The 249,388-nt window shown below is 38.6% G+C and overlaps 20 protein-coding genes across 58 annotated transcripts; 11 read left to right on the forward strand and 9 right to left on the reverse strand.

The window, feature by feature from the left end:
- Positions 1–6,748: 6,748 nt before the first annotated feature.
- Positions 6,749–9,021, forward strand: LOC124302583 (dnaJ homolog subfamily C member 8). The gene is made up of 6 exons (XM_046758886.1): positions 6,749–6,837; positions 7,261–7,419; positions 7,537–7,603; positions 7,678–7,772; positions 7,867–8,018; positions 8,179–9,021. The coding sequence occupies exons 1-6, from the start codon at positions 6,760–6,762 to the stop codon at positions 8,420–8,422; spliced, it is 795 nt and encodes a 264-aa protein (XP_046614842.1). The 5' UTR covers positions 6,749–6,759; the 3' UTR covers positions 8,423–9,021.
- Positions 9,022–11,037: 2,016 nt separating this feature from the next.
- Positions 11,038–51,464, forward strand: LOC124303693 (uncharacterized). 2 transcript variants are annotated; one of them, XM_046761214.1, is made up of 18 exons: positions 11,038–11,563; positions 20,507–20,734; positions 21,319–21,446; positions 21,677–22,292; positions 22,652–23,414; positions 23,644–23,721; positions 23,857–24,062; positions 24,341–24,549; positions 27,903–28,381; positions 29,450–34,304; positions 35,242–35,628; positions 44,248–44,390; positions 45,216–45,403; positions 45,955–46,057; positions 46,151–46,312; positions 46,421–46,665; positions 47,485–47,699; positions 48,795–51,464. In XM_046761214.1, exons 1-18 carry the CDS (start codon positions 11,511–11,513, stop codon positions 48,947–48,949), a joined length of 9,213 nt encoding a protein of 3,070 aa, XP_046617170.1. In that variant the 5' UTR covers positions 11,038–11,510; the 3' UTR covers positions 48,950–51,464. The 2 variants fall into 2 exon arrangements, with proteins under 2 accessions (XP_046617170.1, XP_046617171.1); XM_046761215.1 differs by lacking the exon at positions 11,038–11,563 and adding an exon at positions 18,857–19,024.
- On the reverse strand, positions 49,531–55,346 carry LOC124303697 (leucine-rich melanocyte differentiation-associated protein-like). Of its 3 annotated transcripts, none has more exons than XM_046761225.1 (4): positions 55,142–55,346; positions 54,768–54,980; positions 52,107–52,506; positions 49,531–52,039 (listed from the first exon to the last, which is right to left on the reverse strand). In XM_046761225.1, the coding sequence occupies exons 1-4, from the start codon at positions 55,199–55,201 to the stop codon at positions 51,960–51,962; spliced, it is 753 nt and encodes a 250-aa protein (XP_046617181.1). In that variant the 5' UTR covers positions 55,202–55,346; the 3' UTR covers positions 49,531–51,959. The 3 variants fall into 3 exon arrangements, with proteins under 3 accessions (XP_046617181.1, XP_046617182.1, XP_046617180.1); XM_046761226.1 differs by having other exon boundaries at positions 49,531–51,850; positions 54,753–54,980; XM_046761224.1 differs by having other exon boundaries at positions 54,753–54,980.
- Positions 53,676–62,086, forward strand: LOC124303696 (SH3 domain-containing kinase-binding protein 1-like). Of its 5 annotated transcripts, none has more exons than XM_046761219.1 (9): positions 53,676–54,211; positions 56,654–56,830; positions 56,932–57,327; positions 57,408–57,618; positions 57,806–58,176; positions 58,872–58,979; positions 59,083–59,183; positions 59,294–59,465; positions 59,788–62,086. In XM_046761219.1, exons 1-9 carry the CDS (start codon positions 54,200–54,202, stop codon positions 59,896–59,898), a joined length of 1,659 nt encoding a protein of 552 aa, XP_046617175.1. In that variant the 5' UTR covers positions 53,676–54,199; the 3' UTR covers positions 59,899–62,086. The 5 variants fall into 5 exon arrangements, with proteins under 5 accessions (XP_046617175.1, XP_046617174.1, XP_046617178.1 ...); XM_046761218.1 differs by having other exon boundaries at positions 53,679–54,211; positions 59,291–59,465; XM_046761222.1 differs by having other exon boundaries at positions 53,679–54,190; positions 59,291–59,465.
- Positions 62,087–64,783: 2,697 nt separating this feature from the next.
- On the forward strand, positions 64,784–68,693 carry LOC124303695 (esterase E4-like). 2 transcript variants are annotated; one of them, XM_046761216.1, is made up of 8 exons: positions 64,784–65,091; positions 65,540–65,665; positions 65,760–65,922; positions 66,006–66,382; positions 66,482–66,653; positions 66,802–66,995; positions 67,065–67,212; positions 67,326–68,693. In XM_046761216.1, exons 1-8 carry the CDS (start codon positions 64,891–64,893, stop codon positions 67,652–67,654), a joined length of 1,710 nt encoding a protein of 569 aa, XP_046617172.1. In that variant the 5' UTR covers positions 64,784–64,890; the 3' UTR covers positions 67,655–68,693. The 2 variants fall into 2 exon arrangements, with proteins under 2 accessions (XP_046617172.1, XP_046617173.1); XM_046761217.1 differs by lacking the exon at positions 64,784–65,091 and adding an exon at positions 65,325–65,462.
- Positions 68,694–73,306: 4,613 nt separating this feature from the next.
- LOC124303458 (uncharacterized) lies at positions 73,307–99,658 on the forward strand. Of its 2 annotated transcripts, none has more exons than XM_046760669.1 (12): positions 73,307–73,817; positions 85,652–85,906; positions 88,801–90,334; positions 93,352–95,027; positions 95,612–95,826; positions 96,973–97,237; positions 97,353–97,724; positions 97,821–97,928; positions 98,008–98,160; positions 98,256–98,372; positions 98,561–98,662; positions 98,946–99,658. In XM_046760669.1, exons 2-12 carry the CDS (start codon positions 85,769–85,771, stop codon positions 99,072–99,074), a joined length of 4,809 nt encoding a protein of 1,602 aa, XP_046616625.1. In that variant the 5' UTR covers positions 73,307–73,817; positions 85,652–85,768; the 3' UTR covers positions 99,075–99,658. The 2 variants fall into 2 exon arrangements, with proteins under 2 accessions (XP_046616625.1, XP_046616626.1); XM_046760670.1 differs by having other exon boundaries at positions 97,356–97,724.
- A 1,555-nt stretch (positions 99,659–101,213) lies between these two features.
- LOC124303461 (dimethyladenosine transferase 1, mitochondrial) lies at positions 101,214–102,762 on the reverse strand. Its single transcript, XM_046760673.1, has 3 exons — positions 102,135–102,762; positions 101,847–102,000; positions 101,214–101,700 (listed from the first exon to the last, which is right to left on the reverse strand). The coding sequence occupies exons 1-3, from the start codon at positions 102,760–102,762 to the stop codon at positions 101,451–101,453; spliced, it is 1,032 nt and encodes a 343-aa protein (XP_046616629.1). The 3' UTR covers positions 101,214–101,450.
- Positions 102,763–102,864: 102 nt separating this feature from the next.
- LOC124303462 (cytochrome c oxidase assembly factor 3, mitochondrial) lies at positions 102,865–103,774 on the reverse strand. The gene is made up of 2 exons (XM_046760674.1): positions 103,621–103,774; positions 102,865–103,136 (listed from the first exon to the last, which is right to left on the reverse strand). Exon 2 carries the CDS (start codon positions 103,123–103,125, stop codon positions 102,865–102,867), a length of 261 nt encoding a protein of 86 aa, XP_046616630.1. The 5' UTR covers positions 103,126–103,136; positions 103,621–103,774.
- A 53-nt stretch (positions 103,775–103,827) lies between these two features.
- LOC124303459 (regulator of MON1-CCZ1 complex) lies at positions 103,828–107,519 on the forward strand. Of its 2 annotated transcripts, none has more exons than XM_046760671.1 (12): positions 103,828–104,072; positions 104,179–104,484; positions 104,601–104,775; positions 104,851–105,010; positions 105,092–105,197; positions 105,421–105,574; positions 105,652–105,715; positions 105,804–106,023; positions 106,098–106,267; positions 106,375–106,650; positions 106,752–107,009; positions 107,158–107,519. In XM_046760671.1, exons 1-12 carry the CDS (start codon positions 103,953–103,955, stop codon positions 107,165–107,167), a joined length of 2,019 nt encoding a protein of 672 aa, XP_046616627.1. In that variant the 5' UTR covers positions 103,828–103,952; the 3' UTR covers positions 107,168–107,519. The 2 variants fall into 2 exon arrangements, with proteins under 2 accessions (XP_046616627.1, XP_046616628.1); XM_046760672.1 differs by having other exon boundaries at positions 103,934–104,072; positions 104,148–104,484.
- Positions 107,520–108,788: 1,269 nt separating this feature from the next.
- LOC124303463 (transcriptional regulator ATRX-like) lies at positions 108,789–117,715 on the forward strand. 2 transcript variants are annotated; one of them, XM_046760677.1, is made up of 3 exons: positions 108,929–109,048; positions 109,170–109,339; positions 109,510–117,715. In XM_046760677.1, the coding sequence occupies exons 2-3, from the start codon at positions 109,307–109,309 to the stop codon at positions 113,746–113,748; spliced, it is 4,272 nt and encodes a 1,423-aa protein (XP_046616633.1). In that variant the 5' UTR covers positions 108,929–109,048; positions 109,170–109,306; the 3' UTR covers positions 113,749–117,715. The 2 variants fall into 2 exon arrangements, with proteins under 2 accessions (XP_046616632.1, XP_046616633.1); XM_046760676.1 differs by having other exon boundaries at positions 108,789–109,339.
- Positions 117,716–118,984: 1,269 nt separating this feature from the next.
- On the reverse strand, positions 118,985–131,215 carry LOC124303464 (transmembrane protein 184B). 2 transcript variants are annotated; one of them, XM_046760678.1, is made up of 6 exons: positions 130,479–131,215; positions 127,666–127,875; positions 126,599–127,193; positions 126,229–126,470; positions 125,992–126,076; positions 118,985–122,149 (listed from the first exon to the last, which is right to left on the reverse strand). In XM_046760678.1, exons 2-6 carry the CDS (start codon positions 127,861–127,863, stop codon positions 121,974–121,976), a joined length of 1,296 nt encoding a protein of 431 aa, XP_046616634.1. In that variant the 5' UTR covers positions 127,864–127,875; positions 130,479–131,215; the 3' UTR covers positions 118,985–121,973. The 2 variants fall into 2 exon arrangements, with proteins under 2 accessions (XP_046616634.1, XP_046616635.1); XM_046760679.1 differs by lacking the exon at positions 118,985–122,149 and adding an exon at positions 124,441–124,897 and having other exon boundaries at positions 130,479–131,212.
- A 4,913-nt stretch (positions 131,216–136,128) lies between these two features.
- On the forward strand, positions 136,129–141,550 carry LOC124302414 (syntaxin-8). The gene is made up of 5 exons (XM_046758602.1): positions 136,129–136,388; positions 136,665–136,859; positions 137,271–137,524; positions 137,651–137,743; positions 137,908–141,550. Exons 1-5 carry the CDS (start codon positions 136,354–136,356, stop codon positions 138,066–138,068), a joined length of 738 nt encoding a protein of 245 aa, XP_046614558.1. The 5' UTR covers positions 136,129–136,353; the 3' UTR covers positions 138,069–141,550.
- On the reverse strand, positions 138,701–140,468 carry LOC124302415 (exosome complex component CSL4). Its single transcript, XM_046758603.1, has 5 exons — positions 140,333–140,468; positions 140,061–140,176; positions 139,735–139,983; positions 139,565–139,646; positions 138,701–139,222 (listed from the first exon to the last, which is right to left on the reverse strand). The coding sequence occupies exons 1-5, from the start codon at positions 140,367–140,369 to the stop codon at positions 139,110–139,112; spliced, it is 597 nt and encodes a 198-aa protein (XP_046614559.1). The 5' UTR covers positions 140,370–140,468; the 3' UTR covers positions 138,701–139,109.
- Positions 141,077–155,863, reverse strand: LOC124302410 (ABC transporter G family member 20). 3 transcript variants are annotated; one of them, XM_046758585.1, is made up of 12 exons: positions 155,727–155,863; positions 149,182–149,399; positions 145,813–146,083; positions 145,308–145,730; positions 144,555–144,650; positions 144,314–144,429; positions 143,803–144,188; positions 143,504–143,619; positions 143,314–143,384; positions 143,042–143,130; positions 142,663–142,839; positions 141,077–142,582 (listed from the first exon to the last, which is right to left on the reverse strand). In XM_046758585.1, exons 2-12 carry the CDS (start codon positions 149,385–149,387, stop codon positions 142,281–142,283), a joined length of 2,253 nt encoding a protein of 750 aa, XP_046614541.1. In that variant the 5' UTR covers positions 149,388–149,399; positions 155,727–155,863; the 3' UTR covers positions 141,077–142,280. The 3 variants fall into 3 exon arrangements, with proteins under 3 accessions (XP_046614541.1, XP_046614540.1, XP_046614542.1); XM_046758584.1 differs by having other exon boundaries at positions 155,396–155,749; XM_046758586.1 differs by lacking the exons at positions 149,182–149,399; positions 155,727–155,863 and adding an exon at positions 146,778–146,815.
- On the forward strand, positions 155,864–193,340 carry LOC124302409 (ABC transporter G family member 20-like). 6 transcript variants are annotated; one of them, XM_046758581.1, is made up of 15 exons: positions 155,864–155,997; positions 179,306–179,450; positions 184,507–184,751; positions 184,867–185,044; positions 186,430–186,523; positions 186,710–186,943; positions 187,477–187,604; positions 187,798–188,029; positions 188,173–188,350; positions 188,480–188,595; positions 188,693–188,763; positions 189,324–189,412; positions 190,011–190,187; positions 190,418–190,504; positions 191,042–193,340. In XM_046758581.1, exons 2-15 carry the CDS (start codon positions 179,347–179,349, stop codon positions 191,257–191,259), a joined length of 2,151 nt encoding a protein of 716 aa, XP_046614537.1. In that variant the 5' UTR covers positions 155,864–155,997; positions 179,306–179,346; the 3' UTR covers positions 191,260–193,340. The 6 variants fall into 6 exon arrangements, with proteins under 6 accessions (XP_046614537.1, XP_046614534.1, XP_046614536.1 ...); XM_046758578.1 differs by lacking the exon at positions 155,864–155,997 and adding an exon at positions 159,822–159,954; XM_046758580.1 differs by lacking the exon at positions 155,864–155,997 and adding an exon at positions 166,389–166,473.
- Positions 193,013–202,370, reverse strand: LOC124302412 (nicotinamide/nicotinic acid mononucleotide adenylyltransferase 3). Of its 3 annotated transcripts, none has more exons than XM_046758599.1 (6): positions 202,039–202,360; positions 201,134–201,549; positions 200,868–200,969; positions 200,610–200,773; positions 199,419–199,472; positions 194,776–194,972 (listed from the first exon to the last, which is right to left on the reverse strand). In XM_046758599.1, the coding sequence occupies exons 1-6, from the start codon at positions 202,112–202,114 to the stop codon at positions 194,930–194,932; spliced, it is 855 nt and encodes a 284-aa protein (XP_046614555.1). In that variant the 5' UTR covers positions 202,115–202,360; the 3' UTR covers positions 194,776–194,929. The 3 variants fall into 3 exon arrangements, with proteins under 3 accessions (XP_046614554.1, XP_046614555.1, XP_046614552.1); XM_046758596.1 differs by lacking the exon at positions 199,419–199,472 and adding an exon at positions 199,039–199,417 and having other exon boundaries at positions 194,798–194,972; positions 202,039–202,370; XM_046758598.1 differs by lacking the exon at positions 199,419–199,472 and having other exon boundaries at positions 193,013–194,971; positions 202,039–202,366.
- A 413-nt stretch (positions 202,371–202,783) lies between these two features.
- LOC124302413 (vesicular integral-membrane protein VIP36) lies at positions 202,784–205,574 on the forward strand. 2 transcript variants are annotated; one of them, XM_046758600.1, is made up of 7 exons: positions 202,784–203,063; positions 203,585–203,700; positions 203,811–204,008; positions 204,218–204,380; positions 204,522–204,688; positions 204,791–204,854; positions 204,991–205,574. In XM_046758600.1, exons 1-7 carry the CDS (start codon positions 202,937–202,939, stop codon positions 205,140–205,142), a joined length of 987 nt encoding a protein of 328 aa, XP_046614556.1. In that variant the 5' UTR covers positions 202,784–202,936; the 3' UTR covers positions 205,143–205,574. The 2 variants fall into 2 exon arrangements, with proteins under 2 accessions (XP_046614556.1, XP_046614557.1); XM_046758601.1 differs by lacking the exon at positions 202,784–203,063 and adding an exon at positions 203,336–203,474.
- A 3,275-nt stretch (positions 205,575–208,849) lies between these two features.
- On the reverse strand, positions 208,850–214,632 carry LOC124302408 (wolframin). Of its 2 annotated transcripts, none has more exons than XM_046758576.1 (6): positions 214,095–214,632; positions 213,180–213,284; positions 212,779–212,995; positions 212,474–212,703; positions 211,168–212,375; positions 208,850–211,084 (listed from the first exon to the last, which is right to left on the reverse strand). In XM_046758576.1, exons 1-6 carry the CDS (start codon positions 214,150–214,152, stop codon positions 210,293–210,295), a joined length of 2,610 nt encoding a protein of 869 aa, XP_046614532.1. In that variant the 5' UTR covers positions 214,153–214,632; the 3' UTR covers positions 208,850–210,292. The 2 variants fall into 2 exon arrangements, with proteins under 2 accessions (XP_046614532.1, XP_046614531.1); XM_046758575.1 differs by having other exon boundaries at positions 212,468–212,703.
- A 560-nt stretch (positions 214,633–215,192) lies between these two features.
- Positions 215,193–224,812, reverse strand: LOC124302411 (epsilon-sarcoglycan). Of its 9 annotated transcripts, none has more exons than XM_046758594.1 (11): positions 224,693–224,812; positions 222,889–223,041; positions 222,420–222,559; positions 222,116–222,291; positions 221,902–222,003; positions 221,293–221,467; positions 220,869–221,113; positions 217,590–217,661; positions 216,667–216,813; positions 215,414–215,482; positions 215,193–215,274 (listed from the first exon to the last, which is right to left on the reverse strand). In XM_046758594.1, the coding sequence occupies exons 2-11, from the start codon at positions 223,016–223,018 to the stop codon at positions 215,250–215,252; spliced, it is 1,281 nt and encodes a 426-aa protein (XP_046614550.1). In that variant the 5' UTR covers positions 223,019–223,041; positions 224,693–224,812; the 3' UTR covers positions 215,193–215,249. The 9 variants fall into 9 exon arrangements, 8 of the variants coding, with proteins under 8 accessions (XP_046614550.1, XP_046614546.1, XP_046614551.1 ...); XM_046758590.1 differs by lacking the exon at positions 224,693–224,812 and adding an exon at positions 224,474–224,628; XM_046758595.1 differs by lacking the exon at positions 224,693–224,812 and adding an exon at positions 224,130–224,395.
- Positions 224,813–224,932: 120 nt separating this feature from the next.
- LOC124302407 (inositol polyphosphate-5-phosphatase A) lies at positions 224,933–240,925 on the forward strand. 8 transcript variants are annotated; one of them, XM_046758573.1, is made up of 13 exons: positions 224,979–225,803; positions 226,955–226,996; positions 227,998–228,098; positions 228,563–228,650; positions 228,752–228,815; positions 228,906–229,126; positions 229,387–229,527; positions 229,613–229,774; positions 229,917–230,102; positions 230,244–230,309; positions 230,496–230,536; positions 231,710–231,746; positions 238,921–239,025. In XM_046758573.1, the coding sequence occupies exons 1-11, from the start codon at positions 225,744–225,746 to the stop codon at positions 230,526–230,528; spliced, it is 1,164 nt and encodes a 387-aa protein (XP_046614529.1). In that variant the 5' UTR covers positions 224,979–225,743; the 3' UTR covers positions 230,529–230,536; positions 231,710–231,746; positions 238,921–239,025. The 8 variants fall into 8 exon arrangements, with proteins under 8 accessions (XP_046614522.1, XP_046614524.1, XP_046614525.1 ...); XM_046758571.1 differs by lacking the exon at positions 230,496–230,536 and having other exon boundaries at positions 224,968–225,803; positions 238,921–240,925; XM_046758574.1 differs by lacking the exon at positions 231,710–231,746 and having other exon boundaries at positions 238,921–239,044.
- Positions 240,926–249,388: the final 8,463 nt, after the last annotated feature.

The following is a 249,388-nucleotide window of genomic DNA, read 5'->3' on the forward strand; positions in this document are numbered from 1 at the left end:
AAGGTGGAAGTAAGGAGGCAGCCTGTTATCATCGCCCGAGTTTTGTACTCGTCGTAACGGTTTGAGCGCAATTTTGTCCCTAGCTATTATCGTATCGATGACGAATATTTATCGTTGTGTAAAGTATGTTGCATTGTAAGCAGGCAAGAGATGTATTACGAGCAGAGGTTGAATCGTTTTAGCAACGTTTTTAGGTGAGGAAATGTTGGGGAAATAATCGTTAGTATTAGGGAATTAGGGAATAGTATGGAATGACTTTGGGAAAAAAACGCTTGTCGGGTTGTACTCACGAACGGTATGTATTGTTTGTTATTGTTTACTAAATTTTAGACGATCTTGGAAAGCTGCGGATTAACTATTTTTCGTAACGGTATTACCTTACTAAATTCAACCTCGCCTCGTTTTCGATCTCTAAGGTGTTTCGAGCGTCGGGTCTCGTGACCGATTTAACCCTTCGTCTGCACACGGAGTCGTTTTGACTCTCAATTTTTTATTTATTTATTTATTTTTTTTTTGTTTGTACTTGAATAGCGCTGAGCGGTACGGTCAAATTCAAGCACGTTTCCGATGGTTACGTCTTTTATTTCCGTTAATCTGACTGCACAGGCTTAAAGTTTAATTAATTCACTGCGAGAAGTATCTTCACATTTTTTTTTCGAGAAGTCCATAATTGCTGGGATATTCAAATCCGAATATTATTTGAATATGGAGTCGATGGATCGTGGCGGAAGTGTGCAGACGAAGGGTTAAGAGTTATTACTAGATCCGTCTCAATGCTTCGTGGAACTTGAAACGATTTTAAATTTATCGTAAGATGATCGTGCTGTTATCGGAAATTGCACGCTTTAGTCAGCAAGGGCTGATTAAATATCATGCAGATTTTTCATCTATTTATTTCGCCACGAGACGGGCTTCAAGGTTATATTTTGCAAATTATCCGATTGTTAATTCATGTTTAATTTAATTCAATTGACTTCCCAACGTCAAAACGATCTTCACGAATCAAACGAAATTTCAAATCTAATCGATGTTCTCGGGAAAAAATGAAATGGATTCTCGTCGAAAGTTTTAAAACGGCCACTTTACGCCAAAAACATGTCAAAACATCTTAAAATGTGGGAATATATATCCTGTCATGTTGGGTTATTTCTTTTGTACGAATGCAAAATGTGTAAGAGAGAATTGGAAAATATACCAAGAGCAATGTTTGGTCGAAATGACTGTATTATTTCTGGAAACTTCGATTAGATTCCGTGACTACTACGTACATCCCTAGATCGCATGTACGGGGTCGTTAATTACCCCAGCCGTTTTTCGAACTGCGCTCTTGAACTAAAAATTAAAATTATCGGCTGGGGGACCGTGACCACAATTCAGTTTCACTATCTGGCTGCCTGCTCGTCATTGCGCGAATGAATTGAAAGCCAACTACCTCGATACCGTTAAAGTGTTTGGAAGCGGGTGAATTTTTAAAAATATTCTACTTCTTATTATGTAATTTAAGCGTCAATAGCCGCATGTATTATCTAGAGCCATTCACTTCACATACCGAAACAATTTTCCTGGTGAACTCGGCGGCTCTGTATAAAATGATGCTATTTTTTACGCAGAACATTTTTTTAGTTTTTTGAATAAAATGACTTGAAAATATACGAAATCCCCTTACAAACGTTTCTTTTGTCACGTTTTTATGGACTTTTTTCGGATTTTCGTACTCCATAGTTGTCATATAATTCTTTAAAACTGTAGAACGTAATAGTATGGAAGAGGCAAAATGTGGAAAGCTTTATAAAGTGTAGAAATCTAAAATTCACAAACGAAGAAAAATTTTAAGTTACGGTTACTACACAGTCCTGAATTATTTTCATTTTTTACCGTAATCCAAAAGTATTGTTCTGGATACAAAATAAAAATTAGCTTCGTAGCTGTTTTCTGAAAATCTAGCAACTGTGGTTATTTTTTTCTATCATGATCGTTCTGACTGCATTGTTTTGTAAAAAGTGCGATAATTTGATGCTGGTGGAACAACAAATTGTTTGGTGAGGTCTTATTTAACTGAAAAGATGCAGTAAATCAAATAAACTGATTTACGTGGGAAAGTGTAGGATTGGCAACGTAAGTCGCACAAAATAGTCCCTTTTACCTCGTTTTCTTATAGTTCCAAGCGTACCTGAACAGTTATTGGAACGATACGTGTTCAACTTAAATTTTATAGTAACTTTGACGAACGAAATTCTTCTCAGTGCAGAATTCTGACAATAAATCCTGTGTTTCGGCTGGCTGTATTCAATTTGACAAACATTCTATATCTTACAATTAGCTCTGCATATTTCGGCTTTCCACATTTTTAAATCCTACACGAATTATATTTTTACGTCTTTAAAAATCCACGGTGAGTAATCCACGGTGTTGATTTTCAACGCGTTGCATTACCTCAAGCTGCAAATTAAGAAGATAAAAAAACCAACCATTGATGGAAAATTAATTATATGATTGAAAAAAGTACAAATAAATTATCGTCATTATGATCACTGTAACATCTAGCTAATTTTGAATCAGCGATAAAACGATCATCACCCTAATTGTTATTATTATTATATGTTTTCATAAAGCTGTTTCCAACAATACGCAGCATATTATGAGTCAATTATATTATCATCATGTAGAATCTTTATTACCGGCGAAAAAAGGTCAGATTAAATTACGTCCCGACCGCTTAACGCGATGAGAGATAAACGAGAAGTTGGCAACTTCTCTCGGCGCTGAGGATAGAATAATTGGATTAAAGATTTCGTGTAATTGTCCCATTTCGCGCAGAAATCTCGTCCGTCTCGGGTTCGCACGTCTGTTATGCATTCCGATTGTCGCTTAATTTTGATTTTATATATATGTACATTCGCACAGTCTACAGCTGCAGGTACAAATTGCACTAGATTGCAGGGAATTGATTTCGCCCCTGAACGGAGGGAGAACATTTTCTGCCTCGCCAGGAAATTTGACATACCTATGCGAGATTAAATTGAAGAGAACCATGAATTTAGAAGTTATTACTCACGATTTTTTATGATTTTTTATGGAATTTGGAGATTGAATAAAGTGCTTATAAAGTCGGATGAAAGAATTCGAATGAATAAACAAACAGGAATCCTGTGTGCTGGTTTTTTGAATGAATGGCGGATAATAATATACTCTAGAGCGAACTCCGATTCAATGTCAAGTCATTATAGATTTTGCATTACTCTAACTTTCATCAACAAAAACAATGTAAAACTGCGGCCTGCGATATATTTCAGGTTAAAGAGCGTGACAAAACTGTAAACAAATAGAAGACAAGGGGCGTTGAATTAAACGCATGGAGGAATTTTTTGCAATAAGTCAATAAAAATTTATCTAAATCTCATTCCTGCACAAATATTGCATAGTATGCGTAATTACGTTTATGTATATAATACAACGATAAGGGTGGTATAAATTACGGCGACTTAATAGATGTGTTAATGATATATAGTCGGAAAGTCACGTCAACAAGGATGGAAAAATTAATGAAGATTTCTTTATTTCTGTTCACCATGCGGTAAAAATGTTTGTGTACAACATTATGCAGAATTGATTATAAACGGTTGTATGAATGAATTGCAGCAGAAATAATTTATTATATCAGACTGTAACGCGTAATCTCTGCACGACTTAAACAACACGCGAGCCTGCCTCTAAATTGCGAGTAAAATACGTGTATAGTATTACAGTATGCAGATACATCAAAATGTTTGCGCGATTTTTGCATTCGCATGCGTATAAAACACACGTATCAAGAGAGCATGCTCATTAATTAATTAATCGAGAAACATAACGAGCGTCGAAACATTCGTTGCAGACAGCAGCGGCAGCGATTATACGCTTTTGAACAGCAAAGAATTTCTCAATTTCTTATTTACCTTGTCACACGTATGTACATATACATATTAATATATAGTATAATATGTGCGGCGCCACGTGTTGTGTAACATGAAATACATGAACGAACGCGAGTCATCGGAACTCGCGTATCATAATTCACCAAAATTATGAAAATTCCTCATATTGCATGTAAGTTATCAAATTTTTCCCTACCTTTTCTCACGCGTGACATACGCAGACAAAATTACCCCATCGACTTACGACTGGGGGGTAAATTTCCAGCAGACATATATTTATATACATTAATATGTACAGCGAAGCCGATTGGCGCCGAAGATCGACGTGAGGATCCGTAGGTTCGGGTTTATCGGGTTTATCGGACGAGGTGTAGATTTTATCGTGTGAATTTCCATGTGCGCCAGAGTTCGCGCTTCTATCTTCATGTGCCAATTTATTAGATAACCGATACGCTCCGGAGTCCGCTAACCCTTGACCATTAAGTCTACACCCTGCACGGCGGGCTTAATGTGCAGAACTATCCGTTACGCGGTCCCTCCGTTTGGTACCAACCGTATTTAAGATTCCCCCGATGGGAAAACGGCTGCAGCGACGATTCAGACATTATAGTAAAATAAAAAAAAAAATTGGGTCAAATCGAGGAAATGTTTTTTCAGGTGTACAAATATAATTATGAGGAATATTGCATGAGATTCTCTCATCGTTAAGGTTCGACAAAGAATTTGAAACAGTCACAAGTATTATACGTACGACGATGAAGAGAAATGTGGAAGAGGGTAATATGGAGAAAAAGTCCTCGATTTACAAATTGATGATTTTTATTAATCGAAAAAAAATCATCGAATTATTGAAGAGTCGACTAAACGAAATCCCAAGTCGCGGATCTATTAGACGTATAGTTTGAACAAAAATTAAGTGTCGCTAGAATTGGGAGGCAATTTGTTTTCGAAAATTAAACACACGGTTTACATAATTTTTACATTCATTCAAAATACGAAACAATTACGATAGGATCTTTCCAAAATTATACGAACAACCGAACTTTCGTTACATCGAGGTGAAATTATTTCGCCATATTCTATTGTTTCAACCAGCTAATCTAGATTTCGGATATTGAACACAATCCTCTACTTTTATTAATTTCAATTTGCTTAATACAAATTCTCGTTCAAAACGAGATCAGCAAAACGAGCAAAACGATGAATGCGGATGATTTTTTTAAAGAGTGAAAACATGTATACGCATGAAAAACGTTCGGTGTACGGCATGTGTATTGTATACACATGTATATAGGCGAGCGAAGATACGAGGCCAGATTATACGTATACACCTATAGCGTGATGTATAAAGTATGAGAAACTTTTATCGTCGCAGAATTTCTGCCGCTATATATAACACACGGATGCGCAGCAGATACACACGCGTGCAGAATTTACACGCGAGGAGAGATCGAATTGGTTACGACTGAGATTCACCGCAAAAGTTTTACCCCAAAGTTTTAACCAAAGTTTTAGGGGTACGTACGTATTACGTATAGATGTTTATATGTGAGTGCCTGGAAAACTGTCATCCCTTTAACGTTTCGGACCTGCGCAGGCGGCAAAGTTTACTCGACGAAGCCGCTGCTCCTGGTTTAACCAAAATTTTGCCGAAGGACTGCATTTGCGTCGCTCCCCCATCGATCTGGAATTGAGAGAAACAGTCGTTTAGCATCCGTGCAAAGGTGCATAATTACGCATCTGCGATACAAAATCGTTATAGTTTCGTCTAGAAAGTCTACTTTTCTACAGCGAATCTTGCCAATGCGGCGAGATCGGGTTGATAAGATTCTCATTTTTCGGTTTTCAACAAAAAACTGTAATTGCGGAATACAGGTTGGGCAAAAGTTTTTGAGAAAAAAATTCTATGACATTTCCAGGTTGCCCAGGACCTAAAGCCCAGTTTTCCTGACATTTCCCCAGCTCTAGAAAGTTATTTAAACCTAAATGGTTCAGCTTATATTAACTCTGTGTTTGGTTCAAATTCAATTCGAATTGAAGATAAATATAATCTAGAAAAAAGTTAATTTGAGCCAATATTTGTTTTCTCGACGAAGAAAAGTAAATTTGTCACCTGAAAAAGTCATTGCTAATTTCCATGATAGAAAACTAACTGATATTTTCAGCTTTTTTCCATCACGAAATTAAAAATTCCCCGACAATTCCAGGTTTTTCATGACCCTTTTTAAACACCCCGACATTACCAGGTTTTCCAGATGTATGGCCACCCTGAGAATTCTCATCCAACGCTTCGTCAAGTTTCGTTGAACGCTCGTGACAACATCGGTGAATACCCGGCATTTACAGCCACTTTTACTGGTTCCAATTCTGTAATAACGGGCTAAGCCATTGAAAGCTTTAATCCTGCTTGATTTTGCTTATAAATCGAACAATCGACGGCGGAATAATCCGTTAGAAACAAACGACGATCATCCCTTCGATAGTTTGTTGGGTCGTGCGTGAAATTTCAAGAAATGTATGTCTTTTTCGGGTTGTCTGCTTCAATAAGAGGCCTACTCCTGTTAAAGGATTATACTCAGGAGAATAATTGGTACAAAGGTAAATAAACTTATACTCTGACTACATGATAACAGCAAGATGTGTTTGAACTGGACGTCGGATCGAGAGTCCTGCACACAAGCAGCTGCCTTACCGGCGTCTCTCACTCTTACTACCAGAGTCAAATGACGGCTATGATCCCGGCAGAAAATTCAAACTGATCGCCACCTTTGACTCAGTGTAGGAACTAAATCGCTGCAATTTTCCACCGCTACGCAGGGTTCGCATCGAAATGACAAGCGACAAGATGGCGGCGTCCAACTCGAGTTTAGCGAGCGAAATTCCGGCCAAGAAAGAAGATGAATTTAACGAGTTTTACACAGAAGTGAGTAGCGTTGTGTGAGCGACAGAAATAGTGCCAAGTTATCACGCTGTGCGGTCGTAACGCGTTTATTTCGCATCACTTGGCGCCGGTGAATCGCTGGCGCATTTTCTGCCTCCACTCGGTCAGCTGCAGGCAACCAAACGTCACTCTGGTGTTTATTTTCCGCGAGTAGAAAACAAACCGTTCGAAATCGTCACCGACTCGCGCTGCTTCAGATCACTCGAATATCTCTTCGGAGATGCGCAAATTCCTCGATTATTACTTGGCGGCTGGGCCTCGGAAAACGAATCTTGCTTTTTCCTAACCTACAAATTCATGCTCCTATAAAACGCCAGGCTTTCCTCGTTTGTTTACACTCGAGGATGAAATCGCTACTGCAGGCCTTTCTTCCCATTTCCGTAATGTTGTTGTCTCTGCTTTTAGGTTAAGGAAATTGAAAAAAGGGACTCCGTCTTGACCCCCAAACAACAAATTGACAGACTCTTGCGACCTGGATCTTCATACTTCAATTTGAATCCCTTCGAAGTTCTTCAGATTGATCCTGCCACTACCATTGATGAAGTGAAGAAAAAATATCGTCGGGTAAGGTTTTCTTTTAATTTTAGACGACGTTAGGACGCTCCTTTCGCTAGTCAAGATATCGCATTTCTTACTATCTGATATTTTGGCGTCGTCATACAACGAAACTAATTCTTACAGATGTCCATTCTTGTACATCCTGACAAAAATCAAGACGATGCGGAAAGAGCGCAGCAAGCCTTTGAAAGTGAGTAAGAAACATGGAGAATCGATTTTCACTTGTGAATACTATAACGCATCTTATTTTCTGGATTTTTTCAGTCGTCAACAAGGCTTGGAAAACATTGGAGAATGACGAAACGAGGGCAAAGTGTATGGACGTTATCGAAGAAGCGAAAGCCAGAACGGATCACATGGTGCGCCACTGACTCCAGAAAATATTTACGCAAATCATCACGTGTAGTTTAGCTGTTCGTCTTTTATCATTCACTCCTGATGATTTTTTTTCAGATTGCAGAAAAGAAAAAGAAGTTAAAAAAAGAGGGTAAAACCGGCGGCGAGGGAGGCGCCATAAATTTGTTAGACGAAGAAACGGACGGTGGTTACAGACATGCAATTTGGGTGATGACGATGAAACTCTTCGCTGATATGGAAAGACGGAGGTAAAGTTGAAATTTTTACAAGTTTCCTTGAATAAATATCTTTGTAGTCATTTCAAAATTAGATTCGCAAAATTTACCATTGTCTGTATTTCCGTTAAATTTAATTGTAACCCTTGTTTAAAAGCATGAAGGATTGATTTATATACGTTTCGATTTGTAGGAGGGAATTGGCTACGCGAGACGTTGAGCAACGGAAACGAAAAAGAGAGGAAGAATTGTCGGCGGAAGCGCAGGCGGCACTTGAGCGGGAGTGGCAGAGAAATTTTGAGGAATCCAGACAATCGCGAGTCGATAGCTGGAAAGCATTTCAGTCGGGATCCGGATCGTCGTCTGCGACGAAGCAGAAGAAGCCGAAGAAACTGAAGACCTTTAAACCTCCGAAGACCAAGGCGGAGTCGAGATAATTACTTCCCCGTAGCGTTTCCCCCTCTCCCCAATCTCCGGAGACTCAATTAGGCAAAATTATAATTATTGTATCGTCAGATATAACCGAATTGCCCCCAAAAGTCTCTTAAAGTCTCGTCGCCGCTACGGAAACGTAAAGTTGTTTCGAACTCGTGATACGTCTTCTCGCTAGCATCCGACTCACCTCTATTACGGCACGAGTGATCGATCCCCTCTCTCTTTCTTTCTCAAACACCCCTCACTCTCTTTTTCTCCTCTGACTTTTTCAAAACCGCACGAAGAACAATGAGTTAGCATACTAAATGTGATATTTTTACCTGCGTGTGACCAATTTAATACACATAAAGAAAACTTTACTATCACAATTTATCGTGATCTCGCCTCTGTCGGAAACGCAATCATAATACCAATCTGACGGCTGGTCTTATGAACACACATGACGAATGATTTATAGATAAGTATTCTGTCGTATCTAAATAACTAAAGAAAAGTGGTTAAAACAGTACTAGTATAAGAAAAAAAGAAACAAACAAACAAAAGAGAAACTCTCAAACCTGTATAACATCTCGTGGTCAATATTATCGAATCTTTTTCTATACACCCAAAGTGTTCGTGTTTATTCTTCTCTTCCTCCATATCGGTAAAATCGGATAAACGCGTCGTAACGTTCAAGAAAGAATAATCCCGGCGTTTATTTGACCGGAGAATTTGATGTTGATTAAAATTTCCTACCGACTTTTTGAATAAAAATTCAAAATTTTGCGTTCACGCCGTGATTAAGCACAAGTACTTCTTCATATTTCTTCGGTCTTCATCTGTTCGTTAATGAGTTTGTTCGCAATCTCCCAACGCGTATTTCCACAAGCGATATGAATGGGGAGAGGAAACGGCGGTATCAGAAACCGGCCAGCACATCATAGCCAGCAGTTCGTGCACGCTAGTAATAATTAGTCGTCAACTCGTTACTGACTACGGAAGGGAATAAATTTTCTTTCGCGTTTCTTTTCGCGGGAAAGTATCGCCATAAATATGTCGGGAAGGGATCGAATCCTCAGATGCAGGTCGGGACCTCCGCCGGACAAAATTAACGAAATATGTCTACTGGCTGACTGGGAAAAGGCAGTGATTTTGGATGTTATTCACAGGGACAGGCTGCTGCGAGCTCAGGAGCAACGCAAGCTACTGTGAGTAAATCGCTTCTTTCCGATTAGGTAGGAGAAAAATAAACGACGTTGAAGTTGGCAGCGTTCATGTAACGATGTAGTTTTGGGAAAAATACCTATTTCACAACGTTTAGATTTTCTGAATTCCTGAAAACCGTATTAATGAAACAGAACATGGTAACGATATTTTCTAAACTCAAGGACTTCAAATTCGATCTTAAGTTCCTAAGTAGTGATTTTTTCTTTAATGTTTCGTTGCACTGATATTACTCAGTTCAGCCTCGTAGAAAGAAAGCAATCGAAATTACAATTGTGCAGGGTAAAAAGTTGCGCCAAATGTACTTACATTGTTTCGAATGTCTGCGATTGAAAAGCGTTCGAACTCGATCCAGTTGATTTTATTATATACTGCGAGAATATTTAGCTTTATGTCGGTCTTGGCTATAAAATTCGTCCGAAACCCGATTCAGGTATAAAATTATTCCACTCGATTCGAATGGCAAAAGTCACTGCTCGACTCACCATTCTTCATTTTGAATAGTGATCAATCTTCGCAAGATCTGGAAAATTCTACGTTGGTGCTCTAACAACAAGGATAGTATAACCCGAGAAATACCTCGTCGATTTTCTGCAGTCCGCGATACATTCTAGTCCATCGAAAAACATTATCCCTGTATCTCTTTGACGCACCAATTCGCCGGTTTAAAGGGTAAAAACAGCACTTAAAGTTGACCACCAATCGTCGATTTCTAACAATTTCTCGACACTTGCGTAAAATTTGTTAATAAAACGAATTGGACAGCATTCACTATACACAGACGATAATATACAAAGTCTCTTAAAACCCTCAGGGGTTGAATCCCTTATTTTCAGCGGTAAAATTTGCAAGCGATTTTCACCCGTCGAACAACCGAGTCGGCATGTAAAGAAAATACGCGTTTCGCGTGTTTTTTATCTACTATCACATACCACAGATTCAAACAAATCCATAAGGTACATACATACAATCTCGTGTACATTCCTCATAAAGTTTCCTTTCTCACATTTATCCAACCACCGGCGATGTTTCGACAACACCGGTTGCTGGATACTTACCGTTCAAAATTGACAATCAAGTGAACCTCGAATCTTGAGTGAAAAAAAAAAAACAAAAACAATTGAATTTGAAACCCCGGAATTAAGAGTAACCGAGGTCGTAAAATCGCGGGGTTGGCAGCCCTGGTCAAATTACGCGCCGATAAAAAAATAGCGCAACAAGATCCAGTCTGAAGTGCGCGCTGGTCGCGAACGGCGAAGCAGGTGTCGCGCAACAGGTAGGCTCGAAGTCTAAAGCGCGGCTGTGATTGGTCGGGAGTTAGCCGGACCGGGGAATGAGGGGCGGGGAGGGGGGGGAGGATGGATCGAGGCTACCTGGGAGGTAAGCGGTGGCTGCAAAGCCTGCCAGTGAACGCGGAGAGCGAGTCAGCGTTGGTCTCGAGGGCAGTTTAAGAGTGGCTCGAGTGGCTTCGGCGATCGATCGACGCGAACCGAACGGAGCCGAAGGAGATTGAGAGCGATCGAGAAGAGTGCAGGAACCGGGTGCCGAGCTGTGTGCGCGTTGTGTTAATAACCCCGGCTGGCGTCGCGGCGATCCGATCCGATCCGATCGGCCGGATTCCGCCAGCGTTCCTCGTCTGCAACGCGATCGGAACTTGTTTGCTCGTCGGCACGGCGCCTGTTTGTCAGCCACCGTGTAGCCTTGATATCCAACTCATTCGACCGAAGGGCGAAGCAAACGCTCCGGATTATGGGGAGAGTCTTTTTCTCCTTCCCCTGATCGAAATGCCGTCGGCGCCGCGGCGCCCGATCCAACATCCCGTTGACCAACTACGCTGACTGTTAAACACCGCGGCGCCGCTGCTGATACCTCGGACTCTGCTGCAGGATGTCTACCGATCTCGTCCGCATGTCGCCGGCGATCTCAGAGATTGAACAAGGGTAATTGGTTCATTGTATATCTGCTTCGGTGTGTTTTTTTAATCGGTCTAAATCGGCCTCGGGTTTTCATCAACGGGTCAAGCTTGATCCTGCAATCGTAGAGTTCGAATGATACGCGAAATGATCAACGCTGCATTAACAATAAATCGTTGTTTTATAATATCATTTGATACTCTCGAATAGCTGCTAGCTAGTTTCTACGTTCACTCGTCAGGAATTTGTCATCCCGTTGCAGTGTAATTAACAGCAACCAGAGTTTACGATCAAACCTGATCCGTCGGAAATTCAGGTACATTTGTGGATGAATGCAGGTGTATTCTCAATCAAGGAGGCTACTCGGCCAAACATCGATACCTTTTACATTCATTTTATTAGGACGTAGCCACACTATGAGTATTTATGAAGAATTATTGTACTCGTGAGCTTCGGAATCGTTAAAAATCTAATTGGCTAGACTGGCTTCACACTACAATGGCTCGTTTTATTCAGAATACTATTTTCTATATACAAAGCTGGTGAAATAGATTTTCTGTTTTTTTAGTATTCAATTTCACAGTTAGTGAATTCGTGGAAAGTAGTCTTCCAAATAAAATGAGCCATCGTAGAGTAAAATCAAACGAATCTACTAGATTTTTTTATACCATACAAGTAATGTGAAACGATGTGAATTAATTCCATTATTTTCTATTTCTGTATTTTTTTAAGAGAACTTCGTAGCTGAAAGATATAATAACTTAATAAATACTTGATGCAACAATTAAGGTTAAACAAATGAAATCGTTTTTCTGGTCGATCAGCCTCCTTAATTTCGCGATAAAAGTCAATCAAACAGTTAATTCATCCCGACTTCTTACATGGCACTGATAAGTTTCTCTTCGCCGTCGCACTCTCGATTGTTTTCACCATTTGCGAGTGACTTCGTTTACGTGTCTCAGGTCAAGAATCAAATTTCGAACACCGACGCATATGCGCGTGCTAATTGCCTAATTGGAACCGCTGTGTTTGCATAACTGTCCCCGGAAATTCCCTAAACCAGAACACGGCGGTCGATTTGCGCCGTTGATTCTCAGGGAAACCGATATCTCGGTCAGCTGGCATCGTTTAGCTTCAATAATAATTACGTTTATCCGAGCGTGGATTTAACCGCGGGTGTGATACAGGGTCGAAAGTAAAAAAATTAACATTGCGACGACGTGAAAAATCTTTACAAATTTTAGAGTCTACATCTATCGATCTTCATTAGAATTAATCGTATAATTTGATATTGTATAAGGTAGCATTTCTTATAAAGAACCTCTGCCAGAATCCATGCATTAATTATTCCGTGAACGAGAATTTATAAGTCAAGGCTGATTTCACGCTGATTTCATATATATATATATATATATATATATATATATATATATATATATATATATATATATCTTATGTAGTCAGAACGCAGCGCCCAAAGTGTTTCTACAGTAGCTGAACATAGTGAGATAATAATCGTCGATTATCCAATTTCTGCAGCCCCGAAAGCGGGCGCTTATCGAGAGGCCCTCGTAATTCAACTTGTCCAAGCCTCGGTCGGTGCAGGACGAGGTTCACGCACGTCTTCGTCGACGACGGAAGCGCAGCACCGGCCTAAAGGAATTCACAGACCCGAGATACATACGAATGCAGGCATGCATGCGTCCCTCGTCCTCCTCCTCCTCCACCTCCTCCCCGTTTCGACGCTGCACGTTACGCGATGACGCCGATCGGTCGTACCTGCACACAACGTATAATCTATGTGCCTACCTGCCAGCGCCTTTGACACTTTTTTTTTGCAATATTTGTTCCGACCTTAAAATTTTTTCCGTCGCAAATGAGGGAGCGACAGAAACGAAATTAGCAGCAATCATTTCGTGTCGAAGTTGAAGAAAATTTGGTTGGTGTGGACTGTGCAGATTATTTTCTGTTCACGATTCGAAAATTCAATATCAGATAAAAGTTCGTTGGATTGACATCGGACGGTGTTAGATCGACATCGGATAGTATTAGATTGACATCAGATAGAGTTAGACTGACTCGATCACTTGATAGACTTACAGTGTATAAATAGTACGTTGAGTTTGACGTTGGCTGGCGCAAATGTTAACGTATCGAAACGTTGGGAATAACCCTTTCACGGCCAAGTCTCTTTTCCGTTGAAAAAAAAATCATTTTTCGCAACTTTTTCAAATTTTTATCTATCAAAATGTTTGAAAAATTACACTTTTTCAAAATAGAGTGTTTCAATTTTCATGCCTGAATAACAAGTTTTTGAAATGAAATCATTCGGTGAAAACTTTCTTCAGAGTGCGTTACTATTTTTCAAATTACTTGAGGTAGTTTAAATTGAAATTGAAGATAATATTCAAGAAAATAGCTGTTTCGTCATTGTAGCAAATATGCTACAACGACAGTCAAAGGGATAGCGAACCAATATCTTGCAATTTTATAATGACTTTAAAGCTGGCGTTAAAAGTATGTTTTCAGACAATCGTGCATAATGAAAATTACAATAACGTTGCTAACGTCAAGCTCGTAAGTAACCGATACTATAACAATAACACCGTTCATTCAACTACGAACAAACTCTGTGTACGGTTCACACCGTGTAGCAAGTGTTTTTGGGAATTTCTCGTCCGTGGTGATCATGGCGTAAGAATGCTCTCGGAGATACTGAATTACCCAGAGTCGCTAACCTTCCCTGCTGTATACATACGGTAACTGTTCGCGATTCGCAACACGATTTGATACAAGTGTACGACACGTACATGTACCAATGGTACAAATCGGTTGTTCCGTGTCGAGCAAAATTCACTCACACTCCGGCAATGCGACGGCACATCAACCGACATCAGCGAGTGTTGCCGCGATCGATCATGCACGCTGTACCGTCGCATATGTGTAATACCCGGATCGGTCTCGTTACGCAATGCCTGCTTGGCCGATGCAAAGTCAAGGCGCGATTGTACGGCGTTTCCCGTATCGCACACGCCTGCGTATTACTCGTTAATTGTTGACTAGACCTCGTCGTCGAACGCGACAGATTCAAGGTGGTACCTGCCGTTGTATCCTGGGTACGTAGCGAAAAGTTGAACGAATCTTTTCACACTTTATATGTATACCGTAAGAAACGTGCGGTTTGGACCATAATTTGGTACGAATCCAACTATCCTGGTTATCTGACTAGTTCAAGTTCCGAATTTAGTGCAAAAATTGATAATTTTTATCAGCATCGTTTCTTAAAGTGTATAGTATATACCTCACTTCTATACTATCAAAAAGTTGTTACACGGCTGTCACGGTCACGTGGTTTACGATTCTCCGCGTCAGAAAATGAGCGTGATTCAGCTGACAAGAGTAAACAAGTTCTTGGAGAAGATTTTGAAACAGGAGAAGCAGAGACGATTATTAGCTAACTTCTGCATACGCGCGATCAAGTCTTGTGCGTTTTGCTATCTTGTAGGATGAGGCTGACCGGTAGGTAACGGTGTTTTCAACAGATACGAATGGAGATTGCTTGCCTGCGCTTCGTGCGACGATACCTGTGCTCGAGCTGGCACATGCATTAGCTTTCAACCTCTACACCGGTTCACGTTGTTGGCAAGTTATCCTGCAAAGTGGTATTCCGCGTTTTTCAACCTTGCGTAAGCTGCACGCGTCCGTGAAAAATAAATGTCGGTGTACATGAAGGTTTCGATCGGTCAGCCTATGATCGAAGACTCGATTAGTCACCGATGCTGAGTTTTGATTTCGAGTTTCGGTGAGCATGAAATCATGAATTTCAGACAAGGCTGAAGTTAGTAACGTTAGCGTAACGAAACATTGGGGGCAAAAATTACTATTTTACAAGTTTACAGTGACTTTAAAGTAGTCAAGTTTTCAGAATATGAATACATTTTGCTTTATTAAGATTTACCGAGTTTCAGAACATAATGACATGTTCCTTTGTTATTGAAACTCACACTGAGAGAAATTTTCAGTTCCGGAACTGTATTCATTTTTTACCACAATCGAAAAATACAGTTCTAGGTACGAAATGAAAATCAGTTTTTTAGCTGTTACCGGAAAGTCTCGTATCCGTTACTATTCTTTCTCATTACGATCACTGTTACTATGATTTCTTGTAACTGCTGCGAAAATTTAATGCTTCCGTAACTACAAAAGTAGAGTAAACCTCACAAACTGATTTTGCGTTGCAACTACCAAAAAAGGATCGACAACAGCGCAAAATGGTTAGGCGTACCTCGTTTTTCGTAATTTCAACAATATTCGAACAGTTTTTTTTAACGATATCTGTTTTACTGAATTTTTCTAGTTACTATAACAAGTGAAATTCGTAAGAACAAGGTCCTCTTCAGGCATCCGGAGAATTTAATGGGAAACTGGGACCCTTCTCTAAGCAATTCTTCTCTGTGTGCTCACGTTTCACGCACCTTGTATCTTCGCTTAGTCTTCGTATTGCGTGTCACCCTAGGCTTCTCCTGATGTGCAACAGCCTACCTGCCAACCTACCTACCTTCCTACCTATTCACGCGGTAGCTAGAGTTCAGTTGCAGAAGCATGCTGATGGGCTGTGTGAATTTCTGCTGTATGCGTGGCGTCAGAATTTACTGTTAGATTCTTCTCAGAAGGTCCCATTATCATCGGAAGTACCTACGCGCAATAAGCATGACATGTATACACTGTACTACAATATGTTCGTCAACTCTATTCTCGTATCATACAATCGATGTTCACGACTGTTATACACTTGGAATACGTTAATAGATCATTCCTCACTCTGCGCGGATTAGCCTTGCGTTTACTCTTGAAAAAAAGATGTACGAAAAAGACGATTACCAAGCATCGGCTACAAACGGAACGCGAACTTTATGACAAATGTCCCCTAATACACGGCTTCGAAACGAGATGAAAAATAATCGAGCGTGAAAATGCAATGACGCGATGTACGAGATGGTTAATGAAGGAGAACAATTTTCTTTATAGTCGTAAATTTTCGTCACTCTTGCTAGTATTGTACGTACCATATATAAATCGTATGATAATACGATACTACACTAATACCGATGTCATGCGTTATTACATACATACATACACACACACACACGTAGTAGCGCGTATATTATGACGGGCGTGTCGCTCATCGTCGTTAAATTATTCCGGGCATGACGTAGATGCATGGCTTTAACATTATTCTTTGTTTGACAACGATTGTTCGCTGATTTGATTCCGCGTACTAATTGGCACGCGGTTGAGAATTCCCCAAAGAAGAATACCGTCGCGCATCGGACAATCCCAAACGCCATTGACATTATGGTCCTAATATCTCTGTGTAGTTTCGAGTGTTATAATATGGTTTCAAACCTGGTTGATTGCCCTTGGGAATGATCGTCTCAACGTTTCGTTGAAATTTGATGTTAACTCTTGGTTTAGCGTTCGCGGTTTCGCAATATCTCATGTTCGCACATTCGTCTACAACCACGTCGTTACTACGTTGTACTATTTTACTATCGTTATTATACTTTGGCCACGAGATGCTTGACCTCCGCGAATTCTGCCGCTCGGCATTCTCTTTCTCGACGACGGAAGTGAGGGGGTCAACCAACCATCTCCTTCCTCCAGACTCCGCACTCTATTATCCACGGTCCGATATCGAGGTGTAAATACAGCTGGTATATTTTGGGAATTTTCAAAGTGTACAGGTAACACATGCAGAGAAAGGATTCGGAGGTTTTGCCAAATATGGCGAGTGAAGCATTCTTCGAACATCGAAGAAACGTCGTTTGATTCAACAAAAGTCTGACCTGACCAACAACGATTTGTATTATCAAGTGAAAAAACATTCATTCCGATTAACAAAATATCGCTTTCGATACTTATATTTGGATAAAACAACAATATTTTTTTTCACTTCTGTGCGTTTGGATTTTGAAAATATTGAATGGCGGTTGTATTTTCTTTGTGAAGATATTTCAATTTCGGTACAAAACGTCGAGGAAGAAAAAATAAAACACCAATCTTTTGAATGTAGTCAGTGTACGATAGATTGACGGACATGTTTAAAAAATTGTGAGTCCCTGGGAATCGGAATTACCGAACATGAAAAGTAAATTCGAGTTTGCTTGTTCGTTTGGTCAGCAGAAAAACGAAGCTGAGTCAGGAAGTTGTCATAATTGAACTAGAATCTACCTACAGTGGCTACACTTGACAAATATAACGCAACGATTTTTGCTAATTCAATTAGTTTGTTTTGCCTTTGATTGAACGGTCAGGCTGCCAATTATCCAAAACAACTTTAATCGCAATTCGAAAAAGCAATTGCATCGATTTGAATTGCAATTTCTTGTTTCGAAAGAAATACGATTTAATTATATACGTTTCACAAATACGATTTAAACTTCTGTTATAGGCATATGTTTTTGGCATGGCGTTGGAGTCTCTTAACGTCACGATTCGAGGTGCGTGCCTTATATATCATACCTGAGACCTGGAATCCTGAGCCCAGGCTTATAAGGCACTACTATTATCCTGCAGGGTTATACCTGTATCTATGTATATATGTATACACAATATACACTTCTGGAGGAAAGAGAGAGAGAGCAAGAGAGAGAGAGAGAGATAGAGACCAACTCGCGTGACTCAACGATCGCGAGTATGGTTGAAATACATGCAGTATATATATAATTCTCTAGCCGCGAACTGCCTCCAGCATATAATAAGTGAGGATGTGGTAAAACGATACGTACCCGTCCAAGGCAATTCCAAGGCAAAGTGCTTTGTACTCAGGACGCTGAAGATTTAGCACCAAAAACCGGACTCGTTCAAAATCGTCTATAACGACCCTCGGAGACGTAAATAAATTGAACATATTCCGGGAGTCGAAAGACGGCTAAAAAAACACGTTTTACGATAATCCGCAGTTACACAAACCCTCTACTAATGGACTCTGGGCAACTTCCCGCCTGGTCCCCGAGGGTAGGAAGTTACGGAGAGTCCAGAGTAAGCGCCCCAAGGTAGTAGGTACGATCGGACCCGGCTCGCTTGGTACATTGCACGTAGGCGGTGCGGCCCACCAGATAGCGCAGCTATGGCGACGTCTTGGGGCCCACCGCCTCCTACGTGAAGGTAAGTCACGGGCCAGCCAGCCGGCCGGCCGCCCCCGCTGCGTCTATCCAGGACACAGAAATACGACTCCGGCGAGTGTGTCTTCGGAGAGCAGAGAGGCTGCGGAGGGAGAGTGAGAGCGGAGAGAGAGGCCGCAGACTCGACTCGCCTCACGCAGTCCGCAGTTCACAGTCGCGTGGAGATCGGCTGCTCTCTGCAGACTCCGCAACGCGTCACATCCGCGATATAGGAACCTCTGCGATCCATCTTTCGAAGGCAGGGGATCAGCGTCGCCCTGTTTCACCCGCAGCCTAAGCGAGCTCCGCCGCAAACGGGAAGAAAGTAAGTTTGCTGTACGGCAGGGACACCGGAACGGTTTTCTTCTTTTATCGATAGGTACCATTTCTTTGGTAGTATCGTTGTTTCTCAGGATGGTGCCAATGTCAAGTTCGTTGCGCACTCTGAGCGAGAATACAGTGAGCAGACTCAAGGTGGACGCACTAGACACAAAGGGACCAGTTTAAGACACAGCGAATACACGATTTTAGATGATGTCTTGATGATTTCACGTCGGATTTTACGTCGTTAATGTACTTGAACATGTCCTGTTAAAAAGTCACCTTGAGGATGCATCGGGCTTACGGACTGGTGAAAAAGTGAATTAGATGTAGAATCACGAGGGAATCGACATTTGGACAGTGAAAAACGGAAGATTGTTGATCGTGAGTCCACCTGATGCGTTCTTGGAGAGCTGAAAAAAGCCTCAGGAAGGCTGACAATGAAACGCGCTTGCAAGAAGGACTCTCGCGGCGATTGCGTTCGTGCAATCAAATCGAAAAAACCTTACAGTGCAGCCTTTTAAAAACTGTTAATCAGTGTTCGGTGGTACAGATTGACCGTATTGTGGAAAACGTAGCGCGGCGACAACGTCGACACACTGACAACGATCAGGAAACAAAGCGAACTTGCTTCTAGGTAGATTACTCATCGATTGTCGTGTAGTTTGTGTTAGTAACCCATTCTGTAGGTGATCAGGAACATTCCGCCTCCTCTTGTTTCTTCATTCTCGAACGATAATAATATTGTCGCTTGAGAGGCGTGAATTACAACTGCTCTGGATTATACCCACACCGTGCGCAAAACGCGCGCCTCCTGCGTGGGTTCTCCTTAATACATTGAAATCGTCCGCTTTGCACAGAGAGTTTAAACGATGGAAAGAAAATATTTGAATTTCGACAAACTATACCTGCAGGGTTATCGTACCAGTAATTCAACGGGCATCAGCGAATGGCCGGGTGTAAAAACGTATCCGTACTTTATACGTAATATTTCTTAAGATGATTCGATGTAAAAAGAAGTATATGCGTATGCGTGTATGTAATTATTTTAAGACGGAAGTCCATTTACGTGGTAATTCAGTAGTGTCAATCCTCAAGTAGTCATTTACCGGTGCATGTACGTACCTTTATATGGTTGACGATGAATTTATTGGACTTGAATGATATCACTCGCTCGTGTAGTCGTATTTTTAGTTCAGGATTTGAATATCTCAGATAATTCTCGGACTGTTGTCCTTGAAATAAAACGTCTTTTCAGGTTTCTCACGATAATTATGACGGAGAACGATGATGAATTATCATATGTCGTGGAATATTCATGCCAGCCTAATGCCAAATAAAACTAACAGATCATAGATACCGGTTTGAGAATCAGATAATCGATACGATAAAATACAAATCTGGATATTTTCAGAATATTCGATTGATCTAAGTCATTGTAACTAATGGCAAGAGAAAAATTTACCGACTTTCACATTTGTTGCAGAAAACTAAAAGCAGAACTGCTAAATCTGCGTCGACGAGGCGCGAAAAACGCTTCTGGCGAAGAGCTGAGCCAGGGACGCTGCTGCGCCAGATGCAAAACACCTCTTGGTCGCATCTACAACACCGGAGCTTCCTGTCCAGGATGCAGGCACCGCGTGTGCAGACAGTGCCGCGAATACAGGGGTTCTAACGGTACGGACTGGCTGTGTCTCGTCTGCCACAAGATCATGTAAGTCGGATTATGTGTCACATTTTCCATTCGTTACGCTGTTCCAACGACTATTGAAGCATGCCAATCATTGGCTAGGCAAGAATAGTGGTACCAGAGGATTCGTAAAATCGATGGGGTCATTTTTTACTATTTCAAGTACTCTCCGTTATCGTCACTCCATGAAATCTGGTTCAATTCACCAAATCTTGCGGTCGCAGAAATAATTTTTTTCTTGCACTAGATGGCAGTGCGAACGCTGTTATTCTCGCGAGAAGAGCAAAATACTCAAATTCCAGGTACTCGCGAATGAAAATGGTAGATGCTGTCGGGTTGAAACGAAAATTCCGCCGGTTCAATCGATTCTTTTCACTGGAGTCAGGTGTCACTTTTAGACCGGTGCTTTTTTCGCTTTTTTCTTTTTCAAATGGGATAGCTAGGCAAATTTGGAGCGATATCGTTTACATTCACCATTCGACAAGACACGCGCTTACCGCAAGTCCTGATCCAGTTGACAATGTATGCATAGTATACACAAACACAAACTCAGGTTGTCGCACCATGTACTACAGTATTTGATGGATAATGCAAACTCTGATATACAGCGAGATTAAATCCGTGTCCGGCGAATGGATGAACGAGACATCAGGCGCGAGGCGGTCTAACGGAAACGTCCGCGCTTCACCAGCGGACATCTTACATCACAGCATTCGACGATCTTGGACCATTAACGGTCAGTACTTGTGGTAACAATCGGTTGCCATCCCTGCAGCTTGGAAAATTAATGATCTGTTATTTACGATCCGACGATACGAATTTCATTGCCTTTTTTCCATCAAGTTTCACTGCTTTTATGTCAATATGGTTAACCTCGTAGAAGCTTCCGGCGTTAAAAGATAGCTTGATATCATTGCAACACCTCTTGTTAATTCATTTCCAACCACTGAACAACTTCACCCGCAGGTCCCCCCGCCAGTTGGTGGTCCGCAGTTCGTGGTTCACCGGAGTTGCGGCCTTATCAGAGCCTCCCGAGGCATCGGGACCACTTCGAACCGGCGACTTCCGAGCTCGTGATAACGGCTCGCGGAGAACCGGGAAGAGCAGGAGAGGAAGAGCACCGCGAGACGGTAAAGGAAGAGCAAAAAGGAGATAAAGAAACCGGCGTAAAATCGAGAGAGACGAGCGGCGATAATAGCGATTTGCAGACCGCGGAAGGAGGCCAGCGTGGAGAATCCTTGGCTGATGGCGGTGACGAGGCGACGGGAGTTGCAGCAGCTGCTGCCGATAAATCGCCGGATGGAGATTGCGAGACTGGTACTACGGTGAAGGTTCCCAAGTCCGAGGAGTCACCTCAGACCCAGCAGCTTCTTTCCCCCGCTGCTAGTCAGCTCAACAGAGCTTCTCAGATCAAACCTCCCAGGATTCACGCCAGACTCTCCAGGCTGCCCGACGTCAAACAAACGCCGACGAAATCTAACGAAAGGAAATCAAACATCCCGATACTCAGACGGAGCTCAAGGGAATTCGAGGACATTCGCAGCCCTCTCGAATCCGTCAAACGGTCCCTCATTCCTCAGAGGTGGGTTTAACTTAAGAAGTTGCCCCTTTCCTTTAAAAATATCTCAACAGCCAGTGTGGTTTCATCTGTTGAAAAATAAGACACTGTTTGACTGGAAATCAAGGTGAATGTCCAGTCTTAGTAGACTAAAGAATTATAATTGAATACTGTTTCATCTGCTCATACTCTGAAAATTCATCTGAATTCCAAGTCAAACAGTGTCTTATTTTTCTACTGATGTAAAATTCTCATCTCAACAAATTCACCAAGTTATAGTGTTTCTCAATTGTAAAAAGCATTTTTTTCGTCAAGCTTCTTAAAAAAAACGTGTCAATAAGAGTGAAAAACTGACTATAATTAACAAATTTTACATCCTTTAGGTACAGAGGAAGCACGGATGACCTGAGAAGAAGCCGGGAGGACATAGCGTCGCCGATAAGTCACATACCGAAGTTGTTCTCGCCTTCGAGGTTCATCAGCAAGGAGGAACGGCTCAAACGGCAGGACAGCAAGGACGAGATCAGGCACGTTCCAAAATTGCCGAGCTTTCGGAAAGAGGATAGAAAGGATTCGCGGGAGGAAACTACGAAACAGCAAGCCTCGCCGAAGCCGGGAAAAGAGGAAACCAAGTCAGGGATAAAATTCTTCAGGCGAGACAGCAAAGAGTTGAGCTTCGATTCACAGAAGTCGAGCAAGGCTGTGAATACAGGGGAGAAAACCGAAAAGGAGGTGACAAATTCAGCCAATGACGAATCTGCTTCGAAACCCGGAGTAAAACAGGCTGAGGATGAGACGAGTCGGCCGACAATAGAGCGAGAAGAAATGGTCGAGAGTCGGGAACCCACGAACCCGAAGGATACCCAAGAGGCGGAATCGAAAAACGAACGAAAGGTCGACGGTCTCGTTTGGGAAAATCTGCGCAGACTTAATCCGAACAACAACGGCGAAGACGACGACGACGATAATAAAGACATGAACAAACCACCGGACGAAACGGACCACCATGTCGACTCCGATCCTCGGCCCGAAACTGCCGCGGGAAAGGACGAGGAAACTGAAAGTTCTCCTGATTGTCAGGAATCCACGGCCGCCGAGGAGAAGGAAAATAATTCTCCGAAGAAGATGCTGGAGGAATATCAAGTGGTCAGTGACACGGGCGAGAGTTTTTCATTTATGTGATTTGTGTGATTTATTAGATGTTGGTAAACCTTAGAATTCTACTGAATTAAGGGGTACGTTACCCATTGTTTACGATTTCGATTCGTTGAACCGCTTTAGTAAAGTCAGAAAAAACGTTCGAAATCTCAATTAAAGAATTCTGTTTTTGTTGGCTGAAAATCTTGTTCAATGTAGATTACTATTCTCGTTGCAGGTCCGCAGAAAGTTTTCCAAAGAAGAATTTTCGAATACAGACGATACCGACGAAGTGCCCAACAGACGAAGTTCAAGCGTAAGATTTTATCATTACGTTTACAACAAAGTGTCAAACTTGTGTGGAGATAAATGAATGAGATTATCCAGTGATAAATTTAGTACAGATCGAGATGTATTAATTGAGCATTAAATCTTGCTTTTCTCCTCGCAGCATTTATCACCCGAGGCGAGTCCCCTAAGTACGAGATCCTCGAGATACAGTCCGAGAGAAAGCGAAAGTGAACCGACTCCTGCACTTCCACGAAAAACTGGGGAATCCAGCTGCGCCTCGCAAAGGGTGCGCGACGCCATAACCCGGACCCGAAGGGAGTCGAACAGCAGCGCGAGGTACGAGAGCAGCGGCAGCGAAAGCATCAGGTATGCAAGTTGACTCGATCAGAATTTTTACTTGTATTCTCTGCACGGTTGAATCCTTGAAGTCGAAATGGAAATTGATCAGACACATTGACAACACACTGGAGTATTTTTCGCAATTGATTCCAAGGTTTTCTCTTTACGATTGTTGATGCGATAATGTTTGTTTGGTTTTTCTCTTGTGCATATCAATGTCTTGTGTTCTAAACACCGTGTAGCAGACGTGGAATTAAAAATGTCGGCCTCAAAACTGTCCAACTCCTAATTATCGTTCTTGAAAGATTGAGCAGCGGCCACCTCGAGACCCGGAAGGTTCGTTTTGGCGGTGGAAGTGGAATAGAAGAAGTGCAAAGGGACAGCGCGACCAGTGCCGGAGAAGACGAGCCCAGAAATATTTCTCACAATCCAGGCGGTCAGCGGGACTCCAGAACGACTCCAGCGGCCCTTCAGGCTCGAGCTGTCAGACGACGACGACAGTTTGAAACTCAGGGTGAGCAGAGATTCGATTTAGCATGCTTGTAGCCTTGGCCTTTCTAACTGCTTTCTTCTTCTTATCGCAGGCTACACTCGTTGCCCATTTTCTGCTTATTGTAACAAATGTTTTTGGTACCATGCATGGACTTTTTTCTCCTTTAACGCAATGTTTGGAAGTCCCTGAAAATGCAAATGACATGAAACGGTGAAAACTCATTGAGCTTACGACAAAGGATAAAGTGCGTTAGCCCTTTCTTGCGTCATAGGCGTCTGCTCACGTCAGTTCTTCGTCATTGTACGCACGAAGGTATGGTGAGCAGGAAGTAACACGAGGTGATAACACTCTGTGCCAACGTTATTAAAATAATACTGGACGTTTGTTACATGCTTGCTTATTTGCTAGGCGTTTGATAGTAGTTCGTTTAAAAGGATTATCTGATGATTAATTAATGCTTTGATATCATCAAGCGTCTGCAGCTTCCTCGATCTTGAATCTGACTGACATAATTGTGTTCCTTGAAGGTACGTTTGCAAATCACATTCACGTTGTGCATTTTGAGAAATGCGAACAGTCGTCGAGCGACTGTGACCGGTTTCTGGAAAAAAAATGTATTGGCTGCAAACTCAATGCATTGAAGGAAAAACCTCGCGTTAACGTAACTCGTTCTCACCTGCGCAGCCGATGCAGGTGGTAAATAAAACTTGTATACCTACTGCAGTGAACGTCGGTGAGGCAGATTTCACGGTGTAGCAGTGAACGAAAAGGTGACGCTGTCTTACCTTTCGTAGAACACACACGTTACCTGCTTCAAACGTCACCTTAATTAGCGCGTCTGGTACTTAGCAAGATCATCCAACTGACAATGTCGACTAATTGGAGTTCCTCGAGTCCTTTAGAAAGTTCTGGTGTCAAGGTGAAAATTTTTGGTTTCACCTAGCGACTTGAAATTTCATTTGAATATATTTACTGTCATCCACTTTAGTACGAATCGAGAAACGCAGTGATTTTCACTCGGAGAAGAGTTTTTTTTGCATTATCTAAGCGTATTTCACTATATTGTCGATAAGTTTTTAGCATACAAAACATTCTGGAGGAAGTTTTAAACCAGCGTGATCCGCTAATCGAGTTATTATCAAGAGAACGAGGATGACCGGGCTGCAATCGATTATTGAAGCCTCTGGTCAGCCGCGTGTCATCCGGTTTACCAGTCGGCCGAACGTCCATGCACGGAGGAAGTGAGCGCGAAATCGTCGGATTCGGATGGTGAGGAATTTCCAGTCGCGGTTCGAGGACCTCCCAATACGTGGAATATCGCAGACACCCGTGCGCGCCGTCCGGGTTTGGTTGATTTCTGGGTTAGCCGAGTCCAAAGTTGGTCTTCCGCTCAGTCTACGGCTGTCTCGAGATACCTGGTCTGCCGAGCACCGGTGCAGGTGACCATGGAACCACGACGGCTGCTCGGCCTCTTCCTGACCGTCGCCCTCTTCGTCTACTTCCTCGTCTTCTACGTCGCCGTTGGCTGCCTGCTCGTCCTACTCTGGATCAACAATTATTAGCCGCACAGCAGCGACGGCACTTGGAAACCAAAGACGATCCCAGTTCAAAGTGGAACTTACGAGTCAGTTTCAGTTCTTTTCTTGTTACTGGAATGTCAATCATTCCAAATTTTCCAGTCTTAACAATTCCCGGACGAGTACCGGTTCCACTAGAGAACTGTTAAGAAAAACGGTACGGTAATTCGTGCTGGAATCTTGGCGCGTTTTGGTGGTTATCCAAATAACGAGGCTTACAAAGTGAGGCAGTTGTCTGTGTCGCGGTATTGCAAGAACGAGCCAGCGGACCCGGCCGCTGAACGAACGCCCACGAAGCCGCATCAACGCGCGGCTTCTCTTATCTACTTGTAATACCTGCTCGCTCTGAACGAGTGCAGTAGTCTCTGTTCGTTACGAGTTTGCCTACGCGGTCCACCTCCTCATGCCTAACCGCACACAGACACTCGAAACATAAACCTCGTCTGTGCTCCTGCAGCAAAGTGCGCACAGTTGTGGTGGAAAACCGTGCAGCGTGCGGAGTGTGACGACGTTCTGCGTCTCCACGGTGCGGTGCGCTCACCTGCTGCTCGATTCACGAACACACCAACTTCGAGCTTAGTGTACTATGGACACCAACACTTATCCGCCCCGCTGAACGCCGCTTCGGATTGTGCTTGGGCTTGGGCTTGAGCCCCAAGTTGTGACTGTGAGGCGGAGGCCGGGTGCCTCCGGTTTCGGTGCGTGGTTCAGTCCAGTCGGTATTGCCCCGGCGCACTGACCGTTCCCGGTTATTGTACCCGATCCACAGTGTTTCATAACTCAATGGTTATTTCCTCGTTTGGGTTTCGATCGTGGTGATTAATAGTGAATGTCAATGCATCATTGCTGATCGTACGTACCTAATTCGACGGTTTTCAATCATACGGCGGTTCACCGCGGTTGCTGTTGCAGCTTTGTGCATGTGCGGCTGAAAACGTCGAGTATTACACAGAGTGTTTTGTGCTTGTTGGTCATTCGAATCTACGTTGCGTCGTGATTACTTTCAACAGTAAAGTGCATCACTGTGTTGGCCAAATCCTCTGACATATTATCAGGGATGTTGTACAAATTTATGGTACCAAATTAGTCCCTCGTGAAATGATTTGCAAGTTTATACGCGTATACAATTTTCATATGCTGATTCATGTATGCATAATAATAATAAAAAAAAATGAATAAAAAATAATAAATAAAGAACAAAGAAAAAGAAACGTACGCGTAATCACGAAAAATCTATATCGCTAAGATAACGCGCGCTACGTTATCTGTAAGCACAGCAGTTGAAGTGTGAAAAACGTCGCACATCTACAAATCAATATTATTACGATCGAAGTATAGGTCAGATCGAGTATCCAGAGAGTTATTTATTTATCATTGCGTGTGGTAACTTGGAAGAAAATTTATGGAAAACGTGCTGAAAGTAGCAAAAAAAAAAAATGATAACGAGACGGAAGTTCAAAAGCTGGGACTGAAGCGAATCAGGTTGAATTTAACGAAATCAGTATAGTTTTGATGATATTCTTAACAATTGAAGGTCTTTAAAAATTAAACTAAGTTCTCGCAAAAAGCGATTTCAAGCTCGTTACTATCTATTTTCCCTGCATCTGTGTATTGTACCTAATTACTAACCATAGCCAACGGTGTCATTAGTCGATTATGTGGGCCTCTGGTTAGAGTAGACATGATTAACTGGGATATTCGGAACTAACAACGGTGGTGGTGGCTGGACAGAGACAGAGAAGGGGTGAAAATATCAAAGCCGTCTTGAGGACTAACGTCAGTATCCCGATCGCGAAGGCTCTCGACGACGGGGTCGTTCGCACGCCAGAGGCTGCGCCGAGGACCTCCAGCACCTCCAGGTCATCGGTCGGGGGGGTGCACACTTTAGCCCACCGCAGGGCCAACCGGGACAGGACCAGCCGATCATCGACTACCGTCGTCTCGTTTTCATCAGCTCGGACTCCTCCTCTGGACGCGAGGAGGACGACGCAGACAGCAGCTCTGGGTCCTCCTCCCTCAACGGCGCCCCGAGGTCTACCCTGGCTCAGGGCCTCGAGGACTGCGACTGGGACTACTTTGAAAGTGGCGGGTCCGTACAGCCTCTCCACCACCTCCAGGTTGGACTCGTCGGCGTAACGACCTTACCGACCACTTCCACGACCCTCACATCCACCCCGGGATATTCACCGAGTCAGGCTAGAAACCATTCCGGAGTATCCCTTTCGGGTCAGCAGGATTGGAGCTGCTGTCCAGGGAGAGGCTCTTCCGCCTGTCAGGTACCCGCAATTATTTTTATTTATTTACTTTAGTTTTTTGTTCAGTTTCTTCGGCGAAGAAAGCGTGGCGGTATTCGATTACGTTGTAATCAATCGTATCAACGAAAAAGTTTCAGCCGATTTGAAATTGCTTTTTCGCTGGTAATGGTATAACGCAGTAGTTGAAAGTGGCAGATGCATGTCTGAAATTCCCTTTTGACTGGTACGAAAGTATTATTAATCGGGGGAATTTGATCTCTCCTTGATAATGAGAATTATTCAAAATTTTACACATGTGTTAAAAAGAGAAATAGAAAATAATCAAATCGTATTTTTTTTCGTCTTTGTTATGAACAAAAGAAATAATTCTGGATGTTACAACTGTGAATTGTAACTCACTGATGTTGCAATATTATATATATTCGGGTGGTTAAAAAAAAAATTTATTTTCTTCGCTCTTACCCCATCAAATTACAGTGTTTGATAATGAAAAGATCCTTCGAAAAGATAAGCTCTTCAGCTCAAGTCTAACAGGTTGCTTTTTTCATTTTTAATTCCAGTGCATTTAACATGAGGAAATTTCGCTTTCGCCAAAAGTTGAAATATTCGTAAACTGTGCAATATATTTTGAATTCATGCATAGATCCTTGAAGCTGATTCTTTAAACTTGCCGAATCTCTATAATGAAGCATAGTCATCCACGTCAGTCATCCATATTACAGTCATTTAAAAACTAAGAATTTTACCAAAAACAAAAAATCGGTAGTTTTCAGATAACTTTAAAGTGTGTCCTGATGATGGTTTTAGAATCAGTACAACTATAATATATTTCGTGAACAGAATCGAAACACGCAACAACGAATTTGGTTATTTTCTTCCCTCTCTCTCCGATGAACGTAGAAAAACGTATGTATACAAACAAGTTAAAGTGACACGTTCGAATTCTTAACACCGCGAACGGTTCAACAGCGTTACGTTGACTGTGTCGCAATTACAATAGAAACAAAATTCCTGAAAAAAAAGCCGTATCTCACACGAACGCGTCTACGAATAACCCTTGACCGCGAGCTGATCCGGTTTTTGGTTTAGGCGTGCGGCGGTGCGAGAGGAGCGAACGTGTTTCCGGTACCAGTACCGATACCGGTGCCCGTGCCGTATCCGGTCCCGGTGCCAGCCTCGCTGTGGACGTCGGGTTTGAGCAGCACGTCGATGATAAACTGCACCGCGGGTGACCTCGGGGCGCTTCAACTTTCGCGGGCTGGCGGACCATCAGCAGCTGCCCAGTGGTTCGCCTGGCCGCCACGTTTCGTCCAGGACATTAACGGCGGGCCCCGAATCGCGGACCCTTCGGGCCTCCTGGATTCACGCTCTCAGGACGCGGCGACGGCGGCCGCAGTCGCTGCGGCGACCTTCGCCTTCCACCAGGGGCGGACCGGTGCCCTGGTGGACTTTGGTCAACCGAGTGCCGAGAAGCCGGCCGAGCCCCCGGCAGGGGACCAGGAAGAGTCGGCCTCCGATGCAGTCGAGCAGAAGGCCGGGAAATCGTCGGACTCCGAGAGCGAGGGAGAGGGAACGAAGATGAACTACCGGATGAACTCCGGGAGCTCGTCGGGACGCTCTTCGGCCGACAGCAGCGACCTCGAGGACTCGGCTTCCCACCACTTCTCTCGAGTGTTCGTGGTCAACGACGACTCGTCGACGAGTGACAACGAGCCCGAGGACGTCGAGGACGTCGAGGACTCTGACTCCAATCGCGAGGTGGGCATAACGCTGCGGCGAGTCACCGCGCTACCCGAGGATGGACCTGTGGTCCTGCGGCACGTCCGGTTCCTCGACGAGGATCGGAGTCACCCGGATACCAAGGAGACGGAGAGTTCCAGGGTAAAACTGAGCCGAGTGCGAAGCCTCGAACTCGAGAAAAATGAGATATACCTGGTCGACTCGGAGGCCGACGAAGCGGAGCACAGGGTGGAGCTCAAGTCTGTGAGGAGTCTGGATCCCGACGTAATCGGGGACTCTGAAAGCCCCGCTGACCCAGATTCACTGATGCCGGAGGGAGAGGAGAGCTCGGCGATGGTTCCCGACTCCCTCGAGATAACGAGCGACGCCTTTTCACCGCTCGGCGGCGACACTTGTTCGACCGATACGAGGACCGATAAGCCGGAGGCGTTATCGCCGGTCGCGGGAGGCGAGAATGATAGCGGGTCTAGTGATCGACCAGTTTTCGTACCGTCGTCGATGATCGACGGTAGCACGATCATGGCGGATAATAAAAGTGGGAAATCGTATTCCCCTCTGAACGCGACTTTACCCGGAAGTGAGACTAGCAACACGGGAAGCAGCGACACCACGACCGGCAGCGAGGTCAGCAGCGATGAACTCCACGAGTACGACATTACCGCTTGGTCTCGGGACCAGGACGAAGAGGAGGACGAGGACGAGGCCGCCGCCTTTAGCGCAGTCAACGACGATCTGATCAAGCTACGCGAGCGACTGATCGCCGAGCCCAAAAACGAGGACAAGACTAACCAGGACGGGTTCAACTCCGATGGCTTTTCCACCGACGAAGGGGGGTCCAGTAGGTTGGACAGTGGCGTCGCCACCGGCGTCGAGGATGCTGCTGTCAACTCCCTTCAGACGACGCCCGGCGAATCAATAGAGTCGGTCCATGCCCCGCCGGTGGGTGATGAGAAGCAGGAGGAGAAGGAGAAGCAGGACGAGGATCATACGGTGAACGATCTGATATCGATAAAGATCCACGAGATATTCAAGAGCGTCGGATCGCCGGACGTCGCGAGTGATCACACGGTTGAAATCGGCGGCGGGAATGAGTGTCGTCGGAAAACTGGAGGAGAGATAGTAGGAGGTGGAGGTGGAGGTGGAGGTGGAGGTGGAGGTGAGAGGCATGAGCTGGAACAGGTGGAAGGGGCCGCGCGTGTCGGAGCGACGGGGACCACGGCGCATGTTTCGCCAGCATCGGCAGTCGAGCGACGCCCGCCCGTAGGGAAGGATGGGTGCCAGACAACAGCAGTCGCTTCTCTTCAATCACCGCCGAAGTCGACACAACACGCTGCGGCGAAAGGTTCGAAAAGCGTTGCTAACGGAAATCGGTACAAGAGCCTCGTGATGATAACCCAGGGTGCCTACCAGCCGGTGAACGTCGTCACCTCGGACACGACGACCCTGCTTCAACCGGAGGAAGGACCGCCGGCCCCGCGTGGCCTGGCCGGCTACTATCACCTGGCCCTGGAGGCCGCGGCTGAAGCTACGGGTCGCAATGCGACCTCTCCTGCGGTCCCGCGAAGACCTCCGACAGTTAAGCGATCGGCGCCCCGCGTGGCGCCAGTGGAACCGGAAGTTGACAGTGGACTCAGCGTCGGTAGTGCCAGTGAAAGTGATGACGTTCAGTCGGTCAAGAGCAGCGCTGCTGCCGGGAGGGTCGTGGCTCTTCCGGAGAAAAATTCAGCCGCTGAGCCAGTCGTTGTTATACTCGAGGAAGGTCTCGCCGACGACGATTCGTGGGTCGAGGAGGTCTCTCACGACGAGGATGAGCCCGGCGCAACCACCGCGACGGAGGAGAGCTCCGAGGACGAGGCCAACAACATTGGCGACCGGGAGGAGGAGCTTCGTGGCTATCACAGGCAAGCGATCGACTTCACGCTTCACACAATCGTCGAGGAATCCTGCGAGGAGAGCGAGGCCGAGCCGTCTAGCCTCGCTGCCGGAAGTCCGAGGAAGCAACGACCGCCGTCCGCTTCCGAACTTGAAAAGTACTTCTTCTTTGGGCTCGGCGAGGGACCGGCGAGTGTCGGAGGATCCCGCGAGGCGGACAGTCTTTCGGAGACTTCGTCGATTTACTCGGAGGGACTCGAGTCCCTCGGTCAGGACGAAAACGGTCAGATTACGGAGAAGAACTCGCCGGAGTATCTGGTCTCTTCATCGTCCTCAAGACTCGAGAAGTACTTCCTCTCCGACTTCTTAGGTTTCGACAGGGACCGAAGAGACTCGGACGGATCCGTTGGGAGCGATTCAGAGGGCAGACCAAGCCCGGAACAGCGCAGGAAACGCCTCGTTCGAGCCCGTGGAACAGGCCGATCGCACAGCTCCTCCCTTGACAATCTCCTCGCTCTTGCTCAGAGCTCGAACAATCTCAGCTCGCAGAACTCGCTGCAGGACCTAAGCCTGAATCCTGACTCTCAGGAGACTCAATCGGAGGGTTCATCGACCGAAACAGACGGCGCCGACGATCAGGCACCGGCTTTTGGCACCGACGGACAGTTTGATACCGTTAAACGGAAGAAGAAGAAGCCCAGAAACCTCGGTACTCAGAGCCCGCGCATCCCCGAGGATAGAAACAAGACCCCTGAACCCACGATTGAACTGGATGCCGATCCCGAGGCTGGAAACTCCGAAGAGGACAGAGCAAAGACTCCGCAACCGGACGCGTCTCAACTACCGGAAATGAGTCGGGTCAAGAGTCTGCAGACTCCACAGCTTCAGGCCGAGAAGAACGACGCAGGTCTCGTCAGGGGAAAGCAGCACTCCAGGGATTCCGGTTTCATCGGTAGCTACGACGACCTTCTACAGCATCAAAGGACTCAATTATTATCGGCCGATGGACAAACTTCGAACGGTATCCAGGATCTAGGAAAAAAGGAGGATAGGAGAGGGATGGCCACGACGCGGTCGGAGCAGCCCGTTTCTCAGGCAAATCTCGCGCCCCCGAATGCCTCTCTCTCGCGGAAGGACAGCTTCAACAATTGGTCGAGCGACGAGGAGACGAATCTGATGATGTCGAAGATGCGTCAGTTCTTCAAGACCATGGTAGCGAACTCGAACAGCAGTCAAACGCCGACGAACTCGAGCGCCGCGTCTCCGGCACCGAGTCCTCGGCTTCCTGGTAGCTCTCCACGATCCCGACCCGGTGCAGGAATCGGTGTGGTTGGCAGTCAGAGCAGAACGAAGCCGCCGCAGCTTGTTTACTTCGAAAACGAACTTACCAGACTGATGAAAACGGTACCCGGGATCCGGGATGAGCAGGTTAAGGAAATCGTCGAATACCTGAGCTCGGAGGACACCTGGTCAGACTCGTATGACAGCTCAGACTACACCAGTTCCGACCTCGAGGGTGCCGGCGGTCGGCGGTCCGCCCTTCAGGAACAGATATCGCAGAGCTGCCAACAGATCATCAGCAAGTTCGACACCACCGGGACCGTCGAACCGCCGGCCGCACCGCAGCCGCAGCCGCTTGGCTGCCGCGACACGGCCTTTGTGTATCAAAAACTGGTCCAGAGCTTCACGAAGATGACCGGCGACGGCGGAAGTTCGGACGCCAGCTCGACGCCGCACAGCAGTCCTCCCCTGATTGCCAAGGTCATGCATCACATCGGAAGCCGGCTGGTCGCCCTGATGCACGAGGTCTCGGAGGGCGGACCGGCCGTCCAGCAGCCCGCTCAACCCTGGCGACGGTATCCTCACCACAGGACTCCCTCGTCCGCCAGCACAACCGAGGACGACGATTCGACCTCCGATTCCGCCCAGCACCCCTTGCCAAGGTCGAAGTCTCACGATCCGCTTCTTCTGCTCAACGGACATCCGGCCGCCGGGTACCAGGAGGGCGAGGAACGCGAAGCCAGCGACAACGAGCGTTTCTCGTGGCGCGGCAGCTTCGAGTCAGCTCTCATGCCTGCTGACTCCAGGACGAAACTCAGCCTCCTAGCTTGCTCCGGCGACGTCAGCGCGTCCGCCAGCGCTCTCGCCATGGCCGCTAAACGCCGCAGCGCCGGCGATCTACTTTTCAATCCCAAGAGTCTGTCACGCGAACAACTTGACCGCGTTAGAAGCTGCGGATCCATCGGAGGCGGCTCGGCTTCCATTGAGGACAAGATATGGAGCAACAGGAGAAGGTCTTCTGTTCCTGACGCTAACACCAGGGGAGAATCCGGTGAGACATACTTCTTCACTCTAACTATGTTGTTGTTCTTTATTATTATACTTCGGATTTCCCTCGGTTATCCATCGAATCATTTACGGGTACGGACCGAATGGTGAAAGTATCTTATACTCACTCTGTTACTATCGTGATATAATGTGTTCGTGTTTGTGGATGTTTCGTTATTACTATACTTTTGTGCGTGTTCAATTGACGGTTCAACTCGCGGCCCCACCGAGCCATGTTTCCTTGGTTTTTTCTTTTTTTTTTCTTGCGATCCTCCTTAAACAACAATATCTTTTCGGGTGATATTAGTTTTGGTTATTTCGTTCAAAGAGCGTTGTGCTTGCTTTAACAGTGTTATTTCACCGCCACTCAAGTGCGTAATGTTCGGAAATATCATTATGCACAGATATTTTGAAATCTTTCAAATTTACCATCATAGTTAGTGGTACATAGTAGACTGCAAGGTGTTTGCTTGTCTTGTTTACACGGGGTTACCAGATTTACTCAGCAAATAAGCTTACACAAGCTGTCGAGTATTTTAAAAGTGAACGCGAGTGTTGGTTCTCAATTACAATCGTATATTCAGGCCAAAGTTTGATGATTTAAGTAAAATTGCATCAGTATCAAAATTTGACTAACAGCGAACACACGTTAGTAGAAACTTGTATTTTTTTTTTGCTTGTAAATTTGACTGGTCCATATTCCTTGACCTTTGGTATATAAATTTTGCATACATCCCAGTGTTTCCTTCCTCGAACAAGCGAGAATGGTAACAGTACATCGCTACCATGATCGATTGAGTTGTGGCAAGACCTCCGTGATACCTGAAAACGCGAAATATCTCGAGTCGACGCGAGTTTATCGCCTTGAATTTCGCACGCGAGGATGATATAACCTGATATAGCTTGACCCAACGCGAGTGGATGATCGTTGAATGTCGCAGGGGCGTCGGCCGGCGACGATGACACCGAAGACGAACTGGAATACGCGGCGGATTCGCGGGCGACGACGTTGCCTAGAGGGCTGCAGGCGGCAGCGACAGCGACCAACTCGCTCCCCCGGCTGCCGGCGGTTTCACTCACTTCCGGTCCCGGTTCGACAATGCACAAGGCTCACAGTGTTCACCACTTCCTCCAGCAGCACAACAACGTCAAATCCGCAAGGTATCGGCCGCCGGGATTCGCCAGGAACAACATCTCCGGTGGCGGCCCTTCCGCTGGACCCAAAAGGGCCGTCAGTGCACCCGGACTCCAACTTCCGGCCGGCTCGAGCTCTGTTGGTAAGCGAGAAACCGCCAGGAGTCGAAGGCAGGCCATTTCTCTCACCCCCGGTAAGTCTCTCGTTTGTCGTGTAAAAATTTGAGAATTTAGACTGTCTGGATTATCGATTTTTTGACCTCTGAAAGTAGCGAAGGACATCTTTTGGAAGTAAAGATATCTTTTAAAAGTTAAAAAATGGGTTATACGTCATATGTAAGACGTTTTTTTGATGACGTTCCGTCTTGTGCTGTCTGAGAAGTACATACCATGTGTACTCAAGTGGGACAATAAAAAATTTGGGAAACATTCAACTGCAACATTAACGCTGTCGCGAAGAGATTAATCCAAGTCCGATCTAGTACAGAAGCTTGCTACAGGTATAATAGAGCACCACGTCATTCGTCGTCAGTTTGGGAGACTGTGATTAATGAGGATAGACCATATAGGAAGCGTTTTACCGCGATGATGCGGTGCTTTCGAATTTCCACCAATCCCTGCGGCGAGAGATGAGCAGTCGGTCGGCTTTTACACGTCGGGTTCGTCGGGTAGATATCGTCGCTGCATCGTCCATTCACGCGTCCTCCTCCTAGGCCAGTTTTACACACTGTTTCTACTCCAAGCACACGTGTGCGTTCGCGTACGCGTGTATGTGCGTAAACATTGGAGGGGATCCCTTTCCACCTTTGAAGGATAACCGGAGGGCGCGTGCATTCGTTTTTCCGACCCCGCGCTGACGCCTTTTCGTTATTAAGGCGCACCTGCACGCAATTTGGGGTTCCGAATGGCGTGCTGTTACGTGAAAAACGCCCCACAGCACGCCCCAGGATGTGCCTAACCCGAAATGTTATATTATCATGGACGTGATAATGACTCATGAATTAATCAATTATGCAGTGACTGTTAATGATCAACGGTCATAAGCTGCAACTGGACGAGACGCTTCCCACTGTTCTCATCTACACGTAGAATTCAAAATCTGATGACTATACGCCTTGTAATTTTTACTTGTCAAATGAATTTAAAATGAAATGAAATCCTTTTGCGCAATTTTTTTTCTTAGAGATCGTAACTCAGCAACGAGACGTACTGAGATAAAATTCAAACCAGTTGAGTTCTGACTTATATTTGAACTCTTTTTAGCATACTACGGCATGCGGCTAACAACATGTTTTTCTCCCGTCATACTTTTACCTTGAAATATGAGCAGTGGACATTCTTTTAAATCTTTTTTCATCATCATTTTATTTTATTTTACGTAGTCGAATTTGAACTCGAGAAAACACGGAGTTCAAACCCCAGCACGTATAATATTGCCTTGAGATTTATGTTGATATTGGACATCGTTTTGAAGACAATATCTTCGCGACTTTTCCACGCTTGTATACGACCTACTTTCCTTCTCCGTCAACTCTAATCCTTATCGACGTTTTTTTTTCTTTGACCTGTGTATTCCGATACCTTGAAGAGGGTGCGGCTCTCAGCGTTCCAGAAAAAGCAGCAGGCAGGATGCAAGAGAGGAGGCGAAAAATTAGAAGGCCTTTTAGATAGTGTAACACGATAACCATCGCGCATGCACTTATAGCCACATGCTGTAGAAGGTTCCCGTCAAAACAGAAATATGATTAGCTCGACGTTCCAGGTTCTAGGATAGATCGATCTAGGATCGTTCGAAAAAGACCCGATTGTCCCTGAATTGAAATACTTGATGACTAGTTAATTGAGCGTTCACCAGCCGGTTCGTAACGCGTCCGTGAATATTCGTAATGACACGTCCGTTCCCTCCGCATGGTCGTAACTTTGTGCATAATGGCCGCGGTTAATGCCAGGTTTCGATGATCGCATGCGTAGGCGAAAAGGAGGAGCGGATAGAGTTTTTTGACGATGTGCAATCAATCCATCAAGGTTCTCTCTCCGCCTGGGTTCAAGGTGTACTAGATAAACAATGTATTCCCCATCATTATCTTACACTCTGACAATAAACGGTCGGAATGGATGAACACGTGGTGGAATTAGATTATACACGTGTCTACGGCACGTACAATTAGTCGGCACCGTTGACTAGATAAAGAGAAATCGAGAAAAGCCAGCCGATCAAATTACCCCGCTGGATTTGCAGTATTGCAACGCCTCGTTCCGAACCGATTTGCGAATCGCAACCATGAACACGGAGGTGAACGTGACATTAGATAACGGCCAGTGACGGGACGCGAAGGGGCCAAAGAAGACGAACTGCGATCATAAGGACGAGGACGGGCGTCGTTTCCGACACGCGAATCGCTGCTCGTGTGGTTTTGTAGAATTTGGAAAGACGGACTGCCAGAAACTGTACGTAGCGTACTGTTATATGAAAGTAGCGAATGACGCGATGGTGTATGTATGCCGTACCCACGAATCATGCACCTACATACATCCATCCATCCACCGCTTCAACCGAGTCGTCGTGGTGACTATAGCACACCTTTGGATAAAGTTTCCTCGAGCCGGCCACCTGTAGCGGCGACGTTGCCACGTCTATCTTTCTCTCCCTCTCTCTCTCTCTCTCTCTCTTTTCATAAATTTGCACCGTTGGGTACTCGGGTACCTGCTACCTGTATGACGTGTGTATCTATCTCCATGCTGTTGTGTCGTCTGTGTCACATAGATAGAAATTGGCAGTCAAGCCAATAGTCGGTTTACCCGTAACATGGCACCGTGCACACCAATCTTCTCCCTCCCGGGCTCGGGGAATTCAGATGCTGTTATGAATGGAATGAGAAGAAAAAAGATAAAAGAAGGAGAAGAGGAAGACAAATAGAAAGAGAAAGGAACTGAGCAAAGGTTGAAACTCGGAGAGATACTTTATTTTCTTACTAAGATCATCTTCAAAAATTGATGTTCACTGAGAAAAATTTCATTTGTTGTAGTAACTAGAAATATTCAGTAAAACAGATATCGTTAAAGAAACTGTTTGAATATTGTTGGAATTACGAAAAACGAGATACGCGTAACCATTTTGCGCTATTGTTGATCCTTTTTTGGTATTTCCAACGCAAAATCAGTTTGTGAGGTTTACTCTACTTTTTTAGTTAAATAAGGCTTAACGTCAATTTATTCTTGCACAAGCATTAAATTTTCACAACAGTTGCAAGAAAATATAGTAACAGTGATCGTAATGAGAAAGAATAGTAACGGATACTAGACTTTCCGGTAACAGCTAAAAAACTGATTTTCATTTTCTACCTAGAACTATATTTTTCGATTGTGGTAAAAAATGAAAATAATTAAGGACTGAGCGGTAACCGAAACTAAAAATTTCTCTCAGTGTCATTAGGATAGAAACATTGATAGAATGACCAGAAAATTTCATGCAAAAACGAGTCTGTCGTAGTATCAAACAGCAACGGTAACAATGAAACGTACCGAACGAGTGACGATGTGGTAAAAACAAATAAAGCACACATCGATAGTTCAAAAACCCAATATTAGTCGAGGAGCGTGTTGTGTCATAGGTAGTAGCGATTACGTATAGACATTTTTCTGCTCGATGCAATTGAAGACTGATAACACGAGGGTGAAGAAAAAAGGCAACGATCATACAAAGAGGCATGTAACAACAGTGAATTCGGAAATCGTTTTACTCGAGGTCGAATTGTGAACGCGACTCGGCTAGCTACGAGCGTGAAAGTTGCTCCGCAGGAAGCTGTGCTGTTTCGACGGTACAATAATACAGGTACTATACACCTAGAAGTTTGCAACGAATGACGAGGCGGTGGTGGTGGGACCCGGTGTAATATCCAACTTTGTATTAGTGTATAAACGAGACAGCGATATAACGGTGTTACATTTTATGCATTCCTATGTCGAAAGTTTTCCTCATTTTCGACCATCATTGAGCGCCGCGCGATCTACGGATCTCGGCAGAAGACTCTGCTCTTTTCGATCGTTCTTACAGCAGTTAGAGCCCCCCGTTTTATTCCTCTCCCAACTCGAATTCGCAACAAACTATTAACGCCATTTATTTAATACACAACGAATTGAGAGAATCGAGGAGGCTTCATCGTGACTTCAAAGCAGGACTGCAACCTTCGAAGCGACCATGCTCGATCCTACGGATCGTACATCCCGTCTACGACTCTTCGCGTATTACGCGATCACTTCACCTTACAGTGCCCGAACGGCTGGCTCTAATCACATTACGAATCTATAATGCACACTACCGGCTCGCCGATCCGAATTCAGGGACGGCATTGCCCGTCTCGGTGCCCCCGGCATCCCGGAGAGATTGCTTTACGTGTCGCGCGAGACGCAAGCGACTGACCTCCTTCGTCTTTCTATAATATCGAGGTTGCTCGCACTACGCTTTCTAGAAAACATTATTAAATGGATCGACGGCTATTGTAACGCCTCTAGCCCTGAAATGCTTACGAAATACCGATCCGGGTTACGGTATCCAAATATGAAGACGCGGAGCGAAGGGAGAAATGCCATCGAGAAATGATCCATTTTTTTTTCAAACTTCGGTATATACTTCATTGATTTCTTTCACTTTGCTTCTGATTTTCTCTTCGATCTCATCTTTGGAAGTCTGATTGATTATTTTCAATCTTTGCACAACGATTGATTGTAGACGATTTAAAATCGAATAAATTGCAAATTGTTTCAGACATATAACAGGTATTCAAAATATTGCGATTTCGCATTACAAATCAGCCAGCGACTAATTGCCTCGGTCTGTTCGATACAGAGAATAGTTCGACGAAGAGAAAATCGGAGACAAAAAATTTCTAGAACAATTTGCGTTTAAATAGTTGCAGTGGGCGGACGGGATTGAACTTTTTTTTAATTCTTTTGCAACGTATTAAACGGTGGCCCTGACCGTAGGCGATTCGGATCGGATATTAATTACCCGTAGAGACGGCAAAAACCTACGCATTCTGCAAACATTACAGACAAGGATCAGGTCCTTTCCAGGACCTCCGCAATATTCGATTCTACGCAGTGAATAGTTGATTTTTTATTTTTTTATTTTCTTGTTCAAACAAGTATTTTTGTCATACTGTTTTGCTTCTTCTTCTTTTATTTTCAATTTCGCAAAAATTGATGACGGCGATGAAACTCTGATCTAACTGTTTAAAGTTCACAGCTTGAAATCTTCATAACAATTCACTGCAAATCGTATTTAACAAATCAGTAGGATCGCGGTTGTTCATCCTTTCGTTTTGAGATTGAGTTTTTCGACTGCAATTATCTACTCGGCGCTTTTTAACAATCGTGAATCGTCTTTAAATGGTAAATGGAGAAGAAAAAAGAGAGACTGAGGAAACGGTTTACTTATCGTCGCTCGTGTTTCGCCACGTTCAAGATTGCATTATATGTTATACACACACGCAGCATATTGTAGTACAACTTCCGGTGAGGTGGACCTTCGCCCAGAGGTTTCGATAAACCGAGCAAGAAACCGAAGAAGAAGAACAATGACAATAATTGTTTTTAACCAAACAACAACATTTGTATTTTGCAACGTATCGCATCGCCTTCGTGACACAGTTGTAATCAATCCAGTTTTTGGTCGGTGGGAAATTTCTGTGTTACTGACGTATTACTCGATTCAAAAGATGACATCACGAATGAATCGAGGAACAGAGGGTGCAACGATTTTGTCGCACTGTGATTTTGCTAAATGATACACAAAAACGGGTTTAGAAAACTTTATTTTACACAGTAGAATCGATATTGATTGTTCGCCGCAATAAAGCTCGATCTTTTCGAATAATAAAATCGAACAGTCATGATCCACATCTGATCTCGAGGCAAAAACACTCGGGCATCATAATCAGCGAGCTACGCGGAGTCGCAGTTGTCCACAAGCTCTAGGCGGAAGTTTTGCGGTCTGAGCGAACTGCAGGAGTGAAATATCCGAGGTCGGACATTTCAGTAACTGCCTCGCGTCGTTCGAATACTGATCGAAAACTTCTGCTGGAGTGTTTTAAAAGCAGAGAGTACAATAAGGCAAATGGATGGTTCCATTTCTGATCACTCTTTACATACAATCACTTGTGGCCGTTTTCACAAAATTTTGTACTCATTAATTTGACCGCTAATATCTTCTACTGCATCTAGTATCTCAAGTATTGAGTCATCAAGCTTGATCAAAACTAAAGTTTGTCAGTTAGACTGCGAGTTCTGGTAGCAATTTAATGTTCCCAAAACGCGAATAGATGCTAACACAAGTTTGCTCGAAGCCAATTATTGTACTGACTTATATTCGTTTTCATTAAAAGAATGACTCGGTATTAGCTGCAAGTTGAACTGTCAATTGTGTTCGAACGATCAGAATTTGAGGTACTTGATTCATCGACGACCAAGATCCGACTTTGAGAGCAAGATTTGGCTACAATATTATAACACTTCGTTGTTTGAAAATTAGTGTTTAAGTGAACGGTGACCTCTGTATCGTGCATTTGTGACCACAGTAACAAGTGGATAAAACAATGATCATTAAATCTGACAACTGTAGGTACTAAAATGGCTTGAACCAGTGCATCGTCTCGTACCCTGTGAGAATAATAAAGTAAAGGAGTAAGAGAGGAGCCGCGTTTCCAAAATGCCCGGGAAAATCGCCTACTCGACTTTTCACACCCGGGAACCGGATTGGACGCCGGTGGACGAAACGATCGGATATTGGCGGCGCTGTTGTTGTTGCTGCGAAGGCTCGGGCTCGACGGAAAGCGTCGACGTCGACACGGCGGTTGCCTGGGTCCGATTCGAGGAATGGGCCCGACGGCTGAGATCGGGGTCGGTCCAGCTTTCGGGCCCGAAGGACTCGGCGAGCTCGACGGAGGGCGAAGCTGCGGCGAAAACGATGATAAAAAGCGTCGGAAACGGGCGGTCTCAGTCCCCGAGCCTGAAAATGACTTACGAAAAGCTCGCAGGGTTTAAGACGAAGACCCCGGTCAGTCTCGACGGAAGTCGACCAGCCTCGCGAAGCGGCTCGAATTCTGGCGGGAAAAACAAATCCGCGAATGGCTCGACGGGAAACGAAAGCAGCGATCATGAGCCGCTCAATCCTCAAGCTGCTGCAGGGAAAAATAAGCTCGGGGTTAGAATACGCGAGATGCCCGATATTGTCGTTCAGAATTACGGTAATTCGGTCGAAACCCGGGAAGTTCGAAAGATCTTCGATACTTCAACGCGAGTTGTACAAATTTTTCTATATTTTTCTTCGATTGATGAGTCATTTCTGCGCTTCAAACAACGCGCAGTGGAATTGAGTACATTTACTAAGATCAAAGTTTTGGTTGTATCGTTGGTGTGTTTTTTTTTTTTTTTTTAAGGTATTTTCACACATTGAGTAAAACTTTATTGAGAAAAATTGGTGAAAATATTTTTGGGTCTCAAAGAGTGTCAAGTATTTGAACATGTAGTGCTATAACGATATTTACTTGTTGTTGGTACAAAATCATTAAATCAAACAACCGATACCTTGAATCTAGTACCTACATTGCATAATTATTGAATTGCAGTGCAAATCATTTGAACTGAACAAATTACTCGTGTAATCGAATAAAGCAAACCAGGTAGAATAAATAAATGGATCTGCATTTACTCGTGAACGAGTAAAAATTTTTTTCAATCTTATGACTCGATTACTTAGTTCTCATAACTAGGCTTGACATAGTTTTGATCGAACTTTATCATTCAAAGTTTGTATATTTCAATAGCTTTTTATTCCCTAGACGGTTTTATGCATTCTGTTTATGTTAAAAATATGACAACTTTATACCGAGATGTGTGTTTCTGGCATAAGACTCGCGATGCTTACGTACCAATCTTATCAAAGTTCGAGCACTTCCGTTTTCAGATTGTGAACTTCACAATCCGTTAATTAATTGCCACGTTAAAGCTAATTAACGTGCTAACGATACCGAGATTATTTTCTCGCGGAGCAATTCCAAGTGACAACTTACATTAGTATAATACACCAGTGCGTTTTGCGTTTTTCCTTTCTGAAGCGCTATTCTCATCTTATACTCATAAGAGTAATTTGAAGACGATTATTTAAAATGCTGCAAAGATTCAGTAATATGATTTTCGTAGTATTGGAACCGAAAAAACGATGATGACAATTATTGAAAAAATTACAAACTTGACATTAATCTCAGAGAAAAATTAAACTGCTAACGAATTGTTGAAAATTATATTTAAGTGATTCCTCCGACAATTTTATTTAATCTTCTTGGTACATAGAATATTTTGTCAAGGTTTGAATAGTAGATCCACAAAAATTTCTCACGATATACCAAATCTACATGATATACGTATATAATATGCTTTTGTTTATAATCGCTTGAACACATTTTACGCCCATGATGCGAACGACGCGACGAGCGCTTATCGTTTATTATATACGAGTATTAAGAGCTCTTTCAATCTTGAATTCACTGCTCTTGCTTCATGCTTTCGCTATTCCCAGTTTTTGTTGCTTTTGACAACTATATAATAAGTATGATGAATATTAGATGTAAGAATAATAAGAAGACAAAAGATTTTTCAATCGCTGTGCACTAACATTAAATTATACATATTAGTAATGCGAGAATGAGCGTAATTAATAAATCTCACCACACCATATTTCACCGCATATCAAAAGCTCCCGATTAAACCGTGACGTACAACACAGTATAAAACCGATCTGTTTTCGCTTGATTTAGATGACGGCAGTAGTCTTTCGGAGGCTTGCAGTACGCCCATTATCGGTGGAGCCAGAGCCAGCAGCCTCTCAAACGACGACGTTATGGATCGCGATCTTCACGCCAGCCTTCTCGGCACCAGAGCGTCGTCATCCAGTCTTGGGGTGAGTTGGAAATTGCATATGTAAAAATTGACGATATCGAAGAGATCCCGCATTTTCTTCTTTTGTTCCTCAAAAAATCGAAAATATCACTCGACAAGTAAACTCAGAAGGCGTTTCTAATAAGTCGAAATCTTACAAAGATTCTGAAGAAAGAAAAACTGCACTGAGAAAAATTTCATTTGTTATAGTAACTACAAAAATTCAGTAAAACAATTAAATCCTTAAAAAAACTGTTTGAATATTATTGGAATTACGGAAAACGAGGTACACGTAACCATTTTGCGCGATCGTCGATCCTTTTTTGGTAATTGCAACGCAAAATCGGTTTGTGAGGTTTGCTGTACTTTTTTAGTTGAATAAGGCTTTAACGTGAATTTAGTCTTGCACAAGCGTTAAATTTTTGCAACAGTTACAAGAAAATATATTAACAGTGATCGTAATGAGAAAGAATAGTAACAGATACGAGACTTTCCGGTAACAGCTAGAAAACTAATTTTCATTTCCTACCTAGAACTATATTTTTCGATTGTGGTAAAAAATGAAAATAGTTAAAGACTGAGCGGTAACCGGAACTAAAAATTTCTCTCAGTGTGTCCTTCAAATAATCGACCAAATTTTTGTCGAATTGAAGTTCAGTTTGTGTGATTGGTATCTGAACAAATTTTAGTCGAATATTCCATCTTTATTTCCGTGAGTCCGCGTTGATCGATGGATTGGTTCGGTCGTTTGTTTTTTGATTTTTTTGTCTCCGTGAAGCAAAAGTTACGCACTTTAAGCGTCACTTGGACAGCTGTAATTAATTGGCGAATTAATGACTGTCGACAGGCGAGGTCCGACTCCATGGCTTCGGTGTACAGCGGAGCAGGCGAAGGACGGTGGTGCGGATCGGTCGCCGTTAGGGGCGAAGTCGAATTCGGTCTTCAGTACGACTACAAGCAGAAGGCCTTCGAGGTTCGCGTCACTCAATGCAGAGACTTGGCGCCGGTCGACGTCAAGAGGAATCGCTCCGATCCGTGAGTGCAGATTCATGTTTCACGACATTTCACGAACGGAGAACAAGTCGGAACCTCGGATTTCAACGTGCGGTTTCAAGTTCTAAACGATCGTTTGAACGAAACAAGCTCTTTTCGAGTTTTGTCTAGTGAAAAAGATTTTATTTGAATTTGAACTTATTTTTTTTCAATTTTATAGCATTTTATTTTAACACAATCAATTTTATAATCCAATAGATTTTTTCCCTCCAAGTATATTCGAGCTAAGTTTTTCGTATCGTCTTTTTTACCGTATTATTTACGACGGTTTTTTCTGAAATTATCGTTACCAATTAATGAATTTGAAATTGATTGGTGGAAAAGTTTTTTTCGAGAAAAACTTGATTCTTCTTTCAGGTTAACACTCAGAACTTTAAGACTCATGAATTTTTACTGCGAAAGCTCTGTTGATGACTAATTTTTTTTTCCACGAGATTTTATACGAATCGCCTGAAACTAAGTGCAAAAATTTCATCACATTATGAAGTCAATGATGAAGATTTACTACGATTCGTCTTGTCCCAATTTTTCAGATACGTCAAGGTTTACCTATTGCCTGATAAATCGAAGGGTGGGAAGCGGAAAACTAAGGTTAAAAAACACACGTTGAATCCTGTCTTCGACGAGACACTCAAGGTAAGGAATTTAATACTCGTACATCGATTATCGCGATTCGCGTTACGCGCAAGGATTATTTTTCTAAAAAAATGCGCGCGTGGCTGTTTTCAGTTCCACATGAGCCTCAACGGACTCGAAACCCGGACTCTGTGGCTCACAGTTTGGCACTCGGACATGTTCGGGCGAAATGATTTCCTCGGCGAGGTCAGGATGACTCTGGAGAACAAGATTTTCGACGATCCTACGCCGCGTTGGTATCCGCTACAGGAAAGAGTGAGTAAAACGGTTAAATTTGAGTTGAAGAAACATTTTACTCGGTTCGTCTCTTCGCCAAAATCCTCTTCGCTTCCAACTACCTTCTCCCTTTATCTCTTCGAACAGTCCGAGCCCTTCGACGATCCCGTTACGTACAAAGGCGAGGTGATAGTGGGGCTGAAATTCGTGCCTCCTGATCCGACGCAGCAGCAGCAAGAGCGGTCTGGAGAGAGAAGCGGAAGCAGCGAGAAAATCGGGTCCAAGGCCCGAAAGAGCTGGAGCAAAGGGGCCCTTCACGTTCTCGTCAAGGAGGCACGGAATCTACAAACTCGGGCGAAACACGGAGGCACCTGCGATCCTTTTTGCAAAAGGTACGTTGAAAGACGCGATTCGAAAGACATTCTTTACTTAACAACCATTGCTTTTCGATTTCGGAACAAATTGAGCTGTAATCGATAAGTACTCGAGAATATTGATTGTACAGTTTTGCTTTGTTGCCAGTTACTGAAGGTCTGGAAAATTCTAGGGAGTGTCGAACAACGAATGTTTTTATGAAAACGCAGCGTTGCAAATAACGTTACTAACATCCATCTTATAATTCATTTGCATATAGGTATACAAACTACGCAATAATCATTTTTAACGTAAGTGAAAAGAACATACGATCTGATCATATTTCAAATACTCTACTTTTATACACTCACAGACGAAAAGCAGACCTTTTTTTCTGTTGCACAAAACCTTCCCTTTAAATATCAATGTTTTGTTAGTATTTTTGAACGACAATTTGACGGAGTTGCGTTGCCAAAACATCGGTATACGTGTAAATGATATGTTTTGCGACAAGGCTTGAGCAAGTAACGTTAACAAAACTAAACGTTAAACAAAAAATCAGCTTGGGAATAACTTCGAGGAAGTTCGCTTTGCAAAAACACGACTTTGCGTATGACAACTGTACTGAATTTTAGACAGTTGCAAAGTTGCTTCGAAATAACGAGTTTCCCTAAAAATATATCGTTACATTAAAGTTATGAATTTCAACCTCATGTTTTGCTTGATTGCAATGTAACGGAGCTCGAAACAACGTTAACATCACGAATCTGCGTTTTACTTAATGAAATATTTTTCTGCGTAGATTGTTGGGAAAAATTAATCATTCCTTGTTATATTTAAGTTCGTTATCATTGCAGCTATCTTTTACCGGACAAGGGTCGTTCTGGTAAACAAAAAACGGGGGTTGTGCGCCGGTGTACCGGAGGCTCGCCCGTCTGGGGCCACACCTTCATTTACAGGGACGTCAGTCTTCAGGAACTCGCTGAACGCGGCCTTGAACTCACCGTTTGGGATCACGACAGAATAGCGAGTAACGAATTCCTCGGTGGCGTTCGATTCAATCTCGGGACAGGTAAGGGCTGTTAGCTTAATTTGAAGGAAAACGAAACGAAAAAAAAATACCAAGTAAAACAACACAAAGTTACCAAATTTTGATAAATAGGAGAAAAAAAAAGAATTAAACGTTCCGCGCCCTCTCCGCCTGAAAATACTTCAACTTTTATTTTAAATTGTAGGTGCGATAAAATTTTGGATTTAGACTCGAATATGCGTATTGCATATGATATATCAAAGTATACATCTACTCCAAGTTTTTACTATTTGCACTTTTATGCAGTCGCTCGCTAATTATACGCCCCTGGTTTCAAATATGCGTACACTATATTACTATACACACACACAGACACACACATATCGTGCAGCTGTATTCATCGATTGACGTGTCGCGTCCCGTAAATTAATCGCATCGCACCTGTTACACGGTGCAAAAACTTTCTTTCTATGAAAATCTTTGATCCAACGGTTTGCGAATTTTTTTCATCGGGTACATGTACTCGTCCCTTTTTTCGATTTGAACTTGTCAAGTATAAATATCAGTTGTTTGTCAGTGCGAAAAAAATTCATCTTCTTAACAAAGCGTCACACATTTTTTTTTCCTGTAAGTAGTAATTGTAAAAGTATTGAAATTATCTAGAGCAACGCTTACAGTCTTTAAATAAACGTCTGCAAGTCGTAGTATGGTATATATGTTACAAAAGCGTTGGGGAAAAGACTAAAAATACTGTACAATATGTCGCGAGAGTCAAACACCTTGTTATACTGTCTTTAGAGAATAATAAGGAAAGATGTACGGATTAGATATTTTGAACGTAATATGTATTCATTAAATTTCTATAACAGTACGCTACCTAATAAATGAACTGACCGATGAATATTTGAACATCTTTTTTCGACGTCTCGCGTTTCTATCGCTCGAAATCCGGTCAAAAACGAGCAAAGGCTTAAATCTCGCAATTTTCGCAGTACAAATGTTGAGTGAATTTTTTTTTTTTTTTGCACCATATTTACGCTTTTGGAGTCCAAAAATCCACGCAGATTTTTAAAAATATACTCCGCGGATAAAAACAATATTTCACAACGATTGATAAACTCTCATTTTCACCGGCAGGCAAGCACTACGGCAAATCGGTCGAATGGATGGACGCGACCGGCCGTGAATTGTCCCTGTGGCAAAATATGCTCGAGAGGCCAAATTTCTGGGTTGAAGGAGCTGTTACGCTCAGACCAAATCTCCACAATCATCCGCGGAACAACGCCACGTAGGCGGCGTAGCAATAGAGTGTAATTTTTACCATTATACCAGTACACATAAGATACACATATGTAAGCGATAAGTTCGTCAAACTCTTTTATAAGTAAGAGATATACACATACATACAAACATACACACACACACACACACACGTATAATATACACAATACTTGTGTCTATCGGAATTAAGAGATAGAAATATGATACTAACCAGGCGTGTCACTGCCAAAAGAAAATCTAAACCATTTTTATACGATATCACATAGGTATATACGGCATATTATATACATTATAATATAACGCATTCCCCCTGTAGACATGTAACTATGCGTTCAGTTTACATTTGCGTATGTATGAAGGGCTTTACGTTTCAGCTGAATTCGACCGTTCGTTTTTTCTCCCCTAGTTGAAAATCGTTGAAAGAATTTGATACAGAAATATTAGCGATTTGGCAAAGTTTCAACGACAAGAAAAAGAAAAAGAAAGAAAGAAAGGAAACGGCATAACGCAATTATTTTCAGTGATACTTGCCGATGTATTTTTTTGTCCGATGGCCACATTTTCATCGAAAAAAACAACAGAGAAATTTTCAGACGTTTTCTGATAAAAAAAATTATCGCAAGAAAGAAAAACTCGAATTGCAGACTGAACGTAACGTCCCTGAAAAATGTAACCGATTCGTCCAGGCAATATCCAAGCGCACAAGCGAAAAACGCGCGATAATGCGGACGAGACGTAATTACAAGTGCGACGTACATACGCAAATGCATGTGTGAAGATCGATTGAACTTTATACGTGGAAAGTGCGTTAATATATTACATATTTACAATGAATCGTATACAAACGTCCCTCCTGCCGGCATCTCGCGGCGTATTTATACTTCGATTATTATAAATAAGGTTACGGTTATTGAAAACGAAGAAGAAACCAGGAGAAACAATGGGACGCAATTTATAATCGATAACCAATACAATTACAATGTATAAATAAAGGCATGTAATAATGACATTTATGTGCCTATGCGGACGCCTATACGATCACGTTGTTATATGTATTTATTGTATATATAACAACGAATAAACATAACAGCCGTTATTTCATTTCTCTCTTTCTTTATTGTTCTTTCGCGTTCTTTGTCCGACGACGAGCGGAAAAAAAACGTTAAGAAGAAGCTAAAAATGTTTCGTTAATTATGATGAAGGTATTTTTCTCCCGGTGAGAAAAACATATGCTTCCATATTATATTATATTATATTATTGTGTTATTATAGATAAATATATATATATACACACGCAAGTTTGATGTGTAACGGATAGATGATAATAATATAATAATATAATAATAGTTGTGAAAATATGATTTTCGTATGACGAATGCAGATGCCAATTTGGATGTATGTATTTGGTATGCTGTTTTTACGTATACACGTTGCGGAATATGAGGAACGGTGCATTTAACAAGTTTAAATACACCAGATTTCCACATTAGGTAATATTAATTACACAAATGCACACATACATATATATTTGTAAGTTTGATATTAAACCGTATAATATAATTATATAATAATAATAATAATAATAATAATAATAAGATCCTCGATGAAAGACAAATGAATGATAAGGCTGAGCTATTAATTCGTACTTAAAATACGTTAAGTCAAGTCTTCTTCGCGAGTCGTCGTGCGATGATCGTTAACGATTTAAATTACGTGGGTGTATTTTCTGTAGTTTTTTTTTCGTTTATTTTTTGTTTTTTATACACAAACTAGCCTGATTTCAGTAGCTCCTTGAATTATTATTACACAATACGTTTTTGTCCTACATATTCCATAACTAGTTGGTTATAGAACTAATTTATATATACAGATAAAAAAAAAAAATTACAAATATGTATATTATAAAATTATTATGTCTTGTATTAATACAATATTATAATATAGTGATGGTTGTCAATTATAAGCTTGCGTGTGATACTCGGCGTTGAATTTTTCACGAAAAGGCTTTTACAAGCGCAGCCGATCAATTGTGCGTGAAGATTTATTGGTTAAAAAGACGAAACAAAAAGAAAAATAAAAAAAAAAAAAACAGGATGGTCGACCAGGGGACGAAATTCCGTCTTATAAATCGTATTATATAACATAATATCATCGTACAACGTAGCTCTCACTATATACGTATATTTGACGAATGGAATAAATTCATTCTCAAATTTCTATCGACGAAGTGAATTTATTATATACAAGCATACATACACCCGAAAGAAATGTTGCAATAATTTTAGGATAAACGGTCCGTATACTTTACCATACGTTACATACAATATAGATACATGAGTCGTCATTGGTCCTTGTGTACTATGTATAACAATAACAAAACGCATATCCCAATTAATCATTGATATAAAATATGGAATTGATGTTCTATTTATACATACATAATATCGATAATATTATATATACATACATATGTATATATTCGCGAATGTATACATGAAAATAAAGAAAAAAACTTTTATATCATTTAAAATAATATTCGTCATACGAATCAACGTAAATTATTATATCCGGTATATAAATATATCAAACATTATTGTAGGGGTAAGAACGATAAGTAACGATAACTTGATATGAAATTTATGGATTATTAAAAAATATGTGATACACTTCTCAGTATAATAATCTATGAATGTAGTATTGAAAAAATGAGAATCAGTCGTTGCATTTGAGGATTGCGAAGAAGGATCCGTGAACTTCTGTACACGAATGGAATTGAAAAAAAACTTATCGCAGTTACCAAATATGGCGAGAGAAATAGTTTGTCGATTTAAATAAATGCGGATTTACTCAGTTCTCCGAATTATCGGTGCGATAACTTTTTTGTTGAATCGATGGAAATGGCTTTGATTAAACTAAAAAAAAAAAAAAACAGCATTTGATATTTAACGATCGTGATAGATAAATTCGACGAATCCTTTATCATGTGTGTATATTCAAAAATTTGACAGTGAACAAATAGTGTTAAAGATCGCTGTTGCTGATGAAGCGATTCCCTTCGGAATTCTTCCCCGAGTAACGATATCTGGATTTTCCGTAAGCGCCTGAAGAAGAGGAGCAGCATAGATCAGGGTGGAAAATCAAATCGGTTTAAAAATTGAAAATACATACTTCTCACGTCCAGCGGTCCTCGCATCGAATCCGGCAGCGGCGTGTAATCGGGCTCTTCTACGGATATCGAGTTGTGCCGTTTGTGATCAAGCGCCCTGGCGAATTCTTCCGCCGTAAGGGAGGATAAGTTCGGCAGGTTTACCCTAACCATTCTCATCAGGCTGCCCCGCTCCCTCGCCTCTTGACGTTCCCTGGAGGAAATCGGACGCGAGTCCAGGAACCGCAACGTCGCCGGAAGCACGTGGACAGCGTAGCGACGATAACGCTCGTAGTCCTCCTCGTCGGTCGTCGTTGGATTGGTCAGCTGGTCCGGACATCCGGGATTGCCGAGGAGGCTCGCGTACTTCAGACACGGGCAGCACTCCTTTATTCGGTCCAAGGCTCTCTCGATGTCGGTCACCTGAGGCAAGAGTCGCCAAACTTTTTACGTATGTTAATTGGGGTGTCGGGTTGGAACAAAAACGCGGGGAAAGAGAGCCTTCAATAGTCTCACTGAAGTTAAAAAAAAGTTCACGCGACGGAGGAAAAATTTTGTAATACACTGAAATTCAACTGCAAACACCTCAGTATTTTCACTTCGTCATAAAAATCTTACGATTCTACTATTTTTTCACCGACAAAATCCATATCGCTAATTGTACGAAAACTATTGGTGATAACTGATTTTGTTTGTTGAAAAATTCTTCACAGATTTGTGATGGCAATAACGTGGTTCTTGTTGAATCACAAGTTTAACCCTTTCAGTCACAAAAGCCACTATAGTGACAACCTTTTTTATATTTTATTTCAGATTTGTTTTCTACAAATTCAGTCAAGCCAGTATTCTTGTTTTTTTTTTTTTTGAAGTAGACAGTTCGGTGTTCTAGAATAAATATTCAACAATGCCAACGTAATTAACGTAAAAAGTTTTCAAGTGAAATTGTAGAAATAGTATTCCGAATAAAACGAGCCATTTTTAGATTGAAATCGAATCAATCTACTAGATTTTTAACAATTTCGAGGCGATTTGAACCGAAGCATCAATGTCCAAGCTTTTGACTATAATTTCGGTACTTATTTACGACTTTTTTGTTATAGAATAGTATTGATTTCTGGACAATTAATCTCCTTGAAACTCAAACTCGTCCGTACGTTCTTGACCCTTAAATTCAGTTCACTGTAATCGAAAAACGAAAATCTGTTCATAATTTCCGGAATCGAAATTCTATCCTGAGTAATCAAAAACTCACGTTAATTCGTTGTTTCTCTCTGTTTCTCGTATTAAAGAAAGCGTGCAATGTTCATACACGACTGCTCATCGGTTATTCATGTCGTAATCTCTCTCACCGTTTGTCTGCGTACAAAGTTATCGGTGTCACGTTAAGTTTTCTGACGCGATTTGAATGCGTTTCACGTTAGCGATGCGCACGTATTTTCGAATCACACACGCGATCATTTTCTCTACGTACGTTACATATGATCCTCATACCTATTATATCTCGCAGTCACGTTCCGTATACAGCGATTGAACAAGCGGAGAATACAACTTGAACGCAGGTTTAATAGGACAGAAAATATTATTGCATACATTGATTAATTACGCAATCAGCAAAATTCTATACACCTGATTAGTTTCGTCAGTTTTAATTTTACCTATTCCTTAATTCGCTCGCGATTCCGTTATAATCCTGTAAACTAAAAAAACATCAAAAGAAACAAACACGTGAGGCAACAAGGCGGAAATAATATCGGTGACACATACCTACTAGAATGAGTAATCTTTAATTATTTCGTACAGACGTGCACGATGTTACACGTATACGTATACGTATACACCTTGCACACGGCTGATAACTTATCGTCGCGTTATTTTCCTTATCGTTCCGTAACTACACTATGCGGTCCCCCCGAAAAACTTTTGTGATTGAGAAAGGATCATGAGGTGTGCACATCACGTTATACGAATGCTCTGCGGTGTATCTTATACCTGTGTTACAACCGTGCGGTTTAGCGAGTGAGTTACAGTGAGTTGTTACAGTGACATGCTGGCCAGTGTTGCACCAGCCGTAATTAAGTTACCACCAATTCCGATGTGAGAAATTCAGGTAATCGACATGTTATACAAGGCATTTATTAACTTTTTTTTTATTAACGTTGTAAACGGGAACGAATTAATTTGTATATATTTAGATGTTTTCGCTTTTAAACCAATTTGAAACAATCGCCCGAAGATGTGTGATTACAATTAGCTCGAAAAATTAATTTGTACTCGTTTACCATCATAGGACGAATATATATATAATATATATTATACCTAAACTTATAATCGATGAAATATAACACTTCGAAAGATTAGTGATCCATGTACCGCATACATGCGCTTCGATTAGATATACAAAAGGCAGACACGAGAGTGAATGATTAAAAGTTGATTCTTGAAAATAAGAAGGTAATACGAGATCTGAGGTGTGAATAATTCAAATTCAAAGTAGAAATGAAAAAAAATTAGATATAATAACAAGAATCGTTTAGTCATCGTTTCACCTTGGACGAAAAATGCAGTTGAAATGCAGTTGAAAACTGCATAGAATTGACGTTGCGAAATTGTAATGTACATATCGAAGCACGTACACGCGGACGCTATTCACACACATATCATGTATAAACCTTGTTGTTGTTTACGCTTAAAGTTGTCAGCTTAGGCATGCGCGGTAGAGTGTTCAGATCACAAAGACAGTTGTTATCCAAGACGAGCTCTTCCAGGTTAGCAAATTCCTTGAGAGCGGTGAGCGACACGAGATTGTTGTAGGAAAGATCGAGACTCGAGCAATCGGCTCCGACCAACCCGATCAGACCGTGAGGAATTCTTTCGGCCCGCTGTCCGGTGTACCAGGCCTTAAAAATCGGAGGGAAAAGCCAAACATCAATCGATCAATTCGTTATCGTGATTTTCGTTTTTTTCTTGTTCGAATTTTTTCTCCGATCGAATCGACGCATACAAGTTATGTAACATATATCCAAACAATACGTCTTCCACGTAACGTAGTTATAATTACCTGACTGCGTTGAACGGTCAGAGCAGTTCGGTTGAAATCTTGCTCCCGCATCATCGCCATTTTGTAACACCAAACACGCGCAACTGGTCTTTAGAGCTCTGTGGTGTGAGATTAAGATACAGAACGCCAGCTGCAGACGCCTGTGCGACGCATAAGCTGTTCAGATACTCCGATCAAAGTGCGAAGCGAATCGTTTTATTCTTACTCAAACTAATCTTATCGCGAGTCTTGCTTCTCGCCTTCGGAAAATCACCGACAGCGGCTCGTTGGCCTAGGGGTATGATTCTCTCTTAGGGTGCGGGAGGTCCAAGATTTAAATCTCGGATGAGCCCGTGTCCTTTGATCCTTCACGACGCGACCCACAGTCGCAAATACGTTTTGTCACATAGCCGCGTTCTTCTTTGCTTTACAAGCGTTCGACCGTTCAAATCAGCGCGAATTAGTTAAATTCGTTTTCGAATCTGCCGCCATACGCGCCTCTCTACAACTATAATCATTAGTCTATGGAGCAATCGCAGCCTGGCGGACCCGAGACGCACCTGATCACACGCCTATCTATCGTCGTTCTTACAATCACAGGTCAATATGGCCGCGGTGACACATTCGCTGGGCTGTCAAATTGGCTTGGGATACGCCTAAATTTTTCACATATTTACACCGTGTTTTAAAGGATAGTACATCGGGATGAGTTATACGGCCGTGTATTTCTAGGCGATAATAGATCGGCGAATCGGAGGTAAGTCTCGAACTTCTGGTCGTAGAAAAACAACGCTGTAATCAACTGTGCCTAATGCCACATGCATGCATGAATCGTATCTATCTCATAGAGAGGCTATATGGCCATCCGAAAGTATGGCCTATTTTTTTTTCTTCTCTCAACTCTAGGCATGTAACGGGTACGTTGACGTATTTGGCACGTACAAGTTGCTACCTGTAGCTATTATTTTGCACGTCAAGTAACGTCGTCTTCGACAACAATGACAGTCCTTGCAGCTACAACGTAACAATATTCCAGGACTGGTAGCAATTACCAATTTTTCTCAGTACTAGTTGTACATTTTTATGGTACTAATCGCCTCTTGTTACGCTGTTTTCTTACAACCATCACTTGAATTACTTTGCTGTTATTATCGCTTTTGAGACTTGATTTAAGTTATGCACAATCCAATTTGCGTTTCAATTATACAGAATGATTAACGAGAACATTTCACATATTCCACAGAACTGTGATAAACATGTGTACTTTGATTCTATTTCCTTTTTTTATTTACAAATTTTACAGTTTAACTGTGATATTTAAAACATACCCCGATATTTTTAAAGCAATGAACTTATTGAGAAGTATTTGTAATTGTAAATTAAATAGAAAAAATTATCCACCTGTATTTGCCATAGTGAAAAAAAAACCTACCATCATTTGTGATTGCAAAATTTTCCATTACCAGCCCTGATTTTGTTCTTAAAATGACAATTTATCGGAGAGGAATGATTAATTCTACCGTTGCTTAACAGAAAATCAGACTCGTGGGTATGGAGGCCATCGTCGAATACAACTACGAGGCACAGGAGTCTGATGAATTGACTATCCGCAAAGGGGACGTCATAAAAGATATCAGGGTTATGCCCGGTGGATGGTGGGAAGGAACGCTTAGAGACAAGCGTGGCATGTTCCCGGACAATTTTGTCAAGGTGAGTCCAGTGAAGAAAGTCAAATTTGGCAGGGTATACAATTCAAGTGGTAGCGGAGCATTCCATTTTTCTGATATCTAATTCACTAATTACGTTTTCAGGTACTAGAATCGGCGGCTGGTGTGGAAATGACTTCTTCGGTGAAAAACGAGGAAGTGGTCTTGCGCAACGGGGGTTCGGGCCAGGGGAGGAGATGGTGCAAGGTTCAGTTCAGTTATGAGCCGTGCAATGAGGACGAACTGGCTCTGACGCCCCAAGAATCGTTGGAATTTCTGGGTGAAGTTGAGGAGGGCTGGTGGAGGGGCAGGCTGAGAGGAAGGATTGGCGTTTTTCCATCCAACTTCGTGTCCCCTCCGACCTATGAGGAGCCTGAGAAAGACAAGTACAAACGAGAACTCTGCAGAGTCTTGTATCCTTACGAGGCTCTGAACGAGGATGAGCTGACTCTAGTCGAAGGAGAAGTGCTCACAATTCTCTCCAAGGATGCACCTGATAAAGTATCTATCGTTTCCAGGACCGTGTCACTTAGAATAACATTCGGCAGGGTAACTGAGCTAATATTTTTACGTTACGAAAGGGTTGGTGGAAGGGAGAGCTTCGGGGTCGCATTGGCCTTTTTCCTGATAACTTTGTCGAAGTCCTGGGCCCCAAAGGCGAACAACATGAACAGCACGACCAGCCGCTTTACACCTCCGGAAAATCCAGCATAAGGCACTCGGTGACAACGAAAAGAACGGAAAAAGCGCACGCCAGACGAAGCTTGGACACACACAACATTGCTCAATCAGGTAATCAATTGGGGATCTCTAATAATGGTCAAATTGGACCGAATCTAATAATTCGAACAGTTTGAATAGTTCGACTGGTTTAAATAGTTCAAATCGTTCAAATAGTTTGTATAGTTCGAATAGTGTACTAGTAACCAGTTGTTTCACTCATTGCTACCGAATAGCGTCTAAAACAAGCCGGTTTCAGAAACAACAAGAAAGTCTTCGGTTTCCACATCTTCGTCTTCTTCGTCGACATCAGGCATGGTCGCAATGAGCGGAGACAAAAAACCCAATGGCAGTCAGCTGCTGATGACAAGTCTGAAGAGGCTCGTTGGTGGCGGTGGAAACAGTAATGGCAACAGCAGCAATGGCAGCAGTGGAACGAGCAACTTACCTGCTGGCTCCGTTAGCATAGACGACGAGTTGGACGGCGTGCAGAGAGGAGAGGGACTCCCGCTATCTCATCCAACAGCGTCGAGGGCTAGATTGCCAAGGCGGCGATTGCCCTCCTCCCAACATCTCCGTCATCAGAACACTGTCAACAGCAGTACAACGACAACAACAACGATTCACACGGTGTGTATATTAAGGATGCTTTTAGTTATCGCAAAGGGGGAAGATCCTTATGACACTTAACGTAGCAGCCAAAGTAAGCACTAAACTTGTTATAAATAGAATGATTATGAGGCTGCAGTTTGTGACGGTAATGCAAAGCATTAGAAGAAACTTCACCATTCTGTAACTTCAGACTAACTTTGAAGAAGTTGAATTTGTAAAATATGGATTTGTCAATGTTGTGTTATGGTTTATCAAGTATATTCAAACAATCCTAAAGTTGTGAGATGGTTCATGAATAATTCGATAAATTTTTATACTTAAGATTCTCTGGAAGTATTAGCTTTCCATGAGATTTTCATAAAGTTTTTTCTGGATGTGCTTAATTGCCTTATTTTTATAAAAACTTAAAGATGAATCTGGCTGCTTGTTCCAGCTTCCTATGATCTTTTAGTCCGAAATGTTCAACAGAAATTTCACGCACCGGCAGTCTAAATGCGTAATTAATAGTTTTCTGTAGCAGTTTTATGTTATCTTTTCTTCGGTTATTACTACGCTTTAGTAAGATACGGTTTGTAATGTTTACTCAGCGAGATAAGTGGTGCGGTATCTCTTGCAGTGTGAATCAAACAAACGCTTGTGTGGTTTACTTCCAGGAAATTGAACAACGTGTCAGACCTGCTAAATGATTCGTTTCATTAATTATTCTTTTCTAGGAATCTAATCTAGCTAATGGAAGTGCCGTTACTCCTTTGGAACGTTTGCGCGACGAGGACGTCGATAGCGAGAGTAGAACTGCAAAGGGTAGACGAATAGCGCCATGGGTAATTAATTAACTTTTAAAATTTATGCACATTGTCTTCTTGGTGACTAGAAACGAAAAAGAACTTCTGTTACGCATCATGTCACATAAAAAATCTGGCACAGGTGGAGGAGCTCAAACTGAACCAGATGGAGAGGAGAAAGACTAGCCCTGTAGAAAAACCTGACAAACCAGAGACTAAAAAACCCAGAAGCAGTGACACCAAGTTAGTGAATTTTGCACAATTCGTTGAACACTGAATTCAAATCTCTTCTCTACTTATTTTCCACCGTTTCAGTAGATAAAATTAATTTCCTGTTACACATTTTCCAGTAGAGCAACCGTTATTGGAGAGTCTAATTTTAAAATTGAAATGGAAGGCGATCATCAACGAAAAGCTGAAGAGAGTGGCCGAGGAAAAGATACGGAAAGGGCAATGACGATGGAAGGTGCAGAACAACCTCCTCCGTTTGTCCCGTATCCCATGTACTGCCAACTTCTGGAGAGGGTAAGCGTTTGTTTTTCTTATTTCTTTCTCGTAAATACTTTGACCGAAATATCGCAGCGATTTACGTAGAGCAACGCATTGTCCAGGGTACCGAATACGGTAATTGTACAACGTACAAGTTATCATGAAAGAAATAAAAAAAAAAGTGTTTGCATTCACAGAAGAATCGTTCACTGTCTGAATACAAATGAGTTTCCAGTGCTTGTTTTTTTTACCTTGATCGATCGACCGATCGATCGACGCACAGAGTAGAACCGAATGAATCATCGGATGACGAGAATTATGAATATGTAATATGTGTTCTGTTTGAATATTTAAAAAGGTTGCGATGCTGGAAGAGAAGCAAACGATGCTACAACAGACAATTGACCAACTAACCGAGCAACTTGTGCCACTACTGCAGTCTAATGTTTCAACGAACAACAAACTGTAATTGTTATTATCTATTTTCACCACTACTATTGTTCAATAATCGACTAATCACTCCCCCCTTTTCCTCCCTCATTTTACACTTGTTATGATACCCAGATTTGATTTTATATTGCGTATTATTTATTCATATATAATGTTTGACCATATAGTTATATTATTCAATGTACTGCCGTTGTCCTCTCTTTAAGGTGGGAACCTTTTTTGGACACGTTACAAACATTCCTTTTTTTTTAATCCTCGGTCTTTTTGTACTTACTTGCAATGTTTGAACTATGACTTTCTTTCGTTGGGTTAAACTGTCCTCGTCACGACAGCTAAATTCCAGCCTTAGTTCCAGCGGGCAGACTGTTGTTTTATTATTATTATTATTAATATTATTATTATTGTAGAATTTTATTACCTTTTAATTATTAATGCATTTAATTATTACCAAGGTATTACATGATTTCGTACCCCTATATTTTTTTTATTTGTTTTATCGTTTCGAATGACGACGCGTGCATGTCAAACGAATATATATCGTAGAGTATATAGCTATATACACATATATATTTATATTCGAGTACTTAAATCACTGGATCCGTTTGTTGTTCTCGCGGGACAGCTTCCATTAATTATTAACGCAAATGAATCATGCGCAGCAAAGTTTTTAAATCAAAGAAACGAAAAAATTTACAGTATCAGTAGCAAGATGCTGGAACGTTTGAATAATAATTATCACGAATCGAATGGAGATGAGGATAATGAGGATTGAAGTATTAATTGTTATAAACAATACTTTCAAAGAAATATTACACACATCATGCGTGTATTGTAAGTATTATAAGCTTTAAGATACAAAGCGGATATAAATTATTTTGTATTTTATTTAGACTTAATTTGGCATACGCATACATACCTAATATTAATTTTCGTGTGGTTGTGCGGCTAAAATTATCATTCCAAGTTTTTTATTTGAATTTAGTCAGTACCCTTATTCCGAAAAAATAGTTACAACTTCACCCTAAACAAAAAAACCAGACCTCAAAACTTGGAACATTCCGTTCATTTTACTCCATAAAGGTGCTAATAACTAATAGGTACTAACTTGTAGAACTAAAACAAAAAGTTTGTCCGAATTCTATTCTTTTTTATCGTTTTAATTCCCCTCTTTAAAATCAAACTATCGTCTCGCAAGGCCGAGTGTGTCGAATATTAATTTCTATCTCCGCGTCAAAATCAACTCAGGCTTCTCCCTTTTTTTTTTTTACTCTATATCTAACCAACGGCTGCATAAAATTTCTGGAAAACGTTGATAATGCCCAGAGAAGCCGAAGTTGGAAAAATCAATTACGCATTTGGAAATTGAGCTCTTAGCATAATAACAATAAAGTGGGATGTTTATGAATACAGGATTCATAGAAAACATTCGTGTACATGTTTTAACCTACGTATTATTGGTATATCCGTGGAAGTAAATTTGTTGCATACAAAATGTTAGTGGTTTTTGATCTTTTGATATGAATCTTTGATCGTGAGTCTGTATATTGAATATTATACGTAAATTATAAAATATACTTATTATGATGATTGGAGCTATGACGCAATACAGTGCATTTCATAGCGAAGATCCAGTCTAATTACAACGCTCTAAAACGAAACATTTCAGAGTAAATAATTTTCACTATTTATACAAACACCATTATTATTATTATATATGTATATATATACATACATCTATTGCAGAGATTTTCGATTTTCCTTTTACTGCCTTGACGTGTCCATTTATTATAACAAACGGTATATACCCTGTATAAATAATTGAATCTGTTATGAAAATAAAACAATGAAATGAAAAGTGTGAAGAAAAAGAGAAACCACAAAAAATCAACACACCTTTTAATTAAATTGAATAAAATTCATGATAAAAAAAAAAAAAAATACAAAAAACGGTAACATATTGATTAACACAGTAGGTAAATATTGTAAATAGAAATTACTTACATTTATATATAATATATACCATGTTCTTGTGCTTTGCACTAACAAGTGAAAAAGAAGAAAAAAAAATAAATAAATTCAAATTCGAAGAGACAGTAAATAAGCAGGATAATTCTTGCTTCACGAATCGTGAATCGTGATGCCTACGGTGAAATGTAAATAATACATTATTTGAGTAAACGTATTACTATCATCTGTGTCTTAAACTATATAGTATTTAATATTTATTTATTTATTCGTGTAACCACTTCCCATTTCTTTGGTGACTTTGAATACCGTATTTTCATCTATCAAACGCGACTACGAGCTGGGCCATGTTCATGATGTCGATTCGACAATTGAAAGCCAATAAACACCTCGTCAGGCATCGCGTATTTTAAGAGATAATAATATCGAATTTTCAACGACGCGAAAATCTGTTTATCAATATAGAAGTTTGGAAAAGCAGGAGGTTTGAATACAGAAAAGCAGAAACGTAGAAAAGCGAAGTATAATAGAAAACCACATTTTTGCTCCGACGATTCTATACTTTGACTTTATATAATTTTTTATGTTTCGAAGACATTGCATTTCAACACATTCTAGTGAGTAGATTTTCTCGTCTGTGAAAATTCGACACCGTAAACTATATTTCTATTTTCTGAACCCTTTACGCTTTTACACCCGCTCAAACCGTACTAATTGCAAGTATAAATATTCGTGGTACCTACGTTCCGAGTCATTTGATGAGTGAGTCTTCGATCCGAAGTGCAGATTACGTTCATTGAAGTTCATTACGTTCATTACGGAAAAACTACGGGTTATTGCAACTGGGATTACTACTTGGAAATATTAAAGGTAATACTCTATTAAGTATATTTATGTGCTTTGTGATTCATCAAGTATTTTACTATGCTCGCTCCTTTCTTCGATTCCAATTAATTTCTATAATTCATACAAATGGTGTAAAGTTAGTGTAGAATTAACTTTTTTTGTAAAAATGCGAGAAAAAAAATATAAGAATTGTAAACTAGGCCCGAGTTATCGACATTCAATTTCGAGTCACCTCAGCATGGTCAAAAATCTAATAGATTCGTTCAATTTCATCACTCGACGATGCCTTGTCTTCTTCTGATTCTCTACAATCCTATTAAGACACTTTTATCATTACATGGGCATTGCAAAAAATCAAAATTTTCAAAATTAAACTCTTATCGACGTTTGTTTAGCTGACACGACCACAAATAAACACAATCACAAAAAACAAGTATATTAATCATTGGTGGTTGTGCCAGCTGAAGTAATAAGTCAGCACAGTCAAAATTTCATAAAAATGTAAAAAGCATCACAAAAAAAACTATTATTCCAACTTGTGACCGTTCTCATTTGATTGTGTCAGTTTAACAGACGTCTGATATTGATTATGATTCAAAAACAGTTATATTAAATTTGCTATTGACTAATAAAAGGCTGTTTAAATTGATTTCCGACGACTATAGTTTTCTTTTTGAAAAATTCCGTTGAGTGAAATAGAACGAACGAATCCACTAGCTTTTTAACCACGTTTAATCGATTTGAAATGTAAAATCGAAATTTTAGAAAAATAAACTTACCTCCCGCATATCTAAATTTGATAAATTCTCAACGTTCGACTATCTCATAATCAAGTTAAAGAAAAGGCATCGAATTTCGACGCGTCAACCTTCTTAATCGGACCACGAGTCGTTTTCAATGACAATTGACCGCAGTGATCGCAGAAACCTGCAGGTGATGAAGAAATATATAAGAGGTATTAGTATGAATTATGCATAGTTTCGTTGAATCCTCACAATTACGTGCAGTTTTTTGCATTCATTACAACCGCGAAAACGATTTTTCAACTGTTCATGCATACGTGACCTGAATTCGTTTTATCTTAAAAACGTTGCATATATGCAACGGTGCCCTAAAGACAATTTGCATATCATCAAGCTATTTCATGGAACATGTTTATTGTTAGACTTACAGCGCGATAATGCACATGGTGTTCTTTTAATCTGATTTATATCAATTTTTTTTTTTCATCAGATCAATCAAACTTCTATCAATCACTGATCGTGAGCAATACCAAAAACTGGCATATTATTGAACATATATTAATCATTTCACCGTTGCAGAGAGTTTCAACGTTCTGCGAAGTTTTTTAAGACTAAAGCCTTGAATGCAACAAAATCAAATGAAACAAACCGCTCTATTTATCCTCTACAAATTGAATAATGAGAGATTTAAATCCCTGTACGGTGGTAAATGACATTGGGGAAGAATTATTGGGGCTGATCGTTTAATTAAAGACTATACAGAAACTTAAAAGTCAAGGGGCTAAAGAAGGTTTTCTCCATCACCGCGGAGAGAAAGTTTCAGTTTTGAATGCTGTACAGTCCTTATCTGTTCTCACTTTATACCATAATCAAAATAATATAATCCTGGAGAAAAGATCAAAACGAATTTTATTTTTTTAATTATGCCAGTTCAACTATAAACTGACATTCAGACCCTATTTGTGTGAAAAAATGTAATAAACTAAACCAACAGATTCAACGTTGCAGTAACCAGAAAATTTAGTATCGACTACTGTAATCGTACCAGATTACAGCTACTTTTGCCAAAAAATTGCCTCACATTCCCAACAATACTTATTTACATAGACTTTAATTCAGTAACTATAACATACGATCTTTTCAACCTTAGTACAATACACAACACGCATAACGTATTCCTGTGCACCTTTGAATGACGGACACACTGTACGTACGTCAATCGTTATACGGCTTTCGAGGAATCGTTAACAGTCCCGCGAAAAAAAAACCCGCGGGTTTCCTGCAAACGTGTGGGTTTTTATCGACGCGTAGTTTTCTGCCTTCGTGATGATATATAACGCGCGAAAAAGCCGCTGCCGATTCAGTTCTGATCCAGCATCTCCGGCAGAAGTAGCTGGAGCTGGAAGATTTTTTTACCTCAAGTTAAAACGACCATCAGAAAAGTCAAGTCGACGACAATGAGAATCTTTTTGATCACGCTGCTCATCGCCATGGCTGGTATGGCCCTCGGCGACCAGCTCGAAGGGCAGGAAGCGGAAGTCACCGCGCCGATCGGCAGCATCCGCGGTAAATTTATGCAGTCTCGTTTGGGAAGGCAATTTTTCGCGGCTCGTGGTGTCCGATATGGCGAAGCCCCGATTGGCGAACATCGGTTCAAGGTAAGCCACGTCTGAATCCAGATGTAATATCCTCTGGGGATTTAAGTGCTTTCGAGTGTTGATATTGCAACTTCAAACCAGCGTATAACGAAATGGGTCAGGGTCAAAGTTGCAAAATTATCAAAACTCTGAATGGTTCGAAGTTCCGAATGGTTAAAGACTCCAAATAGTCAAAACATGGAATGATCAAACACTCCGAATCGTTAAAGCTCCGAATGATAAAAGACTCTGAACGGTCAAAACTACGGATGTTTTGTTTTTCTGATAACGACACGTTGCATGCGATCAGAAGTATTATTAGCTCGCTCGAATTGCTCAATTCGCGATCGACAATCTATCGGGTGGTCAGAGATCGCGCAATTCGAACTTCGGTATGCACGCATCTCTTGCCTTACAACAGCCAATAATCTACCTCGAACCTTGAACCTTATACCTTTTCCTCTTGCAGCAAGCCGTCCCCGCTAAACCTTGGACGACTGTTTTCGACGCCACCGAAGAAGGACCGGCGTGTCCCCAACCCGCAGCAATTCTACCGTCGGAAGATTGCCTTCGATTGAATGTCTATACTCCTAAGGTATATATTGTTTTTAAATATGTTCAAAAATGGAGCCATGCGGCAATAGAAACTGAATTTGTTCGATCAGCTCAGAACGTGTTTGTTCAATTAGCTACCGAGCGCTCAAAACTCCGATGCGAAGAAACCGGTCTTGGTCTTCTTTCACGCTGGGGGATTCTACGTAGGTTCCGCCCAAAGCAACCTTTACGGACCGGAGTACCTTATGGACCAGGACATCGTTCTGGTCACCGTCAACTACCGACTGATGTCCCTAGGTGCGTTGGAACTGCCTAAATGCCGGAACGACTGTACCTTTTGACTTAGTCTCTGATCGAGTGATTGTACTACGCCTTTCCAGGGTTCATAAGCACCGGAGACGCGGAAGCCCCAGGAAACCTGGGCCTCAAGGACCAAGTTGAAGCGCTTCGTTGGGTAAAAAGAAACATCGAGTCGTTCGGCGGTGATTCGGGCAACGTGGTGATAGCCGGATACAGTGCTGGAGCTTGGAGTGTGAGCCTGCATCTGGTCTCCCCGATGACCAAAGGCCTATTTCATCGAGCCATCGCGATGAGTGGGTCGGCAACCTACCAGAAACCACTTGGCAGGCATCAGAAGGATCTGGCCGAAAGACAGGCTCGCTTGTTGGGCTGTCCGACGAACACGTCGCAAGCTATAATGGCCTGTCTGAAGACCAAATCCATTCAAGAGTTTGTGGACTCTTTCGAGAAGATGTTTGTAAGTGTATGAGTTTGTTTATAACAGACGTGAAAGGTGATACTCGCTGTACTTCGCTAGAGCAGTCTCAATTTAATCATTGTACTAATTCATCGTCAGGACTGGCGATACAATCCTGTTCTTCTCTGGAATCCAGTCGTCGAACCCAAGGTTCCGGGCGTGGAACGCTACCTGACCGATGAACCGGTGAAACTGATTCTCCAGGGAAAGTTTCACCAGGTTCCTCTGATCACCGGTATCACCAAGGACGAATTTGGGGGAAATGTTGTCAGTGAGTCTATACCAACTTTGCACGTATTTATGGGGGGAGCTTTAATTGCCTTACGTACACCTGCTATGAAATAATGATCGGTGATTCATCCGGTAATCCCATGATCCATGAACGTATAAATAGATCATTTTTCTTGGGACATTCTCAGACTGGGTTGAGACAGAGAGAAAGGGAAATGTATCACTATTCACCGAGCTCAACGACAACTGGGAAACTCTGGCTCCGATCATCTTCCAGTACGAACGAATCACACCTCGCTCCAAGGAAATCAGCAGGGACTTTAAGTCGTTCTACTTCAGGGACCAGCCGGTGTCATTGAAAACGGTGGACGGTGTGGCCCAGGTAAGTGACCAGGAACTGGCAAATTCGTCCTTTCGGGTATGTGAAACGATTCTTTTGCCATTCAATTAGCTCTACGCCGACGGACTGATCGTGTTCTCCGTTCATCGATTGGCCAAGTTGATCGCCGTGGTTTCTACACAGCCTGTCTACTACTACGAGTTCACGTATCAAGGTCGATACAGTCACCACGTCTGGTCTGATACGAAAAAACCATACGGTAAGAAAAGGATCATCGATACGATACGATAAACTTCGCGACCTGTGGTGAAGTTTTTCTTCAATATGGTTTTCGAATCTCGCTTAGACAGAAATTTTCACCGACTCTTTTAGGTGTTGTTCACCACGACGATCTACTGTACCTTTTCAATGTCAAGAGATACTTCCCCTACTTCAATACCAACGACCCTGAGTACTCGATGGTAAGACGGCTGACCTCGATGTGGACTTCTTTTGCTAAATGCGGAAATCCGATCCCAAGAGATGTCGAGGGATTTGAAAATGTTACCTGGGACGCGTTCACACCGGAAAACAAAAAGTACTTGAATATTGGAGATAATCTCACAATGGCCACCGATTTGTACGCTGTGCGCATGAATGAGTGGGAAAAACTTTTCCCATTGCCGTCCGTTGATACGCCCGGAACGAACGTCAAGCATTGAACATCAATTTTATCGAACCATTTACGATCTTACACTGTGGATCGATAATTAGTCTAATTGGCATCTCTGTTTGGCATTGTATAAAATCCAAAGCGTATTATTCAGACGGTGTAAATCAGCCGCTTTTTGAATGGTTTTATTTTTCAAACAATTAAACGTTATAGCAACTAAATTGTTCCATTCATACCTTGATGATGATGAATTAATCCTTCTAAACCCTTGATTCTCATTATCGATTTTTTTTTTAATCGACGTAACAGCTTTGTAAGTATTTAAAACTCTGCGAGACCTTGATAGATGAGATTTTATCGGGTGTATTTTGGCAATATGATGGGAATTGATTTTACGCCTTAAGAAACTACCATACAATTTAAAACAATTAGAATTTGGTTATTCATAAATTCACAAATTCCGAGTGGGTTTGAGAAATTAACAATCTTTACACGGAATATTAGTATTTGTCATAAGTTTGGCACTATTTTTTTTACCGATACGCCATACGATAGATGGAAAAGAAAAATATAGACAGCAGTTTTAGAGTCATGCGATTTATTAATGTTACATCGCAACGAGATGTGCTTTGGCTGCACTATCTTCTCATCCAAATCGGCTCCTCATCTCCCGCTCAATTTTTGGATGACGTTGTAAATTGAATCATAAAATTCATTTCGCAACGATGCAAAATTGCAATGTATTCTTGTGCTGTGTACCTATTATTATTTTATGTATATTATACAGCACGCGCCAATTAACGTCATATACCTGCGGCGTGTCTAAGAAATACGATACATGACCTTGCTGATGTTCATCGAAATATATTTTGTAGCCAGAGATCAAGGTACTGGAAAAATTATATTAGATCCGAAATAACTGATTGAATTTTTATATACCTGTGGGGGACGCTGCAAAAATATATTAAACAAACATAATTTCCATTTGCTTTACGAATACGATTACGTGTAAAAAAAAAAAATTAGCATGGACCGAACCATCGAGTGAAGTAATAAAATTAGCTCAGCATTTATATTATTCAAGGACATTCATCATCAACAATTGCTCGATACGAGAAATCTTATAGTAAAATTACTCGGTGTTATAAAATATCGTGGTAATGAACACCAAGCTTGGAAGATATTATGCATAGATTTTGATTATTTTGTTCCTAATTTTAGGGGCACTTTTTTACCCTCAGACTGATTGGATTTTGGATTTGATCGGTCGAATCATTCTCGAGATATTCTAAAGGCAAAACTGTAAATAAAAAATTTTTTCTCTTTCAATGTCTTCTAAGCTCGACACATATCTAAGCGGCAATTTCGTAGGCAATCTATCAATATCAACCAAATTTACTATCGCGATTTCGTAGAAATCATGCAATTTCATTATTTTTGTGTTAAATGAAAATGCATTGGAATGGTTTTGTTCAGGATTACATGTAGAATAGGGCTGTTATGCTCTTTTTGCGATTAACATACGTGAACCTGGATAGTTCTAGACACATACTACTACGTCAGAATCTACTAGACCACACATTAAACGGAACATCCGATGGCTGCCATATGTGCAATTTCTACTTTTTTGAATTAACGAGGATGCCTCATTCCTACATGTAATTCGAGGAACACGCGACCCAGCTACTCACTGTTCAAATCACAAGGGATCGAGCGAATTTTTACTTTATTTTATTTTTTTAGGGTAAGGTCAGCCTGTAACATACCTGCGCCATCCAAAACCACACACACACAAAGGTTAATAACCGAGTTGCAAGGGATTCGACAGTGTAGGATTTAACAATGCACGACTAAACTGTGTAGGACTGAATCGTGTAGAACAGTATCATGTAGGAATCAACCGTGTAGGATGATCCCTTGTGATTCAAATTATGTATGGGTCAATCACGTATAGGTCGAATTAGGTGCAGCACAGTTTTGTGTAGGATTAAACTTGTAGGAACGAAAGCTTCTAGAATTTACAACTAACGCGCCCTATTATTTGTAACCAGTGAAAAACAACTCAGAGCCCTATAGACACAGCTTTTTAATGGCCAGATTTTCCGGTTGTAGAATTCTAATCCGCACCATAATTCTGAGTACCTTATCACAGGCTACGTACGTTACATTTATCGATATGTTGTATATTATGCAATGTGAATACTTTGATGTCATTTTGATATTTTCCACACACCTAAAATGATTTTTCGAATAACCATCACCGTGAATCAAACACATCCTTAGCATATGTTTTATGAAAAAATTAGCATTGACTGTACCGTTGACTGAAGCATATGAACATAGTTACCCTTACGTATCTTGGTGGAGTGAATCCGAGAGTGAATCCCATTTTGTGACCACCCGATAGGACAATAAAATTTACTGGTCACCAAAAAAAATTAAATTAAGACTCGGGATGTGTCGGATAAATTTTTTGTCCAATACAGCTTCCGATTATTTTTAGTGTCCAATGACGCCGGAGTCCAGACGAGCCTTTTCCACCACGGCGTGTCAATCGTCTGTATCCCTTTAAGATGTGCGTCACTGGACATCCCCTTTTTGAGGTCGAAACGTTTCATAACGACAAGTTCGTATGTAATACCATTACGGTCAACTGGATTAAATACCAGTTCTTATCAAGCGTCAGATGATCTGCAGCATTTTCGTGTTCTCGACAAATGGAAAACCTCGCATCTGCCCGACGTGTAGTTTGTGTTGTTTCAAATTTACAACCAACGCGCCGTGTTATATGCAACCACTGGTACATGAGTAAGCGCCTCATCGTCGGCAACACGTGGTACGTAGTATGATTCACCATACTTTTCGCCTGCACAACATGCAACCGGCTGCATGGTATTAGGCCTCTAATTATTAACTATTCGAGACACGTGGACTTGAGTAATTTGAGAGCTAAAATTTGAATAAAATCTGGGTACTAAAGGGATCTTCGACGAAAATGAACGAATGCATACCAAGCGCACTTAACAATGTAATTATACAGTTTTTATTCATTATTTGAATATTTTGATGTCATTTTGAAATTGAAGACATACTTGAAAGTAATTTCCCATTATAATTATCACTGAGGATTAACCATATCCTTAACATATGCCTAGCCATACGCGTGCCCCACTGACCTTCATGCCGGAGTCCGTTTACTTCATTGTAAATCATCCGCACCTTGAGTATATAATGTGCTCAATGCCATGGAAATTATATTTACAATTAGACATGCACCGCGTTTGACTCGTTTTCAAATGACACTACCCTAGTAGTTATAAACTATATCAAGCGTACGAAGTTCGTTTGTCAACACCGAAAGGGAACGAGGACCCTGTTGTCAGAATACTGCACAATGACCAATCCCATAATCGTTAATTCGAGCTTTGGTATATAATAATATAATAGTTAATCTAAGATCAATACTTACATATGATTTCTCGTTCAAAGATCTACTCATCACGTGTACTGATATTTTATCATTTCACCCACCGTGATTTTTCTTTAAAAATTCATTTTGAACAAATGCAGTCGAGGGGTTTTCAAAGTTTTCAAGCTGATATTTCAGATAGCTTTCTCATATTTTCTTTTTTGGCACTCTGTTTTACATCCGGGAACATATGCTGATAATGGTTTTCGAAATATCTCTCAAATTCTCGACATGCGGTACGGAATCAATAAAATAACATTAATTCGTATACCTATGTTTATACATATATGTATATAATAAAACAGGTAGAATTAATTGAACGTGCGCCTATAATAATTGCCACGATGTATAAATGTATGACCTTGACATTTTGTACCCGCAGATATTTATCTATAAGCGATACGTGACGCAGGCTTTGCGAGACGGGGTCGATTCCGCGTGTATAAATCGCCACCGTACGTTCATACGGATAATCGGAATAGCCCTGATCGTTGATCACGAAGCTTTCAAAGATCTTCCCTGTTTTTTACGCTTTTTACCGAACAAGAATAATAAAACATCTCATTTTTGCTATTCCGCGATCACCAGCTACAATCTGGAGAACGCAACGCGTGACTTTGGCTGTACCCGGAACCAGCATCACCGGCCTCTCGCTGTTTTCTCTCGCCTGGGCCTCACAGGCGTCAGTCCCAACGCGGTGAACAATGTTGCTCGCTATCTGCACGCGACGTTATTTGCGGCGGAGGTGTTAGCTGCAAGTGAAACTGTATCGGTGGACCATCGCCTCTTCGCGGGCCAGTCGGGCCCACGTAGAAAGTACACGGAGCCTCGGTAAAGTAACCAATTTCTCGTTACATGCGTGCAGCAAGCGTTTTACACGCGTTGCATGAGCCGAACCGAGTTCGGTCTGTAGGGACCAAAAGAAAAAATCTGTCCGGACGAGAGCAGCCGCTGTTTGGCCCTTTTTTTCGACGAGTTTTGTTTCCCCGCACGCGGCGAAAATTTATTTACCTGCTTATTATATTCATCGCAAGGAATTTCTTAATTTCTTTTTGTTTTTGTCAGAAACTCTATCGTGGTTATCGACGAAATATCTTTTTCCCACACTAATTCACAATACAACTTTAAAATTGTGCCATATTTCCAGCATTCGGTTAGTTAGCATTTATAGAATTATCCCTACGTTTACGTTATGATGTATGGCATGTATAGTGAGCTGTACAAGTTGCCGACGTATCATACAGCATTTCCTGTAGCAAACATGGGCGATAACTCAGCGCCGATCTCGAAATAGCTGGAAACTTAATCTCGACAAAAGCTAATTTCTATCGTATTTAACATTCACTTTATTCACGAAAAATTGAATTGTATTTATTGCGCCAGCAGTTTATGGCAGTAGAATCGGTGAAATCCATAATAATGAATGTGTTTGAATTTAATTACCGAGATATGTATTTTTAGACCAATTGCTGTAGAGCCCGGTGAAAAATATTGGTGGCGCCGTAGTTGTCACAATTGGTTGAAAATCGGCAATTCACTTCTGTAACTTCTGTCTATATTCACCATATAATTCTGCAATGTTTTCGCACAATACGTAAGACGACGAAGAAGATCCATGCATCTCTACAAGGCGTTACGTAATTTCGAACATCATTCAACGGTGCACGCTGTTGTATTATACATGCTGTTGCACTAATCGCGGAGGCTGTACAATCCTCTGTTCAGTTTAGCCTTGACACTTTCTCGCCCATCGTGCCCATGGTCCAGTGCTCCATGGCCCCGTCACTTTCACCCATTAGTTATCCCATCCCTCGAACATGGGATGTACCGCGATCGAGCAGTGGAGACGTGACCTTCGATCGAAAAATTTTGCAAGAAGTTGGTCACCTTTTACAAAAGCTCTATGTAAAATATAATTATGTAGTTACGTCTCCAGCAGATTCGGTGAAACGAGCTCATTATTGACTGCGGTTTCTGTTAAGACGAGTGTTGGAGAAAAAATGGGGAGCGGGAATTGGAACTTCGAGTTTGATTGATCGGCATAAGGTACGTAGGATCGATCTCAGCCCGTGTGGACCATGCAGATGGCTGTGCTGATGGATGCAGCGATCCGATGTCTGTGTGTAACGTGCGTTCATACGGTAAACGCTGTGCGGACAAACCGACACAAGTGAACGTAGTCGAGCAACCGCCGTAAGACTGGTTCCCCGTCCCCCAAAGCGGGCCCAACTGAGAAGGCCTCTCTCTTCGCGCACTTCGCGATCTACGTTCGTCCGAGTTGGAGCTCGCTCGCCACTCTTCTCGCGTTTCTAAAAACAAAACTAGTCACGGTGTGCTGGTGTAAAAAAGAGGGGGATAAAACAGAATCGAATCGAATTGATAAAAGAAAGAGAAGAGAAAAGGTACCGCCTCATCGATCGATCGATCGATCGATTGATTGATTTATTGGGAAGTATTTGTACAGTGATACGCAGTGAATGGGATCGATATGGTGAACCGTCGGGGATGATACGATGATGCAGTGAACACGTCATTCTTATACCCAATTGTTCGTCGTTGTTACCAGTGTGTTGTACAGATTGAATTATCGTTCTGATTGAAATTTATGCATAATATATATGTATATATATACATATATATATATATATATTAGTGAAGTATAATATTAAAAGGTATTATACATAGTGAAGTGCAGAAGTCCCAGGATACTCAGATTCAGCTCTTGGATGGATACCGCATCAAAGTAAGCCCACCTTAGTATATAAGGCAGTTGTAGAAAATCATTGGACCTAACTTCATGTAAATTAAAAAATAGAAACCGTACGAGTACATGCAGCCAAAGATCATGTAGTATAATAGTTTTGGAGCATGGACCACGACAGGTTTTTTTATACTGTTATAATAATGCATGGCATGAATCTCTCGTTGACGAATTCAATTCCCATGTGAAAACGTACGTAATAATAATTATGTAATTTCAATGATATACAGCATACAAAGATCACGAATGCCTTCGTTCCGAATGTATTTGGACAGGTTTTATGATCTCCACGTATAAGCGTGTCCAGTGTGGCAGGTATGATACGAACTTTCTTACAACGGTCAGCTCGACGTCTCGAGACATGTAGTTTATATACACGGATACATAGACACGGCCGTGTTACGCAAGAGAGATTCGTGTGCCTGTTTTTCTTAATTATTTTCTTTTTTCATTTTATTTTTTATTCGATACTATTCCGCTAAACGACTTCTCCAGTTTGCGCTATTTATTACATCTCGTTTTGCCCGATAAACGACGCTCATATAATATTTCTGCCCATAATTTTACCGCGGGTTTATAGTTACGTGATATAGTGCGTATACCGCAACAACATTATTTCGTACCGTGCTAAGCGAACTTTTTTACCTCCTTTCTTCTTATTTCGCAAGCACAAAGAATCGGGGTCGCACGACGACGACGATGGTACAAGTCGCGGCCGATTAACGCTGCGATGCTAAAATCATTCAAATATCCTCGTGTCGTCAGTCTGACTCAAGAGGAGAGACGAAGATTCACCGATCTTTGGCTATGTCTTTATACGCAGTATGAACGGCGCATACGTACGCACGGTTTTTACTGTTATTCGCGAACTTCTCTCCGTGGCAGCAGCAGCAGTTCAGCTCCTCGAATCGCTGTTACATGCTCCGCGGCTTTTGCAACTCGCCTAATTTCCTTCCGCAAAACGAGCACCGCATGCTAAACAACGCTCGCAGCCAAAACGACGACGGTTCTCTTTCCCGAATTTCGAAATTCCCGCGCTTCGTCGCGTGACGTCATAACGTGATAACGAACTCGCAAGTTTTCGCGTCATTGTTCCGCCGCAAATTGATCAACCTTCTCGTAATTTATCCCGATCTCATCTCGATCATAACTGTTCCTATTGTTCAGGTTATACACCTATAGACGATGTACAGTACAATGATTTATCGTCTCCTCTCTTCTATACCCGCGCCTCATACTCGATGTCCCGGTGTAAATAAGATGCCGGGTAGCTACAGCCATTTACGGTACCAAGTAGACCAAGGCATTTGATATTTAAATGCCAGTCATTTGCGCGGATCGCGAATACCCGCGCGACACGCGTAAATGCACCGATCTTCTACGGTTATGCAGGTAAAATTTAAAGAAAATGATCGTGTTCGTTTCTTTTTTTTTTTTTCATCATCATCAATTTTCACAAGATCTTATACACAAGTACAACAATTATTACAATTATCTAATTACATGTAACTTGCTTGTATTATCTTGCTTCTAAAATTTCTCCCCGCGGTTTTTTGGGCGGAAAATATGGCAAAATTCGATCCGTTATAATTGTAATAACATTGTCTTTCCCTGTAGAAAAAGGTTTCCGTTTGAGCGAGCTGCATTCGTTTTACGACTTGATATATACGTATACATATACATATATACCTATATTATATTGCTTCCAGCGATAGATTAGATTAGGTTACGGTAGAGAGCCCCGCCGGTTAGAATCCTCCGGGAAACGGCTCTCTGACCACGCCGTTGTGAAACCGGAAGTGGTTTCAGTCCGCGGGCGTAACATAAAACCTACCACCGCGGCGTTCCCCGATCGGAACTCGACTGCGAGTAAAAACATCGAATCCCACGCGGAATCGAACTAGAACATTATAGTAATATTATCACGATAATATTCATTGTTACGGTGAAAAATCGATCATCTCTTGTTCTCGATCCCAATTCATATTCCTCCGAATCTGCCACGATAATCTTAGTGAAATTTACTGGAACGGAACGGAACGGCCGGTACGGTGTTCGATCGGTTTAATCCGGCCGATTTTACTCATCCTCGTACCGTTTTTCATTAATATTTCATTCCTCTCGAGGTGTTTTGTCTTTGCCTCGAGGCTGCAGCCGCCGCAGTCGGTCGTTCCGGCATCTCGTGCACGCAACTTATGTGAATAAAATTTGAGAATATAGGCCGAGTAACCGATTATATCCAATGGCTGGCCGCGCAACGCCGTCTGTCGCTGCAGGTTAAGTGGTGTTCGTATCCAGGACAGCGTTGATAAACCTAGAATTACAATGCGACAAGCCCACGGTTCGGAGACTCGGTAGGGTTTTGCGTTTCTTCGGCGATCGCTTGCTGTGCCATCTTTCGGAGGCGCCGCAGGTATCGGAAATCTTGGATTTCCCGCGACGTTTTTCTACGGAAAATGTAAAATCCGCTTCACCGGCCGCATCAACGGTCAGCCTACTTTCCAAGCCGGAGGAAACTCGGAAATTGTGAAAAAGATTCGCTCCGCGGAGATTCGAACGATTACGAACATTCGAAGACAGGAGATGCGTTTTCCTCCGCATGCGCAGATCAAGGGCGATGATAAAATCGGCATATCGGATATCTTTGGAGTATTATAAGTGATACGCTCGCCGAATCGGGTTTGGCATTAGATATTAGAGCGTTTAGTCGCGCTCTGTCGAGGCTGCAAATCGTTTCCTATAAAATCGAGCTGCTTTCTCTGGAGGTTGATATATACAAGAGCTGATTTGAAGGCAAACTGTGTTCCGCCAATCCGCTAAGCTGCAGCATTCGTGTTCTGAACGGCATTTATAACGCCTGCTATACTTTATTAATATACTATTATTGTCGTTATCGTGTTGGTTCAGCTTTCCCGAACCGAGGAAGAAAAAAGTAATAACTTCAATAAGAATCGAATACAAAATTCGAAGAAAAAGAACTTGTCAAATCGTCGTGCCGATACTTAAATTAAACACTAATGGCTGTGATCAAAACTTGGACTATGTTCCCGGAATTTTTCTATATTACACGTGTATTATAAATACAATATAATAACGACATACGCGTGGCTTTCAATTGTGCAAGTCTGTTGTAGTAATTGATGTGTATAAGTGGCATGTGCCAGTATTTAAGACCATCTTACACTGCCAACTTGGGGAAATCCGATTCACTCACAGTGTGGAATATGCCTACCGCACAAAAGATACGCTAGCCGCAATGTGATGTTTTACTTAATGCGTCAATTCTTTTTCCGTCACTTTAGATAGAGAATGAGTTCATTTATACGCCCGTTTGTTGGTTTACAAGTGAATTACACCAACAGTGAATTTATACTTATTTTTTTAACAGATCATGCAGTAATGTAAAATTTGAATCTCTGCTGGGTAGTGTGATCACGCGCAGTACCTACATGGGTACTTATAAACCTTGTTTACCTTGAGTGTATCTTTGTAACTTGAGGTTTGCAGTATTTTTGCGTAAAAAACGAAACAGCATTAAAAATTTACAATGCAGAGGTGATGTATTCCGAGGTCGACTCTTGAAGAGAAGTTGAATTTATTGTTGAAAACCACCTGCGCATACTCATCGCGGTTTCGTGGAGGTCAGAGTAAAATTCGCATATTGCTCTGCCTACCTTTATTGAATCGAAATGGGTCCGAATTTCTGAGTCTTGGATCTAAACAAGGTGAAATCGGTTCACTCGTGCAATTCGTTACTAGGAAGACGCGAATCGAAACGATCTCCGTCTGATTCCCGTTCGAATTTCACATTGAATCCAGTCTCTTCGCAAAAGGAGTGTTGGAAAATCTACCGAGGCGATAACCACAAAACCCTGGATGAATTTTACGACGAGCGTATCGAGTGCCGATCTTCCTCGTCGAAGTACACCACCTTCGGATAAAGATGCATATATATATATTGTGTTATGTTATGTACCTATAAATGCATATGGATATGTAGGTGTACTCTCGAGAAACAGGAGCCGGCGATATGCGGTCACGGGATACTCCAGAGTGCAGTTTCCAACCCGTTTTTACCCTCTCTCTTTCTCTCTGTCTATCTTCTTCTCTATCTCTGACCGTTTTTACCGTTTCTGTTACACTTATCTCGTACACGGTGTTGCTAGTAATTGTTCAGGGTGTGGACCGCGCCCATATCCAATCCTTCCTCGAGTTCCGCAAGTCTATCGACGTTCAATTTCATACCGCTAAAATCCATCATTCATCGCATCCAAGCGTTTGCTCTTTTTTCGGAGCAATTTACTCGCATTCTGATTCCATTAAAGTATAATAAGACAAAAGCAAGAAGAAAAAAAAAAAAAAACAAAACGAAATCCGCACCACTGGGCTGAATCGCCAAAAGTATACCATTCCATCCAGTCGGCACATTCAATTAGTTGGCTTTCGGCGAAAGCGTTCATCGGCTAATCTCACGGTTTGTGAACACGTGTGCATGGGTAAATTTACGACGATGGTGATAGCAGGCATTATACGGTATTTGGGACAGGCTGTGCAGGCCGAACAAACGTCTGAGACGACTGACTGTAGACACGCGATTTTTGGATGCCGAGAAAAATTTCACTGACAATCAGCGGTTGCTCGACGGGCACTGCGTGCGGTGTCTCTTCCGCTGGTTCCTGGGTAACAAAAGGTATATTCCGGCTGGAGGAAAAGTGAGTTTCGGAGGCAATTAGCCTCCGGCAGGACCGTGTTCATTTCGAGCACGTGAGCATGTGCTGTCTGCAAACGGAGTTTCTGCGTACGGGGGGGACTTTCGCTGACCGAGGAACTACAAAGTGCGGGTGCATGTGAAGAGTGTCGAGCCATTGTGCGAACTCCGTACCGTATACAAGTCGGAGATAGACGTGGCCGTGATATTTATCCGGTAATGCTTCTGTCTTCAGCAGAGAGCATGTGAACTTGGAAGACAATCGAGAAAGCACCCACGCCCACGTCGCGTTTCATGCTATACGTACGACCTCTGCAAACTCACTCTATCTTCATCTTATATCCGCGAAGCGATTGTGGTTCGTAGAAAGTGTATGAAAGAAAACAAATTTGATTTAAATCGCTGGCATAATGCTATACGCGGTCTCACTTATGGGCCTTATCCCGTCTTGAATATACTCAAACTGAAGCAAGGAAGGAGCTTTCTATGACCGATGAAGGGTGTCGGACATTTCCCAAAAGAGATTTGGAAAACTGATCTCCTCGCGACGCGCATCCTTACGCGAATTCTTCGACGACAATCCGACAACGGAATGAGCGGTTCGAAACGATCTCGGTGAAAGACGTCGCGTGGTGGCAGAAGAGGCTTTGGAGCCCGAGAGCGAACGTCCTTACGCAATCCTAGAACCCAGTAACCTTTTGTCTCGTGACGCGGTGGCCCACCTTAGCGACTTGTTCCATCCATCTGGCAGCCGGCTGTAACGATGTCTTCTCGCCACCCGGCTGGCCCGACTTGCCTCATCACATCTTGAGCTGCCACGCATGCGGTAAGGTCACCAGTTGCCTGGTTTCGAGTTACCCGTGGAAAGCGATCTCAGGGTGGAAGATTGGGAAAAAGGTGGAAATTCTCGGACACCTCAGTCGCGTTCCATTTTCAAATCATCGAAACCAGTGTTCGGTGACCGGGTGGAGATCGTTGGCGATTCAAGGCAGACCGGCTCGACCGTTAACCGATCGCCGAGTCTCAACTCGCTGGTTTGGCTCCGAGATGTCGGCTTGCGTCTAGTCGCGCCTACACGCGGTTGGGTATCGCTGTTTCGTTACGCCACTCGCTCCTAAGTGTGTCAATAGGAGAGCAAACAGTCGAATTCAGATGCGAACCCATGACTAACCCACTGCTGTTGGTATCTGCCGCTCACACCTTCCTGACGATCCTCGATTTGACGCTTCGCCAACTTCGCCACAACGTATCTTCGCTTCGATTCATCTACTATTTGTTTCACCGAGTGACTCATGCGCCTAATTACACCGCTATCCGACCACCAAAAAATGCGTTAATCGATCGGACGGAGGGTTCCGATCAGGTCTCATCCTGGTCAGGTTCGTGAAATGTGTTTTTGTCACGGGAAGCGATCCCCAGAGTGAGAAATCGGTATCAAGAGTCGAAGCTTGCGAACGCTGTATCCTACCTCGCGGATAACATCTACACATTTGACATTGAGACGGTATTGAGGAAACGTCTCCTTCTGCCCTGAAAGGTGAAGCATGCTCAGTTGTACAAATAAGATCGAATTCCGTGGAGACGGTTTTCTCCTGCGGAGGGAAACCAACTGTCGATGAACATCTAACGGCTGGTATTCACCATGGGTTCGATGACTGCCGACACGTGAACTCTGGAACGTCAAATATTGGTCGTCTGTGAACTTCTATAGATGTACACAAGCACACGCTTGAACACACTTGAAAGCGGAGGAGAGAAGAGAGAAAAAAGAATGAGACAAGCAGGGAAAGAGGTGCAGCACCAAAAGTGGTCGTTTGTCTCGCTGCGGTTCGACTCAAAACAACTTTCGAACACACATGCGGCAGTCGTACGTTATCTGCAGCTTATACCTGAACAGACATCGTCAGCCGTTTTTACACCTGCGCAAAGATGCTGTGTATGCAGAATTGGCTGTCGAGCGAATCGCTTGGTGCCTGAACCTAAATGCCATCTATAGAAATGACTCAACAGCTTCGCTTAACCAATTGCAAGCATTGGTGTTACAGGTATTTAAGTCGAGCATGGTCGAAACGGTCAATTTTAGCGAGGTACGGCAACACCCTTCGAAACGGTAATTCACGGTGTGACGTTTTTACCGTCTATTTCCCATCCTCGATCGACGACCTCGGCTCAATGAACTCGAATGACGGGCTGCAGAATCGCTGTGCGTGGCTGGTATTTGTATGGTCATGAGCAACAGACGGTAGCACTCAGGTTGAGTGACTGTCGCATCCTCGAGTAAAACAGTCTGTCATTTCCCATGACCGTCGATAAGAAAATCCCGTCTTCGTCTATTGATTAGCATTATCGGCGTGTTTTACTGGTAGCTAAAGACTATTTTCGATAACGTGACTTATCTTTACCCATTTCAATGGTACTCAGTCATTAACAACCCGCCGGTGTTACAAGCATATCGTACACGCCTTGTCATGCAGACTACAAGTTTACGTTTACGTTTACTCGCCAAGCTTACTGCAGGAACACACTTTCTTCTTCCAACCTGAGGCTAATGAATAGTCGGCGGTAGTGTACTGCAGGCTCGGTTTAGCCTGGTGGGTATAATAATGAAAAATAGAAAGAAAAAAGAAAACAATGCCTGCCGCAAAGCTGTCAGAAAGGTGGGATACTCGGGCGAAGAAGGAAGTCGCCGTAGCGTTGAGGGATCGAAGGTGGGGAAGGGAAGGCGAGAGAAAGGGATAAGGCGAACACTTGCGTGAAGAATAATATTCTTTTTTTCCTTTTCTGTTTATTACCGATTCACTCCTCGATCGTACCTGCATTCTAAGGAATTCACCATTCATCTTCGAGATAACGGATGCATGCATGTTACGAAGACGTGGATATTTTTAATTTTTTTTTTCCTTCATATTGTTACACGTTGCGGAGGTGGGCTCAGACTCTTTAGACGAATAATGTTTTTGATGTAACGCCTTCGAGTGGAACGGCGCATGCGTGAACTTTGAAGAATGTAGAAAATCCAGAGACCGAATGTGTGCAGTTGAATGCAGAAGTGAACAACCTTTCTACAAACTAGAGTCGCATTCTTACCTCGTCACTTCACACTTTACCTTTAAACGGTCATATAACGATCGTTGTAGTCACATCGTCGATGCACGGTCTTTCCAGTCGATCCTCGCACTTATGATCCAAGCAATCCTGCAATGCTAAGTCGCAGTACTTGATGTATTCCGTAATATTTCATCGAGCGCTGATCATGCGTCTCGTCTTATCCACGATTATTCTTACGGCCCGAAGGAGGGCGAGGTTTTTCAATTGGTACGTCGCTGGCAGCAAAGGTCACAAGCCCGATACCGAGAACTCGAACCGGTCGTTCGCAATTTTCAAGTTTTTGTCACGACGGCTTCAGTTTGTGCAGATAGCAGCCTCGGCTGACGAACGATCATCTGCAGGCCGTCAGGAGTGGATTTTCCATCTCGGGCTGAAAGCAGTGTCGAATTTTCATGGTGCCATCTTTTTCCACCAAGTCGTTGTTCTACTATATCCGATTAATCATTGCCAAAAAAGTCTTTCGAAATACGTAAATTCAACTTCTGACTTCAGAATGCACCATGTTCGAAATCGTTCCAACTTTTTCTCCTTGTATATATACCGATCGGCCGATTATGTATCTGGGCTCAAGTACATTCTGCGATTCCTGGCACGAAAAAACTGCTTGTGTATTCGACAAACGAATGCCGTGACTACCCCGTTAACCGACTACTAAATCAAGGTTTGGTCAAAGAGCCTTGAAGCATCACCGAAGGACTTTGGAGTCCGGTATACGATTACACGGACGGACATTCACTTATGTCACTATTTTTGTTTCTCCTTTTTTTCCCTCATCGCCCACGCGATAATTAGCACGCATACGTGAGGCCGTCAAGCCACAAGCATTGCGATTTTCGTACAACGGTAGGTAAAATGGCGCAAATGAACACTATCGCTTTTTCGAAAATTGATAAAAATCGCGGCTACCTTTTTCGCCCATGCTTGGAGTCGCTGTCGCGCAACCGGTGCACTTTCATGCGGCGAGGAAAGCAGTCTACCTACATCGTGGGCGGGACTGCTGCAGCAAAGTTCGCTATACTCCCTGCCGCGGAAGTGCAGATAGACCTAGAACGCTAAGAAAACTAACCGTTACCTTCTGAGGATGCGAAACTTGCCCCGCGTGCCATCCGGGCAAGTGCGTTAAACGCAGACCATCTGCCTTATGCCGCAGGTGACGAGAGGTCATCGGTTCGACGTGCCACGCACCGACGATTTTTGTAATTTCTCTTTTACTCTCCCCTGCTGCTGCCACTGCAGCTGCCGTGAGGTTCGCGACGGTTCCAGTTGTCGTTGGAATCGATTATACGTAGAATGTACACCTCCGGAATACTTTGCCGTTAGATTGTTTGCTATTGAGCTGTTGCGAGTCTCCGTTTCTTGCCACTTCAAACTGCTCGCTCAAGTGAGACAGCCTCATCTTGTAATCTTAAGACGATGCTTGAGAATGATTAGCGATTAGGTGTAACGGCACGGGGTGTAGTGAGAAGAATTCTCTCTCGCGTTCGTAATGTCAGGCAAGATGTTTGACGGGAGGAAGTAAACTTTTCCTTCTCGAAGCTGACGGGAGGAAGTAAACTTTTCCTTCTCGAAGCTGACGGATATCCAGGTTATCAGCGTTCGATTGTCTTCCTCATCTCTAATTATCTTCGATGTTCTTCTGAGTGCAACCGTGCGGATATACCTTTGTGTAATTCATCCGCGATAAATCGTCGGATAGTAGCGATGCGACCTGTAAACGGATGAACTTGGTATTCGAAGCTCGGATGTTGACCGGAGAACGAAGGTTGTGGGACACACGGATGTACAATGTGGACACACAATATCTCGTTGCCGATTTTAAACGAAATTAACAACTATACTCACTGACCTAGGTTTCGATTCGAGATATCGCGAAGCTGGTAGCTCGCCTCTCCGACTGTATGAAAGTGATCGGTGCCAGGTAGAAGTGGGTTGGAAGTGGGTCAAGTGGGTCAGACCGAGGCTGAAGCGGGCCCTCGGGCCCCAGAGTTTCATTTTTTACCCTCCGTTGAAAGTTGATGTTACGAATGCGTCCCCGAGTGTTCTGCGTTCACTCGTTCACCAGATCAATCCATTGTGGTGTACGCATCCTCAATTGCGTGCAATTACTTGCAACTCGTCACGACCATCATCCCCTGAACGAGTAAACTCGTTATGAACTTTGAAACCGTCCAGTTAATTACTCCGCCCGTTACTACATTGTAGCTACATGCTGCGATACGTGATCAAGGCATCGTGTGGGCTACGTGCGTTGATCGCCGTTCCAATAGCGCGTGGTCAAATAATTAAAACAATCAACGTACGGTAGGCGGAAGGTGTAGCTGTAACTCGCGTAGTAGACGTACTGTGTACAACATGCATTATTTACTCGAATTCCGCGAGACTACCGCAATCACACTGTGCGGTGTTTGTACCTATCTGATTGTCAGTTCGATTCCCCTCCATTTTGCTTTCACTCCAGTCTCTTTAACGAGTCTGGGTGTATCCGACTACATCCAGGCTTTTATTTGTATCGAAATGCCAAGTGAGAAAAGTCTCGTGAAATTACTTACTCACTTTGTCCTGTTTGACTCGTAACTACACCTGCAGGTCAAGTGACATGTTAGACAGGAAAACATCTTCGCGACCTTTCGCCATTTCGAACTTCGTCAAACCGTTTCGAAGAGTTAATACTGGATTGCAAATGAGTTGAAAACGAGTACTGAATTTCTCTATCAGAATTCATTTCTCGATTCGCGAATACTTGCTATCTAATGGCCTATGCGCGGAGAAATTGTCGGTGAAAAATTTCATCTCGCGACCTTTGATGGTATGCAAAATCTTGCGTAAGTAAAATCAAAGGTGCGAGAGAAGTCGCTTCAATGAAAACGCACTTCTCAGTTTTGCTGAAACGGTGTTGAACTCTGGGTCAAGACGTAGGTATCACCGAATGACGTTGTACCCCACGGTACGGTACCTCGTACTGCTTCTGAGAGCAAAGGACCGCCACATCTCGTATGGGTGGGTACTTAATATGGGCGCAGCGTATCGCGTTCAAGTGGGAACGCGATATACAGGTACATACCTGTACGTGTAACACACGCATCTACAAGGCACACGTGACGCACGTATCGAAGACTAGTGGCGTATTCTTTCAACTTTAAGTCAAACCCGTTCTAACCGATAATGATGGCACAGGGGCTGCCGTGAACTACGCCCACTCCTCATGTCCGTTTTCCACGTTGACAGAGGAATCACCGAAAAAGGCTGCGACATGGTGGCTTTCACGGTTCCAATTCGCCTCTGAAATTGACGTATTCTCTTTCGGTGTTTAGGTTTTTTTAAATCATAGAAAAAACTGTTCAGAAATAATCGGTAAATGATCCTCCGTTTTTTGACTCTTTGCCAACAGCGACGAACCGTCCTTAGAATCTGCCGAATCTAAAAATGGTACTACCGAAATTCATGAAACATGAGAAAACATCGCATGACTGCCGCAGTCGTCGTGCTTCCAGGTCTTCCCCATCTTGGGCACTCCATGGGATAATTAAACGTTACAGCACAGATTTACCGAGCGGTATAACCCACGCGTGTATGAAGTAAGTCGACGGCTGCACGCAGTGTAGTCGAGACTAGTATGGGGTGATACGTATAATATACCTGTAGGATTCGCCGGTGCCTGTCGGAGACCAGCGAGTTCTAGTCTAGTCTCCAGCTTTCTAGGCTCGGTCTGAACGGCCAACCGAATCGCGGTAATCATTCGCGGTGCGAAGGTATTGCGCAACTAGCATCTCGCCGAGTATAGAAAAAGAGCGATATAGGTATATAAGGTGCGGGTAGAGAGGCGGAGGAGAGGTGAGATATTGCGTAAGCGAATATTGTCACATGATGTAATTATTATGTCCCGGTTAAAAACAGCGTTGGGCAACGCTCCCACACCCGCCAATGGTGCGGGATCGAAAACCTGGACGAAACGCCGAAGCGAGGCTAAATTACCGATACCCGGGTTTCTTTTTCTTTCCAGACTGCAGCCGAGGGACTACGATGCGTAGCCGGGGCTGGAGGCTCGTTTCCGCGTTACGGAACGCTCAAGCCTTGCTGAACCTCCAGGAGAGAGAGCCGACTTACACGTCGGACAGAAATGACGATGGCCAGTGTGGCGGTCACCCAGGGTAGCCCAGGTAACCCTTCCGCGATGCTCACCCCGAAGAGGTACCACCTCCAGTCGGGAACCGGCACCGGATCCCCTTCGCCGACGGCCTCGCCGACCCCTGGAAAGGTGAGTTCCGTACCAAAAGACGACCCCTTTTACCCGTAGCTTAACGCAGAACCATCCGCATGGTCACAGTCCAACCTTCTTCGTGCGGTAATGAAGCTGCAGCGATCGACGCGTTACGTGGTGCCTTATGCACGAATCGTTAGAAACTCGTATTCCGTTGCAGCAGTGCGAGCTGCAGGGTCACGGCGAGTGCACTTCGCCTTGCGCAATCCCGCTCGAATCCTCTTCTCTTCGTCCCATTCCTACAGCGCTCTCTTTCTCTCTTCGGTGACTGAGAAAGACGCGCGTATCTCTTCCAGTCCATCAGCTATTCCGTGTTATCCGCTGGACGCGAAGAGCGCGACTCGAGGTTGTCCAACTCTGAGCCGTGTTTCCAAATACCCGAATAGGATAGGACGTGAAAATCAACTCGGATGGTTGCATCTGGTGAACTTGTGCGCATGGTTGGTGTGGGTATCAGCCAACGAAAATTAAACACGCCAACGTTGCAGGCGGTTTTATAACGCGCGTCTTCCATCCTGTATGTATGATACATACTGTATAGGTATAGCTGGAACGGGTTGCGTTACGTCTAGCACGGGTTGGCAAATAATAATTTATGCCTCGTGATGCCAGTACGAGACCTGGATATTCACGGACTTGGAAAGACCGGATCACGCTCTTTGTGCCTCTGAGACAAGTGTGTGCACGAGGAGAAGAACGCGCGACAGAGAGGGGAAATAAAAGACAGCGAAAGAGACGCGGACCAATTCGGCGCTAAAAATTTCCTCTCTTTCATTTCTGACGTCATTCCTAAAACCAGCTTCTCAAGTCAAATCAAGTCGTATTGTACGGTATGATATTCGCTTCGCGCGAGCGTCAAACGGAGCTTGTAAGTAAATATCACCGTTCGCCAAAGTTGGAAGTTTTTATTTTTCGACGGTTCTTTTTTTCTAAACCTGTACTCTTACTTTTTTCTACTCTCTCGCGCTCTTCTTCTCCTTCTTCTTGCCATATCAATTCGTAACATCGAGTCAGGTGCTGATGCTATAGTGGAATAACAGCGGCGGGCGTAGCGGCCGTGACTCAACATCTTCGCTAGGATCAGCGGCAACTTTCCCTGCTCGACAAGGCCTGGTGCCAACGGCTTGATGGTGTTCAGAGATTATGATTGCACGGAGAAAGAGGATAAAGAAGAAGAAGAAGACGAAGAAGAAGCCTCGATTCTCTTCGTTCACCGCTTTTTCGCAACGTCGAGATCCTCCTCGCCTGCTTTTGACAGCTCGAACTAATCGCTGCTCATTTTGCAACCATTATATGCGAATACACTTATTGTATGATAACTGTGTCATGGCACTACCTTTTCCGGTTTGGAAACTCGTAACGAAACTACAAATCCCAACACATGTACGTTAGGTTGAAGATAGCGCAGATCGGCGCTCAGATTCCCGATTTTTCGCCCCCGCCGCACAGCCGCGCAACGTTTTTGGTTCATAGAACGACGTTGGCAAATTTTTCTATGCAAAAACGGAACTGTGCAAGCTGTATAATTCAGCCCGCGTATGTGTGTAAACGCAAATGCGAATCGCGTCACGCATGAAACTCTTCGTGTCTTAACGCTTTTCCTGCAATCCGCAGCATGTTGCGGTGTTACCTAATCGATCATACGCTAGATCGCGATTCTCGTTGGCATAGAGAAAGACCCGAATGTTTGACAAGTGTGGCAAGGCGATCGAACTTTCTTCCGTAAAATCATTTGCACGGACTATAATTCGGTTCTCGGTTAGCCCGGTTATTGTATTTTCCAAAGATGGCCGACCATGCTCGAGTCTCGACTACTGAACAGGGAAAGTGGTGATCGCCGGTTGACCGAGCCATCGCCCAGCCAGAATTTACATTCAAGTTTGATCGCCGATCCTGCGGTGAAATCGGCGCATTATCTTCCACTATTTCTTTACTTTTTGCTTTTGCCGTTGTTGAGAGAAACATAAATAAGCAATGAAACCGTCCGAATTCCGGGAAAGAAATTACTATTAAATGATCATTCGACAACGGTCCAAATGCGAGTTGCATGCAGGTTGCGATCTTCGAATTCCATCAAACTCAAAATCCTTGATCAGAGTTCTTCGAGTTTCTATTTGCGACTCATAATTGCAGATATAAGTTATCTATGAATGGAAAATCCTTGATCAATTTTTATCGCCCCTTGTTGTGTGCTTGTGAGAACTACAAATTTAGGAAGTAAAACTTATCGAAAAAATCTTGAAATTCGCGACACGCTTAAGCGACCTTAAGCGACGATCAAACATCTTATACTTCTATACATATAGATTGCACAATATCGGAGGAATTTTTTTGCCATAATACACAAAGAACGACAAAGTGTATTAACGACATAAGCTGTAGTCGCTTGCGTCAGTCGATACCTGAAAACAGACTAATTTTCTTAACTCCTAGACGCGGATGTCGAATACCGAGTTGCAAAATATGTGCATTCAACCTCACGACATTGTAACCACCTCGCTACATAACAATTAGTATAACCAAGGAATAACGATCAAAGTGATTACAACGATCTTTAATATCGGTAAATTCTTTGATGAAGTATCGGATTCCTTCACTTATACACAACTACGCTTTCGGGAGTAAAAATGTGACACCGTGGCATCCGACGGCCAGAAATGCATCGTTCCAATCGTGGCATATTTAATTTTAAAATGGCTCTCTCGTCACACTTTTTGTAATACATAGATTCCATGTGCAAGAACTAAACCATCACACCTTGCACCCAATTCCTCGCATCTTCCTTATTCGCATAACTGATACAAAGCGATCCCCTGACAGCCCAGTTCTCGTCGCCATATTGCTCACCACCCCCTCGTCCCCCTTCAATTCTAATCCTTCGAATGTTACAGAACTATGACACCCTGAGCAAGGGCAAGAAGTCATGGAGCGTCCGACTGGGTCTCTCCCGGCAGAGCCAGATGCAGTCCGAGGAGGGTCCGAAGCAGGGCTGGGGAACGATAAGCGGGGGAAGCGCGCTGTCGCGTCAAATGCGGTACGGCGATCCGTGGCTGTACGGAACGGTTCGAGGGAGTCGGCAGATGGTTTCGGACCCCCGTTTGGGGGGCTCGGGGTTTGGGGGCCGTCCAATTCTGGTGGTCTGCTCGTGCCCGGAGTTCCTTAGCGGAACAACGCGGCGGCTGGGCAACTGCAAGAAGTGCGGGGGGCACCGGGTCGCCGGTCTCCCGCTGGGGGGCACATGCCGCGCCCCCTCGGCCGCATCGCGGCTGCGGCCAAGTTTGGCCGGAGTTTTGCGCCCGGCTTTGGACGACCCCTACGATCTGGTGCGCCGCTCGCGATTGGTGGAACCGCGCACCAGGGCCCGCAGCATAAGTCCCCACCGCCAGGGGCCCCGGGACGGTGGCCGAAGCCAGAGCGTCGCGTGGTCGGCGAAGGAACAGGATCACTGGTTCAACTCGGAGGGAAACGATTCGGGCTTTCTCCAGCGGAAGGGGTGGAGGAAGCGGGAAGGGCAGTGGCTCCAAGACGAGGGGGGCGCCCGCGACGCCGATTCTCGGCGCAGCATCCTCGAGTGTGACGTGAACCCCTATCTGCTCGTAAAGAAGCAGGCCACCCGCGACGAGGACGAGTTCAGCGACGACCTATCGGACAACGCCCTCGAGCTCGACGAGCCCCAGCCCACCCTCTTCGACCCCTCCAAGGTCAAGTCCATAGAACGCATCCCAGCGCGATGCTCCGTCGCCGCTATAGGTGGGCAACGAATCAGGGTATTCAACGAGCCCCGGGAACCCTCGGACGAAGATGAGCAGGTTGGGGACCACTCTGTAACCCCGACCACTGGGATCCCTATCCCTAAGGTCTCGCCGAAGCGGCCGCCCAGGAGGTCGAGGACCGCCGAGGCCAAGGCGGCACCCGTTAAGGGCATACTCAAAAGACTCAGGGCCGGCAGGCCACCGGGTGCGAAGAAGAAGAGCGTGCTCTTCAGTGTTAACAACGTCGTCTTTGCGCCGGCGAAACTTGAGTTTGGCAAGCACTCCGAGGAACCGGAAGACGATATCGAAGAGAACATAGTGTCCGAGGAGAAGGTCGAGAAGAGGCCGAAGTTCATCACCATCCCGAACATCAGGGACCCCAAGTCCACGGACAAAGTCAGCTCGGCCAGGAAATCGGCGACACCGCCTAGGATATCCGGGATACCGAAAAGCATCGCGCGCACGGAAACCGTGGTTAGACCAGCCACGCCGCCGCTTCCGGTTTGCGAAAGCGTTGCGGCATCAATGAACGAGCCGAAAACTGGAAGTGGGAAGGTTCGACTGGAAGACGAAACGGAGCTCGAAATTGAAATCGAAGAACTGAAGGAGCAGCCGACGGAGAACGACGAAGAGGAGCGGCATGTCGAGACGACCGAGACGACAGAGACGAACGGTGAGCAACTCATAGTTCATTCTATTTTTGGCTTTATACATTCTTGCAGGATCGAGAGTTGAGAAGTAAGTCGATTTTTCGTTGCGCAATCCAGAAGGCGGACTGTGCTTTCTTCTGCTTTGCTGGTTATCTGCTGATGCATTATCGCACTTCTATATCATGAGCACATTTCGTAATTTAAGTATTGCTGCGCAAGTCGGTGTAACAGTTTCTGGGAATACGTGTATCAATCGTGAGCTTGGTTAACCAGAAATCTCTTCATGGACGGAGATTCCGTTTCGACGAACCAGTTATACGAGTTTGATTTTCAAACAAAATCAATCAGTTACGGTGATGGTTCACAGATTCAAAGATGAAGAGTTGGTAAGCTGACAGCTTTCAAGGTCTGTTAGTACATAAAATAGAGACGGTGATTTTGAGCAGGCTCGATTGGCCTGATAACCGGTAACTCAACTTGTGTACCTTATAGTAGAGTATTTAAAAAACGAAAAACTCAATATGCCAACCAGTTCTCATCATATATCTAGGATTACTAAAGTCACCGCTACAACATGCCACCATCCTTGGTAGAGCTGTTCATCGTATTGCATACCTTCCGACTATATAATTCCGTAATTACCATTTTTCGAAAAGTTCAAGGATTCAAAATTGTGTAATTTATTCAACCATTGCCAATCCATTATTCCGAATGACCAAATCCAACCGCCTCTAGTCGAGCTTAAATTTAAACATTGGCGAGCGATCCGTACAAAAAATCTCGAGTGAACCGATTTTATAGATCTTAACACCACGCTCTGATCATGCTATGCAAGCATATGCGAGATTACGCGTCAATCTCTGAAACGGGTCTTGATCTTGGAAAGAGAAGGCAGGCAGTCAGACTGATGTTGTTGCAGGGACAAAGACCTCGAGAGACGGTAAATCTTGCGAGTGGAAAGGGTCATCGGAGTATCCATGAGTCACACCAAACGCGAATGACTCGACTGGAATATGATTATGAGGAGGAAAAATTATAAACTGGAGTTTTTTTTTAAATGAACCTAGTGACCATTGATTTGTGGTGGGCGGTTATCTTTCTCATTTCTGACGCAATTGTTGTTTGGCTCTCATAAATACCTTAATTCTAATACTCGAACGTCGAAAATAAGCAAACTAAAATTGATCATTCGATAAACCATATACTAGTTTTTTTAAACCATTTTACGCAGTGAGAACCAAATCGCACTTATCAGTATAACGGTTGTACACATTATATACATTTTATCAAAATATGAGCAGTAAGAGCTGATATGAAAGTGTATTTTCATTTTACAAGATGTAGGATACATGTCTCAAGTCAAAAATTTCATCGGGTTTTTTCACCTAGAGTTAAAAAAAAAAAAAAAAAAAAAACAGTGGGTTTAATTCAGCGGGGAAAAATTGCGCTCACCTTAGGCATCATAGATTACAGACGGCGTTTTAAGCAGTGACCACCGTCCGTCAAAATCTGGTTCTCTCTCTCTCCCTCTCTCACACATTTACTCTTTCTCAGTTATTCTTTGAGTTTTGTGACGAATTGCGTATAACATGCTAAGTGTAAATGGTAAAAAATATTCGCGATTCATACTAGTGTGATCAACCTGGAGACTGTGTTATTCAGTAGAACTTGTCCACTGGCGTACTTGCAGATGGCAGACATGTTAATAAATATTAAAAAAGCTGTGATTTCATCGGATTTTCTCCGTGACTTTGTGCAGAACCGTCGCGGTAGTCGTCTCATGTGCCTGTGATCAAGGAGTTAAATATTTTATATATATATATATATATAGTTTACCTGGAGGCTTTAATAACTGAACTACATTATTATACTGGTTTACTATAGTTTACACCACTGTTCTCTGTTCAGTCACTGAACCTCACCAATATTTATTGGTTTGATTGGCTGTGTTTCTTTTTTTCGGTTATTGAGTGCTCTTACAGTTCAAACGTTGTATCATATAAGCCACTCAAATGTCCTCAGATCGTTGTGCGTTAACACGATAAGTGACGGAAGTGTATTTACTTTGATACATTATAGACATTCTGGTGGTGTGGATACCTCCACTCTTTCCTCGGTATTGTAAATATGACGCGGTGCTGTGTTCTCTGTAATAGCGTTGTTTCAACGATTAACACCACCTACCATGGTACCTGCTTCCGTAACTACCATGCCGATTGTCTGCATGAGTTTGGAAGCATCTGTGAGAAGCATCCAGGATGCTGGAACTTCCAAAACCCAATCACACGCTCTCGCCACGGTTTTCGCCATTCTTAATTCGCCAATTTTAAGTAATTGTCATCAGGCTCCCTGAAACACCTACGATCTTGCTAATGTAAAATTCTTTCACCTAATACGCACAGTCCCTCATCACCTTCTTTAATGAACTTCTATTACTCTTCGCTGGTAATTTCTGTCATGTCATTGTCCCCTGCTCAAGTTTTTTCTTGAAGAAGATGACAACGATAAAAATTTCGTCAATCACGTCCATCACAGCATTAGCGCACATATATATTATTATACATATATGGTGCTGGATTTAGGTGATAATTACGGTTTTGAGTCTGAATTCACTGATCTCGAATTGTCTGTGCCAAATGTTGCAAAATGCTACTTGCAACTGTAGCGTATAATTGAACATGCGCCGAAAATCGGCCGCTAATTGTGTGAGTACGAAGCGGCCTTTATCGACCTGTCTTAATCATAATATAAAAACCTGCAGTACTGAGCGACTTCAAAACTGATCTTCGCCGTAACACCTGACTCTCGACATTATAGGTATAATTCCTTCGATCCCGAGTAATGGTCGGTATCCGGTTCCGATATGCGTGTGATTTAACGATGCTGACGAGAATGTTGAGCACAGTAACAAAAAGTGTTCTGCAATAGTTCAAATCGATTAATTTTTGTCAATTTTGTCACTGCCACTTACCTGACACTGATTTCGATATTCAACGCTCTTATTTCAAGCATGATGTGATGAAACTTTACCATGTTCCAGACACAACAGCGACCCGGAGACCAGCGCTTCAGCGCAGTCAAAGTGAGCGCACCCCAACGAAACCGGGAATGGTGGAGAACGTCCAGTTCTCGGACACGATGAGGCTGAGCATCCGCAGGCGGATCCAGAGAGATGCCGAAACCGCCGGTTCCCAGGACTCGCCACCCCAGCTCGCCGATGAATCGGATCCCACTCGCACCCTGGTCCCACTTCCGGTTGAGGAAGCGGAAGACGAGACGGAGCCGAATTTGCCGGAAAATTTACCGACACATCGGGACGCGGAACCGGAACTACCGCCAAGATCGAATTGGGAGGGGTTCCAGAGGATGAGGCCCACCAGCTGGTCCCCGCCGCCGTCTAAGCACAAAACTCTGCCCCAGAACCGAAGCAGTGATCCTGGTACTACCGACTTCAAACCGCCGAAGCCGTCAATCGCGGCAGACATAAAGGCGTCCTTTAACTCGAAGGTCGGGGTGGCCTCGAGCAGGTCGGAAAACGTCTTCAAGATAACCGTAAGCCCACTTCAGTCCCCGCTGGTCCACAGACTGCAAATTGGTTCCGAAGCACCGAGTCGCGGCGGTAGAAGAACGTCGATAATGATAAACGGGGACCAAAATTCGAGCGGAGAAACAAGCTCGAACAACAAGGTGACCATAAGCGTGGGTGGCGAGGACAGCGTCTGCAACCCGACTGTGATATCGGTTAACACCGACGTTTCGCCGAAGATCCAAAGCTCCTCAGAGAACAGGACGCTAGTCATACTGGATAATTATAGCTCTAACATAATCGTCAAACCCTGCGCGAGCAGGGCGGATGTTGACGAGGATTGCGAGAGGGATTCCACGGAGAAACGCGGGGACCAGGCAAAACCGTCTGTCCCTGAAGAAGGGGCCGAAGGGAAGCGGGTCCCATCGCTATCCAAGGAGGCGATGGTCTCCAAGCTGCTCGAAGACTCGCTGAAGAAAGCGCGAAGGAACGGCGAGATTCTCGACGAGACGAGCGGCGAGGCGATATTGAAAATACTGAAGGAGACGCTGCTCAAGTCGGGCGACTACGAGAGCTCCGAATCGACGGTCGAGCCCGATCAGACCTATTCGAGATCCTCGAGCCTGAATTCGGAGGTCGATTTCGTTGCGGCTAATATGTACATCGAGGAGAATCCGTACGAGGTGATCAAGGAGCCGATTTACGAAGAGATTCCCGATGACCAGCCACCGCCGCTTCCGCTGAGCCCACCGCCCTCCGAGGTCTTCCAAAAGGAGCAAATGTACTTCGGTGAGGAGTACAAGGAGGCGAGCTACTACAAGAAGTTCAACTCAGGTCAGTTGCTGCGATCCTATTTTCCGGACGACTTCTTCAAGAAGCCGACCGCCGAGGAACTCAGCTCGAAAATCTACCATCCGTCAGAACCGTTCGCCAAAAAGCCCTCCTCTTCGCCGGAGGAGAATTACGCCTCCAAATTCGAGCTTTTGAACTACCTTATCGACTCCAAGGAACGGACCGGACTCGTCGAGGAGGAAGAGGACGCTGAGGGGGAGCTGGACGCGCTATACGAACAAAAGGAGACCAGTCTCGATGATCTAAGCTCCAAGAGTTCACAGATATCGAACGTGTCCGACAGTAGCGAAGATGGCAATTTACCATTGGCCACTTCAAGCTCTCCAGAAACTTTGAAGGTAAGGTGATTTCGGATAGTCGGTTGGCATCAAAATTAAAAATTAAAAGGTTAATTTATACTTTGTGGTTAATCTTATTACGGGACAGTCGTAGGTACTTTGAGTATTTTTTATCAACGTTGTATTCGTAGGAATTTTCAGAATGTCCTAAAATAGGAAATACTGGAAACATAAACAAAAGCTTGGATGTCGATACTCGTTTCAAATCACCTCAAAATTATTGCAGACTTAGCAGATTCGTTCAACATCACTCTGCCACGACCCATTTTATTAGCCGGAAATTCACTACAACACTTTTTTTTCAAGTAAAGCATCGTTGAATATTTATACTTACGATAAACCATTAAAAAAAAACACCTGATTTAGTGACTTTATAAAGATCTTTTGAATAAAAGGAACAATTTCGAAGCGATTTGAAACGAATCGTCAATTCCGAGCTTTTGTTTGTAATTCTAGTACTTTCTATCTATCAACAAAACACTCGCACGTGACTATCTCGTAATAAAATGACGAAAAATCGTGCTTCAAACTCGTTAATCCTTATCAATTAATTACTCGAACTGATGATTACTCGTCAACCGCAGATGAGGACCGTCGACATTGAACGGACCGACAGTGGCGTTGGGTCCGAAAGCAGCCAAGCGAGCAGCAGCCGCGGGGCTGTCCGGAGATGGAGAGGAAGCAGCGGGAGATCTTCAGGCCCAGGAAGTCTCCTCGGAGTGATGCCGCAGGTTGTTTCTGGAGATGCGAAACTCTGCCAAGACTGCGAACAGCGGCTTGATCCTCTCGTCACGATCAGGTATCGCAGAAACGCACGACACTTTTATCGCCCATTTTAACTATAACGGAATGTCGCCACCGGTTATTCTCAATTAAGAGTAGGTAGATAAAATTAAAAAACAATCCGTGGAATGCTGCTGCACGTCGTTTAAACGCTCGCGTTTACCGGTTCACCTTATTACGCACTCCCGGAGCCGATGGACTAGAGTTCTTTTTCTATATACAAGCTTGACTGATCACGATGGGATGTTGCGCGGTAGGACAAACCAATTTTAACGAAAATTTCTTTACACACTCTTGGGACAACATAAAGAGACCCGTGTTTCGGTATTTCACTGTATGCGCTTTATTTGGAAAGAAAAAATATATTGACAACTTGTTTTTAAATGTCATTTCACAGGGATACTACTCAAAACAAAAATTTTACAAAAATAAACTTTTTTTGGGAAATATTGTACATCGACAAGTTTTTCCGATTTTTTTTCCTCGTTAAATAATGCCTATTTTGCGATACTTGGCAAAACGGGCATCTTTGTTTTGATTCAAGAGAGAGTCAAGGACGATTTTTAAATCAAGTTGCCTTATACCGTGAGCTCTCTTTGTCAGTCTACTATGCGCCGGCGTTTCATAAAATCTGAGGGATCGTCTACTCCTTGATATCGCAAACCATATTTCATTATAATCGCTTGAATTCGTTTGAAATCACTTAGAAACAGCTTAAAACCAGTTTGAAACCTCTTTAAATCGCTTGAAACTGCTTTGAAACCAATTGAAACTCGTTGAAATCAATTTCAAACCGTTTATAATAATTTCGAGACCGTTTAATAGATCACTTACAGATAGACAGAGAGAAATTGAACGATTGAGAAATGTTGGAACAGCTTCAAGGTTCTCCATTGTTTTATCCCCCATTCAATTTCACGTATATTTATATTAGACTATACAGCCGTCCAAAGATACAGACGTGTTAGGTATTTCGTTATGCCGTCCCGAACGAAGGTTCATTGTTTTCACTTCCACGTCTGCTGCACACGCTCGATAATTTTCCACACCTACACACATATATCCGGTGCGCGATTCTCCACGCGTATAACGGGTATCGAGGAATCGAGTATGCAAGTATACCGATTGCGAAGTAAACTCACTCCCTTGTTCTCGTGCACAGTGGCGTTGTCTACGCTCCGTTCGTCTGCAGAAAATGCGCAAAAAAGCGGTCCGAGCGCAAGGAGATCGTTATGGAGATCGTCGAGACGGAGCAAAAGTACGGAAGGGACCTGCAAATCATACTCGAAGAGTTCTACAGGCCGATGCTCAGGGCCGGTCTTCTCACCCAGGACCAGCTTTCCGCGATATTTCTGAACGTCGAGGAACTCCTTGAGCACAATGTCACTCTCGCCGAGAAGCTGAGGGAGGCTGTTGAGATCGTTCAGGTGAGTAAGGATTGTTTAAAGATCTTCGAGTTTCTTCGATGATTCTTTCAGCCGAATTAATTGCACCATCCTGTACTGTGTCATCCATGAGTTTGAACTTCGCTTTCTAAATAAGGAGTCCGGAGATGAGGACCTGGTCACGATGGACGTCGGAAAGATATTCCTCGAGTCCGAGGGCATGCTTCACGCCTTCGAGAGCTACTGCACGAGACAGGGAAGCGCCAGTTTGCTGTTGCAGAACCTCGAGAAGGAGAAGGAGCTGCTGAGGATATTCCTCAAGGTGTCGCAGATGGAGAACGCCGTTCTTCGCAGAATGAACCTCAACTCTTTCCTCATGGTCCCCGTGCAGAGGGTCACAAAGTATCCTCTGCTGCTCGCGAGACTCTACAAAGCCACCCCGTCGAATCGACCCGATATCCAGACTGCCAGGAATAAACTGAAACAGGCCCAGACCAACATCGAATTACACTTGGAGCACATGAATGCCGTGCGTTGATCGATCATACGATAATTTGATTTTACAGCGATCGATATGATTCAAATTTCAATTATATAGAAAAAATGATCTAATACATTTTCACAGGAGGCCAAAGACGTCACGTCGACCAAACTGTGGCGCAGGATTTCCATTATTCAAAACGGAAGGCGTTCCATAGGCGAACAGGACATGGTCAACATTAAGCTACGAAAGGTGAGAATTATATCAAATTTTCTCAGCTACCCAAACCTGAGTCCGTAACAATACATTTTTATGCCTTTGAACCCTGCAGATGGCCGTCGAGGTGTTGGAATGGGCTCACGAAGAGGTCAGATTTGCCCTGGAAGGTCGACTTCTGGTAGCTCTGCCAACCGACAATAATTGGCGACGGGGAAAGACCGTTAAGCTTGTACCGGTAACCGCGATGCTGGTCACGAATGGAAAAGTCAGTATTTCAACAGATCTTTAGCTGTAACGATGATCGAACAATTATACATATCTAACAACATTTCAACGTTATTGTACGATTTGTTGTTTCAGCCAAACACTCAGTTCCTCGATCTTACTGACGATTCCCTATTCCCAAGGCAGATTGGAATCAAGGAAGCGACGCTTCTGCTCGTTAAGGAAAAAATCGGACGATATTCTCTGCTGAGGGTGGGTTATTATTATAAAATCGTCAAAATATCTTGTAAAATCTTCAAAACAGTTATGACTTCAGCGAGACCCCAGCAATTTTATTATTCTAATGCGTATTGTTTATAAATTGATCATTGGGCGAAAATCGCTCTCATCGATTTTCGAACGCGGCTAAATTACGCTACTGCTTACTGTCTTCTGATCAGGAACCTCTTTACCTGGACAAGTGCATCGTCTGCTGCGAAGCAGATCTTGAGGATTACTTTGAGATCCAGGAATTATCATCGAAGGAAACATTCATATTTAAGGTACGGCATCGACTGTTATCCCGGTATTACAAAACTCCATCAATTTTTTGTGAAACAGTACAAACTTGAATGGAAAATTAAAATGATTTACAGTTGTTCACGGTAAAAATAAACAAAAATCACTTTCAGAATCCTGTGAAAACGAAAGACACCAATTGGAAAACTGCCGTCACATGTGTTTAAAATTTTTGTAAAAAGTGACATGAATTTTCTCGACCACGGTTATAACGGGAGACCGGATATTTGACCACTTGAACCTCGTTATTTTTCCATCTTTTCGCAGGCGGAAGACGGTGTGAGAACAAAACGATGGTGCAGGACTCTTCAGGCCCACGCACAATCCTTGGGCGCCTGGCGTCGGCGTCGCGGTGCCTTGGCGAACATCATGATATGCGGTGTCGATCGAAATTGACCGAGAATCCTTTCCTTTTAGTAACCGGTCGTACCTATCACGAGAATACGGATGCCAAGCCTCGAGGATCGGAAACAGAAGGATAATCTCGGATTTTCTTTCCGTGATCCTTATATGAATGTTGCTAAATGTACCCAGGATACAAAAACCCTATTTTAGGCGAACGGCATTATCCTAATTTGCTCGCTGTTCATACTGAAAGAAAAATTTCCTAGGATCAACGCATTGGTTGTGTGACTCGACATGTTTTTTTTTTTTTTTTTTTTTTTTTACTAACAACAAATAAATATCGTATTAGCACTATTCAAATATGGACTTAATTCTGATGAAATCTCCTCAATTCAGGTGGATTTGAGTTAATCCGATTGTGAGTAGATTTTATTCATCGAATTAAGTGAATATTTTGGGGATTGAAATGGCATCAATTATCTGAATAGTTCTACCACAATCTTTACTGTGGGCGGAAGAAAAAAATTAATCAACCACCGAATCTCGTGTATATTTGAACCAAAAAAAAAAAAAAAGAAAAACTGATAAATTATCGAATCAAACAAATCAGGGAGAACAAGTCATTTTTCGTGATGTTATCTTGAGCCTGCATCGTCTTGTACCGTACATGTAGCGTTTTGAAGAGGTTGATTGTTTCCACGTCGTCTTATTAGATAAAAATTAAGACGAATAGTGAAAAAGTGTAAATCGCTTTATTCGATCAGGCTTAGGTCTGTCTAACGCGAGTTGGCCTGTCTTACTTTAGGGGTAAGACAAGTTCGCGGCTTTTATCTGCAGGTTTGGTAAATTGACTGAAATGCGCAGATTTGCGGAAACATCGACATCCGTGTAAACTGGAAACAATTTCAACATTTTCACAATAAGAACTGCAAAGATGTTGATCAGAGGTATTCTGCAGAAAATGATCATTTTATTTCAGAGAAGTCAAAAAGACTTGTATATAGTAAAGAAGTGTAAAATTTTCTCACAGAGATTCTTGCAAGAAGAAGTAAATTGTTTTTTATATGCCCAGAAAAATTATTTCGAAAACTGTGGTAAGAAACTAATGAAATGAAAACAATTTGCACGTATGAACTGCGTGTTGGAAATGGGCTGAATTAATTTCAGTTTACTGAGATACCGATCCTTAGCTAGAAACCGCAGAGAAGCTGTCAAATATCGTACGTTAGCTTTTTCTTGATTTCTATCTTCATATAATCCTTCACAAAGATCCGTGTATAATTAATTAAATTCCCGAAGACACTGTATAAACGAGTTCTATATAGATATATACATATATATATATATATATAATAATAGGATAAGCGATTCCTAATACCATTTAATATATTCCTTATTATAATTATCATGTATACATGTGTATACTGAAAAATTATTTAATATTCTAATTTTCCTAAAATCGATGAGTAGCTGTGATATTGACTGGTGTATTGGGATTCATAATGATAGATGTAGTCTGTAATACGTTACGTAGTTGCAATCGGATATACAAAATGTGAGCACATAAATGTAGCGGTAGAATAAGCCACGATATCTTATAATAATGAAAGAAGGGGATTCTGCAGAATCGAACTCGCCTTGTGCCGAGAAAATTGTAATTACGGTCACGAGAGAGCCTTTCTTTCAATCGCGATTGCTGTAGATTTGTAACAATAACAATCGGGGTAATTAAGCTTAGGAATTTTTTATTGGCGTGCAAAGAACCGAATGTAAATTGAGAGTCGCGAAACAGGGTAACTCGTATTTCAATTTTCATTTATGTCATTACTTGTATTCGACGCCTCTTTATTGTACGTAATCGTATACCTACCCTAACACGATTTCGTATACTGTAATATAAATCTTATTTAATCTATAAGGTTCTTCTCTTTTCTTTTCTTTCCTTTTTTATGTATATAATGAATAATCCTGATGTAGAAATTTCCGCATAAAAGTATGAAGACCTTATTACAAACTGATTAAATAAACTACAAATTACAGATTTAATTATCGATATTGAAACGAGATAATTCAACCATCGTCCAACGCTTTCGAAATCTCGACAAAACAATCAATAAGTACCTGATTCATCACGCTTCAATTAAGAATAAGTTGACAATGGAGATGATATAATGAAGATTGGATCCAGCGTTTAGTTAAACCGTCAATTTATTTTGGATAAAGAGAACAGCGCATAAAGTAAATGCAAGTTAAAATACATTTCCATATATAGTTTGATATAGCGATTTTTTTAATCACTAACTACGGCTACAATTCACTGATATTGACACTAACTACAATTGTAACTGAATATCGCTGTGGTCGATCTTTGTAATTTGATCAACAATTTGAGCGATACTTGCCCACCACACCTGTCAAGCAATGTTTCTACATTGAATTGGCGCTAACTTTCTCGACTCTAACGTCAGATGTATAACGATACGCTAATAATTTGTTACTAGCTCTGTAATTGTAAGACTCTATGCCGGGATGCTTTTCACACAAGTATTTGTACGCTGTACAGAGGCGATCTATTTCCGCGACTTCAAGCATGAACGGTCTTGTCGTGGGGTCAATTTCGGCCAGCTTTGCCATCATCATTCCAAGCTCCTTTTGACAAGAGGTCGGAAACAGAGTTCTGAAAAAGAAGTAAATAACCTTTAACGAGAATTGATGAGGCTAATAAATGAATTAGGAACTGGGACAAGTCTCTGAGATAAACGATCTACAATTAAAGTTGAGGCATATTTTCAACATGCGTTTATCAAATTCCAGTATACTCACTCTATACATTTGATAACGTATTTCTGACGAAAACTGAACATGTGCCGGGTAACTTTTTCAAATAAATCAAATTCATGGTTTGTACCAGGCTGTACCAGCGGTGTAAATGTCACAACCCCGACATCCACGTCAGGCTGTGGAACAAATGCTTTGCCTGCAGCAAAGCAGGTGGTAATGAGATGAGGAATTTTTGAGCGAATTTTGAGTTGATCCATCCAAAAATATAAGCATAAAAACGTCTCTGCTTTAAATTAATACAGTACTAGCAAAACCAAAATGTTTACTCACCGGGAATGACAAACTTTAGATGCGGTTTGGTCCAAGTCTGTGCCATGACTGACAATCTGCAGCGATCCCGAGCATATGCTTCTGAGACGAGGCGTTCAGCAACTTCCTTTTGAAAGGTGAGTGTCATTTTGGTTCTTCCCATGGCCCACGGTCCACTTTTCTCAGAAATAGCTTTAAGCCAGACGATAATAAGATGAGTCGATACGCTGAATGGTAGATTACCGATCAAATGAATCCTTGGTGGAATATCTTCCCAGCTTTTTTTCTCACACTCAGGAAACAAGTTCAAATTTACATTCAATATATCTCCTATGATTATTTCCATTTCGCCATTGACGTTTTGAAATGTTTCTTGGAGTAGCTGCAACGTAGGCAAAAATCTATTGTCTTTCTCAACTACTATTAACCTCTGTGGATACTTTCTCATTATCGATCGCGTCAATCCCCCTGGTCCAGGTCCGACTTCCAATATATGTCCATCTTTTATTCTACCTGCTGTTTTGATGATTTTATCTGTGAGACGTTCGTCCATTAAAAAGTTTTGGGACAACTGTTTACGCGCTTGAAGGCGATACAGTTTAACCAAATCTCTTATTGTGGGCAACGGAGGTAATCTTAGAATGGTCATTTTGGTGTGAACTTATTATTTTCTGTATATTTTTTTAATGTTAGATCGTAACAACCTATGAATATATCTAATCCTATATTATTGTTGTCTTCACGATAATTGTTATTCTGTCGTTTTTACTGGCTCTTCGAAATCATCAAGGAAATTTTCCTGGCGAACTGCATACATGGAGTACCCGTATATTCCTAGAACCAATGCTCCTAGCGCTAGACCGGTATATCTGTTGTTTCTTTGCATTCGTTTCAAGCTGGCCACTCTCTCAAGATTCCTCTCTTCTATAAGTCGCATGTACTCTTGTTCGACAAGCGTTAGTTTACGAAAGTTTTTCCCTTCATGGATTTTTGGCATCTGCTCATCAGCCATTGCACAACGATCTGAAACCGAGTGAACAAAGCTTCATAAATGAAACGAAAAAAACATTTATTCATTTTTATCCTATTTTGTGATTGCGCCGTTATATAAAAGCAATATTCTATGTTTTGTAGAAGTTCTCTTTTATTATCATTCGATTCAATACAAGTTATAGTATCGTTTACTGTAAGAATGAAATAAGAACGATCTTTGTGACAACTAAATGACTAGAAATATATTGATATTATTCAAACGGCAACAAAACTGATAGTTGGGAAAAAATTATCATGGGGATATGAAAAATCATTGGAAAACTGAAAATTCCCCGGTTGATTAGTGATCATCAATAAATTGTCGTGGGATCGCAATTAGAGGTTAGAACATCGCGGAGTCTGTACCTACGCTCTAAGTACCGGGACATTTGTAACCACGATACTTAATCGGAACCGTTAACGGCGAACCACATTACTTAATCGTAAAAACCGTTGATATTTTGCAATGACTCACCTCTATATTGCAGAATTTATGGGATGATCTTCAACACACGTAGGTTACGTCGATTGTCACCATGATGGCATTAGAATGTGATGATGATGAGGCCCAGTTTTATTAGAATCTTCAATCTCCGCTAGACGACGCTACCATTGCACAAATCGTCACCTACCATATAGCGACGATTGCAGTTGTACCTTTCGCAGGAGCCCTGATGTTTTCAGCCAATTGTATCTTCGAGTAAATTGGAAATAACCAATGACGTGGCTTTTGCTGTATAAGCGAATTTACTGATACGTGTGAATCAGGTTGTTGTTAGTCTTCTGCGAGCTGTCAAATAGCGAAAAATGGAATCATCAAGTAGTGAACGAAACGACGATTATTACCTCGAATTGTCGCCTGATCCCGTGAGATTCGAATCGATCAGCCCGTTGACAAATGTTTTCTTCGATGACACGAACAAGCAGGTCTCTTTATTTGGATTTTCTTAAACTGCATTGATAACCTAAAATATTAATGATGGATTATCCCTCGTTTGATAGCCCCTTGACAGCTGCAAAATTCATGCTGTAGGTATTCGCTGTTCGTTCAGAGGGCGTTATCGGGGTCCTGGTCAAGGGTCCCGAGCACAATTTGAATTTCAGAATGGAAGACAAGGGTCCCATAATCTCAATCAAGTTCTCGCTCGACATGAACATCCTTGCTATACAACGGACTAATACTTCTGTCGAGTTCATCAATTACTCATCGGCCTCCGGATTGGACAATGTGGAATACTCGCAGACTTGTAAAGGAAAGAATGCCTCTATCTTAGGCTTCGTCTGGACACACAGCAATGAAATTTTATTCGTCACAGATCACGGAGTGGAACTGTTTTTGGTGAGTATCAGGCAGATATTTTTTTCTACCTACTTTTCCTCTACGTGTGATCACTGTAAAAAGCACCATATAAGTCTGTGTAGATGTTAGATCAATAATACTCTATATTTTTGTAGGTTGTTCCAGAGAAGCGAACTGTCAAAGCACTGAAATCCCTCAGTTTGGGAGTCAATTGGTTTGTCTTCTGCCCTCAAAGCTGTCTCGTTCTCCTTTCGTCTGGTACCATCGGCAACCAAATGCAAGCGCTGCATATCACTCCTGGAAACTTGCACAAGCTCACCAAATTTGAAAGTGAGACAAACTTCTCGGGATTAACTTTGGAGATTGATTAGCCGATTAACGGAGATAGATATTGCATTGTTTCAGTGGAGGCTGGAGCCACGAAACCTGGGAAGCTCGCAGTTTCGGAGAGAGATGTAGCGTTGGCAGTTCTTTACGGAACCCCATCAATAATTGTGCTGCGCCATCAACCAGGAATCAATCGAAGCCTTGGTACGGCTCAAGTCTACGTCTACACAGTGCATAAGTAATTTTGTAATTTGCTTTTTCTCCGATTTTACCTCTTTCAAAGTACTCTCAATAATTCATTGATGATCCAATGTTTCAGAATGCTCACGATAAAGAAGAGCCACATTTTAAAACTCGACACTAGTGGCCGATTCGCAATCAATGTTATCGACAATCTTATAATTGTGCATCACCAAGCAACCGAAGTAAGTCTTGTTCATAAAGAACTACCTTTTTGAAAACGGTTTTTTTTTTCAGACTATTGACTGGTAGGAAATAAATCTGCTGATATGTACTGCTTATTTTATAGAAGCAGTTTAGCATCATTTTCATTACTGATTGTGAACCAATTCGAAGCACTTTTTCTTATCATTGAAACATAACAGTCTTTGAGTTTTATCTCGAGAGTAATTGATTGATAAATTACAGACTTCGATGATTTTTGACATTAAATTGCCGGGAGTGAGCGACGGCACTGTGATGCATCATACCAGTATAGCTGCACCCAAGCCGATAAGACCATACAGTTTGAAGGTCCCTGGCACGACTCTGCTAGAGCAAACGTCTCAGCCCTGTCTACTTTGTATCCTTTTGAAAAAAAGATAATGATTATAAAAATAACAACATTGATCACCAAGCGTTTTACTTAATTTCTTTTAGATTCCCCTGGCTGGGTTGTTTTTCAACCAAATATAATAATCGATGCAAAATTAGGATGCCTTTGGTAAGTTTATGAGAAAAATATTCAACTTGTTTTCAATCTAGGAGTTTAAAAGGTGCATGGAGTAAAGAAGTTGTCGATTAATTCACAGGTTTGTTAAGCTGCGACTTGAATCGTTGGTAAAATTAATCCCCGACAAAGTACTGCTCGTTGAGTTTTTAATGCAACGAAATGATTCCAAGCAGGTTTTGATGCAAGTTCTGAAGGAAAATGTTACTCAGCTACCGTCAAGCTTGTTGTACATGTCAACGATTTTTGATAAATTGAACACTGTTTATCGTAACCACCTCGAAAATGAGTTGCAAAGCCAAGTAAGTGACCATTGTGATGAATAATAGCGATAAAAAACCCATTGCACATTCATCTTCTATCGATCAATCGACAGATGGGAACGCCGCTGCAAATTGGGTCCAAAGGTGTCGCCACAGTGTCAGAAAACATTAAATACAAACAAATAATTGATCAAAGCGATATGTACACTTACATATTGTCAAAGTTTCCCGAGGACACGACAGAGCCAAAAATGGTGGTTTGGATACTGTTGGAATACATTAGGTACATGCCTTGACGAGTGTAGTTTGAAAAGAGTTTTTTTTTTTTCAGCGTATAGCTCCCTGGGTATAAAATCTCTCAATGAACTTCCTCCGATTTTTTTTCCTCAGGTCTCTGGCCGATCATGATATACCTGTTCAGCACTACCTCCATGAATTGGTAATCACGACTTTGGTTCACCGGAAGGCTTACTATCAGCTGCATCAGTTGCTACAGTATCACGTTGTCGCTGACTCAAAACCACTCGCCTGTCTTCTACTGTCTTTGGAAAGTCTCTATCCAGCTGCTCACCAACTTGCGCTAGATATGCTCAAGCGATTAGGAAATGCTCACGAAGAAATAATGGAAGTCTTGCTATCCAAAGGACACATATTACCGGCATTACGGTGAGCTGAACACCCTTGAAAATGCATCTTACAATTGTAAAAATGAAATTTCATATTTCAAGGTGATCCGCCTGGAGAAAATACATATTTTTCCATTACAGGTATGTCAGATCGGTTGGAATAATCGATCAGGTTTCTGCTCGCAAATTTTTGGAAGCAGCAAAGACCTCGGACGATCCTAAGTTGTTTCACTCCGTTTATAAATTCTTCGAAAATCGCAATTTGAGACTCCATAACACAACTGCTTTCACAAGAGGGGAACATTGTCAAACATATGTACAGCATTTTAAATATTTATTCCAAGGAACTGACAACGGCTGTAATTCAGATACAAATTCAAATGTATCGACTATGTCATCGTAGGTCGAATCGCAATTTATTTGCTAATCGTAACACAATTATACATATTGATTTGGTCATGCATTGAATAGCGAGTTATAACAGAAACAGCCATGGTTATGTACCAAATAATCAAATGGTATTATTTTTTTTTTCCTCTACCTTAAGGTTTGGCTGAAATTATCAGGAATAATTAACTCAGCATTCGCGTATCATCACGCTTATGTTTTTGTTCAATGCCCACAATTCACAAGACTAGTGCAATCAACAATTTGTGAAATTTGTAAACAGGATGATAAACATGCATGGAAAACCAGAAAAATGCAGAAAGTAAGGAACTAGCAAACTATTTGTAATCTTACGGTCATTCCGTTTCATTTCTCGTACTGTTCTGTGATACATTATAATTAATGCTGTGTTGAGAATGGTGCTGCTTGAAGCTCTGTTGTGTAAATTATAATATTGTATAAAAACATTCCCGTGGGATATGTTATTATGAGGATAATATAAGTAAAATATTTGTTTTTGAATTTACTATTATTGACTGAATATTACCGCATGGAATAAGTCTGGTATATTTTCGTTCCCATCACGAAGTTACTATTACTTTGTGTTTCCCACGAATGACAAGTTGACAAAAAATCGAACGTCTCTCATTATCCACAAACTTTTCACCGAATGCATAACGAACTGATTTAAAGTACGCAATAATAGCTACATTCACGTTGTCGCCGAAGCCAATCTCTACAACTTCAGAGAGGCAAAGTGATAGCTGGTAGAATTATCAAAATGGCGATGATGGTCGGAGGTCTAATTGAACGAGTGAATACAATTGATGAAAATAAACAAGTACTGAGTGAATTAGCGAGAAATAACGAGGTGAAGATCAATTGCGTAAAGTGTAAACTATGCGTAGAAAATTTTTTATCATTGAATCCGTATCGCTAAGATCGATTAAATCGTAATTGTTCTGCCGCATTTTTCAGTTCGTCGAACCCAGCAAAGAAAAACTCGACAAACTATTCGATAAATTGAACGCTGAGAATGCGAGAGAAATTGTAAATTACATGCACAGCTATGAACCAGATTGGCACAACATAAAGGTGAGCTAAACGGCTGTCAGCGCTATCAAAATCCCCCGCGTCATAACCTCAAATTACGTTCCTATTGACATCGCAACTCTGTTGTCTAATTCGGAGATTTTTGTTTATGAAGACGCAATGGTCTTAGGTAATCGCTGCTAGATAAACAATCGCTCAAATCGCCTATCGAATAAATTACAAAATCTTAACAAGTCGTAGAGAAATGAATTTTTTGCTATTATGACTTCTGATTATTTTCTACTTTTTTATTATTATTATACTGCACATTCTAAATTTTCTGTACCAATGCCAAATAGTCCGTTCAAATGATGATGTGCTATGTTTACATCCTCTGCCACAATGTCATAATATAACATTTTTTACGTTTTGATTATATAACATTGTTATCTTTATTTTTCTTATCTTGAAATAAAAAAAGATGAAGAAATACCTTAATAATCTAGTACTAGTACCAAAATCAGTGGAAATTTACCCTGAATCATGTTGACAAAAATTGATGTTTTGGATGAATAAATGAAACTGGATTTTCAAGTTTTAGCTGAAGTTTTTCTTTATGGAACTAATTTATTTGGAGAATATTTTCACACAAAGCAAACACTTTCAGCTAGTTTTTTCTGTTCGATTAACCAAGTGAAAAATAATTTTTTCTCTAGGTGACAGGATGCCTTTACGGTCCTATACCAGGAGTCCCATGCGGTTCTTGGTGGGGAATAAGGATGGACTGTTCGAGAGATCACATGCATGATCCTTTCAGTTTGAGCGTGCAATGCGGTCCAGTAGGGGCAGTTTCTGTCTGCACCTCCCATTCAGACGAGGACGTTGACTTGGGAGACATATTGAGCTTCACATCTGAGGCAAGTGCTGAGAAGCCAGGATACATTGGTAGGCGAGGATATCTTAAGAGCAAAGAGGAAAATCCAGAGACCAGGTCCTTGATCTTGAGCTTGGAGAATCAGGTGCCGATACGCATAATTAGAAGCTACAATTTATCCAATGAATACTCGCCAAAGACGGGTTATCGCTACGATGGCTTGTATGTTGTCGTAAAATGCTGGATTGGTGTATCTCCGGAAACAGGTTTAAAGTGCTATAAATTTGCACTGAGACGACTTCTACACCAGGATCCCCCACCCTGGAAATTGCAGACTCCTTGCGACAGAGGCGTTGAACCAGGCGCCAATACCAATGATACGATTATATCTCGATGTATTTCTATGAAGAAGTTTCAGGGCAGAGATGGGAAAATGGTAATTTGATTATTATGATATTTTTTTCCGTGAATGCTTATTTGCTCGTCCAAGGTACATAGACATTGGTTGAAATTTTTACTAAATGTAAGTCACAGTGGTATCTGTGAATGAATTTCTGTTGGAAAATATCTGGATAAATTTTGTTAGCAATCGTATTTTGTTTCCAGTCGCAACTGCACGCACCTTGCAACAATAATCTGAGTAAAGCTACTAAATCTGTGGAGAAAGAGAAACAAAGTTTATCCAAAGAAGAAAGATCCCCAGTCGGAAGAGCAGGTAATTCGAGCAGACCCGATATCACGACAACAGTGACAGTTTTACCAGGTAGAAAAACTGTCTCGGACGATCATACAAATGTTCAAGGTAGCACGATTGTTACGAGACGTGTATCCAAAAAAGCACCAAACAACAAACCCGACAGTAAACAACTAATTTCTGAGTCCAGTAACAAACCGTCCAGTGAAATACAGCCACGAAACGAACTGGGTGAAGAAGAGAGAGTAAAGTCTCAGGGCACGCGACTCCAGAACACGAACATATCGATTCGATACGATTTGTACGATTCTTCTCACAACATTAAGCAGCGTGGTTCTAACATCGCGACTTACAGCGGCGGCGGAAGTGGTGGGTTCAAACCGCGCATGCACATTGTTCCTACTAGACAGCTCCACTTCGCAGGAGTTGATTCGTCGCCCGGCAGCAGTAGCCGGACGATTTCGAGTGTGAAAATGGAGCGAGTCGAGTCAATCGGCGGTATGAAGAAGCTGAATCTTGACGAAGTTTGTAATGAAAGAGAAATTTCGTCGCTGACCCATCAACAAAACCCGCAATTAACTGTGGAACACTCATACGCTACGCAATTGACAGAGGGGTCGGAACTGCACGACGAAAAGGTTGAACAAAATCGTCAAAGTTTTGTAAATAAGGCGATGAATGAAAGGGAAGCGCTTCTGAAACCTCGGCAAAGAGAAAGGAGAAATAAGAAAAATAGTCGAGAGTGTGAATCTCATATATCGTCTTCAATCGAGGAGACAGAAGTGCGAAAAACCGTTGGTGCTTTGAATAGAATTCAATCAACCGTCAACGACAATTCTCCTTCTGAAGAAACGTTGGCTAGAAGAAAGCTTAGGGATGTTCCGGTCCCTTCACCTTCTGAGAGTCCACCATTCAAGGGATTCGTATCGGCGAGGAACATCGATAGGAAAACATGGTCCGAATCCATGGAAATGGCAAGTTCGCTCACTGTTGAGAAAATGCTGGATATAATAACGGAGGAAAAGACTAGTCCAATGGCAAAGATGCTAATAAGTACTGTGATTGGATTCCCCCATGTCGAGACCCTTCCTGCCTGCAACAATAACAAGGAAAGCACACTAACGAATGTCCATTATGATGAGCTGGATAATTCGTCGCAGATAGCGACGAATCGGAATAAAACTGGAGTCCAAACTGCCATAAATAAACGAACACCGTTGAGCATGAAAACCAGATCCTGTGCTAAACTTTGTGAGCAAACAGCAGCAAAAACTGTTCAAGAAAAAGAAACAGTCCTTAATGTATCCAGTGAAAAGTTGAAGATGGTCGACAAAACTGTATTGTGTTTGGAAAGAATCGGTAGTAATTATCTGCCGAAACTGTCGCGTTCAAGGCAATTCAGATGCCTGGATAACAGCAGAGAGCAAAACATTATCGAAATAGTTTACACCGGCAAAGATTCGCTCGGAAATCAACAAGTGGTGGATGCAAATTTGAATCATACACACAGGTTAAGGTCTAGCGGAAAAGTAGAAGTCAGCGGAAAGCCAAAGATTAAAAACCCTGATATCAAAGCTACTGAACAACCGCACATGCTCGGTAGCAGAGCGAGAGAAGTTCGCGTCCCGAGTAACAGAAATCGGCGATGGCCTGACGCAGTGAATGCCAATGCTGCTAATTATACAGTAACGAAGCGTAAAAGCGGATCTGAGTTTTGCAGAAGTCATGGAGAAGTTGACGCATATGAAACTGTTCCAAGAATAAGCGAAAACCAGGAAAATAACACATCGAGCAGCGCGAAGTCGGTTGATACTGTCGACTGTTCAAAAATAACGAAAGATTCGAGTATACAATTGAAAGACCAGATTCAAACGAACGGCTGCTTGATCGGCGCGAGGAAATCCTCAATGTCACATAAGCCAGAATTTGTCGAAAGAACGGACGATTCTTGTCTTCAAAAATCTCCGCACAGCGATCAGACCCTTGTGACAAAATCAACTGAGAAATCTAACAGCGAACGAATTTCAGGTGACAAAGTGTCGAATTTTCGGGGAAATCTGATTTCGGAAAGGTTGCAGGAATCCAAAATAACTTCTCAAAATTCTGAAGCGCGTGATATCACTGCAGATTCGGTAGCTCGAAACTTTACTGGCGATAACAATAAGCTATCGAGTCTTAAACCGCTTGGAGGAGTTACGCGTTCCAAGGAATCTGGGCTGGTATCCAGGAAGAAAGATAGATCGCCGGAAAAGATCAGACTGGCGAAAAGGCCGAGAGTTCGTGTCAAACACAAGTTGGAAATAGCAAATTTAGTCATAGACATGAACATGAGCCCCAGATCGCAAATCTCTAAATCAAGATCGGGTCGATCGCTGAGGGGCGTAGATTACTTACGTGGCGGTAGAAGTTGCCCGACTATCCTGGATCAGTCGAGGAAACGAAGGAACACCGAGCCCGTTCAGCACCCGACGAGTTTGCCAAAGCGAATGAGTAAGGATGCCCAGATTCCAAATTCTTCTGTCCGAATTACGGATGCAGCGAATTCCATGAAGGAGCTTAAACTTCGGAAGAAGTCGGAAGGGGAGAAATCACTATCAAATAACAACAACAACAACAACAACAGGGATATTAAGAACAGTACTTCGATGCGACGGATCGGTAGAACAGAAAAAATCGTCACAAAAATAAAAAAACCAATGAAAGCTAAGAAGTCTAACATCGTTACAGCGAGGAGAGCGATAGCAGACATGCCGAAGATGATTCGTAAACAAGATTTGATGGTAAAGGCCAAGAAACAGCCCAGTGAAGTAGCTTCGAGACCCACGAGGCGAGAGGCTGTGACCAGAACGCGGAGCGGAAGAAGTCCCAGAAGTCTGACCATCGGAAGACTTTGTATTCGCAGACCGTTGCCTCAGAGTGGCGAAACCTATGCGCTACAGACGAAGAATCAGAGGGATAAGAGTGAGAGAGTGGTTAAACAAAATTTAAATCCTGGTAAACAGCCGCTGCCTCAGAGAGAGCCAGCAAAATTCGCGCAGCTTAACTGCAACGTCGAAAAAAGATCAGCTGAGGTGCGTACGAAGTCGAAAATGATCAGCGTCATGGTGCAGTGTTCTCTTATTCCAAATCCTCCAGAATCTCCTATCTGCAATCTCGATGCCAACTATCGCTCGAAGAGAAACAGTCCATCAGATACAAACGTAAACACTGGATATCTGATCAGTGAGTACATCGGTAGTTCGTCTAATTCTGAATCGAAAAGAGTGAAACACGAGGTGATCGATTTGATCGAGATCAAGTCGGAGAGCGGCAGCGAAAACGTAGTCGAATGCCAGTTGGACGACGACGAAACTGACAGGGTCGAAAATTCAGCCCTTCGAATAAAACCTTCGACGAGTAATCGAGCCTTTGCAGAGTCTGATCGCAGGGAATCGCCTCTTGATTTGGCAGGCCTCCACGATCAGCGAAGCGAGGATTCGCTTTCGAACAGAGGTTTCGTACGCTACGTTCCAAGCCGAAAACAGTCGACCATTGTCCCGGTGAAAACAGCGGAGTTAAGCTTCAGGATCGCGCAGCTAGAGTCGATCGGATTCAAGCCAATAAAACCTGGGATTCATCCCAACGACGAATCGGAACACGGGCGGCGAAGCACCAGCGATAGTCCCAGAATATTGTACGTGAGCAGGGTCGTGAAACGAGGCGTGAACGAGGAATACGACAAGTATACAAGCGAAGAGACTAACGTCGTTCAGTACATGGACAGTGAGTTGTCCTACGAGGACATAGAGAACGAAGATAAAGATTTCTACGTTCAAAAAATGGAGTTTGTCAAATTCGGGGACACTATAGACGAAGAAAGTGTTCATATCTCAGAGTCGCATGGTGAAGAGGAGGAAGAGGAGGAGGAGTTGGAGGAAGAGGACGAGGAAGAAGAAGAAGACGAGGAGAACGTCAAGGACGACGAAGAACGGGAGGAGGATTTTGGACGTGATCTTAAAACGGAATGGCAATCTCAGCTCAACGAAGATAGAAACAGTTCCAATATCGACGATCACGATCAGTCGGCTGCCGATTCTGATGGCGACGTACCGCCGTGGCACGGTTGGAGGAAAATTATTTCCAATAAAGAGACTCATTTTGTCGGATGGTGAATAACTAAAGTCTGATACTTTGGTTGCAGTACAAGGAAAAAAAAACAAACAAAGCCTAACTAATCCGGTAGTCATTTGTGCCCCGGAATGGCTTTGCGCTTTGCTATTTTAACACTGAATGCGGTTTAATACTACAAAAAAAATGAACAAAGTGTACACCATAAGGGTTTTTGTACAGGTGATGAAATTTATTATTCAAAATGTGGCCTTCTCGTCTATCGCAGATCGAATTACTCTTGCGGCAAAAGACGCGGTATCTGTGTCAACTTTTCTATGGTTTTAAGGGAAACTTGAAAGAAAAATATATGTGTAACAAATAAACTATCTTGCACGTCTTCGGCTATTCTTTTATTAACATTTGAAATTATGGAATTCTATAAGTATGTTGGGTTAACTGAGCAGAATTTTTCACTCTAAATTTCGTTCTTTAATAGTGTATTGAAAAATGAATATTATTTTGGATTGAGCATTGAATAGTGCCTTCATTTTAGTACGTGGTGAAAAGTTTTGGCAAGAATTTATGTACAGTAAAGACTTTATTCTTTTTACTTCGTCTGATACAAATCGCTGCAGTGTCCGATCAAAATTTTTTTAAGCTTTGTTGTCATCTTATATTACTATTATTATTATTATCATCATCATTATTATTATTACTATAATAATTATTATTGTTGTTATTATTACTACTACTATACAAAAAGTTTTTACTACGATTATTTAAATGATGCAAAGTTTAAAACACGTTTAATACAGTAACCCGATACTTTTTCCTGCAGTCTTGTACAGATCTGATATTTATTTCGGAAAATGTTCAGGGTTATCCTCTTCGTGTAAATCAAGTTTACCGGAAGGGAGGGTGGGGGGGGGGGGCAGCCACCATCCCGAAAAACTCGTCTTATCAAATATCTCGTGCATCGTACAACCAAAACCGTAGGATCCGTTCTTGTAGATAATAAAATTCTCCACACGATTTATAATTTTCATAGATTCACTACACAGAATTGCCATTTTTCTGAACATTTTTTACCGTTTTATGTGTTATAAAAATTTTTTCCGCGTACTACGAGTAATATTTCCATTCATCTGCATTCGCGTGACGAAATGTTTATCGCGATGCGGTTCTTAAAGTCTCAATTTTACGGGAAAAATTTTGCAATAAAGTTCATTGCAAATTGTATATTCTACAAATTTGGGTATAACCAATTTTACTGTTTCATCAAGCGTTGACTATATGTTTAGCAATAACTATATTTGGAAAAGTTTACCGCACTGTAAATCAAAAATTTAACTCTATACAGGGAAAAAATTTCTTACAAAAATTATAAGGAATTTTATTATCTACGAAAACGGTTTCTATGTTTTCTGTTGCGCGATGCACGGTTGACAAGATATTTAATAAGACGTGTTTTCCGAAATGGTGGCTAAAGCGCCCCCCGCCACCAACTTAAATTTACACTCAGAGGATAGCTCCGAACATTTTCTGCCACGAACATTAATTCTGTAGAAGATTGCATTATGAATATATCTTTTTTGCTTTAGTTCTTGTACTAGTTCAAAAACAAGTCTTGAGATACTTCTTTAACTTGTATGTATAATATAATATCTAACGGAGCGCAGTCTTCGTTATTTATTTAGGTAGGATACTATTACTTTGTCATTTTTCGTGCTCTATATTGACGTAGTTTTGTTGTTGAAAATTTTTCATTTTTTTTTCTCTACATGAGCAGAGCGTGGTTAACAACGCGTAGGTAAGGTATACTACTTATTATGGAGATGTTGAATCATTAGCTCTTGATTTCGTGTTATTCTTAGTCACTTTCTGTTAGAATAAGTATTGCTATTTTCATTTGTCTTTCTATTTTTTTCAACTTCAATTATACCTCCAGTTAACAAAGCTCGACAATGTGATCGAAGCCGAAATGTCGAATTTCATTTCCATTTAGCTTGATAGTATTCGCAACAGTTGTGGATCTTCCAGAACAGTTCAGAATACTCTGCAGAGCACAAAGACAAAGTCTTTATCTTTTTAAGTTAAATCGTTCCACTCAAAGTCGATACGGTTTGGGTTCAAGAATTCAGACAAACAGATTCAGCACTTAGGTTTAGTAAAGTCTATGCATATATATTCAAAGAGTTCAACAGTTCAAGGAGGTGCAACAACCACTAATTATAACTACTATTATTATTAATAATATGAAAATGTATAGAAATATTCTTGTATAATTTATCAATAGTGTAAAGATAAGAGAAGCAAGAATATATTCAGTCAAACTAAACTTTAACGAGAGACTATTAATTCTTTGAAAATACTATGTAGACCTAGTATGTTTATTGGATAAAACTTATACATTATTTTATTAACCGATCATTGTTTTTATATAGTTATTAATATATACCCTAGTACCTACGTTATATATTCCTTTTGTATCGTTTTTAAATAATAAGTATGTAAAGTTGTTACATTAGTAGCTCTTCTTAGTTTTCTTCTGGTATTCGTTTTTATTCAGTAGCCGGCAATGAAAAATTTCCCTCGAAACCCGCTCTTTGTTTTTTCGTTATTATCAATGCGATAAGGAGCACAAATGTGAACAATAGTGTCAAAACTAATCCAACAGTTGGCGGAATGTATTTCTTTTCCTTTTCTTATCACGGTGTCATTCGATTTTCATGGTAACGCGATTGTAAATAAACATAACTAATTATTGCTACTAAACCGAAGTTAGTAAAACATAACAATTTTTCATTGGAAGTGACAAACTATTAGAAATGTAACGTATATACGTACATGAATTCGAAATTCGAATTAGAAATAGAGGTAAAAAAATCTATCTAAATGTTCGACATTAAAATACGAGCAGAAAGACTGATCTTTATAGGCTGGTGAAAAAAAAGTTGAAAGAAAACGTTTGAGAACTCGGACACTGGTCACGACGCTTGTGACTCGTCCGCTAAAATATCGGAGATTTCACAAGATTTTTACTCTTCAATTTTATTTTACCTCTGTCGGTGAATAAAATTTGAATATAACTATCAAAGCGACTATCGCAAATCAAAATCGGCACTATTTACAATATGCAAAAATGTGCGCTTTGCACACAAAAGAAATTTAAAAAAATTAATCTCAGCCTAGTCTCCTTTACTCTTTCTTATATTAGGTGAAAAATATATTTTTATACATGCTGTCACAAATAGAGACGAAACTGCAAGTAGTAATTGTACGTCGGACGGTGAATTCAACATTGCTTGCAACATATGCATAAATATGTATACATATATTGATATATAATTTTATTCTATATATATTTTTCTAAATGTCAATACTGATAATAAATGTTATTCGAAAAAAAAACGGTCCGTATGTACCTCGTAACAAACTATGCAGTTAAAACCAGTAATTTAATTAGGATGAATAACGGCGTTGTATCATAGTTCGCTTTTTTCTTTTTTTTTTCTCATATTTATTCCAATAATACTGTACACAGTAACATGACCTTTTTTTCCATACTTTTTTCGTTCTCTTCTTACTTAATTTTGATTAAACAATAAACAATAATATTACATATTCAATATTAATATTACTGTTGTTTTTTCTTGGTCAAAATAATTATAACAATCAAGTAGACGAATGAAATATTTTTGCACAATGTAACATATTCACAGATTAAATTTATATTTCAATTTTCTTAAATATAGATATATGTATATGTATCCTCATATTACACGTATATACGAGGCATTTCACACAGTTTCGATCTGAATAAACCCTCGACCTCAGCGATTCGGCCCACGATTTTTTATCTTGTTGTTTCAAGTCTAAAACGCACTCTAATCTGTTGCAGACTTTTTAAATAAAATTTTTGAATCATTTATAAATTTAAAAAATTGAAATATCGTTTGTCCAAATTCTAAAATTTGAAAAAAAATGTCCAAATTTCATTATTAGATATCGAAATTTTCCAGCCTAGACCCAAAATGGGCCAACGTTCGTTTCATAATTTTTTGTATTATGTTAAACTTTTTTTTTTATTAGAAGCAAAAGTCGGATCACTTTGGAATTTTGCTAGAACATTTTTCATAGAACGGGAATAAAAAAAATATCAGATATTTAAATTGCATCTAACCATATACCTGCTTGAATATCTATTGTAATATATTTATATTCTATGATAAAATAAAATAAAATAAATATTTGGGATTTGGGTTAAAAAATTTTTATCCTCAATCCTGAAATTTTTAGATGATTTTCAGACCTTAGAATTTGGGCTAACAATGTTTTTGTTCAAACATTATGAATGAATCAAAGTATGTCAAGTCTAAAAAAAATCAGAGTGTCCTTTGAAGTTGAAACAATGGGATAAAAAATTGTAAACTGAATCAAAGAAATCGAGAGTCAGACTCAGATCGAATCGGTGTGGAATGCCTCCTATATTGTGTATATTTGTAATTATTCGTTATATTAGATTCGCATAAGCCATTCATTATTAATTATTATCTATCTAAATTTTATTTTATTTTTCTCCCTCTTTGTTCGCACAGGAATATATATATATATATATATATTTTTGTCATTTACTCCATTAGGGTGAGTTACTTATTATGCATCGGTTTTAATGCAAATCAACATGACGGTGTTATTGCAACAATTCTTAATCGACAGTTCATATAAGTTGTATAAGATTTTTGTTTTCGACTTTGTTCATGTACATTAAATGCATACAACAATACTCAGTATATATATATATATATATATGAATATATGAATATGAAATAAGGATGAATTTTGCCGAAAAAAACGTGATTTTTTTTAGTTTGTTTATTTATAAAACTAATATTATAAACAATTATGCCGATTAGATTATATTTTTATGTTCTTTTATGACTAAAATAACTAAAAAATGCAAAAAACCGGATCTGAATATGTTGAGAAGTAAAAAAATTAGAAAAATTCAAGAAAATCGAGTTGGTAACGTGGGTTACCACTATGCTTCATAGGGTTAAAGGGTGTGCAATTTGTCTAAATTGATCCGTATGATATTGTGAATTTTTTTTCATATAGTAGGACCAATGAACACTAAAATCTCGCAGTTACAGATTTTTTAAGAAATTATTACTCTTAGAATAAAATATATCCTGAGAATATGGCCGAAACACGTGTATTTCAAATGGGGAAATTCACCCCCCGGGGGGAGGGGTTAGAGGCTAGATAAAAATCTGAAAAAAAGAGGATTTTTTTTTAAATTATTTGGAGCCGATTTGGGGGGCGTCTGATTAAAAATGCGTCCGACCCCTAAATAAGGACTACCCTAATATATATATATATATATATATTTTTGTCATTTACTCCATTAGGGTGAGTTACTTATTATGCATCGGTTTTAATGCAAATCAACATGACGGTGTTATTGCAACAATTCTTAATCGACAGTTCATATAAGTTGTATAAGATTTTTGTTTTCGACTTTGTTCATGTACATTAAATGCATACAACAATACTCAGTATATATATATATATATATATATGAATATATGAATATGAAATAAGGATGAATTTTGCCGAAAAAAACGTGATTTTTTTTAGTTTGTTTATTTATAAAACTAATATTATAAACAATTATGCCGATTAGATTATATTTTTATGTTCTTTTATGACTAAAATAACTAAAAAATGCAAAAAACCGGATCTGAATATGTTGAGAAGTAAAAAAATTAGAAAAATTCAAGAAAATCGAGTTGGTAACGTGGGTTACCACTATGCTTCATAGGGTTAAAGGGTGTGCAATTTGTCTAAATTGATCCGTATGATATTGTGAATTTTTTTTCATATAGTAGGACCAATGAACACTAAAATCTCGCAGTTACAGATTTTTTAAGAAATTATTACTCTTAGAATAAAATATATCCTGAGAATATGGCCGAAACACGTGTATTTCAAATGGGGAAATTCACCCCCCGGGGGGAGGGGTTAGAGGCTAGATAAAAATCTGAAAAAAAGAGGATTTTTTTTTAAATTATTTGGAGCCGATTTGGGGGGCGTCTGATTAAAAATGCGTCCGACCCCTAAATAAGGACTACCCTAATATATATATATATATATATATATATCATAATAGTCTATGTTAACAATACGTTATGTACATTTAGCCTTAAGATTTCAAGTTCTTGTTTTTTTTTTGCTTTTTTTTTTTTTTGCTTTCTCCTTAAACTTTAATTATGGACATCAAATGCGACGGTAATTCATTTTTTTTCTTCACCTTTGAAACAACAGATCATATATTAATTTACATAAAGTTATGTTTTATAATTCTACGCAAGGTAAAAAAAATAACAAAAATTACGTAAGAATATGTATAACTTGTTACATATTTTTATTATTCTTTGATCAATACAGAAAGAGCGAGAGAGAGAGAGAGAGAGAGAGAGAGAGAGAGAGAGCGCAAACTTTCGGCAACAAACTGTGAAAATATAATTAACTAAAAAACGTACTACATTGTACAATTGTTTCTATTCACAATTCATAAAATTAAATGCAATATGGAATAATCTCACTTTGAATGAATAACATGTTCACTTTCTTTTTCTTTGCGGTTCTTTATACTAAATGGGTGATAATGACAATGATAATAATAATAATAATAATAATAATAATATGCTGCAAGCAATAGAACAATTTTATACATTTTTTTCGTTCCTTTACATCATGGAATTTTATTAAACTGCTTAATTTTAAGCTGAATACAGCTGTATAGATCTGTCTGTATTTACACCAGGACGCGGATAGTTTTATATTTATTTTATTTTTTCTTGACTGAAAATTAGTTTATTCTTATTTGTATGATTATATCGAAATTCAAGAAAATATGTTCAAAGAAAAAAATTTGATACTTCTTTAAGAACGGCGTCGCCTACTCAAATCAATCATTAATACTTTATACACGAGAAACGAACAGCATTACTATTTCTCTTCGTATTTTTTGAACATACACTTCTTCTACACGCAGTTATCAATACTTACTTACCCATATAATAAAAATATGTTCTCAAACGCGTAATTTTTCTATTTCTTTTTTTTTCTCGTCTCTTTTAATTGTAAAAAACCTTGTTCGTCAACGAGTATGCATGTATTAACAATTTGCTAATTTAAATGGACGTACTTTTTAAATATTTTTGGCAGCGAAATTTTTATTTATTTTTTCATCAAATCATTGTTCTTCGTAAATTACTTTCGGAATTTCGCGAAATATGAAGCTAGCAAAGAAAACAGAAGATAAAATGTAATATTTAAACGAAACACTATGCGGCTTGAAATCTGTATTATTTTTTTCGTCCTTTTTCTCTTGTTATTTTTAGACTATATAAACCTACGTCGTCAAGTAATATAAATCTATTTAATTAAGTGCATGGGCATTATTAAAATAAATATTCTTCTATATATCATCATTATTCTTAAATATAATAACAAATATTCACTTCATTTACTTAGTTTTGGAACCATAATTACCTATTATAGTCGAATATATAGTATGCTTATACCATGTACAGACTCTTTTTTTTCATAAGAGCTTCTTTGCATTTTTTAAACGATTGATGTCATGACAACTCAATTTTTTTTCTCACGCTAGCCTTTCTTTCCTTTTTTCGTCTATAATCCGGACAGAATTTAAAGAAAAAAAAAGTCTAATCTCTGTTCATATTTCACAAGAAATATGTTTGTACAACTACCGTGACGTGTGCAATGAAAATCACAATGTTTGAGTATAAAAAAGAATAACACAAATGACACAAACAAACAACAGAAAAAAATGTTCACTTATAAATGAAATTTGTACACTTTGGTTGAAAAATTGAACACGAGTTCTTTGCGATTTTTTAATCAATTAATCAACTTCCTGAGAAAAGAAGAATTTACTTTGGGACAAATATTGATGTACACATACTTCATGACCATATTTATGTAGGTATGCTCTGTCTCATCATGATTAAAATTTTTTTTTTTAAATACATTTATTGATTATTCAATTTTCAATTTGAAAATCGATCAAACGCTCGTTTTTAACCGAGCCTTTTGGCATTTTATTTATAATTATTTCTCTTTCGGAACATTCTCGTTCACTTAATATCGTAAAATTTTCTTGCCCACTCGACTATTGCGCAATCATTACTCTACGCGTTAATTCTTAAAATGAAAATGGGTGATCGGTCCTTTTCTTTTTCTCTTCACTCTCTCTCTACTGAAATTCGTCGTCGCTACTCAGAAGCATCGTTTTCTCGTTATAATTTTGTGAAATAGTAGCAACTCGTTGATTAGAGGTGTTGCGACGTTGAGGTGGCGGCACAGGCATATTTTGAGGGTCGTCAGGGTCGTAACTTGATACGCGCATTCCTCGCTGACCTTTACTTCCTCCTATTTAAGTGCGGTCACAGGTATTAGAAAGTAAAAAAGGAAATATTAAACTGGATCGAACAATCAAGTTTAACTAATTGTAAGTGACAAATCTCATTATGTAATATTCAATACATGATGCTTGTCACAATTTAGAATTTTCAATCAGTTTGTCGACGCTGCTTGTTGAACTTTCAGTTTGAACTTTATCTGACACATTTTCTTCATTGAATATGTACGTAATGAATATTTCAATCGCATTCACATATAAATGTCAATATATAATACACAAATTGTTGAAACAATTCCTATATGCAACACATTAATAATATGTTTCAAATAGCAAGCACCAGTGTGTTAACATGCAGGGAAAAATAATGCTTGAGAATGAAGAAGACGAAAAAGAAAACGAAAATTTGTTAGTAATAAGTATCGTTCGGTTATTTTGTTACATTCTTGATATCGAATCTGTAAAAAAATTAATAGTTATAAATAGAGTTTCAAGAAACTCAAGAGAGATATGACCATTAATGAAATGATAATAAAAATATTATGTGAATAATAGTGAAGGAGGTAGCGTCGACAAGTAGAGAAATTATGTAAGTATAAAAATTTAACAAAAGATATATTCTTAAACAACTGAACTGGTGTTTTTGCTTGTACAATCCAATTGGAAAACCATAAATATTAGAATTTGATATTTTCGAAGCGAATGAAACTAATTCTTTTTGTTCGTCTCACAACAAAAGTAAATATGAAAGTTTCCTACATTTTTGTGATTCTTCGACAAATCGTAGATAATTATAAATAATTATACCAGATTCATGTTTATCAAGATTAAAATTTCATAGCAAAACAGTATTTATTGCTCATAAAATCGTGTAGGTTTTATTGCGATAACTTAAGCAGTAATTTTCGGAGCAAATTGTCAATTGTGAATTATTTTATTCTCGTTTCACTGTAAATATTTGAGAAAAAGAAAGGCAAAACTGCGGTAGAAGAAAGATATTCAGTTTCATTCAGATTTTAAAAGGGTCTCGTTTTTCAGAGTTTCTTATTCTATCAGCTAACTCTACCTACATTTACGATGATCCTGTATCAAGTCGAGTATTAAGTGAAAAATAGTAATCATATCGATTGTTCCCCGCCGAATTAATTGTTACAACTAACGATTCGTATATTTTTCATAGTATGTGGAGAAAAAAAAAAAGTATCAAGAAATACAGCAGTTTAATTATTTACCATAAAAAGTCAGTTTATTACAGATATTAATAGTGTATATATGTATATGTATATCTATCCATACGTATATTCATATTATGAAAGTTAGTTACACACAATCGTAATTTCTAAATAAGTACACTTCGATTAAACCTGGTACGGATAAATATTTTCTCCTGAGCTCGGTAAAGTTTTTCTTGTCTTTTTTTTTTTATGTTGTAATTTCTATTCAAGTCTTCACTAGTCGCGGTAACTCAGACGCCAAATTTGGTCGTAAAATGCGCGATGTGTAAATGTGAAAGTTATTTTGTCCCCCCCTTTACTTTTCAATATAAATGTATTTCATTATCAATTAGGATCAGCAGGTCACATAATAGTAGTAATAATAATATTAATAATAATAATAATAATAATGAAGCTTCTATACATAGTATTATCTTACTAGACAGGACTAAACGTTAAACGGAGTTACTTTTAAATTTGAATATCATTTTCATTGAAATTTACTGCCGGCTAATCAACTACAACCCGGAGCTTACTAATCTATTTACAAAACGGTGTACAAAAAGAAGATAAATGCAAAAAGAAAAAAGAAAAAAAAGAGGAATTAGGAAAAAGAGAAAACCGTATAAATCGTACTATGTAAACACAACCATTATCAAATGCACACGATATCTTTCATATTTAAACTGGATAAACTACTTTTTTTTCTTTCAATGAATTGTAAATCAGAAAAAGAATCTCGACGATATTCGCTATGTAACAAATTCATACAAAATTTCGACTGTATTGAAATATTGACTACAATAAAGTTTAAGAGGGTAATATTTAATTGCAGATAAAGTGAGGATAATCTCTGAAAAACACTCGTGTTACATAATTTGAAAAGCTATTTCGCGATAAGAAGTAATAAATTATTATTAATCCTTAAATTGTAGTGGACTAATTTTTCTATATTCCTTCAAGACTGTTCTCTGAGTCGTAATTCTTAATCCAAAACTTTACAAGGAAACTTAATATGGTATCATAAATTCAGTTGTATTTTTTTCTTTTTTAGTTTGTTATAAACTTATCACTATCATATATCATGCATGTTGCGCAATGCACATGCTGCGTATACATAAATACGTAATACATATACCTAGAAGTAAGTTTTTCTAATAATTTTGTATTATTCTCATTCGTCAACTCACATCTTACTTTTTTTTTTCATGTCATGCAGGTATAAATGATATTATGATCAAAAATTTATCGTTATGAATTTAATGAATATCATTTTCGTTGAAAAGTTCGATATTGGGAGCGTAGTTCGTATATATGAACATTGCTACATGTATGTATATAACATAATGCGGAAATCATTCTATGGCGTCATATCTGAACACAAATTTTTATTACTGTAGTCTTTCTCTTTTAATTTATTTTCAATTTTTCATTTGTATTTTTTGCAATATGTATAATATTAGTAAGTTTAAATTAAAAATTACAGATGCCACAGTCGCGCGTCACACGCTCACAGCTTTTCGTACGGCAAGTGGGTAATAACCTCTGAAAAGCAAAGAAAACGTTTTCAAATAACGTTTCAGATTTTTCTTTAGCCAGCTTAAAAAGTTACGGCTTTAACTTTTGGAAATCACATTTACTGCGTTGTTCACTACAACCATGAAATACTTATAATCCAATTATAATCCAATTACTCGACATGATCAAATTTTTGAGTCGTAAAAAATTATTTACATGCGTGTGTGGCGAGCTGTGTTTAAACCACTACCTTAAGAAAAAAAAAAAAAATAAATAAAACACTGAGAAATTGAAGAGAAACCAAAAAACGAAAACTCCTACGACTTAGCAAATGTCGGTGTATATGTAAATAACTGTATAGAGTGTAGGTTGGTATTTACAAAAGCCAAAGCCAGCAAGCAGAATTGGTATATGTATATATATATATATGTATGTCCTTTAAAATTTAAATAAATAATGGAGAAAGAATCAACAAAACTTTTGTGGAATTTATGCAGCTTAAGCGTTTAGAACTTCTATTTGTACCTGGAATTCAATAAAAAAAACAAACATAAGTATTAGGGTGTTTCGTATTTTCTTAAAACACCCTAATAAGTATATGTCGTTACTTGTTTGGAAATAAATCATTGAATCAAGTCTGTTTACCGCGAATCATTTACCAAATTTAGAGGTGTTTCCATAAAATACTCGAGCTGTGTTCATCCCTTGTAAAAACGATATAAATAAATAATGTGATTCTTGCAGGGAAGGAAATATTTCGAACAATATAACATCATATTATATTCAACCGATCCCAATTGTGTTAACGGATAGGCTAACTAGACATACATTTTAAAATTATAATCAAACTACTCATGCTCATGTAGAAATTGAAGCATTGGGTGAAATTTTTCGTATTGCTATCCCAGTATTTCAATTTTTAAACACAATTCCAACATTGTTAGAGCATTAGCAAAAAGAAATATGTACACGTATTAATCGTGCAGGAAATAGGAGAAAACAAAAAAGAAAATGTAAAAATTATCACGCAATGTCAAAATTCTTGATGCGTAACATGCTTCATCACTTTTTCTTCTTTTTTTTTATTCAATCACGTGTTTGAATCTTACTGAAAAACTCACCCGAACTGTACTGCGTGTACTGTTGGTATTGAGGATGAAAATTGTGTATCGCGTCGGTCATAATATCCTTGGGATTCATTGTCTCCTGTAACAAGGAATAGAAAATTGGTGTGAATTTTTAAGAACTTAAATGGCATAATGTTGATTTTAATGTTACGTGTACCGTGTATTGAATAATGGACAAAACCACAGGTTTTGTTTTCTTGCAAAGAATAAACGAAGCAAATAATGGCTCACTTTTAAACTGCTACTGATGCTCTGCATGGTAACACTCCTGCCTCTCGAATCAGTTACGCATCCAGCTGAGTAAACTTGATATGGAAATGCGTAGCGAAGCGCAATAGCGGCGAACAACATCTCTATGCAGATCAAGAAATTTTGATAACCAGCCGATACTGTACCAGCGCTGGTCGCCAGTCCGACGCTATTGATGGCAGATGAAATGACATTTGCCTTTTCGAGAACAGCCAGCAGCACACCTGAGAATTCGAAGTAACATGACAGAGAAGAAAAGGAAACAAAAGGTATTTACATCCAGTTGGAATCAAGTGCTACTGTTGTTTTGAAAAATTGAGATAGGTATGTCGAAAGTGTTTAGGTGCGTTACCTTGCCAGAATGATAAGAAGATGACGCTTTTGACGGTGCAAAACTTGAGCACGGGTTCGAAAGGCGTGAGTAAATCTCTTGTAGCGAAATAAAATAGAAACAGTCCGTAAAGGGCGAGGGAAACGCTAATGTTGTATATTATTGTGATGTATATGTAACCACCGTCGGGCGACCAATCACCATCTCGATAATGCCCGAAGGCTTGCAGGAATATAATGACAAATGCCATGACGGGTTTGACAAGGCAGAACTGGAGGGTGGCTTGCTTGCAGAATCTTAGAAAACCGATGGTGTAAGTTTTACCGACTAGGCAGCAAGTTCCGTAGAGACAATTTGACCGTATCGGTTTCCCCCTTATTTCGGACATGATGTTACCCTCTCCACCCAAATACTCGTAGCACAGCGACAAGAAATTGTATATTACAAATGCCTCGTAACAATCCCGTACGGTGAAAAAATACACGTAGTAACTCTCACTATTGAAGAATAACAACGATATCCAAGAATACGTTGCATATATCGGTACTATGAACAAAATCCTCACTATCCATCTCTGCTCAGTCGGATTTGTATACCATCTCAAATGCTGGTATATCTGAAAAGAGGAAAAAGAAAATAGTAATAGTAAATGTCAAACGAAATTCGTACTTTCAATATGAAATTCCATACGGCTTGATATAGCCAAGAGATATGCATAATATTGAAAGTTTTAGATGAGCCAGAGATTTTTATATCTAGTCATTACTCCCTTTTACTTTCACTGCTCGTTGACCTTATTCCCACAGACTCCACTCTAGCTCACCAACATTTACATGGTTCACCGATTTTATTTTTTTTCTAACAGACAATTTATCACCTTCAAAGAACAGATTTCAACAATTTCTTCACAAACGTTTATGGGGGTAAAAATTGAAATATTTTTTGTCTGGATACTGTGGCTAAGAAATGATAATATGAACATTGCGTATGAAAATTAACCATGAAGCAAACTGTTTCATTTCTCTAACAGTGTAAGTAGCGAAACCTTGTTTCTTTGTGCAGATTATCTATAAAACTAAGAATCTCACTTGTTGGCAAGTTAGGAACAACGCGGCCCAAACAAAAACACCAGCAATACCCTGGGCTGCTTTGGTTTGTAGAAAAATTGGTGTTCCTGTTAAATTTGGGTCGCTACTCGGATCTGCGGCTCTGCTCATTGTGTCGTTGATGGCTCCTGATACAGTGGATGCCAGTGTTGAGGAAGCCTCCAAGACTGAGGTAGCCATGCCTCGTTATCCCTGAACGAAAAAAAAAAAGTAAGAACAAATTCTATCATTGTCATAAAGAAGTTACATCATTTGTTCTAATCTTTCCAAGGCATATACACAAACGTATCTTTTATTTTATCGGTCGATGCAAACTCTTCTAAATTTCCGTACTGACAATAATTGCATCTTCACCTTCTTGCATCATTCTGGCGAAGCTGATGCTAGCAGCCAGAATTAGCAGCCAAGCGTTCTAATGATGGTTTCAATAAGGTAGTAAAGTAACATGTTGAAGTTAGTAACGTTATGGTAACGATTCGTGCTAAGGAAAAGACGTTACTTTGTGATTTTAGAATTATTTGAAATTCAGTAAACCGTAATGAAACATAACTTACTCATATTTCTAAATCTTTGTTCCTTTAAAATCACTGTAAAAATAAGAAATTATTGATATTTTTTGCCTAATGGTTCGTCAAGATAACGTTACTGACTTCAATCTTGTAGTGAAGTCGGAAAATCAAAATTTTGTGAAATAGCTTCAACCCTCAATACTCTTATAGATTTATGAGGATAAAACTGAACTGGATTTTTTTATTTCCAAAAAGGTTAACACGTTTGGCTGCTAACTCTAGCTGCTAGCTTCAGCTTCATTCATTCTGACAAATGCTCTTACAGATTGAATGGAATGCCGTTTTCTTTTCTTTTGTTTTTTCAATTTTATTTCAATTTAGTAAGTCTCAGTTACCAACGACTTGAACAATTCCACAAGAAGTTTGACAGTATCCCCTGAATCGCTTAGAGTACACAGTTTTTTCTATCTTGATCGGTTTCAACGAAAATGAACGTTACCTGGCTACAGAACAAGTTATGAAAAAAGCAAATGAAGGATATTACAGAAATGCGCAAAAAAACTTTCGACTTTTAACTATCATTGCGTCAGCTCAGAAATCAGGTTTTGTCAAGTCTGGTAACTTTTGTTCTTACCTAGTCCCGTGGCTTATACAGTCAATAAAAGAAAAAACATGAATATCATGACGTGTTGCAGTCGAACAATCTATGATAAGATACGGATCCTGTGTGTGTCTTTACACCCCAGCTGTTAATTGTTGAGACAAGAATGCAACACGTATATATACCTATACACTTATAATATCGTAAATAGATAAACACTAAGCTTAGCAGAAATAAGAAAGCTAAGATGGAGAATCAGAGTTTATTGATTTTAGTCTCAATCCTTCAGCTGTTCGTGAAACAAGGGAAACAAATATTTTTATAAAGTTATCAAAATTATTTTTGAGCCTAAAAGAAATAAAGATTTGGGAGTAGACGAATATCAAACAAGTTATTCAGAGATCCGGTCAGCCTTGAGAAATCATGGAGATCGTAGAATTAGTAGTTGTACAGAAAACTTTTCAGCAAATATAAGATTATATATTATGTGTAAATATATGGAATCGAGATCAAAAAAAGTAGATCCAGGGGTTGTCAAATCAAGCGAATGATCTCTAAATATGTGCTGATCAATTAGGTGCTAATCAATGTAATACAGTTTCATTAATTGCCAACTGCCTCTTGTTAGCGTTTGTCGAGTATCATTGACTCACAAATTTAAATAGAAATGTGTGTTGTGTGGTATAGATAGGCATATTTGTAGAAAGTATATATTACATGTGGTTACGTCAAAACTGTATGAAATAGCTGTTGGCCTGCGGAGAGAAACTGTTGCGTATATTATGTTTGTACGGAAATTTTTCGACGTCATTATTATTCAATTATCATCATTGTTGGAGGTATTGTTTCTTCTTCTCTCCCTCTCTTCTTTAAATGTGATCTCGCGAGCGTCGAGCCAATATGACGTGATTTTTAGAGTGATTCATAATCAAGATGAACGGGGTAAATTATAGTTACTGAACGATCGCGATCGGTAAATATATTTTTTTTAATCAAACAAGCGTGCGTTAATTATCGCAAGAATGATAAATTGTAGGTCAAAACCTATAGCGTCAACAATTTGCAAGCGGCAATATTATAATTGAAAATTATAATTCAACGAAATTGTGTGCTTTTGAGGAAATAATTAATGTAGAAGATACAGTAGCGACACGGTTTGTCCGTTGTTTCCGAATACACACGTAGATATGTGGGTAAAAATCAAGGTTATGAGATTGGTGGACGGAGATAGGGGCACAATACTTTTATACGTACACTGGCGCGTGTTAGTGCAGAGCATGCACGTATATCGCGAATTGGAAAGGTAAATATCCCATTGGCATTAAATCGGCCGAATAAATGACGAAAACGGCCATATGCACCATGCGATGCCAAAATCGAGGATAATGTTCGCAACCCCGTAAGATGAAAATCAATATCCATAACAATAACAGCACAATTTATAGCTGCTAACCTGCGGGCAATTGTCGGTCGCAATACGGATATGCAGATATTTCCATATTTACAGCTCAAAACTCAACGTCTGTGATTTACATGATTTTGTTTTTTCTTACTACTTCGACGTCGTTCTTTTATTCCAACGAACCCAACGGTCAACGGAACATAATTTATGCGGAACGGGAAAAGAGAAGTGTTATCGAACGACAAATTTGTGAGCAACCAAAGTGGACGAGGTAAATACCCACCGCGAACAAGACGTCACCTCGGCAATATTCCTGGAATTGAAGAGTACGCGTAGCCGTCTTGTCAGCCAGTCTCGTAATAGAAGATGGGCTGAATTTCTTCGCGTAAAGAGTTCAAGGAGCCTGCCAGTCGCTTCGGAGGAACGTTGAATGTTATAGATTTACAGAGTTTTCCCACCGATCGATCGATCCTCACTTATTTTCACGTCAATATCACCGAGATACACTTTTACGCGACATTATTAAGCAGCTGTCGAACACCTCGACCGTGGTGCGTCGTATGGTATGGAACTGTGGATTTATTTACGGTATATAAAAAACAGGATGTGTGTGTATGCGTGTGGATGTCGGAGGTTGTCAGACGACGTATACGGTACACTCCTACCCGGACTTGAGCACCATCTCCTCTTTCTCTCTTCGCTCCTTTCACTGTGTAGACGTATGTATGGTTATGTTGGTAGCGTGCGTGTGCGTGACCTCGATGTTGGCGCGCCTGCGTGTTGTGTAAATTATACGCTGTTGTCCTTTACGCGTTTTATCCGATCTGTTTTGTACGATATGTGTATACTTCGCACAATTTCACTCTCAAAATTTCATTACTTAACGTCTCATGATTTTTTCACGTAATTTTCGCCACGATTCCATGCTTTCTTAACTTTTCATGTGCCTCGCTACGCGCCAGCAATGAATGAATCGATTCAATTTCGTGCGTTACTGTTTGTTATATTGCCTAAACTGTCGTCACGGTCGGTCACGAGACGGCGCATGCGGTGTTGAGTCAATGTGTTTTGTCCTGCAGCCCCACTGATATGCAGTCCCGTCGTCATCGACTTTCGGAATCGTCGGCAATAATAAAAACTGCAGCTTTTCGAACAGATGGGAAACGTCGACTGAAGACTATAAAAACAGTTACCCTTCTGGGCTTTGGTGTGACAACCGAAATTCGTCGCGTGCTTGCGTCCTCTGCGGTGTTCCAGCGACAGAGATGAGAACTTATTGCAGAGCATCAGAGGGTTACCGATCATGATATGATGTCGGTTGCAATCACCTTCCGAGTAACACAGTCGTCGTAATGGTAAGCCCAAGTCAATATTTAGCTTGTGCGTACCTACCGACTCATAACGTTACCGAATCGTCAGCGATTCAAGAAATTAATAAGGAGAATCAATTTCTTCCAAAATTCGTAGCAAAAACGTGATTTAATTAAAGTATAGGTACCCGGGAAAAGTATGTATACATGGATGATAAATAATGATAGATCAGATGTCATAATGATGCAGAGACCAAAAAGTATATATGTATATGCGGTCCATGTATGATATTAATATATGTGATCCATACGTGATGCATACTATAAATTTCATAATTCTCCAGGAGACAAACTAGATTATCTACAATAATACGTTAATACTAAGAAATTAGAACAATTATTCATTTCGAAATGGGATTCTTTTCAACACGCGCTCGATCTATTCCACAACATTAATATTCGTAATTATTCCAACAACTTTTCTTTTGCTCTCTCGATCTTGACTGTTCGTAGGCATAGAATCGAAACACTGTTTCAGCTAGTCGCAATTGAAGTATCTACGTTGAGTAGAGAAGCAATGTTGTTTTTCGAAAAGTGTTCGTATGTAAAAAAAATTCAGAGTAACTGTAACACATCACGGATGCGCTAATTTTGATGGAGATGTAATGAGATGCTACGTATACGAGACAAAATTGCATGCAGTGTCCTGATTCAGCGGCCTAGAAAGGTGATTGTCGGCGATTTTTTCTTTTTTTTGATAGGGAGAGAAAGAACGAAGGTTCTTAAAACTTCGAGTGTATTTTAACACGCATTTGAAAGGTATGAAGCAAAAATTGTAATCATCCAACTGTCCCAGAACGGCAGCGTTATTAGCTAACCGTTAACTGAAGAATATATCTTTAGTCAACGGCTGACCATCGAAGGGCCTCGCTGCTTGAGCCTGGATCGTCAGGAAAGATAGAGTGCATATTTCTTGTCTGAAATGTAGAAACTAAAATTATTTTTAATTCCCACGTCATTTTATTATCGATGTACCAAAACAACCAACAAACCGTGATATATTAATTGTCAAGCTCGAACGTACAAAGTAACGATTTTTACAAAGAAAATTCTGAACGAAGATGAATGTGATTTAACAGTTTTTTCTGGGTTTTTTAGTTCATCGATGATAAAAATATATGTCGATTAAAAGTAATTTTAGTTTTCACAATTCAGACAAGAATTACGCACTCCATCTTTTCTGCCAATTCGAGATTCCAACGGCGCGCTTCAATGGTCAGCTAATAACTTCGCCGTTTGCGACAATTCATAATAAAAAATTCTTCTTGTACTGTCTAAATGTAAGTTAAAATGCACACGAAATTTTGAGAAGCTACGTTGGTTATCTTCCGATCCAAAAAAAAAATTTGCCAAAAGTCAATTAGGGAGGGAGATAATTTTTTTTTTTCATTAATTATTGCACCGCCGGTTTTAAACATAGAGGGCTAAAAATTGGACACGATACAGGAAAGGGTTCATACTAACCGACAATAAATTCTGGTAGCAGTTGCTCATGAATTTGTTCATCCGCTTTGCGGTCAACTCAGTGATAAAATACAGCACCGCGTATGGCGGCGGAGTGAGGGAAGCCATCTCGGCCGGCACGGGCTCGCGCTCAAACTGAATTCGCGCGTTAAAATTCCACGAACTTTGAATATCTCCCGAACTAATTAACATATCGGGTCCTTTTTTTTTTAAACCCGACTAACTTTTTCCGCTGATCAAGAATTTGTTATAAAAAATATTTTAAAAAATGATCTTCCGTTCGAAATTTGTTTATGTAAATTTTTTTTTTCTTCTTTTACAGTTAGTTTATTGATTTTTTTATTTCATCTGAGTTAAATTATATTGGCGTCATATGTTTTGATTACAGAACTCACAAAAAAAAAGATCTGCTAAAAATACATTGTTATTGCAGTACGCGTCTCTTCGTTTTGGAAAAAAATCGACAAAATAAGGGACATGATATAAAATAGGGACAAAATAAGGTCTGAAATAATTATGAAACGTTTTTATCAGTTACAAGGGCTTATTTATTATGAGAATACGTTACAAATAATACCAGAATAAAACATGAAAACGTTAGAAAAAAATGAAACACATTCAGACAGGTTTTTTTCTTCATTTCACGAATGTTACAATATTTTTATATTTAATGTACTAAATAATAGCTACAGACATTTTTACTTAAATATTAACAATGTGTTCTTAAACATACAATTCTTTACAATCAATATTTACAAGTCTACGTATTCTACGCTGTTCGCTCGAGTGCTTTTTATAGGCACCTCTGATTTTTTAATTTTCCAAAAACGAAATTGTTCGTCTTTCTAAGACCTACAAAAAGTTATGCAACTTTTTTTCTGTACAATTAATAGTTTAGGAGATCCTAGTAGAAAACTTGTTTTTCAAAACTTTAAACGCGTGTAAAAAATTTAGAAACTCAAATCTTTGGTTGGAAAGTAGTAGGCGTTCATGTGGGCTATAATCGTTACCAGAATCCGCAGGTCTCATCCTTTCTACACGCCGTGACATAAAACTGCCCTTTTTTCTACCCGTTTCCTGGACTAATCGAGCTGATTGACATTTTTAGTTCGCGGTTTTGCGTCTCCTCACGGGGATGACCGAGCTGATCGACCTATGGGGGGCAATGTCAGTAGGCCTCTTCGTGGCGTCCCATGGAAATGCTCGGGAGCAATCGAGTAGCTAATAACTTACAACACAGGTACGTCATCAATATACTAAACAGTAAAAACAAGTATAAGTTTCAAGTATTTACGTCACAGTCTATTGCATTATCTTTTATACCATACAATTCAATCGAATGAGGAACTAATAATAAGTATATATTATGAAATTCCTCTCAAAAAGCACAATTATAGATCTTTGTATGTATGTGACATGTTTACAAGTGTATGACACTACTTGTTAAAAGCCATGTAAGACGGTCCCGGCCGTCTATGAAGTGATATGAAAATACGTCATGTCTATTTTAGCGAGAAGAAAAATGCTAGAGAATGTAAATTCGAAAATTTTTGGTGATTTGAAAAATTAACGATGGACCAGGGATCGAAACTGTTGTTTTTATTTAATGATTATAACAAATATAATCATTTCGATAATTATGACAATTTTTCATGTCTCAAATTAATTCATTGTATTTAATTCTGCGAGACAATGTGGTCGAATCCAGAGAAATGAGGGCAAGCGATTTTAAGAAAATTATGTCACATTGAAAAGGCATATCCGTATTATTGGAATAAAATAATGACTGTGTCGATAAAGATATGGTGTTAGAAACGTAGAGAACAAAAAAAAAAAAAACCTTTCTGATAGTTTTCGATTTTGTTTATTTACTCCGCAATTATCGCGTTTCTAAATAAAATTTTTGCTACGGTGAAAACGCGAAGATGCGGCTGTTCTCGGGCTGATCTCGATCGCTCGGTTAGAATGATTCAAGTTTAAGTTGGAAGAAAATTAATGTTTAATTTCTTATTGTCGTCATTAATTTATTGTCGTCACCGATAAATCAAGGATTGGCTGCTTTAGGCGCTATTATCATGCTCGTTGTATTTCAATACAAGGGTGCAGGGAAGGGTAGAGATCTAGTAAGCTGGTTTGGATAATTATGTTTATGTTACGATAAGTTTAATTGGTTACGATGAAAGATTATTATGTTAAGTTTGTAAGTTGAAACGTAACACGATAGAACGCGAAATATCATAGGCGACGACTCTATTACGAGCAAGCATTAATGTTAGAATATCGCATAGAATAGTGATTGGAAACTATATCAGCATCTGATGTACATGTTAATTTACGAAAATTAAAATAATGGCAATTGTTGAGACGAAAGGGCGACATGTCTGATTGCGCAAGAGCCAGTAGAATCAAGTTCTGGCTCCGAGAATGACGGATAGTCATTTCCAAATTAGTGGATCCGAGCGACCGAAAAGGTTGCGCGTCTCTCTCGCGGTTCGACGCTCGCCCACGAACGTGCTCGAACACATGATATGTGTCATCGAGTACGTAACGCCAATTCAGCTTTGGGGAGTTTCTCCCTGAAGGCTATAGACCTCCCGGGAAATTCGTTTTTCTCAAGCCCATGCAGGTCACCCTAAACGGCACGAGGAGGTCGCAAGACCGATCCGGGGCCGATGGGCGGGCGAGCGTAGGAGCGAGCGAGAGAGAAAACTTCGGAAAGCGACCGCCGAAGGCGCGTCGGGTCCTACCAGCAGGCCGTCTAGGCCAGCGGCGCGGTGGTGGGGGAAAAATAGCGCTGCGCGGGGGGGGGGGCGCGGCTAGTCTTATCACTTCGGCTCTGATCACCAACCAGGCAGGTCGACCTTCGGCCGTAAAACTTTGTACGGCGCTAATAAATTAAACCGAAAAACGTTCCTCGGCTACTTCCCGCTCACCTCAACCTTAACATATGGTACTAACATTTACAATCGGTACGGAGTCTTACGTACTCACTTCGTACCGTCTCAATTTCAAGCTTCCATACCGACACTACTTTGGCTGCCACGAATGTCGGTACAAGCCTGTTCGGTAGAGTTGATAGAGCAGAAACCTCCTACGCTCCCAGGCCCACCTGGGCCCACTTGCCCGCCGAAAACTGATTCACAAAAATTTATCCAGGGGTAACTGTCTTTATAGTCTTCAGTCAACGGCAGCGTGTGTCAGGGGGCTAGTGGGTGTGTTCATAGTGACAGTTCATAAAAAATGGCGCTAGTGTGTGTGTTCATAAGTGACAGTTCATAAAAAATGGCGCTAGTGTGTGTGTTCATAAGTGACAGTTCATAAAAAATGGCGCTGGTTCGCATCGAGGACGGTGATCCGTGGTAAGTATTCATACGTTATAAAGTTATTATTTCAAAAATATGTTCATAAGTAATAAAATCAATCTCTCAATCTCAGCACCCGTTGAATTTTTATGTCTTTCACGTCGAAACAATGTTGCTGAATGCCATCCAATGCCTGACAAGGAATAACCTAGGTTATGTCGTATCGCATAATTGGTTTCAAAAGTTTACCAGATAAAGTCGGATAGAAAAAAAAAATTGAATATATATTCAATCCTTTTTCGTGACATTCTGTGTTTACTCAAAAAATACTAGGCTCACCGAATATGAGTCGTGTGATAAGCTGTTCAGAGAGATTATGGAACAGTTGACACTTCGCAACAGGGAATCACGAACGTCTCAGAATTATGCCAGTTTGTCAGCTAATATTCGCCTGCGCATGAAGCAGTACAGCGGAGAGGTAGAGCAACTGAAAAGTAAGGTCGATGAGGACTTTAAAATGCGATCGATGTATCCTTGACGAATTTGAGGGTAATACGATATCCGTCGCAGCAGTTTTTGACCATTGATTCGTGATATTTTGACCAATATAAGGGAAATTTGAAGAAATAATATCTACCGTTTCGGATTCTTTAAAGAGGAATAAGCAAAACCACAACATACCACTCTGTACGAAAAACGCCGAAGGTTACTGTTGTAGTCCAAAGTTTAGCGTAAGTTCAGCCTTGATATCTCATAAGATAATCAAATATCAACTTTTAGCACTTTTTAACTTTGCATTATTTCTCCCCGAAAACCCAAAATTTACCATCAAATTTTCACACTGCGGAAATTGTACTCCTGCCTGTAATTTGCGTAACTATGGTAAAGACAATTCTTCCATTATAACGTATGAACTTCCTGAGCTAAGTTACAAATCAGAACTAGGGAAGAAGCTGAACGAAGATGGCGTCAGATCGAACAGCTGCAAAGCAAAGACGTGCAGCTTCAGCAGCTCTACAATGCACGCAGCAGTAGCCTCGCCTCTGATCGAGCCAGACTCATGCAACCCAATTCTTCAGCTTTTGCCGATATGGGAACGACCAGCTGGGGACTAGAAGAAGACGACGATCAGCCTATTGACATTCAAGTATCTGTCGAAGATTTGAAAGTTCAAAAGTTACGACTTTTGCAAGGTATTATATCAAGCTCGGCGAAGATTTATTCTGTAGTTTTTACTGTCACAAATGTGACTGTCAACTATTATAAATGAAAAACAGAATTCTTAGATCGAAAGTTATTCATGTTTGAATCTTTATTAGAACAAGATGAAGGTCTGGAAGCATTGTCAAAAGTTATTTCTCGACAAAAGGATATCGCAAACACCATTAATAATGAAGTCGATCATCAGAATGGTGAGTATTTTGATTCACTATCTTTATGTTGCATATTCGCAATGAAAATTGTATACCATCACAATTTGTGGGTTTGAACAATCCAGTAATAGATATCGGAAAATTAATTATTCCTATGTCCGAATTTTTTCACACTAGTTTGTTCGTTTCGCCGTTTGTTTTAGAAATAATCGATGATCTGGCCGATCACATGGAGAGGACCGATCAACGATTAATCAATGGAACTCGCCAAGTCGGTATAATTGATCGTAAAGATCGAACGTGCGGTTATTGGATTGTTATCATCTTGTTATTTATCAGCATAATTGCAGTTGCCGTAGTTTAAAATTAGCATATAGATGCTTATATTCACAATATATAATAATCAGCACGGTATATTCAACACATGTGATATCGAAAGTAAAATTTGTGACATTTCTTGTTCGCCCCTTGCTTCAGATAATCGAAATGGCAACTTTACAAACAATATTGTATATACGATTTCACACACTTTTCAATTAGCACACTCGCATTGGAAGTTTTCAAAAATTTGTGAAAACCATTGTACGCGGCTGTAAAGTAAATCAATTCGGTGCAGCCCAATTATTCTGTTTATAATTAGATTTTATGCTATTATTTGTAAATATATTATAGATATTTCTCTCGCCTGAAACTCTTTTCATCGCATTTCACTGGTCTTTTTCACCACATTCAAATAGTAGCCAGGTTTCATTTATCAGTGTATCCCTGTTGGAAAAAGAAATCGAACATGTTAGTATCGTTACAGAATGGTTGAGAGTATTTTGAGTTGACTGTCACTGAAAAGAATAAACGAAAATTAAACGTGTTGGGGATCTAACACAAAGAAACGAAGGTCATTCTTTGTGGATTTGGTAAATTGCAATATACAACAAGACTGAATTATGGGAGGAAAAAAATTGCAGCAAGTCAGTCTTCCAGGATATTTTTTCTGTGAACTCTGCATTTTATGTGCAATAACAAAAGAATTGAATTACTCAATGGATTGAGGAGTAAATTTTGAGATTGACCTTGTGAATGACCTAGTGAAGTGTAATTTTTTTTCTCTAATGTACGATAAGTAATTTGTAGTATTATTGCAACATCGACAGGCAAAAGCTGTCTACAATATATGTACATAAAAAATTACTCCAAATATATGAGTATGTATTTATATATGTATATATATAAATATAAAGTACTTGACATTCCAACAAAAATTAGTGTTCCTTATAAGCATTTCAATAGAAATTGAGACAATATTGATTCTATATGTTTAACACAGTTTACACAATCATCCAACTATGCTATTCATTGTGGCACATTGGCAAAATGAATAGTCCGTTTATGAATGCAATTTATATTTATTTTATTTTTCATTAACGATATGCTCCGGTACAACTTTAGCTACTTTGCGCAATTCTTTGTTTAGGGTCTCCGGGCACTGCATTTCCGTCCAACTTACAGGTACCATAGAAACACCTGTATAAAAAAAAAAAACGAGGAATTTTCTACATTAACCCTTTACTCAACAAAATCCATAATTTCCAAATAGTGATATTTTGTTTTCACAGCAACTAATCTCAATTCAATCCTAAAAAGTACAATAAAACTTCCATTTCGAGTCTAAGGCGGTAATTTTTCCAAACGATTTCATTTTGATAAATGAAGTGTAAATAGTTATGACACAAAAATGAAAACCTGTATTGTGCTGATTTTTTGTTTTACATATCTTCAAACTGAGAGCTGAGAGCTATTGAATATTTTATAGCGTATATATTCTTTGACATTTTTCTACTGCTATAAAAAAATAATTCTGCTTACCCTCTTCGCTGTGAGCGATAACGACTCCCAATTCGTTCTCGGCAGTGGAAAGCTGATAAGTATGGACTTCGGTGAGAGGTAACTAAATTTTGCATGGGAAAAGTAGCCAACTATGAAACTGCGGTATTGATAACGAGCGGTAGAAAAAAATTTTCAAAGAAAAAGGATACAACTCTAGCCAGAATAATATCTCCTGGTTTAAAAGATTTGTACATTTCAGTCTTATCTTTTTCCGTAGCCCTGACGTCTTCTTTTCTTAAAATGCCTCTGTAAGGTCTGGTCAAAACCACATCCCCAATGCATTTTATAACGCATTTGCAAAACCTTTGATTAACGACCATTACCTCGGCTGTTACAATGTCTCCGGGAGCTGGGACAATGCTTTGTTCTCTTATGCCGTGCACCTCGACTGTGCTCTTCTATTGATAATAGAAAGTGAGAAATGATGTTTAATCTGAAGGCAAGCGACTGTGAAATATCTTAAAACTTATCGTACGTGTTCATCTTTAACCAAGTTCACCACTCCTGCTAATTTTGCATAAATATATCCGTGCTGCTCGTAAGTTCCCGGTCCTGGAACGTTTACTTTGTCCGACAAACAGAGCCTCTGACCTGGATTGCAATAAAAATTTATCATGTGTCTTAACCACCTTTAATTTGTATACAAATAAAACGTAATTGAGGATAGGACGGGCCAATTCATTAGGGACGTTTCTGCGTAGAAAACTTGGGAAATGTTTATCGATTTCGTAATTCATTCATCCTTACCTGGAACACACACTATTGGCTCATTTTTTTCGTCCATTGCAGTTTTGAATCTATGTAAGTTTATTCTTATTTTTCAAATTGCGACCACGGTGACAACATGTGGAGCACGTTTGAAATTAGGTTAGGTTAGGTTGTCCTATTGTAATTGGATTGGTTGGATTGTAAACAGAATTTTGTCAGCCTCGAAATGGCAAATGATCAATTGATCGATATGATTTAAATGTAAATCGTTGTAAATCATCGTCACACCAATCATTTGGAACGTTGACTGACTTCGGTCAAGTCTCGGAATACCGCGGAAAAGGGGTTAAGTAATTAGCTCTTAATACCTGAATGACAATGTTAAAATTGTAAAGGTTGAAAATAATGAACAATTCAAAAGTGCCACCTCCTTCATTTCTACAAATTAATAAGTTTCCGTCATCAATGTTCGAAATTCTAACAATAGAAAATTATTCCAATTTATAAATCTCGCAAGATGTGAACCGATTCCAAGAAATCGTTGATCAAATTTGATCGAGTTTCGTTGCGATTGTTAAAAATAATTAGTGATTAAAATTTTTTAAATTGCTCTCCCGCCAGTTTGTATAACCGGAAGTCCGCGTTAATTTGAAAAGGTTTCGTACATTACTTCAGACCGCTCGATGTTCTTCTGTTGTTTAAAATTTATGGTGCTTGCACTGAAAGTTTTACCCCACCATACGCGGAAAATCTGTTGAATACTAACAGCAAGTCGCATAATTAACACATAATATTTATGACAGTTTATTCGCTGCAACGCTACAACATTACGTAATTATCAAATGTACATATTAATTAACATATTTCTACTTATAACTTAAAAGTCACAGACTACAAAAACTATTGAATTGAACTAAAAGAAAGTCACCTGTATAAACAAGTAATGACATGATCATAGAAGTAATTGTTTGAAAAAATGTATACAGCGGGTTCGATTAGTATCTCAGATACATATTTTCAAACGCATTATTATGATTATATAATTAATTACCTTCTTTATTACACATTGTTATATTATACAAAATATAAGCTCGATTCCAGGAGTCCACATAGCTCACAAGTACACATAATAGGTATAGTAATATCTATTCAATTGCGTTCCAATGTACAGTTATTTTGTTGAATTACATACTATATTATTCACACACGTTGGAACAACATCGTCACTTTGAGATGCGTTGAATACTTTTTTTTATACGTATCAAACAAAAATGGATATGTGTATACATAAAACTTATTGAACCGACTGTAGATACGTGATACCCTATAAATAATCCGCTATATCAGTAAATCACATAATTTATACAATAATTGATCGGTCGAAAATATCTTTTAAATCGCGTTATCGATGCTGTTGCGAAGAAAAATTAGATAATAGCAAATCGAAGTTGATGTGAAAAAAGAAGATAGAAATACAATAGAACCTAGTTTATCCGAGGTAATATGGGGAGAGCATAACTCGGATGCGTGAAATTTCTGATAATACGGAAAACATGTACAATCCATGCCATTACGATGTTTTACCCTAGCTTCCAGAATCGGAACTGTCGCGATTATTGCTCGCAATGTCACAAATCGCAAGAAACTTTTACAAGTTTATCCGTATTCAAATAAAGATGCGACACAAAAGTATTTCATACACATAAGGCATAGCGGATTGTTCAGTTTTATCCAAGGTTCTCCGTATTATCCGAAGATATACACATTGGTGAATGCAGCGTGCTCGGGTGAGATAGGCGTCTCGGATAATGCGGAACCTTGGATAATCGAATGTCGGATAAGCGAGGTTCTACCGTAGAAATAACAATTTGCATGATTTAAATAAACGCCTTGATAGTTTCGTCGCTTGTAGATGAGCGCTAGTTAAACAAAGTACAATGAGGATGGAGTGCGATGAGGAGGATCGCCAATTGATTTACCTACATAATTAACCCTTCTTGAACTTAATCAGCAATATCGATAATGTGAGGAATATTATTATCCACAGGAACGTGGAGATGAAACCGTCGTAAACGGCTGGCTGAGATATGGGCCATCCTTTACCGAGCATCGCCCTGATTGACTCTGTGCTCTTCGTCAACGGCAAGATAAAGCTGATGTATCTGAGGACCGGATTCATCCCCTCGACTGGCCAAATAATCCCACAGAGCATGACGATTGGCAGAAAAGAACCCATCGCCATGTAAGTTGCGCTTCGTTCGTTGTCGCAGGCACAGGCAACCACGAAACCTGCGGATAGCAAGTATGTTATGTAGCGCTCAATCATATCTTTTCGAAAATTCAACCGGTAATACTGTGAGATTAATTACCGAAGCACATTCCACAGAGCCCCGTCAGCACCGTCAGAACCGTCACCAAAGCGATGCTGCCATGACATGTCAGCTTGAATACCGCGAACGAAAAGACTAGGACCATCAATGTTTGGCCGCACATAACAACGAACTGGGTCACCACCTGGCCGAACAAAATCTCCGTACCGGTGATACCTGCAAATACGAGAATGGATGAAAGTGACAAGCGGTATGTTATTGAAGGTTAAACTTGTTCCTTTTGTTGAACGGATTGTGAATTTAATTTAAGATAGTATATTTTGTCTTGTCGCAACACTGGAAAGCAGAGCTGGGATCGTGTGCTCAAAGGCCTTTTCTTTTAAATTAGAGGAATATTTTTACACTCTTATTCACTTACCGGAAACTAAACTTCTTTCCATTAGACCTTCGTTTCTTTCAAGAAGCAGCGCTCCAGACGTCAAAGCAACGGAAAGGAAGAAAATGATCCTAAAAAATTAAATGAAAATGTTACCATATCCGATCGCTAGTCCTATTGTCCTTATTTTTTTTATTTTTTTTTTCACCTATGGAATCTTAACCAGTAATGGATGGTTTCACTTAAAATGCGTGATTCGGGGAGAAATTACTTGACCCGTAAAACGTTATTTCTTCTCTTTTTAGATAACTTACGTCAATATAATTCCGGGTGCAGCAAAGTCCGTGAAGTTGGGTTCCTTGGGTCCATAAATTGGCGTTCGAAACTGAAGAAGAATAATGACATTCAAATTCCACGGTACATACATATTTTTTTGTCATAAATATCACATCTTGCCTTATAAGTTTAACGATTTTTATATATTGTATGTATGTATGTACTTACATCCATCGGAATGGCGGTAGCTTTTTCATTGTAGTGACAATCGTGCGAAACATTTTTAGCGAAGTCCATAAAAGCGTATAGCAGATCCCTTTGAAGTAGCTGCCCGATTTGCTGATCTATGAAACGAATGATACATTACAACGCTGATTTCTTGATCGAATGAGAAATTCAATAATTGTCAGATCTTTGGTTTTACGGTCATATAAAACCAAAACTTGGGGAAACTTTGTTTTCTTTTCAAATTATTACAAATCCATTTTACTTAGATGTTATTCAGTTGAAATTCGTAATTCACTCACTCGACATGTCCATCGTAACATCGACATCCGAATACTTGATGCTCCATTCGTCGGCGTCTCTGCCATGGTCGATTCGATCGATAAGAGACTCGGAGTAATTTGAAGGGAAGTTCAACACCGCCCATGCCCATCCCTTCTTTAACGCATATTTAGCCTTCTCGTCGGTTTCGTACGGAACGAGAACGACCTTTCTCTCTTTCAAATGCTGCATGTACCGACAACTCAGTAGCGTCATGTCACATCCGTCGTAAACCGTGCACGGATCCAATGAATTGTTGAGCTCATTGTTTACTACAGCGAGTTTCAGTCCGACCGGATCCTTTCCGATCAATAAGCAAAACAGAATTATTTGCACCACTGGCAATCCGATAACGAAAGCCATTATGCTGCAAAGTGAATGAGAGAAACAAGTTATGAAATAGTCTCATGTCAGTAACGCGGGAGTAACGATGTGTTCTTTTTTGTGTTTGTTTCAGGGATATTGTCAAAATAGCGAATGTAAAATGCTCACCCGAAATTTCGCCACATCCATAAAAAGTTCTTCCATATCAGAGCTTTCATGTGACAAGGATCCAGCATTTTGAATGACGATTTCGATCCCTTTTCCTCGGGTGGCAGATCGAGAACCTTAAATGTTGTAAACGTTTGACAGGTATGTAGATTCGCTTGTACATCGCTTGATTTTCATATCTTTAACGACACCATTGTATTGACCCAGAAGTTTGGAAAAATTATTTTAAAATTGTACTCACCATATCGTCGTCGGTTGGGGTTATCGCGATGCTTCTTCGTCGGCTCGATATACTGACGTTGTCACCAAACTCTCCGCTCATCTCGTCGTCTATGTTCTGAAACACAGGATAATCGATTGTATTTTGCCCTTGCAATGATTTTTAGCAGAAAAATAGCGAATCTTAGAAATTTTCATGTAAAAAAATGTACAGAAATCAGCAAATTGTGTATTCAGCTTGGTATATTTCGCGGTGAATCTTATAAATGACATTGAAATCAATTGAATCTCGTTGAACATGATGACAGAATCAGGGAACTTTTGTACGATGTGAGAAAATTTTAGCAAATATTCACAGTTGCATTCTACAAAATACGGTGTTATTTGAACTGTCTTTGAATTTTTCAACTATTACTAATTATTTACACTACCTGTTGATTATTTTTCATGTTTGCTACGATTTTTCAAACGTTTTCTAAAGTTCATATTTCACTTGTGGCACTTGCTGGATTCTCAATTATATTCAAACCTGAACTTGATATTCTTGATAACTTTCGACCTTCTATTTTTCTTATTGATCAACCATTTAATTCCAACGTTTTCTACGAGGAAACGTACAAAAAAAGTATTGCGAATCAGGATATGCATAGATATAATGTATAACAGGAAGAAGCCCGGGAGAAAGCATCATTTCGTTCAGGGGAACAACGAATAGTTACGAAATTTTCAAAACCAATACAGTATCAACATATTAATGCTTTTTATTTTCACCCACCACTTCAGGAGGAACACCGACGACGCTGCTAAGGATGCTGCTCCTTCTTCTCAGTCCCATGTTCTGCTTGCGGCTTAGCTTGAGGAAAACCTCCTCGAGGGTGTCGAGTCTGTGCATGGCCATTAGTCTGGTGGGCGATTCCTCGGCGAGGAATTTACCCCCCCTCATTAAACCGATGATGCTGGCCTGCCTCGTCTCCTCTATATAGTGAGTAGTTATTATCACAGTTCTGTTCCCGTCTCTAGTTATGGTAACCAGGTGGTCCCAGATGCTCTGCCGCAGCACCGGGTCCACACCGACCGTCGGCTCGTCCAGGATCAGCAACTCTGGATCTGGAAGCAGCGCCGCTGCGAACGAGACTCGCCTCTGCTGGCCTCCCGACAAGCTCTTTACGAAACGATCTTCTCCCGGTAGCTGGAGCAGCTGAAATTTTTTTTGGGAATGAGATAAAAAACGTTCTATTGAGTTTTTTAGGGGGAAGATGGACCGACGAATGGACACTCACCTTGAGCAGGAATTCGAGCTTCTCGTCAACCTGCTGGGTCGTCATGCCTGCGCACCACCCGAAGAAGATGAACGTTTCTCGTATCGAGAATTCGCTGTACAGTGCTAACTCTTGAGGCATGTAACCCACCCGAGGTCCCGGAACTCCGGATCCCTTGGAGCCAGGACGACCGCCCAGGACCCATATTTCACCGGAGTTTAACCGTCGTCTGCCGATGATGCAGGAAAGCAACGTCGTCTTTCCACATCCGCTCGCGCCGAGCAATCCGTAGCTGTTTGGAACACAAATACAGGTTATTACTTGCGAAGAATCAAGAGTAGAAGGGAGAGCAATATCAAATTTTCAATGACTCTTCCCTATTTGGTAGAATTTTAAGCTTGTGAAAGTTGAAACACACAAAAAGTTTAATATTTATTATAGGAAGGTTAAGAATAGTAAGTCAATATAGAATCGTCAGAACGAATAAGAATTATAGCACGCTAAAACATAAAATCGACAGAATTCTAACGATTCTATATTTTGGTTTTCTATGATTTACCTGTCTACGTTTTTTGACTATTTTGTATATTTCGAGTTGCTGCACTATAAAATTGAAACAGAATAGATTTCACATTAGCATTTTTGAAAATTCGATGTTTTTACCCCTTCTACTTCCTCTAATCTTCTACATTTTTGTTCCCACCCTATTTTCTCACTGTTTACTTCATTTTTCAGATTAATACAAATGTGCAAAGCGATGAACATAAATGGCAATATTTTGTCAAATTGACGCAGACTTTCGTGCACATAATCCGCCTTGATAAGTTGCCTAGTTTTGATCTCCAACTCTTTACCAAAAAACTTGATCAACTGTCACGTGAATTTGAAAGGTAATATGCAATGCAATAAATATTTTTAAATTTTTTTTTGCAGGCGGTAAAATTCACTTTCGAATCACATTGACAACTTTGGATTTTCGGCTTTACTCTTGATCGGCTTCAATTTCCATCCTCTGCTTTTGGTTTTCGTTTCGCAATCACCTATAGTCTCTGCTTATTTAAATTTCTGATTATATTAAATTTCACACATGATTATAAATTTCCTATGGATGTAATATTTCCGTGACGTATACATATACATACATAAATATGAGATTTTATTAAAGTCGTATATCTTATAGATGAAAAGAGAAGAAAAATATTCCTGCTGAAGTTATAAGCCACTAAAATGGACGATAATGTCTTTACAATTAGGTGTATTACACTTTGTACCTGGAGAGGTTTGGGAAGTTCCCAAGGTTGTTCTGTACGAAAGGGTAATAAATATTTAGATACATCCAAGGTTCGAGTCGCTAATAGGTAAAGGCGGTATTGAAACCGTGCTGCGCGCTCTAGCTTGTATGATATAATAAACGCGTGGTACACACACCTTGATATTTTAACAACGCTCCAAAGTATTAAACACTTGAACTTGCTTACGTATCGGGAAAAAAATAATTAATGTATAACGTGGATGCATTATAGATAGCAAATTAACAGATTACGTGCATTTCAATATTAATTTTTGCAAATTACTAATCCCATTTTTTATCTGTAATGCATATTTTATTGCGGATATCAGAAATTTAAACGTGTATATATTATGGATATTTAATGGCTTATACCGCTTAGCTCGCAGGTACGCAGTTATTCGGTCATAATTCAATGTTTTTCCATATAATTGTGGTTCCTTTTTGTTTTGTTATTTAGTTGTTATTTTTCCTCTGTTCGGTGCTCGTTTTTCGCGCGCGCGTACATATGACAGTATTAACTGCAATGCAAGATCTGCGGGTTAAAACCGTTAAATTATTCAAAACCAATCCGGAGGTTTTTAGTTTGTTAATTGCGAATCCGGTGACGTCAATGGAGCGGTTTGAAACTGCGTATTAATGTGTAAATGTATTTTAGAAAAACACTGAATAAAACAAAAGAAACGCAACGAAGATTAAGCAAAAAAGAGGTAATTGAGAAATGTGCGTTGTGTTTGCCTCAAGGATGCATATTATAGGTATAAGCTGCAACATAGACGTAGAGACTGAAGATCGTCGTGGAGATTAGAATGGTATTAGGGACTTATTTTTGTGCCGTTATATGTATATGTCCTCTAACATTAGGCTAACAATGAGAAAAAGGAGGAGAATAGGAAGAAAAAGATACGAGAGAAAAACTAAGAGAATTACAGTCATTGTCAGGGCGAGAGAAATCCCACGTATATTGATTACACATGTATGAATACGTGTAATTCTTGTGTGAGATTCCGAGAGCCAATGGCTAGGTCAGAAAGTGACGGAGACGCGTATAGGTGAGGCTGTTGTCAGGCTTTGGACCCGGTTGGTCATCCATACTCCGAGGTCCATGGGTCAGTACTTAACGAGCAAAAACATTTTTGCATAATTATAATACGACGGTCTGTCCTTCGTTGAGTGTTTAATACGTTATATGTAGCTATACCTTACAGCCAGACTACATTATTGCCACAATTCTATTCAAGCATGGTGGGCAATGTGTTTAATACACGTATCGTATCATGATATTAAAATTTTTTATGCGATACTGTATGAAACGATGATTGGAAAACTGTACGAAGATCTTTGAGATTTCAAGATTTGGTTTGTAACTTAATCGAAAACTCTTATAAGTTTAATATCGCTATTGCAGTTGTTAGTAATACTTCTTTTATTAACGCGAATGCATAGTACGTGAAATATTTCTGTATAAGCGCTTCTATTTCGTAGAAACTTGTAATACTTGGCAAATCTTGCGTAGGCGTGAATTTCGTAATATAGATTCTTCTCTCTTTTTACAATGTACGTACGAAACTTTCATTTTTCAAGACAAATATTTCACGCGAGGTTACCGATTCCCGCAGAAAATCGACCGCTTCCTTTTACAGTTGATAAATCTTGCAACATCGTCTGAATAATCTGTCAATATGTTTACCGGACTCATTTTAATGCTAGCAGGGTCTCAACGCTTCGAAGCATTTATATTTTCTACGCTTCGAAAATTTGGTGCTAAATATCCCCTTGAATTCTATACTGTGATTCACTCCATTGTTTTTTTTTTTCTTGACTTTGACCATTTTTTACTAATAGTGATAATATTCAATTCTAGTGATATTCTGTTTGTCACTAGTTTCGTTCCTAGTGTAAAATCTGAACCAAATTCCCTACTATGACCGACTAACCAAAAATACCTCAAAAGATCCATTATTTTCATTGCTCTTCAAATTCTACTGTTGGAATTATAAAGTTACATATGTAAGAGTGTTGAGAATTGAAATTTAGGCATACAATGTTATAAAATTGTACATATAGGTATTTATAGAATTATTTTTTTTTCTTTTACTAACATCGAACCCTTTGGCACAGTCATGTTTAGCCCGTCCAAAATGACATTCGGATTCTTTTTTGGACCGTATTTTTTGAAGGCCCTTCTAACGCATATCGCCTGCCTACGTCTCGTAGCGACTGTTGATGTCTGTGGTTGAAATTGGGCTCTACGCGTTTTTAGTTCAAGCGAAGCGTTCGTTCCCGCTGCACCTCCGGCTATGTCCATGATGCTTGCTGCCTGAAACGAAAAACAAAAACAAGTTGATCGAGCTATTTTTCCTACCACAATGTGTAATAAGCTGATGTACGGGTTATTCGTGGCAATCGTGTTGTTGGCTTGCACCTGCACTGGTTTTCGGAAAACAACGTTGAGGTTGCGCGAAGTATCGGTATATTTGGACGTGTACTTAAAATCGATATAAACTTTCATTTTTTACGTAACTACTTAAAAATTCTGATCAAAAATCGGTATCATTTCAATATTAATGTACTATTCACGGCTGAAATAATTATTGGTAGTGATATAATTAGTAACGGTTTAATGCGTTTATACTTGTTGATACTACATTTCCTGGTTACTGAATATGTAGTAAGACCTTAAAATCGATTTATAGTTGCGCCAAGATCAAATCATCGCGATAGTTAAAAGAAAATATCGTAGGATCGACGATAATTAAAAAGAATAGTAACACATGCTAGATTTTTCGGTTGCAGCAGTACAAGCCTGATTTTCATTTTGTATACGAAAAATCACATTCTTCGGTTGTAATAAAAAATAAAAATCGACAAGCGGAACTAGAAACTTTTCTCGATATAATATACTGTGTATAATATTTATCTTCGCGTGTAAAGTCTGAGTAATTTTAAGCGAAAATTTCAAATGTATACATACATAGATATATATTATTTAGTGACGAAGTATGTACTTACATACAAGATACATATCTACATGAATACATGCTTACATACATTACACGTAGGTCGCCACGTCAGAATTCTTGAAATCATTACCACAGCTGAGAGCTTTCAGTTGCGGGCAAACAAGTCTTGTCATAAGCTATACGAGGATCTACGCGATTATATATTATGGGTATATTATAGAGTCGCGATACTTGTTTACTCAAAATTTCTGGATCCCTATTCTCTGCCCGGTGGTGAAACATTCCTTTGCGATAGTGTTGTTATAATTGGCAGACGTAGCCATTTGGTCAAATCAGGTTTCGTTCTGTCCGTTTCTTTCGTTTTTCTCCGAAATAAAAAATTTGAATCGCTTTTCGATCGAACCGACGTTTTTCTTTTTTTGTTTTCTTCTTTGCCGCATTAAACGAAGAAAGATTGAATCGTGATGAACTGGATTTATTGTCATGTCTGCCAACCCGAAATTATCAAGAAAACTTATCGGAATAAGCGAAAATCAATCCGAATCGATCCGTAAGAAATATTCGATATCTTTCGTAGTGGATCGAACTGGATTAAAAATGAAAGAAACTAGAAGAAAACAATAAAAGCGCTAAGTTTTTAAACGTTTTAAACCTTGTTCGAGGTAAATTTAAATTTTTACAAAAGAATGTAATAGAAGTTAATATATACGGAATTTCGTATCAGAGAATGGATCGAATTGAAATTTTGTTACAATCCAAACACAAAACAAAAAAAAAAGAAAAGGAAAAGGAATTCCAAAGATACCAGATCGTTTGATACGTATTCAAGACAATAGAACGATTAAATCTAATTTATTTTCCTGTTACACGATTCGTTTTCTTGTAAAATTCGGGTCGGCGGACATCAAAACAAGTCTCATTATATAAATTTCCATTATTTCCCGTTTACTGGGTGCAGTATCGAGAAATTCAATTAATGAAGAGCATAATTTATTGATACACGATAATAATTGTCGTTCTGTTATATATCCTACGGTTAAGAAATCTTTTTACCTTCAGTCATCGCTACCGCATGATTCTTGAATTTTTTAAATCGATGCTTCACAGCATGATGATTGTCACTAATTGACAAGTGTCGTTTTAAGACGATATGTTCAAGTCATGCTTAAACGATTTATACTGCAGAATCACACAGTGGTTTGAACCGATTTGGAAATTACAAATTTGAAATGACTCCAAGCAATTAAATCGTGGACTCAATTTAAGTTGCGCGTTAAACTGCTGACGGTGAGAGGAAAATTTTTAGTTTTCGTTACTATGCACGAGCAATGGTTCTTGATTTTGAAAAAATGTAGTATTGTCAACCACAATCCCTTTAAACGGTTACTTTTACCACATTTTTTTTAAATTCCTACGACACTTCGACCGTTATGCATACATAATATTGTAACGATACCCGTTTTACTTATATAACCTTTTATCAGCTATGGCGAGCGAAATTTTTTTATTGTCAACGCGCAACTTCAAATCTGAAATCCGTTGTCGAAATCTCTTTAAATGGAAATCATTCGATGAGAAATACGACATGTCGATATAAGCGTATGTGTAAATAATTGAGTAACTTGAAGCCGCAGCTTTCGCACTAAATTTATATATCCTTGAAAATTATAATTCGAAGCCAATTTTCCGTATCACCGAGATGAAGTAATATTATATAGTCAATATTGGCGCATATTATGCAGTATTTAAAAAGTGTGTTAAAGTACAAAGTACAGATGTATAACAATCAAACGAGCGTTAAAAAAAAAATGCATCTAAATGAAAAAATCGTGATTCTCAAACGAAGAAAGACGAAAAAGATCAACAGAAATCAACAATTAGAAATGAAACACTTCGTCAAAGTGTGATATAATTTATTGTTTTTATTTTCACACCTTTCTGTTTAATTTCCAAACTGTTCTTCTGCAACATATTATACCTATGTATATAGGATTTATCTGTAAGGATCCCTCGGGCGATTTCTCATTACTAGTCATACACACCTCAATATACATACATATTTATATACGACTCTATATTTATACAGTTACAATATGTATATTATAACAGCTCGCGATATATCGTACACGTACATCAGTATCACGTATTTATATAATATACATGCACCTGCGTACGCCCAACATCGCATAATCCTTGGTATTTTCTACTTCTGAAAGTTCTTTAACGTCTGTTCTCGTAGGTACTTCCCAATTTGTAATTCGAACTGCCGGTGAAACCTGCTGATTATTTATTACACGACACATTTTATACACACCCGCACATACACACACACACACACATATGTATATATTGTTAATAATTACTCTACGGTGCAATGATGACGTTTATTAATTTATGGTGTAGCGTAGTATAATTTGTACATTCATACCGTACGTATGTATGCGTATTGTGAAACAAGAGTTGTACGTAATATACATATATATATATATATATGTATGTATATATATAGTTACGTACGCACCTGTCTCTCATTTTTAGACGGTCATGATTCGCGTTTACAGCTGAAAGCGTTATAGTGTACGTTATCGGTACACGTATAGTGTCTAATGTCGAAGGCAATGTGAATTGTAGACGAAAGCCTAATTTTTTACAACAATGTTGCGTATTTGAATTTTTACGTTATTTCAATCTGTCGTCGTCGGTATAAATCATTTCCATCGTTTTAAGTTTACAAAAGCATAATTATTTTCCTATATTCGAAAAGATAAAAGAAAATAGAAAAAAAGAAAAATAAATTAAACTCGGTAGGGTTGAAAATTTAAACATCTCACAATAGTTGCGATTTTTTCAATGCGAAAAAAACTGCTCACGGCGTTCAAATTATAGTTATCGGCGATCGATTTGAATGTTGTAAATTGAATCCATGAGTAAAAAAAATTCTTCTTCCGTTTTTATCGAAACTCGAACAACTTGTATTTTTTGTTGTTTTTTTTTCTTGTCAAACAGGTCAAAATTATTTTTACCGTTTAGTTAAAAACCAGTAGGAATTCTGCTTTTTACGTTGTTTTGGTAAATTTAGTCTGACGAGTTTTTTTTATTTTTAAATATTTTGTTTTTTCCAAGTACATTATACCTGTATTATGATATCGAAACTTTTGATTGCTGTATACCAATGTGCAGCGTTTAATATGCATGCGTTGCAAAATTCTTAAAAATTTCACGAGTAAATCCGTTTATATTACACCGTATACAGTGATTTATGTAACATGTCCGCATTATATAGAATATAAAATATATTATATTTTCGTGAATACACATATACATATTACATACCTTTAACATATATTATACAACTACAGGTATAATCGAGGCTCTACTAATAAATTCTGTTTTTTCTTTTTATAAGCTAGTGTGACGTACTGAATTAAATTACACAGTTTATGGCCGCCGTTTATGCAACATCATTGTGCAGTTTCGTTTTTTTCCTTCTCGTTTTTATTTTTTCAACGTTCACTCAGAATTAATAAATATAATCTTCAATTTATTTGTGGTAAACATGCCGGTATTTTAATCAGGCCGCAGTAAGATCGAAGATCCGGAATGCATCGTTGTCAATGTGTAAATTTCCATCGATGTTTAATATAGATATAATATATACACGTGATTCGATCAGCTTTACAGTTTTGAATTCACGCTGCAACAGCCGTTATTACGCCGATCGAGAGTGAGAGTATCTCTCTTTCTCCTTTTTTTTTTTTTGCCTTTTAAGAAAGGCGTTACGTAAATAGCAAATTTTCAACAAGTTTTGTATGATATATGCAGTATACCTGATGGTATAATGCCTTTTCACTTAAATAGAACGTTTAAACATGCAGACGGATGTACATGCGATGCGGATTTGTCATTAAACCACGCTTTTCAATAACAATTTTCCCTATGATTTTGCGTGAAATCGGTCAATTATTATTTTTCTTTTTATCACCGTGTAACGGTCATTCTGTATTTTCTGATAATTAAAAATGTTTCTTTATGTAATATAAATCGGTATTATTTCGTTATTGCTTTTCCCTTACTGTGGTATTTTTATTTCAATCAGTTTACATTCGAAATAAGAAATCGAAGGATTACTGGACGAATCAGTCATGAATTTATAGAAGCTTGTTAATAACTATTATCGTATTTATACTATATTTGAATGACAAATTGAAACAAAGAAAAATATAATACCCGATGGTTGAAATCCCGTTTCGCTTATCATTCTCGAAGCTAAATTCTATACGGACACTATAATTATATACCCGAGTCAAGATGGAATACGTGAGAGAGAGAGAGAGAAAAAATTTCCGTTACTCGTGGCATTTTTTTGGTGTAAGCATATTTATAATATGTATATGTGTAATAAATAAATACATAGATACATAATATAAGCGTGAGGTAATTCAGAAGCAAGAATTTAAAATACATATTAATAAAATAATAATACAGTGCATAAAATCAGCTGCAAACAATATCAAAACTGCAATTTCCCTTGTGAAAATTACACAATTAATTGTAAGTGTGTGTGTGTGTGTACACATATACGTATTACACATGCGTCGATGTTTCGATTACGTCTTTATTGTCAGCAAAAATGTCACATGCCCGAATGTTGTGTTAATATCAAATAACAATGACGATATTAACAATCGATGCTTCGTCAAGACGCGTTTTTATACAATATCACAATATACGATATCTCACGACCTTATTTATGTAAATAGCGGTAGAAATGTAATTTTAAGTAAGAATTTTGGAGCGAAAAATATAAATTTTACATCATTTTGATTTTTCTAATTTATTGAATACCGCACGTTCGAACAATGAACGATAGGTGAATAACTTATTTGAGAATCACTGGATAAAATCGTCACTTTTGCTCTCTTTTTCTCGCTCCGTAATTCCTACGTAATATCAGTTACAAAGAAAGCGAGTTCTAACCAACCGTATAACCAAAGCAGTACAACATCGTATCAGATTTTGTCATTCGAAATATGAAATAATTACGTAAGAAGAGTAGAAAAAATTAAAACGAAGACGAGAAAAAAGTTGCGTAAGGTTTTTGAATCTGCTGAATTAAAATAGATCAATCGAGATTTTAGAATCTTCGTTAATATTGATGTATAATTTAATCATACGACTGTATTATATGGTACAGGAAGTTTGAACACTAGCATGTATTTTGATAGTTTCTGTTTAGTGAAGCAAAAAAATTTATTACTATTTTAAAACATTCCCTTATATTTAACGATTCTCATGAATAAACGTAGAAAAACGAAATTATAGGGGTAGGTAAAAATAATAATTATACACAAACCTTGATTATAATACGTCGAAAGTGAGGATTAATTAACGAACGAACTTTTCTTCAAATCGAACTTATTAACACCTCATCAACAAACTCAAACTCCAATTTCCGGTACTATTAACGTCACATTACCCGGCGGTAGCACAAATGCCGCATACATGTAACCGGATTTCAGACTGAGGTTTAGATATCGTTTACTGTACTTGATCCCGAATTGAGATCGCGTAAAAATTTTCACTGTATTCGTCGATGTAGAAATTATTCACCGATGATTATAACCAAACGACATAATCGCCTGTGTATTTTCCCATTGAGTGGCGTTTAAAATAATTATCGTTACTTGTTCTTATTTCCAGAGAGACGCGAAATTGGAGCGAGGAGCGACGTTCTCGAGTCAAACTGCCGCCAACTCCGGGCAAACTGCAAGGCAACTGGTCGAACGCAGCGTATGGAAGCCGACTCCTTGCCCCGAGAAACTTGCTCCAGCTGCTAAATGCTCCGGGGGAAATGAGACTCTTGCAACACACGCAGAGACGGGCAACTCAAACGCAAAAATTCACCGCACTTCACTATCGCCGCTTCTGCGGAGGACGTGACGCATCGTAATATCGGTATGGACACGGATGTGTATAAATATATTACGCTGGGTTGTTAATTGATGAAGTCGGATTGAAAAAGCGTTGAAAAACAGGAATTTCAATCGCATTGACTTACAGTACACTTGACTGTAAAATTTATTGAAATTTAAGTGTACGTACCTCGTTGTTTCAACTACTTCATAGAAACATCGTTATTCTACTGTGATTTCATCGACGAAATTCATACAGTTTGTCCGAATTTAATTATCTGTAACCGATTTCGTTTGGAAATGGTTTTTCAGAGTCGAATTGTGATTGACAATGTTACGTGTTACTTGTCAAGCCGCAATGTTTAACGTCTGCAAATCATTTCGATACCGATGAACACAAGAAAGAATCTGTCTGAGACAATTCGTAGGGAATTTATTGATGATTAAAATGAGCTGTTTTTCGATACAATCGGACTAACTACACGGATTTTTGCGGCGAAAAATAGTGTAATGTGCGATTTCTCCGACGATGTTAATAACGAGGTGTTCGCAATGAAATTTCGTGTCGAAACATGCTTATCTGGATCGCAGACGCAGAGACTTCCTTGAATCAGTCCAATGTGATCAGCTTCGGACCTGTTTAACCTTCGTTTTGTCATATTTTTGATTCGATACATTTTAGACCTTTCATTTTGATATACGTCACGTACATCCTTAACTATAGTGAGAGAATCACGATGGGAAAGATCGTTATACTCTCTTTTATAAACTTGTTGTTGGATTTGAGACTTTGAAGAATGGGGGGGAGAGAGATTGACATTCGAATAACACCGATGATTAACGGTGCACGCCGGGCACTAATTGTTGAAAGGTTTCGTAAAATATGTAGAAAATAACTAATTACCACCCTCGAGGAAGGACGATGACGATCACGATGTCGGCCGGTTGTAATGTATTCTATACGGTAGAACAGAAAGCAAGTTTACGATGGGGAAAATACGGTGGGAAAGGGAAAGGGAAATAATAATTGTGATGTGAGATACAACGTGCATGTATGCATACCTACCTGTAATAATACATCGTCGCTTCGTTTCTTTACGTCATATAGCGTCGGAAAATACGGAAGTATATCGTCGTTATGAATCGTTGATTTTCGTGTGATTTTCATCGTTTTTGTAGAACTGTAGACGTACGGTTTGTTTGCACATGATATTGTGATAAACGCGTTTTTTGTTATTTTGTGACTGATAAAACTTCATTTAATACGAGTTTTACCAATAATCATTTTTTACACTTTGATTCTTCTTTCGTCGATTTTCATAGGAATTTTATAGTTACTAAAATTGCAATTAATATCGCCCGAACATTAGCGAGAAAGAAAATACTCGATTTGTATAGAGTTTGATTACAGTGTTCTTGTTTTTTTAGTCGATTTTTGAAATGAGGTTGAATCTTCTTTGCTTCAAAGTTTTTTCACCGATTCATTGCTTTTGATGGAACGATGATCTCTCGAAATCGCGGGAACTTTTACGTTGGTGTTGTAAGAACAACAGTTTCAAAATTTTCAAAAATGCTTAAACCAACGTATACGCAAAGAAAGCAGAAATTGATGCTATTTTTGAAAATCGCTTTTACGGCATTTGATCATTTCGTTGGATTTTTTCTTAAACCTTTCAAATTTCGTTTATATTCCTGTTTTAATCACAAGTCGCACATATTACCTGAATGAAAATTGAGGTAGAAATCCGAGGAGAATTCGATCGATTTTTAGACTTGGAAGAACGAAACGAGACGAAAATTTGAAAGAGAAAAAATGGAACGCCGATGATATTCGAATCGATGACCAGTGTCTTACGGTGGTTGAGTCAGCGTAACGATTTGCGTTAAAAACGTTTCAGAGAATCTCTGCTCTGTCAAAGTTGCCAGGAAAGAAAAATTCCCCATTTCTTTTCACGTTTAGTCTAGTCGATTCGATTCGATTCGAATTAACTCGATGAACCTGTTCAGTGTTTCTGCAAATGACCCTGAACAATCTTTACACGGACAGCTTGTTTTAGAAACCTTGGAAATGCTAGCCGGGTATTTGAAAGACGAATTCAAAATGACGAAAATATCGTATAAGATTGGCTTTAAACAGCGGTATATATATATGTTGCATGCATATGAGATTCTAAAGAGACGATCACCTCGGGAATTAATGATGTTATACAAGTCCATTTAAAATCAGTCGGCTTGTTAGCCTCGAATTATTCACAGAATTATTATCCAAGAATTTTTACGTTTCGGTTAAATTTTCCGAATGTTTTTATTCTTCATAATGTTTTTTGTTCATCTCACTATTCGATGTCTAGATTCGACGTATTTAGATTTTCAATCGGTTTTTAATTTTGACGATAAGTGCAAAGCCAAGAAAAACGAATCTAAGGAAAGTTGGAAAAGAGCAAGTAAATAATAGGGGAAAAAAAAATTCAGCTCCCTACGAAGAGTTTTAAGTTGTATTTAAGGAATATTCCTCAGCGGCAGCACGGCATTCAGATTAGAAAATGCGATAAGATCGTAATGGAGTGTCAATAATTAATGATATAAGATAATTTAGCGGGTTAGTTGTGTTAACAAAATTTGTACCGCAATTATTCGACAAGATAATCATTGCAGGATTAACAGATATTAATTGTTGTAACTGTATATTCAACTTTGTTCGCGATATTAATAAATTTCGTTTCTAAATTTGGGTCGGTTGTAAAGTAAAATAATATAGTGTCTTTTTCTTTCTTCGCAATTTTTTCTTTTTCGTATATTTAACAAGTATTCAGCCATTTCGGCATGTGAAACTTAACGGTTTCGTTAAGTTACGGCGAGATGAAACGAGACAATAAAGCGAATGAGTGAGATGAGAGTTCAATGACTTGCAAAAGAGACATTAGCACGTAGAATAGAATGTAACACCGATTCGATAACAAAATTGGCGCTTATACCTGTAATATACTTATACTTGTAGGGCAATAATTATTGCAACTAGGTTTAAAAATTTTCCTCGTCAGATATAACGTAATTTTGGGGTGGGAAAAAGTTTATTGGAGACAATTTTTAGTGAAACGTATGTAAATTCTGCAATCGAGATATCAGATCTGCAAACTTTTATTTTTCCCGATATTAAACTACCGCTGTTTTATGAATGTCAAAGATATTTATCACGTGCTGATATCAATTATATTAATTTCCTGGACGTTCCCGTGTCAAGGAAAACTCGTGTCTTTATTACACGACACTTTGCCTTCCTCGTCTTCTTATTTTTCGTTTGTTTTTTATTTCCATTTCTTCAGAAACCTTAGAAGGGGGGTTAAAAAAAAAATCCACGATAATTAACCAATTTATCGAAACGATAATTACATGATCGATTTTGCGACAAATTTAGGACGATACGAGTATACGAAAATCATTGCCGGAAATACGTTTCGCGACTGTATCATTATGGGTATCATAATGATTCGAGTACAATGAAATAAATGCATTATTGCAGTGCTGACTGCGTTGAACGAAGATGTTTTTTTTTTTTCTTCGTTATTCTTTTCTACACTCAGCAATTATTGTTGTTATTATTCTATAAAGCGAGTATCGTGCAGCGATCGTTGTTCTAGTTTTCATTAAAACATCGATCGCACACGGTTTATAATCAACGGTTAATTATACGATCAAATTGTACAAATGTTCGATCAATTAATTATACTTTTATGGATATAGTGAGAAATTTCATAGATCAGTGACTGACTTCGGAGTGAAAAGAAAGAGGAAGACAAATTATTTGTTTTTTATTATTTCTTTTTATTCGGAATAATTTTTCCTGCAATTTATATACATATATAGAAATTGTACTATATCATAATGGGGAAGGGCTTCAGGATGTCGTTGACTCGGACCAATTCCATGGAATGTTTATTGCCGGCTAATTCGTCAAAATTATCCAATACCGCGAACAAGAATGGAAAATATTGCCGCAAGAGTGAGTCGATAAATTTTTATCACCGTAAATTACAACATTTTATTATATATTCATTATTTTTTGATCTTATAGCGATTTTACTCGGCATTAATAACACGAAGAAAATGTTTGAACCTGTGTTTTCAGCAAAGGTGGAGTTGAAAAAATATTGCAAATGTTTTTCGATTGTCCAGTGTTAAAAACAGTTTTCCTATATCAAAGAGAAAGAAAGATTTTATTCTAAAAATATGCCGGTTAATTTCGTGTCCGAAATCATGATTTCAGGTTCATCGGTTTTCGAATTTTCAAATTTTCGTTCAATCCGCCTTCGCGAAACGGAGTTTATAATCACAGAACTGCATTGAATCGCTGCCGAGACGCGTTGTTCATGCAAACGCACCTTTGTCGTTACGCCGCACAGATTCTACAATTAATGAGCTAGAATAATTGCTGCAGGTGTAAATTATACCAATACGAAGAATGCGACGATAGGTAATTACATGTAAGTTTCAAGCTGGTTGAGTAGGAATGCATTTGACCCTGCAGACTGCTGCAACCACTTTCGACCATGATCTTGCAGCATTTAGAGATAAATTCCTTAGCTAATTGCGCTGAAAAAAAGGGGAATAACACAGTGTCTGAACAAAAATCTATACATTTATGCGAAGTAGATGAGAATGAGAGACGAAACACGGATAACAAAAATGGCAAAACCGCTGACATCACTATTACCACTTTACACACACGCACGCACACATTTACTTTGTCAAACCGGTTTTCACATCAGGCGCTTGTTAACAAACGCAAAACTAAAGGACAAAAAAAAAGACGGTGCAAATTGTCCTATATTTTCAAACAGAATATACAGTATTGTCCTTACGATTGCTTGATTCAATGTGTTAAATGTGTATACATTAGGGTGAGCCAAAAAAATTAACCTATCGAATCTACGGCCTTAAAAGGGCCTATTTACTGAGAAAAAAACTCTCCCGTTCGAAAAAATTTATAGCTCAATTTGAAAAGGTGTCGCTGGCCGTTTGAAATTTCCCATTTAAATAACAGGGAACAAAACTTTTTTCATTAAATATGCTGTAACTTTTGAACCGTTTGAGATAAAAAATATCAAGGCATATTCTTGTAGGGCATTAAATTCTCTGAAAAAAGACCCGTGAGTCGATTTTCGAGACTCAAAAATTGGCATATTTACGGGGCGTGAAAGTCGAAGAAAAGCAGAAATATGCAGTTTTAGGGCTCTACGATTGCAAATATCCATACTAAATGAAAAAACTTGAACTAAAATAAAATGAGGTGTGTGGAAGATGTTGTTTATAAACTAGAGTCGTCAAAGGAGTAGATTTTTAACTCATTTATTTATTAATATTCTTTTTAATTGTTGATTAAACTTTTTTTGTTACAACTAGGATATTGCTGGCGGTGTAATTGCACTACTTGCAAAATAAATTGTTTTTGTTCTTCATTTTTTGTTAAAGTTCGATTATAATTTTGTATTAACGCTATACTGCATATTTCCGCTTTTCTTCGACTTTCACGTCAGAGTTTTTTAGAGAATTTAATGCCCTGCAAGAATATGCTTGGAAATTTTTGTTAATTCGAACGGTTCAATAGTTGCAGCATTTTTAATGAAAAAAATTTTGTTCCCTGTTATTTAAATGGGAAATTTCAAACGGTCAGCGACACCTTATAAAATTGAGCTATAAATTTTTTCAAACGGGAGAGTTTTTTTCTCAGTAAATAGGCCCTTTTAAGACCGTAGATTCGATAGGTTAATTTTTTCGGCTCACCCTAGTATACATACAATACTTTTGGATGTAGCATAGTTAAAATTTCGGTATGATATAAAAATGGGAATGAAAATGTGAGAATTCTTATCTTTAACGCGAGTCGGAAAAGTTAACATTTAGAAAATTTTTTCAACAATTTCTTTATTTCTAGAAGGAATAAAACGTAGGAAGGCTGCGCGATACTGTACATAATGATACAGCGAATAATTTTTAACGAGTTATTGTGTTTCGTCAAAAAGCCAAGATTTTTTCCGGAAAATATGCCACTGCCGACGCGTGACGAGAATTTTATGGTACTTGTCAATGCAGTTGAAATTGAGAATTCCGGACTATATTTGCATTTTGCTTGACTTATGCCTGCGGTTTTTTCCTCGTTATTCTGTTTGCGTGTGACAAGGTTGTAAAATGTAGCAATACAATAAATGCGTGACAATTGTTTAGCACTTTCGTTGTTTCGCCTATTGAAATCAATAGTCTACATTTGACGGTAAAACGACGGATTGTAAATAGTTGAATAAATTTCTTACACTGATGATCTAAATACAATATCTACGTGACAAGTCCGGTTAAAACACTTTCACATTGAAAAAATTCGACTGCTGGATGGTACCATGCGTATGATAAATTACAACGAAGAATAGTTTAATTATTTGCAGCTGCGCAATAAAAAATTACGGCATGTGTGCAATGGATTGCAAAATGTTCGGGGAGATATAATATAATGCAGGTGCAGTCTGCGCTGCGTTGCGATACCTGCGCAATTAGGTGTGTTACAGTTTCTTCTCTTTTATATACTTTTTTTCGCTCTGTTTCTCTGACTTTTCACGAGTCGACAACCTGTTATTGAAATTCTTATTTGATTTTACTGACTTTTTTCGTTATTATTTTTACCTTTTACTTAAAACTAAAGGACGAAAACCACATTACTTTCAAATGACCTTGGTAAATTTTGTGATTATACCCGAAGATAACATTGAATTGATATATCAAAAATTGTGCGTCCAGCCCGCATACACGTAACTGTTTCGGTAAATTATTATCCATAGGAAATGTTTAATAACACTGATGGTAACGAAGGAAATTTGGTCGCAAAATAAGTTAGACACCTACCTTAGTGATTGTCGGTAAAGAAAATAATACTAGCGGACAGCTAAGGACGGTAAGGAGGCAAAAATCGGTATGGAGCCAGAATCGGTAAAGCAGACGACGCGCTAACAGGTGACTGATTTTGTCAGTAAGGGATAAACGCCGGGTACGCCTTACATCGAGAGAGGAACAATGATTTCGAAATGTGCGTAAAAATGACTCTTGATTTTTTTTCTACCTTATAATTCAGTTCTGTTGAATCTGGCAAAACTCGAAATTAAAAAATTAACTAGAAATTAAAAAATTAACTTGAATAACAAATGAAGGTGATTATGGAGCGTTTGCGATACCGGTTGCCTAAATACCGGCGCAATTTAAATTAGAGAGAGGCAAGCAAGTGTCATTGTAGAAACACTATCGGTAATATAACACTGAAAGTTATATTAAAAATCGGGATTTTCAGTTGAAATTTGTATGTTCCGATATCGTTTGAAAACAGAGTGAAGATTGTTTGGATTCAATGAAACTGGATTCTCGTCAGTGAGAGTTTTTGAACCTTTGTTTAATTGTTGGTTGACTTATTTCAAAAGATTTTTTTCAGCAAGTAAGATTGTTATCGTTTTTAGAAAAATTTCAAGGAAAAACGCGAATAGCAATGGTACAACTAAAACGCAATAATTTAAGACGAAATTTGTTGAAGACCGCTAATACGCAGTTACACACTAATAAATAAAATGCAAATTTTCAACATGAGACAAAACGTTCGTTATTTTCGATTAACGTTTTCGTTTATTTGCATTTTTATTTATTTATTTATAATCTACTTTTGAGATTAAATTCTCTTCAAATTATTCTTTTTCGTTACCTTGACAGTTTTTATAAATCTTGTTTTTCTGTATTGAGCCAGTAGGGACGAGAGTAGACGTATGATTGATCGTTTGAGGACCGACCGAACTTCGGAATCTCGTGGTGAAATATATTTTTATTATAACTGAACTTGCCATCGCTTACAGAAGATAATTTATTTGTATTTTTGTGTGAATTTTTTCGCGTCACACGCGCTTACAATATTTAATTGTCTCCTATTTGTTCCTGTTCAATTCGTTCCTTTACCTTTTCGGCATTGTTTTAAACAATAAATATAAACAATAACAGTATATCATTCACGAATAACCGATATATGCGGCATTTCTCAAAGCATCGATCGAGATCGAAATTTGAGATTTTACATTTGCTGCAAAATTTTTTTGTACACGGAAGCACTGGTTAAAAAATGGAGACCAATTTTCGTAAACTTTATTCAGACACTTCACATCTGAGACACAATTTATCTTGCCATTGCTGAAGCACCACATTAACTACAATCTGAAAAAATCCAGCGAAGTGAAACTGAATTTTTGAGCCCTTGTCGGAAATGAAGTTTTCATAACAGTAAGAAATAGATCGCTTTGAAAAATAACGAAAATAAAAAAAAAACCCCGATTGGAATGAATTTTTTGTCAAAATAAATAAAAAAGTTTCCAAGATGGTTTATTGAAAAAAAAATATTGTTCAGAATCACAAATACTTTGATGTAGGTAATGAAAACTCCACTTTCAACGAGGGCTCTGAAATTTTGTTACATTCTATACGAGATTTTTCTGAAGTTCCTCAAAAATTCTGCATAAATTTGAATAACGAAGTTTCATTATGAGCCGGTTTGGACACATTTGGTATATGCATATTTTGGTATACGAGCAAAGCGAAGCGGACATCAAAATATCATAAAACAACTGACATAAAATTCGCGATTTTTTTATCCATCTAGCTTGATTTAATATATTATTACAGATTTACCTTTCATTTAAAATATATTAAAACAGATTTAATGAATTATATAATCGAATCGTATACAAAATATTCAGTTCCGTTTCGTTCCTCATGCTTCGGTCCTCTGTATCATGTTTTTTTTTTCCAGCAGGAATAAAACGATCTCGTATGGCGTTTGAAATCTGTGCACGGAGACAAAGGATTATTTGAGTCGAGTGATATTCGTTTGATTCATCTAAATGCGGCGACCACGATATACTTACTTAATTGAACAAAATACTTTTGTTGGTATGACAAAATTTAGTTGAATCAATTGAAAATTTTGTTAGACCGACAGATCTTGAGTCGAGACAAATAAATATTTACTGCGCCGCCCGTGAACACACATTCAGTTGACTCGATGACTATTGTCTTTGATGTCACTTTTTGTCACTTTTGTGAGTGATGAAGTTGTCATTAATCATTATGTATAATAACGTCGAAGCGCAAGAAAAAATTAGACAAATCTGCTGTACAAAGCACCTGATAGAATGGATAATTATTCATGCAATTATCATCAACGACGAGATGCGAACTGTGCGAATCTGAACAAATGGACATCGGTTCAGGTCAAGGATATCCCATCGCACTATGTACTTTTTAATACAGGTATACATACGTGTACACATGTGGATATTTACCGCATTGCGGATGCAATATTTGCACACGGAGATGTGTCTGAAAGCGCTGCAGCGTCAACAGCAAAATCATTTGCAGAAAATACGAGATTCTACGCCAACTACACTGAGAAAAATTCAATTTGTTACAGGAACTAAAAAAGTTCAGTAAAACAGGTGTCGTTAAAAGAACTGTTTGAATATTGTTGGAATTACGAAAAACGAGGTACGCTTAACCATTTTTCGCTATTGTCGATCCTTTTTTGGTAATTGCAACGCAAAATCAGTTTCTGAGGTTTACTCTACTTTTTTGGTTAAATAAGGCTTTAACTAAATGAGAAAAAATAGTAACGGATACTAGACTTTCCGGTAACAGCTACAAAATTAATTTTCATCTAGTACCTAGAACTATATTTTTCGATTGTGGTAAAAAATGAAAATATTTAAGGACTAAGCGGTAACCGGAACTAAAAATTTCTCTCGGCGTAACTTCCTGCCTTATAAATTCGTAAGGAAAGTAACACCGATCAGAAACTTGTCGGGAGGATCTGTCGGTCTGTTTTACTGACCGTCGGTAAGAGAAATTTTCTCTTTATCGCATTCGACAAAAATCACTGCGTACATTTTTTTTTTCTGTTGTTCGTTTGGATTCTGATTCGTTGTATGCTGAATATCACGCGAATGTATAAATGTGAGCCGTGATTAACGGACAGGATATAAATAATACTAAGAATATGAAGATAAGGATTTCAAAGTTAAAGTACTGTCTTCGACTGCTATAAATTCAAGTGATGGAATTTTTGTTCTTCATTTATTCGGTTTTTTTTTTTTTTTTTTTTTTTTTGTTTTTTCAGTGCGTTAATTAGTAATTTATGCGAGTTGTGACAAAGAATAAGAAACGCGTTCACGCACGTATCGTATACCCAATGTACGTACATCATATACGTATACAAATGTACAAGCACTGGTGTAATGCTGCACAATCGGTTAAATCACGTAGAGGCAATTTTGCCCAAGGATTTACGATTAATTATCTATCATTTATATACCAGATGGTTCGTCGGTGGCTATATAAAGAAGATACACCCAACAACTTGTACGATAGTTTGACGTTATTTTAAACCCGTTATGTACCAAATCGCGGGGTAGAAAATTCAGTTCGCTGTCATTGAAAATGGCTTCGCGGCGTACGTATAAATACATGTGTTATCAAATGTATAAAAAAACGAATGAATATAGTATCGAGGCTGAAAGAAATTTTACCTCCAAAATCATAAGCCTCGATCTTATATACTTTACATACATATATATGAATAAAGATAAAAAAAATCGCAAATCATCTCGACCGTGAAGATCCGATTATTCGATTCTCTTTGTAAATCTTCGAAATCGATTTTCATTTAGTTTTCATTCGATTGATTCGACGAAAAGTTGATTTTATTCATTATATTCTACAATAAAATTAATAATAATGCATTTATTTAAATCATTCAATAATAATCTGCTTCTATTTTCCTTTACATTATCTATTACTTTGTGTAATATCTTATGTTTACTCTTCAAATATTTATAGCTTTAATGTTCGATATCGACATATGAAACGAACAAAAGAAATGAATGGATCGAAACGTAAAAAAATCGTTCTCAAAGTCGGCGGGATTTCGTCCCATTAGGCTTATGAACAAAGCTGTAATACCTACAGCGAAATTATGGAATTGGCAATTGCATGCTTCGGTACCTATCTCTTTCTCACTCTCACACTTTTTATCAGCTTTTTTTACTTTGTCGCTCTTCCTAAATCTTGTGGCCTTTTTTCTTTTTTTATTTTTTTTTTCTCTCTTCTCTTCTACCTCTTCTTTCCGCGCGTACAGGAAAAAAAAAATACCAGTGTAGTATAACATTGACGGTTTATTATGCTAATCAAGGCTACGCGTATTTAAAATGATGAAAAAAGGGTCGAAGGAGGGACAAGTTTGGATTTTGGACATTTTTCATCTTCGATTATTGACAAAAAAAAACTCGTTTTCACCCGTCGCCTGTGAAACTGGAGGGGAAGAAGAACGAGGAGAATAAAAAGTAATAGGTATAAGGAGGCGAAAAGAGGGGGAGAGGGCATGATTCGTCGCTCTGCACAGGTGAAATTTTCAAGCCTAACACAAGCCGAAAGTATGAGCTGACGAGAGTTGCCTTGCACTAGCTTGTCGAACTGTTATAACTGTAATAGAAATTTAAACTTAATATTCGATTCTGCTGAAATACATATACATATATATAATATAATATATATAATATATATATATATATATATATAATGTATAATATATAATATATAATATATATATATATGTATACGAGTATACAGACAGTAAATTTGCTGAAAAATAATAAAAAATATTTCTCGAAGAGGCGCGCCGCATTGCATTTTATACAGGTACTTTATTCAAATGCATAAATACGAAACGTATATAATCCGCGAGGTATATAAAGTAATAGACGCGGAGTATAGTACAACATATATTTAGTGAAAGTGCCGAAACGAGGTTCGCCGTTTATTATACATACGTATATACCTGTATGTCCGCAACACACACGACGTGCTATTACATATCTTCGTTCCGTGCTGTGCTAAAAATCCTCTCTGAAAAAAAAAAAAAAAAAAAAAAATTAACACCGTGTGCAAGTTTGTTTGAAAAATTTGTGATTTTGTTTTTAATCCTTTAATTCATTTTCGATCGTTTAAACACCGTGTAATTAACTGTGACGTACCAACGGGGTAAGTAAATTGGGGTTTTTTTTTAAAAATGGTTTTCCTCGTTTTGTAATATCGATCGTAAATTTTTTTTTTTCGTATAATAATATCAGTTACGGCAGATAAATCGTGAGACATTGTTTAAATAACAACGGTAGAAATACTAGAGGAAGAAACAAAAGCGGAGAGAGAGTGAGAGAGAGAGACAGCAAGAGAGAGAGAGAGAGTTGGCTGTTATGTATTCGGTTGCGTATAATATGTTTAGAATATGTATTATAATATATTATGTATATTATACGGACAGTTTCAGGTCAACACCACGCAATTTCCACTACACATATAACGAGCGTCATTTGCGTTTAAATAATAACGATAAAAAATCACAAGTCTTTGATAAAAGTATGTAAGAAATAACGTAACACGCGCATTGACAATGTATGAGACTATAATTGGTCGACGGAAAAAGTAAATTTTATATCCAAGTGTTTCAAGTTGAAAATACCTACAAAAGCTGCGTTTATTTATTTATTTATTTATTTATTTATTTATTTATTTATTTGATTGTTTTCGGTTTGAACAAAAATATTTTAGTTCATCTTGCGTGTAACAATATAATTCGTCTATCATCATCATCTATAAGATATTATGATTATTATACTTACAAATTATACGCAGCGCACTTGCAGAGATATTGATTGTATCCTACGTACACGAATTGAGGTACAGGGCGGAAAAAAAGAGAGATCGATAGAGAAATCAATATTTACATTATAGAAATTCCACATACATAGCGACATTACAAAAAAAAAAAAGAAGAAAAAAACGAAAAATCTGACAAGTATAAGATTTGAGTACATACGTATTCAACGTTACGATTGAAAACACAAGTACTTTTATGCCGACGACTTACAATTAGCGATGAAATAGATTTCTTTTCCATTACTAAAACTAAGTTTGAAGAAAAATTGCTTCGAATCATTTTCCTTCCTGTGTATGCATGCATATTGGAACAAATAAAAAATTGGATCGTGAAAATTTATAATACATACGTATATGTAACGATGATTGGAATTTAATCAATAGAATTTCTTTTTCAATTTGAAAATATGGATATAAATTTGATCCTGATTTTCACGATTAATTCTAATGCAAATAAAAAAAAGTTGTAAAAATAAATGAATATAGAAGGAAACTGCTGCGCCTGTGATGCTAATAACATTAATATAACTTATGTACCTGCATACAAAAATAATATTCTACGGTAATAGTCTGTACTATGATGATAATGACAGTCACAGTATGAATAAGAAGAAGAATAATGAATATAAAATCGTATATATGAGGTAATATCACGCGGCGTGTGGTTTCGTATTCTATATACGGGGTGGTTCAAAGAAAGCCGGACCGGTCTAAAACCTGAATAAAATGCGAACGCGTCTACCGATTTTCAGAAACTTTTCTCTGCTCGAAATTGGGGGAATAAATATTTCGTTTCGCTTTTGAAAATCCGGGAAACCTTAATTCCATGCTGACAATGAGATAAACACTGTTGAAAAACGGGTTTTGAAAAAGTTCCTGGGAGGATGAAAAAAAAAGTCAAAATGTGCGCAATGAGGTTAAGATTCTGTTTGCCGGAAGTTGTCAAAAAAAGTCGGCTGTAAATGATGTCGAGAACTGAACCAAAATTATTGAGCCTCAAGCAACCGATCTCAATACTTCAGCCAACAGTTAATCGGAATTTAATTGAAATCCAATCAGAAACGACCAACCACCAGATAGATAAAAAGAACATTTTCTACATGTTTCAAGATGGCATTAATGCTGACTTTTTTTATTGGCAAATCACTTAGTGCATCACGTTTGCAGTCGTGGGGGTGAATTATCGACTTATCCGTAGTAGTTAAAGCCATAAAGCCGATTCTCATTTCGGTGAAGGAGAGCTCTGGCAGTAATAGCCGAAAATTCTGGACACATCGAACTTTATTACTAAATTCCACTCCCCAATTGCCTCTATTTCGATCGCGTTGACCGTATGAATAATTCGACAATGTTGAAATGTAAAAAATAGAGAATAAAGACGAACACACATTTCTCTGTTTCTGACTAATCCAACGAAAATAAATTGGTATTCAAACGGTAATTTAAAATTAAAATTAAGCTTATCATTCATCAATATTGAGTTTTTTCATCCTCCCAGCAACTTCTTCAAAACCCGTTTTTCAAGGAAGCGTATCTCAGTGAGGCAGAAGGATTATTCATACCTTCAAACGCAAGACGAAAGGTTTATTCTTCTAATTTTGTGCGAAAAAAAGTTTTTGAAAATCGGTCAACGCGTACGGATTTTATTCATGTTTTAAACTGATCCGATTTTGTTTTCGGCCCACCCTGTATATGTATAAAGTTAGCGTAGTCATTATACTACATAGAAAGTAGTATTAAGGTATGTACGTACCTCAGTAAGTGCAGCTCATAACGACGCGCAAAATCCTGATTAAATAACACTATAATTTATATATACGTACGTAACTCTATCGAAATGATTGCATTCAATTTCTTTTTTTCTCATTTTTCTCATTCTTCTGAAACTCAATTTCGTTGATTGTCTCCTTTAAAATTGTACGCAGGTATTTTCTGACCTATAATGTCCCACAATGATGATAACAATTAATAATAGTATAAATTTTTTCATTTGATAATATGGTTGAAAATGAAGAAAAAAGAAAAAAAAATATTTCAAATTCAAATTCAATACAAACGTACAGAAAAATTGGATTTGTCACGAAAGTATTTCACTTAGCCTCCAGCACAGAATCGATATATCCGTATAATATCATGCGTATACATATGTATGTGTGTACATACGTAGCTATTACTTTGTACGTATAATCATGCGTACAAGCCGTTGGCTGTTGGCGAGGAGAATTAGCTCGGTAGAGAAATTTACTATTTCGAAAAAATTTAACCATTAACTTTTATACGTATATGTATACATGTATATATACGTATAGTTACATATACCTGCATAGGTTGATGGAGGTAATCGTGTGACTCGACCATAGTTTAGAATTTTGCTTTCGTATTCGAATTATTGTCCATACGTACATATACGTTTCTATCAACGACCTAGCAACCTAACTTTATATTATTTAGATATTTTATAGGCGTGTTAATCAAGGACTAACATTTGACAACGCTTTGACGTAACCGCGCTTAAATCCTATGCATAGTTCTCCGAGGAGCGGAATTTTTAATTAATCAAAACCAATAATTTATATTACGTATACATGTAATCGTGTTTGAAATTCGTAAAATTTTCATTGATTTGAGAACCAAAAAATTAACAATCCAAGGACACGAAATTCCTGTATTAATTTGCATTTATAAAATATCAATAAAATTTTTCGTACACGTGTTTGTAAAGATTTAACTTAAAATCCATTCGACGGATGTTGGTGAAACTTTTTTTTTTTTTTTTTTTTTTTTTTTTTTTTTTTTTTTTTTTTTTTTTTTTTTTTTTTTTTTAGTTTAAATGTTACTTGTGATTCCAGAAGTGCTGTACAGGCTGCGTTATATCGAACTTGTTGTACAAAATTTAGATTTAATAATTAATTAAAGTCTTACACGTTCTCTACTACTTGAGACCCACCGCTAACCCCCCACTCCGATCGCCCGTAGTGGGGGTAAGTTAATATTGTTAGGGGGGGGGGGGGGGGGGAGTATGGTTCAAGTGGTAGATCCGTAATGCTGCCGGTCGTGCGGCCAAACACGAGCGAACGGTCATCCTGAGAACGTCTGTAAATTACGTCATCGGAGGTGTCACATTATCACGAAACATGACTGAGTGTGGTTGTGTGTGCGTGTGTGTGTGTGTGGGGGGGGTATAAAATTATTACATCGTATGTAAAATGCGAAATTCACAAAAAATTTTTATCGCTAAGAATAAATACTGCGCGTTATCATTTCTCTTCCTGGTAATAAAGTGATTCCAGGTTTATTTGCCGCAGGGGAAGGGGGGGAGGGAGGGGGCACATTTTCTTATGCCATTTGGAGAGGGGGGCTTTGAATCCGACAAAAGATTACAAATGCGGAGAGAGGGGGTCAAATTCGATTACATAATTTATGGGCACTCCCGCTTTTTTTTTTTTTTGTTCTTCAACGTAGTTCCCTAGTCGATTTCGACATTGTCGCGTATATCTCCAAACAAGTCCACGTATCTCAAGCGAAAAAAAGAGCTTGACAGCCCCGTTCTACAACAAAATTCTTAATAAAACCACTCTTAACACATTTTCATCTGACGTAGAAATAAAGAAATGGCATGAATTCTACGAGTTTATTATTGTCATTTCGTAGAATCCGTGACATTTCTTTATTTCTATCGTTTCTACTTTATTTCTATTGTAGGTAATGTTTGGAATTGTCGTTACCTTTTGCATCGTGTTAAATGGCAAAGAATTTTATAGATTCTGTCGTACCGAATTCGTGAATTAAATATGCTACTCTACCTCGCGATGCGCGCGCACGTTTTATGGATTATTATACGCTGCACTAATGACCGTGAATGCGACATATATTCGCAAATCGAGAATTCTAACTCGTTTTAACAGGCTTCGAGTAACTGTAGTGAATTAAGCCTGCCTTGCAATTCCAGCTCAGCTTCGGCGTGATATTTTGCGAATGACGTATAAATTTTCTCTTGCTCATTTTTTATCGAACAGAAACGTGTCTGGGTAATAGGTTTTTGCAATTTTTTTTACACGGTTGCACGACGTATTATTTTGAATTTCAAATTCTCATCGAACTTTCGATTATAAATCAATTCTTTCCGCTCAGAATAATACGGCAAGTTTCTCATTTATTCAGAGATTTTATAAAAGTTATATTATCATAATTATCATTATACCGATGAAGGATAAACGAATCTTCAAATCCCGGAAGATAAATGGTAATAATTCACATATCATATTGTTGTAGCATAATAATTATTGTACAGTCTATATATAGCTGCACTTTTGAAAGCAAACACAAACTTTCCACTGCATAATTCAATGCGATTTTCTGCCCGATCAACGTTCGGAAATGCTCAAACAACGAATAAAACACTCTTATTACGGTTTCTTTTTGCCCTGTCATTTTCTGTTGGTTTTTTCTTCCTTCATTCTTAATAAATCCTTACGAAATATTCGTACATCGTGACTTTGCAGCGATTCCGCGCTGCACAATTTCATACTTCGTGTTAGTTAATTGCACACCGATATCGTTATCACTGGACATCTTTATTTTGCATTACGTTGGCACAGATTATTGCCCGATGATATGTGATCTGGATTGGGAAAAGAGACGATAAAAAAGCAATGTCGATAAAGAATGAATCGCTCGTTATACGTGTCATATACGGATAATTGAATCGCGTTGAATTGAATTATTTATTACAATAAATGACGATTTATATTGTCCATGTGCACGACTTATAAAGCATGCGATTATAATATTGATATAATATTAATGATTTCCCGTGAAGAATAAATCACATCGTGACAAAAATAACTCGCCATTGTTATTGCCTGGTGTTCGAGGGTTGGCAATTCGTCGCAATTGCATGGTACGATGATGTGAATTTTTTCTTAGATAGCGGCACTAGTGACCACTAAAACCTCGCGGTAACAGATTTTTTGTAGCATTGTTACTCTTGCAATAAAATATATACTGAAAATGTGTCCGAAACACGTGTATTTTAAATGAGAAAATCCACCCTGTTGTCGGCACGGGTTAGAGTCTGGTTAAAAATCTGAAAAGATTAGGCAACTGTTTTTCAAGTATTTGAAAAAAGATTCTTAGTGTATGAGTTGAAAAAAATTCGTCAACACCCTAAATATGGGACACTCTGATAATATGAGAAAACGTAATAAAATACATAGGTATGACATGATGCGATCGCGCATAGATTTTATACCATTTAAATTCTCAATTTCCCGAAGATGATTGAAAACCTGATAACTCGCAACGATTCGCTGCATGTAAAAACGAAAGAAAGAAACCAATGTTAAATATGCGATGCCTAAAGAGTAAATAAACAAAGATATAAAAATGCACAGGTGAAGAATAGGTGTATTCCAATGCAAACTCTGCACGAAACGCACTGGTTTTCAGTCGGTTTTAATTTATACTTACACCATGATAATCCTCAGACAGCTGAACAAAACCAAAAGTTGTCTGAAGAACGTGTCGCAACAACAAACAAATTACTTACGTGTCGCAACAACAAACAAATTACTTTATACATATATTATATCCTAAAGTTGAATAGATGCATATCAGACTTATTATATAATATGTTTATGCAGAAGGTGCTACTTTTGCATTCTAATAATTGGTTGAAACCAAGGCGAACGACGTGTTTGAGATGATCCTTGTAATTTGTTGTCACAGCCGGCCAAGTAAGGAGCCTTCGGATTGGGCATTTTTGGAGTTCACGCGATCACTTCTCGTTCATTAATTTCCTCTCGTTTCTCAGCCTGTCGCGTATATGATATACTAGGCTGTGTAAAAAGATATCCGTACGCGATTTTTTACCTCCTCTAGAACTTTGTGATACCAACTAAAATGCGAGCGAAGAATACGATCGAGGTGGAAAAAATTGTTGAATTGTTGAATAAAATTGTTGAAAAAAATAAAAAAAAAAAAAATTAAATGAGGAAACGTGACACTGCGACCATAATAACGGATTCGTCTTATCGTAACTCGGTGTATATTATGAATATATATCATGTATAATTAATCCTATGGGTAACTTTTTTTTCTATTTTCTCACTTTTGTCGCGCAGTAAATTAAGCTGAACGTATCGTATCAAGACGATTATCTCCCAAGTTATTCAAGTTTTTGCGTCTTCCGTCACTACGCGGTTGTAAACCTGATGAATTTTTATTAGGGTTTACACCGCTTTTTTATTGCATGTATATGTTGATCGTCAATTGATTAAGAAATATAACCGATCGACGTGACCTCGAGATTTACACACGCCTTCGTTTCATCTATAATCATGCGATGGAAACAGCGGATTCCGGTAAAGAATGTTTAGTCATAATTTAGTGTCCAACTATGATTTTTTTCTTCATTCCGCGACACGATTGCACTTAGGTCTGAACTTGATACAGGCGGCGAAACTTGTAATCGAGAAACCACATAAATTGGTGCTAATTTATCTGCAAAGTATAAATATAAATTTGAAGAATGTAAATTCGAAAAATTGGTGATTTCGAAAAATTAACAACGGAGCCAGGAATCGAACCTGGCGTCACGAATTTTTCGAATTTACATTCTTTCAAAAAATATTCTCTCGTAGATTAATGATTTGCGCATCCGCATATCATTCAATAGACGGCATTGCTTGTCTTACGGGCTTCTCATCGGAAGCAAGGATTCAAAAAGGGTAAACACAACATCAACGCATTAGAGTCTACTTGTACATCGTGCATGCAGAGAAGAAACTTCTTACTCACATATAAATATAAAATTGAGACAGAAAGGGAAACGGTCATTATACAAGTCCAACGGAATTGTAAATTTTTTTTTTTTTTATCGTGTATCACAAGATCAGAATATTTATTTTATTCATGTACGGAGAAATGAATTACCAATTATGCAAGTACCATTGTGTACTATACTACGTAACGATCCTGCAGATACAAAACATTGAACTTTCTAGTTGTGTAAAATTTTATTACAATTTTTTACTACCTATACAATTTTTCTTTTTGGTAGTGTTTTCCTTATCCTCTTAACAATTGGCAGTGTTCGATGGTGGAATTTTTGAATCACTTGTAGTTTCGTGATTGGACAATGATTGCATCAGCCATTCATTTGAGTGCGAAAATTTTACAGTCAGGCTTTTGCTTGTATATATGTATATATATGTATATATATATATGGGGTATTCCGCGTCAAATTTCCAACCTATGTAGCTCAACCCCTTCGATTTTGATAATTTCTTAGTATGATGATGCAAAAAGGGTCTCGGAATTTTTTTCACATTTCTTTAGCCATCAATGAAATTTAAAAAAAAATTTAAAACCAATTCCGAAATCGCCGTTTTTTAAAATCTGATAAAAGTCACACTGATTTTACGATTTAAAATATGATTTTTGAGCATGACACGATAATCGAATTTTAATGTTTACCATTTTTTTCGCAAAATTTTAGTTTTTTCACGCCGGAATTGGATTTTTTTTTCTATTCACCGATTGAAACAGATCACGGAATGATGAAAATTATGTGATCCTGCAATCTATTTAGATCGGGGTACAGAAAAAAAAAAAAAAACTCCTATTCCGATATGAAAAAACTAAAAACTGAGGTACACGGGTTGCATTTGTCGTGAAATGCCCCATATATACATACTTATATGTGCTTAATGTTACACATATGCAATGAATAGCCAACGGCGATTAAATAATCCGGTGTTCGTTAGTTTTCTACTAATCTTGCTGCGTTACACACATTATAGAGCACAATTTCTCAGTTACGAGAATTGACGCAAGACGATGCTAATGAGTCGATTGCGTTAATTGGTCTACGACAGTCAACTAATGGTGCTGATCTTCCACTCGACTTTGAACAAGTCTGGAATAAAAAGCCGCTCAGAGTCAGCTCGGAATTTACAATATTGAAATTTGTTGCGTTCTGCTACGAAAAAAGAAAAAAAAAAGTTGCCTTTTCCGTAAAACTATTTGTACAACCGGTGATTTTGTGGAAATGTTACAAGAGCGATTCAACTTCACTCGACGCAGTGTAAATTTGCCTGCAGTTATGCAATTCAGGATATGTTCGATCATAATCCGCCCGAATTTATCCAATTCAAGGTACGTGTTATCAGAATTCGCCCGCATCACGGCAACCTTGACAAATGATAAACCATAGACTTTGACGAACCGGTTAAATGTAACGTCGGTTGCCGAAATGCAGGGAAGATTTTGATAACAGCACTCCGAGTTGCATAAATGCAGGCGAATTTAGCCCGCGGCTTTAAATCTACAAACACTGTACTCTGATTCAAAACTAACGACTTTTCCACATTTTCTGCGTCGTTATACAAACCTGCGGTATATCTCGGCCTTATTTTAGGCTTGTCAGATTTTTCGTCGGAGGAAAGTGACGGCTGCAGGTGCAGGCGAGAAAGAGTTCTTCGATCCCTTCTCCGTTCTCCATTCGAGTCCAATCCAATCCAGTCCCCTCTCACTTCCTCGAACAGCTCTCTAAGTTCTCTCCCTTCCAATCTACGAAGAAATGTGCAGGACTGACTCGATGCACGCGGTTCGTCGCGAGACTGATCGCTGGTTCATTTCAGTCCTCTTTTGTCGTTGGTATGCGACGTTCGCCACCTAGTTCGCTAATTAGCCAATATTTACCTCTGTCAGGTGTCTGAGGTGCGCGGTTTTCATGCGGTGATTTCGATCGACGAGTTGTATCAGTGAAATGGAAAAATCGTGACAAAACGACCAGTTGTCTTATTGTCACAGGATAAAATTGGTTATTCTTCAAGTGTCTGTTTATTTGTTTACTTGTTGACTCGTTTATTCATTCATCGGATCTCTGGGATTGGGAAAGGCGATCAGGTTGGTAATAGATCTACGATTTATATAAAAAGGAGAAACTTTTACACTTATACATATGTACATGTATCATATACCGGGCGTATAGTTGAGGAGAAAGAGAGAAATTTAGGAAAAACAAACAGTCGTTTTAGGTTGCACAAACTTACGCGATCTCGTCCGTCTAGCTTTTCGTCAGTCCCGACTATTTATCGACCACGTCGCGATAATGGTAAAGAATTTTTTGATATTGGCTGAATCAAAGGTGTTTTTTCTCCTTCTCAGTTTTCACATAATTATTATCGCATCAATATGGGTATATATACGTGACGCAGGAAACTTTCGTTAGCCACATTCGCATCGCGGTGAAAAACTTTCCAAAATTTCGATGGGTATAATATACATAGGTATAGAAAACGATTCGTTGCGTAAGATAATTATCATTGATATCTTGTAAACGAGATTTACCTTGTGCCGCATTTTACGAGTTTTGTGAAATCATGGTTCTGTGCATGTAAAGTAAAATCAATAAGGCAAATGGAATTTTATCACATTAGAAAGGAACTTCTCGATGTTATAATGATTATCAATTGACTACATCGAGGGCATCTTAATTCCGTGTATAAAATTACAATTTTCTATTGGTCAGCAAATTGGCCCTATAATTCAGGCACTCAAACGCTGACCTTCGCGTTCAGATCAGATCTTGTACACATATTGATATAAATAATGCCGTCGAACAAATAACGCGGTTTCAACGTACCTTGCGATATATTTTTTCGTCAATGATTATCACCCGATTAACGATCCTCTTTCTTATCACTCTTGGATTACCCACAAAATCAAATTTTCCGCGCCGACATTTTTTTACCACTCATCGTACGCGTTCAACAAAATTTTGCACAAGTGTGATTTTTATCTTCTCCTTCTTTCACACCAAATTAACATCACGTCTGATTTAAGATTTACGGGAAATCGGTGTAACAAGAATATACCTGTTTGTATATTCGCATATCGCAGGTTATACTGATGAGAACAGGTGGAACTTGGGTGGTAAGGATAAGGTTGTTTTTATTATTTTTTTCCCTCGTTTTCCTGCACCGGAAGATGAAAAATAAAATATACGCTACGATCACCTTCGGTGCGACAATCATCCTCTCTCTCACCTCTCTCTCTCTCCCTCTCTTTCTCTGACTTCTGTTATTCCGAGTCTACTGCACAGAATATCAGTTCCTCATACGTGACGGCAATGAACAATATTCGTCGATTTCATATACATTATATGTATGTATATCGTATGCATGAATATACCACATATTACATATACCTATACGTACGAGATGCAGAAATCCTGTGTGCATTACTCAAACACAAATTGTCATCGTGAGCGGTGAGGCGAGTTAAATCACTATTTTTATGCGGTCAGAACGTGCGTCGTTTATTTCATTTCCGTGAGAAACTTTAAATCAGTCACGGCAGATTTTACATACCTATATATTTGTGTATTATAGGTATACTATTATACCTACTCCGTTATATTCCGTAAATTTTAATTAAGTAATAAAAGTAGTTGATTACGTAACACGTGATCTACCATTAATGATGATCGAAAGACAATTGTTCTCCTCTTATTTTATTTTTTTTTTCTATTCAATTAACTCGAACGGAATTTGTTTCTGTTTCAGAACGTGAATACTTGACCGAAGAAGATCGCAGATTTTACGAAATGACTGCCCAGGAGGCGATCGTCATTAGGAATGCCCGGAAATGTTACACGAAAAATGTTGCAGTTTTGGATAACCTCAACATGGTCGTTTCGCGCGGCTCTATGTGAGTATAAAATCCAAAAGCAAAAAAAAAAAGAAAAAAAAAAACCAGACTCTTCGAGATTGTGATAAATTATCGAGGAATGAAGTGCGTCAGTTTTCTGCGAAACTAATCACTATGTCATTTTCAATATGTTGTAATATAAAATGCCGCTTATACAGTGATCTATCAGCCAGCTTTGAGTGGAAAATTTAACAAAAAACTACCGGTATCGTCGTATAATTAAAACTGCACTCGGGGGCGAATAAATGTAGATCACATATGGCACGCATGCATCTGCTATTGTAAAAATAAACAGGACGAAGAATAGGTTGAATATTATTTTGGTTTCTACGATCGGTCAATATGGACGGCTTTTGAGATTAAGCATTGTTTGCGTTTATGTTCTCTGCAGAGCCGTTAATTTGACTTAGTTTTAGCCTGTGTTTTTCATCGACGTTAGACGATAAATATATTATGAAGAAAACAACGCTTTAACATTTCCGTTCGTATGGCGAAAAAAAAATCTAATCGCGACTGCTGTACATGGTCGTTATAATTACTTTCATTTCTTTCGATAACCGAAACTATGCAGTTCTGGGTACGAAGTGAAAATGAGTTTTGTTGCTCTAGCCAGAAAAACTCATAGTAATCGTGTAATTACTATACTTTTTAATCACCATCACTTTTACTATTGAGTTAATTTCATATTGGTGCAATAATAGATTGACATTCAGGCTGACATGTTTGACGGAAAAAAATGTTGTTAAGCAATCGAAACAGGTTTAAATAACGCTGCAATAATAAGAAAATTTAGTATCGACGACTACAGTCCATATAATCACATGTTTTCAATTCAATTCGCCATCGTAACTACGACCTATCTTACCGAAAGTTCTTTAATAACCGTAAGATATGAAATTTTCCTCACTCTATGATAATGATATTATTATGCAACAAGCACGGGGGAAATGAAACGATCGGTGTGAAGTGGAAAAAATCAACGTCGAAGGTTAAGAAAAAAAAAGTTGCAGGATGATCCATCGATTTTGTGCGTAGTATGTAAAAGTTGTGCGTTACTGGAAATTTTTTATCCCGCCATTATGTATGACGTTACGCATTATAAGATAATTAAACAGAACAGAAATTACGAGCCGTTCGCCTCGAGTGTCGTTTACCATCGGTGTGCATGTGTGTTGTAAAAATCTCTCACACATCCCGTCTTGCATAATTTTTCGGAATTTTTTTCTCCTCCACAAGCACCGTCGGCGGAGTTATTATTACCAGGCATCGTAGCCGGCAACGCTTCGCGGACGGCACCGATTAGATCGTCCATCACCTCGTGTGCTTGACCCGAATTCTTTCCTCCGTTACTAACTTCACTTACAATTGGACGCGGTTTCGCTTTTACGTTGGAATTAATTTTGGCGCTAACTTTCGGACACCTGGAATCGGTGAACTCGTCCAGACTCGAATTGAAATTAGCCGTGTTCTTAGCCATTATATTGTTCGGTGTCATTTTACTTACTCACGACGAATTTCGAATTATAGCGGTATTATTGTAACCTTGAGGAACTGCATTCTTACCTATGAAACTTTCATCTTATCCGTCCTTGATCAGCCGAATTGCAGAATTCTGTGAACTTGGCGGCTGCACCCGAACTGGTTTCGATGTTTTGTTGCTTCCAGATTCTTCCGTCGACAACTTTTTTTCTTCGTCAAGAGGTTCGTGTCCTGCTGCTGCTGCAACGCTGTTATTAAAAATTTTTTTCGTACCGGTCTTATCATTGGAAGACTCTTCGATCGCTAACGATCTCAGAGGCCTCTTTTTTCAACTCCGGACACTGACGTTCCGACTTTGCGATTTTAACTGAACAACTCGATTTTGGAGAGATTCGATCTCTTCCAAAATCCCACCGATTACCTTATCGTTATCATCTTTTTCGGTCGGTGAAATATTCGTCGATTTGATTCGATCGATTATCCAATCCGCATATTCGACATTCTTAATTTCTTCGACTTCGTCCGACCGTGAACAGTTTATATTTGATAATTCAGAGAATATTCCTACACTGTCAAAAACTTTTCCTGCATTCTGATCGGCGAATTGAAGCAGAGTATATAAATTATCGTTTTCCTTTACTGTACGCTAAACTGACGTCAACCGATGCCGCCAAACTTTCAATATCCGATCCAGCATTTCTCGTTACTAATTATACCGTCGGTGAAACCTTTTTCCTCCTGTTCTTGGTCGGATCTTGATGCTTCAAAATTTTTAATAGCATTTTGTGTATTGTTTTCAAATTTTTCCTCTGACGTCGAAACGTGACTCGCCGATTTCTTCGTCGATGGATAATCGTTATTCCGACTCATGGTGTTTTGTGATTTCAACTGATAAATCCTTCGCTTCAGTTCATGGATCCTCAATGTATTCAAGAAAATCTGTTCCTTTGCCACGATCTCATCCTTCTTCTCGCGTCAATTGACCGTCAGATTTTGCCACACTTTTTCTTCTGAATCCAACCATTTTTTCATTTGAAGAACTCTTCGAAACCCCGACGTAATTCCCACCACAACGATCTGCTCGTAATCAAATCCCAAGAATCGTTCAACGTCAGTTCCGATATTTCTTGGAACAGCTGCTTCAGACCCAGAAAAACGAGACCCAACTCATCTGTAAAAAGTCTTGAATTCAACCTGGTGAAACCTCTTGGGCAGAAGATTCTTGGTGAAGCAGAGCATTCTCAATAACGATAAATGGACGTCGATTTCTGTCCCTAGATCGTGATCTAACCGATCTATCAACTTCCGCAACATGTTTGCCTCGTTTCTTCTGGTTAAAGCGAGAAGCAATTCGTCGTGAATAATAGCAGAGATGAAATTGACGCTTTAGTTTTCCGGAACTTCGTTATTCTACTGCTGCTGTAAATCGCACTTCGAGTTCAAACGTCAAATTGAAGTTACTGAACTTTCGTCCGACGAATGGAGTGAAAGGAATTCGATCCTCTTCTCGCGCACTGCGTGCTTCTCCTCGTGTACACTGTAATTGTTTTTTTTTCTTGTTAATAATCTAACACTATTTAATTCCGAGATTGAAGTCACTAACGTTATCGCAACGAAACATTGAGAGTAAATTAATATTTCCTTATATTTAAAATCACTTTGAAGGAACGAAGATTTCAGAGTATGACCATGTTTTGTTTTATTATGGTTTACTGAATTTCAAACAATTCCAAAATTGCGAAGTAACCGTTTTTCCTCCGCATGAATCGTTACGATAACGTTGCTAACTTCAACATGGTGTTTTGGTGTCAATTTAATACCACTTGTCAATCTAACACCATCTGACATTCAAGTTTTGAATTGACTACAAAACTTGTTCTATAATAGTCCACGCCGGCCACTATTGGTCAATTTTAACACCGTCAATGTTTTACCATGTAAATTGCATGAAAATTAACCGGTTCGACCTTGTGTCTCGATCAGTATATCTACGTCTAAAAGTTTAAACACTCTCGCTAAAGTGCACGTACAATGCAATCTCGAGTGCGGAGCGACGACGCGAGTCGAGTTTACCAATAAAATGCTAATTTTTTTTTGACACCAGGATTTTTAATCCTCCGACAAAAGCAATTGCAATGGTACGATCACGCATGGTCAAGAAAACGTGTCGACGGTCATGTTTTTTTTTTGCGACTTCTGCGGGACTCTGAATACTTCAAGGTATCGGGCTTATTAATTACTCGGACGTATGTAAATAATTTGCGGCTTGATTGCGCGCTACGAAGAAAGAGAGAGTCAAATAATCCCCCAAAAACACTGGCTATATATAACCTACATACCCACATAGAGATTCGCACCAGCAAATTCCTTTCACTTTGCATAATATGTATCGCGAGTGTAATTTAACTCTAAAAATTTTAATGCATGTAGGACATTGGTGATTGGCCAAAAGTCGATAACTTTTTGAAATTTGAAATACGATTTGCCCGTTTTAAACGCACCCACAATAAGACTGATTTTCTTTTTTTTACTTTCAGTAGTCAATTCAATGATGCCATATATTTGTTGATCAGATTCAATACCGGTGCAGTTTTGTTGAATTAAATGTTCAACGTTGCCATCGTAGCAAAAAAAAAAAAAATCTGTTTCAGTGTAATTGTAGAATGTAAAATACTCTATTCTGAATAAAATAATCCATCGTCGAGCGAAATCGAGCGAATTTAGTAGATGTCGAACAACTCTAGAAAGCGATTTGAAACAAAGCTTCGATATCTGAGCTCTTGTTTATAATTCGATGATTCTATAATTCTACAATTCGTTGTTTGTAAGAAGATCGTCGTATGCAATAATCTAATAAACACTCACTGTACTAAAATCGGTGCAAAAATAAGTATGAATTTTCGGTTAAACTTCGTCAAGACGATTCCATAGTCAGTCCTTACCGACCGAGTAAAATGTCACTAATTTTTATTATTAACAAAGCCTACGAATCACTGATGTGAAAATGTCAAATAAAAATATTTTGAAACTTTTATTGTCTTATGCACGATGAAAGTGCCAGGCAACAACTGCAATTTAATCACATAAATACATATTTTGGCATTATCGTTGCGTAAAAAAAAATATATTTTTTTTTTGTTGCCTTTTTGCACTCGACGTTGCATACAGAATTACGCTATATATAGGTTTTTTTTTTGCGTCAGCAATAAGTAAACAGAGATAATCTCTGTTTACTCTAAAAAAGAGACTGCCTACAGCATCCTCTTAAGGCTCTATGGGACGTTTAATCAGGTCAAAAGCGCGTCGAATAATAAACGTAATAAAATGAAGAAAAGCAGTATGAATTTTTCTCTACGATGTAGTTGAAACAACGAGATGTTTATAGTTGAATTTCAGTGTTTCAACGTTTTCTCCGCCGTTCCAAGAACCTCATATAGTCGAATGTAACTAGATTAGCTATAGCGAAACTATTCGAAGCTCCGTGTCGTCACGTTTTAGTTTAAACACCCTTTCAACCTCACTGTGTACACCCTGTATATCCTTAAACGATGTTTTTCACTAATTCCCCGTTTTGCAGCTACGGTCTCCTGGGTGCCAGCGGCTGCGGCAAATCAACCCTGCTCTCATGTGTCGTTGGAGTGCGACGCATCGACAGCGGTGACATTTGGGTCCTGGGCGGGAAACCGGGATCCAAGGGTTCCGGGATACCGGGACCCCGAGTCGGCTACATGCCGCAGGAAATATCCCTGGTCAAAGAGTTCACAACGGCTAACGCGATGTACTATTTTGGCCGCATAAGCGGCGTTGAGGACGATGTGATCGGTGAGTTTTTCCTCGTCATCTGGACCTTGATTGACTTGCCAGGACGAGCAAAGTAAACGAGAAGAAAGAACGAAGAACGCCAAAAAATTTCACAAATATTTCTTTCGCTTTACAGAGGAAAGGCTGGCGTTTTTGACTAAATTGTTACACCTCCCGCCGAGAAATACGCAGGTGAAACACATGAGCGGTGGACAGCAGAGGAGGGTGTCATTCGCTGCAGCTATGATACACAAACCGGAATTACTTATTCTCGACGAACCAACGGTCGGATTGGATCCCGTATTGCGCGCGGAGTGAGTCAATCGTTGAGAAATTATTTTTCGACGATTATTTTCCAACGATTTTTATCGTTTTATCATTACAGCGCGTCATTGAATGGTATTTCGATGCGATTCTCGTCATGGATAACAGGCGACAAAAATTTTCATAACCTACCCACGCAATAGAACGTACTTAATATCCAATTATCAATGACGCAAGAATCTTTTTCATATATACCTGTAATTTAGAATTTTAATGTAGAAAAGTCCAAGTCCAGGAAGTAAAATTTTATCGAAAGGTAGAGTATAATTAATATACCGGCTAAAATATATGAAATTGTTAGAATTCCATCGATTCTATGTTATAATGTTTTGGCTATCGTGTATACGTTGTGCATTTTTATACTGAAACAGATTTTCGCGTCTTTGAAAATTCGAAATTGTGTAGACCCGCTTCTATTATTTGGAGTTTTCTACTTTTTGATGCCACATGTGAACACCCGTTCTTTTGGTTATTTTGCATTATTATACAGGGTGTGTCATTTTAATCAATCGAGTCAAATATCTCGAAAACCAAAAGTTTGAGTGAAAAATGTTTCAGACAAAAGTTGTAAGATTCGAAGACGGAAAGAAAATGAGATTGTCGGATTTTCCGTGAGTGAACCCGCTAAGGTCAGATGAAGGTAAACGTGGTTTTTTTGTGTAGCAGTAAATACTAAATCATAGTAAATATGGTTTACGAATAACGTTTCATTCCTCAAATTTTCCATAAAATAAACAAACATCATTTTAAAGATAGTTATGAGATAAGAAAATTTTTAATTAATAAACCTTCAAACTGAAAAATTAAAAATATAAATTCAAGAAATTGAATAATTTAGAAAATTGAAGATAAAACTCGAAAAAAAAAATACAAAACATTTCGAAAAAAAAAGGTAATAGGGGGACTTAGCGGGAGCGTTCACGTCACGATACCTTAGAGACTTGACAGGCTCATATCTCATCACCAGTCGAGTTTAGGTGGTGAGTATGTAAGTACTTTTTGACGCTGTTTTAGATGCCGATGAAAAAAATATACCGTACCATTTAAAAAAACCAAGTTGACCTTCATCTGACCTTGGCCGGTCCAGTTACGGCAAATCTGATACTCTCACCTTCTTTCCCTCTTCGAACCATACAACTTTTGTCCGAAATATTTTTCTCTCACACTCTTGGTTTCCGAGATATTTGACTGGATTGATTAACATGAGACGACACCCTGAACAGGGCAACAAAGTTGTAAAAATTTTAGTAACATCATCGCAATATCAGCTAATATATACTCTGATCATGTTAGACGATAAACTGAAACTTCCAAAGCCATTTTCAAACAGTGAAATGAGACATTGACTATACATATGTACACTGTAACTTTTCAGTATATGGGATCACCTGATAACCATCACAAGGGAAGAAGACACGGCCGTTGTAATAACGACACATTATATCGAGGAAGCGAAACAGGCGGACAAGGTAAAATATCGAAACGTTATAGGTGTGTAGGTGTATATGCATGCCTAAGTGCTATGTCGGTGTGAGGAAGAGTGCGCGAGTGATTTCCTTATTGCGTGATATTTCAATATTATGTATACCTGTACGTGCAGAAGTTATTAAAAACCATTGTCGAGCTTTGTTTTTACATACCTGTAATGCATGCAGGTAGGGATGATGAGATGCGGACAATTACTAACGGAATCCACGCCTGGACAAATTATGACACAATTTCAATGTCCGACATTGGAGGAAGCGTTTTTGACGTTGAGTCAGAGGCAGGCCGATAATCAGGAGAGAGGGATAACCGAAGTTGTTAGCAACGAGGTGACGTCTCATAATCCAACGGAGGTCAACTCGATGACGGTTTCACTTCACAACGGACATTACAGCAGCACCGATGTAGGATATAAAGACACGGAGATTATTTTTTTTTTTTTTTTATTGTTATTAATTTCTTACACAGTTTCTAGAGAAAATTCTATGAAAATGCGTATCGTACGATTACGATTCAAATACTGGTGAAATTAAAAGAAAATTTGGCGGAAGTTACTATTTAGGGTAATTGTAATTCGCAATCACACACTTCGTGGTTATTGCAACGTTTAATCTGTTCGTTCTTTATAGTTTACATCAAATTTTCGGTGAAGTCAAAGTTCAACATTAATTCGATACAGTAGTGACAAGAATACAAGAAAATCAAGTACGAGTGACAGTAATCAAAGAGAATAGTGACACATACTAGATTTTATGGTTACAGCCACAAAACTCAATTTCGGTATTTACACAGAACTGTACATTTTTCGGTCGTGGTAAAAAGTGAAAATAGCTAATTAGACTGCATAGTAATTAGAACTAGAAATTTCTCTGGGTGTACTTGAATTATTTTCACTTTTACATCTCAGCATCTAACTCTGGCCGGGTTTTTTTTTTAGAATATAATTAGCACCGAGAAACAACAAATAAGGGACAACGAAGACATAGGAAAAGTCGTGACATCGAAATGGAAAAAGTTCAGGGCTTTGCTCACCAAGAATGCTACGCAACTGGTCAAACATCCGGGGTAAGTTTGTTTTGTATTGTTATCCGTTTTTTTCTCGTCAATACTTTCTTTGGAGGCAAAAAAACAAAAAAAATAAAAAATAAAAATAAAAAATACGCGAATTTGAAATTAAAATATCGATCCAAGTAAAATAATAACCAAAAATTGCCGTACGAATTTTGAACGTTTGTTTATCTAATCTTTCATATTTCAGAGGTGTCGCTTTTGCGGTGATATTTCCCGTTCTTCAAACGTTCTTATTCTTCAACGCGATCGGGGAGGATCCAAAGAATTTGCACATGGCAGTGGTGAACAAGGAAGCCGGAAATTGTAACTACAGCAGTATTTGGGGCGAAGTTAATTACTACGAGGATACTCACGATTGCGATTTCGTCGATTTGAGCTGCAGGTATTTGCACGGTTTCGACGATTCCATGATCATAAAGGTGAGTCGGAGGTTGTGGATTCTCTCGCAAACAGGAATTCGCAATTATTTTTACACGATATCCATCACGCGGATAATTATCGCTGTTAGAGATTGTTTGTATGAAACGTAATTTATCATTGCGATTCAATACCGTTTCTCCAGGATTATTACCCCGACGAAAATAGCGCCGTCGAAGCTGTTAGAGGTGGAAAAGCTGTGGGCGCGATGTTCTTCAGTAGCAATTTTTCCAAAGCTCTTCGGAACCGAAGGGACAACGGTAGATTTTCAACCGACGAGGAACTCGAGGACAGTTCGGTACAAATATCGCTCGACATGGGAAGTGAGTGTGACATAATGCCAATATAAACATAATATGATATATGCAAACTTTTGGCAACTGCGTGTATTTTGTACAGGCAATTATCGTAAAATCCTGCTTTATAATTCAAATATTATCATCGAATTACAGATCGACAGATTGGTTTGAACTTGCAGAAACGATTGTTCGATCGGTTTTTCGAAATTCAGAACAGCATAATGCAGGAGTGTCATATCGATCCGAGATTCGGTGAAATGCCGTTAAGGGTGAGTCGAGAATTCTGGTTAAATCAACGCTGCATTTTTCCATTACATGATATACTGTACCGATGTAGTTATATTTAAAAAAAAATCGATCTTACAGTTCGAGGAGCCGTTATTCGGAAGTGTTAATCAGAAGTACTCAAATTTTATGGCACCTGGATTTTTACTCACGTAAGTAGCAGCATTCGATTTTTATTTGTTACATCAAACCATCAAATTTTTCAATTAAATGACGGTTGCGCATTCTTCGCGATATTCTCAACGCATTTACAAACCTTCCGTTTATCCTTATTTATCTCTTTTTTTTTCTTAGTTTTGTTATCCAAAAATATTACAAGGATTATTGCGTAGGTGCATAATTAAAAATATCACACATTGGACACGATGCGGTGTAATTACAAACGGTTTTAGCAATCGTTTATTTTCGCAATTTCTTTTTTTATTACATCACGCCAGCAAGCGAACGAATCCGTCGCTTTGATTTTGAAACTGACAAAATTGATGAGAAAAAAAAATTGCAAAATTTATTGCTATGTATTTTCGATTACGAAACGATTTTTGCACAAGCTTAGGTTTTTTTTTTTTCTAATGATACATATATTGCAACGGTGACGAAAGAATTTTTTTAAATCTCTTCGATATGTTTATAGGAGAACGAAAAGCATCGCTAAACGAAAAAATAATTGGCAAAGATTATTGAATTATCTTATAGGATTATAATTACGTTTCAGGGTGATATTCTTTTTGGCAACATCGTTGACTTCCGCCATCATAATTTCGGATCGTGTTGAAGGCGTGTGGGATAGAACATTGGTAGCAGGTAATATAATTATTTTTATCTTTTAGACTGGCATGTTCAATTTTAATCACAACTTTCCGCAATACTTTCATGATTTGTCCGACGACTCCGAATATAATGCTGAAACATTGAACGGCGACTATAAGAGAGTCTGAAAGTGTATAAAAAAAATAATGACAACATACCTATGAATAAACATTTAAAGCGTATGTGTATGAGCTATAATTTAACGATCACAAAGTGTGTTTAATAAGAACAATTATTGTTCCTTTCTTGCGTCATAGAAAAAAAAAGAAGTTCGAAACACAGTCAAGAATACGTCTGCATATAAAAATGAAAAAAATAAGATGTAAAGATATCTTCTAGTCGATTAGGGATGCGAAAAGACGCAGACAATGAAATTATACCATCTTGACACAAATGATACGCTTGGTCGTTATTTTACTGTTTTTCTTCTCTGCACTGGATAGATTTTCGTAGTATATCATTTATTACCATACACTCGCCTTTTTTCATCCAGAGTATAAAACGAGCGATTAATTTTCTGTCGTAAAAGTAAAAATCTATTTCGCTGTACTTTATATGATCGGTGTTTTTTTCCCCCTCTTTTTTCGCGCAGGCGTTACCGTACAGCAAATTCTCGCAGCTCACATCATGGTGCAATTCGCCCTGACTTGCATTCAAGTAACATTGGTTCTATGTGTTGCAATTCTGGGATTCAATTTACCATGCCGAGGACCTTTACTGGCTGTAATTACATTGGTCTTGATGATAGGATTCTGCGGCATGTGTTACGGTAAGGATAGAAAAAAGCCATAAGGAATACAAAATCGGTGTCTCCGCTTCTCATTCTTGGACTCTTGTATTAATCAAACTTATGCATCCTTATTCGTTACATACTAAAGAAATATTTGTCATGTACGTTTAAATTCTCGATAAATCTAATCACCCCTCGTTATAAATCGTTTCACAAACGAATAATCAATGGTTTTATTGAAATTGTATTATACAAAATTTTCCACGCAGGTTTCTTCATCTCGGTGGTAGTATCGACTCACACGGTAGCAAATTACGTATCTACTGGTAGTTTTTACCCCCTAATTTTACTGTCTGGTAAGTTTTTGTTGCTCTATTTTGTGTCTTTATACTGCTACATACGAATCGACCGTCAAACCTAGATTATCTCTATAATAACTTGTATTAGGAATTTGTATTATACGATGATTATGACTGTACTAAAGTCATACAGAAATTGTTATACTACAATAATGCTATATTATATATATATACTCCTATATATATTTGATCGAAAATTGTGATCGTCAATTTGGATCAACCGTGACGTACGTCGTGCCGAATGAGTTTTTAATTGTTCTTCGGGTTCAATATGATAAAAAATGTAATTTATAATACATTATAGTATATTTCAAGGTCTTGAACACAACCTTGTTCCTTCGAGAAATTCTGAAACGTGGTTAATACAATTACACTGAGTAAATTCGAATTCCATACGTGCTCGTAGTTTGTAAAAAAAAAAAAAAAAAATCAGAGAGAATGAAAAACAACCATCAGAATTTCAGCGATAATTTGTCGCACATCCTCGTTGTTACTTTTACGTTTTTTCATCCATTAATTTCAGTATTGTTGCAGGATGTATCTGGCCGATGGAGGGTATGCCGGTATTTTTGCAATGGGTAAGCCGTACGTTGCCAACAACGTTACCATCGCTCTCGATGCGAGCAATACTTGAGAAAGGTTACTCGATAGACGAGTCCGAGGTTTATGTAGGATTTTTGATAATAGGCTTATGGACCGTGGCTCTGATGATTCTGTGCATACTTGCCCTTAGATCAAAAACAGCGGGATAACGGTTTCGGAAACTCGTTCGGATCGTACGCTATGAAATATACATATATATATTTTATATATATATAATGGAAATGCGTACATATATCTGCACTGTTTAGCTCAATCTCGATTCGTCGCAGTATAATTGTGGCTGCGGGTGATATCACGGAGGTTTTGCCCTTCGTAACTCCCATTGCAGTATTCGATTGGTGTATCGTTTTTTTTTTTTTTTTAACAAATATAATATAATATTTACCTCTCTCTCTAGACGTGGATAGTTATGAATAATCTTCATTAGGCGTTCCGTTGGTTATGCGATTATGAAAAAGAAATAGGAGAGGTAAAAATACTAGGTAAAGTTTTCAACGAGACAGAATTAGAAGTGAATTTTTGTTGATTTTGTACGCAATGTTTTTTATAGTATTTTACGAAACAAGAGTCAAGACAAGGGAAATAAATATAGATACATAAGGTACATATATATATACTTGTTATACACATATATGTGGGAGGTAGTCGCACGTATGAAAAATTTATCGCTAAAGTGTCAATTTATTTTTATCTGTATATGCAGCATATGTATGTGTAATATTGTAACCTATCCTCTAAAACTGTGTCAAAAATACCGATACAAATTATAAACCACCTGATGCGACTTTAAACTACATGTATATGCGTATATATACTTAATGTATACATTAAGGTGATCCTTATATGGGGTCAGAATAAAATTCCTTGAGTTTTCCAGATTTTTTTTTTTATTCCCCTGTTTCAGCGGGAAGTTTCATGATATTCAAAAATCTGCTCATTTATTACATTTTGTACTGAATTTTATTTTAAAGTTAAACGTAAGTAAAAAAAAATCTTTTTGTCAATTGGATATAATCTGGGGAAAAAACAAATTTGAAACAAAACACCAGCATTCATTTAGTCAGCACTGTAATGGAATAACCCACATGTCAACACTACATAATATCACAGTTAATGACATGCAAATATCGAGGTTATTTTTTTTATTTAATCTGATCATTTGTCATCTCGGAATAAAACGAATTAATATAGCACACATTTCTCATGTAATATCCCATTTATGATTTTTTATTTTTCACTGAAAAGAAGATGAATCTCGATCCGATATAAGGACCACTCTAGTATACATACGTATAGGTACATACGTATAACCTGTGTTGACACATAAACGTTTAACTACGTGAAATAAATTATACGTAACTATGCATAAGAGTAACGTACGCGTGAAGAAAGAACAACGCTCAATTATCGTAAATTGAACAAAAAAAAAAAAAAACAACCAAGAAAAAAAAAGGAAATAGAAATAGTACTTAACAATTTCATGAATAGTGATAATAACAACGAGACAACTCAGAATAGAGAAGAAAAGCTGAAAAGCGTGAAATCTTAAAGAACATTTTTGAATTTATAGCAAATTTTTCTAAAAAAATTTCAAAAAATTTGAAAAAAGCAGTTGCAGAAAATTCTACACCATGTATTGGTTGTATACCAATGATGGTAACCGATAATCAGGGTGGCGACAGACCGGGAAAACCGGGAAAAGTCAGGAAATAATGATGGACCATAGAGAAAAATATACCTTTTTTTTTTATAAATCCTTTTCAAACTTCAGCTATGCTTCGTAAATTCAGTTAAGCTAATTTGCGAACATGGTATCGTTCAATTTTTGATTACTTGTGTGAAACGATACAATACTATGTGTGTGTTAGATCCAAATTTATATATTCGAGGAGCATAATTTTGGAAGTTTTTGGTTACAAAAGCTTCCCAACATTACCCAAGTTTCGTGGGAACAACTCAAGGAATTCTGAATTTTTCGACGGGAAAAGTAAGGAAATTTTATTTGAGCAAAATTGTCGCCACCCTGAATATGCGCGATAAATGAAAAAAGATTTACGTTTTACAATGTCTAATATACAAAATTTCCTGCACATAAAACTTTTGTAATATCGAATGTTTTATACATATTGTAAATAAATTATTTATAAATAATGATAATTGCCGGGTTTTTATTTTAATTTTTATGCGTTATAAAGTCAATGATTGTAAATATACGCAGTTTTTTCTTTTTTTCCGAACAATTTTATTTTCCAATCATGATATACGTAGTTATATGTAATAATTATACAGTCAATCCAATTGCAGCCTTTTGGACGCTCTTATTTTTCACTTACGTAGGATTAATGTATATGTTATGTATATTTGACAAACATATATAGTATACATTTTTTTCTATGGAAATTACAATAATGTTTCAATTATGTTCCAGAAAGGTCGCGTGAAAGAATTCATTTCAATTTTGATTTCATCAATTTTAGTTGAATTCCTAATTTGTGCAGTTGAATATTACCTGCGATAACGATCGTTAAACTAACACTTGGAACAATTTCGAATAGAATTATCGTAAACACGCCTTATAATTCATTAATCGATCATCAGTTTCCATATATCTTTCAAAATACTTCCTCTTTTCGTTCGTTTCGATCACATATAATGAAAAAAATATATATATATATATATATATATATATATCGTATCGTCTTTTTTTTTCGCGTAAATGTTCACCGATCATCATTTTCGATTGCATTCGGTAGGAAATATCGAAATAATAAATTTTAACGATAGTAAAAAATATACTATAAATTCTCGAGCTTAACTGCTCTAAAATTCTCATCCTTATCACGTGCAGCAAATGTATAATGTATATAAGATTCGAAATATATATCTATGTATTATAGGTATTATATAAAGTACTGAAAGTATAATATCTACTAACTTGCGAAGTCCTGCAGCGCAGTGTCATTCTATGTTTAAAAAAAAGTGAAATATAACAATACCTAATAATTAATTGTTTGCTTGATGAACAAAAAATAATCAACACGACTAAAAGCAGTATTTCTACACATACATATATCTAATTGTATATATCGCTAACCTGTGAAATAATTAATCGGGTTAACTTTTTATCCGAATGCAAGAAAAATATACATGTAATTAATAATAATTACAGGGAATTCGTTATTAATATCCCTTTTATAAAGCAAACAAGTCTCACAGAAGGGAAATCATATTAAACGACAGAAGCACCGATAATTAAGAATTCTATTGTAACATTCAAAGGGGAGATTGAAAATATCGTCAGGTAAAAATTAAATTTTTTTTTCCGTTTCAACTCTGGTTTTCAATCCACTTCTTACAATTTGAATAACTTAATGCGAAGCAGCGACTGAATTGTAATTCGTTACAATTCACCAAGTAAATTAATTCATCCACAGCCTTGTGTAAATATAAATAATACATATGTATACATATAATGCTACGTAGATAATAATATTTAATTAATCTTTGTTATATTTCCGTGAGCTGCTGGATCATTTAATATTGTCCTGCAATAAGTTAAAATTCTTTCCAATATCAAACGTGTTTACTATCATTGGATCATTTATAACCGGCTTAATGCCTGCACGATCTTTTTCGTTATCTCTGTCATTATGGTTGAATGCACAATCTTTGTTTACAGGACGTTTGTTATTGGCTTCGGTATTATCGTTATTATTGTTATTGATATTGTTATTATTATTATTATTATTGTTCGTATAATTGTTAATGGTAAGACAAGGGCCGCATCGGATGGGTATGGAGCGAGCAGCGACAAGATGGTCAACTAGTTGTCTTACAGAAGGCATGCAGGTTTTGCCGTTCCCTGGAAAACACATTTAACATGCCGCGTCAGATCCAGACTACACACAAACTTCTTCTTTGCAAAACTACATACATACACGCACACGCACACGGATCATGTGTTTAATGCATATAAATATATACATATTGTACAATCAAACACTGAAACGAATCATTGTTTACTTTACTCAATTCCGTATTTTTATTTAAACTGACAGAAATGTGTTGAGAGGAAACTATTATAAAACAGTCATGAAAATAATAATATACATAGACGTGGATATATTTGCATCGAAGAAGTTGTGTAGGCTTGAAATTATAGGTAAACATGATTTATTCAATTGGAAAAACAAAAAAAAAAAAAAGAAAAATAATAATAAAAAAAATAAAAAAAAAACAAAGACAAATAGAAAACAGGAAAGTTTTGATTACGATCAACATTTACATATAAAAGGGAGTAGAAAAAGCAAGTATATGTGTAATAGGTAGAGTAGTAATTGTTGACATTCTATTAGAATGTTAGCAACTATGAAGCGTATAACTATGTATATATGTGTATTTGAGCAATTATTTATTTAATTTGCAACCACTTGTGAATTTTGCTCTCATTTTTTGCCAGTGTAATTATTAATCATAGTAGTTCGAATCATCACACGAATGGTTGCAAGCTATAAATATAACTGGTAATACTGTACAGGTAACATGTAATATTAACTTGCATAGGAAGAACTGATGAATACTATTTGGCTTCGAGTCTCCACAATGCTGCTGTACTAAAAGCATTCGATATCTAGATAGATATTATACCTATGCCTATGACAAAATGTCGAAGCAATTTTTTGGAGTAATGGGAAAAAAGAACAAAAAATTTTCAAACAAACACACATACCATGCACTATATGACGATTCGATACATACATGTATATGAGTATACAATGTCCATATAACGTGTATTGTATGTTTATCGTACCATTTAAGCACTATAATACTCATTCAATTCAACATTCAATTTAATATATACATATAGGTATAAACGTATAACGTTATACGCTAACGTTGAAAATTTTTGTTCTTCGTTTAAATATTTTACTCCATCCTGGGAGTTTACTTTTAATATCAAGATCTTGTGTAGTATATAATATAATGTATTTACGGTCAATCGACGTAACAAATATTCTATATAATTGAATATCCGCGATTTATGTAACAAAATCAATTTTTATATCTATATTTCAGGTATTTATAATATAATATATTTAAATAGGATTGTCTTTTAACCACAGGATTGTAATAATCGAGATTTCCAAACGTCGTAAAAACGTCAGGTTAAATTCTACAATGAAATCCGTTAAACTTGTGAGACAAAAACAAAATATACAACGAATCTCAACGATCATAGATTCAAGCAACGCCGCGTTGATCATGAATTCGTAACAACTAACTAGCAGTGACAAGCTACACAGATTCCTCTCGACTTTTCTCGATAAACAAAAATATATGCAAAAACATATGATTTACTATTTTTTGCACAATCAGAAGAACGAAATAAATTGTCGCGCGCTTTAACTACTCAGTAATTGTCTCTGCAGCGATTCAACCACATACCTGTATATGCAGAGAAACACTAATAATTCTTTAAACGTTTTTACAAACAACTATACTGACATCGATGAGGGCCATTATTTAAAGTGAACGTAGCTTAAATGTGTGTCAAATTAATGACGGGAACGATAGTTATACCTGTTACCATACAACACAACATTGTAATTGTACGTGTACTTAATTCACATACATGCATGAGACAGAAACATTAATTTTGAAACAATGAGGGTGTATCAAAGGTGTGTTAGGGCGTGAAGTGACAGACGATTCTCTTTCGCTAAGTTTCGTATCGTTTTTTTTTTTTTTTTATTTTTTTACTTTTTCAATTTTAACGTATAAATTTCTACGCTGAATTATTCTGGATTTCTTTTTCTTATCTTGTTGTCTCTTGAATCTCGACGGCGTAGATTTTCTTTCGATTTTTTGTTTCAATCGGTTTTTCGTGAAAATAAAAATGTACGGTTTCGTCGGAAAACTATCAACTACAGGGCTGTTTCCTTCTCGCTGATTATTTTAATTCCGTGTTTAGTCAGTATCATTTTCACCATGTCGCTGTCCCTTATCTTAATGTTGGCACGTAAATTGGCGCTGTCGGGTGTGAGATCGTTCTCTGACAGTGTGAAATTTTCGTTGGAAGAATTGATAAAATTCTCCGTAAGCGAGTCGATATCGTTGACGGACTTTTGGAGCTTTTTCAGTTTAGCGGATCGCTCGATAGTTCGATTCGACTGTATGTTGTCAGCCGACGCGATGAGCTTGTTACCTTTGAACCGCTGAAATCCCCTTTCCGGAAGTTTTATGATCTGTTTCGAGTGCTGCAAGTTATCGACCGAGGAATACCGCCGTTTGTCCTGAAAGAACTTGCAGCTCGAATCGCTTATCACGAATGATCCTTTCCTGACGATTCGCTTCCCGACATCGCGCCTCGAACCGATGGGCAAGTAATACTTTGGCAGCGATAATTTGGCAGAGTAAATATTAACGTTCTCGTTCGACGATCCTATCGCCTCCGCCTCCTCCTCCTCCACCTCCTCCTCGATCCCGTTCCCCGATTCTTCGCAATTGTCGTTAACGCTGTTCTTCGTTAGCTGTAATAAACTCAACCTAGACGAGTCTCTCACCAGACTCTTGACGCTATTGTCCAAACCGCAGTTCTCAATTTCAAAATCATCGTTGTCCACCTCCTCATTCCTACGATTCATTTCCTCGTCGAAATCATCCCCGCTTTCGTCCGGCCGAATCTCCCTCCTCGTTTCCTCCTCAAATTCCTCGATCGCTCCACTTTCTTCCACGAGCGTCACCTCGGAGTCGGCGTAGGGCATTATCAGATCGCCTTCGAAGTCGGCGTTGATGTCGCTGCAGATTTCGCACAAGTCGCACTTGTCGCCGATACCCTGGACCGATTTTGGGTCGATAATATCGTTCGAGTCGAGGTTGCAAGTGCTGCATATGTCGCACTCTGTGGAATCGTCGTCCACTGAGCACGTGCTGCGGTTCGACTGTACGGTGTAAAAGGTCTCCTGGTTCAAACTGACCTCGGCAGCCGCATAGCAGCACTCGGTGCAGAAATTCGCCGTCGTCATGAGCTGCGACGTGCTGTCAGATTTCGGCTTAAGAGTGTCGCTGTAAGAGATCTCGAAGCTCTTGTACGACACGGACTTTGAACTGTCGCTGCACTTTATCGACTCGTAGCTTTTCGACTTCTTTGAACCGGTCTCGAGGCCCATTTTCGAGCTCCTCTCCTGTGGGAGGGTGAATTTCACGGAATCCAAACTCCCCTGGACTCCGAATTGTGACTGAAGCGCCCGTTCGAAAAGCTTGACGCTCTTGTCGTCGGCGGTGAAATTCAGGTCCGTCTGCGAGGCTGAATTTACGCTGTCGATCTCATCGCACTGCGTGCAGCAGTCCTCCTTAGTTTTCGACGCTTTTATCTCCCCCGGCAAAACCGGCAAGGATTTCTCCTTTCGTACGACGCTCTTTTCTACCCTGTCTTTACACCTCTTCGGACTCTTGCGCGAGTTCACCAAAGACTTAAGGTACTTTCCGTCTATTTCCAACGTCTCTTTGTTCACCGCGCATTCGCCGTTCTCTTCTTCCATAAGAGGCGCTCCGTCTGCTGTCGAATCCCTGCTTTTTGCACCGCCATTCGCGAGCCGTTCGTAGCGTTCCTTACCAAAGGTTTTTTCCACCTTGGTTTCAGCAATATCTAGTTTTACATTCAAATTGTCCCGGTTCTTTGCTGCAGCTACTGCTGTTGCTGTACGTAGGCTGAATTCAGCGTTGTTCAATTTCTTATAACTTAATTCTAAAAAATCATTCTCATCTTCGATAAGTGCATTTAAATTATCCGAGTCGCGATTTGTGTTTACGGATGAATTGTGACCGTTATCTACTACAATAGCGTTATTTGTTAAGCTGATGTTACTGTGATCATTTTTTACAGTTAATAAGGGATTACTTCGGTCGGAGTAGATGCATGAACCTACCTCATCGAGAATATGAGATTCCCCGGTCTCTGTCGCAATGATCTGCTTCGCCTGTCCAGGGTAAACGCTTTTCATACTGTTCAACAGCTTGTTATTACCGTTCTCTGACATAACGCTGATGAACTTGTCGCGTACCGAATCGTTATCATCTTCTGTCTTACCGATTGGTAACTTGCAATTGGTATTATTTGCAAAGTTTGAATTGTTCAAAAAATTCTTCTTCATTATAGAGTCGGGAATATCGATCGATATGATTTCCACGGGACTCGGTGTTTCCATTGTAATATCGCTCGGCGACGGTGTTAAAAATGTATTCTCATACTTTTTATCTATGTGCAAATAATTACTTCCGATATTATTTGGAGATTGTCCCAACTTACTTTTGTGTCCGATGATATTTGGCAGCGTGAAAGAAAACACAATTTTCCTGTAAACTGTTTACCAGGTTATATTAGTTTCTAGTTGAAATAACGATTCTGCCACTAGTCAGAATAAACTTTACATTTCCTGGAGAACGATAATCTTGGGACATATGTTTAGAATAATTTCGATGATGATGAAATTTTAACGATTTCTTCACAAAGCTGATCAAAGATAAATTCATTTGCAACTGTCATTTTCATTTTCTTTTTCATCTGCTTTGTCAATCATTAATGTAAATGTAATACAACTATGAAATAACGGAAAGAAAAAACCAAGGTTTCGTGTAAAAATATATAGCAACTCTGTGTATTTTTTATTGTGCTTTTTTGCATTGCATATTGCATATCGTGTAAACTACTATTTTTTTTTTCTTTTTAGAAATAAACAATATATACGTGTATGTGTATAACAAACATGAACGTAAAATTAATTTAAGTGTTAAATTATAATTTCCCTATACATCTTGTAATTACATGTGGAAAAAAAACAGCAACAACACTGGACCATGTATTTGCACATCAAAATCAATTAGAAAAACTGTTTTTGGCAAAAGGCTAAAATAACAGTAAACGTTTTGTTGAGTAACAAGCTAAATCCTTGCTTATATTCTCATTTACTTTTTACAATTAGCTTTTTCGCCTTAAGCATAGATTAATGTAAAAAAATGAGCTAACTGATCCCTTACAACAGATGAACTTCATACACGGAACAAATATAAAAATTCTAAACGTAAAACATTTGAACAAAAAAGAAAACAACATAAGTCCCTGGCCATATTTACATATTAACTACAAATGATAATAAAAATCTGTACTAAATTGTCTAAGATCTGCGTGGATCTGATACCGACGTTAACAGATGTCTTGAGAGATTGTCTATACACATATTGCAATCGTCTGACTGGGCAATCAGAAAAACATTAAGTAAAATATACGACCAATTTAGAGATGGCAAAAAATTTTAACTATCAGCCAAACAAAATTGTAATTGCATGATCATAATTTGATAATGAATTTTCTAAGTATTTCGTAGTTCTCATCCACCCAAAAAGTGAACAGACAGTAGACAAGACAATAGACAAATCTCCACTGTCGACGAATCTATAGTAACGGTAAATTCATTTGAATCCTAATGGCATAAAAACTCACATTGCTGAGGATCGTTTAGCATCGTATATTCCATGTTTGTATATGTAGTCGAGGACCGAATCATGAAGAAGGTACTTGGCGCTTTCTCCGCGTCTTAATGCTCTCCGAATTTTAGTGGAACTAATTTCGTTGGTTATCCATTCGGTGACAATGATGATGTTGTGCTGAATAAAAATTAGAGTGCTAAAATTTGTTAGAATGAGAAAGACCAGTTCTCAGGAATTATAAATAAAACGATATCCATTATGCTCAACTCACCATGTATTTGGTAAGGACATCCGAATCATATATAAACCGATTTGGGTTTGAACCTTCCCTGGTCACAACGACTAGACCATGCTGTCCAACTATGGCATCGATCTGAGGAATAACAACAAAGTGAAAAAATAGTATAAGAGTGTGATTGCTTGAGCCATTATCAAACTTGATGAAAAATATGCAGAGAAATCAGAAATATTTTTGTAAACAGTCTCATCTCATGTGATACATCTGTGAAAATATTTTGAGATAACTTCGATGCTTACATCTTCTTCTGCCCATAGACCAGGAGTACCAAAGCTCTCGAGAAGGTCGGCACCGCATAACAATTTCACTTGGATGGGATTCTGCTCTGCATTTGCATCTTTTCTTACATTTGCCGGTATCCAGTCCATGTCCTCGATCTCTGAGTGATGCTTAATATCGTGTGTGTCAAACAGCCAAGAATTCAAGAGGTTCTGATGGTGCTGTATGGTGACCCGTGTTTTTGTCCATCCTTCCCGCTTTGTCTCCCAATCGCTTAGTCTAATCCAATCATTATTGTGCAGTGCCAGCCTCAACATCGCGCATCTGTGAGTTGCACTCGTCAATTCTTTCTTACCATAACCGTCGTGCACTGGCGATATCACACCACCAATTACAACGTGAGATCCCATTTTGTGAAGATGATCGCGAGCAATTTCTGTTTGTAAGAAATGAATATGTGTTGTGTATTTCTTTTTACATCACTTATTAATTATTGTTCCATGTTTTTTCTCCAAGATATTGATATGACAGCTTGGAAGTGGACAGAAAATACTTGGACACAGAATTAGTGAAGCGATATTCTGGAACAGAGTAAATTCTGACAGAGTTGTTGATTTATGGATAGCAAGTCATTCCTGTTTCATTTCTTTGCTGAAGACATTACAAATTGACGTTTACAAAATCATTAAATGTGGATGTTACAATGTTGGGAATTGAAAAAATTTTCAATTGTAAAGATTTTTCACGACTTATAAACAAAGTCAAGAATTAGAGGATGAGAAGAGTCGAAGTTTGTTGATTTTGACATGCGTTGAGCGTTTGGATCGGGATTAGGTTCGGGGAAACTATCGATCGCCGATGACAATGATGAGACGGTGAAAATGAAACGTGACGGAAAAAATGTTTTTACTTTACGTCAACTAACCGAACATTCTTAGATGCATATTCGTCGGAGGATTATAACTGCCGCAGGAAAGAAGTATCACCTTAGTCGGCGCCATTTCAAACTCGTTTTACGTAATTATTACAGAGCTACATCAACTGACAACCGTTTGACCGTTACAATTGATCTCTAGACTTTTTGTCGGTGCAATCGAATAACGAATATCCTCGTGAAATTCGTTAATAAATTGCTGATCGCAACACGCCTCTTCGAAAACGTCACACTGCCGTTAGTAGATTCCGGCCATCTTTAATTCTAAGCTTTCTTTGTTTCTTTTTAAAACAGACCTTCACGTTTTGTCCCTGAAAATTGCGCAACAATTAACCATCATGCTTAACTCCATAGTCAGTGGATAACGATTATGTCACGGAAATTCTGCTCATGGAAGATAGCCAACTAGAAGGACAATGGATAGGAGACCTTAGAGCATAGGAAATAGACGGTACGAGATGACTGATAACTCTGCCGACAAGGTTGGCACTCTTGGAATTTTATTGTTTCAATTACTTGTTCTCTTCTGGGTTACCCTCACTAAAAAAAAGGTGGGTTCAATAAAAAAAAAGGAAAAAGAAAGAAGGAAAAAATCGACCGGTTCTCGAAATTTTCTGTCTTTCATTTGCTTTTTCTCAAAAAATACAAAAAAAACTCTCTGTTCTGCAATAAGTTCTCAACTTACTGTCGTTGGAACATCTCAGGGGGCGCAAGCGCACGACGATTTTCCGTTGTCACACCAAAGCCCATTAAGGCAAATGTCTTTATACTCTTCAGTCAACGTTGTGTGATTGCAGAAAGATTTAATACTTGTATATTTTTTCTATCATTTAGTAAATATCAGTACAAGATTATTGAAATTCCAATCCGGCCTTCAAGCAACTGTTCAATGATCATGACTTTTCCGTGGTGCTACATGTTTATCTCAGGATTATTACTGTTCGAAACGTCCAGGGGAGAATGGAACACGAGAGATTACCTGAAGCGAGAACATTCCTTAATCCAGCCGTATCAAGGTACATAGTATTTCCGTATTTAGTACATATGCTCGTATGTGAGTGCGTACGTTTTGTACATTTAACTGCGTATGTATTATAATATCATTACTATGCACGGTTTTGCGTATACGACCAACTCCCCGGCTGCACATGTCATATGCTGATTTGCCGATTTTCATACGCGTCAATAGAATAAAACATTTCGAAACCGTACGGCTGCATGCTTGATAATATTTTCGCAGAAATCTTTATAATCATTTCCAGGAAGTTTCACTGCACTGTCAAACGTACAGGTTATGTTAGACAATAGAGATTTTTGTTTACATTTCGGGCCAAATTAAATTTAAGATTTATATTTACACCTTGGATAATTGTCGTCTGAAGATTTGGCCAAAATTCACCTATTAATATGGTTCTTCAATTATCAAGGTAAAACTAGCAGGAAAAGATGACTCGCTTATTTTGAAATTAAAGCTATACTGTTGATGTATTCGTTTTTTGCTTATGATTGTATTCTTTTTTTTATCCATTTTACATAGCTACGGGAATGACGATACCTTATTGGGATTTTGGTGGTGTCACAATAGTGACAAATAATTATATCCGCCTGACACCAGATGCCCAAAGCACCCAAGGATCACTGTGGAATTCAGTGGTAAGAATTGAGTCCAATGCATACAAGCGGATATCTCTACAACGACAAAAATCCTATCGTCGAAATTTGCTAAACTTGAAAAACTCACATCAGTGAACGATATTTTACAGCCATGCTATGTCAGGAATTGGGAACTCCAAGTACAATTCAAAGTTCATGGAAAAGGGAAGGAATTATTTGGTGACGGACTTGCTATCTGGTACGCCAAAGACAGAATGGAAGGTGGCCCAGTTTTTGGTAACAAAGATTTTTTTCACGGGCTTGCCATAATTTTGGACACTTACAGCAACCATAATGGTCCACACAATGTAAGTGAATGATCATAGAATGTGTATAATTTTGAATGTAATTGAAAGAGGCTCATACCATTCTAAGATAAGCTTAGAATTATTATCAAGCCGATTATATCCATATCCTGGAAGTATGGAAAATTTTGAGTTTCAGCATTAAGAATGCAATAGTCACGACAAGTAAGAAAACCGACCTGTACTGATGCTTTTGAACTACTTTTTTCCAGCATCAACATCCCTACATCTCAGCGATGATAAATAATGGGTCTTTGCACTATGATCATGACCGTGATGGAACGCATACGCAGTTGGAAGGCTGCGAGGCTAAATTCAGAAATTTTGATCATGACACTCATATAGCTATAAGATATGAAAAGGATACCTTAACAGGTAATATGTAGATGCATGGATTTCATAGAGAATTATTACAAGTGCGGAAAACTCGAAAAATTAAAGGATTTTATGGAAAACTTGAAAATCAAACAATTTATCATCATTATAATATGTATTTTTATTTTATTTTTCTAACAGTATCTACTGATCTCTCAAATAAGGCTGCTTGGAAGGACTGCTTTTCTGTTCCTGGCATAAAGCTTCCAACAGGTTACTACTTCGGAGTTACAGCGACCACTGGTGATCTTTCCGATAATCATGACATAATATCAGTCAGACTTTATGAGCTTGACCTGCCTGACGATGTGAGTGATTTGATTCGGTTTATTTTTTTGAATCAGTTTGAATCTCCTTCGTTTCTATTTTTTTCTTCTCCCAATTATCTTCACTCATTTATTTTCTCACAGGTTAAAGATGAAGAAGACAGATCTCAAATTCTTCCTTCAGCAACGCATTTCGAATCTCCAAGAGGTAAGAGTAAAGTTTGCTCAATTCGAATGCATTCAAATTCGTATACTAAATATTTCGAAACTATTTATCAATTGGAAGATCATACGCTTTTTTCTGAGACAACCATGATTCATAATATTATTCTTTTTCTTTGCAGAACATGTGGATGACCCTAAACCATCAGCTCTGAATGGTGTCAAAACTTTCTTTTTGATGCTCATAGCTGCAATTGTTTTGATAGCAGTGCTAGTACTGGGAATTATGTATTACCAGAAGCATCAAGAAAATAGTAGGAAACGTTTCTACTAAGCGATACATCTAGCAGTGTGTGCCGAATGATGCAACTTTGTACTGTGCGAAGCGTTTAGTTGGATAAAATAAATCACGCGGTTACAGAGCTGTCGAATAAATATTTTAAGTTTTTCGACTTAATATCAAGAGAATTTATAACAAGTTGTATAAAAGTAAATTACTACATGAACTAGCGTTCAATCTGTGTGCAGATAAAAGTATTTATCCAACTGCTAGTAACCGTCAGAATTTTCATAAAGTAAAAGATCAACTACGTCTTTTTTCAGTTCATAGTAATTCAGAGCCAAAAAGACATTTGCATCAGTGTTTTCCATTCTCATATCTAAATGTGTCTACCAAAAAAAGAGAAAGAAAAAAAAAACAATTAATAAAACCTGCACGAAGCTAAATCAAACGAAGAAAGAAAGGAGGGGAGAAAACAATAAAATCGTATTCTAGTTGTATAAGTTCACAGCTAAATCTAACAATGCCTATTCTAATCGGAAGACTTTTATAATCATAGCCATTGCGTGACTGAAAATCTATTAACCGAGCGTAAATTTTGAACGCTGAGAAAAATTTGCTATTTCTACTCTCCAATGATTGAAAAATAACATAAGGTCGTGAAGATACGAGTTCAAAGGCTGCAGATGTTTTTATCGATTGTAAAAATACGATAATAACGATAATAATAAGAAAGTAATAAATATTTTGTCACTAATATTATTTTATCTGCAAGACGGATCAGAGAGCGTAAATTCTGTGAAAATGATTCTTAGTAGTAGACAATTTAATTTTTTACTGTATATACTTTCAATAACGCTTATTGTTTGTCCATAGTCAGATATCATAATATGACACTCGAATTTTAAACCAATTAAACGACACCCGATGGGCAGCTAGACAGAGTGAAACAATTGAAAAGTTGAAAATCTATCATATAATGGATATTGTTTCAGTCTACTTGCGTTTCCAACACGCCATCGCGTCGTTTCGTTTTATTGATTCATTTTGTAAAACGAAATGAGTGCATACAGCTGTAATAGCAATGGCAATATGCAGTCGGACGAATGAGAATGAATAAATTTTCATACACAAAGATATTACTTTAAACATCCGCAATGTTATGTTATTGTGTGAGGGTTGTAAGAATGTGTTGTATATTGAATGTAAGACAAATCACGGTGGTGATATACTACTTTTTGTTATATGTATAGGTACGTTAATCGCGACTATAAATGAAGAAATATGTACATATATGTATCAGGGTTCGTACGCTCAGGAAAAACCGGGAAAACCGGGAAAATTCAGGGAGTTTCTTACAGCGGGGAAAAGTCAGGGAATTTCGAATATAAGACTGGAATTTTAAGTTTCTTGAAGAAATAAACTCGTTCTCATACGTACATTACTTGATATCAAACCTCCTTTCGTTTTTGTCTTACTGAAAATTGCTGGCTGTTGTTTGTAAATTAGTAGTTGGTCAGTAAATTAATTACTAGGTAATATTGAAGGTATTAGTATTAATATACAAAAAAAAATTGTCATTAATCAGCGACATATTTCTTGGAAGGTTACTGAAAAAAATCCTATTTTCAGGCTGGAACACCTGGAAATGTCAGGGAATTTCGGGTTCCAAAAAGCGTACGAACCCTGTGTATATACATATATGAAAGATATATTATATACAAATATGTCAGAGGTATATGAAATAAATTAGTGCATTGTGTGAATCCGAGGGAACAAATTTCTCTGAATATTTATTTAAATAGATAAGGGAGTAATCGTATTGTGTTTATGGAGTCTTCCAGCTCAATATAACCAGTCTGGGACCATTACCTCTGATATTAATACATCCTTTTTTCATAATTATTCCAAATTGTTGCATTGTATTTGTGATAGAGAAAGTAAGATATATACCTGTTAATTTATAATAAATAGATGCTCATAAAAAATTTTGTCACCTACAGCTTAGAAATATAAAATTGTGCCATGAAATTCCTGGATAATAATTATCTTTTTATGGGGTACGCGTTGTCAATGGCTGGTTAAGTTTGACCGGAATACTTAGCATATATACATATACAGTATGTCTTTCTAATGATGGGTATGAACGATTAATCACAGACGGAATTGGAGAAAGCAAAAGTAACTCAATTTTATGAAATTAAGAATATATTAACGAATAGGATTGGGAGAAAGATTTTAAATGAAAACATAAAAAGAAATCTCAAAGAAACATCACACAATCGACTCTCTTGCAATATAAAGACAAAAATAAAATATATTATAATAACGAAACTTTGCATGTAAACTGTGATCGATTAAAAAATGTGAAGAATTTTCATTTTATTCAAATATGCTATAATAAATACCTGATGAATGAATGAGACATTCTAAAATTAAGTAATGTTTTGGTACATACGAATTTGAAGAAATTGATTGGATAGCTCAAATTTGATGAGAATAATTTTTTTCCCTACAAGTTAGTTTGAAAAAGAAAATATAAATATAATAATAATAACAACGATAATAAGGAAAAAATATTACTCATATAGATTTATTATTTCTACTTACATACATACATAACTAATTATATTGATTACACATATATCTAATGAAAATTATTTAATTTATTAGGATATCTCCAGGTTTCCGAAGTGATCTGTTTTGTTTTTTCTCTAATGCGGATTTTCATTAAATTATTGAAACTGTGAAATAACGGACATAACATTACTGAAATTGATCACTTGTTATGCATCGCTGCCAAATATAAATAACAAATACTAGTATTCGGATGAAAAAAAAATTCACTGCCAGATTCTGCGATACGTCACGATTATTTTTTATCCGCCTTTTATGCATACAAGTTTAATTTCTCTCTGCATATGCAGATGGTAGAATTGCAGAATTAACATTATGGAAGAGAGAACTAATTTTTCATGACACACTTGCTCCTTATCTTATATTCAATTCTTTCGAATGAAATTAAACAGTAACAAAAAATACATTGGCACATTTATAACCGTCAGAATTATCTATTAACTTGGTAATATCTCCATGAATAGGTCAAGGAAAAACTATAATGTGTAAACTAAATACATCAAGGCACACAACTATCATTTATCATTTCATTCTACTTGCTGGCTCACATATTGGCATATTGGTCATTATTGTCCTTTCATCCGACGGTGTAAGATACGTTTTGGATTTCACAGCTTCAATAGCGCAAACATCCAGTTTATCCGCACCGTCAACATTTCTATGCAATCCTCTAAACGTTCAACATTGATATAGGTTTGTTTATATATATATATATATATATGTTTGATTTCGTTTTTCTTTCAATTATGAATCGAAAACTTAGCAGACTTGCTTTTTATAAAATCGAAGTACATACCTAATAATTTGAGTCTAAAACTTCATAGATCATTTGGTGTCATATTAACAAGAACGAAATAGTCCATACGAATATTTCTTATTTTAAAAACAGTTCTATACTACGTATAAATGGTATCAAGTAAATAGAAACTGTCATTTGCAGTAATAATGTGCATCGATGCAATTGCCGTTAAATAAAAATTCACAGTAATAATCGCACCATCAGTTCTGCTCTGTTATCAAGATTAAAATTATAACAGTCACATGATGCAGCATATCGAAACATAATAGAAAAATATACTTTGTTTTCTTGTTTTCTGTTTGAACGAGGAGTAATTTTCGGAAAATACATCCAATCTAAAATATACATATATTACAAAGTTTCGTTACCTTATTTTACGTTCTTTTTTTTTCCCGATCTAATAACAATATCCTTGATTTAATCTACATCTAAGCATCTAAGTTTCTCATGGTAACGTACGTTTATATCTATGTTTATACATACATAATATAATGTGTATACATACATTTTTCGCGTTTTTCTATCTGTATAAATATATTTTTTGTATCTTTCTGTGGTACCGATTATTCGGTAAGACGCGACCGCACTAAGCTTCTGTAGAGTTTTTGATAACACGCATTAAAGGTGGTATCGCGATACTTGATAGAATTTTTAAATGGAAAAAGAAAAACAGCGATATGCTACTCATGAATGTATGATTTTATCTCTTATATTTTAGATATTGATTCTACGTATAGTTACATTTATTCATGCCCCCATGAAAACATAGGGATTAACATTTACAATGTTCACCAGTTTGGTGTCCCCTTTCAAATTCGTTGTAACTCAGGCATGTTATAGAACATTGATAACTAGACACGTATGATTTTTTTATTCGTGCAAAAGCGGTTTCAAGAGGTGATTACAACACCCAGTGTGTGCATCCAGCGAGGTGATTTCTCGATGCGCTTGATGTATGTGAATGAAACCAACACTGAAACGCTTATATTGATGAATGAAAGATTGTAGCATTGCTTCCCTTCAAATACATCTTTAAGAGTTGTTTTCATCCCTTTGAATCGGTTTTGCACCGATAGCAAAAATACTAATCTCTTAATTTTGAATTTTCTACAACATACATGAGTTGCAAAGAAATCGCAGGGGGATACCAAACTGAGGTTCCTTGTTAATATGATAAATTTTATCTCCAAGCTATTGTAAATTTGGCAACGATTATATTTACCAGATATTTGTAAATGTAAGGGCGATTTAGCGCAAACATTACTTTTTATGTGTACATACATATGTATATTCATTGCCGAAAAATCTTTAGGTAAATTGTCCTCTCATTGTAATTCGTCATGGTCGTTTGTTTTAGAGTTAACAACAACAATATTTGGTCCGTGCGAGGAATAGGGAAGTGATTCATTTTCATCCCGAAGTTACTGGCCTGAGAAAACGAACAGCATAACACTAACTAACATGAGTATGTAATCACGAATATGGAAAAATGGTTTCTCCATTTTTTAAAACTATTATCATTATTACATTGAAATATTTTTGTCTTTTGTCTTTCATGTTTCGATCCATTCTGGTGTATAAAAGGTCATTTACTTAATTTTGTACTTGGTAGTACGCTAAATTTTACACCTTTTTGACAATTTGAAGCATCATCTTACATCTTTCGTAATTTAATGAGACTGTACGATTTCAATGACTTTGACAAGTTGCACAGAGACTAGAGCAAGGTGTAATTTTGTATGTGTTTGTTTTTTGATCATTACGTATTTTATTTAAAAATGACCAACGGATTTAAGAAGAAATTCAGCACGGATTTAACACCAAGATAAATGTCTTTCATTACAGATGTAAATGTCACTTGATATATGTATCGTCTAAACGGCTTTAGCTTGGTCGTATGACAGACGTGGCAGCCAACTTCTTCCAATTGTAAGTGTGGTCGGTTGCCACCAAGCAAAGATTCACCCTCAAAGTCAGTGTTAGTCAGCTTACCGACAAACCATATTTTATCCCCAGAGTAAATGTTCAGGCTAAAATTAGTGAAGGAATGATCGGCGATCAGAATTAGCTCGCCATTGCTGCCCCAAATACCGCTTTTTATTTTTACTGAGATCTCAAATTCGTATTTATTCCACGCAGACAAGTGACATTTGTTTAGTCTTTTCTGAATGTTTAACAAAGTCCGGCAGTTCTGTTTTCTCAATTCGTCACCCGTGGTACAATTATCTTCGTAAGCTTCTCCATAAGAACAAGTCAATGGTATTCTTATCGCATCTGGTAACTTGTTGAATACTTTTTCCAGATTGTTTTTTATAGATTTGAGTTTTACTTTTGTCACATATCCCTCCCATGACACGGAGACACCTTTCAAATGTGCGCATTTCACTTGTACCTGCGCCAGAGACGACGACTCTTCCCAAGCTGGTTGGTGACAATAATTCTGATACTGTTCCCATGACAATGTCGGCATCGGTTCGTACATGGCTGATTCCAACTCGCGTTTGTTACCCGCGATGACCGACCAACCGAGCCAGAGTCCAGCAGCAATTCCCATTGTGATCTAAAAGTTTGTTGAAGAAACAATGAATTCTGCTTGTGACGTCAAATGAGAAAAAAGGTGAGTAGTGCTCCAGAATTTCGTACCTGTGTAAAAGTCATGATTTTGTTGTATCGCTGACTTCGTGTTTTCTTGACGTACCACGATATTAGAAATGGCAGAATTCCCAGAGCGGTGGTGATACCTGCTCTCAACAGAAGATCACTTTCCGGCAGATATTTGGCTGCCGCAACAATTGGCAGAGCAATGGACGCGATTCCTGCAATAGGAAGAAAGAGAACCATCCCGACTATCGCCAGAGCTCCTCTGATCAAACCGTACCAAGTCGCGCCTTGGGAACTGAGTATGGCGATTTGCCACCAGCTTAGTGTGACGCAGTGAGGAATAAGAGTTTTGTAAGTACCACGCCAGCCGTCCCTGGCTGCCATTTTGGCAAACACGGCAGGAATTAGGAGATAAAACACAGCGCGAAAGTTTAGGCAAAACTCGATGCCATTACCCACAACGTAGGATGCGAACGTCGGTACTCGTATGTCAATGAATCTCCAACCCTGAGCGACGACCATGTCAGTTTCATACGGATATTTGGCCAAGACGTGTACAGCAAAGCTGAATAGCGCCAGGAAGTCCGGAAACCTTGAGCTATCTTTCCACATGAAGTTCAAGAGCGTTGTCAGCGTCAGTATAAACGCTATAATGGTGAATTCCGACTGCGGGGTCCATTGTTGGGCTATGATGGGATAGATCATGAGATTTGTCAGCAGCGCTAGGAAGAAGTGACCATAGGGTTTCAAATTGTTGCGGCAGTACTGATACTCTGCTTCTTCTGGATTCAAGTTGCCTCCCGAATAACTGAGGAACAAACCTGACCAGATTCGGAAATCAGTCAACTCTCGTTTTGTCTGCAACATTTGAAACGTCGCCACGACCATAACGACAAATGATAAATAGTACAGTGTCATGGGTATAAAAAGTATCAAGCTTTCAGTACCAAACAAGGAATAAAGCAGAAGTAACAACAGTGTGTGAATGTTGGAAGTGAAGAATATCTTCTTGAATATTGGAGTTCCTCTGCGGCCGAGTAACTGAACTAGCCATATGTAAAGCCTCTTAAGCGAAGCCAACGGATGCAACAGAGGTCTTTGGAGTAACGGAATCGTGTCCAAAGCTATTTGTGAAGGTTCGACCAGACATATAACACGAGAAACAATTGGAAGCGATCCACGAGCGTAACTCGCAGCGGCTGAGACCAACGCTGCTTCGCTTATCTTCTCTCCTTGATGCTCAGACCAATCTGTGGATGAAAAGAAAATGAGGCTCGTAATTTTAAAACTAGAATTTGATGAAGGTCCTAAAATAGAAATTGAAGAATAGAAATTTTGTTACAGGAACCTGGCATTGAATCCGAGGATTTTTCCCCTTCTTTGACTGGCAAAGGATCATCCAGAAATTCATCCCTTGAAGACGCATCGCCAAAGCTGTCTGCCAGCGATTTTTGTACATTGTTGAATGATGATTCATTGGAACTGGAACAGCTTGCTCTGTTGGTTGGGGGAAAGGCTACATCTCGCATTCTCCTTTGCAGTTGTTCTGTAGTGATAAATTCCTCGCCATTGGATAAACTGTTGAAGAAGAGAGGTAATGTATTATTTTTTTTTTTTTTTGCCAAACTCAAGTCAGCACAATTTCTCCCTTACCTGGTAAACATTTCCCTAGCTGCCCTTCTAGCGAGTTTTTCGTCCTGCGACATATCCAGACAACTTTTAACATCGTAATAATTGTGCTCTGTGATGCCCCTGCCTGTCGCCAAACATTTCCTCAGAATATCCGTAGCTTCCAAGTTTCCTTGTTCTGAAGCTTTGGTGAGCCAATAAACCCCCAATTTTGCATTCTCCTCTTTGTCGACGTCCAATTCTGTGGGGAAAAATATGACATGAAGTATAGTTGTAGTCAAGTTTTTCCATTAATAACAAACGAAAAAACTACTACTGAAATTGTGTTGTTTTGAGCAAGAGGAACCAAGAAAAAAAAACCAAAAAAAAAACCCTAGACTAAAGTTATCTCATGAAACAGAATTGTTTTAAATTTAAAAACTCACCGCAGCGTTCCTCCAAGAGTTGCTTAGCGAGAACAACTTGGGATTCGGGACATCCATCCTCTGCCAACTGAGAGCGTAATCTTCGAAGAGAACCTCGTGGACCATCTGAGAAACACAGAGGAGTAAGTAACTTTCGTGGGAATACCTCTACATACCCTTAACTAGATCAAATTCGACTTAAAAAAACAACCCAGATAAGCACGCTGAAATAAAATAGGCTGCTAAACATCCATTGATATTTTCCGGTTATTATTACTGATTGTAGTCCAATTATAGTTTAACGAAGTTGCGTTCAAAGTTTCTTTGTCTTTTGTTAAATATTGGAACTGTCGAGGCCCATTTAGCATTGTGTCATTGTTACAGTATTGATCAAACATCATTTACAGTTAGATTTATTCGCAGATACTTAAGCCTCCGATATTATAGAATGAGCAGAATAAATGAAATATTGCTGTGGAGCCACAAGGATGTATTGCATCGGTACTTTATGAGTGAAATATCATAGTAACGACAGAGATCAGAATCTCAGGTAGCCGAAAGACTAAATATGCGTATGTGTGAAGTCTGTACATTGATGCTCAAGCTATTGTCGATTTGAATTATTCATACTGATTAACAATACCAATTTTACCAACTTGCTTCTGTCGCAAAGATGTATTTACCTGGTGCTCATAAATTTCGATATTATAGTACAAAATCTGCAGAATTTCTACGTGAAATATCGCATGCGTGTATTTTGGTTTTTAATTTTTTTAATTTCCTTTTATTTCCAAATATATAACAATCGCGATATAAACAGCCTAAATGCAGCTCTGCTTGTTACCGCATACAAACGCACAAAGTCACACAGACGATGCATGTCATCGTTTTTAGTTATAAATACGACGGGACAAGGTATTTCATGCGTTTTATTACCGTGGAGGGTCCACTGCTTTCTTCCAGATCTTCCGGACATCGGCACGACTCCTGCCATCCGTTTCTATCGTTCGAAACGCCGGGAAATCGCTTGATTCAACTGTCAACGCAACGTTGGAATTATGCCGACTTGCTGCTGTGAGAAATAACCGCTTTCCCGACCTGCTGCAGCGGAGGACTGACGTCTCCGACTGAGAACATTCGCGTGAGAAGTGGAGGGAGGAAATATCTCACCGACCGTTCGAATGAGTCGTTGAACAGACCGGTAAGTCAGGGAATTATAAAACTAATCTATATAAAGGTCGCGAAAAAAAGACATCCGCGCGTTCGCTTTTTCATTCACCCAGATGCCTTCTCAGGAAATTTAAAAAATATGCATTTTCTCGCTTTAAATAGTCGCAGCCTCACGTCTTGACAATATTTCGAGACTCGTTCATGTCTAATATTTCCAAAATTGACGGTATTGAAGCACGTTCAGTGCTGATTGACTCAAGTTTGTGTTCAAACTAATTCCATTCTCTATGAACGTGACCTACGTATAATCTTTCAAATCGGATTATTACATGCGATTTATTGGGACAAACCAGTCAATTACACGTATATTATACATGAACAGTGTGCATAATAGTTAGATTATCGCTTCACAATGATGTACGTTACACTTTCTATATAGGGTATTAGATATATTTTATACACAGATATGTATACATGTATATGATCTATACGGTTTTTTTTCACTTGTGTTGAAAATGCTATGTATTTGTATATGGTTACATACTAGCAATAAGACCATCTACAAAAACACTTCTCCATGCAATTATGGAAGTTAAAAAAGGACACTAATCTGACAAAATAACCGTTTTGATCTACTATACAATTTCTACGCAATTGCAGTATGAATCGATACTACGGCATTCTAATAACTCCGGGTGTTAAATGTGATATAAAATGCGGTATATGTAGGTTCTTCGGCCTATTAATCATAGAAGGCGAATTTCGGAGCCAGTTAATTTAATGATTGTGCGGCATTTTCAGACAGTCGGAAATGATGTTTCGTACTAATCCCACCGTCCGTAGAGTATGAAATTGATGTTGTTGTTTTTCTTCTTTCTTCACTCTTCAGCAATACCACATCACTGCCGGCTCCTCGTGTAGTCAGAAATCAGCTCGGTTTCCACCTCTGGATGTATAGCATCCCGATTATGATACAGCGATACGTAGAGGCAAAATAAAAAGTAAACAATTTCATTATTCATGTATCTATCATCAATTACAAGATGGTCAATATATAGGTATGTCTCACAATCAATTATACTAACACGTTGTTCGATCCCATGTATGGCGGCGGATTCGGTCGTACATAAGGATTTGTACGCTCGGTGGTCGTCCTGGAAAAGAGAATAAATTTAAAAACTCAAAGTTTCTGCATATTAACTCAAAATTAGCGATTTGCACCTCCTCCGTATTGTACTCTATTCTCAAAACAAACCATACTTTAGGACCCGTAAAAACGTCAGAATGTAATTTCATGCTCAAGTTTAGAGAAACATATGTTTTAGGGTTACTTTGTTCGCTGAATGAATTCATATTTGTCGTGGAAAACTTGAAATTCCGAATAACGGAAAGCGCGGGCAAAATCCGATCAAATTTTCAGGATTATTTAATCTTATGGCCGCATTTTCCAGCGGTTTTTTTTGAAAGGACGCAACAGGTCGGCTTCTTTGCTCGTTTAGAACCGACAGCGGGGGGCTGTAAAACCGGCTACAATCCAGTCAGAATTCTCTCTGACGTAAACTTGGGTCATAGCTCACGGCTGTATCTGAAGGACAATCTCTCGACATCTGTATAAAAAATGTGGACGCATTTTTGTGCATGTATTGTTACTCCGTTTATTTTGTATCTATTATATTCCACGGCGTTAAAAAATCTATGACAACAAAGATCAGGCGCGCGTTGTATAATAAAGTAAAAAAAAAACGGACTAATAGTAAGCAATGAGTTTCGAATATTTACAAGCCCGATTTTGTTGAATGAGAGAGCAAAATACGTGAATTGTAATTTTCTAAAATAATTTCTGCGAAAACAAATTGGAAAAACGTAAACGAGTAAATTCGATCGTCAATTCTATTTGGGAACCACTGTTGAAAGGAGCTTGGGCACTGGATTCCCACAGTAGAATAACGAATGCTCTTGAGATACCGAAATTCCTAGAAAGGGAACGTAACTAGTTGTTCTTTTCATCTCACAAAACGTCCCCCGCCCACGTGACGATATAATAACGGCGTTTCAACCGTTAGAAAACCTTTTCAGAGTTTCAACTTTCAACTTTGAAGAATCCCGCTGCGTGGACTGCAGTTTTTCTGTTATTATGTATTTTTTTTCATCAAAAATACCTGAATTCGTACATTATGAAAACGGAATTGGACGTAGAACAATTTGTCATGAATAAATATTTTCTTTTTATTCCGATTGTAAGCGAAGCTAATTCGTTCATATCTGGGGGAAAACGGTGTTGACCAACGATGGGGTGGAAAATAATTGTTATTTATTATCATATAGTTATTTTTTATACCTTGAACCACGTGTCAAAGAGTCGCTGGGACTCGATGGCTGTGCTGACAAAGATCTCAGAGTGCCTCTCTGAGACGAGGCATACTGCACCATTTGAACTTCAGAACCATTTCCGAGTCCTTCGACGGGAGTGGGTTCTCTTTTAGGGCTGAAAAAATTATTTAAGTAATGTTGTCCCGCTCCCTTTCAATTGAAGAAAATCGTTGAATAGTTATTGATGCTAATGCGTTTTCAAATTAAAACGTCGTACGTTAAGATTCGACAAGTATGGCGCCGAAAAGAGGGTTTTCAAGCAACTATCATCATTTTACAAGTTAATCATGCGGGTATCCGGCCACAGAACACTGCATGCAAATTGTCGAGTTCACGTTTTGATACGTCTCATTAAGGCGGGTGAGAGATAGGACAAAAACTGCTTACAAAATTAAATACAACTCTCAGGTTTTCACCGGCGACTGCTGATATCGTGTCGAATCCCAACATATTTAAACCTCTTTGTCTTACCTTCGTTCGATTAAAAGGAAAGCAGGAGCAAAATTTATTCTGTATTATTATCGGCGGTAGTAAATCCAGCGCATCTCGGATAATTCCAACCGTGCGTCGTTAAAATCAAACACATTTGTTAATTGTTATCATAACAACATTTAAGATACGTATAATTAGGACCGCTGCACGTGTCATGTGCCTCTCTCACACGGAAATAATGAGAACAGAAATCCTATTTGCGATGCGAACCACCTGTGTGTCAGAATGATAAACAAAAAGAAAACGAACTATTGTATTATTATAAACGAAAGTATATAATAAAAACGAAATATTGGTTAGATAAATTGAATATAGGTATGCAATAATAATTAAATAAGCAATAATTACATGAAGACAGAAATAATACAAACGTAAAACGAAATCGAATCAATCTTTTACCTTGCCATCTGTTTCCGACCGGTGAAAACGTTAAACAACTCGTGAAAATATCTATGCGATTCGGGATCACTTCTATAAGAAAATAATGAACAAATTAATTTCAAATGATACCCTATTAAATAACATTGGTTCTCAAGTAAATGTGTGCAGTTTAAGAAAAATAATTTAGATAACTATTTGTTCTGCGATAGAAAATGAATTGCAAATGTCTACATATTACCCAGAGTTTCGGACATACGAGTATTTTTTTATTTTATTTTTTTGTGTGGTTTGCTGGACTATTTCATACGTTAGAAGCGAGCGCTGAAAACTTGGCAGAACTACTTGGAATCGATAACAATTAATGATATAACACTCAACATAGTGGAACCATATATCGCGAGAATTCTTTTTCCGAATAAGCAATTATAGATTTGATGAAGCAGTGATTTGGTGATAAAATAACGAAGTAATTATTATTTTTATCTTGCAAAAATTGCGCAAATATATGTAAATGAACAGATAAATAATAATAGAACGCGATCGGCAGCAACACGCGTCACGAAGATACTGCATATGCGTCGGTATATGAATAATGTTTAACTATACATATAATAGACGTAATTTTCGCGCTGCGAAATAATCGTGACAACAGTATAAATAATAAAATATTGGTATGGTTAAATAATAATATTATCGAGACGAGTGATGTGTAGAATGCGTGTATTATATACGTAGCACATGTGAAAGAAACCGCAGAAATAATCACAATTGTGTTATAACAGCCGGAAGGCGCCCGTGTGCGCGTAAGCTCAAACCCTCAAAATCAAAAGTGACGACAGCTTTGGCCGTTAATTACGTCAATCGCGTAATAAGCTGGCGTGTAAAGGCTCGTGCACATTTGCGCTCGTTTACTTTTCTGCCGTTTAATTACAATTTATCACAAATTTACGGACTACCTGCGTATACAGATAAATTAAAAATCTCTTCGTCTGAACCGCCAGCGGGTGTTTAACGTCAGCACGTTGCTGATAACCGAACGCCTTGTGATCGACGAAATATCTGATCCATCGTTCTTCGATGGCTCGTCGGAATTTGCCGCTAGTCAAAACTGCAAGTGTGCGTGAGAGCCTTGAGAAGTCTGGTTAATATGAAGAAAATAGCGGCGAAAGATATCGAAGTAATTAGGGACAACTATATACACAGAGGCCAGATAATGGATATACATATAATGCAATTAGGAGTGTAATATTATAATAAGGCTGGGTTTTTAACAAGATTATTATATATGCGGTTACAATAACCGCATAAAACCTTTTTACCGACACTGTGTAGCGCTTTTTTTTTCATAAGCTTAATTTCGTTTTTTCTGTAGTAAACGCCATTCCAGATGATAATATGCTGTTTCAAGGGGTAAGTATTCAACTCGATTGGGCTCTGTCTTATTCCAAAGTATGTATAATGTTTCATCACACTTATTATTATTGTTATTATTAAATTTTTTTATTACTATAACATATTTTGCGAAACTCACAATATTTTAAAAACGACTGTATCGATTTAGTTCAAATTTGGGGACAGTATTCTTAGATAGTTCATACTCGTTGCTATGATCCGATTTATTTTTCCCAATCAAATGATGACAGTTTTAAATTGAAATTCAATTTTTATTCACAGTTTACGAAGCTTTCACTGGAAAATTCGTCGCATTGTGAAAAAAATACCTAATCGAAGCTCGATCTACATACTTTTCAAAAAAAGAAAAAAACCAATCGAATAGATTAATCGGTTGTTTAGATGTAAGTTTCAAAAATTCGCTCACTATTTCAACCGTCTATTTCGTTTTCTCTAAAATTCGTGAAGATTGTAATATAACCATTCAAGATCACACGCTATTTCATATAACATAATAACAAATTATACACAAACAAGGCCCAAGTCATGTGTGTAGATGCGTCGGTTTTATCCTACAGGATATACACCTATACATATTTAATCGTTCAACCGCATATGATAAAGTTGTGCGTCAGAATATTAATCTTGCGTGCGTGAGCTGTTATCACGCGTGCGTCATTATACTATTTTGTAGCAAAAATATTTCAAATGTCTACATCAGAGTTTATAAATATACCTAGTGATGTATTTATATTTATATTTTTATTTTTTTGGACGTATAATTGTGGACGGTTTTAGAATTTCCCGTTTACCGATTTTGCCTATATTCTAAACGCGAATGATACAATATTGTAATTGCGGAGATAGCACGATAAGTATACGAATAAAAGAAAGGAAATGCAAAAGTTACTTCCGTATTCATCAACATGTGTCATACGAACATTAATATATATATATACCGAGTGAAGGAAAAAATACCTTATAAAAAATTAAAACAATTACGGAAAGAAATATGTATATGGGGCATTCCACGCCAATTCGACCGGGGAACCATTTTACCATTTGCAATTTTTTTTATTGGCAAAATAAAGAAGAAAATAAAATCATACGAAAAATCTGAAAAAATTTTCAAATATCCAATGTGACATATAAAAATGTTTCAGTAACCATCCATAGTAAAATGACTTCCGCTTCTAATTTTTGTTAATGTTTTTTTTTTTTTGAAAAAACTTGAAAACAGTAAGACGGGAAAATTGGCCCACTCCGGGTCCAAGCTTGAAAATTTTTATATCTGACATAAGATTTTTCAGAATTTTTGCAATTTTTAATTTTGGTCGGTCAATAAAATCGTTTCTAAATATTTTAGAATATTTAAATTGAGTCGGAAAAACAAAAAAAAAAACTGTGTACCTTTCAAAGTGAGAACAATCATAGAAAAAATCGCGCGCCAAATCTAACAGGTCAAGGATGAAACTCAGGTCGAATTGGCGTGGAATGCCCCATATACATGGTCAACTTTCCTCCTACATGACTGCTTTTTCCGTATACCAAGACCTACGAGTACATATGGACTAGAATTCATTTCCTCAAAGAGCATACACGTGTCTAAGAATAATGAAACAAAGAATACATAATTATACTCTACATGGAGTTCTATTTATACTCATGACATTCTACAGTAATTAATATTTTAAGTGCCGTTGTCTAAGAATTCATCAATCACTTGGTTGAATAGAGGATAAACGAGGAAAGCAAGTTCGATCGGGCAAACCAATCGATTATGATCAGTAAGCTTCAATCACCAAGTTGAAAATCCGACTCCAAATTGGCGAATATAATTCTGCGCTAAAGTCTGGCTCGGATAAATCTGAATGGTGAAATTTAGCGCACAACTTGTACACTCACCCTTTATCATGGTGAAAGCACAGCGTGGCTGAGAGAAAGCCGACCAAAACAAATAGCAGTCCGGCAGGAATAAGAACGGTAGTTGCCATCTCTTTGAAGTAACTTCTGGTCGGCGTGCCAGCTTTCGTAGGCCTTGCCCAACGCCATTCGGTGTGTCCAGATATTTCCGAAGACGGCAATCTTGTCACATCCATGTTAGGGTCTCGTCTCGCGCTCTCTTGATGATGACTGTGATGCTCTTCGATCTGATAATTATTGCAGTATTTCATTTCACCGTGAAATTGCTTGTAACTTAATTAGGTGTAAAATTTGTGCATTGTTTATACAGTTTAAAAAGTTATGTAATATCTGAGTTTGTTAGCTTTGTAGTTGGCGGAAATGGTGAATAAATGATTCAGATAATCGGAAAATTGTTGGAACAAACCAATTTGAAGGAACACCAGTCGAGAATGAATCCTCTCGATCGAAAGTACCTCTCAACACTTGTACGTTTATAGTATCGAGGGCAAGGCAATACTTTTTGCAGAGGTTTCACTTCTTCCTGTAAGGTAAGCATATCTTGAGAGAACGAAGCCGAGCTGCCAAGCCGTACGACCACTCTGAAAAGCGAGAGTAACGACGATAAGCAATCGTTGCAATGAGACGGCTGAGCAATATACAACCCGTTCCATTTGTAACACTAAGCCACAATTGTATTACAGCTTAGAAATAACATTCAAGGAATCATTGTGAACCTTTGACGCTTTTGATTTATTGAAAGAACACGATGCGTCACAGACTCAATGACACTTATTTATTTGAATGAAACTTAATTGTATGTCGGTATGACGATATAGGAAATTTGTCATGCGGTCACTGATATGTCTCATCTTTTGATGTGTGCAAAAATAGCAATCTCTTAGATATAGTGGGAAACGCTCCATAATTATTCATTCTTATAATTGTGGAAACGAATGTGGTTTGTGATGAAAAAAAAAAACCAAAGGCATTCGCCAATTATGAGGATAAACGATGACATAAGATCGTGACTTACCCTTCGCCTTCTTCTGGTTTCAGTGGTAATCGTGCTCCCATTTCTATCGCAGATGCCAAAAATGTTACGTAGAGATCCGAGGCATCTTTCCATAAGTCATTTCTGTTCCATAAAAATATCGGTTTGATGTAATGATTGATATGTCTATTTCTATCGTCTGTTTTAGCTCAATCCACATTATAAATAAAGTTTTTTTCTTAAGAATTCGCATTACTTGAATATATCCAGTAACTGGTCGATCCGAGTTGCGTTGAACAGGTCGTCGACGTTAAGATTATCAATTTTTAGTCTGACCTCATTTTTGGCAGGATTTACTTTTTTCAGGACATTGAAGTTCAAGATCTTATGTCTGGTTTCGTAATTGTTTTTATTCAAAGCGACAACTTCTAGCTGCAACTTAAAATAATAGCAACATTAATGACATCACCCTTGTGTCATTTAAATGTGATTACAAAGCGAAGTTTTGGATATGGTTTAGTTATCACACGTTTAATTACAATTCAAGCATAATAAATCACCGTTAAATTATCTTGCTCAGATGGCGCAACTCCGTATAAGTAACCACTCTCGTCTTTCTTACTGTACGTGTAATGTATCCATGGCGGCAGATCTGGAGCGTTCAATAATGACGGTTTGTACAGGAATTGATCGTGTCGTTCTGAAAGTCAAATTATTCCATCAGTGAAATATCTTTTAAATACAACCATATGATGTATTCAATAATATACACTCAAAATAAAAAAATGTTTCCATTCGTGCTATCTATTGCTGAAATGCGAATTGGTAAGCAGATTCTGTGAAAGAATTAAAAATTAAAATCACATTTTATGTTTGTGTCATTTTCAAAGATTCAAATGAAATTTGAAAATAATTATTTTTGTTCTGATCTTCTTCAAAGTGTGGTTTCACATTTAAAAGAAATAGAATATCACGTTTCTAGTTACTACATTTCTTTCAATCCATAAGTGTTCTGTTTTTCTTATTTACCATCGACTCTCCAATTGAATGTTTCCGGAGTTATAGACAGGATGAAGAGTTTGGAAACTTGGATATCCTCACCATGTGCCAAAGATATCAATGCTGACCCAAATATAATGTAGATATGATTCGAAAACATGATGATTGTTGAAAACTTTCTTCCTGAAATGAAATACTAATAATAACAGCAATAACCCTACGACACAGCAGTGGTGTCATAGGATTTTATCTTATCATATTCATGCATTTTTCAACAATAATATCGTGCAATTTAGTTGCAAATATGTTACGGTGTTTGCATTGCATCGTTTCAAATTTTTTTCATCACACATTTGGCAGAAAATTATTTTGAATTATATGTACATCAGAAAAATCAAAAAAAAAAAAAAATTAACTCTGCAATCTGAGTTTTTTATTTGAAAAGTGTTTTCTTTTTCTGATGAGCTAAAATTATCGTAAATTCGCTAGATTGAAACATACAATTTAATGAATTGAATTTTGAAATACGCGGTAAATTTAATTCGAATATCGAAAGTAATACGTTATACAGATTTGAAAGAAAGAGGATCATCAAAACCATGATCAGCTAAACGTCGTTAAATAATTACCCAGTTCTGTGTACAAATTTACCATACTGCGTCCTTGCGGTTTTCTGGACAGCCGCATGACGTATAATACATAACGTGCGTAGGGTATCCGGATGCGGTTTAAATATATATAATATATTATATATATACGGTTCATGCATGCGTACTTACTACGTTATTCGTGCATGCGAGACAGATGCGAGAATGTATGTATGTATGCATGTATAACATACATGAATGTGCTACATGCGAAGGAAGATTTTCGACGTTAGCAATCACTTTGTAAATCTGAAGCTAAAGCGCTGACTTTTTTTTCTCCATTTTCGCGGGGTAGATCTAATTGTAAGCGTGCAGGCAATATTTCACGTGTGTACTCACGCCTCAGCGTTTATCGTGCTAACTCATTTAAGAATACGATGCAAACCGTTTCATTGCACGACTAGACATACACGCAATATGTACATATATAAATAAATGCATGCGAGAATGAATAACGGGTAGCAGTCGGTCTTCGGTCTAGTCTGATGCAGAATAAACGTTGTGAACCTCTATTTCAGCAGAGAAAATCGATCCCTGACCGAGCACAGCGACTACTAACTACGAGCCTATTTATACGTAATATTAGCGTCCCTCGTCATGCCCTCGTCAATGTTCAAAACACACACGCGAGCCTCCAAAAATGCGATAAAATGACAGCCCAGCAGACGACAAATTCTCAAACGCGCGTGTGCGATGATTCGGATAATAGCTGTGGGAAGTATGGTGAGAAGATTTCCGAGCGCTATGCGAAGTTCGCGTGTCGGTTTCTGGTATACCTCGTTTGACGTAACTCTCGGTTGTATTGGCTCTACGGGGCTGAGGGGAAAAAATTGACAATCATTTTATCGCATTTCAATTTTCTTATTCGCGTATAATTTCAATTGTTTCCGCCGTTTGATCATGGGTGCTTCCTAAATTACCGACTGAAATTGTACCCTCATTACAGTTTTTTCAAATTATTCGCTAACCCGCAGTGAAATCGTTTCTTTTCTTCACCATGGACTTGTTTACGAATAGGGCAAAATTGCGAAAAACGCAAATGGTTCCGAGAAACGTGGTAAAATTCGATACTTCATTAAACAATAAATAGAACTTGAATGAGGCGCGAAAAAGCAGAAAGAACGGCGCTGCGGTAGTCGAAGTTGATCGTTGACTTCACACATCTCCTTAACTTTTACTATGCGTACGTTACAATACATGCAGTCTCGATGAGCTTGCGGCTGCGGCTGTTGGTTTCTCACGGAATATAACAACGTCGAACAGGATATACGTCGACGTAGTTGCCGCGTGTTTTGCGCATTCGGATCACCACTTCCTATACAACCTATTGACGTCTTTGGTGGGCGTGGTTTTCGGGAACCTATATACACGCACAGACGCAGGCGAGGATTTTTTCGCGGGTGTATGTGCGTCGGTACACACGACGAGAGATTGGAGGGATATATTTACACCACATATCTCTCTCTTTTTTCCCCTTCCTCCCTGCCGTTCGTCAACTCGCCAGTCAGTCACTCTGCAGTCAGTCAGTCCGTCCTCCCGTCAGTCGGTCGCTTGATCGCTTCTAAAACGCAAACTGAAAAACCCGCGTTACCTATTAACAATAAAATGTCTAATTGTAGTACGCGTTCAGATGTTACAGATTATCGGTCTCCGTTGTCCCGCGGATTATATCGCCACGGGGGTTGATTCGATCAGAGTCATCCGATATATTACGAATTTTTTTCACTACGATCAACGTCGTTACGACGACAGCGTCGTCCGACGGAGCGACGGGGTTGCAGCCGCGAGTTTTCTCCACCCCGATCATTGTTCACCGCCCCCCTTCATTTTTTACGACAATTATTTTCACCGTCCTCGTTGTACATTAAAAATACACAGTGCCGTGTCAGTGCTAAATATTCGTAAGGGTTCGTCGCGGGTGTGAGTGGCAATTATTTTTTTGTCACATCTATGTGGTTGTGATGCGTGAATTGCTTCCACCGATTCATCCGGGCGTGGAAACAATAGTAGTAGCAGACGAAATCTGATTGCAAAAGGTGTGCGATAGAAATTGGATCGAGAGAGAAAGAGAGAAAGAAAGAATTGAACTGAAATTATAACGTGTTTAAACAAATCGGCGAAAAGAAAACGGAGGATATAATCATCGGGTATTTCCTTCTTCGTTATCTCCCACATTCACATCGTGTCGTCAATTCTTGGCGGAAAATATCCTAGGCTAGATTTCCAAGAATCATAGAGATGGCAGGTTATGTTCCGGTACTACTAATCACAGCCAACGTCGGCAGTATATTCGAAGAGGTATAGTAGTTAGTTCTTCTTTTTTTGATATCCTGCTTTTTCCAATTCAATTGTTTAGTCGACTAACGCTTTGAAACTGAATCAATTTTTCAGTTTCCTCACTTTTTATTCTACTTCTTTATTCCCTTCATTTGTTTTGATCGGTTATTCACTTCATCCCTTTGTCTATCTGTCTACACTATGATTGAGCAATATCATTTCGTTTCAAACGAGAGCATATTTTTTTCTTTTAAACAATTTAACACAAGGTTACATTGTATCATATGGTTCATACATAGTTTCATTGTTGTTATTCTTCTGCAAACATGTAATACAATTATGTGTGTGTGATATAAATTTTTCTGACACGCATTGTAAATCAATCCAGAAGTTAAGTATTTTTTTTTATCAAAGGCTTTTTTTTCACGTGCACGTATTTTTTTTTCCTTCCCCATACACCGTCTGAGCTTTTGCACTACAGATATCCATGCTTTACATTTTTTTTTCTATTACTACGTTTTTCTGTGTCATGAATGATTACAGGAAAGTTGCAAAAAATTATTATGACTAAGCTGATCCATGCCAGAAAGCAAGCTGAGCAAAAAAAATGACATAAGCATAAATCAATAAACGACTAAATTTAAAAATGGTTCTCCCATATATTATGTACGCATATCAGAGTCAAGCACGTAATTGTTTGTCAATTTGAAAAACGGTATATCATGCTTACACCACTGCTAGTATAAAGTTTCCCAAAACGTCTGTTTAAAGTGGATAAGATATTGTATTCACCTCGGTCGCCAATTTCTCTGTTAATAGACGCATGCATGAAATCTCATACGCATTTGCCACTAAATTCGAAGGCAACCATTTACTAGTTATAATTTTTAATAATCGTCGAAAACACTGCGAACAATTGCGATCTCGGCAGTGGTCAATTTAAATTAATGTCAAATTTTGGATTACATTGATTTAAGTTTGACTCTTGCACTAATTCATAGTTTCCTTGTATTGTTGGAGGCACGAAAAATATTCCTGATACATTAGATTGTTATGAGTGTAAGGCCTGATACGTAATCATCGTTCAATTCGACAATTGTTATCATAGCTCAACCAACAACAACAACGAGAATTGAAAATGTTTGAAATATTGGCTTTGGTTTTGTTTTCAGCCGGGTGTAATGCTCAATGTATGGACGGAAGAATTTTTGGCCGTGAGTATATTTTGACTCCTCAATCAATCTTTTAGGGCTAATAATAATAATTGCACACAGTTTATTGCACAGTTTAGGATTACGTAACATCTATTTGAACTTGAAAAAGGCTTTATCAATCATTGGACCAGCTACCTCTGGTTTCTGGGACTAATACACTCGAACACCTTCTAGTATGATGGTATGAAAAGCCTATTGAAGTATATATCTACCTGAATCATTGAAGCGGTGTGCCTTTTTTCTTTTTTGTCTTACACAAATGAAAGTATTTACTAGGAAGCATGATGAAACGGTCTATTACATTTCAGACAATTTCTTGCATGTAATGATTCAAAATTCTCCACGTTTGCAGAGATCATTTCCGGACTGGAATTATAATGAATCAACTGATTCATAATTATATATTTCTGACGAGTTTTATCACCACTTGGTTTTTTTCTTCCGTTCTTCTTGGAAATTCAAGTGAAACCACTTTTGAGATAACTTTGACAGATGGGAAAAGAACAGATTTTGTCGAGTCACAATGATTTTTCAGAAATACTTATTCCTTGAATCAACATCGATAATACATGAATAAGCGAGTAAAAACAGACAAACAAAGTTTCGTACGTGCGACTGGTTTTTTTTTATAGTTGTTGGAACAAAGAATTTTATTGTCAGTGTTTTATCCGTTTGTCAAAGTTTGAGAAAATTGAATTTTATTACATTTCCTTTGCCACCCGTTAATGATTATAGTCATAAAATAGCGTATGGGATTACGTAATGAACTGAAAACAACCGTACCTAAGAACCTATGAAAGTCAAAGAGTCTCATGCCAGATGAAAGAAATTCTATATTCGCCAGTGTAAAACAGTCAAGATTGTAAGCAAAGATCAATTTCTTAAAAGAACAATCATTGCCATTTATTAAGTATAGATAAAAATCATGTTTTCGATTTCACATCGTATATCGTGCAAATGTCATAGATTGATATACAACAAACTGTATTGTAATTTTATAGACAATAGCAAGATTAGATCCAAAGTTCATAGCGCTTCACTGCCAGGAAGTGGGTGGAAAAAACTACGAGCAGAGTATGAGGCATGTCGAATATTTTGTTAGGTAAGTTATCAGAAGAGTATGAAAATGCTCAATAGAATAGATACAAACAGTTCTACTACTCGGCCTTAAAATCATAGTAGGAATTAAATATACTAAGTTATGTAAATTCTTTCAGGCCACGTTCTAAGGTTTCTTCTAGTATATTCAATGAAGAATTTAAAACTTTGATCCATTTCCGAAACACCAGTTCAAAACTTGTCAAGTTTCACTCATAATTTAAGATAATCGAAATTATCCAGAAGCAATAGCAGCACCGGTTTTTTACTATAATCAGCTAGTCACACTAAATCAAATAAAGAGGGTGAATACAGGGACACGTTGAACCAGATAGCAATGCAGTTATTTCCCCACGTTAACAATGCTGAAGAAGCATATCACTATGAGGAAAAATTTTGATTTACTACATTTATAAATCACAGTGGAACTTTATTCTAATTTTGTTATCTACGCTCTGTATTCATCAGATTGTTGATGTCCTCGGAAGAATTAAGGCTGTTTGACAAAGTGAGGGTTTTTCTGGATGAAGATTTTTCATCCGCCGAACACTTCACTGTAAGTGTATAAATTTTTCCTTGTTTTTAATTCAGGCATGAGCCAAATCGCAACACTTATTCTCTTTGCCACTTATTCTGATACCAGTTTCTTTTTTGTAGGCTTTGGGAAATTTTTATTTTATACATGAATCTTTGAAAGATGTACTATTGTGGGATTTTAAAGGTAATGACTTCGAATTTTAAAATCGCCTAGGGCTTAGTTTAAGTTTCAATTTACCAACAATATGTTGACAAATATTTATCATCATTTTAGAATCAAGTTTTTCACCGGTAAGCGGAAAAGATGTACATTCTGGTAACATTGAGGCGGTCACAACCAAAGAAAAGGCAAAGTTCCCGCAAGATTTTTTTCCAGAATGCAAGTGGTCCAGAAAAGGTTTCCTGAGAACACGATGGAGTATCAACGGGACGGTTTTTGATCTCATAAACATTCACTTGTTTCACGACGCCAGTAATTTTGTGGCGATGGAAACGGTAAACAAATTTATTTTTCTACGCACACATTGAAAATCTTAAAAGTTTTGCAATTCAAATTTATCGAAACAAGAAAGTGAATTAAAGAACACACACCGATAGACATTATTTTCATCACAGTTTCTCCGCTACATCATACATAAAAGATGCTGTTTGCGAATTTAATCCACAGTTCTTTTTTCGTTTCATTGCTTGTTTTATTCACAGATCAACAGTTGTTTGTCGCTATCAATCTTAGCTTGTATTTATAACTTTTACAGTTTCCGTCGGTATACAGTAAAACTCGAAGAAGAGCCTTGGAGCACACCTTGGATCGGTTTCACAACGATCAGTATCCAAACGTTCCTTACTTCTTATTTGGAGATTTTAATTTTAGGACAGACACCGCTGGTGTAATAAAGGTGCGGAAATTAAGTGAAAAGTGTAAAAGTGACGGTTCTCTCCTTGTTTTTCTTTCAATCTATCAGTTTTCAAATTTTATTTCAGAAACTTACAGAAGACACTCAAGAGAGCAAACTGCCAAGTAAAAACAATTTTTCAAAATTACAATTCCATAACAAAGACGACCATTTGATTCTAACCTTGGGCAAAAAAGAGTTCTCGCATTTTGAGCACCAGGATGTGTTCATGAAAAACAGTGGCCAGTGGGTAAGCGTTCTAAACTTATGTCTACTGTGAAAACAAATCTTCCGTACTCTACATCGCCTATCGTTACTTTTTAAAATGTTTACAACATATGTCTTGGTACAAAAAATATCTTAACAAAATTGCTCTGCCTTTGTTTTTACAGCTTCGAGAGTACGACAGAGAATTAGAAGACTTTGAAGGAAGGTTATTAGAATATCCGATTAATTTTTTACCCAGCTATCCATTTGAGGAGAATATCGACGAGGGCAGTAACTACATGCAAACCAGAGTTCCCGCATGGTGCGATCGAGTTCTGCTAAGTCCAACCGCAAAAACACTGGCCCCAGATGTAAGTTTGAAAGAATTTTTATATTTTTTTTTTCACTCTTTGAGCCAAAATACAATTCTTTGCTCTTCAAATCTATATCCCTTGGATTTATCAATTATTCAGTTTTGGTATTTTTCTTACTTTTTTTCTCGCTTATACCAGGCATCCGCATCTGACGCGGTAGAATACGGCATCATTGGTCCAACAACGTGCATGGGTGATCATAAGGTGAGATTATTACTTGTTTCAGTATTGTTTGATTTAAATTTAGCATACAATTATATATATATACAAACATATTATTTATTTTCAATGCTGGGTTATATTTAGCAGCGATAAAATTCTGTCGATATCATAATATTATTATTTATGCTCACTTCTTAATTCTGATTACAATTAATGATTACGGTGCAGCCTGTTTTTCTGGAGTTTCGAATGACTCTCTAAATACTAAGGTACCCACAAACTTCTCTGTCTATTTCCCCCTTCTATTTCCATTCTCACTCAAGTTTGTTTCACTTTATTTTCTTATTTGTCTATCATTTATTGTTCCGTTTTTCTCAATCACACTTTTTTTCCACAATTAAGTATGTTACGTAAACACATTGTAAGTGTATATCATGGGGCTGCCAGTGTGACATTGTACCTGATTTTTCGAATATTCATTCTTATTGTGTCTTGTTATTCGCTCACATTATTTATATGCTTATATATACCTATATATATACATTACTTAATCAATTCCGAATTGCCTTGGTTCTTCAATGTCTATCCGTATTACAGCGATACAGAAAAACTTTTGACAATCGCAAAAGAAATAAAAGATGTAAAAATGAAAACTACATGCACCTGAAATAGCGTAACAAGAAAATCGGGAATCACAAATATCTTCATTCAAAGACATTGAGAATTAGAACGAACTTGCTTGAAATTTAATTTCGTACATTGAAACTCTTGAATTACAAATCGAGATTCATTTCCGAATACCATTGTGATTCAATTTATTTATAGACGTCCCACACTCTCCGAAAAATAGTGATAAGTTCGCGAGATAGATCGTTTGAATGTGGTCGTTTTTTAAGCATTGAATTAATGATCACTGCAAAAAAGATCATTGATCCTATATTCGATCACCAATCGATATCGTATTGAGTGAGTAAACTTATTATATAACTATCAATGTCTCACTATTTCCACCAAATTACATATTTATTATACATCTGATTTACAAGGAAAAATTTCTTCAAATCCCAGGTGATATGTTGACTTATAAAACAGGTTTTTTTAATTAATTACGTTTCTGTAGTTTGGTAAAAAGATATGAGACTTTCTTAGTCATCATTTCCACAAACTGCATAGTTTTTGTAATTTTTTTATTCTCAACAGAAAATAAAAAAATTACACCTAAAACTGTTATTCTTTTAACTAAAGTAAGATGTAAAAAGAAAACCTAGATTTTCATCACTAATATTACACTTTTATTACGTATTACAATAAATATTGGAGAGGTTGACAAAGGAAAGTGCCATGAATCAATAATTACCGACAAATCGATGCGTGTAGCTGGACATTAAACATTGCATTATTTTTTATTAATTTTTTTTGTGTTTTTGATTTCAAATTTCCAGCCTGTCTACCTGAGAATTGTTCTACTATCAGAAGCAGGTACAGTAAACTGTTGCGAATTGGCTAACGCTCCGCAGTATTGCTTCAAAGTACCCGACAGCTACGTCGATAGATTGTCTATGTTGCCTGATTGTCGTAGTTACAACCTTGATAGTAAACAATCACATATCGACAATTCGTCGTCTAACCTTTTGCACGCTGCACCCATTAAGCATGATCCGTACACGCCGGACAGCATGGATAGTCCTAGTCCTTGTGCGCTAGTTGTTCCTGGTGAAGCATTGCCAGACCTCGAATCGCTTGACGATTACGACACGGAAATTGGCTACGATCAGTCTGCGCCGCGATTTTCGACCGCATCTAAGAGGCTGGACACTGCAGTGTCGCCGGCGCTGCTGAAATCCAAGCTTGAGCTTATTGTGCAGAGCAAAACACAACAGCGGAATTGTAACTTCCGAAAAAATGTCGTCCGGATGAAGAAGATTGAGAAAAGTCCCAGCGATTGTGATCTGTACTACGCGTCAACTGATGATAAATCAAAAAGTGAAAAACGAAGGGAAGATGAAGAGGATGATAGTGAAATTGGAACCAGAACGAGTCGGAGCAATAGCGACGTCTCCTGGCAGAGATCTCAATTGTTGACGAGGGCTTGGGTGCAGGGTAAAGGGCATCAAGCTTATGACAATTTTCGGTCAGATCTTGATAATCGCAAGTCATTATCTAGCTTGAAATCATTAGATATGAAGTATTACGAGGGAGGTACGGATATGGTGATACCGAAAATAGCTATCATAAACGCTAGCAATTTCGAGTCGAACGCAAGTTCGGTACATATTAACGACGACAGACACAGTGCGTATTCTGAAGCCAGGCTTAGCACTTATTCAGATAATAGGACAAAAACAATTAGCGGGGAAGCTTCTAGCTTGGAGAAATCCGATGAGATATGCAGTAGGATTTACGATGAAAGTGATTACGACGGAAGAACAAGATTTTGTGATAACGTCAAAGAAGTTTTCAACGAAAGAAATCATTCAGTCGAGGATTCCAGTATTAACAATGATAGGGATAGGAAGAGATTAAGTGAATTAGACATTGATAGTTTAACCGATGACATGATACTGAAACCGGAAGACAGATCGTACAAAGATACAAAATCGATAAGTAGAGATAACAATAATAAATATGTATCCAAAGATAAAAAAGATGAGACTTTTATTACCGATAAAAAGTTATCGACCGACGTTGACTCGTCCAAAGCTAAACGGTACGAGAAAAATGGAGCGTCATCCGAAGAGGAAAAACTTCTCGTTACGACAGCGGAAAAATGTAACGTAGAAGAAAAATACGTGGTCGTAGATAATTTACATAGTAGCAGTAGTGGTAGTAGTACTAAAGCCAGTGTAATACCAAACATATACGAATCGGACACAGGCAACACTGCCAATGCGATAAATGATAGTTTAAATACGTACGGTTCGATTAACGCGGGATTGCCTAACGAAACTGAGACCGCTTGCAAATCGGAGACCCGTAACGAAGTTTTGGCATCGTTAAATACAACACGAAGTAACTCGACCCAGAGTCAAGACGGTAATATAAGGCTGGGTATAACGGCGCGGAAAGTCACCGAGAAATGTAAAAATGATATTGTCAGAGAGAAGGGCAAATGCAGGAGATGTTGCTGCGTCTTATCCTGAAGTATACTTTAGCAGTTATTGCGCTAGAATAAAGTGTATTGATATTTTTATGGCAACAAGATTGGCCTTCTACCGATGCTAAATATGATTCGGGTTATTTTTGTTTCGTGAAAATAGTTACCCAAAGTCATTCGACGAGATAATATTGCGAAAGCGAATAATGTTCCTTTCTTATTGCGAAGGTAAAAACGTGCCGAGTTTGTGCAAAACAGTCATAAAATGTTGAAAATTTATTATATCGTCGGGCTAGTTTTATAGCCTGAAACAAAGTTAGGAAATGTATCGGAGAATTTAAGACTAACTTCTTGTAGTCATCCGGTGGATAAGACATACGTATATGAATTTGCATATGATAATTATAATGCATAATTTTTTAGTGATTCTTGAAAAATATTGAATATTGTTGATTGTGTAATTACTTTTTTTCTTCAATTGTAATTAAAGGCCTCTTAATTAGAATTCTTGTTTTCGAAAGGCAATTAATCTTGGAAGGTTTTGCTTACGATAACAGGGTGTATACGCACCGGGAAAAAACCGGGAATGTTTCCTATCCGGCAAGAAATCGGGGGAAAAACACGGGAATTATCTGGTACTTCGGGATAATGAGACAAATTTTGCAGAAATAGTGTATAATTCATTTTGTTTGGGGGAACATTTTTTGTGATTCTGCCTGGTTGCTGGTGTATAATAATAACACATGTGTAATGGTATAAGGACGTGTCCACCAAAACCGGAAATTTGGTCGTAAAAGGGTGTATGATTTTTTCATTTCGTGGCATTCGGTGTCAAAGCACTCGAAACGCATATCTATACTAAAACTGTGCGTAAAAATGAATGAAGGCTTTTCAGCACCAAAATATATTTTTATTTATCACCTTTGTAAATGATATAAGGTCACATTCGCCTTCGTAACACAAAGATTTATGAATTTCGGGAAGAAGGTTTAAAATTTTTTATTTTGTTACAAAATATCGGACGTAACGGTACAAGTTCGTATGTGGGCACGTGTGATCTAACAGCATTAGAGAACGTGATTATTTTTCATAAAGTGTGTGATGAAAGGATATAACCGACAGTACTTACGTCCTTTTACCATTAATTCATCCATTTTTCGATTTCGACGTTTTTGAATGTACTCTCATTTTTTCCACGTAAATACAAAAGGGAATATAATAATACATCTTTTTACCTTTCCGCGTGGTAAAAGGTCGTATAATAGCGCATAGGTTCTTATACCATTAGACACGCGATGTACCTGATGCCAAATAAAGGTTTCAATATATTTTAGATATTCAAATTATTAATGTACCCTGAAATCCTTAACACGGTGACGAAAAGCTCTCATAGACATTGCTGCGCTCTCAGATTTCATTGATAGAATTTCATATTTCGCAAGTCATAAACAACATTCACGAAGACTAAAGTGCGGTGTTATAAAAATATATGAAAGATTTGTTATTTCTTCGATATGCAAAATAACACGAATATGCAAAGTAATACCGGTAATATATGTCAAGGCACCCGGGAAAAAAAAATATTTTTCATCGAGAAATTCGGGAAAAACCTGGATTTTTTTTCCGGTTTCCGTATACACCTTGGATAAGTAGTTTAAAATATGAATAAGCAGAGAGTGCGGTTAAAAGCACATGAAAAGAAAATTAATATACGTTAGCTTCAAAGTCACAATGCTGTATAAATTTGTAAAAATACTTTTGCGACTGATCGGGTTAATTATAACTCAGTAATTCATTATCGCTCTATATTTACGAATTTGTTATATTCAATTTTATAGTTTTAATTTATATTTTGTTCTCATATACACACTACTTTTAACAGAGTATAAGTGCCTGTGTTTGCAATGTACGTATGTTTGTTCAGGACTAAATTCAACGTTACAATTGTGTTTTGAACAATTCTTGCAATTTCTCTTTTACAAAATGTAAATACAAAGTTGGGTAAAATTCGTCCCCACATCCAGTGAAAATTGTAAATCAGAAAATGCATGTTCAAATTTATTTGAGAGTGAAAATTTAAATTCAAGACAATACCATTTTAATATTATTATCGAGTCCTGAAAAAAAGTACTTATCGTATGTGTAAATGTTAAGTAACGGATCAGTTACTTATAGATAACTAGGGTTGTCGTAATTACTTTGCATATAAGAATGGATGAAATTTGACCACCTTTCAAATCAAAGTATTCATAACATTTTCTTAATTTTACTCCGACATTGAGTCTTACATCACTTGTATTTTTTAAATAAACTGACATGCGTAACATTTTTCCTTACGAGTGCATCTCACGTGTTGCGGGAATTTAGTATATAGTGTGTGACACGTTTTTAATTTAATTAACGCTGTCACGCACAACTAGAACTCTGCTCAAGCTCGAATCTTTAAATCGACCGATCGATCGTATCGATGTGAATTACAAACTCTTATGTAAATATGACCCTAGTTAGATATACGAAACTGTCAAAGATGTGTGCAATATTCTGCTTTGAAATCAAAAATATAAATATACACTGGGTAAGCTTCAGTCAAATGAGAAAAAAAAATCACAGTTATGTAATTGTCTTTTTATTTTTATTTATTGAAATCACACGCAGATAGAATATAGGTATAGAGATGTTTAGTGATTCTTATTAATCAAAATTTGTTTGCACGTGAGCATGTAATACATTTATTTAAAAATCTACAATAATTAGATCTGCATTTATGTACAATTCATTATTTTGAACGCCGTGATTCGTTCCTTGGTTCACAAAGCGTTGTATCTACTGTACATACAGGATGTGAACGATACATACATATATTTATACACATATGTATCATATTACCTGTAGCAATTAAATCGACGAACGAATGCCCGTTGAACGTTTTCTGCGTTCATTTTTATTGTACCTAATGTATAATGTGCAAAGAAAAAGAGATAATAATAATAATTATTCCGCGCAGGCCTTGAGAGAGTATCCGCGCATTTAAATTAAACTGCCAAAGTTCGCATTATATACGATAATTAAACGTCTATTATATATACGTATATATCAGATATTCGTACTGAGAAAAAAAAAGATTAAATGTAAAAAGGAACATAAAATTTTATTTTATTTATACCAAGTCATTGCGTATATCACACTGTGTATATTTACACGTACAAGTATAAGTCCTTCGTTTCGAGTCATTTGATGTTTATGTGAAAAGAATTGTACGGACGGGAATTCCATATAATCAAATTATATAACTAACGAATAATAACTTTTACAAACAAACAAAAAATAAAAATAAAAAATGTAAAAATACTCGCTTAGATAACTTTATTATATCGTAATAATTATACATCCACAACTAACAATATTATAAATCGTTAACTGTTTTGACGCCAAATTATATATATTATTATATACGCGGTATACACTCAGTTAGAATTTTACTCATATTTGATAGTGTATAAACGTATAACTTCGTAATAGATATAAAATATGATAGGCCATAATAACGATTATTAACATTTTTTATTTTATTTATTTTCTTCCGAAATTTATTCTCGGAGCAGAATCCATCGGATTTGCTGAAGAAAAATTATACTCTTCTCCAATTCTGTTGTGAAAAAAAAATTTCTGAACCCCTTTCGCCGTTCTTCCTTAATGTTCCTTCTACTTCGCAAATGCAATTTCTCGGGTTGAAAGCTCCATCTGTGCGTGGAATAAAAAGTTCAGTCATAAAACATGTTCAGAAACAAGTCCGGTAGTCGTGATAATTTCTCGGCGTCTCTACGCGAATGAACCGGTATAATTGTATGAAATAGGTTAACGAATAGACAAGGAAGTACTGATTTTGTTAAGTATTACTTATAGTTCATATGACTGTATATACTTTCAATGTTTATTCTGACGCATGAATGTATGCCTATATCGGTATGTGTATCAAATCTCGTACTAGAATATTGACAATGAATATTTTTACTATCAAAGTTGAAGGGACCAAGGCTATAGTGTACTATAAATATCCGTTCCGATACTGCCTTTAGAGGAAATTGATAAAAATTCGTTCCGTACATTCGGCTGTAGGTTTGTTGCTTATTGTGGATTTTTACTGACGATGTTATACAATATAATGCTTATTCTCAATGAGTACAGAACTCGTCGTCTTAACGATGACGAATTATTTCCTTGCAACAATAATTCTACTGTAACGATTACGCGTTATGTGCGTGAAAAATTATCGGACGACAGAGATCCTGAGCAAATATTTTTAATTGTTATATTGATGATAGAAAAATCTACGCAGATATGTTATATATATATATGTTTATATTAAAACGTAAACGGAGAAAAAAGAAAGAAGGAAAGTCATATATCTAAAATTAATATACCAAACATGAAAAATCTTACTGTAGTAAAATGAATTTTCATTTCACCACGTTCGTTGTATTATACAATAATTATTGAGAAAAAACAGCGTTACGCTTTATTTATAATCACATTATTTGTACGGCAACGATATATATTGTATAATGTGTATGATTAGCGGTAATAAATAATCGCACTTAGTCATTACGGTATACAGCTAGTAAATATGAAAACTGCTTGCAAGAGTAAATTTGTATATATAATTTATCGATTACTTTCAATTATTATTGTTGTTGTTGTTGTTATTATTATTACTATTATTATTATTATCATCGTTATTATTATTATTATTTCCTCTTTCTTTATTGTAAATATAAAGAATTATTTTTTATAGTTGTCAAAGACGCTGCATTATTTATTTGCACCTTAGTGTTTCGTCAACAATAATCACACTTTATGTTTTATTTCCACGAACATATGCCAGGAGTATTCGATGAAACTGGCCGTCAGTTTCACCAATTATTTCTTGTATGTATTCAACCGCAATTTCAATTGGCTTTTTAACTTGATTGTTTCATTCAGTAAAGGTCTATATATTGTTGTTTTCGTGCGTTTTTTCTTTTCTCCATACCAATTAACTTATTAATTATTATTTATTTTCTTACGTTTTATTCGCTAACAAATACTGCGGTTTTTATTTTTATTCTTCGTGTTTGATTGTTTTCTGTCAGAATTTACTTGTATCGAAAGGTAATTATTACTCTTATTATTATTTTTATTATAGTTATAATCATTATTATTTATTACTGCTCGTCATTTTCTATTTGTAGAATTTCATTTTGCATTATATAGATGTGTAAATGATATTATTAATTATTGTATTGTACGTATTCTGCAATTATTCATTCATGTTATCACTTTGTAAATTTTTGTGAAATTTCCATCTGATTGCTATCGTTGAGAATGAAAAATTATGGAATTACTAAATTTAGAATTGAATTGTTTGATTGAAATTTGAACAAAAGCAAAATTAACTGTACATTTAATAAGAATACGCTGCAATAGTTTTACTGTGTCGAAATTGAATTCTTTCTTACCATCGTATGTATATTATATATATATATATATATATATATATTAACAAAATTGTTCTTCCTGCAGATGGTTCACGAGTTGAAAATCACGTGGCAGAAAAGCTAAGGTCAAGACCGGCGAGCATAACAAGTCCGCAAGAAATTTGCAACAGCAATGGTACGGCAACTATAACGCGATACATACACATAAAGCACGCAGATTCACCGGTAAAAATATTTAGGGAAACAACCGTCTGATAAAAATACATAAATTATGTATAGTCGTACGATATTATATGATATGATATACGTACAAAATACGTAGCTGTAATAACTTTAAAATAGTATTAGATTGCGTTGTGCACATACGTTGGTATCCGTATATTATTCTTAATTATACGTATCCACATAAACAAATTTATCGATGTTCCTGAGTATGGATGCATATAAATTTTTACCTATACACATATAATAACTATGTGTACGTAGATTTGAAATCAAAATAATCTCACACCAAATATCGAGTATAGCCATCGACCGTTTGACCCCTTGATTTTTGATCGGTATATTTGTATTATTCACTAATAGATATTATGGTATGATACGTGATAGAATTTTTAAAGTCATTCATCAATGCTTATTGTTTATCGGAGCAGATAAATAAACAAATGTGTGCAGTCTCAGCGAATTATCCAGAGTTATTTTGAGCTTGATTGGATAATTGCAAAACTAGCTGAATTATGATTTCCCATTATTGTTAGATGAAGGCCTAAGAACTGGGGAATCAGATTGCACTGTTGTCCTTCTGAAGAAAATAACCAAGGACAGTTAAATTACCTAAGAACCCGGGGATTAGAACGAGGCAAAAGAAATGAATGAATGGCTGAAAACCAACACTAATAACCCTGTATTTATTCAGTAGGTGAATAGATAAAAACAAAATAAGAACTCAAAAACCGGCCAAATTTCTAGTGTCTGAAAGTGGTAGCATATACCTGTTTGAATTATATAAGTTTCGCATATACATATAAATATATGTGTCTGTGTGTTTGATAAAAGTTATATACATAAATATGGAATGACGAATGAATCATTCAAATACGTATATCCATAGATGTTTGATGGGTATATAATTTTATAGATGAGAACAGATTGACTCACCTGTAAACTTTGAAATAATCTACATTTTATATACGTCTATAATACAACCATCCTGTACTTAATTTTTCAGCGATTGAAATATAATAAGTAATTTTGTAAATCTATACTAATTTAGTTCTAACCATTCCATTATATATCAAATACCGAGTATTGAAATAATGAATAAATATGAATGAAAATGAAATTTGAAAACTATGGGTAAAATCAAATAAAATTAACACAGAAATTGAAAGATCGCGTTATACTGACAGAGTTTGTAGGCAGAAACGCGAGTACGTATCTTTCACACATGACATATTTACAGACTTTAACTCCAGCGATACTTTTGAATCATTCCTTGCCGTCTATAACTTGTAGTAAATATTTTACTAATAAGTCTCGATAATTTAGGGTTATTGTAAAATGATTTATTTTGAACATAAGAAGAATAATGTAATTACACATTACGCATTACACACTACACAGATATACACGTACTGTACCTAAATGTAGACATAAATATATATACATATAAACTATGAATACCATTATACTTAAGTAAGATTTGAAAATATACATACTTGAGAAGAGTCAATGGAAAATAAAAGAATCAAGATCAGTTTTAAACATTCGTATTACGGATAAAAACAACTTGAACGTCCAATCCCAACAGCTTTTTCTACCGTACGTTGCGATCCATTCGTTATCATATTTCTTCGTCGTAGGTTCGATTTGAAAAAGTGTTCACTGACGAAATGGACCCCGGAGAATTCTAAAAACTACTACGACCACTACGTATGGTCAAAAGCTGCGGCGATAGCAATATTTACATTTCTTAACAATGATTTGGCTAACTATAAGATCATGCCTCCTAAATATAAGTCATCATGCTCATTGATAAAGCTGGGAAACCTATTATAAAAGTATGAATAAAGTATACATATGATACAGAGGAATCATCTTATTATTAGTCTTTATTAACGCCCACAGCAATCTTAGACGACTTAAAAATTAAATTTGTCATCTATAACTCTTTGGTCTACTGCTCCTACCAACTTCGAGCTACATACAATCGATTCCTCTCGCAAAATGACGTCAAAATAGTACATCAAATAATTAATTCCAGCACTTTTGCAAATCGTATAAATTTTCTCCAAAAATCCAAAGCTTTTAGCATTACTTTTTTCTTCATTTTCGGAGCCGGAAATTTTTCGTTCAAGATTCTATTTGTATGACCCTTTCCCGACCAATTGGATCCCCAGGAACTCGGAAAACGTAGCGAAAACAGCGTGGGACCAACAGGAGCGAAATTACGGAGGAAAAAGCACCTGCTGAAAAATGTCGAAATCACAGGTTCTGGATTTTTGGCTGTAACTTTTTATCCGCTGCTCGCAGCGTATCAGGACTGCGCTTAATTAATCGATTTGTCTCGCAAAATTGCGTCCGAATAGTGGCAGAAAAAATTTATTCCAGCACTTTTCAAATATTAATCCTCACGTAATATTTTTGATGTGTTCTGATACTGAAAATATTTATTGCTATTCCAGGTACAACCCGAGGTGGTTATCGGTGGTTGTTCGAGGTGGTTGGCGATTGTTGGAGGTGGTCGGAGGTGGACGAGGAGGAGGACGAACTGAACTGAGTCTCAAAGCCCTGTTGACATAAAAGCAGCTATTCGATAGAAATTATAGTTTATAGTTTACACAGCCCATTGCATGATATTTCATTATAAATAAATATGTTTCAATGTATTTAGGAATAATTTATCAAATATACAGAGGTCATGTGCAAATAATAAATGAATTGATTCGACCGCAGTTTGATGTATTCATTAGAGCTTTAACAATAAATTTAAGCTTTGTTACTTCTTTCATTTTATTATGGATAATCAAAAACATTTCCGACTAATCGTACTGTGGAAGCATGGGGATTAAACCAAATGTAGCAAAAGATTAGAAACAGTGTATGTAGAGTACGGGTATTTTTCTAATAATGCAAATAGAATAGAATACCACGCCTTGCGATTTAGCTTTCCAGTCAGAGATGAATGATGAATTTTAAGGACTGCATTATCGTTGTTGAATATTCTATGCCTCATGGGAAAAGAAAATCTGTAACGACAAACTTGATGCACCGGATCATCGTCGACTTTAACTTTTGAAATGTCCTACCATTTTCGAACGCCTCCTACCTCCCCCTGCCACCTCCGACCATCAATGGCCACTTTCGAGCACCCCCTATCACCTTCTGCCAGCGCCGACCACCTCCTACCATTTCCGAACACCTCCAACCATCCTATTTACCTATATTACCAGATTAGCTATGATATGAAAAGAGAAGAATTATTCATTTCGAAATGGGATTCTATTCGACGCGCGCTCGATGTATTCCATGACATTAGTATTCATAATTATTCCAACAACTTTTCATTTGCTCTCTCGATCTTGAATTTTCATAGGCATAGAATCGAAACGTTGTTTTAGCTGGTCGCAAGTGAAGTATCTGCGTTGGGTGGAGGAGCAGAATTGTTTTTCGAAAAGTATTCGGATGGAAAAAAATTCAGAGTAACTGTTATACATCACGGATGCGTTAATTTTGAACGAGATGAAACGGATGCTTCGTATATGAGACAGTATTTAACGCTGCGTAGTGATTTAAAGACCTAGAGAGGTGATAGGGAGAGAAAGAACGACGCTTCTTAACATTTCGAGTGTATTTTAACACACATTTGAAAGATACGAGCGAAATTTTTCATCATCCAACTGTCGCAGAACGGCAGCGTTGTTAGCCGAGCCGTTCACTGAAGAATATATCCTCAATCAACGGCTGACCATCGAAGGGCCTGGCCGCTTGAGTCTGGAATCGGCAGGAGAGATGAAGTGTGTATTTCTTGTATGAAACGTGAAAACTAAAAGCATTATACATCATATCATATCATCATACATCGTACACCATACATCATACACCATACATCATACATCATACATCATACATCATACATCATACATCATCATACCTAGTATTACAGTTCGAAACCAAAGTTTGAATTTTCGGATGTTCGGAAAGTGACGTCACCAATCTAAAATCGGCTAGCCGAATTCCTCAGTCTGGTAACAACCGCGCAGTAGAGCGGACGGTTGAGAGTCGCGCTCCGCAAATTTCGAGTACCGGGTACTCAACCTCCCGGATCCGCGCTTCGGGTCCGCTACGTATTTCGAGTACCGGGTTCTCAACCTCCCGGATCCCGCGCTTCGGGTCCGCTACGCGGTGAAACTCGACTTCCAGGATAAGCGCTCCGTGGTTCCTGGTTCACGTTTACAATAAATTATTTCAATTCGTTTTTCGCGCAACCCCAAATTCGGTAGCTGTCAGTCCGCTAATAAAATTTCTCGACTTCCAGGATAAGCGCTCCGTGGTTCCTGGTTCACGTTTACAATAAATTATTTCAATTCGTTTTTCGCGCAACCCCAAATTCGCTAGCTGTCAGTCCGCTAATAAAATTTCTCGACTTCCAGGATAAGCGCTCCGTGGTTCCTGGTTCACGTTTACAATAAATTATTTCAATTCGTTTTTCGCGCAACCCCAAATTCGCTAGCTGTCAGTCCGCTAATAAAATTTCTCGACTTCCAGGATAAGCGCTCCGTGGTTCCTGGTTCACGTTTACAATAAATTATTTCAATTCGTTTTTCGCGCAACCCCAAATTCGCTAGCTGTCAGTCCGCTAATAAAATTTCTCGACTTCCAGGATAAACGCTCCGTGGTTCCTGGTTCACGTTTACAATAAATTATTTCAATTCGTTTTTCGCGCAACCCCAAATTCGGTAGCTGTCAGTCCGCTAATAAAATTTCTCGACTTCCAGGATAAGCGCTCCGTGGTTCCTGGTTCACGTTTACAATAAATTATTTCAATTCGTTTTTCGCGCAACCCCAAATTCGCTAGCTGTCAGTCCGCTGATAAAATTTCTCGACTTCCAGGATAAGCGCTCCGTGGTTCCTGGTTCACGTTTACAATAAATTATTTCAATTCGTTTTTCGCGCAACCCCAAATTCGGTAGCTGTCAGTCCGCTGATAAAATTTCTCGACTTCCAGGATAAGCGCTCCGTGGTTCCTGGTTCACGTTTACAATAAATTATTTCAATTCGTTTTTCGCGCAACCCCAAATTCGCTAGCTGTCAGTCCGCTAATAAAATTTCTCGACTTCCAGGATAAGCGCTCCGTGGTTCCTGGTTCACGTTTACAATAAATTATTTCAATTCGTTTTTCGCGCAACCCCAAATTCGGTAGCTGTCAGTCCGCTGATAAAATTTCTCGACTTCCAGGATAAGCGCTCCGTGGTTCCTGGTTCACGTTTACAATAAATTATTTCAATTCGTTTTTCGCGCAACCCCAAATTCGCTAGCTGTCAGTCCGCTAATAAAATTTCTCGACTTCCAGGATAAACGCTCCGTGGTTCCTGGTTCACGTTTACAATAAATTATTTCAATTCGTTTTTCGCGCAACCCCAAATTCGGTAGCTGTCAGTCCGCTGATAAAATTTCTCGACTTCCAGGATAAGCGCTCCGTGGTTCCTGGTTCACGTTTACAATAAATTATTTCAATTCGTTTTTCGCGCAACCCCAAATTCGGTAGCTGTCAGTCCGCTAATAAAATTTCTCGACTTCCAGGATAAGCGCTCCGTGGTTCCTGGTTCACGTTTACAATAAATTATTTCGATTCGTTTTTCGCGCAACCCCAAATTCGGTATCTGTCAGTCCGCTAATAAAATTTCTCGACTTCCAGGATAAGCGCTCCGTGGTTCCTGGTTCACGTTTACAATAAATTATTTCAATTCGTTTTTCGCGCAACCCCAAATTCGGTAGCTGTCAGTCCGCTGATAAAATTCCTCGACTTCCAGGATAGGCGCTCCGTGGTTCCTGGTTCACGTTTACAATAAATTATTTCAATTCGTTTTTCGCGCAACCCCAAATTCGGTAGCTGTCAGTCCGCTAATAAAGTTTCTCGACTTCCAGGATAAGGTTGCTGGGTGAGTAAAACACTTTTATAATATTTGATGGCAATTGTAATTATATTTCATCTGAAATATTACAAACTTGTCACGCTTACAATAAATTATTTTAATTCATTTTTCGTGCAAGCACATATTCAGTAGCTATGAATAATCTTATACAATTTGTTATATTATTAATTAATTAATTGATATTCTTATAATATTTGATGGCGATTGTAATTATATTTCATCTGAAATATTACAAACTTGTCACGTTTACAATAAATTATTTCAATTCATTTTTCGTGCAAGCACATATTCAGTAGCTATGGATAAACTTGTACAATTCATTATATTATTAATCAATTGATTAATTACATTAATCCTTACACAATATTTTTGATGTGTTCCTATACTAAAAATGTTCATTACTATTCCAGGTATTACCCGAGGTGGTCGGAGGTGAACGAGGAGGAGGACGAGCTGGACGAGGAGGAGGACCAGGTGGACGAGGAGGAGGACGAGGTGGACGAGGAGGAGGCGGGGTGGGTCGTGGGAGAGGACCTCTCCTCTCCTTGGAGGAGGGGAGGGGGAGGGGCAGGGCAGGGGGAGAGGTGGGCGGGGAGGGGGAAGGGATGGGAAGGGAAGGGAAGGGAAGGGGGGAGGGGGGGGGAGGGAAGGGGCGGGGAGGGAGGGAGGGCGGGAGGGAGGGAGGGAAGGCGGGAGGGAGGGAGGGAGCGGGAAGGGGCGGGCGGGGGGGTGTTTTGCTCTATTAACTTTAACTCGCATCGACATCCATCCTCCACTCTCTCTCCCTCCCGCCCGCCCGCCCGCCCTCCCTCCCTCCCGCCCTCCCTCCCTCCCTCCCTCCCTCCCTCCCTCCCTCCCGCCTTCCCTCCCCCCCCCCCTTTTCCCTTCCCTTCCCCCCCCTTCCCTTCCCTTCCCTTCCCCCTCCCCGCCCACCACTCCCCCTTCCCTGCCCCTCCCCCTCCCCTCCTCCGAGGAGAGGAGAGGTCCTCTCCCACGACCCACCCCGCCTCCTCCTCGTCCACCTCGTCCTCCTCCTCGTCCACCTGGTCCTCCTCCTCGTCCAGCTCGTCCTCCTCCTCGTTCACCTCCGACCACCTCGGGTAATACCTGGAATAGTAATGAACATTTTTAGTATAGGAACACATCAAAAATATTGTGTAAGGATTAATGTAATTAATCAATTGATTAATAATATAATGAATTGTACAAGTTTATCCATAGCTACTGAATATGTGCTTGCACGAAAAATGAATTGAAATAATTTATTATAAAGGTGACAAGTTTGTAATATTTCAGATGAAATATAATTACAATTGCCATCAAATATTATAAGAATATTAATTAATTAATTAACAATATAACAAATTGTATAAGATTATTCATAGCTACTGAATATGTGCTTGCACGACAAATGAATTGAAATAATTTATTGTAAACGTGACAAGTTTGTAATATTTCAGATGAAATATAATTACAATTGCCATCAAATATTATAAAAGTGTTTTACTCACCCAGCACAAATCCTCGTCCTCCTCGTCCTCCTCCGCGTCCACCTCCGACCACCTTTAACCACCTCGAGTTATACCTCGAATACTAATAAAAATATTTTCAGCATGAGAACAAATCAAAAATAATGTGTAAGGTTTGATATAATTTTTTTATCGATATAATCTACCAGAAAGATTATGAGAAGATTATGAAGTTATAGAAATTTTATTAGCGTACTGACAGTTACTGAATTTGGGCTTGCGCGAAAAACGAATTGAAATAATTTATTGTAAACATGAACCAGGAACCACGGAGCGCTTATCCTGGAAGTCGAGAAATTTTATTAGCGGACTGACAGCTACCGAATTTGGGGTTGCGCGAAAAACGAATTGAAATAATTTATTGTAAACGTGAACCAGGAACCACGGAGCGCTTATCCTGGAAGTCGAGAAATTTTATTAGCGGACTGACAGCTACCGAATTTGGGGTTGCGCGAAAAACGAATCGAAATAATTTATTGTAAACGTGAACCAGGAACCACGGAGCGCTTATCCTGGAAGTCGAGAAATTTTATTAGCGGACTGACAGCTACCGAATTTGGGGTTGCGCGAAAAACGAATTGAAATAATTTATTGTAAACGTGAACCAGGAACCACGGAGCGCTTATCCTGGAAGTCGAGAAATTTTATCAGCGGACTGACAGCTACCGAATTTGGGGTTGCGCGAAAAACGAATTGAAATAATTTATTGTAAACGTGAACCAGGAACCACGGAGCGTTTATCCTGGAAGTCGAGAAATTTTATTAGCGGACTGACAGCTAGCGAATTTGGGGTTGCGCGAAAAACGAATTGAAATAATTTATTGTAAACGTGAACCAGGAACCACGGAGCGCTTATCCTGGAAGTCGAGAAATTTTATCAGCGGACTGACAGCTACCGAATTTGGGGTTGCGCGAAAAACGAATTGAAATAATTTATTGTAAACGTGAACCAGGAACCACGGAGCGCTTATCCTGGAAGTCGAGAAATTTTATTAGCGGACTGACAGCTAGCGAATTTGGGGTTGCGCGAAAAACGAATTGAAATAATTTATTGTAAACGTGAACCAGGAACCACGGAGCGCTTATCCTGGAAGTCGAGAAATTTTATCAGCGGACTGACAGCTACCGAATTTGGGGTTGCGCGAAAAACGAATTGAAATAATTTATTGTAAACGTGAACCAGGAACCACGGAGCGCTTATCCTGGAAGTCGAGAAATTTTATCAGCGGACTGACAGCTAGCGAATTTGGGGTTGCGCGAAAAACGAATTGAAATAATTTATTGTAAACGTGAACCAGGAACCACGGAGCGCTTATCCTGGAAGTCGAGAAATTTTATTAGCGGACTGACAGCTACCGAATTTGGGGTTGCGCGAAAAACGAATTGAAATAATTTATTGTAAACGTGAACCAGGAACCACGGAGCGTTTATCCTGGAAGTCGAGAAATTTTATTAGCGGACTGACAGCTAGCGAATTTGGGGTTGCGCGAAAAACGAATTGAAATAATTTATTGTAAACGTGAACCAGGAACCACGGAGCGCTTATCCTGGAAGTCGAGAAATTTTATTAGCGGACTGACAGCTAGCGAATTTGGGGTTGCGCGAAAAACGAATTGAAATAATTTATTGTAAACGTGAACCAGGAACCACGGAGCGCTTATCCTGGAAGTCGAGAAATTTTATTAGCGGACTGACAGCTAGCGAATTTGGGGTTGCGCGAAAAACGAATTGAAATAATTTATTGTAAACGTGAACCAGGAACCACGGAGCGCTTATCCTGGAAGTCGAGAAATTTTATTAGCGGACTGACAGCTACCGAATTTGGGGTTGCGCGAAAAACGAATTGAAATAATTTATTGTAAACGTGAACCAGGAACCACGGAGCGCTTATCCTGGAAGTCGAGTTTCACCGCGTAGCGGACCCGAAGCGCGGGATCCGGGAGGTTGAGAACCCGGTACTCGAAATACGTAGCGGACCCGAAGCGCGGATCCGGGAGGTTGAGTACCCGGTACTCGAAATTTGCGGAGCGCGACTCTCAACCGTCCGCTCTACTGCGCGGTTGTTACCAGACTGAGGAATTCGGCTAGCCGATTTTAGATTGGTGACGTCACTTTCCGAACATCCGAAAATTCAAACTTTGGTTTCGAACTGTAATACTAGGTATGATGATGTATGATGTATGATGTATGATGTATGATGTATGATGTATGGTGTATGATGTATGGTGTACGATGTATGATGATATGATATGATGTATAATGCTTTTAGTTTTCACGTTTCATACAAGAAATACACACTTCATCTCTCCTGCCGATTCCAGACTCAAGCGGCCAGGCCCTTCGATGGTCAGCCGTTGATTGAGGATATATTCTTCAGTGAACGGCTCGGCTAACAACGCTGCCGTTCTGCGACAGTTGGATGATGAAAAATTTCGCTCGTATCTTTCAAATGTGTGTTAAAATACACTCGAAATGTTAAGAAGCGTCGTTCTTTCTCTCCCTATCACCTCTCTAGGTCTTTAAATCACTACGCAGCGTTAAATACTGTCTCATATACGAAGCATCCGTTTCATCTCGTTCAAAATTAACGCATCCGTAATGTATAACAGTTACTCTGAATTTTTTTCCATCCGAATACTTTTCGAAAAACAATTCTGCTCCTCCACCCAACGCAGATACTTCACTTGCGACCAGCTAAAACAACGTTTCGATTCTATGCCTATGAAAATTCAAGATCGAGAGAGCAAATGAAAAGTTGTTGGAATAATTATGAATACTAATGTCATGGAATACATCGAGCGCGCGTCGAATAGAATCCCATTTCGAAATGAATAATTCTTCTCTTTTCATATCATAGCTAATCTGGTAA

The sequence above is a fragment of the Neodiprion virginianus genome, chromosome 4 (assembly GCF_021901495.1).
Source record: "Neodiprion virginianus isolate iyNeoVirg1 chromosome 4, iyNeoVirg1.1, whole genome shotgun sequence".
NCBI classification, from domain to species: Eukaryota; Metazoa; Arthropoda; class Insecta; order Hymenoptera; family Diprionidae; genus Neodiprion; species Neodiprion virginianus.

Coding starts and splice junctions, on each gene's coding strand:
- LOC124302583 (XM_046758886.1), top strand. CDS start 6,760: ATGGCGGCGTCCAACTCGAGTTTAGCGAGCGAAATTCCGGCCAAGAAA. Junction 7,773..7,866: donor AAGCCAGAACGGATCACATG/GTGCGCCACTGA, acceptor ATTTTTTTTCAG/ATTGCAGAAAAGAAAAAGAA. Junction 8,019..8,178: donor GCTGATATGGAAAGACGGAG/GTAAAGTTGAAA, acceptor TTCGATTTGTAG/GAGGGAATTGGCTACGCGAG.
- LOC124303693 (XM_046761214.1), top strand. CDS start 11,511: ATGTCTACCGATCTCGTCCGCATGTCGCCGGCGATCTCAGAGATTGAA. Junction 34,305..35,241: donor TAACACCAGGGGAGAATCCG/GTGAGACATACT, acceptor TGAATGTCGCAG/GGGCGTCGGCCGGCGACGAT. Junction 44,391..45,215: donor CGTCGTCATCCAGTCTTGGG/GTGAGTTGGAAA, acceptor GACTGTCGACAG/GCGAGGTCCGACTCCATGGC.
- LOC124303696 (XM_046761218.1), top strand. Junction 56,831..56,931: donor TCCCGGACAATTTTGTCAAG/GTGAGTCCAGTG, acceptor TTACGTTTTCAG/GTACTAGAATCGGCGGCTGG. Junction 58,980..59,082: donor GTAGACGAATAGCGCCATGG/GTAATTAATTAA, acceptor AATCTGGCACAG/GTGGAGGAGCTCAAACTGAA.
- LOC124303697 (XM_046761224.1), bottom strand. CDS start 55,201: ATGGCGATGATGCGGGAGCAAGATTTCAACCGAACTGCTCTGACCGTT. Junction 54,981..55,141: donor TGACCGTTCAACGCAGTCAG/GTAATTATAACT, acceptor CCGATTTTTAAG/GCCTGGTACACCGGACAGCG. Junction 52,040..52,106: donor AGGACCGCTGGACGTGAGAA/GTATGTATTTTC, acceptor CCTCTTCTTCAG/GCGCTTACGGAAAATCCAGA.
- LOC124303695 (XM_046761216.1), top strand. CDS start 64,891: ATGAGAATCTTTTTGATCACGCTGCTCATCGCCATGGCTGGTATGGCC. Junction 65,923..66,005: donor CTACCGACTGATGTCCCTAG/GTGCGTTGGAAC, acceptor ACGCCTTTCCAG/GGTTCATAAGCACCGGAGAC. Junction 66,654..66,801: donor ATTTGGGGGAAATGTTGTCA/GTGAGTCTATAC, acceptor GGACATTCTCAG/ACTGGGTTGAGACAGAGAGA.
- LOC124303458 (XM_046760669.1), top strand. CDS start 85,769: ATGACGATGGCCAGTGTGGCGGTCACCCAGGGTAGCCCAGGTAACCCT. Junction 85,907..88,800: donor CCTCGCCGACCCCTGGAAAG/GTGAGTTCCGTA, acceptor CGAATGTTACAG/AACTATGACACCCTGAGCAA. Junction 97,238..97,352: donor AGGCTGTTGAGATCGTTCAG/GTGAGTAAGGAT, acceptor TTTCTAAATAAG/GAGTCCGGAGATGAGGACCT.
- LOC124303461 (XM_046760673.1), bottom strand. CDS start 102,762: ATGACCATTCTAAGATTACCTCCGTTGCCCACAATAAGAGATTTGGTT. Junction 102,001..102,134: donor TCTAAAGTTTGTCATTCCCG/GTGAGTAAACAT, acceptor GCTTTGCTGCAG/GCAAAGCATTTGTTCCACAG. Junction 101,701..101,846: donor TACGTTATCAAATGTATAGA/GTGAGTATACTG, acceptor CTTCTTTTTCAG/AACTCTGTTTCCGACCTCTT.
- LOC124303462 (XM_046760674.1), bottom strand. CDS start 103,125: ATGGCTGATGAGCAGATGCCAAAAATCCATGAAGGGAAAAACTTTCGT.
- LOC124303459 (XM_046760671.1), top strand. CDS start 103,953: ATGGAATCATCAAGTAGTGAACGAAACGACGATTATTACCTCGAATTG. Junction 104,073..104,178: donor TCGATGACACGAACAAGCAG/GTCTCTTTATTT, acceptor TTCATGCTGTAG/GTATTCGCTGTTCGTTCAGA. Junction 104,485..104,600: donor ACGGAGTGGAACTGTTTTTG/GTGAGTATCAGG, acceptor ATATTTTTGTAG/GTTGTTCCAGAGAAGCGAAC.
- LOC124303463 (XM_046760676.1), top strand. CDS start 108,809: ATGGACTGTTCGAGAGATCACATGCATGATCCTTTCAGTTTGAGCGTG. Junction 109,340..109,509: donor AGGGCAGAGATGGGAAAATG/GTAATTTGATTA, acceptor TTTTGTTTCCAG/TCGCAACTGCACGCACCTTG.
- LOC124303464 (XM_046760678.1), bottom strand. CDS start 127,863: ATGGCTACCTCAGTCTTGGAGGCTTCCTCAACACTGGCATCCACTGTA. Junction 127,194..127,665: donor TGTTCCTAACTTGCCAACAA/GTGAGATTCTTA, acceptor TCCTCTTTTCAG/ATATACCAGCATTTGAGATG. Junction 126,077..126,228: donor GCATCAGTAGCAGTTTAAAA/GTGAGCCATTAT, acceptor TCCTTGTTACAG/GAGACAATGAATCCCAAGGA.
- LOC124302414 (XM_046758602.1), top strand. CDS start 136,354: ATGGCGCTGGTTCGCATCGAGGACGGTGATCCGTG. Junction 136,860..137,270: donor GACTTTAAAATGCGATCGAT/GTATCCTTGACG, acceptor GTTACAAATCAG/AACTAGGGAAGAAGCTGAAC. Junction 137,744..137,907: donor TGAAGTCGATCATCAGAATG/GTGAGTATTTTG, acceptor CGTTTGTTTTAG/AAATAATCGATGATCTGGCC.
- LOC124302415 (XM_046758603.1), bottom strand. CDS start 140,369: ATGGACGAAAAAAATGAGCCAATAGTGTGTGTTCCAG. Junction 139,984..140,060: donor ACTTGGTTAAAGATGAACAC/GTACGATAAGTT, acceptor TATTATCAATAG/AAGAGCACAGTCGAGGTGCA. Junction 139,647..139,734: donor ATATTATTCTGGCTAGAGTT/GTATCCTTTTTC, acceptor TGCAAAATTTAG/TTACCTCTCACCGAAGTCCA.
- LOC124302410 (XM_046758585.1), bottom strand. CDS start 149,387: ATGGACATAGCCGGAGGTGCAGCGGGAACGAACGCTTCGCTTGAACTA. Junction 143,385..143,503: donor CTACCGCCATTCCGATGGAT/GTAAGTACATAC, acceptor ATTCTTCTTCAG/TTTCGAACGCCAATTTATGG. Junction 142,583..142,662: donor GCTCTGTGGAATGTGCTTCG/GTAATTAATCTC, acceptor TGCTATCCGCAG/GTTTCGTGGTTGCCTGTGCC.
- LOC124302409 (XM_046758578.1), top strand. CDS start 159,837: ATGGGGAAGGGCTTCAGGATGTCGTTGACTCGGACCAATTCCATGGAA. Junction 188,596..188,692: donor TCGGTGAAATGCCGTTAAGG/GTGAGTCGAGAA, acceptor TCGATCTTACAG/TTCGAGGAGCCGTTATTCGG. Junction 190,188..190,417: donor ATTCTGCGGCATGTGTTACG/GTAAGGATAGAA, acceptor TTTTCCACGCAG/GTTTCTTCATCTCGGTGGTA.
- LOC124302412 (XM_046758596.1), bottom strand. CDS start 202,114: ATGGCGCCGACTAAGGTGATACTTCTTTCCTGCGGCAGTTATAATCCT. Junction 201,550..202,038: donor TATGCATCTAAGAATGTTCG/GTTAGTTGACGT, acceptor TCTTACAAACAG/AAATTGCTCGCGATCATCTT. Junction 194,973..199,038: donor AATCTCATATTCTCGATGAG/GTAGGTTCATGC, acceptor TGTGTTTTCCAG/GGAACGGCAAAACCTGCATG.
- LOC124302413 (XM_046758600.1), top strand. CDS start 202,937: ATGATCATGACTTTTCCGTGGTGCTACATGTTTATCTCAGGATTATTA. Junction 203,064..203,584: donor CTTAATCCAGCCGTATCAAG/GTACATAGTATT, acceptor CATTTTACATAG/CTACGGGAATGACGATACCT. Junction 204,009..204,217: donor ACCATAATGGTCCACACAAT/GTAAGTGAATGA, acceptor ACTTTTTTCCAG/CATCAACATCCCTACATCTC.
- LOC124302408 (XM_046758575.1), bottom strand. CDS start 214,152: ATGGCAGGAGTCGTGCCGATGTCCGGAAGATCTGGAAGAAAGCAGTGG. Junction 212,704..212,778: donor GCTAGGGAAATGTTTACCAG/GTAAGGGAGAAA, acceptor CTTCTTCAACAG/TTTATCCAATGGCGAGGAAT. Junction 212,376..212,467: donor GGATTCAATGCCAGGTTCCT/GTAACAAAATTT, acceptor TTTCATCCACAG/ATTGGTCTGAGCATCAAGGA.
- LOC124302411 (XM_046758588.1), bottom strand. CDS start 223,623: ATGAACCGTATATATATAATATATTATATATATTTAAACCGCATCCGG. Junction 221,468..221,901: donor AAACCAGAAGAAGGCGAAGG/GTAAGTCACGAT, acceptor CTCGCTTTTCAG/AGTGGTCGTACGGCTTGGCA. Junction 221,114..221,292: donor ACTGGTGTTCCTTCAAATTG/GTTTGTTCCAAC, acceptor AATAATTATCAG/ATCGAAGAGCATCACAGTCA.
- LOC124302407 (XM_046758566.1), top strand. CDS start 225,744: ATGGCAGGTTATGTTCCGGTACTACTAATCACAGCCAACGTCGGCAGT. Junction 228,816..228,905: donor ACTATTGTGGGATTTTAAAG/GTAATGACTTCG, acceptor TCATCATTTTAG/AATCAAGTTTTTCACCGGTA. Junction 229,775..229,916: donor TGAAAAACAGTGGCCAGTGG/GTAAGCGTTCTA, acceptor TTGTTTTTACAG/CTTCGAGAGTACGACAGAGA.